Source organism: Canis lupus, chromosome 14 (genome assembly GCF_003254725.2).
Source record: "Canis lupus dingo isolate Sandy chromosome 14, ASM325472v2, whole genome shotgun sequence".
NCBI lineage: Eukaryota > Metazoa > Chordata > Mammalia > Carnivora > Canidae > Canis > Canis lupus.
In genome coordinates, this window is record NC_064256.1 from 15,489,938 (window position 1) to 15,714,932 (window position 224,995).

Here is a 224,995-nt window from a genome sequence, read left to right on the forward strand (position 1 = left end):
ATCATATAGTTCTTGGTTTTTCTCTTGCTGATATGATGAATCACATTGATTGTTTTACGGGTGTTGAACCAGCCTTGTGTCCCAGGGATAAATCCTACTTGGTCATGGTGAATAATTTTCTTAATGTACTATTGGATCCTATTGGCCAGTATCTTGTTGAGAATTTTTGCATCCATGTTCATCAGGGATATTGGTCTGTAATTCTCCTTTTTGGTGGGGTCTTTGTCTGGTTTTGGAATTAAGGTGATGCTGGCTTCATAGAACGAATTTGGAAGTACTCCATCTCTTTCTATCTTTCCAAACAGCTTTAGGAGAATAGGTAGGGTTTCTTCTTTAAACGTTTGATAAAATTCCCCTGGGAAGCCATCTGGCCCTGGACTCTTGTGTCTTGGGAGGTTTTTGATGACTGCTTCAATTTCCTCCCTGGTTATTGGCCTGTTCAGATTTTCTATTTCTTCCTGTTCCAGTTTTGGTAGTTTGTGGCTTTCCAGGAATGCGTCCATTTCTTCTAGATTGCCTAATTTATTGGTGTATAGCTGTTCATAATATGTTTTTAAAATCGTTTGTATTTCCTTGGTGTTGGTAGTGATCTCTCCTTTCTCATTCATGATTTTATTAATTTGAGTCTTCTCTCTCTTCTTTTTAATAAGGCTGGCTAATGGTTTATCTATCTTATTAATTCTTTCAAAGAACCAACTCCTGGTTCTGTTGATCTGTTCCACAGTTCTTTTGGTCTCGATTTCGTTGAGTTCTGCTCGAATCTTTATTAACTCCCTTCTTCTCTTGGGTGTAGGATCTATTTGCTGTTTTTTCTCTAGCTCCTTTATGTGTAAGGTTAGCTTTTGTATTTGAGTTCTTTCCAGTTTTTGAATGGATGCTTGTATTGCGATGTATTTCCCCCTTAGGACTGCTTTTGCTGCATCCCAAAGATTTTGAATGGTTGTATCTTCATTCTCATTAGTTTCCATGAATCTTTTTAATTCTTCCTTAATTTCCTGGTTGACCCTTTTATCTTTTAGCAGGATGGTCCTTAACCTCCACGTGTTTGAGGTCCTTCCAAACTTCTTGTTGTGATTTAGTTCTAATTTCAAGGCATTATGGTCCGAGAATATGCAGGGGACAATCCCAATCTTTTGGTATCGGTTCAGACCCGATTTGTGACCCAATATGTGGTCTATTCTGGAGAAAGTTCCATGTGCGCTTGAGAAGAATGTGTATTCAGTTGAGTTTGGATGTAAAGTTCTGTAGATATCTGTGAAATCCATCTGGTCCAGTGTATCATTTAAAGCTCTCGTTTCTTTGGAGATGTTGTGCTTAGAAGACCTATCGAGTATAGAAAGAGCTAGATTGAAGTCACCAAGTATAAGTGTATTATTATCTAAGTATTTCTTCACTTTGGTTAATAATTGATTGATATATTTGGCAGCTCCCACATTCGGGGCATATATATTGAGGATTGTTAAGTCCTCTTGTTGAATAGATCCTTTAAGTATGATGTAGTGTCCCTCTTCATCTCTCACTACAGTCTTTGGGGTAAATTTTAGTTTATCTGATATAAGGATGGCTACCCCTGCTTTCTTTTGAGGACCATTCGAATGGTAAATGGTTCTCCAACCTTTTATTTTCAGGCTGTAGGTGTCCTTCTGTTTAAAATGAGTCTCTTGTAGACAGCAAATAGATGGGTCCTGCTTTTTTATCCAGTCTGAAACCCTGTGCCTTTTGATGGGGTCATTAAGCCCGTTCACATTCAGAGTTACTATTGAGAGATATGAGTTTAGTGTCATCATGATATCTATTCAGTCTTTGTTTTTGTGGACTGTTCCACTGAACTTCTTCTTAAAGGGGAATTTTAAGAGTCCCCCTTAAAATTTCTTGCAGAGCTGGTTTGGAGGTCACATATTCTTTTAGTTGCTGCCTGTCCTGGAAGCTCTTTATCTCTCCTTCCATTTTGAATGAGAGCCTTGCTGGATAAAGTATTCTTGGTTGCATGTTCTTCTCATTTAGGACCCTGAATATATCCTGCTAGCCCTTTCTGGCCTGCCAGGTCTCTGTGGAGAGGTCTGCTGTTACCCTAATACTCCTCCCCATAAAAGTCAGGGATTTCTTGTCTCTTGCTGCTTTAAGGATCTTCTCCTTATCTTTGGAATTTGCAAGCTTCACAATTAAATGTCGAGGTGTTGAACGGTTTTTATTGATTTTAGGGGGGGATCTCTCTATTTCCTGGATCTGAATGCCTGTTTCCCTTCCCAGATTAGGAAAGTTTTCAGCTAGAATTTGTTCAAATACATATTCTGGCCCTCTGTCCCTTTCGGCGCCCTCGGGAACCCCAATTAAACGTAGGTTTTTCTTCCTCAGGCTGTCGTTTATTTCCCTTAATCTATCTTCATGGTCTTTTAATTGTTTGTCTCTTTTTTCCTCAGTTTCCCTCTTTGCTATCAACTTGTCTTCTATGTCACTCACTCGTTCTTCCACCTCGTTAACCCTCGTCGTTAGGACTTCTAGTTTGGATTGCATCTCATTCAATTGATTTTTAATTTCTGCCTGATTAGCTCTAAATTCTGCAGTCATGAAGTCTCTTGAGTCCTTATGCTTTTTTCTAGAGCCACCAGTAGCTGTATAATAGTGCTTCTGAATTGGCTTTCTGACATTGAATTGTAATCCAGATTTTGTAACTCTGTGGGAGAGAGGACTGTTTCTGATTCTTTCTTTTGAGGTGAGGTTTTCCTTCTAGTCATTTTGCTCAGTGCAGAGTGGCCAAAAGCAAGTTGTATTGGGAAAAAGAGAAAAAGAGAGGAGAGAAAGAAGGAAAGAAAAGAGAAAGAGGAAAAAAAAGGGAAGAAAAAAACGAAAAAAAAAAGAAGAAAAAGAGAAAGAAAAAGAAAGGAGAAAAAAAGGGGGTGGGGGAAGGAAACAAATCAAAAAGCAAAACAAAACAAAAAAAAAAAAAAAAAAAAAAAGAACCACGGGGCAGTATCTTCTGATTCTGTGTACTTTAAGTCCCTTGGCTTCTCCTGGAAGTTGTCAGTCTAGCTCGTCTTCTGGGGGAGGGGCCTGCTGTGCTGATTTTCAGGTGTTAGCAGTTGGGGGAGCTGCTCTGCCCCTGCCTGGTGCAGGGCTCAGTGGGGGTTGTTTACCCCGTGAGGCCCCAGGAGGAACAGCCCTAGTGGCGGGGCCAGATCTGCAGCCCTGGATTCAGCTCCCGCAGGAACTCCGGAGCTCTCCGTCTGCAGGGCCTGGAGGCTCCGGGGCGGGGCCGCTGATCTGCTCAGGTCGGGGCAGGAGCGTCCTTGCTGTCCTGGGCCCTCCCGGCCTCTGCCTGTCCCGGAGGAGGCCGGATCCTGGGCTGTGTCCCGGCGCCCTGTGCTCCGGAGCCTGCGCTGGTGGATTCGCGCTCCCGGGCCGCGCAATCCCCTCCGCGGAGCTGCCGCCCGAGCCCCCCCGGAGCTGCTCCCGCCCCGCAGGCCCCTCCGCACGGAGCCTCTTCCTCTGCCCGAGCCCCCCGAGCTGCTCCCGCCTCGCAGCCCCCTCCGCGGAGCCGCCCCCGAGCCCCCCCGAGCTGCTCCCGCCCCGCATGCGGCCCCCTCCGCGGAGCCGCCGCCCGAGCCCCCCAAGCTGCTCCGGGTCCCGCCGTGCGCGCTGCAGCCCTTAGGGAGCTCGGCGCATCTCCTGGGGCGCAGGTGTCTGTTACTGTCCCAGGGAACCCGAGGCCATCCCCGCCCTCCTGGGTCCTGCTCCACCTCCCCGCGAGCCCCTTTCCGCCCGGGAAGGTCGGTGCAGCTCCTGCGTCTCCGGGACGGGGCTCTCCTGTCCTGGGGACACTCGCCCCGGCCTCAGCCCGGCTCCTCGCGGGCCCCTCCCCCTCGGAGGCCTTTGTTTCTTTACTTCTTTTTCCCCGTCTTCCTACCTGATAGAAGTGCGATCTCTTCTCACTGTAGCATTCCAGCTGGCCTCTCTTTAAATCTCAGGCCGAATTTGTAGATTTTCAGGATAATTTGAAGGTTTTCTAGGTAGTTTGGTGGAGACAGGTGATTTGGGGACCCTACTCTTGCGCCATCTTGCTCCTCCCCCTAAATCAAAATTATTTAAATAAAACCAACATTAAATTTAGGTTCTAAAAATTTAATTAAATCTTATTAAATACTTATCAAAAAATAAAACTATTTCTAATTCTGCAGTTTAACTTTTATACAGTTGCCACTGTAAAGAATGAGTATCCTACTTCACCCCTGATAGATTTGGATTTTTAATAGTAACATGAATTCATTAATAGAGCAAAAGGTTTCCCAGGCACCTTGTAGCATTGTTGTGAATGCTGTGCTAATTTATGGTTATTATGGAGCAGGATGAACAGTTAAAGCACAAAATACTTCACAAACTGTTGCATTCACAAACTGTTGAAAACACTTTATTTTGCAGAAATCTATTTCATATGTTTTCTGAGAATTAGACATGTTAATTAGTCTTTTCTTTTACCTTTTCTTAACAACTTTCAAATACACAGTACAGTATTATTAATTATATTCACCACGCTAAATATTATATTCCCATTATTTTATAATAGGACATTTGGTCATTTTGATAGCTTTCACCAATTCCCCACCCTCTATCACCCCTCCTCCTATCAAACATCAATCTGTTCTCTATATTTATAAGCTTGTTTTTTGTTGTTCTTGTGTTGTTTTGTTTTAAATTCTCACTTATATGAAAAATTAGATCATGTGGTATTTGTCTTCCTCTGATTTATTTTACTTAGTATAATGCTCTCGAGATCCATGCATGTTGTTGTAAGTGGCAAGATTCCATATTTTTTTATGACTGAATGGTATTCCATCATCATCCATTTTTCACCATCATCCATTTTTATGACTGAATTGTGTGTGTGTGTGTGTGTGTGTGTGTGTGTGTGTGTGTGTATGCAATGGAATGTGTATGTATATAAAAAATATATATATATAATATATAATGGAATACTATATATAATGGAATACTATTCAGTCATACATATATACCTTATCTTCTTTATCCATTCATCTAACAGTGAAGTCTTAGAATGTTCCACATCTTGGCTTCTGTTGGTAATGCTGCAATAAACATGGGGGTGTGCATTTCTTTTCAAATAAATGTTTTCATTTTCTTCAAATAAATACCCAGAAGTGAAACTGCTGGAATCTATGGTAGATCTATTACTAATTTGGGGGCCAGCCTCCATACTTTTTGCCATAGTGGCTGGACCAATTTACCTTCCCACCAACAGTGCACAAGGGTTCCCTTTTCTCCACATTCTGGCCAGCACTTATTTCTTATCTTTTTGATAACAGCCATTTTAACAGGTGTGAAGTGACATCTCATTATGATTATGATTTATATTTCCCTGTAATGAGTGATACTGAACTTCTTTTCATGTGCCTGTTGGTGTATGTCTTTGAAAAAAAATGCCTATTCATCCATTCATATTCTTTCCCCATTTTTAAATGGATTTTTTTCCTATTGAGTTGTGTAAGTCATATATATATATATACATATATATAGTTTAATTTATTTATTCATGAGAGACACAGAGAGAGTCAGAGACATAAGCAGAGGGAGAAGCAGGCTCCCTGCAGGGAGCCGGATGTGGGATTTGATCCCAGAACTCCAGGATCACACCCTGAGCTGAAGGCAGACACTCAACTGCTGAGCCACCCAGGTGTCCCTATATATTTTGGATATTAAACCCTTATCAGATATATAATTTGCAAATATTGTCTTGCCTTTAGTAGATTGCCTTTTCATTGTGTTAATGATTTCCTTGGTGGTGAAGAAGTCTTTCAATTTAATATAATATCACTTGTTAATTTTTTTATTTTGTTGCCTTTGCTTTTGGAGTCAGATCCAAGGTATCACTGCAAAGTGCAATGATGTCACAGAGTTTATCACCTTTGTTTTCTTCTATTCTTCTAGGAGCTTTATATGGTAATGGGTCTTACATTCGTTCTCAATCCATTTTGAGTTAATTTATTGTATATGGTTTAAGATAGTGATCTAGTTTTATTCTTTTGCATGTAGTTCTCCAGTTCTCCCAGCGCCATTTTTTGAAAGGTTGTACATTTTTCATTGTGTACTCTTACCTTCTTTGTCACAAAATAATTGATCTATATGCTTCAGTTTATTTCTGGACTGTCTTTTCTGTTCCATTGATCTATGTGTCTGTTTTTATGCCAATCCCTACTGTGCTGGGGGCAGCCCCAGTGGCTCAGGGGTTTAGCGCCGCCTTCAGCCCAGGGAGTGATCCTGGAGACTGGGTATCAAGTCCCACATCAGGCCCCCTGCATGGAGCCTGCTTCTCTCTCTGCCTGTGTCTCTGCCTCTTTCTCTCTGTGTCTCTCACGGATGAATAAATAAAACCTTAAAAAGAAAAGTCCCTACTGTCTTACTTACCATAGCTTTGCAATGTAGTTTGAAATCAGGAAGCATGATGCCTCCAGCTTGCTCTTCGTTCTCAAGATTACATTGGCTGTTAAGGGTCTTTTGTGGTTCCATAGAAGATTTAGGATTATTTATGCTATTTCTGTGAAAAATGCTATTGGAATTTTGAACGGGATTGCACTAATTTTGTGAATTGCTTCAGGCAGCATGGACATTTTAACATTCATTTTTCTAATCCCTGAGCATAAGTACCCTTCCATTCATTTGTGTCTCTTTTGATCTCTTTCATAAATGCCTTAGAATTTTCAGTGTACAAGTCTTTTACCTCCTTGATTAAATTTATTTCTAGCTATTTTGTTCTTTTTTATGGTTGCAAATGGGATTGTTTTCCTAATTTCTATGATAGTTCCTTGTTAGTGTATAGAAATAAAGCAAATTTGGGGGGGTCTCTGGGTGGCTCAGCATTTTAGTGCCTGCCTTAGGCCCAGGCTGTGATCCTGGAGTCCTGCGATAGAATCCCACATCGGGATCCCTGCAGGGAGCCTGCTTCTCCCTCTGCCTGTATCTCTGCCTCTCTCTCTCTCTCTCTCTCTGTGTCTCTCATGAATAAATAAATGAAATCTTTAAAAAAAATTTTTTTGCATATTAAGTTTGTATCCTATAACTTTACTGAATTTATTATTTCCAACAGTTTTTTGGTGGAGTCTTTAGGGTTTTTTATATATAAACTCATGTTATCTACAGATATTAACAGTTTACTTCTTCCTTTCTAGTTTGAATGCCTTTTATTTCTTTTTCTTGACTCACTGCTCTGGCTAAGACTTCCAATACTGTGTTGAATAAAAATGTTAGAGTGGGCATCCTTGTCTTGTTTCTAATCTTAGAGGAAGGCTTTTAGCTTTTTACCACTGAGCATGATGTTAGCTATTAAATCTTTGGTAGACTACTTATCAAGCTGTTATGTGCTTTTTCATTCTACCTGACATTCCATATCTCATTGCTGCTTAAAATTTGGATACATCTATAAATATGATTCTTAATTACTCCTCCACCAGACAGGGACTGGTTATCTGGATGCTCTTTTTATGATTTCAAATCAAAAATCTACATTTTGTTTAATTATAGAAATTCCTAGATATTCATGCTGTGTGCCAACCCTGTGATGAACACTTTTTTGCATGTTGATTTTAATCCTTACAAAAACTTTTAAGGAAATATTATTTTTCAAGAGAACTGACAATCATAGAAAGTTACTGTACAAGATAAATGTTGTCAGCACAAATACCTGGAATGAGAAAATGTAAAAATAACAGAAGTTGAAAAAAACTCAAGCCAAACTATTATGTTCTGGTGGGCAAAAGAAAATTAAGTAAATGAGTAGCAAACAAAGTACAGACTCATTTCAGATTTTGATAGTTTGAGGAGAGAATCATCTAAAGAGGAAAGTGTTTATCCACAATGTCTACGTTTAGTTGAGCTGGATTCACCCTTGAGAAAAAGCTGAACAAATGTGTATTTTCAGCACTACTCTAAATAAAGTAGCTATAGAGCTTTCCAAGTTTGACAGCAAATAGTCCCAGATAAGGGTGTTAGTTAAGAAATAGAATAAGTAAATAAGGAAAGATTTAGTGCTGGAAGGAAAAAAGAGGAACATTGAATGGTTCAGCTTTCACACCTTCTGGATGGCCAGACAAGACAGTTTTTTTGTTGCAAAAACACCAAGCCTAGAAATGCAGACCCTTCCAAGCCTCTATAGGCTAAAGCAGTTTGATGCCCTCTATGCCAAGCTGCTAGCAGATTACAGTTAAGGTAATGCCAAGACTCAACGTTGTTTCAGAACTACCAGAAAAATTTCACTGGAATTTTAAATAACATGCAGCACAAAATATAAGATCAGTAGTTAAATAAGGTTAAAATTTATAGAACACCTCCAGTATGTTCAAATGTTTCTGTTCATCTAATTCTTACTCAAAGGAGGATTTATGCATGTTTTCCTAGAGAAGTAAGTGTGTACTTTCATAGTGGTTTTAATAAGTATAATATATAGTATTTTATATATAAATATACATTAATATATTTAGCAGAGAACTAGCAATCATAATTATTGCACTTTTCTTAATAGTTGTATAAACAGATACTTTGTCTATAATCACTCCATTTTAGAACAGGATTTTACTTCTGTGACATTTAATACAGTTTAATGTTCATATCTGTTTAACAAATCTATTGTAACATTTTGTCATAGTCCACATTTATCTTCTGCCTCCCACCATAATCCAGACATTCATCCCAAAATAACTAACTCAACATAAGCATATGGCTCTATGACTTAACAAAAGAGCAATGTATGTCATCTATGGCTTTCTCACTAATTTTTGAAGCTTTGGCTTATAAATGTACAATCTTCTTAACACTGTATTAAGCATAGTTATTAATATTATCTATGTAAAACTAAGCATCATTTAGACCATCAATCAAATTCATAGGAAAATTTCAACAAGCATAATGCCTAAAATGATAAAGCATTTAAGCACCTAACCATGCATGAAGCTCTCAGTGCTGAAAAAATTAATTACATAGCTCTGGGCCCCTGACCTGTAGTAGTTTTACAACCTGAAACAGACAATGAATTACAGTCATGTCTATGTAGGTCATATGGTTGACAGAAAAGTAACCATAATCTTCAAAGAGTTAAGACATTCACATCTGATGATTTTAGGGGGAAAAAACTTAGGGTAAGTATCCCCAATGAGACTTTCTCAGTCTCCTGTTCAGGAATGAAACAATTACATCCAGTTCATAAAATTTCTCTTTTCAACATTATCATGTGATAGATATCACAGAGAAAGGCAACCTGGCTTTGTTCAGTATGGAGATTTCTCTGCAATAGATGTAGCATCATAAGCAATGATGTCCAGTCTTTCACAGATTTACCACCACAATCTTCCACCCACTAACTCCAGCATCTCATTCAGGGAACTTATCACCATTGCAATTAAATCATGGAGTACTTGCTTTACTGCATGTTTAATGTCTGTTTCCCATGCTAGACTACACACTCTATGACCCTAACTACCTACTTGCAAAGCTAGCATGTGGTAGTTCTTCTGTTAATGTTTCTGAAAACAAGAAAGTGAGAGAGGGTTGAAAGGAAAAAAGAACTCTGACCATAAGACATTAAGTATAATTCACATGAGACTTCTTAACACATTTAGCAAATGCTGACTAATAACCAGACTAATAGATAAGCACTTTGAGACCCTCTGCTGGCAAATTTCTTCACCTCAAACCATAACCATTGACATTTTTGCATTTACTGAGAAGGTATTTCAGATTTACTAATCCTCAGCCTGCACTTAAATCTTCAAAGGACCCAGAAATTCCTTTTCTAAGCTATCATATCAAATCTGCATCCCTTCATTGGTGTGACTCTTCTCCCTGGTTATTGGGCTGTGACCTCCTCATGCCCCACTTTCTGAGAAGCACTTGCTAAATTAAAATGATTGACCGTATAAAATAACCTCCACTGCAAAAACAAAAGCCACCTTGTCATCAATTGTCATTCTGGCTCCTTAGTCACTGGATAATTTTTTTTTTAAGATTTTATTTATTTATTCATGAGAGACACAGAAAGAGAGGCAGAGACACAGGCAGAGGGAGGAGAAGCAAGTACCATGCAAGGAGCCTGATGTGGGACTCAATCCTGGGACTCTGGGATCACACCCTGAGCCAAAGGTAAATAAATACTCAACCACTGAGCCACCAAGAGTCCCATCACTGGAGAATTTTTAATGTCTTAACCAGAGTTTCATCACATTCCATTGACTCTTCAGGGACCAGGTGTCCCTTACACCAGAGCTGCTGAAAATGGGATCCCTGAGCCAGAATCAACATCATCTCAAACTTAGAAATATAATTATTTTTTGCCCAATGTCTTAAAACAGGATATCTGGAAATGACCAAAACTCTCTGTTTTAGCATGCTCTTCTTATGAGTCTTGTGTATGCTGAACTTTAAGAAGTATGCCCTGTAACACCTCTGTTTTACTGGTCTATGACATAGACATTGGTCCCTCATTCTTTCTTAGGTACAGTTTGTTGCTGGAAAATATGAAGCAGCTAGGCTAGACATTCCAGTACCCTCCCCTCTCTCCCTATGCTCCATGCTCATCAGTTTCCCAGTGGGAGAAGTAATTAAGAGCTTACTTTCTAGACTTGACTTGCCAGTATTTGATTCCTAACTCTACCATTTGATAGCCCTGTGACCTCAGGTAACTTATTTAACCTCTCTGTGACTTGGTTTCCTCAACTCTAAAAAAGGAGTAGTAATATCACCAGCTAGACCCTGAGATGTCACCTTTACTGCCCATCTGCTTTTCCTCACCAACTTTCATCCCACATTTTCCCTTAAACTCTTCTTTCTAGCTTCTCTCTTAACTCAGGCAAATGCAAACCAAAACTACCATCAAACAATAGTGCCTGCTCTGTCAGGAACTTCAGCACCCCCAGACCACCCAGATCAGTTTGAGCTTAAACCTTGATACATGCCTGCACACATGGACCACGGTGTGACCTCCAGAATGACCTCCAGTGGAGAAGAAACACAATCCTGATTTTCAGAACATACAATGTACATATAGGCATGATTTTTAAGGTGCATGAGTGACCTTATGCCCACCTCTACAGAGAATGACAAGGCTTCCCTATTTAAATATTCATCCTACCCTAAATAAAAGGAATTCAACCACTCTTGGTCAGAGACTTATGGCTTTGTAAGTTATTCCCCAGTATCTCCCTGTTTGCTGCAAATAAAGTTGACTTTGTACTCCACCAGGTGTATCTGTGACTCAACAAGGAGCAAACTCATGTTGGTTCAGTTACAATAATAGTATCCCTCTCATGCGGTTGTGGAAAAGACTGAGTTAATATATATTCAAGAGCTTAGAAAAATACATGGCTTTAACAAGGGCTGTGTTTATTATCATTTAAGGCCAATTGAACTCAGGCTTCTTTCACTATCTAGAGAATGTAATTTTTTTTTTTTTTGCCTGTCATTTTTCGTCTGGGAGAAAAAAATCCATGCTGAATGTTTCATGCAAGCTAAATTCTAGTTTCCATGATGGTGACAAGGGTTTAGCCTCTTTGAAAGTATTTTCCTAATTTGAAGTGTGGGAAGGCAATATAATGGCAGAATTACACCAACGTATTTACTTTTATTTGTGGGCCCCTCTCTTAGCAAATGAGTTACAAACATTCCACATCTGTCATGAAATGTTGATGCGCACAGACAGGACTGACTCCCTAGGTTCCCTCTCATGAGAGCAGAATATATTAATTAAATGGAAGTAAATTCCAAAGAGAAAAGGTAAAGGAAAACTCTACCAGTTGATTTATAGTCTCGACAAGATACAAATATGGGTAAGATCCCATTATAATGAACTCCACTGGACCTATAATTTGCTTTTGCTTTAATTACATTTCATTGTTGTGAATATATTGCTAGAAATCCTATCCCTAGTCAGAGAAGCTAGAACGGAAACTCTGAGATGGGTAGTACTCTGGCATGAATTAACAAATGAAAAGAAGTTCTGAACCCAAGTAGGAAGGAAACAAGTATAATGAGCTCACTACCCTCTGCTTTTTTCTTTTCCAATTACTAGTGGTCAAATCTTTGGTTTGGCCTTAGATGGTGTTTTACTTCCTCTGTGGATGACTGTATAGATGTGGTTGTGTTTGTATTTATGAGTAATCAGGACATCTACAGTGTTGAGAGGAAGGAAATTGAATACTGTTAATTTTATCAACCAAAAGAATTAGAAACCTTTAAACTCTTTTGTTTCACCTTTAAATGCAAATAATTTATTTGGAGATAGCAGGCAGACATAAAATTATCAAATAGATTCACTTTTTGTCAAGATGTATTTTAACAAAAACAAGACCCTGTTAGTTTGGGCCACATGCCACCACATGAAAATCTCTCTGTTTTCTGAATGCTAATCTATCGCGAAATATTTGTAAGACTGACTGATTCTATGATATCTAAATCTGTCTTTAATCCTCTATTTAGGCCTCTATTTCATGTATTCAAGGTTTAGTATTAAACTACAAAGTCAATATTGGATATTTGTACATATACAAATTTTATATGTACACACATACATATATGTACACGTGTATATTTAAGGTAGTTTAATTCTTAACGTTGCAGTTTTTTGAATTTTAAATCTCATTGACATTATACTGTTAAAATAGATAACTAAAATGTGCTAGTTCATTCTATTAAATCCACACATTCAGCTTAAAGGAACATGTCCTAATAACTTGGAATGGATTAAACAATATACATATGCGTATTTTCTCTTCAACATTATTTGTGAGTGAATAATTAATACAAAATGAATGGCAAACAAGAAATTACTTAGTGAGGGATAAACATGTAATAGAATATTTATAATAATTAGAAATTATGCTTATGAATACCATGAACCAACATGAAAGGCAAATTACACAATCAAGATAAAGGAAAAACTGAGATCCAAAATTGTTCATACAGTGAGACTGAAAAAAAAGATGTGTATGAAAGAGATAATACAACAAGATTAATAATGGTAGAATAATGACTTTTTGTATTTGAAACTTTAACTGCACTTTTTTTTTCAAGATTTATTTATTTATTATATATATAGAGAGAGTGTGTGTGTGTGTGTGTGTGTGTAGGGGGTAGGGGAAGGGCAGAGGGAGAAGGGAAGCAGACTCTGCTGAGTGCTGGAACCCTTGGGGCTTGATCTCAGGACCCTGAGATTATGACTGAGCTGAAACTCAACTAAGTCCAACACTTAACCAAGTGAGCCACCCAGGCACCCTTGAAACTTTAGCCTTTATCACCAAAAAACAATCTTTCTTATTTCAATATAACTCAAAAGTGAAAGCATTTTTTGTTTCAGCTAGAATCTTACATACATATCACTTGAAATGATTGAATTAAAATGGCTTAAATATTTTGGTAGAGATTTTCATTATACTAAATGAAATGTAAGAGAATTTGGCTTCTAAGATTTTTTGAATGACAAGTATACATTCCTGTAGTGTTTTTACAATGGTGTTATACTATGTGAAGTCATGTAGAATATAAGAGCTTACAAATTATGAGCTATGTTATAAACTATCATGTATATTGTATGTACTTTAAGTAAATATGTAACAGGCAGATTTATTGAGTGTCACAGGGGGAAAAAAAAAGCAGTTGATTCATTAGTTCTGCCTGACTAGACACTTATAGTATATAAGTTAACAAAAAACATTTTCATCTGAATATTATATACTTTGATTTTTCTAAAAGAATGTGTACCATTAAAAATTACTATATTTCTTAAGATACAAATCTTTTTCAGTGAAATTCTCTTTTTAAAAGCAATTGTTTAATGAGTATAGTTAAGAGGCTTTTGTCTGGAGTTTGATTTTCCTGTGTGATTGAACTCATCAATTTCCATCTCAATGACATTAACAAATATAGGAATGCTAACAGGATTCTACAGTCTTTCTGTTTACTCTTCCCTTATGACTAGCTTTCATTTTAATATAAGCATGGTAAATATAATTAACAAAATTGGGTGATTTACTTTCATATAACTCAATTCTTGAAATATGAGCCTCTTTGATATGAGAGAACCATCATTGGACAGATCCCCATTGTAAATGCAAATCAATCCTATTTTTTCTCCATGAGACACTGGCATAACTCTATGAAAGAAAAAGGAAGGGAGTAAGCCTGTCATCATAATGAAAAAATATTAGATAAATATTAATTTCCTACAATAGAATATTTGGTATTTTTAAATAATATTTGGTATTTTTTATTTTTAAGTAATCTCTACACCCAACATGGGGCTCAAATTTACATCCCTTAGATGAAGAGTCACATGCTCTACCAACTGAGCCAGCCAGGTGCCTCAAATACTTGGTATTTTTAATCAATTATATTTCAATTTATTAGTATGGATTTTCATTGTAGCATTATTTTGTGACATCAATAAATTGTACATAGTTTAAATGGTCAAAATGAAATGACAATTTCAATTATGGCTGATTATAACTGTGGAATATTAAGTATGCAGTAAAAAAAGAATGAGTAAATATAGTCTACTAACCAAGAAAGATGTCCATAATATATTATTTTTAATAAAAGTAACCTCTATTTAGTTCATTATGTTTGGCAAGATTCCATTTTAATTTTTAAAATGTATTGTAGGATATCATTAATGGTGTTTATACATTTGTTTGAGATGCAGAGAAATGTTCAATTCTTAGTTTTTAGAACTTTCAACATAATGGAATTATAGGCAATTTCTACTTTTTTGCTTTATCTTTATTTTCTTTATTTTTACCTTTATTTTCTAAAATTATAGTTTTCTAATAATGAAATTTGTATTAGTTGGAGAAAACCTTGATAACTACGAAATATTCTGAAATTACCTTTAGTTACATAACCAAGAAATTATCAAAGTGAATACTTTGGTTCATGATCTTCTAGTATTTAATAATTTTTTCATAATTTTTATCAACAGTCTCAAACTTCCACATGCATCAAAACTATCTGGATGGCTTGTTAACACACAGGTTGCTTGTCTGCATCCCCAGAGTTTCTGATACATTAAGTCAAGTAGGCCCCAAGAATTTGTATTTCTAGAAAAATCCTAGATAATGCTGATGTTGCTGGTCTAGACACTACATTTTGACAGCTACTATTTGATATTTTAGGAACATTCTGCATTGAACATCATGTATTTTGAGTATTCTATTAACCTCACATTATAAATATTCCCCCATGACATTAAAATTTCTTGAAAATATTTGCATTGCTTAGTTATGTTATTTCATACAAATAAACCACAATTTAACTCATAATTTTTATGTGAATATGTGTATTTTATCTATTTTTATCACCACAAATAATTCTGAAATAAGACTTCTCATAACAAATACTCTCTATTTCCTCTAGGAAATTTTGTAGAAGCAAAATACTGTAGCCTAGATTATGAACAGTTTAGGGTTCTATTTCCAGAAAGTTTGTACCAATTTGTAACAGCAGTCTATGAGACTATCCACTACCCCATACCTGCATTCGTAAATTCACAGTTTTGGCTAAAGTTTTTCCAAGTTGACCTTGTTAAATTTAACAAGGGAGATCAAAGAGAGTAATGCTAATCAATTTCCAAATAATTTTTATGATACTTATCCAATCTATAAAACAATGTCAGTATTAGTTGTGTCCCAGATTAAATTTACGAAAAGTTCTTTTAGGCCACTATCAAGAGGGCAAAATTCGTCTTCTGTCATGTTCGAATATACATCAAAAGGAAACCAAAGATGTACATTCCACAACTAAAAAACAAATCTTTTTGGCATTTTTTTTTAGACTTTATTTCTTCCCTACAGTTCTCTACATTTTAAAGTAAAGTTGATATATAGAAATGATCAAACATAGAAACTTTTGAAATACGAAGGAGTGGCACCATCCCATAGTAGTTTTTTCTGGAACTTTCTTCCCATCTGACTTTTGCACTGTATTTGACAGGTTTACCCTATGTTCTGATTAACATTGACTTCTTCCCCTCTCTGGAGATTCCTACAATAAAGAAACTTTCCTATGAATTTCATGGATGGAGGAAGAGAAAATAAGATATTCATAGATCATGTGTATTTAGCCAATTTTAAAAATATCCAAGGATTCAGATCCATGACAAATCCCTTTTACTTACTATCTGGTGATTTGGGGCAAATTTACTTCTTTCTGTGCTTCAACCTCCTTATGGAAAAATGACTAATTCTTATACATTTGGGGTCTTGCCAATATTAAACAAAATATCCTATTTAAAGCATTCTGCACATGGTAGGCACTCAATAAATGGTAATTACTATTCTCTTTCATCCATCAGCACTTGGAATACTGTAAGCATTCACTGAATGAGGGATGGAATGAGAAGATGAATATAGGTATGGATGCATAACTCTACCTCTAAAGCAAAATCCAGCAAAAGCTTCCAAATGCTCTGCTTCCAGGCCCTTAGACCAGGAAGACATAATGTAATATATTATTATTTCCTCTGAATTTCTTACTCTACTCTCACCTGAAACATCTTTGCTCATGTCTCTTTCACATGGCACAGCAAAATCCTCCCTCAAAAAAAGGCTGGGCAAGATGAAAAATGGGCATGAGTTTCTGGAAAGAGAAGACGTTCATCAGAAATACAACCATATTTAACCAGTCTTCTTTTTGGACTGGCAGGGTACTTTGTATTGATGCCTTTTAATGTGAATTCTTGTATTTCCCCAGTAAGTGGCATTTCAAAGCCGACAGCTCCAGCTGTCCACAGTTCCTCCCTCCACTAACTCATGCCCAACAGATGGTGCAAATAGCCTGGCATAGATTCACTGGATCAGTGTTAGGAGAAAAACCTTGCCAGACGGCTGATGGGTTCTTTGAAGTTGTTCATTCTGGCAACAATGGATGGCTAATAGCATAGCCTTGGCCAAACAAAAAGATATGAACTGAAGTTTGAGAGCAAATTTGGAAGACGGGCTTTTCTATCTTTTATGGGGCCTGCAATTATTTTCTATTAGCAATATTTTTTTTTTACTAACATTGTGTTAGAGCCATGTCATTCTCTCGCTTCAGATCCCCATTGCCTGAAGTTAAACTCATTAATAGTGCTCAGATGACAGTGGAAAAAACATTGTGATGAAGATCCCTGCACCTAAATCCTACCCACATTTGCCCCTTTAAATTTGCTGGGTAATCTTAGCCAAGACATTGATGTACTTTGACCATCAGATTTTTCATCTTTTAAAAAATGAAAATATCTTTCTTTATGTCAAATAGTGATTTTGAGAAACATATAGAATAAAAATGTATAGGAGTTATCTAGAGTAACTATTATAAAATGTTATGAAGTTTTCAGTGTTAAGAACAACATAAGGACCTACCATGAGCAGGTATGAACTCTTAAATGCACAGAGGTTTACACAGATATATGTACTCTCATCCCTTTGGATGGCTACTGTGAGACAGGACAGGATCAGAGGACAGTGGGCATTATGGAATGAGAGATTCACCAGCTCGCACTTACCAGCTCAGCAGTTTACATTAGAACCATATTAATTCCACAGTCCGTTAAAATCTGTTCAAATCTTGGATTGATCTAAAAATTCTTGCATAATGTGAATAATTTTAGAATTTTGGATGGTATTATTTTTTAAAAAATAAAATATTTTTTAGTTTGTGGAACCATCAAACCAGTCATTACCATCCTAAATAATAGGACCTAAACGCAGTCTCATAAATATGTACTAGAATTCATAATTAAATTTAGATTTTTATTCCTCCCAGCAAATTGTAGTTTCCAGAATCAGAGATTTTGACTAATGCATTTCTGTATCCTTAACTCTGAAAGTCAGCCTAAGATGGCCTCGCTATTTAATATGGATATCCAATTCTGAAGTACAATCCTTATAGATTTTCCTACCTGAACCAATTTCTAATTGTATCTGAGTCTGAGAAACAGAATTATTGAAATCACCTTCTCTCTTCTTTTTAAATCCTGTGTCTACATTTCCCAGAAAACACCCTATAATGCTTTATGTATGTATTCACAAGCTACAACATCCAAAAATGCATTGAAATATATCCTAATTTTAAAAATATATATATTACTCAGCCATCAAAAAGAATGAAACCTTGCCATTTGCAATGACATGGATGGAGCTGAGAGTGTGTTATGCTAAGTGAAATAAGTCAGAGAAAGACAAATACATTATCTTACTCATATGTGGAATTTAATAAAGAAAAAAGATGAACAAAAGAAAAGGAGGAAAGGAAAAAAGAGGAGAGAAGAAAAGCCATAAGAGACCCATAATTATAAAGAACAAATAGGGTTGATGGAGAAAGGTGGGTGAGGTGGGTATTAAGGAGGGCACTTGTTATCATGAGCACTGGTTAATGTATGTAAGTGATGAATCACTGAATTCTACTCCAGAAACCAATATTGCACTGTATATTAACTACCTAAAATTTAGGTTAAAAAAAAACTTAATTAAAAAAAATTAAAAAGAGGGAAGACTGAATCTTTTTTCTCTCTGCTTACCAAAATTAGTTTTGCAAATTAATTGTTAGATTTTTTTTCTCTTTCTCCTTTTCACTAAGAATTAGTTTATGGGAGGGCTAAGGATATTGAAGTTAAATGCCTTATTACCCTGAAACTGATTATTTTCAATAATTTATTCAAAAGTTCACTTAGTTCTTACTATTATCAAAATAATCTATTCAAAATTGAAAGTAAGGAGTTATTGGTTTTTTTTTCTTTCAAATGAATTTGAACATAGACATCATGCTAAGGGTTAGAATGTTGGCTAATAAAAATGAATGAAAATTTTCCGGAGGCCACTGTTACCTGAAAGACCATTGTAATAGTCGTCCGTTTGATCCAAAAATGGAAGCCACTTTAGACATTTTGAACTCTCCCAGGAAATTCAGAGCCTCAGGGTTACAAGGAAGCTACCATCAATGATACCATCTGCCTGCCTCTTCAAAGGAGGGATTTTGAGGAAGACACTCCCAAACTGCAAAACCCACCTCAGCCATCTGCAGATACCCTTGTGCCTGACCTGGTCCATCTGCAGATTAACAGTTTCTCCTCTTCCCCATTTTGAATCTTCACAAAAGCGTCTAACTGGCAGAAAACTGGAATCCTGCAGGCAGTGGAGTCCTAGAAGTGTGGTCTCCAGGCTGCACAGGGTGCCCACAAAACAGGAAACATCACTGGCACTTCAACTTATCTCTCCTCTCCATCTTGAGCCAAAGGAGCCAAATCAAAGAACACAAAGCAGTTCTAGTGTAAAGTTTCCTACATACTGTCTTTCCAGACAGCCCTTGTAAGAGCTCTGCCTTTGCCAGGAAAGAAATCTTCATGAGGAGAATGTAAGAGCACAAAGATTTATTCCTGCACTAAAAAACCAGCACAATGCCTTCCCTCGAGCACATAATGCCTTGGTTAGAAATATAAGACTTGTTATTTTTTAACGTGTTGAGCAACTACTTCGTGCCAGGGACTTGGCTTAGGACCTCATAAAATGTATTAAATCCTTGCAACTTGCCTGTAATGATGCTATTGTTCTATTTGTTCTATTTTACAGCTAAGAAAATTGAGATTCAGAGCAGTTAAAAGCAAATAGTTCAAGGCCCATAGCTCAATAGTGCTAGACATGCCCCAGGTGTATCTGGTTCAAATGCTTTCATTCTTTCTGCTACAAAAGGAAGGTGGTAAGATAGTCTATTTTGAGGGTAAATTAATTACTGTAAGAAAACAGATGCTAAAAGCATTCAGAGGGATGAACAAAAGGAAGTCCCTATTGCATGATCATAATCACTAATTTCATTCAGCCAGGAGCCATATTATTATTCTGTGAAAATCTGACATTTGTAATAATCACAACCATATATTTATCTCACAAAAAATATGTTTGAAAGCCTAAAAACTCAGGAAAAGTAAATTCTTCATCCAAAATCACAGAGTAAGTTATATTTAGATTCAGTTTAACTCTTATTTTTATCCCCAAAGACAATTTAGAATGTAGCTCTTTAAAATGTTAGGTCTTTCTTGCTAGTTAACAGGGCCCTGGTAACTTGGGGTGTAAAGATTCAAAATTGAGTTAAAATACTTCTCATAGACTTTCTTTAACCAGCATCAATTTGTTACTACTAAACCTAAGCTTCAGGAAAAAAATAAAAATAAATAAATAAATAAATAAATAAATAAATAAATAAATAAATACTCAATCTTTTTTGCCCTCAGATTAATGAAGCAAGCTTACATGTATAAAGAGCACTTTAATTCCCTCTGATATTTTCATTATGGATTTCTTTGTAGAAGAACTCAATTGCAATAATGCATATGTAATTTGGTAAACAGAACTGAAAATATGGCATCTTAGGGACCCCCCCTTTACTAAGAGAAAGGCTGAATACACAACAAATTGAAAGGTAAGACAGTCCTATTCCTCAACTTCCTCAATTCTTTAACAAAAGCAAATGTTTCAATTTGTTACCAGACTGTAAAGAATAGATAACTCAAATAAAATTCAAGAAGAAATTTAATAAGAGGAGGAACACTAGTAAAGTTATCTTATACTCTCTAAGTATTATATGATGCAAAACAAGCATTGTAAAATATCCTCTCAAGAGTTTCAATCCTTTGTGACCTAAAATTAAATCAGTGTAAAAACTTGTGAAATCACTAGCACAAATATTTCTCTATTTGGAATTTTTCATATGTAAATATCATGCTCTAAGTCTTAGATTAACTGGGTATTACAGAAAGGCAACAAGGCTGAACCAGTGGGAAAGGTCTTTCTCATAGGATATATTTTTTTGAACGATCAAAGTATATAATGATATATACACAACACAGGCAAAGTCTATATCACTATCTTCGAAGTAATAAGTCATAGTGTTTATACATTGAAATTGAATGATTTTTCTCTATCTGATGTGGACTAAGAAAATAAAAATGAACTTATTGTAGGTCTTGATTTTTATGTTCAATTAGTTCATGTTTTAGAAATTTTAAAAGGATTTTTGGTTTTCATTTGGATGTAATTCAACTGCATTTTCATTTGAATTTATGACAGGCTAGCCTTGTTTTCCACATTTCATAGAAACATACGCTCCAAGGATTTCAGTATCCTCTTCAGGAGCTTATGGGGTCAATAAATAATACCCCTTTCTTTTCATCTTAGGTTCAGGACCAATTAAAAATAAAGCACAGAAGATAGACAGATGGAGATTTAAAAGAGGTTTATTGCTGATAAAGCAGATTAGAGAATGTGGCTTTAAACTTGCACCTAAAGAACTTCCCAACACTCCATCCCTTATGTATATAGTCACATAGCCAGTGACAAGCAGGAATGCAGGCTTTTGCCATTCCTGGGAGTTCACTTGAGTACAGGAGAAAGAACAAAAATGTATGAAGCTACTCCTAAAAATAGAAAATGAATGGCTGAGTGAGCCTTTCCCATTCTTTCTCCTCAACCTGTAATCAGTGAGGAGGAGTGAGTGATGTGTCAGCAAAAAAATCAGTAGCACTATGCTAGCACAGACCCTCTGCATGGTAAAGTAACATGCTCTCCCTTCAAAGTTACAATGGAATACAGAATCAGTGAGGGCACGTGGCTTATAGATTAATAGTTTGCCTTAATCCTTCTTCACTTATTAAATGTATTTGTGTCTTTTCCTGCAAATAGCACATACAAATAATTTGTATTCCTTTTCTAGAAAATGTTTCCTGCTTATTTTATTTAGTCATGTATTTTGATGGTGCCATCATTTTAGGGGGGTTTATGTGAGACTGACAGCATAGAGATTTGAATTTTGCATTTGTAAAGATCTAAAATAGTCATGATTAAGTATTTTGGAGACATTAAAACTAGTTTTAAGAAGCTATTATTATGATAAGAGGAGGGGCTCTATCAAACCAGTTATGGGAAAAGCAAGATGAGTTATATAATCTCCTTAATTATGTAGAATATTGTAAAATATTCAAAATTAAATTTTAAATGATTATTCAGCGACATCAAATATTCATTATATAATCACTATTTAATCATTGTTCATAGTTGCTAATCCATTGTAATTCAAGTTGAAGTTAAAAGAATATGCTAGACTTGCAGGTTAGCCTATTACATTTTTCTGATCTTGTAGTCCAAAAAATGATCAAAAAAAATTGGTATTATGATTTTCCTGTCTACTTCCCTTAATATTTCTAAAAAAGGGAATGTGTCATGAAGAACTGTTATCCAAATATACAAAGAAGGCTTAAAATTCATTAATGAGAAATAACCTGATTAAAAATGGGTCAAAGGTCTTAACACATCACCCAAGAAGATACACAGATGGAAAATAAGTATGTTAAAAGATGCCCCTCCCTGTCATATGTAATCAGGGAAATACAAATTACAATAGCAACGGGTTATCAGTACACACTTGACAAGGAATTAGAACAATAGAAACTCATATTCTTTGCTGATGGGAATGCAAAATGGTGCAACTACTTCGGAAAACAGTTTGTCAATTTGTTACAACATTAAACACACTCTTAATATAAGATCAAACAATCATGCTCCTTGGTATTTACCCAAAGGAGTCGAAAACTTATGTCCACACAGAAACCTGCACATGGATGTTTATAACAGCTTTATTCCTGATTGCCAAAATGTGGGAGCAACCAGGATGTCCTATAGTGGGCAAGTGAATAAACTGTTGTATGTCCAGACAATGAATTATTCAGCACTTAAAAGGGATAAGCTATCAAGCTGTGAAAAGCCATGGAGTAAGCTTAAATGCATAATACTGAGTTAAAGAAGCCCAATCTGAGAAGACTACATACTGTGTAATGTCAGTCATACGACATTATGGAAAAAACAAAACTATGGATCTAATAAAAAGATCAGGGGTCTTCGAGGATTGGGTTCAGGAAACAGATGAGTAACTAGAGCACAGAGGATTTTTAGGGCAGTGAAAATATTCTGTTATATACTATAATGATCGATATAGGTCATTATACATTTGTCCAATCCCATAGAATGCACAATACCAAGGGCAAACCCTAAGATAAGCTATATATATTAGTTTATAGATTACTTTTTTCTATTTACATATTGCTTATTTACATATTTATATATGTTATATATAATAAATGTACCACTCTTATGGCGGATGTTAATAATGAGAGAGGCTACAAATGTATGGGGGCAGGAGGTATATGGGAAGATCTCTGAACCTTCCCCTCAATTTCCTTGTAAACCTAAAACTGCTTTAAAAAAATAAAGTCTTTAAAAAAAGTGATGACTGTCTTTCTCTATCTTCCTTGATGCTGATTCTCTATCAGCATCATCTATCAAGTGGAATCATAATGGGTTGTGTATTAGGTAGTTTGGGCTGCCCTAACAGAATGTCATAAGTTGGAACATCTGCCATCAGGATGTGAGCATGGATGATTTCTGATGAGAGCCCTGTTTTTCATTTGCAGATGGCCATCTTTTTTCTGCATCCTCACGTGGCAGATCACAGAGCTCTCATATATCCTGTCATAAGAGCACTAATCCCATCATGAGGGCTCCAGCCTCATGACCCAATGACTTCCTTACACCTTACTTCAAATACCATAACATGGGGAATCCAGCTTTCAACATAGGAATTCTGAGAAGACATAAATATGTAGTCCCTAACAAGGGATCCTGGAATTCAGCATTAAGGCACTTCTTGTGACTAAAATAACACCAGACCTGTCACAATTAACAGAGAAAACTCATTTATAACCTACCCATAGACCCATATTCATCACTGTCTTCCCCTACAAATAGGCAGGTTAGAAAGTGATGCACTACATATTTATTCCCCAAACTTCCACATCTGCCTCACAGAATCTGTCAAGAAACCCACACTTGATGCACAAATTATAAAGACTGGCAAAGGAGTCAAGAAAAGGTAAAGGTACTATGAAAGCCCTCATTAGAGGATGGAATAATGAAAAGAGAATAAGGAGCTAGAAGAGAAAAAACATATCATTACCAAAACCTCTTTAAAAATTATTTTCCAAAGACAATCAAGTGAGTTAGAAGGAATCAATATATTTATAATGGAAAACAATGTAGAATTTACAGTCAGATAGACCTGGAGATGAATTTCAGTTATGACATCATTGCCTAGGACATTTCTTAATGTGCTGGTCAAATTTCTTAAGTTCTCAAACTCTGAAGTAAAAAATATAGTTACATTGTTTCATGATTGTAATGAAGATAAATTCAATTATTTATGCATAGTGCCTGTGATGTCAAAACTGTTCAATAAATATTCCCTGTTTTTGTTGTTTTTGTCATGGAGTTTTTATCATTAAAACAGAAAGACAAAAAAAAATAAAAAAATAAAATAAAACACAAAGACGTTAGCTCCTATTTCTTTAAATGCAGCAGTGAAATTATGAATATTCACCACTAATTCCACTACTTTTTTTTTTAAGTTTTTTTTTTAACCTTTATTTATTTATGATAGTCACACACACACACAGAGAGAGAGAGAGAGGCAGAGACACAGGCAGAGGGAGAAGCAGGCTCCATGCACCGGGAGCCCGACGTGGGATTCGATCCAGGGTCTCCCGGATCGCGCCCTGGGCCAAAGGCAGGCGCCAAACCGCTGCGCCACCCAGGGATCCACTACTAAGACTAATGTCAGTAGATATTGAGAATGGACTGGCATACCAAGATGAGGGTCAGTAGAAGTAATTTTCCCCAGTGGTAAGGGTATTTGATCACTAACATAATGTTAGAACTGCCTGTGCATGATAATTTTTAAAAAGAAGAAGAAGAAGAAAGAAGAAAAACTGAATTTAGTTTGTTTTCTACAGAGCAGAAAACCTGTCCCCCCTATAACCTGTGTCCAGTAAAACCTTACAATCACCCTTTCCCCATGGATCACCGCTGCTCTTTATACAAATGAAGAGGTTGGGGACCCAGAGAATACAAGCCAAATTCACCTAACATCATTTTTATGTCTCTTTATTTTTGTTAATTTATGTTTTCCTATTTCTTTTCAGAACACTGGCTCCCTCCTAACTTCTTTTGACTCATGTGTCTAATTATGATCTTTGACTTTCTTTTAAACCTAAACTACCACTAACACACTCCATTCACCTTCAGAAGTCCTGAGGAAAAAAAAATAGTAACAAATTTAATACATTCACTCTGGAGGATTTTTACTATTTCTGTTGCTGCTTCTTGTCAATATTCCTGGTCTCTGTTTGTCTTATCTTTACAGGCGCTATTGACAATTCTTGCGATGTGGTAAGATGTTTGCCTAAAATACTGTGATAAGATAGAGCAGAACCATATTTATGTCATGTTATATCTCAAAAGCATTCTGTTCCTAATTCTTCCAAAGAGAAAAAATATCAGGGATGGCTTTTTTTTTTTTCTTTCCTGCTAGCTGTAGAAGGGGAATAAAAAACTCAACAATGTTGGAATTTCTGAGAGACTATTTCCTCTTCAATGTAACTTGTAATTATGCTTGTAGGAAAATCGGTTGTGCAATTAAAAAAAAAAGTCAAGTTATATAGTTTACTAGTTGCAAGTTGCAATTTTTACTGTCAAAGATCAATATTGTCTTTTGTGCCCCATTGTTCTAAATTAATAAAACACTATTCTCATTTTGAGTTAAGGATAAAAGGAACAATCTGTCAAGGAAAGTATTTCTCTTTCATTCAAAGAATATTATGGGCTTCTGCTTCAAGATGGCTATGCAGGAAGACTCTGAACTCTCTTACTCCATTAAACATATCAAATTACACTTATTAATAGGATAATTCCTCCTGAAAAAGGACTGAGGGCTGACTGAACAGCTACTGAACTATTGAAGATAGAATGGCTAGGGAACAGCAAGAGAGGGGCATGTGGGTGGCTCAGTGATTGAGTGCCTGCCTTTGGCTCAGGGCCTGATCCCGGGGTCCTGGGATCAAGTCTTGCATCAGGCTCCCCACAAGGAACCTGCTTCTCCCTCTGCCTATGTATCTGCCTCTCACTGTGTCTCTCGTGAATAAATAAATAAAATCTTTTAAAAAAAGAACAGCAAGAAAGACAAAGACATGGTAACAAAGGGAATTTCCAGTCCCAACACTGCAAACAGTGAGGAGAGATAATACTCAGAGACCAGGATCAGATTCTGCTGTCCTTGGGCACAGAAAGAAAGCCACAATTTGAAAAAACAACTAGCATAATAGAGATAACATGAGAACTCTGCCAAATGGTGGAAGAGCTGTGGGAAAGCTCACCATGGCTCATGGTCTTACCCCACCACAAAAGCCTGGATCAGAGCAGAGTCCCTGCACCATAATGGGCAGATCGGGTCCTCTCAGTGAGCTTGCAACTTCCAAAGCCCAGAATCCAGGGCCCCACAGCAGGGGGCACAGAAAAAAGAAATGGTTTAAAAGGGCTGAAGAACTGCAGAAGCATTCTCTTCCTCTCAACCTTAAAAGTCCAGATCTGGATGCTATAAGGGCTGGGTTCAGACACCATTAACTGGAGAGTCCCTACAACACACCAGGCAGGTCCAGATGCCATAACTAGTGGGTCTGGTCAGGGAGCTTGTGACCTCAGCAAACCCAGGATTCTCAAGTCCATACCAGCCCCAGTTGTGCTGGGACACAGAAAACAAGTCATGGTTTGAAAGGGCTGAGGATCTGTAGGAAGGAACATTCTCTTCTCTTCCACATTAAAAGGCCAGAATGCAGCCCAATCCAGGCTCATGGTGAGCTTCGAACCTCAGCAAACTCAGAAATGTCTCAGCACCATGTGGTGTGAGAGAAAGGGAAACAAACTCCAGTTTTGTGTTTTGTTTCTGTTTTAATTTTTATGATTTATTTATTTACTTACTTTTAAAAATTTGTCTTGCGTTATTTTTATTTGTTTCTCTTTATGGCTTTGTTCTCTTCTTGTGCTTTTTTTTCCTCTTTTTTATCATTTTCTTTCTCTTTTTTATTATTAATAAATTATTAAAATAAATTAGATTAAAATTATTAAACAATTATTCTTTCTGTAAAAAGCCATGACTTAAGAGTAACTAGCATATACAGCTACAACTCCAGCCAGCCAGCAAAAGTTACCAAGCACACACAGTGCGCATAGGGGATAACATACACAACACCACTCCAACTTTAGGAGCAGTAGCCATTTGCCTAATGCATAGAAAAAGCACCAAAGAAATGCACCAAAGAAAGAAGAAGAAATGCACCAAAGAAAAGAAAGAGAAAATCTCAGAAAAATAACTAAGTGATACAGAGATAAGTAATATGGCCTGGTAAAGCATTTAAGGCAATTACTGTAAACATACTCACTGGGCTCGAGAAAAAGAATGAAAGAACTCAATGAGACCTTCAAGAAAGAGGTGGAAAATATTAAAAAGAACAAATCAGAATTGAATAATACAGTAACTGAAATGAACATAATAGAAGGAATCAACAGTAGATTAGAGTATGAAGGAGAATATGTCAATGATCTGGAAGACAGGGTAATGGAAAGCACACAAGCTGAAACTAGAAATAAATCAAAAGAAAAAACTGGAAAAACAAACAAACAAACAAACACATGGACACTAAGCAACATGACACCAAACAATCAATGGGTCAATGATGTAGTCAAAGGATGAATCAGAAAAAAGAAAATACATGGAGACAAATGAAAATGAAAACACAATGGTCTAAATTCTCTGGGACACAGTAAAAGTGGTTCTAAGAGGAAAGTATATAGCAGTACAGGCCTTCCTCAAGAAAAAAAAAAAAAAACCACAACAATCCAAATTTATACTAAAGGTACCATAAAAAGAACAAATAAAGCCTAAGGTGAGTAGAAGAAATGAAATAATGAAGATTAGAGCAGAAATAAAGGACCTAGAGACAAAAATTAAAAAAAAGAAAGAAAAAGACAAAAAATAGAAACCAAGAGCTAATTCTTTGAAAAGATAAACAATACTGACAAACCCTTAGCCAGACTTATCAAGAAAAAATAGAAAGAATCCAAATAAATAAAATCAGATTTAAAAGGGAAGTAACCAGAGAAAATACAATGGATTATAATACTCTGAAAAATTATATCAACAAATTGACATAATTGAACAACCTACAAAAAATGGATAAATTCTTAAAAACATAATCTTCAACACTAAACCAGGAAGAAACAGAAAATGTGAACAGACCAACTATAAGTAGCAAAATTGAATCATCAATCAAACAACTACTGAAAAATAAAAGTTTAGGACCAGAAGGATTCACAAGTGAATTCTACCAGACATTTAAAGAGTTACCTTAAAAAAATAAATAAATAAATAAATAAATAAAGAGTTACCTTTTCTCCACAAATTATTACAAAAAAATTGAAGATGAAGGAAGGCTTCCAAATACATTCTATGATGCCAGCATTACCCTGATGTCAAAACCAGAGTAAGACACCACAAACAAACAAACAAACAAACAAACAAACAAAAAAAGATATTATGAAATCTAAAATGCTGTTTTTGTTTTCCCTTTCTTGGCTACACTCAGATAAAAATCCATGACAACTAGTTTGAAGCCACCCAGTTAAGGTTGGCCCCACAGATATTCTACAATGGATCTTAGCCCTTTCCAGAATTCCATTTCTCTTCATAATTATGCCTTAGAACAGATCCCACACCATAACTACAACACATAAAATATATGCTAAACTTTAGGATCCAAGTTTAAAAAGTCTAAAACATTTCTTCTTCAACATTATTTATTTTTTCCAAACATTTTTCTGTAAATAACTATACCCATGTGTACCTACTTGTTTCTCCTCAAAACAGTATGACAGTACGAATGATTATTTACTTCAAAGCCAAAGGCCATATATTTAATAAAATTGGGTGGGAAAATTTCTTCATGAATAAATATTTGAAAGCATGCTAAGGACCTTTAAAATGCCCATTTCCCATTCAATTCCAGAGTGTGCTAATGATTTGACTGATAAGTGGCCCTATGAGAAAAAAAGCAACATAATAATGCACCTTCTAAATGGAAGCTTCACCAGTGAAAGGTTTCTTTGTAATTATTAAAAGCTAAAGCTTGAAGGGATAGAAACCAAAATATTTTAGAAGCATCAGTAAAGGACAATTTAAGGTGAACATAAATTTATTTAAGAGATTCCTAGAGATAGACACGGCAGCCACTGGCACAGAAACCACAGGATTAAGGGGAAATGGAGCAGCAGAGAGAGAGTATGTAATGCACAGCAGTGTCCCTGCCACGGCAGCAGTTTGGACTCAAACCAGGCCAACAGTGATGGAAAATCATTATCACTGGATGGCTGATTCGTGAGCTGTGTGTGGGTATGGGTATGAGAAAGGTATGTGTGTCCTGGACTTGTTAACTCATGTTTTTATCCCAAGCATCACATGGTGACCGGTTAACCCAGAACTGCCAGGACCAGCATTGCTTCTTTTTACTTCAAGTATCTTCTCACGGACAGTTAGAAGACAAACCAGAATACAATCATTTGTTTAATTTGAAACAAAAAGTTGGTGTCTACAGTAGAAAAAGATAGCATGATATGCACTAGAATTAAAAATTTGTTTAGATAATAAAATTTCTTACTATATAAGGATTTTTTTAAGCAAGAAGAAAAGCTCTAATTCAAACTTTGAATAATCTGATGGTTAATTCTCTTAAGAAGGAGTTCATCAAGTAAAAAGATTAATCATTCACATCCTCTATGCAATATGAGGTTATTGATTATTAGCCTTTTCCAGCTTTATTTGGGCTAACCAATTGAGAAACTTTGTATGTTTATGACATTATTACCCATTAAAATTCTTCATAATATGTACTTTAAGGCATACAAATCTCCCGTCAGGACATTTTCTTCCTAAAGTTAACATCTTTTCATATTCTGTAAAGACAGTAATCTAACATAAAAAAAATTTCACTTAAAGGAATTAATAAAGAATGAAATTGCTATGCATTATTCTAAAACAATTGCTTTAGAATATGAAACTTCCCTTAAAGAAATATTATGAAAATACATACTGAACTTATTTTCTATTCAATCAGCAGCACTCTACAACCAGAGGCTTTCAATGTCAGATTCCAAGCACCTTATTTCTGAATTCCCTCCCCCCACACTGTGTGACCTCTGAAATAAATCATGTATAAACGCTTTTATGGATATTATGTTGAGTGAAATAAGTCAATTGGAGAAAGACAATTATCATATGGTTTCACTCATACATAGAATATAGGAAATAGGGCAAGGGACCATAAGGGAAGGAGGGGGAACTGAACGGGGAAAAATCAGTGAGGAAGACAAATCATGAGACTCTTAACTCTGGAAAACAAATTGAGGACTGCTGAACAGGAGGTCAGTGGGGGGGATGGGGTAATTGGGTGACAGGCATTAAGGAGAGCATGTGATATGATGAGCACTGGGTGTTATACTATATGTTGGCAAATTGAATTTAAATAAAAAAAAAGAAACATCAACTTTTAAAAATAGTGTTTAAAAATATATAAATATTTAAAAATGTGTAAAATATATTTGTTTTGGCAAATAAGCATTTAGGAATACATGTATTCCAACCACAGAGTTTGTAGATTTAATCTGTTAGCTTTTCTAAGATACTTGGTTTGAAATATTTTCCAAATCAATGTACAACACTTCCATTTTACCAAAGCAATACTAACAAGTGGTAGAGTTGATATATCATAGAGGTTATAACTATTGGCTTTAAAGTCATACATAGGTCAGAATTACAGGTCCATCACATAAGTCTATGTGATCTTGAGTCTCAATATTATCAGTGCTAATGAGATAAAAATACTACCTTGTATGCTTGCTGTAAAGATTACATTAAATAATGCTTTGTGTCTGCACAGAGTCAAAACAGCTATTATAAATGTAATTAATATTAAACAAGGCAGTAATATCAGCAAGATGGCAGAATAGGAAGTCCTAGCACTCTTTTCCCACAGAAACACCAATTAACTAGCACCTACAGATGAAAATACCTTTATAAGAGCTCTAGAATTCAGGTAACAGGTTACACAGCCTCAGCAGTGCATAGCAAAAAAATGCATTGCAAAGGTGAGGAAAAGTTTAACTTTATCCTTATCAATCCTCCCCCAACCTGGCAAAGCACAGTTATAAGAGAGATCCTCTGGAAATATGAAGGATCCTCTCAGGAACAGAGAGCAACTCATCCACAGATACCATGTACAGATTATAGTTAATACTGAAATATATACAGGAGAGCATATCCTAAATGTGCTCACCACAAAAAGAAAAATGGTAATTATATGACCTGTTGGAACTGTTAGCTAAAGCTCTGGTGGTAATCATTTTGCTATATATAAGTGTATCAAATCAACACTTTGAACACCTTAAACTCAAACATGTTATACGGCAATAATATTTCAAAAAAGCCAAAAGAAAAAAAAAATACAAATACACTTCAAAAATGGATTAAAGATTTAAAGTCAATATCTGAAACTAAATAAGGAAAAAACTTCTTGGCATTGGTCTTGGCAATGATCTTTTGGATATGCAACCAAAAGCAGACAAAAGAAGCAAAATTAAACAAGTGAGACTGCATCAAACTAAAAAGCTCTGCAAAGCAAACAAAATCAAAAGGTAACCTATGGAATGTAAGAAAATATTTGTGAACCATACATTTGATAAGTGTTTAAAATCCAAAATATTTAAGGTACTAAAGGCAAAGATAAGGAAATGGGGAGAATGGGTACACAGTTTTAACTATACAAGATAAATAAGCTCAAAAGATCTAATGAACCAACATGATGACTATAATTAACAATACTATATTGTATACTTGAAATTTGCTAAAAGGGTCAATCTTAAGCATCCTCACCATATATATATATATGTATATATATATATATGAGCTGATGTATATATTTATTGATATAATTGTGTTGATCATCTAAAATACACATATTTTGTAATATATTTATAATATATATTTGATATACATCAAAATTATATATTTTTTAACATACATCAAAATACACAACTAAATTGTAGGCATTCAATATACATAATTTTGTTAATTATACCTTAATAGAGCTGAAAAAAATTCTATGGAACCACAAAATAAAACTAAAATAGCCAAAGAAATTTGCACAAGAACAAAAAACTGGAAGCCTATTTCCTGATTTCAAAACAATTTACAAAACTATAGTATTCAAAACAGTAAGGTATCAGCATAAAAACAGACATATAAACCAAGAGAACAAAATACCTCAAAAACCAACCTACACCCATACAGTCAACTGATCTTCCACAAAGATCCCAAGTATACACAATGAGGAAGTGATAATCTCTTTAATAATGGTGCCAAGAAAAACACATTATCTACATGCAAAACAGTAAAATTTGACTCTTATCTCACATTATGCAAAACTTATACAAAATGAGTTAAGATGTAAATGTAAGACCAGAGAGGTGCCTAGGTGGGTCAATCAGTGAAGCATCTGACTCATGATTTTGGCTCAGGTCATGATCTCATGGGTCATGGGATCAAGCCCTGGGTCTGCCAAGTGTTCTGTTCAGTAGGGAGCCTGCTTGATATTCTTTTCCTAAGCACTTTCCCCCAGTTGCACTCATTCAGTCTCTCAAATAAATAGGTAAATCTTTTTTAAAAAATAAAAAATAGGGGCACCCGGGTGGCTCAGTGGTTGAGCATCTGCCTTTGCTCACATCATGATCCCAGAGTCCTAGGATTGAGTCCTGCAACAGGCTCCCTACCAGGACCCTGCTTCTCCCTCTGCCTATGTTTCTGCCTCTCTCTGTCTCTAGTGAATAAACAAATACAATTTTTAAAAATAAAAATTAATTAATTAATTAATTTAAGATCAGAAAGAATAAAACCCCCAGAAGAAAACATGAGAAAAATTTTCTGAATATCGATGTTGCAATGATTTCTTTGTTATGACATCAAAAGTAAAGCCAACAAAAGAAAAATAAACATGTGGGACTATATTAAACTAAAAAGCTTCTGCAAAGCAATCAACCAAATGAAAACGAAAAATACAGAGTGGGAAAACTGTGGGCGACCACAAATTAGCTGGAGTAACTGAACCAAACCAGGCCCGGACTTGCGTCCCTCATTCACTCAAAAGGCTCGAGAGCCTAAGGGTGAATACTTGGTAGATGCTTGAGAAAGGGCTTGAGCAATGGTTCTCAGGGCTCACTTGTACGTGATCGCCCACATAATACAATAGATACAACTTATTCTGACCTGGTCATAAATGTAAATAAGGGTCTGTGCTGTCTTTGCTGTTCTGTTTACCATACCTAATATTCCTTTGAAGTATGCACATCTGGAGCAACAAGCTTATCTATTTACCAAGGTCTTCTGGCACCCGTGAGTCTGTCTTGCATGCTGAGAAAGGGGAACTTTGGAGGGTTTCACAAACCTGCTAAAAATAAACACCTTCTTGGCTTTGTTTTGCTCATGCTATAAAATGTTGTAAAACCTTGAATAAAGCTGGCACTGCTTGGACATCATCCACTGTGTCCCTCCTGTCCCCATCTCTTTACTTTTATTTTCCTCATCCCCTTATCCTCAGGACCCTGATCGTGTTGCCGCAGCGTGCGCAACAGAAAACATATTGAAAAACCACATATCTTATAAGTGGTTAATATCCAAACTATATAGGGACCTCCAAAAACTCAATAGCAAAAAACCAAATAACCTTTTTTAAAGACTGGGATAGGAACTGTATAGACATGTCTCCAAGGATAGCATACAAATTACCAACAGGTATATGAAAGGTGCTGAATATAACTAATCATCAAAGAAATGCAAACCAGAACCACAATGAACCATTATCACATACCAATTAAGATGACTATTATCAAAAAACAAAAGGTAACTAGTATTGGTAAGAATACAGAGGAGAGAGCACTTTTACACTGAAGATGGGAATGTAAATTGGTACAGGCACTTTGGAAAACAATATAGAAGTTCCTCAAAAAATTAGAACTACCATATGACCAGGAAACCCACTTCTGGGTTGGAAGGAAATGAAATCATGACCTCAAAGATCTATCTGCACTCCCAAGTTTATTGCAGCGTTATTCACAATGGCCAAGAAATGGAAGCAACATAAGTATCAATATGTTAATTGATATCTTTTTAAAGTGGTATATTTTTACAATAGAATACTTTTCAGTTGTAAGAAGAAAATCCAATAGTTTGTGACAACATAGATAAATCCAGAGGACATTATGCTAAGTGAAATAAATGAGTCACAGGACAAATACTATGAGACATCACTCATATGTTGAATCTAACACAGTCAAATTCATGGAAGTAAAGATTAGAAAGACAGTAATCATGGACTTAGGGAAGAAGAAAACAGGGAAGTATTAGTCAAGTGGTCCAAAGTTTCAGTTATACAAGAAAGGTAACTATACTGCCTATAGTTCATAACACCACGTTGTATATTTTAAAATTTTACTGAAAGTAGGTATCACGTTAATTATTATCAAAAAAATCATAATAAACCAGGGCACTTGGATGGCTCAATTGTTTAAGTCTCTCTCTCTCTCTCTCTTTCTCTCTCTCTTTAGATTATATTTATTTGAAAGAGAAAGAGATCATGTGCATGCAATGGGGGAAAGAACAGAGGGAGAGAGAATATGAAGCAGACTTCACACACTGAGCAGGGAACCTGATGCAGGGTTTAATCTCATGACGAGAATATCATAACCTGAGCCAAAACCAAGAGTTAGATGCTCAACTGACTGGGCCACTCAAGCAGCCCTAAGTGTCTTACTCTTGATTTCAATTAAGGCTGTAATCTCAGTGTTGTGGGATACAGCCTCATGTTGGGCTCTGTGTGAGGCATAGAGCCTGCCTGAGAGTCTCTCTCTGCCGCTCTCTGCCCCTTCTCTCTCTAAAAAAAATAAATAAAGTAATAGTAATAATAATAATACATCAACAAATAGAGCAGGAGGAAACTTTAGAATATTATGCATATGTTTATGGGTTAGATTGTTCCAATGATTTCACAGATGAATTCTTATCTCTAAAGTCATCAAGCTGTGTATATTAAATATTTATATCTCTTTGTATGTCAATTGTACCTCAATAAGTGGTTTTTACTTATTTATTTTTAAAGATTTTATTTATTTATTCATGAGAGACACAGAGAAAGAGAGGCACAGACATAGGCAGAGGGAGAAGCAGGCCCCAGGCAGGGAGCCCAATGTGGGATTCTAGGATCATGCCCTGAGCCAAAGGCAGACACTTAACCACTGAGCCACCCAGGCATCCCAATAAATGGTTTTTAAAAAGAAACAAACTAGGGATGCCTGGGTGGCTCAGTGGTTGAGAATCTGCCTTCAGCTCGGGGCATGATCCTGAAGTCCCAAATACATAAATAAAATCTTAAAAAAAAAAAGAAACAAACTAAAAAATAACTGTATTTTACATGTTTAAAAAACAAAAATGAAATTTGATAATTTGACCAGCATCAGGAAACTATAGGTAATGAACATGCAGATTTGAAAGGAAACCAAAAAACCCTTCCAATAAATAAATGCTATAATAACTAAAATTAAGAAGTCAATATATCAATATAGCTGCAGAGATACACTGTGAACTGAAATAGACATTGCAGGAAAAAAAACATGTAATAGAAAAATAATCGAGCAGTTAAAAAAAGAAGAAAAAAAGTTTAAAAAAAAGGCAATCATTCACAAAGGGAAGGCAATTAGGCAGTTCCTAACTTCTCAATAGGAACAAGAAAGAAAAAAAAAAAAAAAAAAACAGATGTCAAGATAATTATCTCTGTGTGTCAAGATGAAACAACTATCAATCTAAATGTTATACCTAGCAAAAATATCATCCAAGAATGAGGGTAGATAAAGGATATTTTCAGACCAAGAGACTTACCACAAATGACTAAAGGAAATTTTTTAAGCTAAGCTTTAGAAAGACAATGATCCTAGGTAGAGAACAGAGATCAAATAATGAATGTTGGAAACCAATACTGGCTAATATGTGAGTAAATCTTAAGAAACACTGAACATAAAATAAGAATGTCCACTGTGCAGATGAGTGGGAATGGACTCAAAATAAATTAGAGCTCTACATAGTTAGGAGGAGAGTGATGAGTTTAAAGAATTTTTACATTCATGAATTTAGACTTGCCAGAATTAGCAACTAAAAATCTATTTTTATATGTTGCTTATGTAAGACTCAAATTTAACCCTACATGAACTATTCTGGAGGAAAGAATGTATAAACATTAAGAATATACATTTTGTAAAAAAAATAAAATAAAAAAAAAAGAATATACATTTTGTAATAATATTATAAAATCAATTAATGTAATTTACCACATTTATAGACTGAAGAAAAATGATGAAAATCTCAGGAAATAAGCAAAAATCAGTCAATAAAATTCAATAGCTACTAATGATAAACTTCAAAATGAAAACAAAATAGACATTGTTTTAATCTGACTAAAGGTATTAAAATTCTTAGTAAATGTCAGATTTAGTAGTAACATTATGAAATCATTTTCTTTATAATCAGAAATGACATATGAGTGGTTGTTACACTACTTCTATTGAACATTGTATTGTTCTGACCATTAGAATAAGAGAAAAAAGAAAATTAAAAGTGATCACAATTAGAAAGTCATTCTCAGATAATATAATTATCTACTTAAAAAACAACAATCTACAGGCAATTGTTAGAGTGCAACAAATGTTGCTGGAAATCAAGACAAATATTTTTTAATAAAAATACAAACACAATTGTATCTATGTGTATCAATGGAAAATAGTTTAATGATATCATTTTTCTATAGCAGCAAAAATATATTAAGTACCTAGAAATAAACCTAACAAAAAAAAGGATAAGCCTTACAAAGAAAATTATTAATTTTAATGAAGAAAATATAAAAGGAAAGAGAGCCCATGAATCCAGAAATATACATCCTATATACGCACACAATCACATAAACACATGCGATTCTTAGTAACAGAACACAAGCCTCTGTTTAGTGAGAAAGATGGACTCTTCATTTTTCAAGTTTTATTTAAATTCCAATTAGTTATCATACAATCATCCCTTACATACCCAGTGCTCATCACAACAAGTGCTCTCTTTAATCCCCATCATTTATTTAACTCATTCTTTCTACCCACTCACCTCTCCTTTGGTAACCATCAGTTTTTGCTCTCTATGGTTAACAGTCTGTTTCTCCACTTTCCTCTCTTATCCCCCCCATGTTCGTTTTTTCTGTTCCTTAAATTCCACAAATTAGGGAAATCATATGGTATTTGGCTTTCTCTGGCTAACGTATTTTGCTTAGCATTATCCTCTCTAGCTCCATCCATATCATTATTTTAAGCAAGATTTCATTCTTTTTTATGGAAACAGGAAGAAAAGGAAAACTTAAGACTGATAACCATCGGAGAACTTAAATCAGTAATCAAAAATCTTCCAACACACTAAAGTCCAGGGCCAGAAGTCTTCACAGACAAATACTATCAAACATTTAGAGAAGAGTTAGTACCTATTCTTCTCAAACTTTTACAAAAAATAGAAATGGAAGGAAAACTTCCAAATTCATCCTTAGGAGGCCAGCATTACCCTGATACCAAACCCAAATAAAGCTCTCCTAAAAAAGGCAACTATAGGCCAAAATCCCTGATGGACATGGATGCAAAAAATCTTCATTATGATGCTAGCAAATCAATTCCAACAGTACATTAAAGAATCATTCACCATAATCAAGTGGGATTTATTCCCAGGCTGCAAGGGTGGTTCAACATTCGTAAATCAATCAATGTAATATACCACATTAATAAAAGAAAGGATAAGAACCAGATGATCCTTTCAATAGATGCAGAAAAAGTACTTGACAAGGTAAAACATCCAATAATTATAAAAACCCTCAATAAGGCAGGGTTAGAGGGAATATATCTCAACATAATTAAGGCCATATACAAAAAAATCCAAGCTAATATCATCCTCAAAGGGGGAAAATTGAGAGCTTTTCTTTTATGTTCAGGAACAAGACAGGGATGTCCACTCTCACCATTGTAATTTAACACAGTACTGGAAATCCTAGTCACAGGAACCAGATAACAAAAACATCTAAAACGCATCCAAATCAATAAGGAAGATGACAAATTGTTACTATTTACAGATGACATGATATTTTATATAGAAAACATGAAAGATTTCACAAAAAAAAGCTTGCTAGAACTGACACATTAATTAAATTGCAGGATACAAAATCAATGTACAGAAATATTTTGCATTTCTGTACACCAATAATGAAGCAGCAGAAAGAGAAATCAAGTAATCTATCCCAATTACAATTGCACCAAAAACTATAAAGATACCTAAGAATAAACCCAACCAGCGGTAAAAGTTCTATATTCTGAAAACTCTAAAATGCTGATGAAAAAAACTGAAGATGACTAAAAGAAATGAAAAAAACATTCCATGCTCATGGATCAAAAGAACAAATATTGTTAAAATGTCTATACTACCCAAGCAATTTACACGTTTAATGCTATCCCTATTCAAATACTGTCATTTTTCACAAAGCTAAGACAAGCAATCCAAAAATTTGTAATGGAGCCATAAAAGAGCCTGAATAGCCAAAGCAGTCATGATGAAGAGGGGCAAAGCTGGAGGCAACACAATTCTGGACTTTAAGTTATATTGCAAAGCTGTCATGATCAAGACAGTATGGTACTGGCACAAAAACAAACACATAGATCAATGGAACAGAATAGAGAACCCAGAAATGAACCCATAACTATATGGTTAATTAATCTTTGACAAAGCAAGGAAGAATATCCAGTGGGACAAAGACAATCTTTTCAACAAATGGTATTGGGAAAATTTGACAGTCTTAAGCAAAAGAATGAAACTGGACCACTTCCCTACACCACAAACAAAAAATAAATTCAAAATGGATGAAAGACCTAAATGTGCAACAGGAAACCATGAAAATCCTAGAGGAGAACACAGGTAGCAACTTCTTTGACTTTGGCAATACCAGCTTCTTGCTAGATATGTCTCCTGAGACAGGGAAAACAAAAGTAAAAGTGAACTACAGGAGCTTCTTCAAGAAAAAGTTTCTATGTAGCAAATGAAACAATCCGCAAAACTAAAAGGCAACCTATGGACTGGGAGAAGATACTGGTTAGTTAGTATCCAAGATCTATAAAGACCTTACAAACTGAACACCCAAAAGACAAATATCCAGTTTAAAAATGAGCAGAAGACATGAATAGACATTTTTCCCAAGAAGACATCGAGATGGCCAACAGACACATGAAAAGATGCCCAATATCACTCATCATCAGGGAAATACAAATCTAAACTACAATGAGATACCACCTGACACCAGTGAGACTCACTAAAATTAACAATTCAGGAAACAAAAGGTATTGGCAAGGATATGAAGAAAGGGGAACCCTCTTACGCAATTGGTGATAATGAAAACCGATGCAGCTATTCTGGAAAATAGTATGGAGACTCCTCAAAAAATGAATATAGAAACTACCCTACTATCCAGCAATTGCACTACTAGGTATTTACCCAAAGGAATTAATAATACTAATTCAAAGAGATACACACACCCCACGTTTATAGAAGCATTATCAACAATAGTCAAATTTTGGGAAGAGCCCAAATGTCCATCAACTGATGAATGGATAAAGAAGTGGTGTGTGCGTGTGTGTGTGTAATCAAGTATTACTCAGCCATAAAAAAAGATGGACTCTTCAATACATGGTACTAGTGCAATTGGTTTTCATATAGAAAAAAATAACAGTGGGTTATCATGAACAAAAAATACAGTTTAAAGACATAACTGAGAAGAAAATTTAAAAATTAGAATGTGAAGAAAAGCATTCATGACATTAAGGTATGAAAAGTGTGTATCCTAAAGGCAATTATAAATTTGACTACAATAAAATTAAGAACTCTAGTTCATCAAAATTAAATAAACAAGTCATAAACTAGGTAAAGATATTATCAACATAACTAAAGCACAAAAAATATAAATGCCCTATCAATCGATAAGGAAAAAACAAATATTCAAATAGGGAAAATTTCACACAAAAAAAGGACTTTTCACAGGGAACACAAAATCCCTATATAAATGTATGAAAAAATTCGGCTTCCTTAATAATCAAGAGATGAAATTGAAAATCACCATCTAATACTCATTCATACCCTCAAGATTTGTAAAACTTAAGAAGTCAAAAAATACGGGCAGCCCAGGTGGCTCAACGATTTAGCACTGCCTTCAGCCCAGGGCCTGATCCTGAAGACTCGGGATCAAGTCCCATGTCAGGCTCCCTGCATGGAGCCTGCTTCTCCCTACACCTGTGTCTCTGCCTCTCTGTCTTTCTGTTTCCCATGAGTAAATAAATAAAATCTTTAAAAAGAAGAAGAAGAGAAGAAGAAGAAGAAGAAGAAGAAGAAGAAGAAGAAGAAGAAGAAGAAGAAGAAGAAGAAGAAGTCGTCGTCAAATGATACCAAGTATTGGCAAGGATGGCATTAATGAAAATTCTCATTCACTGCTAGAAGGAGGGAAATTGGAAGAGTTTGGGAAAGTCTGGCATTCCATAATAAAGTGGAGCATGTGCAAACCCCACTTATCCAGCAGTTCCAAGTCTGTGTGAAGTATAGAAACATTCTTGAAAATGTATTTCAAAAGCACTGCAAAAATCAAGTGACAAAGCACAGTGTCTCCAAGCACCAACTATGTAGTTCAGCTCTTGGTACTGTAATTCCATCTTTGCTGTATCTTAGTATATTAGCACTTTAATTCTCCAGTCTCCTCATCTGTAAATTTATGATAATGGTGCAGAGCTCATAGGTTTGTGCTACTATTTAAAGGAGTTGATATACATAAAGTTCCTGCAATAGTGCATAGCACATATTACTATAGCTTAAGATATTATTATTATTATTATTATTCATAAGAGTATCATCATTTATAACAAAAAAGCCCCAAAATGCTGCAGATATTTACTACTAGTGGAATGGATAAATAACCCATTCATCATATATACATATATGAAAATCTATTTACATATAGTCACATGTATACACAGATTAACACAATCAAATACTATAGGATAGTAAAAATAGACTACCTCATTAACAGAAAAAAATAAGAAACTTACAGAATACATACAATATGACTCCATTTATGTGTTTTTTATTTTTATTTTTTGTGATGTTTTTTAAAAAGGCAAAATGATATATTTTTCAGAGAGAAACTTTTTTAAAAAGTTAGAAAAGTGAGACTAAATTCACAATTTCAGAAACACAGAAATCATAATTTCAGAATGGTAGCGACCTCTTGGAACCTAAGAGAGGCACAGAAGCTAGGATAATTATGGGGCACAGAGTAGTCTTCTATGGTGGTAATAATTTCTTATTTCTTAGCTTCAGTGATGGGGAAATGAGAAATTATTTTGCCTGCAAAATGAATATATGCCTCTCAACATTTTATCTTCTCTACTTTACAAGAGCCTTTTTTTATATAAGAAATACTCCACAAACTTGGGGTATACACATGACTTACTTGCTTTCACATTTAATTGCTTTATTATCATTTGCCTTATAAATAGGAAAATTATATCCTCTCTCAAAAGCCACATCCTTTTGAAATGTCCCAAACATAGGACTTTCTTCCATGCCTACAAAACGAAGATATGGGAGTCTTGGATATTATCTGTCTCCCATTTCCACTGTTTTTCAGAATTACAAAGCAATGTTTTAAGCTGATTCTAAACAATATTACTGACAATACTGATGCAATCTGACCCCTACAGGTAATTCGTGTTGTACACATTTCTTCTTGCCAACAGCAATTTCTGAAATGAGGCTGGAGCAGCAGTAGAAATAAAAAAAGGACAGAGAAGAAAATGATGAATGAAATTATGAGCAATAGGAAAACATTTACCCCTTAAGGGTCAAATTGAGAAGAGCAAAACCAAACCAGCCTCAAATAGCTCATATCTGTCCTTAGTAATAATAACCACTATAATAACACTTTCTGTAACAGAAAACAAACTCTGGTAACATTAAGGCTGAAGTATTTATTTTGAATTTCCTATTTTCTCCATGCAAAGTAATGTGTCTCATCGGAGGGTCAGCCACCTGCATAAGGCTGCTTAGGATCTGTTCATGATACAAAGAATGAGTTACTAGACTGTGAGCTTCTAATGCAGGAAGAATAAAAGTGAGGGGAAAATGGCATTTTAAAAATGCTTATTAGATGTGACATAAAATTTGTAAGGCCTGTATTACATGTGACATAAAATTTGTAAGGCCTGTATTACAAAGGTTTTACTTGTAATTCCAGGGTAAAAAATGTTAGGCATGACTGCACAGAAATGATAAGGCACTGATTTATGTATATAGACCAGAGGAGACAACAATTTTTTGGTTAGACCATTCTATCACACATTATAAAATGGCTTTTCCTTTTTATTGTTTAGTTCAATAAATCTTCTTGTCTAATAATCTGTAAATTGCTAGCTCAAGCTACTGGCTATGATTTCCTCATTGCAATTAAGTCTATGGAAGAGGCCCCTGGCACAAAGCAAAACGCTCTATTGAGCACACAATTTTTCTGTCCTGTGCACACCCACTACACTATTTTACTGTGTTTACTTACTAAAACACACTAGAGAAATTTCCACTACTGTTTAAAGTGGCAATAACCACCATAAGGACCCCAAAGTATTTCAAAACTTTTTATGTGTCTTGTAGACTCCAAGTTAGTCATTCTTCCAGTCAGGACAGACATAAGAAAAAAAAGTGAGTAAAAAAACTATGTTAAAGAGAAAATGTCTAGATAAAATAGTAATTATGATTATAGTGTCAAATTTGTAGAATTAGAGAAAATAGTCAATATTGACCAACAACAATATGTAAGGGATGAAGCAGAGATCAAAACTCAAGTGTTCTAATGCCTTAAAATTCTAAAGCCAAGGCTTCCATAGCTGGAACTCCTATAGATACACGACAGAGGACAATGAAAGAAAAATGGGGTCAGTACTTCAGAGTCAGAGAGGCAGGGATTAAGGAAGAATGGGCTGGCCTAGATGGATGGCAGCAGGAAGCAGCACAGAACCTCAGAGGCCAAGTCTTCTAGCAACACAGTTTTGCAGATATTAACTTTTAGAAGGGAAGCAGAGTCTTGACTATCTGCTCTGAAACCAAAACCTGTAAGGAGCAAAAACATTATATGTAGTAGTCTTGCAAAATTTCCAGAAGTAGAAAACATGCATAACTTTACAAAGATTGTTATACACATGTAAGAAGGTAAACCACTTTGTTTTGTTTTTGTTTTTTTAAGATTTTATTTATTTATTCATGAGAGACACAGAGAAAGAGAAAGAGAGAGAAGCAGAGACACAGGCAGAGGGAGAAGCGGGCTCTATGCAGGGAGCCAACATGGGATTCGATCCCAGGTCTCCAGACTCATGCTGGTGGAGGTGGCACTAAACCACTGAGCCACCCGGGCTTCCAACAATTTTGAATTAAATCTACCAAAAAACAAAAAATAAAAGACCAAGTAAAAATTAATACCAACAAGGCTTAAAGATTTTGAAATTGTCAATCCCGACATTTAGAGGAATCATGAATGAAATGTTTACATGAACATGCCACCTAGACAATGGCAAAGATCAGCATAAATCAAGAAACTAACAAATGAATACACAAAATTTGAAAAATGAATTACAGAAAATGAATTTAAAATAAATAATTCAATGAATGTTTAAAATAGCAGGAAAGAGAGTAGAAAGGATACTTAGTAAGCTAGAAGACACATATGAAATATTTATCTACAGTGAAACCAGAGAGAGATCAAGAGATTAAAAAATGTAAAAAGAATTTAGAAGATATGGAGGACAGAATGAGGAAACCAAATATTTGTCTGCTGTTGGAGCACCTGGATAGCTCAGTCAGTTAAGTACCTGCCTTCGGCTCAGGCCATGATCCCAGGGTCCTCTGGATTCAGCTCCACATTGGGCTCCATGCTCAGTGGGAAGCCTGCTTCTCCTTCTCCCTGTGCCTGCCACTCCTCCTACTTATGTTCTCTATGTCCAATAAGTAAATAAAATCTTCAACTGTTTGCTGGAATTATAGAAGATAAGAATGGAGAAGGGGAAATCTTCAAAGAGCTAAAGCCAGAGTATTTTCTGAAATGGAAGAAAGATATAAATCAATATGACTGAAAAATAGTACATCCTAAGGAGAATAAAACAGAAATATAAGTATTCCATTTTATTTTTTTATTCTATTTTATTTATTCATGAGAAACACAGAGAGAGAGGCAATGACATACACAGAGGGAGAAGCGGGCTCCCTCTGGGGAGCCTGGTACAAGACTTGATCCCAGGACCCTGAGATCATGCCTTGGGCCCCAGGATCACAACCACTGAGCTATCCAGGCATCTTGAAATACAAGTCTTTGTTAGCTTTTCTTCTCTAAACTCAAGTTTCTCATTTCTTCAAGATATTTTGGTTTCTAAAAACAAGGAATGGTATTTAGAGATGGTATTCTAAGTACTATGGGTGCTTATTGCTAGAGAGTCCATTACAGTTTCTAGGGCTTTCAGCAGACAAAGTAAGATAATATGCATTTCTTAAAAGAGAAAATGCAGTAAGAAGTATGAATTCATACCAGTAATTCCTATTCAAATTTAGATTATCATTTTATTTTTACCTCAGTCTGAAAATTTTGGCTTCTTTGTAGTATTAACATATCCCTTAGTCATTTTATTCTACTAAGAGAATAACAATCTCAGTATTATAACAAATAGCACAATTGGTTAAAAAAAATTCTTATCTAATTTTTTCCATAAAATATAATCCTGTGTCTGAAGTAAATTTACCAGAATTTAAATCAGTTATATTTCTTCTATATGTGATTTATATACTTGTACTGGGTCAAAATTAGGTTCATTAGTTCATCTTGTTTTTATTTTATATAATGCTTTTGTGTTTGTATTATTTGTATAAATTTTCTAAGCTTATGTAAAACTAAACACATTTAAATGGATTCAAAGTCAAACCCATAAAATATGTTATATTCAGGCAGTTCAGGTTCTATTTATATGCCCTCCACATATTGTTTCTTTGAAAATGTTCTGATTTAGTCATTCATCCTTTTAATATAAGGAAAAACAAATATTTACATATGTATATTTTTATACATATTTTTCTATAATGTACATGTTTACACATTATATATTCATTTATACATGTGTATGTGCATAGATGTACATATCATATGTTGGCTTGTATGTGTACATGTATTTGCAAATCTAAATATATATATATAAGCAATAATACATGACACAGTTTTTTTCTAACATATTGCTTTATTCTATAGCACTATTTAGATAAGTTCCTCATTCTTTTATAACTTTTATTCAAAACTTCATTGTGTGGATGTAATAGTGTTTTACACAAATATCTGAAACCCAAATATCCCATCAAAGGGGACTAGAAAGATTGACAATCCTATGCAAATATTCTTTCTGCATATTTGCCTAGGTATTTTTGAGACAGATTTCAGAGGCATTGCTGAGCCAAAAATTAACATCATCCATAATTTTACTATAACACAAAGTTTCTCTTCATAATAGTTTTATCATTTTGTACTCCCTCCAGCAACATATGAGAACACCCGTTTCCCCACAGGCTTGATCCAAAGGTATGTTGCCAAATTGGAATTTTTGCCAATCTAATAGAAATGGAATTTCATTGTAGTTTCAATTTGCCTTTTACTTATTGGGAGCAAAATTAAGACTCCTCCATGTTTAAGACATTTTCCTCTCCTTTTCTATAAACTGCTCATTTTTCATTTTCCTCTAAAGATATAATTTTCTGTCTCTATTTTTAGAAACTCTGTCCTATCAACTTTATTTTTGAAATAAATTTAAATTTTTTCTAATTGATTACTTATCTTTGATTTTGCTTATAATTCTTTAGTCATTCCATTTTTTAAAATGATCAAATTTACAAGCTTTTCCTTGAACTCTGATTAAATGCAGAAGCAATAAAGTTCTCTCTACTCCCAGTTTACAGAGCAATATTCAGATATACAGATATACAGATATACAGATTTCCTTCCAGTAGGTTTGTACATTTTGTTCTTTAAATTTGCACTTCTGGTCCATTTGAAAATTATCTTGATATGTAGTGTGAGAATGAATTGAATTTTATCTTTTCTTTATGTCTGGTCAGTTATCCCAGGATCCCTTATTAAAAAACATATTTTTCCCCACTGATTTGATATACTGAACTTTACCAAAAAAAATCTCACAAGGATTAGGCTCTATTCATAGATTTTCTTGTTCTCTTCTCTTTAGCTATCAATAATACACTATTTTAATCTTTACATGTTTTAGTATCTGATAGAGCTAGTTCACCCCACATATTACTCCTCTTCTTATTAGGACATTTGTGGCTGTACTTGCTTATTTGCTTTTCCAAATGCAAGTACCAGTTAGCATATTTACACCCAGAGAGAGTAAACTATATGGTAATTCTGGTAACTCTATCAAAACTGCATTAAATTTATTAATTTATAGAATATTAGTATCTTTATGATGTTAAATCTTTCTTTGAAGAAATGTAGTATGTAAACACACAACACAAAACCAATTAGAGGATTTAATGAAAGAGAGAATCTCATTATAATAGTGTATGTCTGCAAGCTTAGAAATGATCGAAGCTTTCATGAGGAAAGTCGTAATATACTCCTGAAAGGCACAAAAGCAGCTAGAACAGGAAGATACACCATATATATGCATATAAAATTCAATATCACAAAGATGTTAATCATTGCTTGCACAGCATGACCTCAGTTTTCAGTCCTAGTAGCATGACTAGACAATTATACTCCCTTAACTATTCAGTCACAAACAACTTTGGAAGTATTTGAGCAAGTAATATCCATCCTGCTTTTTGTTTGCAATCCTTCTGTTGACACTTTCTGAAAATAACCTGAAAAGTTCAACATCAAAACATACTGAGTGGATATCAAACTTGGAAGGAAATTGCAGAGTATACAGTAGAGCATCCTTTAAAGAAATGCTCTATCATTGATGCTATTGATGATACAGAGTATAATTCTGTAAGAAAAAGACTGCAGGTATCACAAACCTTAACTCTAAAAGAGCTGGACTGTAAATACAAAGGAGTTTGAGAAGACCTCAACATAGAAATTCTCGAGAGTTCCCTAGACCTTTTAGGGGTATGTTAGGTAGAAAGTATTTTAATTATTTTTGTATGTTATTTGTCTTCTTTCACTACATTGATATTTTCACTGATGGTTCAAGAGCAATCATGGGTAAAATTGCTGACATTTCCACATGAATCAAGTGGCACCAAGCTTTACTAGTATTCATATTTTCCACTCCCACACACTCACAGTACCAAAAAAATAAGGGGAAAAAACCAATTCCACTTAAAAATATCCTTGAAGCAGAAGAAATTATTAATATTATTAAATCTCAACTCTTTGGTATATATCTTTTAAATACTGTTTGACAAGGGAGAATTATACCTAAAGTTCTTTTCTGCATACTGAAGTATGATGGTTGCCTTTAGGAAAAGCAGTCATGCAATGGTTTGACTTGTGAGCTAAACTAGCTACTATTTACAGAACACTATTTTTACTTGAAAGAATGACAGAAAACAAATGATAGTTATTCAGATTGGGGATATTTGGTAGAACATTCTTAACAATGAACAAAGTGAGCCTGTCAACTTCAAAAAAAGAGAGCTGACTAGATTTGCAGCCAATGATAAAATTGGAACTTTCAAGTGAAAGTGATAATTTTAGAAAAACTTTATCTGCCACCATGCATGTTCCCAATCTTCAAAGACATTATTGGTGAGTTTTATGGTGATATTGGTAAGTGGGTTTTTTTTACACTATATAATAAAATTTATCAATATTTGGAAGATCCTCCTAACTTGGTAAATGAGTATATTCCAAATGACTATTGTATGATGTTATAATATCATGTGTGGTAAAAGACAATACAGATCGCAAGATAAAGCTATGAATTTTAATGAAATAGAGTAGGACCAGGTTACTGATATGTCATTAGCTGAATGGTGGCCCCCATGAAAGGTAAGTCCTATTCTTTATCCCCAGAAACTGTACCTTAGTGAAAAAAGAATGAATTACATGTCAAAGATATAATTATATTAAGGATTTTGAGGGAAGCTTATTTTGAATTATGTGAATGGGACCTAAATTCAATGAAAATAGTTATAAGAATTAGGCAAAGGCAGATGTGACCCAGAGGCAGAGGTTGATTAGGTCACCAATCAAGAAATGCCAGTACCATCAGAATATGAAAGAGGCACAGATCAGATTCTCTCCTTGAGCCTCTTAAGGAAATGCAACCTACCTAACACCTGAATTTCAGATTTCTGGCCTCCAGGGAATAGATTTCTGTTATCAATTACTCAGTTTACAGTAATTTGCTGCAGTGCAATAGGAAACTAATAGGATATAGTTTTAGATTCCATATTGAAACCAACCTTTAAGAATCTACCTTTTATAAAGTAACTTTCAGTGTAGCATTAAGAAAGGAATATTCACAATTATCTAGAAGGCTATTAAAATATCCCTCTCTTCCCAGTTACAAATGTGAAAGCAGATTTTCTTTACTTATTTCTACCCAAATGATATATGGCAGCAGACTGATGCAAAAGCAGGTATGAGAATACAGGTATCTTCTATTAAGCTGGACATTAAAGCAATTTATACAATTGTAAAACAATGCTATTCTAATAACTTTTTATGCTAGAAGAATAGTTAACTTTTAAAACAGTATCCACGTTGGGGATCCCTGGGTAGCTCAGCGGTTTAGTGCCTGCCTTTGGTCTAGGGCGCGATCCTGGAGTCCCAAGATCAAGTCCCACATCGGGCTCCCGGCATGGAGCCTACTTCTCCCTCCTCCTGTGTCTCTGCCTCTCTCTCTCTCTCTCTCTCTCTCTATGTCTATCATTCATAAATACATACATACATACATACATACATACATACATACATACATAAATAAATCTTTAAAAAAACAGTATTCATGTTAATCAATAATAGTTTCAGTATACCCATTTTTATTTTTATTTTCTTAAAGATTTTATCTATTTATTCATGGAAGACACAGAGATAAAGGCAGAGACATAGACAGAGGAAGAAGCCGACTCTCTGTGGGGAGCCTATTGTGGTACTTGATCCCAGGACCCCAGAATCATGACCTGAATCAAAAGCAGATGCTCAACCACTGAGCCACCCAGGCACCCAGCCATTTTTAAATATATAAATATTTTTAAATTTTATGATTTATAAGTTCTTTGGGATCCTTAATAATTTTAAGGAGTATAAAGAATCCTGAGACCACAGATTATAGTCCCCAATATATTACACCACAATTGCCTGTTTTATGTTTTCGTAATAGTAATATCTGAGAAAAAAATCTTTTTATGAATTTTAAAAACTTCCTTAGAATAAAATAGAAGAAAAGGAATTCAGAATTCTCTGTGAGGAGGGTCTTTATAAAGAAGCTAAATTTTCAGGATATAAATTGTGTTTATTAAAGGTCTGGAACTTCAAAATAAGAGATAAAAATTATTTGACCTTTTCATCAATAAAAGATACAGAAAGACCGACTTTAAAAAGAAAAGCAAAAAGCCACAGTCAGAACCTATCTTTGCATTTCTTCCATCATTAAAGGATTACACAGATAAGAATACTTTAAATTCCTATGAACTCTCCCATCTAATTCCCTTACACATGAAATTATTTCTATTCTTTTCTATTCACCCCAAAACCCATTCCCCAGCACACCCTTTGATCTTAGGACTTTTCTCTACTTTCCTCTAGTATCTGCATCATAAAGCCCTCAAACCTAGTCCTGCAACCCTTGAATGTCTTCAGAAAGCAGAAGAAGAAATGAGGCTCAATGGGCAAAGCTAGAATCTGTATTTGAAGACAAAAGTGGGAGTGAGAAAGGTTCTGACCAATGATTCTGATCCTGTTACATGGGCATATGTTTTCTTCTCTGCAGATCATCTATCACTTTATTAGTTTTCAAATTTTTGAATCAACTTGCAAAGGACAGAGCATACTTATAATAACCAGAAATAATGCAATTTTGTAAATATTTTTTTAAATTTCTTTTAATTGGAGTTCAATTTGCCAACATATAGCATAACACCCAGTGCTCATCCCATCAAATGCCCCCCTCAGTGCCCGTCACCTAGTCACCCCAACCCCCTGCCCACCTCCCTTTCCACCACCCCTTGTTCCTTTCCCCGAGTTAGGAGTCTCTCATGTTCTGTCACACTCTCTGATATTTCTCACTCATTTTCTCTGTAAATATTAACAACATAAAAGTAATGGTACAGTTAACAAAAGTTGAAGTGAAAGCAATGAAGAATAAAGAGAAGGGTAGAGTCACAAATTTCTTCATCTTATATGTCAGTTACTCAATAAATACCATCTAAAGGCATAGTTCTCAAAATGTGGACTATGGGACAAGCAAATCAGCATCACCTGGGAACTGAATAGAAAAGCAAATTCTCAGGTTTCAGCTTAGAGCTACTGTTAAGAGTTTAGCTAAGTGGATCTATGATAGTGCTGCCTTGGCATTCATCCTGTGTGGCCAAATGGCCTGCAGGGACCTTGAACTCAAACTAGTCACTGCCTGAGTGCATGCCTTAGGTAACAGTGCCCAGAGTCATGAACAAATATGCTCCTAATAGGACTCTCTTAGCTATCATTGTGTTAAGCACTCTCCTCCACATCCCAGGGCCTTCCCCTTGGGCACCTCTCAGGTAAATGCCCCATGAAGCTTACCAAAACATTCTTCTTTTTGGTTTGAATTGACCAATTTTGCTTTAATCCAGGAATTTCAAATCACTCCACCCTCAGACCCTAATAAAGGCATGTGCCCCACATCCCACCAGTCTCTCTGCCTGTACCCTGCCTTGACCCCTTCTCATGGTCCCTACACATATACCATGAATTTCCTCCAGGAGTTATGAATATTAAGTCAATTCCTTTGTAGTATTTTGTTGACTAGTGACTCAGACAGCCTGACACCCCAGCTCAGCCCCAGGCTGTAAGTAGCAATGCTAATTTAACACAGTCACAACATCTGCTGAATCATTTTCTAGGGATGGGGCCCAGGAATCTGCGTTTTAACAAGCCCTTCAAGTGATTTTGATGCATGCTTAAGTTGGAGAACCATTAATCTTATTGGAATGAGAAAAAGATGTCTAAGTATTTTTTTTTTTTGAAGGTGAACTTTTTTTTTTTTTAAAGATATTTTTTTTTATTGGTGTTCAATTTACTAACATACAGAATAACCCCCAGTGCCCGTCACACATTCACTCCCACCCACCGCCCTCCTCCCCTTCCAACACCCCTAGTTCGTTTCCCAGAGTTAGCAGTCTTTACGTTCTGTCTCCCTTTCTGATATTTCTCACACATTTCTTCCCCCTTCCCTTATATTCCCTTTCACTATTATTTATATTCCCCAAATGAATGAGAACATATAATGTTTGTCCTTCTCCGACTGACTTACTTCACTCAGCATAATACCCTCCAGTTCCATCCACGTTGAAGCAAATGGTGGGTATTTGTCATTTCTAATGGCTGAGTAATATTCCATTGTATACATAAACCACATCTTCTTTATCCATTCATCTTTCGTTGGACACCGAGGCTCCTTCCACAGTTTGGCTATCGTGGCCATTGCTGCTAGAAACATCGGGGTGCAGGTGTCCCGGCGTTTCACTGCATCTGTATCTTTGGGGTAAATCCCCAACAGTGCAATTGCTGGGTCGTAGGGCAGGTCTATTTTTAACTGTTTGAGGAACCTCCACACAGTTTTCCAGAGTGGCTGCACCAGTTCACTATGTCTAAGTACTTTAAATAGAATAACTATAAGAAGAGCGTCTTTGTATTACAATACATGTAAGAAAACCAAAAGGGGAGTTTGTTGGGGAGAAAAAAGGCAGGCATTCATTTGTATTAATTGCCCTAGTTTTTCAGGAAATAGTTAACAAAAGTTACCAGGAGTTGATAAATTAACAACACTGAAGGCAGAGGGAGAAGCAGGCTCCCTGCAAGGAGTCCAGTGCAGGACTTAGGACTTAATCAGACCCCAGGATCATATCCATATCCATACTCAACCGCTGAGCCACCCAGGCGTCCCTGTGTTTTCTTTTTTTGACCAAATTATTGCTCTATCATTTTTTTAAGATTTTATTTATTTATTCATCAGAGAGAGAGAGAAAGAGAGAGCACAGCAGAGACACACACACAGAGGGAGAAGCAGGCTCCATGCAGGGAGCCCGATGTGGGACTTAATCCTGGGTCTCAGGATCAGGCCCTGGGCTGAAGGTGGCGCTAAACCACTGAGCCACCCAGGCTGCCCTCACTATCATTTTGAAATAATGTCCACATTCAATTTCCCGATCCCTGTAAATTTTGCCCCAATTTACAACTAAATATTTATTTGAGCATTTTATTTGGTTTTCTCTTAACATCAAAGATATAGACTTTAAAAATTCCATCTCAATTCTGTCTTCACTGATATTGGCATGCAAGGCCAGATGACAACAGGATTTCCAGTGCCAAAGCAAAACCTGTGCCAAAGTTAAGCAAAGACCACGCTACTCAGGCTATTACCAAACATGCATTCTCTCTAATGTCCCCTGTGCCTTTCTCTAGTTCACCCCATCACTTAAAAATCCTCTTGCCTTTTGTTTCAGCAGAGCTGAGTTCAGTCTTTCTCTCCTATTGTAATAGCCTGAGTGGTGTATACAATTTCAAACTTTCTAAAATGAATGCTCTAAGAAAAAGAAGTACCCTACAAATGGATTATGTTCAAACAATGTTGATAAATGTAATAAAGTGAACATACCCTCCCTGAAGATACATTTCAAAGAGCTTACTACAGAATCTGAGAATCTATACAGGATCACAAACCCAATCTATGTAATCTTATCTCTACTGCATTTTCACTCCTTTTGTTAGACTAACTGCCAAGTACACCCTTCAGAGCACTGCCATAAGTCCATTTGACCTTTGTACAGCAAAGAGGATCTACAGAGTTCATGCACATGGCTCCCTGATGCCATGGTGAATGTAGATGTGTTAAAGGCAATAATAAGCAATCCCTATGGGAAAAATATGGAGATAACCAAAAGTAAAAGTATTTGTTTCATTATGAAATATTACATGTGTATTTAATGAATCACTTAGCAGATTCCTGTCCTTTGTGAGGAATGAAGTTAACATTTTCACTATTTATCCTACAAAGTATATGTATCATAGAAAATATCTTCTTATGGATAAGGAAAGTACCTATTGGACTATCTAGGTAAAAATATCAACATACAGGGTAATGCACACATAGAGGATTTAGTAAAAAGAACTGATCTGAAGTGAGTAATTTCAGGCACTCCTGTCTTCATCTCAAGATGGAATAGAGTCTACATCTATGCTGAACTTCTCATTACTTTCATAAAATAGGTGACTTGTTTTTGAAAATCAACTTTCCCATCTTTATTTCAGTTCCCTGAATTTTCCAGTCACTCAGAGCATACTCCTACCAATTCTTTTATTCATGTTATCATCTTGAATCATTCTGATATTCATAAGCACCTTAAAACATATTCAGAGTTCTACCAGCCAAAAAGAAAAACAAAAGAGATAAATACATACAAAAGAAAATACCTAAAGAAATCTGTATTAGTTATCTAATATACATGAGAAATTATAGTTGACCCTTAAACAACATGGGTTTGAACTGCACGGGTCCACTTACACATGGATTTTTTTTCGAAATACAGTTGGGTACTGCAAATGTATTCTCATGATTTTCTTTTCTATAGCTTAGTTTATTGTAAGAGTACAAAATGTAACATGTATCACATACAAAATATGTGTCACTTCACCTTTTGTGTTATTAGGAGCCTTCTGGTCAAAAGTAGACTATTAGTAGTTAAGTTTGGGGGGAGTCAAAAATTATTTGATTTTTTTACTTCCTAGGGGGTTAGTTTGGCACACCTAACTCTCATGTTGCTCAAGAGTCAACTGTACTCTAAAACATAGTGGCTTAAAACAAACTCAGAAACTCAGATATGGCTTACCTGGGTGGTTTTGACTGACTGTCTCTTATGAGATTGTAGTCAGGATGTCAGTAGATATGTGAAGGCTTACTGGGACCTGGATGATTGGTTTCCAAGGCAGTTCACTAACATGGTGCTGACTGTTGGAAGGAAGCCTCAGCTCCTCTTCAAGAGCTGCTTGAGTGTCATAATGACATGAGGGCTGGCTTCATCAAGCATGAGTAATCTATGAGAAAACATGGCAGAAATCATGATCTTGTTTGATTGTATGACCTTGCCTCAGAAATCATGCACCATTATTTCTATACTGTTGGTTATACAGGTCAACCCCATGCCATGGAAAGGGGAACTACACAAGTGAATAGCAGGAGGTGAAGTTCACTTGGATGTCAACTATCATAACATCCTCCTTTTACTCCTAGCTCTTCTACTTACTAATCAACATCACTCTCTGGTTTTGCTCCTAACTATTCCAATATGTGATCTACATCTTTCCTCTCTTCTTTTTCACTATTCTAATTCCTTCTTATTCCCCTTACCACCTATTTCAGTGCATACTATTCCACAGAAACCATTTCCTGAGGATTACCAATGATCTCCTCCTGCTAAATTGATGACCTTGACCTTTCCTCAGACATTTTCTTCAATATCTTATAATGTTTGGTGTTACAAACTACCCAGTCATGAAATTCTTTCTTCTGTGGCGTATTTAAGAGCTTCTCCCATCTTTTTAAAACAACTTTTTCTCTCCCTTCCTTACTAGGTTCCTAAATGTGGAATGTTCTTTAAGCTCATCCTTCTGGTTTTCTAAGTATAATTGAGCTGATATTAATTCACTATTTCAGCTATGTCATGTATTATCTGGCCACTAATGAATCTATACTTCCTTCCCTACTCCATCATACTATGTCCTTTCTAGCTGCCTACAGACATTTCCATTGTCTAATCTCTAAACATCATTGTTTCTCCCTTTAATGCCTCTTGGAAGAACCTACCTTATTCTATCCACTCCAACTACCACTACCCTTAGTCTATGCACTCCCTATAATACAAACTTAAAAAGCAATATTTTAGCTGCTATACTTACTTGACTTGAACATTGACCTTGCTCCTCTTCTAATCCAACCCTTGTATGTTTTGATGCTAGATCTCTTTGAGAAATGCCTTTTATCTTTTCATTTTCCAGCACAAGAGGATTCATTACCATCAATTGCTTTTAAATCTAAACTCCTTAGACTGGCTTTTAGAGCATTTAATGTTTTCCCATTTGGCTACCATATCTAATTTCATATTCCCTTTATTTCTCTTCAGTGAGTTGATTCATCCACTGTCCCCCATATACACAAATTCTGCATTTGCCTTTTTAATTCTATTCTCCCCCCAACACACACACACAAAACCTTACTCGTTTCTTCCACCTTCCCAATTTTTGTAGGTCCACTTCAAATTCCACAGTCTTAATGAAATATTTTCTAAATACTTTAGTTCATACTGCGCTATTCAATTTTTGAGTTCCTAATGCTTTATAAGGCATTCCTGTCTCTTATTCTTTGTTAGTCTTGTTTCTAGAACTCAGTTGCAAGCTTCTGAAGACTGAAGTCATATTTTGTATTTCTTATTTCTTTTAAAACACCTAAAATAGTCCATATGTAACATGCTGAACATATAACAGGCCATGAATAAATATTTATTGGTTAACTAAATACAGAAAATAACTAGAAAACTCCCATGTCATTTGGTAGAATGACTACAGGCAAGACTCCTTCCCAAAATTTATTTTCTAAAAGTGCATTTTCTCCATGCATCAATGAAAAAAATTGTCTTCTAGCCCAACTTAGTTCTTAAAGCATGTATAAAATCCAAAAGACAGAATTGTTAAAGGTACAACTAACTAAAGAAAGCCAGATATACAGAATTATTGCTTCATTTAGCAAGTACAGAGGAAATCAGATCATGTTTCAAAAGTAATTTGATAATTTTGGCAGTTACAGAATAATTAGGAGAAAAAAAGGAGTAAGGCTGTTGCCTTGGATTTATTAAGGGAAAGGAAATTCTTATAAAACCAAAAAGATAACAGGAAAACCTACAGGATATGTAACAGGAAAAAAAAATAGTGAAGGTGATTGTATCAATGAAGAAGCACTATTTTTTTTTCCAATTCAAGCATATTAAAAATTAGCAGTAGTATTAAAAATAACTATGATCTGTCTTTGGAAAAAATGTATTCATATTTTCCCCAAGTCTCATGGCTTGTTGAGCCCCTCTTCAGAAGCGGTATTATATCTTGGACCAGCATGAGTTTTGCAGCTAAAGAGACCTGCATTACTAATTGAGTGACTTAGGCAAGTTACCCAACCTTGAGGAAACCTACCAACCTCACGGGGCCATTGTGCAAATTACATGAGATTACACATCTGAAAAAACCTGGCATGGTGCCCAACACATGCTGGTCAATACATCTTAGTTTTTTCCATACTGTTTAGCTGAGATAAAGAGCAAATCAGAGGCAGAACAACACTCGATCAGAAGGGATGAACCAGGAATTATGATCCTAGCTCAGGAGCTGATTAGATATTGTGGCAGGAACAACCAACAGTCTTTCAGATTCCATTTTCTCTTCATTTTGGTAGTAGATCCCCCTGGCACACAGGCAGCCAAATGAAGCTATATGTCTCGTACCTTCGCAGGGTTTTTAATTGTTTGATTTGCAGTGCCTTTGTTTGTATAGATCAGATACTTCACTTTACTACCTTTTACCATGCACTTCTGCCCTAACCTAGCCCAACTCCAACATTCATGACTCATTCCTGACACTATGGGCTCTTCTGTGTATGGCCACTGGACCAGATGATCCCTATATTGATTCCTACATTCAGTGGTTCTGGGGAATCAGAATAATGTTCATTCCTTTGGTAGTCAATATTCTAAGGACTTAAATTTTGGAATGAAGAAAAAAGCAACACACTAAGAAAATCTGAAATAATCTAAGCTTTAAAATTCTCTGATCTCTTTTGCATGTTAAACCTATCATATTTTTTATTTAGATGTAAGGTATATTAGTTTCCTGGGCTTCTATGACAAATTAATTGCCACAAACCTGGTAGGTCAAAAAACAAATTTATTTTTTTCACAGCTCTGGACACCAAAAATCTAAAATCAACTCATCTATGGGACCCTATTCCTTGAAGGCTCCAGGGGAGCAGCATTCCTTGACTCTGTGAGCTCTGGTGACTTTAGGTCTTAACATAGTTTATGGCTGCATCACTGCAATCACTGCTTCCATCTTCACATGGCCTTCTCCTGTGTTTGTGTCTTCTTCTGTCTAAAATCTTCTTCTGTCTAACTCTGTTAAGGACACTTGTCACTTGATTTAGAGGCCACTTAGATACTCCAGGATGATCTTATCTCAAGATCCTTAACATAGTTACATCTACAAAAACTATTTTCAAATAAGATCACATTCACAGGTTCCAGGGATGAAGGCTATGTCTTGGGAAGCCACTCCTGAACGCACTGACAGCTACTTAAACACTCACTCACTTATAGAATACACGTGGTCTAGACACCTCACACTGAAAAGGAAATAGTCAAATAGCAAATTTTTCAACCATTAACAAAGGTAGCATTTCAGTGCTTTAATATATCTTGTGAACTACCAATTTAAATAGCAATCTTTTCAATCTTATCAATATTGTCTACGTCATGTAATTTTCACATTATTGTTAATGATGTTCTAATTGGAACATGTACTATTTCATTAATAGATCACAATTATTGAAAAAAACTTGCAAATTACTTTTTTCCTACTGCTTTAACAAGTAATACCTGTATACAATATTAAAATTCAAAAGTATAGAGAAAAGAATTATTCCCCTTCAATATTCCTTGTCTAGTTCCTCTCTTCTCAACTAACAGTTAACAATTCCTTTCAGAGTACCTTGTGCACACATAAAGGGTACTTACTGGCTTGTTTTATCATAAATAAAATCATGCCATACATATTACTCAGTGAGCTGCATATTTCTTTTGTCAGTGTTTTAAGGATATCTTCCTACATTAAGACCTATACCTTTACTTTCTCAATCACATAATATTTAATAGAAGGAAGGTTTAATTTACTGATGAACATTTATGTTCATTTTGGTATTATATAAATGTTGCAATGGTTACATGCCTTTAAGAATGTGCAAAGATTTCTGTAGGATAGATATTAGAGGTGAAATTTGTTTGATCAAAAGTTATACACATTTCCAATTAAGTTGAGCCTGCTAATTTGTGCTCCAAAAGGTGCTCTATGAACTGGCCAATTAATGCTGAAGAATAATTCTTACCTAGTCAAACAGCTGTGTGTGTGCACGCCCATTAAATATGTACATGTTTATGTATCCACACATCTTAAAATGCATGAGAAGTATACACACACACACTTTTTATGCTATCCTGAGTGTATGGCAGGCCACTTAGCATCAAATATATGAATTAGGAAAAATGCCACTAATGCCCCTATCCTAACCCACCCAGGGTGAGGATCATTGGGCCCTCAAAGAAGGGAAAAGAGAGCCCCTTTAGGGGATATAGTAAAGCAAAAAGTTAAAAAAAAAAAAAAAAGTGCTGTCATGCTTTCTGATCCAGTGCCATGATCATCCCAGAGTAGAATACTGTCCCAGATTAGGAATTCTCCCTCGAATAATAGCCACGAGGCTACAAATATCGCTCTTTCTTCTTTTAGTTTAAATTCAATTAGCCAACATATAATAACACATCATTAGTTTCAGATGTAGTGTTCAACAAATATCTAATTGATGCATCCTAAGTCAATGTAGGAGCTCAATCTAACAAAAGCTTCAGATATCATTATACTTTTTTTTCCTCAAAAGTTATAGCAAGAAAAAACTTGCTGGAAGCTATATGTAACTTGAATTCCAAGGTGATCTGATTAAAATGAGCACAGTACCACGAATTATGTACTTAGATGCTTTCCAGCAATACCAGGAGAGGGAGAATATCTTTTTATCAGGCTCCAAGTTCAAGTGGATTGACAGTGGCATTAAAAAAAAGTACTGAGGTACCCTCAAAAGTGGTCACTCCTGCTCAGCTCTCATCATAATTATAGCAAAATAGTAATAAAAATTTCCCAAAGTATTTGAACAATTATGGGCTCTTAAAACAAGCTGACTACTAAGAATGCACATATTTTAAAAGCAGAACTTAAAGCTCTTTAAAATGCAGCAGGTAACTGTGTTTCTAAGTTAGAGGTGTACATAAATTTATTTATCAACCCATAATAGGACATTTACAGACTCAAAATTTATCATGTTCCATTAGATAAAGAATTTCATTCTATTGAGCTTTTCCTTATTCAGGGACTAAAATGTCTTTCATCCAAGCCCACTGAAGTTCAGTACACCCTAACTTTCTACTCCCTAAACACCTCCACATATATCCTCATCACCTCTTTGACAAAATAGGGTGCCAAATAATGAAAACATGACGGGTTGTCTTCCAAGGAATTGCTTATTGATTAAAATCTAAGATGCGTAAAATGTCGTGTTGTTGCAGTATTTGTTTTATTTACGACAAAAAGAGCAAGAATGTTAGTCAATTTAGATATAGGAAATCACCTGCACTAGAGATTAGAATACAGTGAAGATTAGAGACACAGTTCAGGATGGCTGCACTTAGGCAGTGTGACATATTTCAGGACAAAAGGATTTGGTACAGAGGGAGGATTCTATTCTGCCAACAAACAAATAGAGCAAATGATTATTTGTGTTCCTTACAAAAATATGTTGTGTTCTTTACAATAATTCTGCTCATTAAGAGATTCCATTAAAAAATAAATAAATAAACTGCAAATTGGGAAACAAAATGTAGAGTATTTGACAAAGGACATATAAAGACTACATAAAGAATTTGTACCAATCAACACAAGTAACTCTACTGAAATATGTGCCATAGAGCAGATACCAAAAAGAACGTACGTTTTGAAAGTGCTCAATTTTTTTTTTCTGTCCTGTATAGGACATCTTTGCCTAACCTGAGGTAATGACAAGGCTTATCTGTTTTCTTGTAGAACTTTTGAATCTGCTTTTCCATTTGGATCCATGAACCACCTGGAATTACTTTCTGTTTATGGCATGAGATCAGAGTCAAATATATTTTCTTCCATACAGATAGATACAGAAGTTGTTCCAGCAACATTTGTGGAAAGGTCATTCCCCAAAGAATAGCTTTGGCACTTTTGTTAAAAACCAGTTAACCAAATACGTATGAGTCTGCTTCTATATTCTATTTCATTATTCTATTTGTCTATGCTTAGGCCAGTACCACACTGCCTTGATTGCTGTACATCTATAGTCAATTCTGAAATCAGATTGTTTCAGACTCACAACTTCGTTCCTTTTCAACATAATTTTAGCTATCCTATTTTCTCTGCGTTTCTCTATGTAATTTAAAACCATCTTGTCTATTTCTTCACAACAGCCTTTGACATTTGGACAAAGATTATATTGAATGTATATATCAATTTAGGAAGTATAGACAATTCAACATTAAATTTTCTAAAGGAGGACCATGTTAGATCTATGTTTTTGGTCCTATTTAATTTCTCTCGGTAATATTTTATAGTTTTCAGTATGGAGATCATTGGCATCTTTCATTAGATTTATGTTTTCTTATCTGATTTTTTAATGCTACTGCAGATTTTTTAAGATTTTATTTATTTATTCATGAGAGATACAGATAGACAGAGGTAGAGACATAGGCAGAAGGAGAAGCAGGTTCCATGCAGGGAGCCCGATGTGGGACTCAGTCCTGGGACTGCAGGATCACTCCCTGAGCCAAAGGCAGAAGCTCAACCACTGAGCCACCCAGGCATCCAAGCTACTGTACATTTTTTAATGTTTTTTTTACAATTGGTGGTGAGTGGGGACTTGCTGTATAGCTGGGGTCCCTTATAGTTCTGATCTATTACAAGAACCCAAATAAGCTATTACACATGTGTTTGCAGTTCAGGTAAACATTTCCTCAGTGATGAGAGCAGTGGTAAGTCTCTTCTATCCAATAAAAGATCTTCTAGCACTCTGATGTTTTGTTTGAGTTTCTTTACAAGCTTGGCTTTATGATTTTTTTAACTACGACTTTTTTATAGTTTCTCCGGCTTGTTTAATTGTAAATTTGAGACTGATAGTCTCTTGTGATGTTTTATATCCAAACTAGAAATCAATAGTCTTTGCAACTATTAAAAAAATATATCACCAATCTTCCCTTTCACTGTCTGAAACAACAAAAATAAAAGTTATCAAATAGTGCCCAGGAGTCCAAACAATCTTAATGAAAATAGGTGTTTACTCTGTGCTTGCTATGTGCTAGGATTTAGATTTACAAATATCAATTCATTCAATCCCTAGAACAACTGTATTGGGCAAGTATGATTATCATTATTTCCATTTTACAGATGAGTAACCTGAAATCCAAAGTGCTTAAGTCATTTGTCTAATAAAACACAGCTGTTAAATGGTGGAACTAAGATTTGAACACAAGTAGTTTATCCTTACCTACTTCCTTACAATACCTCTCTCCCAAATCTTCACATTTCTATCTCTACCCTGACTTCCCAAATGTAATAGCTATCTTGGTGTTTTGGTGGGTTTTTTTGTTTTTTGTGGTTTTTTTGTTTTGTTTTGTTTTGTTTTGTTTTTGCAAATGCTTACCTCTTCTCTCAGTTGTACCTTACCTGCACTTTTTTCACCTGAGGATACATTTTATTAAATGCTTACATTAAAAACAGTAGTTTTGCATATGTTATTTGCAAACCTCACAAACATTATGATAGATAACATTAGCCTCATTCTACTTTGAGGGGAACTGAGATTCAAAAAAGGAGACTTTCTCAATTTACATAAAAACTAGTGAATGAAGGAGCTTAGATTCTGATCTGTCTTGAATTCAAAGCCCATGCATGATGCAACCTCTCATGATTACTCATCTTCTCAATTTGTCTTTACAAACCCTCTTTCCTCATCATTACTTAGATATTCTAACTAGTTATTTAGCTAAACACTATTCTCTGTATAACATCATTACTTCATTTCTTCTTACTGATAATCTTAAATCATTTGCTTGAAGCTAGATACTCTGCTAATATCTACTACGGTCTCTTTTAGAGGCAGTTATTAGAATTGAAGTTTAGAGAAGAACATCCTAAGGAAATAGTCATTAGTAGAAAAGAGGGTAAGTAGTGAAACAAGTGGGCTTCTAGATGGGCGTAGTAGATTGAGACTTGGGGCTGAGCTTGATTCTCAGCTCCTGGAATTGGGAGAAATAATATATAATCTTTCTACTAATGCTCAAAAGGTCAGAAGCAATTATGACCCCATATCAGCACTATTACCAAACCTTTCCAAACAGCCCCTCCAACTGACTTGATCCACTTCAAAATATCACCTGTGTCCATTTTTACTTGGATTCAACAGAAGGAAAGGAGTTTAAGAAGACCCCAAATTCCTCAAAGCTGACTTTGGGACTCCTATACCACCACCTTTATTCCCCAGAAAATTTATCCAATTCTGGCCTCATACATCAGAAATCTGATGCAAAAAAAAAAAAAAATCTGATGCATAATTTCTAGTTATTTCTTGAATCTTTTAGATGGAAAAAGAAACATAGCTTCATGAGAGCTTGCAATCAGAGGGCTTGTCACTTGATCTGCTAATACTCAAATTATGATAGGCCCTATGCAAAAAAAAAAAAAAAAGAAAGAAAGAAAGAAAAGAAAAAAACAACCCTATAATCCATGATTTTTTTTGGCTTATTTCTGAAATGTAATGGCACTTAAGATTCAAAAAAGACTGAACACTTATCTTCATTCTCAGTATGGGAACTCTTCAGAGAAAAAAATTGTGCTACTCCCTTAGGACTGAATCTCATTTCAGGTACATGTTCCTTACTATAGCCCGTGTGTAATTATTTAAATGTCATGAAACCCTGGAAATGTGTTTGATAAAGTAATTGAAATTACTCCATGTAATTTATTTTATTTTCAATGATGGAAATGTGTGCACATAAATGTCACTGCACTGTCAATGAAGTTAATGACAGGTGAGTTTACTTTTTGAGGGAGGATTTTGCCTTACAAATACAAAATTTCTTGTGCAGCATATGTGTGAATTGAGACATTGATTAGTGTGTATTATTAATAAGAAATTCCCCCATTAGATCCTTTGATAGAGAGGAGACCAGGACTTTATTGAGACCCAAACTCCTGATCTAATATGATCTCTGTGATACTTCCACAAATTTGGCTATTTTTTTGTAAATTATATGTATCTTTGTTTTTATTAATTTCAGAGGTAGAATTTAGTGATTCATCAGTTGCATATAACACTCAGTGCTCATTACATCAAATGCCTTCTGTAATGCTCATCACTCAATTAGCCCTTTTCCCTAGCAGCTTCTCCTCCAGTCACCCTCAGTTTTGCATTCTAGAGTTCAGCATCTCTTATGATTTGCCTCCTTCTCAATTTTCATCCTATTTTCCTTCCCTTCCTCTATGTTCATCTGTTTTATTAAGTTCCAAGTATGAATAAAATCTTATAGCATTTATCTTTCTCTGACTTATTTCATTTAGCATAATACCCTCTGGTGCCATTCACATCATTGCAATGGCCAAATTTCATTCTTTTGATGGCTGAGTAATATTCCTCTGTGTGTGTATATATACATATGTATATATACACACACACATATATATACACATTCATACATATATACATACATATATACATGCATACACACATTGCATCTTCTTTATCCATTCATCTGTAGATGGAATCCAGGCTCTTTGCATATTTTGGCTATTGTGGACATTGCTGCTATAAACATTGGGGTCTGTGTGTCCTTTAGTGGCTCTCTAAAATCCAGGCTGCAGCACCACATGATACACTTTTTGCAACAGATTTTTGCACTGGGAACAGGACTTGCAGTCAGTTATCACAAATGTACAGCAAAACCAGGCAGGAAAAATAATAATACTTCATCCAAAATAGCTTTTACAAGGGGTTCTATGCCTTTGGATCTCATTTCATAGAGTTTGCTTCAGTATCTCCCTACATACAAGTACAGGTGAAACTACTACTTGCTTTTGGTTGAGAAACTTGCTCTGCCTTCTTAGCACAGCAGCAAAAAGAGCCTTTGGCTGACCTTATAGAAAGTTGATTTTTGTCTTTGTCATTTGTAAAGCATAAAACAACCTGTTATTTGACAAGAGATAGGCTTTCAAATGAATGTATTAAATGTGGTTTGATAAAGCATGAGGAGTGAAGGGAGACTAAATCCTTGACTGTGTACTTGTAATAAAACTTTCAGTTTGATGTGGAATACAATATCTACAGTTGATCTGGGTAAATATTCCCTCAGACTGATTAAGTAACAGTGGTGATAGTATATTCCATCAAAGTTTAGAGGAAAAAATGATATGGCTCCTTCCTACATTGTAATCCCATAAGGAATATTATTTCTATATCAGAATTACTGGCAATTGAAAAATCCTTTTTAGTTACTCTATTGTGTTTAGGTGTGAAGATAAATGAATCACAAAACTAATTTAATGTACAGTTATAGAATTCTTCTGGTTAATTATTCTTCTGGTTACTACAAATGTCAAATGACTTACAGATAACAGGAAATTGCTGAATTTTGTTATTTCAAGCTTTAAGTAAAGCCTATATTATACAAAACCACAGAAGTATATTTACTTTCATAACAGAAGTTTCCTTGAGTGCCATGATTTGTAATATATGTTAATATCATTCATAATTTCCTTAGTAATCCACTTTTATTTTTAAGATAACTGCATGTAGATAAACAGAGCTTCTCTTGTCTATTTGGAACACAGAAACTGAAGAAATTGAACCCTCAAAACAATGTAATCATCAAGTAAAGTAAATGAAGACTAAATTTCTGGGTTGTACCACCTAGACAAGAAGGCTCCTGTCCCAAGCCAGTCTATGAGCAGTCTGCTCTTACCCTCTTCCAGGTACATTACTCTACACAGATAAGGACCTTGTAAGGCCAAGGCTCTGGGCCCTTGGGGCCCTGAAATTAGCTACCTAAATAGCTTTAGCTGGTCTTGGACAGGTGTCTGATGAGCTACATCTTCTGAAGGGTGAGCTAAGCCACCACTGCAAAGCTGAAAAGTGGCCAAAAAGACATTTGTTCAAAAAGGCAGCTATAGATGAAACAAGTTTGCCTGTGGAGACTAGAGGATGCCCACAACATGTACACAAAGCACTAAGCACCTGTGATGTGGGACAGAGCTTAGTAGGTTGAGTAAGCCACCATAGGCCACATGTCTAGCACTTTCTGGGAAGCTCCAATTTTCCAAAGGATTTCAAATTCTAACTGATCTTGCAATTCATTAGGAATATGACTTCATCAAGATAAGAGGATAGCACATATTATAATTCAGGTAAGAGTATAGCACATATTATAATTTTGTTAGCTTGATTTATAACTTTAAAATCTTATACATATGGTATATAAATCACTATCTATAATTGTACCTCCACCCCAGAAATAGTTAGGACCAGGACCAGGCTTGTCTTTTAATGAAGATCCTAATATCCTTGAACATGACTACAATTTTTTCCAAATCATTGTAGTAAGATTTGAGCATAGACTCTAATAAACAGAACTGCCTATACATACATAATACATCTCAAGAGCTATAACATGCTTGCAAAGGGTATATATGCTACATATGTATATTATCAGCTTAAGTCCAGCAAAGAACATAAATGTATTATTCATGACATGAAATGCAATGATTAATATCTCAAAAACTACATTGCTTCCTACCTCTGGACATAAAATGATTAACTTTTTTTAAATGTTGGGGTGTGATTTCACAGTTTTACTAACTAAATTTTAGCTACATCAACAGGAGACTTGAAGAAAAACAACAGGCTAAAAAATTGAGCTCTCAATTTCCAAAAATACCTATTTAAAAACCCATTTTTCTTCTTATTATAAATGTTATAAAGTCAAAGGCTCTGTAGAAAATTAAGAATTTATGGCTTTAACTCCACAAAGTATACTGAAAGAGGGGGGTTTTTACCATTTAAAGTATTTGCCACTATATGCTTCTCTTTAAAATGCTTGAAAGAAATTCTTTGTGGCAGAAGGGATAAAATAGACAATGGTGTACTAATAAAAGAGGTAGAGTCTATTTATATTAGTGCATGGCATGTGTCAAGGACCTGACTTATAATTTAAGAATTAAATTATCTGTACCAGATTTTAAATCTCTAAGATATTTCCTGTAATTCAAAGGATAGAAAAAGATCTTTGTTGAGAATTAAATCTCCTTTTTAGCTCATACCCAGTCTTACATCCAAAAGGTCCACTAAGTAACATGAAAAGGATATTTGTAAAATAGAATACTCTAAAATGAGAAAATCATTAAAGATTGTACTGAGCCTAAACTTTGTCATGATGCTGAGTAATTTGGCTACCAACAGAAAAAAAAAAAAAAAGCAGCATTCTATGCATATTCTCTGTTCCTTTTAAATCAATCATAAAATCAAAGATAATTTAACATCAATTCTTCCTCTTTAATATGAAAAACTTTTTATTCAGTCATTATGCATATTTAACATTGTACAGTATATACTATACACTGGTTCTTACAGGCACTTTATAATAACTCAGTCAATCACTATTAACAACTTCTGCGGTGGATACTTCAACGATCTCTCTGTTACAGGTGAGAAAACAGAGGAAGAGAGGTCAAGTAACTTGGCCAAGATGACACAGCTCCAAGTGCAGAGCTAGAATTCAGACCAAGGCCAACTGCTCCAGAGTCTGAATTCTTTAACTGCTGCATTGACTTTTCGCACTACTCAGGACCTTATTAATGTAAGTGAAAGTAATAAATTTAACTAATTCAAAGAAAACACAGCAACAACTTTAAGAAGCAAGAGATATACTGGTGTATGTAACCATGAAGTCCATGGATTATTGGGTGGATTTGACACAGGTTTCAAACAATGCCACTAGAACAACTACTTTGCTTTCTTCATTCAATGAGTAGCAACAATGGCTCCAGAAATTCCATAATTAAAAGTTTATTTTTTTGTTTGTTTTTTTTCCAAAGCACCTGGCTAGCTCAGTCAATAGAACATGAGACCCTTGATCTCAGGGTCCTCTGTTTGGGCACCATGTTAATATAGAGCTAACTTAAAAAAAAAATAAGCTTTTTTATACTTTCAATCTCAGATAATGAGTGTTCTTTCATAATTAAAAAAAATGTTCTAGGGATACCTCTCTGCTTGGGCCATGTGTCCATCTCTGAATAAATCACTATAATTAGTAAGGAGAATACCTGGTTGGCAACCTGGGGCTTATGTCCGAGCTGTGGTTGATGGAAATCAGTGACCTTCACTTGAATCATATGGGATTCCTCCCAGGAAAGAGATTATGTTACCACAAGAATGAGAAAGGATGCTAGGCAAGAAGAAATCATGCAAGATCTAAGAGTGAAGCTTTCTTTTACTAGAAAGATTTCAGCAAATGTACCAACCATAATACAAATTATTTTAAATTATTGTGTTATTTAAAATATATAGTCTGTTACATCATATGGTAACTATAAATTTTCTGAACCCATTTCAATATTGTCAAATGTATTTTACACAAAATCTGTAGACATATTTCAGTATTTGTTGTGATTATGTAAATACAGTGAAGAGAAACTTAAATTTGCTTCTTGCTGCCATCAACAGATCCTGTTAATTCAGTATCCAGTGGTTGAAACTTCTAAAATCAGAAGCAGCAATATTCGTTAATGAACACTACAGTAGTTTTGCTCTAAATTATCTGATCTTATCTTTTTTACATACTTTTATAAAATGCTTGGTAATGCAAGGACAGAATATCAGTGTGTAATATTCTGTAATTATGTAACTACCACCATATCCATACAGGTGCTTTTCAGGAAAAAACAATAAAAACCAAAAAACAAAAACCTAAAGGCATACTTCAAAATACATTAAAATTATGATCAATATTCAGTAATGATTTTGCAAAGTCCATATCTCTAACAAAAGTTATCCTTTAGTTAACTTGAACTTTTCCCTGTGACAAATTTGATTACCTATATTAAACTATTCAGAAATAAAACTCTAAAACAAAAAGGAGGGAGTATATGAAGAAATAAAATAATATCCGACTGTAACCAGTGTAGAAGAATGAAAATCTTACAGAAAGGCATTTTATGCAGTATTCTTCTCAGATCCCTTTAAATGCACCCATTTATTGGGAAGACAGCATCTACTTGAGTCAAATGAAGTTTCCAATTCCACAGGAATATAATGGTATGGGAAAAAGTTTAAATTGCAGTAAGAGTAATTTAGTTTATACCATAAAGAAATCATTGAAAAGATAATCCTCTACACCGAAAACTTTTGAAAGGATGAATTTGGAAGGAAAAACATTTTGCTGTACATACATTTCTCACTAGCAAAACAAGATCTCTTTTCTGATTCACTATATAATTTGTTTTAATCTAATGTGAACCTATGAGTTTTTCAATCCTTTCAACATTAACTAAAGTACTAAAATTATGTTAAACTAATATGTATTTTTTCCTAACACAGACATTAGTTAATCATTTATAAGATAATGCACCCTTTCTCTTTAGCTCTAGATTCCTTTTTTCCTGAAATAAATTTGAAATATAAAACTAATTGCCTTCAGTATAAATACAAAATTTTTAGAAACTCAGTATGCTTTCTAAAGAAAAAATAAATGTGCCTTTTCTTTCTATATAACTCAAAAATATGGCAGAAAATATTTTATTCAGATTTAAACAAAACAAAACCCTCCACTGAAACAAAAAAGAAATGCCAAGAAATATTACTTTCCATGGGATTTTCTTCCAAAAAAAAAATAGTTTCAATGTGGCTTACGAACTCTCAACCCCCATTGAGATATGAGGAAAAGTGGAAGGAAAACAAATGCCAATGAGTGCAAGTAATCCAAAAGTAATGATAAGGAACTTTTTAAAAGGAAAAAAAGCAAAGAATATTCTCATTGTATCAGTGAATTTTTTCCTGAGTATCTATTCTGTTCTTGTAACTAGTCTAGTTATATATCATCTAGGAATGTAAAGAATCCAAGCAAATGCTTATGAAACATAAAATAGTTGCTGACTACCAAGTTTGTTAGCGGTTTTGTAACCAATATGACATTCAAGTACCAAGAGAGCTATGTTTTAAAGATAATTATTCAGCAATTTTCAGGATATAGAGAACAGAAGAGGAAATACACAATAAAAGCACCTGGGAATGCAAGGGGACTGGAACTCATATTTATGGAGTCCCACATAGCTTCATGCTTTAGTTATAGGACTTAATTTCCCTCAATAGTGGCAATTCAATGGATTGTAGGTCATGATATATTAAAAAATAGATAAAGATAGAAATTTACCAGATTGATATGACTGTACAAAAGATTTAAAGGAATTTAGTATTAAGGAAAAAGGAAGAGAACATTTAGACTAATTACTTTATGAAATGAGTGAAGGAGGAAGAGTTGGATAAAATAATGTATAGATAGGAACAAAAGTCATATTGAGGATGTCCTCTGGAAAAGATAATGCCCTAGGAATCAATGGGTCTATTCCAACACTCCAACTCAGAAACCAACTGCGATGACCAAAAATATTCCAGAATACTGAAAGCAAGGGACCATACCAAACACAAGAATGGCTGCAAGCTACAATACAGACTGAATAAAAGACAATATTGGCTACTACACAGTTCCTTTTAACAAGAAATCAGAGGAGTGTTGCATGAAGTAAATGAAGAATATTTTGTCAAAAAATGCTTTAATGTCTAGCACTAAAGGCTAGAGGAATTGTGCTGCCATGGGAAAGACAAGAGATGTACAACTGTGCCCTTCTTAACCCCATTCTAAGGTCATAAAGGAGGATTTGCAATGAACACTTTCAGCCAAGTCCCCCAAAGCATGAGAGATACAGCATTTCCTCACTGAGCAAACTGAAAATTAGAAGATTGTATAGAGCTAAACTTTCTAGAACTCAAAGTGGACTGAAAAGAAAAATAAACAGAAAAATTAAGCTCTTAGTTTTGTAGTTCTAAACGTTATAGAAACAAAATCACCACAAAGGTGACAATGCCCACACTTCCTCAGACTAGTTAGACTAGACTCATAACATTTACTTATGAAATCTAGCATTTCAGTTAAATTTTGAAGGGCAAAATTATGAGATCTTGGTAAACAAAGAAGAGAGCCAAAGAGAATCCATCTTTACTATTTTGGAACAAATGGCAGAACTAATTAGAGTTGCCCCAGTGCATTCAGTCCTATAAAAACTCATGAAATCAATCTGCCACATAGAAATGAAACTGTAACATGCAAAGTACGGATGCAAAAGTATGCTTTTGAAGATGTAGTAAAACAGCAAAAGAAAACTAAACCAAAAGTGCTTTGCTCTCTCAAAAAAAATTAAATAAATAGACTCCATGAGTGATAAGAAAAAATACTTATATCAAGATGAAGATGATGATGTGGATCAAGCTAAAAAATTTTTTAGTTTCTGAACAGTTTAAAAAGGAATTAGATACATATGCTTAGAAACTATTGAAAAGCAATGTAGAATCAATAATATCAAATATCAAATCACTGCTTTTAATGAAGGGCTTTAAGAAATACCCAGAATATGGTCTAAGGAAAAAATGAGAGACACCAAGAACAGAGAGCAGAAATCCAACATTTGGGAATAAAATTTCCTGCAGGAGAAAACACAACAGATGGGATGGAATAACCAGAAGTATACTAAAAGAACATATTCATGGTCTATCTACAGATAGAAAACATTTGCCCTGCACATAATGCAATTAGTCATTTGTGGGGAAAAAAAAGCCTACAAGCATCCAGAGAAGATAGAAAATTCACCTACAAAGAACAGCAATTTGAATACATAGGGTTTTTTTTTCTCCTTGACTGCATTAAATGCCATTTAGCATCTGCTAACATTTGTTAATATTAAAAGGACAGGATTTCAATTCATGAAGTTTACAAGTCTAATAAATTCCCATTCTGGAAAATAAGAAATCTAAGAAATTTTTCAGATAAAAATATGGTGTGAAAAGTACATTGTTTATGTGCCATTGCAGGGAGAAAAAGCTATTTGAAGTTATACATGAGTAAGTTAATCAAAATAAGTAGCCAATAAGGGAGGAATTTGTTAGTGGGCATTAAATATATTTGAGTGTGTGCACATGTGCGTGCAAGTGTGCATGCACATGTATGTGTGCATGTATATATAAATATTTGTGAAGAATCGATGATTATGGAAATGTGTTACAAAATATGTTAGATAAGAGAGTGAAGAAATTGCAAGTTTGCCAACACTTCATCTAAAAGAGGAAAGTTGACAGTTATTGAAGCTGATACTTTGAGTAATATAGAATCCAGAAAGGTTTTTTTTTATTTCTAAAATTGATCTCTAGCAATTTGGAGGCCTTCCAAATTACAAAAAGGAAAAATATCAAAGAAACTCTAGCTATAACAGAAAACAAAGCGAAGAGATAAGGAGCATTAAAGAAAGGTTGCAGTAAGAGACAAATTCAAATTTAAGGTGAAAGCTTCAAAGGAACAAAGAATGTTACTTTTATGTATGAAAGAGCAATGCTCAAAGGCTATAACTGTCATCAACTTTTATGCATCAAATAAAGCATAGAACAAAGCAAAAAAGGTGTGTTGAAAATAAAAGCTGACATTAACAGAAACACAGTAATGCAGTAAGAGCTCTCTTAACTGACTCTCCATATTAACAGACAATTTCTATTTCTCTGCAAAACATGCTGACATAAACATAGTAGTCCAAACACTAACCACTGATGGGTTGCTCTCACTGCATGCTTGTATCCTTCTATTCACACAAATTGAACTGTATGCTTACCAAGGGTCAGTCATATTTGTTCCCAGATATGCTTACATCTGTTGTACTTGATATTGAACCTGCTATTGTATATTAAATGGTATGTGCTAAATATATACATAAAAAATAGAGTTTATACTAAATTAAAATGTAATGACTTTGTAAAGCCTCAATCAATGTGACTCTCTAAACAGTCTTGTCAAATTAGGTGTGGAGATACAATTGTTAGGAGATCAAATATTAATTGCAAAAACCTAGACCCTCAGATCACTTTCAAAAATGCCTCTGCACGCTCCACATTAAAAATCCAAATAAAGGGGTATCTGGCTGGCTCAGTGGTTGAGTGTCTGCCTTTGGCTCAGGTTGTGATCCCACAGTCTTGGGAGGCAGTTTGTTTATGTTTTTGTTATGAGAAATTACTCTATGCTCATGGAAAAGTTCAATGGAAAGAGAACTGATGATGCAAGAATGAGGAAGGAGAATCACTAGAAAGTTCTTAAAAGGATAAGGCCATGAGACCCTATGCACAAATAGAAGCATTTCCTTTGCTAGGAATTTAGTTCATTTACAAAAAGGAGTTAAGGGAGAACATGTGAGCTTTGATATACATGAGTAGAAATGTGAGAAGGCATAAATAAAAGCAAATTGTCTTCTGATTGCTTTTATTTTATTAGCAGCAGAGGATGAAAACAAGAGAATAGATGAGAAAGGATCTAGAAGAAAGAAAAGGTCTGAAAAGTTATCTAAGGACTGAGAGAGTATATATACAAAAGAAATATAAATGGTTGTTGATCATCATTAGGGCCCACTTGAGGGTTTCATAAATTTAAAATGGGACCAGTCAGCATGATGGCAAGTTTTTCTCTAGCCATGTTCAATTTTTCAAGCAAGCACACAGGTGTGACCAACAGTCTTATTTAACTATAGCCAGGCAGTATAATGAAACAAGAGAGATACAAGGGAGCTGTGGTTTAATAGCAAAGGAATGATTATAATAATGAAATATGGAATTGTCACAGAAGAAAGGGTGTGAAGACATGGACTAAGGACATGGAAAAGATGGTAGACGAGCTAGTTTCAAGTCCCTGAGTATAAAAGCATTGTTGGAGCTGGACCATTAAAGGGAGTCAGCTGAAGAAATAAAAAGTGATAGGCAGAGAAGGAGAAGCTAGAAATTGAAATGATTGAAGGGATAGATTAGTAATGACCAAAAAAATCTAAGCTATAAACAGGAATGAGTGCTAAAAATAAGATCAATATCATTGAAGGATATAAGGCCAAAGATACTGAAGGATCTTGGTGACTGTGGCATCACCAAGAATTATAACAGTTGTGGTGTTGGAGGAAGAAATGAATTTTTCAGGAAAAGAAAAATGAAATACGCATAGTAGATGACTTTTTAAAAAACAGAATTAATGAGTGGTACAATGTCTAACAAGAGATTCAAAACCCGTATTTCCTTTCTTTAGCTAGGAGGGAAGGAAAATAGTCCATATTCATCAATGAGAAGCTAAGGAAAGTCCTACTTTTCTTCCACTCTCAGTAACTCTGGAGGGCGTCTCCTCACATTTGGAGAAGAGAACAGCCTAGAGAAGCTGTTTCAGTGTGAAGTCAGAGACATCGCAGATTTAGGGAGAAAGGGCCTGAGTGGAGATCTTCAGTTTGGGTATAATGTCATGGAAGAAATCCAGAAATTCTCACATGTCCTAAGGAGGGTCATGCAAGTTAACTGATGGGATGTCTAGTAATTGATAGGATGACTAGCTGGGGTTAACATCTGTTAACACCTTACTAGTAAAGCATGTAGGCTAGTAAGCAAAAGAGAATCACAGCCAGACTTCTGTAGCAGCCACTGTCTTGGAAAAACTGAAGTAGGGTCAAAATGGCAGATAGGACCATAGGGCCTGTCCAAGTCAAGAGAGGGAGAGATCCCATGTTCTCCAGCTTCAAATTCCAGCAGAGGATTCCAGCAAATTTAGCTATGACAGGCTGATAAGTAGTGCTGCAGAATCTAGCAATGATCCAAAGAGTAGCACAAGGACACACACACAACTGCAGCCCTTTCTCTGAAGCCAAGGGAAACTATGAGCTCCTTTTTCTACACACAAACTCCATCTTGGGGAGAAATAAGAAAAGCAAGTAGAATTCTGAAAAAAACTGAACATATACCTGAAGAGGACTGTTTTAACCTAGCTAGTAGCTTATGACAAAGATCAGATCACTTGTAAGAAATGAACAAGCTGTTTCTTTATATATCAGAAGGTAGAAACCTTTGTAACACATACATTGGGTGCTTAAACAAAAAGGAAAATATCTTTATAGAGTGTTATAGATTGCTTTATAGACCGGTGAGTCCAGATTAGCCTCACCCCAGCTATGGTATGAGTCTCAAATCCTGCATTAAAAACAGAGTTCTGACATTGTGGTCTGTTTTGAAGATTTAGGTCAGTGATAGGAAATAGATGAAACCACACTGCAGTAATGACAGTCAAAAAGGAGATACTTACAACATAGCTGAGAAAAAATCAGAAGAGCAAATAGTGGAATATCACAATGCCATAATTCTAGGTCAGTGGCAGGAGGTCACCTCTTCCTTTTGGAAATTGGATCCTGTCTGGGCCAGGAGTCCAAGCTTGTGCAGGTTCAGTGCCAAAAAAAAAAAAAAAAAAGTGCTAGGTCCAGGAGTGAAGAGCAAGTACGCTGTCCTCTATGCCAGTATATCAGGCCCAGGTTCCCTGACAGAGTAGGGTGTCATGTACAGGTCGATGCAAGAGTGATCAGATAATCTTTTTCTCACCAACTGGTCTCTTACAACTTCAGAATTTAAGATGCTAATGTAGCAAAGAAAACCATGTTTGTACATGAAAAGAACAGACACAGAGCCTGAAAAAAAAAAAAAAACCCTCAAATCTTTGTCAGACTTCTGCAGAAAATAAGTAATGAAGAATAATCTTGATTAAACCTTGAAGTAAATGTTCTTACCAGTTTTTATTATCATTAATATGATCAATGATAATATTAATAACTAAAATCTATAATTGGTTAGCACTTCTTAGGCACTGGGCTACAATATTTATATATATTATATCCTTCAATTCTTAAAACAATCTTATGAAGAAGGTATTATCCTCATCTTAGAGATAAAACTGAGATTTAGTGAGGTTAGTGTATAAGCTACACAACTAAATAAGTTGTGAAACAGCAATTTATAATCAAGAATCTTCATTTTAGAGCCCAAGGGCTTTACCAGTGAATAGAAATACCCACCATATTATTTATATAAAACTTTATATAAGACTAACTATACAGAAGACATTTGCATATCTAACCTTGGTATGCCTTCCAACAACCCTGTGAGGAAGGATCGTTATTATTATTATTGTTTAAGAAATGAAGCTAAGGTTAAACATATACTGAGCCCAAGCCAATCTCTAGCAAAAGGGAAATGGAGAATCAAGTTTGTGGAGAGGATTTAAGCTACCTGTTCATAGGAGACACTCTCTCATGTTTTATTAGGGATATTGTTATGCATAATTTTACAAAAATCTAAATAACTTATGTATAAATCCAGTAAAAAAAAAGTCACCTTCCAAACATGACTAATTGAATGACTATGTCACTGAGCCTTTCTCTTCAAATTAGTAAATATGAATATGTTGTATTTACATTACAGATGGGTGGAGGCTTACCTCACTATACATCCATCTTGTTCCCCAGCTGGCATTGCTCAACTCAAGTGGTCTTTGTTTGAAGACTATACATGGAGAGAAAAGCACCCAATATTTTAGTTACCAAGTGACTCTGATCAACTTTAAAAGACAAAGTAAGATGTATCTTTAGATGGGAACCATACACCTTGAATGCTCAGGAGTAGCCCAATGTACACCTGCTGTACACCTGCCCTGGCCTGTTTAATATCTCTCCAAGACAAAAGCACCACAATTGGTAGATCATCTATCGTATGATCACCTCATTCATAAATGAGAGAAGATCCAGTTTCTCCATTTTAGGAACCCCCAGTTTTAGAAAGCTGTCAGTCCCATTTGTTATCCAAAGCTAAGACCTAGGCACCCTTGCTGCAGAGGTCCAGGTTGAGGTAAGGAAGAAGGTAAAGGAGAAGGACAGGGTAGGAGGAGCAGCAATAGAGGATCAAGTTCTTATTACTGAAGTACTGCTGCACAACTCATACTCCAATCCGTCCCTATGTGCTCTCTATATTTTTAAGTTTAGTTTTGAAATTGGTTCTCAAGAGAAAACAGAACTATATAGGTGAATATTCACTTTATTGGAGAAATTTTTAGCATTCACTGCTTTATGTGAGGAATATGTATATTTATAATTTAATACAGGAAGATTGATACTATAACTACTGAGAAATATACAAAAACTATGGTAATATGTTCTCCAAATACTTCATTTTCCTCTGTTTAATAGTTAAGGAATAATAAATAATACATTTAGAATGGATTTTCAACTTTTTGAAATTGTTTTTATTTTCGTCATTTTATTTGTTCCCTATAACATCTGGTAGAAAATAGGAAAGATAAAATCTTGTATTACTGATGTATTTTTAAAATTGCATCTGTGCCTTGGTCTCAATAATACATATCTCAGAAACTAGAAATATTCCCTTTAAATAAAAACGTATCACAAGTTTGAACAAAATGGTGGCAGTCCTGTGTCATGTTTTTTGAATTTCCCAACCTCTTAAAAAACCAACAGCAATGTGAGTTACCTCTAATTGGTTCTGAGTTTCTTTTTGGGGTGAAGAAAATATTCTAAAATTGTGCAGAAGTTGCACAACTCTGTTCATACACCAAAAATCATTACACTGTGCATTTTTAATGGATGAATTAGATCTCAAAAAAAGCTGTTACTTTTAAAAGGCTAACTGGGTTATTACAGTAAGTTAAAGGAGGACACAGTTCTTAGGTACCCCTGCCATCAAAAGATAGATCTATTTGCCTTGCCCTTGAGTTTACGCTGGCCTGTGGCTGCTTTGAGTTAACAGTAGGCAAAAGAGACATTGTGCCATTTCCAGGCCTAGCTTTTAAGAGATCTGGATGCTTTAATCTGATCTCCTGGAGACTGTAGCTGCTATGCAAGAACTTCAAATACCTTGAGGCCACTCTAGTTTGAGGAAGCCTAGTGAGCCATGTGGAGAGAAAAAGACGCTTGGCAACCCTTCCCCCCACCCACATCACTCCAATTCTCAACCATTCCAGTCATCTCACCTGGAGTTACAGCACTGAATCAAAGATAAAACACCCATACTGTGCCACTCCTCAATCCATGACCCAAAAATATCAATAATAAATTGTTGTTCTAAGGCAATATACTTTAAGCATATTTGTTAGGCAGCAATAAACAGAAGAGATTGCAAAACAAGATGATAAATTGTCCCATAAATCCCAGTAAAAGAGCAAGTGTATTTAAAATACAGCAGCAAGATCCTAGGGGAAACAGCAGATATGCTGGAATAAGCAAAAAGGAATACAAAGAGAATCCCGGTGGGCTTTAAAAACCAAGAACGCTGGAAATTGCCAACCAGTTTTTATTCTCAAAGAGGTCTCCACTCAAAGTGGAGGACTCAAATTGGCCAAACATGGGACAGTCATAGCACTGGGAAACTTCACAGGTTCCTATTTGTAGATGTGTACAAGAGGACTGAACAACTCTGAAGGTGTTAGGGCCACCTGAACAATCTGGGATTTCAAAAATAGTCAAAACCCTACAACGAATTGCCAGGGCAGGTCACCACTTGTTTAAGATAAAGAAATATTAGGTGTAAAAGAGAAAAGAGATTTATATTCTAACCAAAGAAGAAAAGCTGCAGATGTGATCTCACAATGATATAGCTATGCAGATAAATATTTTATAAAATTTATTACAGTAAAACCAAAGAGGAAAACTGGTTTTGAAGTTGGAAAAGCAATCCTGACCTTCATTTCTGCTAAATAGGCACTTCCTCCTTAAATACAGGAAACTCCATCTTTATTAATATAAACAATGAAAAAAATGCAGTTAAACCCAATTAAAAATATTGCAAGATAAAAAAAGAAAAAATATTGCAAGATATAAGATGAAATCTAAATTATATGTTTATGAAAACAAAATCACATCAGAAAGAATATGGCTAGAGAACAAGTTGGATACTAATATTACAAAAAAAGTTATAGAAGCTGTCAAATGAAACATTAATCTGAATTTTACCTCATCATAAATATTGAGCCACTTAAGGATGGTTAAGCAACAGATGTAGAAGTATGGAGAGAAATGAAGATTAAACCAGAAGGCATACAAGAAGAAAAAGAGACCACAGAATGAACCTCTGTAAAATAAAGAGGGAAAAAATTATAACGTAAAGAAGGAATGAATTTTTAAAACCTGAAAAAGTAATAACTATACAAGACAGACAAAAAAAAACATGCAACACAGATACATAAGTTCTTAAAAGAAAACACAATCAGTGGAACAGAATCTGACAACTATAATGGAAAGAAACTTTCCTGAAATAGAGAATAAATTCACATATTTAAAGAGCATTTAACAGGAATCAAATATAAGCTTTTCAAAATGTGGGTGCCTGGGTGGCTCAGTCAGTTGAGCATCTGACGCTTGATTTTACCTTAGGTCTTCATCTCAGGGTCATGAGTTCAAGCCCTGCATTGGTCCACAATCCATTGTGGAGTCTACTTATAAAGAAATTTTTCTTTTTTTTAGAACTGAAAAATACAATCATCAAAACTAAAAAAAAGAAACCATGATGGATGGATTCTACAGCAGAATGGAGGGTAAAGAAGAACAACAGGTGAACAGAAATACAAAACAACAGATTGAATAATAAATTGAATACTCTGAACAGAGAGGAAAAGGCTTTAAAAATAATTATTTGTGTTGAAGTCTTTATTCCAAATTAATTGGTGTGGGTGGTGTCAAAAAAGGGCCCTATTTCATTATTCTGCATTTAAGTATCCAGTTTTCCTAACACATTTATTTATCCTTTTCCAATTAAATATTCCTGTATCTTTAGTCAAATATTAGTTGGCCATAAATGCAAGAACTTATTTCAGGACTCTTGATTCTGTTCCACTTGTCTATGGGTCTATTTTAGGCCAGTGTCATACTGATTTGATTACTATACCCTTGTATAGTTTGAGATCAGGAAGCGTGGTACCTCTAGGCTTTGTTTTTCTTTGTTAGGATTGATTTGGCTATTCAGTTTTCGTGGTTCTATACAATATTAGGATTTTTTTTTGCTCCTTCTCTGAAAAATGCCTTTAGAATTTTTATAGGGATTGCACTGAATCTATAAACAACTTTTGGTAGTATGGACAATTTTACAATATTCATTCTTCAAATCCATGAACAGGAGAGACCTTTCCACTTTTTGTGTCTTCAATTTCTTGTGGTTTTCAGTGTACAGGTCTTTTACCTCCATGGTCAAGTTTATACCTAAATATTTCATTGGTTTTGATGCTATTTGTGAATGGGATTGTTTTCTTTCTTTCAGATATTTCATTGCTAGCATGTAAGAATATAATGGATTTCTGTATATTGAGGTTGAATCATGCAACTTTACTAATTTATTGATTAGTTAACAGGTTTTTTGTTGGAATCCTTAGGATTTTTATAGAAGATCACCTGCAAAGAGACAATTTTACTTCCTTCTTTCCAATTCGCATGCCTTAAAATTGGTCTTAGAAATGATTTTTTTGGATAGGACTCCACAGCAAAGCCAATAAAAGTAAAAATTTAATAAGTTGGACTATATCAAATTTAAAAGTTCTGCACAGAAAAAAATTAACTAAGTGGAAAAACCACTAAAGGAATGAGAGGATATATTTACAAATTATGTATCTGATCAAGAGTTAATATTCATAATACATAAGGGAACTGCTACAGCTTAGAACAAGCAAAAAACATTAATAAATGAGAGGAGGAACTAAATATTTTTTCCAAAGATAACAATGGCCAATAAGCATGTGAAAAGATTCTCAACATCACTAATCATTAGTTAAATTCAAATTAAAACCACAACGATAGGAGAAATAACCCCATACCTGTTAGAATGGCTATTGAAAAGAAAAAAAGATAAGTATTGGCAAGGATGTGGAGAAAAGAGAATACTTGTGCATTGTTGGTTGCAATTTAAGTTGATAACAGTCACTATGGAAACAGTATGAAAGTTCCTCAAAAACTTAAAAATAGAATTACCATATGATCTAACAATCCCACTTTGGGGTATAGATCCAAAGGAAATCTTGAGAGGACCTTCAAGAGATATCTGTACTCTTTAGCTCACTGCAGCACTATTCTATATGTATAATATAGCCATGATAAGGAAGTAATCTAAGCATTGGTCTATGGATGAGTGGTTAAAAAGGATGTAGTATAACATAGAACAATGGTAGATTATTTAGCCATAAGAAAGAAGGAAATTTGCAACAACACCGATGGAACTTCAGGGCATGATCCTAAGTGAAATAATTCAGAAAAAAGACAAGCAAATATTGTATGCTATTACTTATATGTTAAATCTAAAAAAGCTGAACTCAGTAGAAAGATGGTTGCCAGAGGCTAGGGTGAGATAGAGGTGAGGGAGATAGGGAGATGTTGGTCAAATAGTACAAACTCTCAGTTAAAGGTTGAGTAAGTTGGCAACTTACTCATAGCAATTGTAGTTAATGGTAAATCTTCAACATTTTCACTACAAAAATGAAATGGTAATTATACGAGGTTATGGAGATGTTAACTGAGCTTACTATGATAATCATTTCACAATATTTAAGTCTATGAAATCAACACTTTGTACTTACACTTAAATTGTTATATGTCAATCATATCTCAATAAAGGTGGGGGGTGGAGGAGGGGCGAATATTCTACATTTCTCAGACCTGCCTTGCTGCTTAGGGACTCTCTGCTTGGTGGGGGGAGGGGGGACCGGGGGCAGATAGATGCCTGGGTATACTAGTCCAATACACTAGCTTTGAGACTTTGGTTCACAGTAAGATATGTAGGGACATACACTAGATACAGGGCACCCATTTTGCTAGTCCAGGGGCAGCAAAGGCTGTATGGTTTCTCATGTCAGGGACAACCACAATTTCATGAATGGGACAAATCTGCAGTGAGGATCTGGAAGTGGTTCTAGAAGCTTACCCTGGAGATCCTATTTCTAAGTCCTCCCAATAATTCTGTGAGACAAAGAAGAAAAAAGAAAATTATCTTTCAGAAACTCAAATAGATTCTATTGTCCGCAACTACCAACTCTGATCAATAAAGAAATTTAAAAAGTTATATTCAGGATGCTGTGGGACTATAACAAAATATTTAACATTCAAGAAGTCTAGTCCCAGAGGTGCCTGGGTAGCTCAATTTGTTAAGCTTCGAGTTTGCATTTGGCTCTGTTCATGATCCCAGGGTCCTGGGATGGAATCATGCATCAGGCTCTCTGCTTAGTGGGGAGCCTGTTTCTCCCTCTCCCTCTGCCCTGCCCCACCTCCAGCTCTCTCTCACTCCTCTCTCAGGTTAATAAATAAAATCTTTTAAAGAAGAAGAAGAAGAAAAAGATGTCTAGTCCTAAAATCAGAGGAGAAGGATTAAAGCTACAAAAGTACTCTAATAATGGCTGACCAACCAATGAATCCCTGACATCTACCTCTGAAACTAATAATAGACTATTAATTGTATTTAAGTTTTTAAAAGGGGAAAAAAGAAAATATTACCATTTTTTAAAAAACTAATGGCTGAAAATTTTCTTAAGCTGGCAAAAAAACATAAACCTATATATTTAAGAAGCTAAGTGGTCTAAAAATTGAACAGACTCAAAGAAATCCAACCAAAATGCATCATAGTGAAACTTCTGCAAAAAGGAGAGAGAGATCTGGAAAGCTGCATGAAAGAAAGGACACCTACTTGTAAGAGAAAGACATATACATGACGATATATCTTATGAGAAAATATGTAGTCCAGAAGCAAGTGGCACAACATTTTTTTTTCAAATGCTGAAAGAAATGAATCATCAGCCCAGAATCCTACATTGAATGTAAATAGCTCTCAGCAATTAAGGGGAAATCAAAATATTTTCAGATGAAGGAAAACTAAAAGAACATATTATCAGCATACGAACCCTAAAAGAATTGATAGAGGAAATTGAACTTATAATTTAAAAACTTCCCCAAAGAAGCTACTATGGTCCATATGATTTTTTTCAGAATTAAAGACAAGAGAAAAGAATTAGCACCAGTTCTACATAATCTCTTCCAGAAAACTTAATCTTATTAAGTTAGCATTACTCTAAAACCAAAACCGGAGAAAGACAGTACTTAGAAAACTATAGACCAATGTAGCTCAAGAATATACATACAAAAACTTTATATATAGGATTCAGCAAAATATCAAAATTATTATATACCATGACCAAGTAGGGTTTATTCCAGGTATACAAGTCTGATTCAATATTTGGGGTAGAAGTGTAGGAGTCAACCTTTTAATCCAAATTATCTTATCACCATTTTGGGGGCATAAACCTACTGAGCTGAAGGGGACACAACTACTGTTCTACCACATTTTTCCTTTTTTTTTTTTTCCATTCAAATTCTACTGTATCATACTCTAGTGGAACAAGCCAGAGACTCTGGCCCATCTTTTAATTCCAGCCCACTAATTATAGAAACCATTTTGTTTTTTATAATCTATTTCACTATTTAAGAAAATGCACTTTATCACAATATCATAAGCTTCTAGAAAATAAAAACTATTTCTAATAAGAATCTTTTAGGGCCTAGCAGAGTGCTTCATATCTAGCCACCACTGGATTAATTCATCCATTTATAGAGTAAGTATTTTTTTAAAGATTTTATTTATTTATTCATGAGAGACATAGAGAGAGAGGCAGAGAGGGAGAAGCAGGCTCCATGCAGGGATTTCAATATGGGACTCAACTCTAGGATTGCAGGATCACACCCTGAGCTGCAGGCAAACACTCAACCACTGAGCCACCCAGACATCCCCATCGAGTAAGCATTAATTAAACACTTATTATATACCAAATCCTAAGCTATTACATCTCAATACAACAGTGATGTTCTTTCAGAACATCTATTCAGTAAGAATGAGGATTACTTTTCAGCACCTTCAGTGAAGTAGCTTAAGTGGGAAGGTGGAATAAAGTTTATGTCCTAGAGGAGGAAATGGCAACAGTGCAGTTAGGGTGAGGGTCTGGAATGGTTTTATAGCAGATACCATTTACTCATTAAATGAATAATTGGTTAAGAAAGATAAGAATAAAAAGAGGGAGAGACTGGCATTAAAAGTTTGTTACTACATGTTTCTATGTTTTGGTTACATAAAAAAATAAACACAGAAACAGACAAACTCCTACATACCATACTATCTACTTCTATACTAACTGTAAGAAGAATAAGGTCTGACTCTAACCCGAGAATTTATAGTCTTTTATTTTCAACAGAGATCCACCACAAGTCCATTACATACCTTAGTGAAAATCTAAACTCAACAATTTCATTACTTTCTTTACTCAGTTAAGCATTGTTATGAAATGCATAGATTCTCCACAAATAAACAAAAAAATTCACCAAAATACAGGAAGAAAAGAAAAATATGTCAATGCAGAAAAGGCATTTTTCAAATTTCAACTTCTGGGACACTTGGGTGGCTCAGCGGTTGAGTGGCTGCCTTCGGCTCAGAGCGTGATCCTGGTCCAGGGATTGAGTTCTGCAAGAGGCTCCCTGCGAAGAGTCTGCTTCTCCCCTGTCTATCTCTCTGCCTCTGTCTGTGTGTCTCTCATAAATAAATAAATAAAATCTTTTAAAAATTTTCAACTTCTGTTCATGACAAAAGTGCTCTGAAGAGTACAGAGAGGAACTCCTTCATTTTGAAAAAGAATATATACAAAATTCTATTGCTGACAGTACACTCAATAGTGATAGACTGAATATTTTCTCCCTTGTTCCCACTGCAAACAGTGCCAGGATGTATGCTCTCACCAATCTTAACATTGTACTGGAAATTCTAGTCAGTCCAAGAAAGTCAAGAAAATAAAATAACATATCAGAAAGTGGGGCGGGGGACTATCCCTCCTGGCAATGGCATGATTATCTATGTAGAAAATCCCAAAAGATCAACAACAAAAACTTCTAGAACTAATGAGTGACTTCAGTAAAGTCAAATGATACAGATCAAAGTACAAAAATCAATTGTAGTTCTAGAAATAATAAACACATGGGCACTGAAATAAAAATAATACAGCATTTATAATCACCCTCTTCGAAAAAAATCACCCTCTTTCCAAAAACCACCCAGGGATGCCTGGGTGTTTCAGTCGGTTAAACATCCAACTTCATTTTGGCTCAGGTCATGATCTTGAGGCTGTGAGATTGATCCTGGTCTAGGGCTCCATCTGGGCATGGAGACTGCTTAAGATGGTCTTTCTTCCTCTCCCTCTGCACCCCACCACCCACTCATTCTCTCTCTTGTCTCCTATGTGCTCTCTAAAGAAGATTTAGATACAATACATTTAATTATAACCAAAGATATATGGGGCTATGCTGAAAACTGCAAAACAAGAAGAGCTAAATAAAATGGAGAAGCATATGTGTTTATGGATTGGAAGATTCAACCTAGCATAGATGGGAATTCTTCTTCAAATTTATATATGCTTTAATGCAATTTGCATGAAAATCTCTAATATTTTTTGCAAATATAGCCAAGATTAGTTTTGAATTTTATATGGGAAGACAAAGAACTAACACAATTTTGAGAAAAAATAAAGTGGTAGGAGTAGGTCTACCTGTTTTCAAGACTTAGTATATGGTTACAGGAACCAAGATGATGTGGTATTAGCCAAAGGATAAACACTTAGACCGATAGAACAAAAGAATACAGAAATAGATGCATACAAATATCAACAACTGATTTTGAGAAAAGTGCTAAAGAGATTCAGGAGAAGAAAGCCTTTTCCACAAATGGTTCTGGAACAATTAAACATCTATAGAAAAACAAAGAATCCTTTACCTAAGTCTCACACCTTAAACAAACAAAAACTCAAAAGGGATAATAGACTTAAATCTAAATTATAAAACTATAAAAATGTTTAGAAAGAGGAGAAAATTGAGGGGATCTAGGGTTAGACAAGGGGTTCTTTGATGAGGCGGTAAAAGTACAATCCATAAAAGAAAAAGCTAATAAATTAGGCTTCAAAGTTAACAGAATATTTTGCAGAATAAAGGAGGATGAAAAGAAAAGCTACAGAATGGAATAAAATATTTGTAAAATAAGAGGACCAGTATCTGCAATATACAAAGAACACTTAAAACTGAAGAGTAAAAAATCAATAATTATAAAATAGGCAAAAAAACCTGAACTGATCGTTATAGAAAGAGATGGCAAGTACTATGATCTGAAACTTTGTGTCTCCCGCCACCCACCCACCTCCAGCCCAAAAACTGGAGTCCTAATGCCCAATGTGATAGTATTTTAAAGTGAATACTTTGGGTGTGCTTAGATCATGAAGGTAGAGACCACAGGAACAGAACTAGTGTTATTATCAAAGAGACCCCACAGAGCACTCACTTCTACCATCTGAGTACACAGTGATAAGGTGCTAACTATGAACCAGGAAGAGGACTGTTATCAGGATGTGACATTGCTAGCACCTTGACCTAGGTCTTCCAGCTTCTGGAATTATGAGAAGTAATTTTTTTTTGTTTATAAGCTACCTAGTCTGTGGCATTTCTTACAGCAGCCCGAATAAACTAACACACCAAGTACACACATGAAAAGATATGCAACATTAATTAGCCATTCGGGAAATCAAGTTAATACCACAATGAGAGGTTACAAAATGGCTTCAACAAAAAATAGTGATAAGACCAAATGCTAATGAGACTGCTGATAAACTGGATTACTCCTCTATTGCTGGTGGGAATATACAATGGTACAACTATCCTGGAAAACATTTTGTTTCTTTAAAAACTAAATATGCAAAAAATAAAAATAAAAAATAAATAAATAGATAAAAACTAAATATGCAACTACAGTTTGACCCAGAAATTGCACTCGTGATAATTTATCCTAGAGAAATGAAGATTTAGGTTCACATAAAAACCTGTACATAAATGTTTATAGAAGCTTTATTTATAATAGCCAAAACTAGAAACAACATAGATGTCCTCCAATGAGTAAATGGTTAACCAAACTACAGATACATCCATATCATGGATTGCTACTTACCAATAAAAAGGAATGAATAATTGATACATTCAAGAACTAGGGTGAATCTCCAGAGAATTAAGCTGAGTGGAAAAGTGTCAATCCCAAAAGTTGACATACTGTAGGATTTCACTTAGATAACATTTTTAAATGGCAAAATTATAGAAATAGAGAATAGATAAATGACTGTCAGAGGGTAAGGAGAAGTTAGGGGCAGGAAGGAAGTGAGTGTGCCTATAGAATGGCAACTCAAAGAATTTTGGAAACGATGTGAACATTCTGTATTAATGTCAGTACCCTCGTTGTCATTTTGTCCCATAGTTTTACTAGATGCTCCAATTGGTAGAAACTAAATAAAGGATACATGAGATCTCTCTGTATACTTTCTTACAAATTTATTTGAATCAACAATTATCTTAAAATAAAAAATGTAGTGGCATCACAATTCTGGACTTCAACCTATATTACAAAGCTGTAATCAATACAGTACGGTACTGGCACAAAAACAGACCCACACATCTATGGAACAGAATTGAGAACCCAGAAATGGACCTTCAACTCTGTGCTCAACTAATCTTCGACAAAGCAGGAAAGAATATCCCACAGGAAAAAAACAGTCTCTTCAACAAATAAGTGTTTGGAAAATTGGATAGCCACAGCAGAAGAATGAAACTGGACCATTTCCTCACATACACAAAAGTAGACTCAAAATGGATTAAAGACCTAACCGTGAGACAGGATTCCTAGAGGAGAACACAAACAGCAACCTTTTTGATCTCAGCTGCAGCAACCTCTAGCTAGACACATCTCCAAAAGCAAAGGAAACAAAGGCAAAAATGAACTACTAGGACATTATCAAGATAAAAAGCTTTTGCATAGCAAAGGAAACAACTGAGGAAACCAAAAGACAAGCAACAGAACGGGAGAAGATAGTTGCAAATATCTTATCAGATAAAGGGCTAGTATCCAAAAATCAATGAAGAGCTTAATCATCAAACCCAACATCCAAAAAGCAAAAGAACCAATCAAGAAATGGGCAGAAGACATGAATGAATAGGCATTTCTCCAAGAAGACATACAAATGGCCAACAGACACATGAAAAAATTCTCAACTTCACTCGGCATCAGAGAAATACAAATCAAAACCACAATGAGATTCTACCTCATACCCATCAGAATCGCTAAAGTTAACAAGTCAGGAGACAACAAATACTGGTGAGGATGTGGGAAAGGGGGAACCTTTGTACACTTGGTGAGAATGCAAGCTGGTACATCCACTCTGGAGGTTCCTCAAAAGTTTAATATAGAGCTAACCTACAACTCAACAATTGCACTACTAAGTATTTAACCCAAAGATACAAATATAGTGATCCAAAAGGGCACCTCCCCCCCAATGTTTATAGCAGCTATGTCCACAACAGCCAAAATATAGAAAGAGCCCAGATACCCATTGACAGATGAATAGATAAAGAAAATGTGGTGTGTGTGTGTGTGTGTGTGTATGTGTGTGTAAAACGGAATTATTACTCAGCCATCAGAAAGGATGAAATCTTGTCATTTGCAATGACATGGATAGAACTGAAGGGTATTATGCTAAGCAAAATAAGTCAGTCAAAGAAAGACAATTATCATATGGTCTCACTTATATGTGGAATTTAAGAAATAAAGCATAAGGGAAGAAAGAACAAAATAAAACAAGATGAGATCACAGAGGGAGACAAACCATAAGAGATGCTTAATCATAGGAAACAAACTGAAGGTTGCTAGAGGGGAGGGAAATGAAGGAAAGCGGTTGCTGGGTGCTAGGCGTTAAGGAAGGCACTTGATGTAATGAGTACTGAGTGTTACACAAGATTGATCAATCACTGAACTCTACCTCTGAAACTAATAATACATTATATGTTAAGTAACCAACTTTAAATTTAAAAAGGAAAAAAAGATTAAAAAGCAATTACTTTTTGAAAAATTCTATGCATGTTACTTTTGTGAAAGGGTAGACAGATTTGCCCGTATTTTCAAAATTACTACTAATAAAGAAAAAAGTAGGGGGAGGAAAAAGGATAGAACTAGACATCATTAAATGTTCCTTCCTTTATAAATTCAAGTTTCAAACCATGAAGCTATCCTAATTTTTTAAAGGAAGTTTAGAAAAATAATGGTCATCAAAAGTGAAAAAAAAATCACTTGAAAAAAATATAGCTATGACATTTATGTCATAACCAGAAATAGATGAATAACTGAAAATGGCTTTAAAACACAGAATTTTGGTTGAAAATCCTGAAGACCAAGTACACAGATGCACACACAAAGAAAGGTAAACAGAAAAAAAAAAAAAGAAAGGTAAACAGAATTTGTTTTGTTATTAGCAGTATTATAGGCATTTTAATAAGTGAAACCACTATAAAAGATTAAAGTAGATATATAATTGCATTAATATAGTTTGGCACCACAATTTTCATAACAAGAGTTAACAAAAGTAAAATGATTAAATAAAAACAGTGTAATATTTCATTTAAATTAGAAATATTAAATAAATAAATAAATAAGAAATATAAATCTGATCTCATGATTTATTTTTCCTATTTCAATTAAATATGCATTTCCTAGTTCTGTCCATTGAAAGGACCTGGGAGCAATGTTATCTCACTGTAGGACTCAGACTACCATCTCTAAAAATAATTTCATGCATGAGGGAAGTATGTTCAATAGGACAATTGAATGATCCCAGGTCTGGGTCAACAAAATGTACAAGAGGTTATCATGCCGTACTTAAAATCCAGGATACTTGGGAAGACTTCTGAAGACATATCAAAAGGATTCAGGAGTACTTTGAATAGCTCCCATAGTCCAAAGCTAGAGCAACCTGAGTATCATAAAGAATACTGATTGCAACTTAAGGAAACATCATGAATATGTAAAATCCCATGAGGTCAAAATCATGGTTGAAAAAATTGTACTGATCACCTTTAGACATTACTAGCATACATTCCATCATTGTAAAAATTTACAAAAGGAAAGTTGGTGCATTTATCTTTACTTTCCTTTATGAACTGAACTATATCTTGAGGTAACTGAAAAACCAATGAAGGACAATTGTCTTTATATAGGAATCACAGCTAAGAAATGCATAACACACAATAGAATTAGAAAAATCACCATTTACAGCTCCTAATGAAATAATGGGTCAAGGCAATGGTCATTCATGGACTACTAAAATATTAAGCTAAAAGTTGATGAGGAGATTTTTTAAATGGACAGATGAAGTTGATACTACCCAAACCGTACTGAGAAATCTTAACATCACTAATATTGAACAATCTGACATCATGTTACTATTGATACTATGTAACAGAAGATACATACTAGGATCTATGAAATATTCTATCACAAAAATTGAACCTGAATTTAATCAATTCTCTAGATGTAATTCTACAGGAAATAGGAATAGAGGAACATGTTAAATAATATAGCAATACAGTCAGCCAAATTCAAAATGTGGGAAGTGCTCAGGGACAAATGATCTCGTTTATTTAAAAATTAAATGGTTTAAGAGGGAATGTTCTTTGACATTAAGAGTTGAGAATCACATTAACTAAATGCTCTATATAGACTTTGGAGGGAAGGATCCTAATGCAACCAAATAAATTCAAAGATATTTTGGAAACAATTGGGGAAAACTAAATACAAAATGGGTATTAGATAATAAAGGAGTTCTAATCAGTTTGTTTATTGTGGTTTTGTTTAAGTCCTTACCTATTAATGGCATCTACAAATTTATGGATAAAAATATGAATGATATTTGCTTTAAGATATTCTATCAAAAAAAAATAGATAAAACAAAAATGGCACTATGTTGATGATTGAAGCTACGTTTAGGGTGTACAATGGTTCATTGTATGAGCTTCTGTACTTTTTTGTGTTTTTCAAGTTTCCTAGGATATAAAAACATTTTTTAAAATCATGTAGTTTTCTTTATTTATTCACTCATTTGACAAACTGAGTATATGCTCTTTGCAGACTAAAATAAACAAAATACAATCCTTTCTTTCAAGAAGCTCACAATCTAGTAGTAGGAAAAACAGAACAAAAGAAGTATGATGAAATATGGGATCTGCTCAAATAAGTACACTAGTTTCAGTGGAGGCACACTGGAAGGGAAACAATATGCCCCTGGAGGCATGAGTAGAGATTTCACAGAACAGATGATACTGCATCTGTCTTTAAGAATTTATAGGTGTTCAGCCTCAGCAAGCAGACAAAAAGAAGTAAAAGGCATGCAAATCAGCAAGGAAGAAGTCAAACTTTCACTACTCACAGACAGCATGATACTATGTAGAAAACCCAAAAGACTCCACCAAAATATTGTTAAAATACACAAACGCAGTTAAGTCACAGAATACAAAATTCAACACACAGAAATGTGTTGCATTTCTGTACACTGATAATGAATCAGTAGAAAAAGAAATCAAAGAATCAATCCCGTTTACAATTACACCAAAACCCCAAGATATAAACCTAACCTTTTCAGTTTATAAGAATAAACCTAACCAAAGCCATAAAAGATCTGTCCTCCTAAAACTATAAAGCACTTATGAAAGAAATTGAAGATGACACATAGAAATGGAAAAACATTCCATGTTTCACAGATTAGAAGAACAATCATTGTTAAAACATCTGTACTACCCAAAGCAATCTATACATATTATCCCTAAATACTGCCAGTGTTTTTCAAGAGCTAGAACAAACAATCCTCAAATTTGTATAGAATGACAAAAGACCCTGATCAACCAAAGCAATCTTGAAAAAGAAAAGCAAAACCAGAGATATCACAATTCTGGACCTCAAGTTTATATATAAAGCTGTAGTGATCAAGACAGTATGGTACTGGCACCAAACAAGCACATAGATCAATGGAACAGAATAGAAAACCCAGAAATGAACCCACAACTATATGGTCAATTAGTCTTTGACAAAGTAGGAAAAAATATCCAATGGGAAAAAAGACACTCTCTTCAACAAATGGTTTTTGAGGAAACTGGACAGCAGCATGTAACAGAATGAAACTGGACCACTTTCTTATACCATACACAAAAAAAATAATTCAAAGTGGATTGAAAACCAAAATGTGAGACCGGAAACCATCAAAATTCTAGAGGAGAAGACAGATAGTAACCGTTCTGACATTGGCCATATCAACTTCTTACTAGACAAGTCTCCTGAAGCAAGGAAGCAAAAGCAAAAATGAACTATAGAGACTTTAAGATAAAAACCTTCTGCACAGTAAAGGAAACAACAAAACTATAAGACAACCTTCAGAATGGGAGAAGACATTCACAAATGACATACATAATAAAGGCTTAATACCCAAAATATATAAAGAACTTATAAAATTCAACACCCAAATAATCAAAAAACAAATATTCCAGTCAAAAAATGGGCAGAAGATATGAATAGACACCTTTCCAAAGGACACATCCAGATGGCTAACAGACCCATGAAAAGGTGCTCAATATCACTCACTGTCAGGGAAATACACATAACTACAATGAGATATTGCCTCATACCAATCAGAATGGCTAAAATTAACAAAAGGAAACAACAGATGTTGGTAAGGATGTGCAAAAAGGGAAACCCTCCTACACTGTTGGGGGGAATGAGAACTGGTGCAGCTACTCTGGAAAACAGTATGCAGGTTCCTCAAGAAGTTAAAAATACAACTACCCCATGATCCAGTAATTTTATTACTACAAGTTTACTCAATGGATAAAAAATACTGACTCAAAGAGGTACATGCATGCACCTGATGTTTATAGAGGCATTATCCATAATAGCCAAACTACAGATAGAGCCAAAATGTCCACTGACTGATGAATGGAAAAGGAGATGCAGTTTGTATGTATGTGTATATATATATGTATAATTACATATATTTTATATATATGTATGTATATATACATACACATATATACAATGGAGTATTACTCAGCCTTAAAAAAGAATGAAATCTTGCTATTTCCAACATTATGGATGGAGTTATAAGGCTAAGAAAAATAAGTCAGAGAAAGACAAATACCATATGTTTTCACTCATATGTGGAATTTAAGAAACAAAACAAATGAACATAGGGGCAGAAAGAAGAGAAGCAAACCATAAAACAAACTCTCAACTAATTTATTTGTTCTTTATAGAACAAACTGAAGGTTGCTGGACCAGAGGTGGATGGGGGTGGATAAAATGGGTGATGGAGATGAAAGAGGGCACTTGTTGGGATGAGAACTGGGTGTTGTATTAAGTGATGAAACACTAAATAATACCTGAAACTAATATTACACTGCATATTAAATGAAATTTTAAAAGAATAAATCATGCCATATTTTATTTGTAAAGAAAAGTGAGACCAGCTGGGAATTACTAAGATTGTAACTATGAAATGATAGATTTTTAATCACTTAAACAGAACTATTTTTGACAATAATATATCAAAATATGGCTTAATAAAGTAAAAGTATAAAGTTTGTAAAAGTAGATAATTCAAAATGAAAGGAATATCTGAAAGTCATCTAAACAAATATATTTGAAGTAAAGAATAAAAGAAGATTAAATGATCAGATAATTTTAAAATATATACTTAAAGTTGATTAATAGAGCCTGGAGAATTGAAAAAAAAAAGTTTTATTCATTCTAAGTTATCCACTTATAAATTGATTTAATCTATTCATCCTTTTATGTAATTTTATGATGTATATCTATAGAAAATCACATGTATGATGAAATCTGTCTAATTCTAGTAATAACTCCAAAATATTTGTTAATTTTTAATTTAAAAAGACAATCAAGAGAAATACTTTCTAAAAAAATTAATGATATTTAATTATCATTTATCAAGAATTTAATATATTTTAATTTCCTCTCATTTGTTGTGTTTATGTTTGCTTCATAAACATGAATATCTGCTTATAATTTTTTATCAGTCCTTTACTCAACATTGTATTTGACATTTTTATACATTACACTATATAAAATTAATAAAATGAACAATTTCAGAAATGAAAAAAAAAAGAATTTCTAGGAGTTGACTCAGTGGACATGGAAGAAAAAGCATTCAGAGTGACAGTAATAACTGATACAGCACTTCCTGTGTTTCCAGAACTGTTCTAGGCACCTCACATATTTAAATCATTGTCTCTCAAAACAAATCTGTGAGATGTGTATTCTTAGTTCACATCCCCATTTTACATAAAGCAATTGAGGCACAAAAAGGTTAAGTAATCTGACCAAAATCACATACTTATAAGTAACAAAGTCAGGCATCAAACCCAAAGACTTCACTCTTAAACACCATCCAGACTTCCTCTTAAGTAGACGGAGTCATGTGTACAAAGGCAGAGGTCTAACACAATCACTACACTAGGAAACTGTAAATGTTGCCATAATATATGGTGTAAGGTGGAAATCCAAAGGGTATGTCAGGAAATAAAAAATGGATGAGTAGTCAAAAGGCAGATCAGGAAGGCTTCACACATCAAGTAAAGGAGTTTCTATCATTTCAAGTAAGCAAGTACAATCCACCAAAGGGCTTTAAACAATGGAATGGCATGTATTGATTTATATACAGCACAAAAATAAGTTAGGCAGTGGTGAGCAGAATGGACAGAGGGGGAAATCAATAAAGTAGGCAGAGAATTCAGTTAAGAATCAAATATACTGGTCCACGAGACCAATTGCTAGGGCTGAAGTTTCAGCACTATTGATAGATACAGATAAAAGAGGACAGACTCAAAGGAGATAGGAGAAAAAGAAGCCACAGAATTTGGAGGAGGATTCTATATGGGAAGAAATGGGATGGGAGAAGGGGAGATAAGGAAATCTCTTGGGTTGCTACCTTGGGGGAGATGGGGGAGGGATGCCCTTATTTTTTTTAATAATAAATTTATTTTTTATTGGTGTTCAATTTGCCAACATACAGAATAACACCCAGTGCTCATTCCGTCAAGTGCCCCCCTCAGTGCCCACCACCCAGTCACCCCCACCCCCCGCCCTCCTCCCAGGATGCCCTTAATCATGACTGGGAACACCCGAAGAGGCATGATTTTATAATTTAAAAAATGAGTTCACATTTTTTTTTTTTTTAATTTATGATAGTCACACAGAGAGAGAGAGAGAGAGAGGTAGAGACACAGGCAGAGGGAGAAGCAGGCTCCATGCACCGGGAGCCCGATGTGGGATTCGATCCTGGGTCTCCAGGACCGCGCCCTGGGCCCAAGGCAAGCGCCAAACCGCTGCACCACCCAGGGATCCCTGAGTTCACATTTAACCAGGTTAGCCTATGGACATTCTAACAGCCTTATAGTGACCCTGAATCTCAGAAGATGGACGTATATTTGGGAGATTTCAATATATCAGCACCATTTAAAGCCACTGAAACAAATGAGACTCACTCAAGAACCCTATGGAAAAACAAAGAAAAGCAAAAGAAAACAAAAGGTCAGTGTTTTCCAAACTTCAGTTTTTAGAGAACCACCTCCAGAATTTTTCCCATGTTCAGGTATCACCTGTACTACTGTGTAATACTTTTCTTTGAATTGCCATATTTTTTTAAAGATGTATTTATTTATTCATAAGACACACAGAGAGAGAGACAGAGACAGAAAGAGACAGAGACACAGGCAGAGGGAGAAGCAGGTTCCCCACAGAGAGCCTGATGCGGGACTCCATCCCGGATCCGGGGATCACACCCTGAGCCAAAGGCAGAGGCTCAACCACTGAACCACCCATGTGTCCCAATTGGCATATTTAAATATTATAGCTCTACTACAAGAAACCTAGTATTATATGGCATAATAAATGGAAAATTACCATAAAGATACATTTTAATGAAGATGTGTTAAGTTCAGTAATTGTAACAAATGGACCACTCTGGTGAGGGATATTGACAGTGGGGGAGGCTGTGCATATCAGGGAGCAGGGAGCAGGAGATAGTCTCTCAATTTGGCTATGCATCTAAAACTTCTCTAAAAAAATAGTTTTTAAAATAAATACTTTCAATGTTCATATTTAATCCTGTACTATGATACTTCAACATGTGCTTCATCTCCTGAGAGCCATTCTTTATTTGTAAATATATTTTTTTCCAAATTTGTAAAGACAAACTTGCCACAATCTAAAATAATACCAATTAAAAGTAACTTAAAAGGAGAGAGAAACGAACCTTCGCAGTGTGATAGGTTATTACTTAGTGTCCTTTGAATTATTTAATGTCATCTCATGCCCTCCCTTGGGCCCATAATTTGGGGAAAATTTTCTTTATAGGAAAGACAAAGGAAGTGATCCAGACACCTGTTCCCAGGTGAACTGCTATAAAGGAGAAGAACAGAATTAGTGGACACAGAATTAACAATGTCAGATTACACAGGAAAGGATCAAATAGTTTAGAAAGGGTTAGTTTCGGGTTTTGGGGTTTTTTTTTGGGGGGGGGAGGTTTTGGGTTTTTTTTTTTAAGATTTATTTATTTATTCATGAGAGAGAGAGAGGCAGAGACACAGGGAGAGGGAGAAGCAGGCTTCATGCAGGGAGCCCGACATGGGACTCGATCCCGGGACTCCAGGATCACGCCCCAGGCTGAAGGCGGCGCTAAACCGCTGAGCCACACAGGGATCCCCAGTATCCGGTTTTATACATTCACATTTAGGATGGTCCTAAAGCATAGAGCTTATCCAAGGAAGAAAAGTCGCTTGTTCCTGACTTATAGCTAAAGGAACTGAGTGAAGGTTAAAGATCTCAGAGTTGTTGCTGCGCAGCAGTGACTAATTGGAGTCTGGACCTAGCATTCCTTCTCCAACTTTAAATCCTCTCTTCCCTGTCTCCCACTCCAAGCCCACCAACCTCTTGCTATGCTTAATGCTCTAGTAAAGGAATGCATCATGAGTGTGTGGGGTCAGAGCCCTTACCTTCGGGGACTATTTGCAAATAACCAGATTCTCCCAATCACCCAATCACTGGAGTGTCTCCTGCAATAAAAGGCTACATGCCCAAGCCAGTTCCTACTTGTAAGAAGCCAGAAGCCAGATGGCAGGAATGTGGCAGTCAGTGTAAATACAGGGGAGAAAATAACAGGCTCATACATACTTTAACTTACTATGACTCCACACAGCTCTGCTTACTTTCAGATAAAAACTGAGTGCCTTAGATTATTATGAAGACTCTGGTAGGAGTATTCATTTGCAAAAAAAAAAAAAAAAAAAAAAAAAAAAAATTTAGTTTCCTTTACTATTCCAAAGGAGATTGATCATCTTCCACCCCATCAGTTTTCCATACCCACCCTTCTAACAAGGGGTCAAAATGACTTTTATTCTAATATATGATCAATAAAACATTTGGCAAAAAAAAAAAATACTTTAGCAAATCTAAAGGACTTCATTTGCATTTCTTTTCTTGCTAATCCCTGACAAAATGATATTTTTCCACTTTTATTTATTTCCAAATCCATTAGACCGTATGTGTCACCTACATTAAATGTCCTAAATACACAATTTCCTTTCAAATGTACTTATAAAACTAGGAATAGACTTGTGTCAATCTGTGAGGAGTTTTAACTTCTTAGAATAAACAGTTTCCATCCTAAACAGCCTTTAGTATTTTTAAGCCACACTCCCACTGAAAACATACTCATGTTAATGATAGAAAATAGATGATAAACAGATGTGAACACAACCAGAATTTTGCGAAAGATTACATCTTCCAAATGTCCAAATTCAATTTAAAACTTAAACACAAATTTAGGCAACTATTTTCATAAAGATTTGAACCATGTGCATCGGCAACAAGAAATAAGAATTTCTGTTCTACCAGACTACAATAAAAGTACATGAGTACAGGAAACATTTGTACTTAAAGTGGAATGCAATGCACATTCCACCATACAGCAAAATTTCTAACAAGATGTAGAACATCTTTTGGTGTTTTTTTTAATCTAAAGTAAATTATGACCAACAAGTCCAAAGTTAGTGTATTTGTAAGTAATAAAAGAACTGTAAGAATATGGGAAGCATCACTATCCTGAACAGCTCTGAGAGAGAGAAGAAAGGGAGGCAGAGTTGTCAGTGGGAAGCAGAAGGCATGTTGTAAGCTGGGACTTGTGGTCATCTGTGCTGGTATACACGTACATCCTACACGTATATTTCTGCACTGTCTCCCCACTTTACCACTACCTTTTATCACAGTCCATTCTAGGTTTTGGAGGGGAGACGGGGTTATGCAATCTTTTTCCTAGACTGCAAGCTCCTCAGCAACAGAAACCCTATCATTTTTCTCACCTACAACCAGCCCAATACCTAGCATGGATAAGATTCTCTATTCATGTCTGTTGCATGATTACCGTTGCTTTTTTTTTTTTTTTTGATAGGGAAAAAAATATTACTTTCACTATTAAAAGAGAGATTATCATGTTCTGATAAATAATTCTTAGGTTGCTACTAGAAAAAAAGTCCTTGAATAGAGGACAGGACATTTACTGCTGTGTGTTTTTTATTGTTGTTGTTGTTCTTCCCCTCAATGGCTACCTGAGTTGGGTTGGAGAAGCAGATTCAGATTCAGAAGCAGATCTACAGGGATCCCTGGGTGGCGCAGCGGTTTGGCGCCTGCCTTTGGCCCGGGGCGTGATCCTGGAGACCCGGGATCGAATCCCACATCGGGCTCCCGGTGCATGGAACCTGCTTCTCCCTCTGCCTGTATCTCTGCCTCTCTCTCTCTCTCTCTGTGACTATCATAAATTTAAAAAATATATATTAAAAAAGCAGATCTACATGCAGGCATCTGGGGAGCATTAACTGTGAAAGAGGAAGGGCAGCAGGATTGGGGAGAGGGAGAAGAGGACTTGGCTATCCCCATACAGAGCTCTAAAGTGGAGAATGGTCCTTTCCATGTGCCCAGGATTGAAGCAGAGGATCCTTGTGCCCCAGCCTGATTGTTGGATGTGGATTCTTCAGGGAGAGAAGGAGAACGAAGAAATCTTGGTGGAAGCAGCTCCCTTTTAGAAAGAGACCCAGCTTCAAGCCACTAGTAGCCAAAAATTTTGCTGAGTAGATGACTCTGAAGAGGGATCTGGGTGATGTCCCATGGCACCCACTCCAACAGCCAAGATCATGAAGTTCAGACACTCAAAAGCACAGACCTGAGACCCCAGCAGTGATCTTTCCTATAGACTAAATATATAAATAGGCACTGATAGGATCCAAACCTATGTCATCTGATCTCTACATGGCAACTGTCAATCTGTCACAATTGATCACTTCAGTCACTTAAAATAAAATTACTGCAGACGGGGAAAATTGCCCTCCCATTGAACTATGGGAAATCACAATTGGTAACAATCTTTTAGTCCAAATTGTGAGACTTTTTATAATTTACACAGCCTGAAGCTGATTGGTCCACTCAGAATTAAGAAACCTAGCAGGAATGATTAAAAGGCATCCATTCAGAAAGCATTCCCAGACTCATCACCATCTGGTCAGATCTGATTATTCTACAGTCAAGAAAACGCCTGCTGGAGACACCACAGGGAGAATTCTTCTGAGGCTGTCATTTAGCATTTGTAACAGCAGTGGGGAGTAAGTGTGATGGACGATGGGCACCTTGTGCCAGGTTCCTTCAGATCTGATCCACCCTAGCTATTCTCCTTCCATCGAGTCCAGAGAGATAGGAAGGTACGCAGTGGGTTTAAAGCCTCTCCATGATAAAAAAAAAAAAAAAAAAGAGAGAGAGAGAGAGAGAGAGAGAGCTAAGATGCATATTTTTTTAAAGGAAGAACAATTTTTGTAAGTGCTGGAATGTAGAACAGCATGCTTGCTTCATTTCACACCGGTCAACAGCCTCTTCTCTCCAGCTAGGAACACCAATGCCATTTTTCAAACATCCCAGATGCTTCCCTGCATGCAAGACTTCCTAACCAATTTTTCAAATTAAGCACAACTCTGATATTTGGCTGCTCTCTCAGTCTGCTTTGAAAGAGTGTCAGCAGTTTTGATATCTGCCACATTTTATTCACTGTAGGTTCAGGATCCCCACAGAACAAAGCTACAAATAAAAGCTGAAGAGAATTAGGAAGGAGAAAGCCTGCTTTGGCAGTGTGCAAACTCCACTGAACTCACAATGGAGGGACAGAAGACCTGCTGGGCTGAGACTCTTAGTTCGAGAAAAGAAGGATCAACAAATCTCACCAAGAAATCCCAACCGCAACTCAGAAAAGCTTTCAAAACTCGACCTTCTGTACAGATAACAAGTAGAAAACATCGATTACATTTACATTAATGAGACTAAGCATTAGAAGCTGAGTAAATCAAAATGTCTTTCTGGGCTTTTTCAACCTTCAGAGATTTTCTCCAAGACATTTAGCCAACTATAAACAAGATGGTGTGTGAAATAGGCTAATTTGACAATTCTTAGGCATTCATTTGTAGTCATCAGTAGTACTCAGGTAATCTCTCTACTCAAAGTTTTACAGTGGGATCCAAGGGCTAGCAGATGAGGAAATATTTGGGTATTTATTATATCCTTCTTCCAAAACTTGGGGGGCTGACTGAGAAACCTCCCAAGTGTACATTCAGCACTCTGGCTGCAATACAACCATCATCAGCAAAGCTGGCAATGCTCAGAGCTTTTCAATCAAATCCTCTTTACCTGATATGTAATTCTTTTTAACACATTTCCTTCATTATGTTATCGTGTTAAAGAGTTCTTACTCCACAGACCAAGTATACCTTGCATGTGATGGACATGATTTATACTAGTGGTTCTCAACCAGGGGTTATTTCATCCTCCTGGGACATTTGACAAGGTCTGAAGATAATGCTGACTATCACAACTGGAACGGAGGGGACTGTGCTAATCCCACCTAGTGGGTAGAGGCCAGGAATGCCAACCATCCTACAATGCACAGGACAGCTCCCCACTACCACTACCAAACACACAACAAAATATTTACAGTGTCAAGATGGAGAAACTCTGATTTAGATCTTGCTCTGGTGGAGAATATAGAAGCACTGTAGAAGAAAATGCTGGAAAACAGCTCAGCTTTGTGCAAAATACACATATGAAGGGCAAAAGAGCTTTTCTTCACTTGAAATCCACTAACCAGATCTATTTTAGGATCCTGTATTATACAGAGCCTGCATATTCTGTAATGCAGAAATTTACGGAATTATAATGCCTTTGTTTCTACTTTCTCTGATCCATGCCCAGAGATCATGTTCTTCAAGAATGGGAACATCATTTGGTAATTTTATAGGAACTCTCATCACCAGTCAAGTGACTGATTCACATTTGCTGCTTTGCCTTGTTTTATAGCTTTGTGCTACAAATAGAAGGGCAAAGGACTTTAAAACTCTTCAAAAGATGCATCTCTATGTCTAGTAAGGAGGGGCATGGTTATCTAATCCAAGACTGATAAGATCTATGATGCATGGCATTCTCCCATCCTTTCCTACTTGTGGAGCTCCCTCGTCTATTCTTATGTATTTCCCTCTATCTTTCCACCTCCACAAATTCGTAACAGCAAACAGATGAATTAAAAGTTGACCAAGAGCAGTGGTCTTTCATGATAGCCTACCTTCTTCCACTATTGTCTGCCAGCCAATTTGACCATTTATATCTTCTTTCCTTCACTTCTTCTATATAGTCAGTCGTCAGGTTCTGCATATTTTCGCTTTGAAACATCTCTTCCATTTCCGCTTCCACTCCATTTATAATATCACACACCATCTCTCAGACTCCCAGACCCTCTTATCTGATGTTTCTGCTGAGCTGAGGCATTCTTTTTCCTTCCTAACACCATCCCAACTGCATTTTTATACACTATTCATTTTCATTAAACCTCATTCATTTTAACCTGTTTGTGTTCTATTTGTTGAAGACTTAAGGAGGTATGGCAATGAAGTGCATTAGACAGGTTCCCCCAGAAATTCATGTCTACCTTGAACCTCAGAATAAGACCTGTTTGGAAATAGGATCTTGGCAGATGTCATTAGTTGAGGTCATACTCTATCAGAGTGAGGTGTAAATCCATTGACTTTTGTCCTTTTGGCACACAGAGACACAGGGAGAGGCAGTGTGATTAGAATCATGCATCTACACGCCAAAGAATGCGAAATATTGACAGTAACCATGAGAAGCTAGGAGGGAAGTATAGAAGGATTTTCCCATTGGAGACTCCGGAAGGAACCAACCTTGCCAACATCTGGATCTTGGACTTCTAGACTCCTGAACCATGAGAGAATAAATTTTTGTAGTTTTAACACACCCAGTATGTGGCAGTTTGTTATGGCAGCTCTAGAAACTAATACAGATGTCCATGAGAATATGCCTCACACTTCAACTACAGGTAACATAATTGTTCCAATATTTCAGCTACTTCATTCTGATAGCCACGCAGCATTTGCCCCAAGGCCACACTTCTCACAGGCTGCTCCAAGCCAGTGACTTACATGCAAAGTAGAGCAATTCCTAGGAGACACACACTCTTTTGATAGGAAACTTTGTCTCAATTACTCTTCCACAGCCGTGCCACATGTCCTTAGACTAACCAATCTGGGACACTGATACCCAACCTTCTTTCCCTCTCTCCTTCTCTTAGAATCAGTCTTGTATCCTGGTCTCAGGACTCACCAACGTTCCCCAGCTAACTTCTCAATTTTTTTTTCATTAGACTTCTCCTAATAATATTCTCACACATTTAATTTTATCTTGGTGTCTACCCCTTGCAAAACTCAGAGTAACCCAGAAGGGAATTACAAAATCTGATTTCTATATTACTTAATAGATACTTAGATTTCTTTGCCCCGTTTGTGGAGAATAGATTCTAATTTGGCAAGATTTTAAGATGAAAGAGCAAATACGAAGCCCATACAGTGACTAAGGAAGCCAGGCTTGGGGCACCTGGGTGTTTCAATGGTTGAGCATCTTCCTTTAGCTCAGGTCATGATCCCAGGGTCCTGGGACCGAGTCCCACATCAAGCTCCCCACAGGGAGTCTGCTTCTCCCTCTACTTATGTCTCTTGTTCTCTCTGTGTCTCTCATGAATAAATAAAATCTTTTAAAACAGGGATCCCTGGGTGGCGCAGTGGTTTGGTGCCTGCCTTTGGCCCAGGGCACGATCCTGGGGACCCGGGATCGAATCCCACATCGGGCTCCCGGTGCATGGAGCCTGCTTCTCCCTCTGCCTGTGTCTCTGCCTCTCTCTCTCTCTCTCTCTCTGTGACTATCATAAATAAATAAAAAAAAATTAAAAAATAAATAAAAAAATAAAACAATTAAATAGCCAGGTTTATGGTTTGCAGTATCCTAGCAGTAGCAGGGGATAGAGTGGTCAGATTACAGATATACTTTGGCAGCAAAACTTAATGGAACTTGGTGGTAGATTTATGTGAAGATTTGGGAAAATTGGCATTGAGGTTGATTCCTTAATTTCTAGCAAGAACAAATTCAAGGATATTGGTGGAATTCACTGAGATGCAGAAGACTGGAAGAAGAGTAAATCCAAAACTAAAAAGATTACAAGTTCAATTTCAGATATGTTAAGATCAAAATTACTAGGAATTATCTAAACAAAGATGTCTCAGACAGAGTTAGGTATAAAAGTAGGAAGCTAAGACTTCTCTATGAATTCAGCAAATATCAGAATATAGTAAAGCTGAGAAAGTAGTTAGAATCACCTAGTGAAAAAATAGAGTGAGCAGTAAAAGGCTGTCATGAGGTCTTCCAAAATTTAAAAGTCAAGGAGAAACGATGAATGCTAGAAGGAATGATTAGAGAGGTAGGCAGAAAAGTGTCAACATGGTATCCATAAATAAGCCAAAGAGCATTTGGAAGATGTGCGGAAGATCAACTGACCAGATACTGCCGGGAGTACAAGGAAGAGGATTTCAAATTGTCCGCTGGGTCTGGAGACAGTCTTGAGTGATCTGCTATATTGAGGGAGTGGTGAGAATTGAAGCAAAATAGGAATTGTCTGAGGAGAGAATGAGACTTCAGGCTAAGCTGACACCAGGCTGGAAAACTGTATGCCCCAAACACATAGCACTGATAGAAAAAGCATTGTTTTTTCTAATAGAAAGATATAGTCAATACCATTTCATTTAGCATTTTTTAATGTACTTTCCCAACACTGCCTTAATAGCTTTTTTAAAAAATTAATTACAACTATGACCAAAAACATATGACCAAAGATACATTTTTGCGTAGACCAGGTCAACAGAAACCTATAATAATAATGGGGCAAAATATTAATTGGCTCAGGAATCAAAAGACACAAAGGCAGAGCAGAGGCATCAACACCCTTTCTATCAGGCATCAAGTTGTGAGCTCTCAGCATTGAAGGAAACTTACTACAAGAAGGCAAAGCAACTATTTAGCTAGCATTCACTGGAATGATCATATCCAGTTCTGAACTACTGACATATTTCTTTACTACTTAGTAAATAGCCTCTATTCCAACCCCTCCAAAAAGCGTGAAATTAATTACAAGAATAAAGCTACTTGTACAAATTCTTAAATTCTCATTATCTCAGCTCTTTAAACTTCTTTCTTATTTTACTACATCCTTTAGCGCTTAGTGGTATAACTTAATTCTCTGTTTGCCTTTCAAAACTCTCAGGCACAACCCCTCCAACTTCATGAGAAATGCCACTATCATCATGTTTAGGCCCTGGGATTCTTTCCCCATAACCTCAGTCTCTACTGCCGCTTCACTTTGAAACCGATGGCCCTTCCTTAAGAAAAAGTGATTACAGATCCTTAGACATCAGAAATAAAGACTACCAATCTATTTTACCCTCAAGAAGTAATATTCAGATACAAAGGCAATGAAAGATATAAAGGCAGTCTTTACAAGACTGATATTCAAACTGGAAACACTCAATATAATAAAGTTACTCTTTAAAGATAAGGGACTAAAAATAAAATGTAACCAAAGTGTGTGTGGGACATTACTCTGAGTTTTTTACTGAATAATAAAAAAAAAAATCTCAAGAAAAAATATGATGCATTTTTCATCTATGTGAGATCTATATGCACATGCCTTCAAGTCATAATTAATATAGAAATATATGTGGTCAGGGACTAGGACTAAAGGACATATTAAATGATCTTAGGGGTGCTCTCCCCAAATAAAACCTGAGTGAAGAAGCATCAAAGCAGTATCACTGTGACCTCTACTTGGACTCCCTCATATACCAATGATCCTTGGGAGGTTTGGGGAATCCATACAAAGGCACTGGTAACCTGACCCACAAAAAATAAAAAAAGAGCCCTGGGTATTTTTGTTTGCAGTAATGGAGTATTTATAAATATACTACACCTTGCAGAAATACTCCAGTGACCTAGAGAAATAGCATGCATACCAAAGAGGAGAAAAATAAAACAGAATGCCTTTCTATATAAATAACTCTGCCTTAATGGCAATACCAAGGGCCATGTAGCTTTCCAGCTAGGGCTTAAGATATCAGTGGAGGCTATCTACACCTGCCAGAAAAATAAATCTTCAGAATATTCAAAAGGTACATGTCCTGTGTTAAGAATACATAGTGGGAGAGGAAAAATTTTCCCCTGGACCTTCAGGTGCAGTTGGGCTGCCAGCAAGTCAGAGTAATGAGTGGCCTGACCCCACACATGCACTGCTCTCTGTTCTGGGCAGGCATTTGCCAGGTGTAAATTATTTATAGTGATCTCCAAATGCTCTGAAAAGTTACTGCATTTTCTTAACAATAAAAGAAAAAAAAAAGAAATCCTGAAACAAATATTACATGAAATAGGAGCTTAGTAAAAATATATATATTCTAAGTAGTATAGGTTTCCTTGATTGGAAAACAGACACACATGCACGTGGGAGTGCAATCTTGCCAACACCAAATGAAACATCTGATTCTAATTAGTCAGTTCCGTCTTGTCACTTTAGACTAAGGACGGTGAATAGCAATGTTTAAATGTAAGTGTTGAAAATAGACAATGGCTTAAGGCCTCATCATCAACATATCTTCACTGAGTGATAACAGACACCAAAATAAATGCATAATTAGAGAATTACTTTGCACTGATTGACTCCATCTTTTAAAGACTCTCGAGAATACTAAAAACTTTAAAAGAGCAAAAATGCGGCAATTTTAACGCTTAATTGAACCCCAGTTTTAAGAGAACAGTACAGTGACACTGATGTTCTGTTTTAGAGGTGGAAGGCAGGGAGAAAAGGAAACAAATTAACTGTATTAATCAATGTATCAATGGTCAGAATGTGACAAATGTGTCAGAACATTGCTTCCACAGCAAGTGACAAAATCGTTGGAAACTTCAGGGATGGAGTTATTCCATTTCTTCATGTAACAAGAAGTTTGAAATAGCATTTCTAGGATCGGCTCAATGGCACAAAAATGTCAGATCCCTGGGTGAGAGGGAGACTAACTGGCTTATCCTTCTCACAGCCTCAGGGGCTGCCTGGCAGCTCCAAGCAGCATATCCATGGAGAGTTGAGATGAGAGTAGAGGGGCTCCCTACAGGAGCACGAGCCAGGGAACATGCTTCAGTTAACAGCACCCAAAACAAGAGAGAGGCAGAAAAGCCTAGTTTACAAAACTCACTCATCTGAGAGCAAAAGCACGCTCCTTAAATCTCCCCCAGCAGATTCCCTGCGACTTCTCACTGGTTAGAAGTAAACCACATGCTCACACTTAGGCCAGTGATGCCTAGGGGAACCAGATTGCCATATTGGCTTAGGCGAACTGGCTTCCCCTGGGGCTGGTTTAGTTGCAGTCTGAGTAGAATCAGGCAGAGTGTTGGTAGCCAACAAACAAGTGTCAGGACCGTGCTTTTTAAACTGGAGGTCAAAACATTTGGCTCAACTGGACGTTTCAAGAAAAGTAATTTCTCTTTTTTTTTCAAAGAGAGGCAGAGTTTCAGCTTTACAATCCAGCTCCCTGCTGACCTCCACGCTGGCATAATAAAGCACCAGGAGATAGATGCTGGTGTGCTTCTGAGGTGTTTAGATCCCCCCTCGCATGAGACTCCACAGATTCAAGTCAGCACGCTAAACACCCCACCTCACACACCCAGTGGGGTTAAGCAATTACTGCAGACTTTAGAACACAGAGTTAGAGTGGAAAATACAACTAACCAGAACAAATGCATATTACCACTTCTACTTCTGAGCAGTTTTCCAGCTTAAGTGCAACCCGTTGCCATAATCTGATCAAGAGGTATCAAAGGTGAGGCGAGCTGTGGCAAAGAATTTCCGTGCTGACAAGTTAAATACCAATTGTTCCCCAAAATGGAATGGCCAGTTTAGATTATATCAAGGAACTAATACACATCATTCCCTAGAACTCGAAACTGAATCAGAAATAACTCCGCTTGAGATTTAAACAATTTACTCTACCCTTTTTACTAATTTTTTTTTCAACTCGACTTGAATACTCTGCTACAAACCCCATTATGAGAACAAAGTGGTATTATATCCAGTCGCTCCTGCAGTTGTAAATCTGAAATTCTAAGCACAGTTCTGATCTTTCTGTACAGTGAACTAATTCATTCACAGGCATTGACCTAGGGCCAACCATTTCAGGTGCCCCAAATAAGAGATAAATGAAAAAGTTCTTCACAGCCTATTAGGGACACAGATGTGAACAATTATAAGGTGATGTGCAAGAAGGAAACAATCTGGAAAAGAGGGAGCATAACACGCAATGCTATCTACTCAAGATGGGCTTTGGAGGCAGACAGAAGGTGGTTCAGATACAGGCTGGGCCACTTATATGCTATACGACAGTGTATGCATTGCTTTCTCTCTCTAAAACTCAGCAAAATGTGATATTACCACATACCAAGGAGGTTTTAAGAATTAAATGAGATGACAAATGTGAAGTGGCTGGCATGATTCTTCAGACATTTGTCTTTTTTTCCTCTTGTTCCACTCCCTATCCCAGGCAGAGAGCCAGTCAGATTGTTCTGAAGGGTAGGAAGCTCCAGGTCCAGGCACAGTGGACCAAGGCTCAACTGCTTAAATTTTTTCAAGCAAATTTAAACTTAAGACAGAAGAGGAAAGAGTTGGGAGCTATACCTTGCCTATTAGCTTGTTTCTTACTGTCACTGAATTCAAACAGGCATCACCCAGGCTGGGGTCTTGTCTACCTCAAGTCACACTCCCCTTATCAGGAGTTAAAAATATCTCTTTCTCCACTTTCTCAGGTCCCATGCTTTTGTGAAGAACATGCAATATGGAATTCATTCTCAACACAGGGTGGAAATTATTCTCCGGTTGTTTGGATTTTTTGTAAATAAACTTATTTACATAAATTAAAATGTACTCATTTAAAGAACACAGAACAATAAAAATGGTTATTATATATAAGTAACTACCATTTTTATCAAACTACAGACTATGGGTTGTTACCATCGCCCCCAAAAATTCCTTCATGCCCCCACCAACTGTTGAGTGATCACCTCAAGCAACCACTGACATGACTTCTATCCCTATAGATTAATTTTACCACTTTTAGACTATCATATAAAAGGAAATCATGCAGTAGGAGTTGCTGTATGTCTGACTTCTTTAATTTAACATAATGCTTTTGTGAATAATTTGTTATCTATTATCAATATTTCATTTATTTTCATTGCTGAGTAGTTTTGCATTATATGAGTGTACTATAGATTCTTTACCAATTTACATGACATAGGACGTGGTTTGTTTTCCACTTTTGGAGTTTATTAATAAAACTGCTCTGACATTCTTATGTAAAAAAATTTTTAAAGATTTTATTTATTTATTCATGACAGACACAGAGAGGGACAAAGGCAGAGGGAGAAGCAGGCTTTCTGCAGGGAGCCTGAGGTAAGACTCAATCCCAGGACCCTTGGATCATGCCCTGAATCTAAGGCAAACGCTCAACCACTGAGCCACCCAAGTGTCCCTCTTATGTACAAATTCTTATATGGACATGCATTTTAATTTTTCTTTCATTAATACCTAAGAGTGAAATTTCTGTATCACATGACGAGTGTATGTTTATACTTTTAAAAACTGCTTAAGTGGCTTTTTAAAGATGTACCACTTTATAGCCCCACCAACAATACATGAAAGTTCCAATTGCTTCACATCCTAACACTTACTATCATAATATTTTTTATTTCAGCCATTCTACCTGGTGTCTTTCAGCACTTCATTTTGGTTTTAATTTGCATTTCCATGATATTTAGAGACGTTAAGCATGTACAAATTTACCATTTGTATTTTCTTTAGTTAAGTATCTGTTCACTTTGCTCATTTTATAGAAGCTGAAAAATCACCTTGTTAATTTCTGCCTGAAAGCCTGCCAAAATTTCCACTGAAATTGCATTAAATCTATAGATCAATGTGAGGAAAGTTGCCATCTTAATGAGTTTTTCAATCAAAGAATATGGTGCATTTCTTCATTTATTTAGGTTTTATTTCTCCCAGCAATGTGTGGAAGGTTTGTATGCAGAACTTGCATATCTGCTACTGAATTTATCCTTAATTGTGATTAAAAAATGGTTTTCTAAATTTTATTCTCCAAGTGTTTTTGTTAGTATGTACATAAATGCATTTAATTTTGTATGATTGTAGTAGGTTGAAAAATATTCCCCAAAATCTTTGTTCACTCAGTTCAGAATATGACCTTAATTGGATATAAGATCTTTGCAGATATGATTCAGTAAGGATCTGAAGATACCCCCAGTATGACTGAGTGCTAGAGTATGCATACATGCACAGGAACAGCAACACCAAAGAACATCGTGCCAGTTCCTGTCTGTGACATATGCCAAATTCACTGCTCCCCAATACCTAGCAAAAGCTTCAGTGCAAAACAATACTTTTTATGGAGGATTGCTTAAAGCATTCTCTCCTCTGGATTCATTAAAATTTATCCCTGAATTAAATTAGACCATGCAAGAGGGCAGCCTACCTGCACAACATCACAGTGGCCTCTATGAATTGATGTGATTGAATTGCCATTAAAGACCTACTTTGAGGAAGGTTATAAGAAAGAGTTCAATGAAACTCATTGTTTTTATCAAGGACATTGTTCACTTTGGTGTACAGTGTCTCTTTTCTCAAAACAATATACGATTGTGTCTCTCTTGGTCAACATTTATGACACAGAAACTAAGACTGGCCCTACTGCCATATTTTTTCACTCATTGCTAGAAATCTTAAAGCTGAGTCTAGCTCAGCATTGGTAACATTACATGCAGGATTTAAGAGGATATGTTTCATGAACTAACTTACCTATAATCACTTTACTTTCCTTCCTTTATTTTTACTATGACTCATGTTTTTTACTCTTGTTAATTCAGTGCATCTTGCTACTTTATATTATTGCTACTTAGCAAAAGATGAAATATAGATAAATTCAAAATTGCATACATGTCTAGGGACTAGTGATTGGTTTCCCTGTGGGCTAAATAAAAAACTTTGCGCTCCGTGTGCTCTGGCCCTGACAAAATCCAATCTGCAGGATGCAGAAACCGACAGCCACTTGAGGCCACACCTTTACTATCGCTACAATTTTGGCCAAAATCATAGGTCTCAAAAAGTAAAAAGAAAGATTACCTTTAATGACACTTTCTTTTTATGATGGTTCAGATTATTGATTCTTATTTTGGCTTACCTGCAGTGAAAGATACACCACAATTTTTAATCTAAGAAAATTACTTAATGATACTGTCACTGAAACAAAATCCAAGGGAACTCTAAGACTAAGAGAAAAATGGGACTTGGAAAGTAGAATACAACATCAGCTTGACCTGCTCACGCATACAAGTATATACAACACAGGAACTAATACTAATACCATTACTTTTTTTTTCTCCTGATGGCCAATAACAAATATCGCAGTATTCACTTCTTATGTTGTAAATTAAAGAAATTCAAATGCAGTTTTGTAACATGGTTGAATGTACTTCTCAGCCATATATTTGCTATTGCAAGACAGGAATTATAGTAGAAAGAAGACTTAAGTGAGTATTTACAAATTTGTTTCAGAAATTTGGATTCCAGAAATTTGGATTCCAGGTTCAGAAAACTTGGATTCTAATGCTGACTCTTCTAGGTGACCCTGAGTTGGTCACAACTCTTAAGGCTTCATAAGACTTAAACAGCAAATGATAGTGACCCTGAGTATAAATAAAGGCTCCTTACCCAAAAAAATCTGTAAACCAATGAATAATTACTGAGCACCTGCCATACTTCTGGTAAGTACTGTGATTCTAATAAACACATGTCCTATCTTTGTGGATCTATTAGTGTATCACCTACATGGCTGGTCATATGTCTATTTACGAATCGTCTAAATTTCTAGAAAATATTATGTGAGATGTCAAATTTTAAAGGGCCCTATAGATAAATCTCTAAGTTCCAGTTATAGTATTATCAAAACACAATATCTAATATAATCTATTAGTGTAACAAATACCAAAAATTGTACACTAACCCCCAATTGTATTTACTTCAGTGACTCATGCTAATACAGGACTTTCCAACTCCAAAACTCTACCTTTCCTTTCTCAACACACTTCCTGTCAGTGCCCTCTTCTGTGTTTTTCTCCCTTTCTTTAGGAAATAAGGATAGATTCCTAATGTTTACATTAATACTTCTTTCCACCTGTGAGTGATCTGCCTCTTAAAGAGAATGCAATCAACACTAGTACTCTCTTTCAATCCATGTGTACTTGATCTTATATTCAAGAATGTAGCAATGTGAAGATTCCCAGTGTGAAAACCAAGTATGTCTCTATGTGTGTCTGTGTGTCTGTGTGTAAAACAAAGAAAATTCAGGTGTAAATGGTTGTTATAATATAAATTGGTCTGTTACAGAAATTTTTATTTATTTATTTATTGATTGATTGATTGATTGATTGATTTTAGAGCAGCAACATGAGCAGTGTGGGACAAGCCAGAGGGTGAAAAAGAATCTTAAGCAGACTCCATGCTAAGCTGAGCTGATGTGGGGCTCGATCTCATGACCCTGAGATCACAACCTAAGCCGAAATCAAGAGTTAGATGCTTAACCGACTAAGCCACCCAGGCACCCCTCAGTTGGCCTGTTTTAAAAGAAAAAAGAAAGGCTATTTGAAACCAATATAGTTAAATGAAACTGATTCATATACTTTAAAATTGAAATGGAAAGAAAATGTAACAAGAATTTCATTTTCCTCTCATCCTTTTGGAGTTTGAAAAGATGAATAGGAAGCAAGAATTTGTCTAGAAATGCATCTAAGTTTTCAAAATCTTAGTAAGCCCAAATAGGATAAAGTCCAACATCTGCAATTTGAGAAATGATTTTTATCATTTTAATAAAGTCTATTTTAGTACATGAGCAGATACCTTTTTTATGCTTCCTGCAATGCATAACCTTATCCTGTCCTCTAAAGCTTTCATTTTCCCCAGAATGACCTGACAGCCAGCTGAAAGGACAAGATGGGCTGCCTGAGTGATTATACCCCGGGAATATTTATGTAACTTCTTGATGACAGCAAAATACTGAAAAGAGGATACAGGAGATAAAGTAATGGAAGCTGGCCTAACTTAAGCCTCATGTAATCCCTAGCATCTCCTAAATCACAAGGTAAGATTAGTCAGTGATAAAAATTCTTTAACAGTTGGCAGCTGTCTGAAAGCCTGCATTTTCCTTTTGAGAGGACTGTCAAATTTAGAGAATTTATGACCTGACCTATCAAAGATATTACTTTCAAGTCCTTGACCAATTTAATAAACATTATAGACAACTATTATTATGTGGGGGGTTTTTTAGCTTTTATTGTCTTTTAGCTGAGTTACATCCCAGCCGAGTTCACCTGGTGAATAGTTGAATGCCACACCAAATCATAGTTGCATCTCATCAGGCCAAAGCTCAAGAAATGGTTTCCCTCTTTACTTCTGACTTTTGAATGACTTCCAATCCAAACGTAAAAAGGAGACATTTTCCTTTCCTATATATATATATATATATATATATATATATATATATATATAATTTTTGCTATATATAATATATATTTTTATATATATAAAAATATATATATAGCAAAAATAAAGCATTTTCTGACCTCTTAAAAAATGTTTCAATTTTTACCTTTTAAGAAGTAAGAAATTTTTTATCCTTTTTCTGTAGTACAGGGAATAATGCAATAGAACACAATTTTTAAAAAACTTCATGTGAACAAGGATGATTCGCAATGAAAATCAGAGAACATAAAACATTGAGTATTATGCAAATATATTATTATAAGCTTCTTTAATATAATTTTGATCACCATTAGGATGCCCGCATTATAACATTTATTTAGTTTTTTATGTAGCCTGTTTTTTTCATTGCAATGTAATGTTGATATACTAGTCTTAAGTCAAAAGTGCATTCTGCTGTGATGAATCTACCTGGACTTCTCTCTCCAGGACCCAAATAGTTTTATTTATTAGATTTCTTCTTAGATGAGAGATACAGTGAGGGGGAACATTACTCTCTGTTAAATTTAAGAAGCATGCAATGTAAAATATCAAATCTACAGTGGATAAAAGCATAGAGAAATTCTCTTCATTTCTTTTTCTAAGGTGTCCATGACCTAGCAAAAATACTATGCTCCGGGCACAATGCAATGTACATGCTTAGGAGCACTACTAATATTTAAATATGTTATAACAATTTAGTCGCAAAAAGCCACCACAGCAAAACTGATACTTTCTCCTCGTGATCCTGTAATGTTGGACTCTTAATGTCAACCTTCAAAAAATACAGGCACAGGAGTAATAGGTTCACCCCAAAGTCAACAATATAACTAAAAAAGAAAATCACAACCTACATTTGGCTCCAGAGAATGAGAATTAAATAGAAAAATCCTGTTTGTATTTTGAATTTTGCTTAGAATGGTAGTTTTGGTTCAGCAGGTAAGGGATGAAAAAACAGTAAAAATCCAATTTGAGCCTCATAGTAAGAAATGTTAAACATTTTCTTAAAGCCAACAATATTTTATTAAAATCTTAATAATAATACTCAAAATATCAATTTTTATAGTTTAATTTCAGATCTAAAATATTAAACTATAACAATATTGGCATTACAGTAAATGTTAGTATCAATGATTAGGATGACTGCTGTCTTAAGGTTCCAGCAATCTGCGCCTTGCAAATTAAGGGATTTATTACAGATCTTACACTTTACTCAGTGGTGGGAGAGGATATAAAGTGTAAGTCCAGAAGGCAAGGGTTGGAGGATCAGCTCCACTGGATGGGAAAGGGACCTGATGAAGAAGTCTATGGATGACCTTTGACTCTGCATTTGTTGGCGAACTCAAAGTCACTATAGGTCAGCAGGGCCTACAGTAAGGAAGAAAAGCTGGATACAAAAAAGGAGTAGAACAAGAGAGACCAATTCTGCAAAGATGAAGCTAAATCAATGAAACCACTGGAATGTGTATCTGTCTCTCAACACTTATTACCTCCACCACACTAGCAACCTACACATGACACCAATACTTGTCATCACAGAGCTACACACGCTCCTGGCCTACATCTCAGAGAAGCTAAAAGGGTGATCTGGAGAAGCTGCAAGCACAGATGATGCCCCCTCCATCCAACAAGATGAGCCAGCAGACTAGTATCGAACTCTCTGTTTGCTGTTTTGTAGTAGAGATTAGCCACTAAGAGTACATCCTATGTTAGATAGTACAGGAATAGAAGAGGGGGGAATGGAAAGGAACTGATTTATATATGTGAGTGCGTATATACATATATATAAAATAAACTGAGTGGCACAGTCAGTTAAGTGTCCGACTCTTGGATTAGGCTCGGGTTGTCATCTCAGGGTCATGAGATTGAGCCCAGTGTTGGTCTCCACACTCAGTGGGGAGTCTTCTTGAGATTCTCTCTCTTCCTCTGCCTCTGCCCATCCCTCCACCCATGCTCATGCACTCTCTCTGTCTAAAATAAATTTATCTTAAATATATATTACAATTGCTATTATATATGCAAATTCATATCAAAGTACATAAGAAATCAGCATAACTATTACAGTTCTTATTTCTGATTGTTCATATAGTTGCAGTTGTTATGTGTACCTTCCTTCTTCCACTACTTATCACACATTCTCTTTGCCTCAGAAGCAATTTGGCAACTTAAGCTTCCTCACCTGGTGAGGTGACTCAACTCTTCACTCAAAGTATTTGGGCCATCTTACTAGATTATTGTGGGTTTTTTTTTTTTATTAACTCCTACCACAGTGACAAAAGTTTCTAAGAGGCACCCCAAGGACATCTGTATTCCAGACAAACTCTTCCGAGCCCCACACACCATAGTAGCAACACAATTAAGGGATGATTGAGATAAACAACCCAGTCACCATGGCACCTCTTTATGTGCCTGCTGATTCACTAGTGTGAGAAATCCTAAGTATCAGTCTCAATTTCTAAATTAAGGGAACCAGTGCTGTGTCCCTAGTGGAAGTATTACTCCCTTGGGAACTCGGACTTCTAAATCAGCGGAGTCTAAAGTCACTGGGACAAGGAGCCAATATTTTGATAGTGGATTGCTAGGGGAACAATGAAAGGATCCACTCTCATCTTCACTCCTTGATTCCAGGACCTATGAATCCTAGATTTGGGGAAAACAAGACCATATATTGGACACTGACATAAAGCATATACTACCACTGGGGCACCTGAATCGTGCAGTCAATTAAGTGCCTGACTCTTGGTTTCAGCTCAGGGAATGATCTCAGGGTCATGAAATCAAGCCCCTCATCAGCTCCATGCTCAACAAAGAGTCTGCTTAAGACTTTCTCTCCCTCTCTGCCTTCACCCCTCACTTGCTTGCCCACTCTCTCTCTCTCTGTAAAATGAACAAATCTTTAAAGCATATACCACCATACCCTGAAGAATGTTGTCCCAATACTGCTGTGCGCTGTCATAGAGCTGGTGCTATAATAACATCTTCAAAAGATCATTTCACCACTCTATCTGGTCTCTACTAGCTATTATAGAGGGTTAAAAAAAAAGCATTTTCCAGGTAAATAGCTACCTACCAAGTTATGAGAGTATGTAAGTTTCCTCCAAAAGTCACATCTGGAACAGCAGCTAGAATTGGAGTTAACATCCAATTAAGTGTATGCTAATCCACTGACATTCTCCAAGATCCATCTGTCTGCTGTACAAGCCAATATGCAACTTGTGTGAAGATACGAGTCACCAATTTGCAAGAGCCCAATGGTTGCCATATTCTCTACAATTGCTTCAAATGTGTACTATTGTCTTTGACTTACTCTTTTGGTAGACAGAAAAAGTTCTATGAGCTACCACATGGCCTTTCTTATTAAAACAGCCACCATTCCACTGGTTGGGGAACTAATGTAGGGACTCTGCCAGTTGGCAAGGATGCCTGTTCTACGCATTCTCAAACTGGGGAAATAACCATAGGATGGAGTCAAGGACCTACTGGTCCTCTTATATCCAAATCAAAATTCCATTCATTACCTTGCATCCATAAGCCCCTTCTCTGACTATGGACCACAATGCATTTGGAGTTTCTAGAAATAAGTATCAGTCATGAGACCAGTATCCAGGAATTGCCAAAAATACTTGTTATTTCCCCTTCTTCGATTTTCTATCCTGGTAAGTAACAATAGATCCTTTAAGGAACATTGACATTTCCAGTATAAGATGTTGGCTATGTCAAAGGATCACTCCTCAAGGGAACCTTGCTTCCCCTTCATTCAAGGACCTCTGGATATGGAAACTGGCTCATGTCTCGGAATTAATCAAAAAGATATGGCTCTATTGTTGTTATTCAAGTCAGACTTTTGTTCCCAACAAAATTTAGAATGGTAGAATTCTAAATGGTGGTAGAATTTGCCACTTAAACAATTCCAGTAAGACTATAAGAAGCTATAAGGATATTTCCGTTTGACAGACAACACCATGATTATAAAAGATCTATCTCTCTCTCTCTGCAGATCAAATTCTGATTACTGAACTTGATTCAGCTCTGCTGTTTAATATGATAACCATGCCCACCTTGTTATTGACAATTAAGGACCACATTTTTAGTCCCTGACATCCAGGATTTCATCATTTTCTTTGAATTCTAACAGCCCATTTTGATGACAGTATACCTACTGTCAGTCCTGACCTATAAAGAATAGGTACCACAGAGGTCTTCAAGGATACCGGGCTACTTTACAAATTATGTCTTATACTTTAAATGCACAGAGTAGGGGCACCCAGGTGGCTCAGTCAAGCATCCAGCTCTTGACTTCAGGTCATGATCTCAGGATTGTGATATTGAGTCCCACATTGAGGTCCATGCTTAGTGGGGAGTCTGCTTAAGATTCTTTCTCTCCCTCTGCCCTTACCCATCCTCTGCTCTCTCTCTCTCCCTCAAAACAATAAATAAACCTTTAAAAAAAATAAATGCAGAGAGTGTTCTTTGGAACCTCCTACTAAAGTAGTTCAGGGTTGGTTGCATAAGTCTTACATAACTTACCACCTCTTACATTACAATTTCCTAAGCCTTTCCTGGGCCTGCAGTACAGTAAGAAACTCCTGAAATTTCAACTTCAATTAGTGTAGGTCATATTTGGGCCTACGTTTCAATAAACTAGCCAAGTACTCTTAGAGTCATACTAGCTGCATAAGCTAAAACATGAAACCCAGAATCTCTGCTTAGTTCATCCATATTGACAAATTCAGACCATTCCATGATTCTATTCTCTCACACTCTTCTTTAATATATTTTTTATTTATTTATTTACTAGAGACACACACACAGAGAGAGAGAGAGAGAGAGAGAGAGACAGGGAGAGAGAGATAGGCAGAGAGAGAAGCAGGCTCCATGCAGAGACCCTGACACAGGACTTGATCCCGGGTCTCCAGGATCATGCCCCTGGCCAAAGGCAACGTTAAACTGCTAAGCCACTGGGGCTACCCTCTCACACTCTTCTACCTTAGGATTCATTCCCATATGTATGCCCCAGGATTCTGTCAATAAAAATTGGTAAAATCAGGGTGCCTGGGTAGCTCATTTAGTTGAGCATCTGACTCTTGATTTCAGCTCAAGTCATGATCTCAGGGTCATGGGATCCAACCCCCTGTCCAACTCTGCACTCAGCAGGGAGTCTGCTTGAGATTCTCTCCCTCTGCCTCTCCCCTTGTTCTCTCTCTCCCTCTCTCATAAATAAATCTTTTTAAAAATAAATGGTAAAATCTTGCCATTATCTTCAAGTGCATGGCACGATTTCATATGTCACATTTTGTATCTAACCCCCAGACTGGCCCCAGTATTTTAGTCTGGTAATTGATCTAGAAGATATTGAATGTAGGTCGGTCTTGAGAAGGATTAGTGGTGCTTAGCAAGGCTTTTATCTTGAAGAAGACTTCTTGTCCTTCAGAGAAGTGGAAACCAACCTTCACACATAATGGATGAAGAGTCTCTTCTTTTGGCAAAGAGGTTCAACAGAATAAGAAATCTAATGTTTTCAGTTTTATCAGGTTCTGTATGTATGTTCTCATCTCAATTTTTTAGTTTCCACTTCTTCCAAATCCATGTAACCAACATAAAAAACTTGGCAAGGTGGTGAATTTAATTTGCATTGAAATTCAGGTGACTTCAGGACTAGACTGCAGGTTTGGTCTTCAGAACTCTCAGCCCTCTGTTTATGTTAAATGAAAGTTTACTTAGGTGACGTCAGATGCATTCTAAGCATCTGGAGACTTGAGACCACGATTTTCTTTCTTTTTTTTAAGATTTTATTTATTTATTCATGATAGACACACACACAGAGAGAGAGAGAGAGAGAGGCAGAGACACAGGCAGAGGGAGAAGCAGGCTCCATGCAGGGAGCCCGACATGGGACTCAATCCCGGGTCTCCAGGATCGCACCCTGGACTGAAGGCAGCGCTAAATCGCTGAGCCACCTGGGGTTGCCTCACCACTTTCTTTCTTAAAGTGCTGTACACTTAGAAACAGCCAAGGATCTAGCAAGACACTGTGCACAGTCACCAGTTCCAGTGAAGGACTCTAAATACTTCTGCCCATTACAACTTGGTATCAGAATCACCAGGGGAAACACAATGCAATCAAGCACTGGATAGAACAATGATTTACTCATATAGAGAAGAGAGAGAGAGCAAGGTCAGCCTCCGTAGTAGGTGGTCCTTCCTTCATGGGTCATTCTTGGCAGTCAACACAGGGCAATTTGTTCACATATGCCCCTCTTGTACTTCAGTGGAAGGATCTCACCCCCCTCTCTCAGAGGACAAATATACAGTGAGGTTGGCCAGGGTCCATATGATGCTGACTCTTAAGCAGAACAGAAGAGAATACTTTGGGCTTACAATGAGATAGAGATCCCCCATGAGATCATAAGCCTGGCACAAGCTGTGTGAGCTCATTATCTCCTGGTAAGGAATTGTCCAAGGCCCAAAGCCCATTCTTATGAGACTAAATGAGGGGTTGAAAGATGCGCCAACTTGTCTTTCCTAGCACGGAACATCAGCATTTTCCCATAGCATGTCATGGACTAGAGTATCCCCTCTCTTGTTGACAACAGTGCCATTAGTGCTGCTAACCTTTATCAGATCAGAAAAATACTTCCAGATAACCCAGAATGAATAGAGATACTATTCTCAAGGTTCTGTTCCTATGGCAGCTCAAAAAACACAGGCCACACTTGGCACCATTCTGTGAGAAGTAAAGGGGAAAAGCCTGCTTCTATTTTGAATTTTGTTCTGAATGATCTTCTCAGCAGGTGAAGGCTAAAAAAAGAGAAAACATTAAATTTCAAAGTTATAGATACTGAACATATTCTTAAAACCCATGAAATTTAATTAAGCAAAAATATAAAGAATATTCAGAATCTCCAATGTTTTCATTATTGTATGTTTCAAGTCTAGAAAAGATTTTTTGAGAAAATAAAGAAAAGAAATGGCAATATTTTCAATATATTGTTAGTATTAATGACTAGCTTGAATGCCTAGAAAATAAATGAAAGATGGCTACACCACCATGCGTATTAGGAAAAGCGATTTTCACAAGGCAATACATTTGATTAAGCAGAGCATATGGTGTAGATGGCAATTAATACAGACCCTGTGGTGCAATATTTGCCTGTATATATGTGGCAAAACATCCTTTTTCACATCATCCTCTTACAATAAAATGCATTTACAGCAGAAGTTAAGTGAACCATCAGTCCAGCAAAAGCCAATGATTGGTATATTTGCATCTCTTTTGGTACAGAAAAGATCTCATCTCTCCTTCTCACAAGCTTTTAAAGGCAGAGTTTAAAAAAAAAAAAAAAGCCATAAAAATCCTCTTTGAGACTGCTTTTAAGTTGATTAGCTGACATATAAGGATTATCAGATATTGCCCTGAAAGTCATTAGACATTATATCCCTTTCAGGTCCTGAGAAACTCTACCTTCAAAACCAACTCAAACTACTTGAATAGAGAACAGAATTGAATGTGGTTATCCTAACGATGCATTCCTTAATATCACACAAAGCACTCGCATCCAACTTGTCCCTTCAAGTGCCCTACTCACAATGTCAAGCAAATGCTGGCAGGTCCTTCTAAGCTTACTCTTTCTAGGTATAGATACATGAAATAGTGCCAGTGTATTCACTGTGATTGGCTCCTTGCAAATGCTCTCTTTAAATGCGTTGTATTTGCCAATAAACGCATGTCCCAGTGAATTATGTCTGGTAGGTCAATTCCTTCCTGAGATAAGAATCTTTTTATTCTATTCACTTTTGTTTATAAATGCAAACTTTGCTTACGTCTATTCAAAAAAAAAAAAACACCTTAGTGCATTTCAGAATATGATCCAATTATACTAGTTTGTCTTTTGGGTCCATTCAACCTTTTCAAATATTAACTTTCGCTGAACTCCCTCTAAGTACAGAGTCACATTTTAAGACAGCAGGATTGGTAAAGTGCAAGGTCACATTGCAAAGTCCGTATTAAAGAGAGCAAAGATTCTCAAATTAACTGATTTCTCTGCTCTTTGGTGACCTTAGACATGCCCCTTCTACTCCCCCCTACCAAGTCAAAGATCTATCTCACTTCCACAAGGGCCTCAATCCCACCAGGTCTGATACTAACGAAGAGGAAGAGCTTCATCTAGATAACCTCATCACAACAGAACAGACACCTTACAAGTTCATTATTATGGCAAAGGTCAACAAAGGCCTCTATAGAGAACTGGCACATGTGAAAGATGTAGCTCATCAGGGGGTTAGAAGGCAAGGATGTTCAAATGTTCATAATCACCTTACCATCCTGCAGCTATCAATAAGAGAGAGGTATTATCAATACATTTTCAAGTCTTTTTAGTCTTTTCTGTTCTAAAATAGGCTCTTCCACCTTGTTATGTAGAAGAATAAAATATATACAACAAAGTGCTGAAATCATGAATGTATGACTGAATACACCAGTGATCATTATGTAGATCAAGAAACAGAACACTACCAGCACCTCCAATGTTAGCACCACCCTTATTCTGAACCATTATAGTAAAGCTGGCTACAAAGGAGTCAGTGCCAGGATACTTCACATACTTGAGCTATATAAGCTACTTATTTCAGACTAGCATATAGAACTTTTAGAAGATGTAACATACATCAAAATATATCCAAAATGCTACCACTTCTTGCCATCACACATCACTACCATCTCTCGCCTAGAATTTTACAAAGATCTCCCAACTAATAATCCCTGCTCTTTTATCACCCTTCAGAATATTCTCAAAGTACCAGCTAAAGCGAATATTTGTAAATAGACATCTCATCAGTTCATTCAGATTGTAGCATTCTACTATTAATAATGATGTTTCTCAATCTTGGCTGCACACTGTGGGATTTAAAACTATCATTGCCTAGGTTTACCACCAGAGATTTTAGTTTCATTGGTCCAGGGAGTGTCCTGAGCTTCCCACAAGATTCTACTATCCAGACCTTACTCTGATCTCAAAGCCCAATCATGAGGCCCACATTCCCTCTCTAATTTTATCTCTTACTATAGTTCCTCATTCACATGATCCCAGACAATAGGCAAGCTCGTACCTCAGGGCAGTACACTTGCCCCTCCATCTTCTTCAGTCGCCCTTCCAGAGATAACTAGCTCCTTCACTTGTTTTAGGTCTTTACATAAAATTCTACTTTTCTGTGACCCCTTCACTGGCTGCCCCTAATATCTTATACCTCCTTTCCACAATTTATATTCTCATCAGTGATCACTGTCCAACCCACAATATACTTTCTTTCTTTCTCTTGCTCTGAAAGAACAGAGCTATCTGCCTGCTTGTTCTGTGCAATGTCCTAACTCATAGGACAGTGAGTACCTAGTACACAGATACAGCTCAAGAAATGTTTATTAAATAAATGAATATTGTTTTTAAGTAATGGAAACCCTGTTAGAGAGCTTTGAATCAGCATTTAACAGCCAATAATGGGACACTAGTTGTGATCATAAGCATTAAGTACATTCTAAACCAAAGCTGGTTAAATGAAAACAACCCAGTTAAGAAGGTGTAATTTGCCACAAAGCAATGATATGCTCTCTGCACTTCATTCTTCAGACAAAAGAAACCTCTAGAGAAAGATCATATCTTCTTCTACAGAGCTTTTGGGACTGCCAGACATGTAAAAGCTTCCAGATTAGAATTAATCTCTCTCTTGCATATATATTTTTTATATTTTCCTTGTAATTCACTCATCTTGGATATTAGAAACTGCTTAACATATTATTATAGAAGTGCACTCATTTGTAATGATTGCTTTAAAGTACATTGCATGGTATCCACTCCACCCACCAACTCTCAGCTGCCTCAAGAGGACTTTTCTAGAGAAATTTATCCCTGATTACATTTATTTTTTTTCCCCAAGAGATAGATCTTGAAATAAGAGCTCCTGAGCTTTCTACTCTGCCTAAAATATTAGGCTAAAATGTTTTCCAAAATATCAAACTAATGAGAAAGAAAGAGATGGAGAGAGAAACTCATCAGTTCAGCAAAAGAAGAGATCAGCAAAAACAGGGCCGTTTCCAGTTGTACCTGTAAACACTACTGACAAGAACTAAGTCACAATTCCACTGAGCCCTGCTTTCCTCTTGCTCAAAGGAGCTAATCCATTGTTCATTTCCACCTGCCTCAGAGACAGTGAATTGCTAAAGCTTATATTTGAAAAAATTATTACAGTCTCTTGATATTTTGGTATTTTTATTGTTATCACTGTTAATCACACAAAATAAACTGTGATGCTTATAGTTCTGATACCCACACTGATCTTCAATCTTTCTGAACATTCAGCAAAATTCCTGGTTGTCTCAATAAATATTCGATAAAATAATAAAGCTATCAAAGTTCTGAATTCTTTTCTACTTCCTGCACATTCAACTTCATGTAGGAATTTCTGATTATAGAAATTCATAAAAGGAAGCCTCTAAAATTTGGGTTCCTTCTTATATTCTGTTTTAAGGATGAAATCCCATTCTGCTAAGTTATCCAAACAATTCATTTTTCTTCATTTTTCTCTTCTCATGCTCCCAAGAAAATCCTATTTTGTAGTATTCTATCAGTTAGAATATTTTCATGAATAAATACTTTAAAGGATTAAAAATAACCAGAAGTTCATCATTTAAATTTCATCGTTAGAGATAACAAATGCTGCAGAGGGTATGGAGAAAGGGGAACCCTCTTGCACTGTTGGTGGGAATGCAAACGGGTGCAGCCACTACGGAAGACAGTATGGAGGTCCTCAAGAAATTAAAAATAGAACTATCATGTGATCCAAACATCTCACTGCTGGGTATACATTCAAAGGAAATGAAACCAATATCTTAAAAAGATATTTGTAATCCCATGTCAATAGCAGCATTACTCACACAATAGCCAACGTGGGAAACAAATTAAACGTCCATTAACAGATGAATGGATAAAGGAAATGGGGGATAGATGATAGATAGATAGATGATAGATAGATAGATAGATGATATCAACGTGGACAAACCCACAGGGCACAAGTGAAATAAGCCAAAGAAAGACAAATACCACATGATTCCTCCACTTAGGAGGAATCTTAAAAAAAAAAAAAAAAATTATACAGGTCTAGGGACGAAAGAAAGGTTGAAAAACGGTACAAATTTGCTGTTATAAGACAAATAAGATCTAAGGATCTAAATGCATAACAGGTGACTATCATTGTTAACACTGTATTGTATAATTGAAATTTGCTAAGAGATTAGAACTTAAGTGTTTCCACTAGGAAAAAAAAGGAAATATGCATATGTGAGGTGATGGATGTGTTAACTGATTAGAAGGAATCCTCACAATGCATACGTATATCAAATTATCACCTTGTACACATTAAATATCTTACAATTTTATTGTTAGTTATGCCTGGTAAAGCAAGGAAAAAAGCTCATAATTCAGCTTAGTTTTTTCAAATTGGTAGAATAAACAACTAGATTATTCTCTTCCATTCAAAAAGTATTATTATGCTCACATTATGGACTAAGCTGGGTAAAAAAGAATGTGAATAAAATATATATGACCAATGTTGTCATAGAGTCTAATGAAGAAGACAAACATTTAAAAAAAGCCACTAATAGTGACAAATTCCATGAAAGAAACTAACAAGTTTCTATAAGAAAGAACAACAAATTTTTGCAGCCTGAGAATATGGGAAGGCTGATGCAAAGGCTCTGATCATATTTAACTGATTTAATACATTTCTTAAGAATATGGAATTTTATCAGAATCACCAAAGATCGTATTTTATCAGCGTTGTATGTTTAATAAATCAATACACTGCTTTGCAAAACATCTTGTGTGGATTTTATTTTAAATGATTTCATAATCCAATGTGTGCAAAACTCCAACTTCCACAAAATTATTTTCCTTCTGCAGAGCTTCCCAAACCCTTAGTTAATTGTAAATATTCATATGGAGAAAGAAAAGTCACAATTTAACAAGTATTATAATAATATGGAACTCCTTTTGCAGAGTATCTCAGCAGACTATTATGTACACAGAACATACATTGAGATAGTGTATTAATGCATTTATTCCAAAAATATTTATTTAGGACCTAGCACATTACAATCCATATTCTGAATTCCAGAGATATAAGCAATAATGAGTAGAGTAGCTGCTCTAGAGAAACAAAGTAACTAATAGAAGACAGTGATACCCATAAATTGTACTACTACATGATATGACTGTTATTCTAGACATATGGGCAAGTTGACATGGAAAGGCAAAAATGGGAATATCAAACATTTATCTATTAGATTTGAAGGAGCATAAATTTTGAGTTGAGACTAATTTTTTGAAAATGGTAATCAATGTAAAGTATATTCCAAGGCAACTTATTTTTTACCATGGGGAATTATAAAATTTAAAAATTTAGTCAATCTCAAGTTTCTCATTTATCCATGAGAAGAAACGGGCTCAGGTAAGGCACGTTATTTACACAAGTTAGTGATGGTTCAAGACAAAAACCTCTTGACTTCTACTCCAGTGCTGAGGGTATTTTATTAATTCTATTGCATCATAGAACCAACATTCATGACATCAGATCATTTTCTCTGCATGGGTTCAAGACACTGAGAGACATTTTTTTATTTCTTAGCAAAAATTTCCCACATTCTTTGGGCTACATTTCCAATCAACCAGCCCCAGGCAGCCCTGGTTTGAGGCACTTGAGGCCATCATTGCTCTCTTCTTTGATCCCAAATTCAAATTAACAACATGCCTTAGATGAATAGTTTCTTGTCAGAGGCTGAAATTTTCCTTTCGGCTTGAGGGTTGTAGTAAATTTAGGACTCTAATCTTTCTGTACATATAACTAAATATTAAATAAATGTCAACACTGGCATTTTCCAGTTCACAGAATAAAAAGTAAACTGTGTAATGATTATTGATATTATATCATTTAAATTGTACTGCAAGGCACTAAAAAGGAAACTGAATGATCCATTTGTGATATATTCACATCTTTTAATAAAAAAAATTGTAGGACACCTGGATGAAAGAGCGTGTGTAAGTTCAAGCCCCACACTGGATGCAGAAATTACTTTAAAATAATAAAAAAAAACTTTAAAAAATCATAAACATATAGCATGGGTGTTTTTAAAAATTTCTTTACCTGTGAATGATCAAGGATTTAAGCATGATTTTTTTTTTATGTCAGTAGAGGCACAGTACTCTAAATAGCATAAAGATCCTGCCATACTATTTTGTTGTTAAAACTGTTGTGGTAGACAAAATAGTAGTAGACACCCAAAGATGTCCATATCATAATTTTCTGAAACCTATGAAAATATGTTACCAAATATGGCAAAAGAAACTGTGCAAGTATAATTAAGTTTGAGGATCTTGAGGTGAAGAGATTGTCCTGGATTATCTAAGAAGGCTCAATCTCCTCACATGGAGAGCAAAGAACCTTTCCACACTGTAATTAGGAAGAGTTGTGGCTAGGGAAAAGAAGTTAGTGAGATGCAATGTAGTCATCTTTGAAGATGGAGAAAGGCACCACCATCCAAGGAATATAGGTAGCCTCTAGACAGTAAAAAAAAAAAAAAAGGAAAGAATTGGATTCTAACCCAGGGCCCTCCAAAGAAATAGGCCCCACACCACGTTCCTTTTAGCCCACTGAGACCTGTGTCAGACTTCTGACCTAGAAAACTATAAAATAATAAATCTTTTCTGGTAAAACCACCAAATTTCTAGTAATTTGTTATAATAGCAATAGAAAACTACATTATACAACTGCTTTTTAATACGATATTACAATATACATTAGAGTACTCAGAAGAAAGATGACATGACATATTTGCAATAGAAGAAAATGCTATTACAAGTCAAACATTAATTGCTTGTTTTTTTTTCAGGTGGGAGTTGTGGGAGTTTTAATGTTATATAGACCCTAGCCCAAAACCTACCTAATTTAAGGAGAAGTTGACAGTGCTGATAAAATATCCAAGAAGAGAGAAATGAATAGAAGCGAATGAAAAGAAGAGACAACTGGTTGACTAACTGTCAAACATAGACCATCACTGGCCTGGTACTAAAGACCAATACCCTCTTCTATCCAAACAAGTCATTGTCTCAGGGTCTCCAAAGCTTTGAGTATCTTTCTTTAAATTTTCTAAGTTCTCTTTCAGTATCAGGGGGTGTCTTGGCTAGGGAGTGCCTTCAAAGCAAGATGCCTGAGCTGAACAGGATGGGGATCTGTGGAGACCCCAACTCTGCTTCTGTCTTCTTGAGACTCTGACCCCCTCTACAGCATGGAGCCAACCAGAGGCAAAGAAGATGTTTGGGGTGATATCAGTCCCCATAGAGAGCTCAGTTCCAGGATCCTTTCCACTGACTGTTGTACACAATTTGGGATGGCTCACTCAGGTCTTACCACGGATAAATCTGGGGATGTAGGCGACTTGCAATCCATACAACCTTTGGGGCTGAGCCATACATACTGCCCAAGCATTGTTCTTGCTGGTTGGTATTCCAGCAACACTACTTTAGTCTATAACACCCAAGAGTGGTGGGAGCAGTAGTAGGCATTATTTATCCTGTACCCACACATACCTGCCATAGGGGCAGGATGTAAACCTCACCTCTCCTTGGCCTGATCACAGATAGCTATGCCCCTCTCCAATGAAAGAATGAAAGCTTTTTGAGATGTGTTTGCTAACACCAACAAAGTGCTTCCATTAATGTCCTTTCTTGCCTCCCATCACAGGGACATCATGATTTCCCCTACAAGTCCTAAATTATTCCAGATGAGGGATGAACATTCTTTACAACCAGGACTGCTCTTCCTACACCTCAGCTATCCTCCCATGGATAGTAATGTAGGGAGACAGGAGTGCCCAGAAGTCAGGGGTGAGGTCACCATCAAAAGAAGTCACTTTCTAGGCATGCAGTCATTGCAGCCTAAAGAGTTCAGGTGAGGACCTGGTTGGAAGATGTGTTGTTCTATGTTTATTTTAAAGCTTTTGAAAGATAAATTTAGTATTTCCAGAAAATGAATTAGGTACACTTCACATCTTCCTGCACACTCTGGGTATGTCTTGCATTTGTAGTCATTAGCAAGGAAACAAAGTAACAACTTTTGGAAGATTTACAGGACACCAGTGTTCATAGGTGGCACAATGAATGATGCTGCATCATGAATAACAATGTAACCAGCATTAAATAAATGGCATTGGGAAACTGCAGAAGCAAGATCTATATAATTTTAATACAAACAAAACCTTGACATCATGAATAACCACAGTTTTGCTACATTCTTCTCTTTGTAAAATATGAAATTAACCAGGAACATTCCACCTGAAAAGATGGTTCACAAAAAATATTTGCCTAGCGTATTGATTTGCTGGGGCTGCCATAACAAAATACCATCGACTGGTGGCTTAAACAACAGAAATTTATTTTTTTTTCACAGTTCTGGAGACTGTTAAGTCCAAGACCAAGGTCCCAAGGTTAATTTCTGGTGAGGCCTCTTTCCCTGGCTTGCAGATGGCCACATTCTCAATGTGTCTCCACATGGCCTTTTCTCAGTGAGTGTATACTCCTAAAGTCTCTTTCTCTTCTGAGTACACCAAATTGGAATACGGTCCCACATTATGATTTCATTTAAACTTAATTACCTCTTTAAAAACCCTATCTCCAAATACAGCCACATCAGTGGTTAGGGGTTAACATATGAATTTGGGGGAACACAATTCAGTCCAAAACACCTAGGGCTCTGCACAGTCTAGCAACAGTCTTTCTAAAAATCCTCCTTTTATATCAAATCAAAAAATCTTATTGCCACCTAATAATTATAATTTGCCAGCCATAGAAATATTTTCAGAGTGTTTCTGGGAATTTAAAAAAATATATGTATTGTCTAATTTAAAAGGGCATCAGAACAGCAAGCCCTTCCTGATTTAGAAAGCTAAAATCAGTCTCCACCAGCAATTCAGCAACTAGCATCACAAAATTTGAGCCCACTCAAACATATACATGCTAAAGTAAAACTTTAGGATCGAATGTAAAACTCAGTGCTCATGGTTGGAGCTGAAATTTAAAAAAAAAAGTACAGTTACAGAAAAAACCAACAGAACAAATGTGAAATCTTTGTGAATTTGTTTAAAATTCTTTGAACATATATTTTCTGCATCCCTATACCATTTTTTTTAAAACAAATAACAAATGAATATATCTTTCTGCAGGGCCAAAAATAAAAAGAAAATAAAATTAAAGTTCTCAAAAGTACCAGATTCCCTTTAAATTTGTGGTAGGGATATCATTAGCTAATTTACCTCTTTAGTATACTAGTAAATTCTGATAGAATTCATACAACTTGAAACTTGCAAAGTAGTTCAAGAACAAGAAGATTTTAACTAGTTGAAAAATTGATGCCACTATAGTCTAAAAAGGCATATATTTAGGATAGACCCTTAGATCTCTGATCTTATTATCAGGTCTCCCATATGTCAGACTATTTATTTACTAAATAAATATCTTTACTTCCCAATAAAAAAGTTATATTGCAAGGCCTTTATTGAAAGTATTGAGAATAATATCAGATCATAAAAGATAAAAAAAAATAAAACTTTTAAGGAAGACATTATAGCCTCATGGACATTTGATCCAAAAAGAAATGAAGAACTTTAATCTGAATATTGAATTTCATGTTTGTCATGATCCTATAAAGAAACATAAGTATTTGATAGATTAGAAAAAAATAAAATGTGCTTTTTATCAGAATAATTTTCTTACCATTTACCTGAAGCAGTCATTTGTAAGGAAGCACACTGAATAGATCAGTAGGATGGTAAATCTTTAGAACATAAAAGATAGTTATCTTTACATCCTCAAATGAACAAGTCAAAGTTCAAATTTAAAATGTATTTAATATATAGTCCCATTTAATATTGACTGCTCAAGGCATCTGCTGAGAACTGATTCTGTAAAACATAAAATAGCATCTATGTTCAGGCTCTCTTTCCATAGATACTTGACTTCCCCTGATCTCCATTCCAAAAAATGAAAACATCAAATTTTAGAAGAGTGTCTTATCTCCATTTGATATCTATCTTAGTCAGGATTGTCCAGAGAAATGAAATAAATATGTTTACACAGGGAGGGATTTATTATAAGGAATTGGCTTCCATAATAGTGAGGCTGAGAAGTCCCAACATCTGTAGTCAGCAAGCTGGAGAGCCAGGAGAACCAATGGTGTAGTTTTAGTTCAAGTCCAGAGACCTGGGAATCCAGACAGCCAATGGTGTGAGTTCTAGTCTTAACGTCAGCAGGTTGCAGATCCAAGTCAATTTTTCAGTTCAACCGTGCAAGCAGGAAAAAAAAAAAAATATATCTCTGCTCCATAATCAGGCAGGAGGAGCACCCCCTTATTCAAAGAGGGGTCAGCCCTTTTGTTCAATGCAGGCCTTCAAATGGTAGGATGAGATTCTCCCACAATAGGGTGGGCAACCTGCATTACTCTGCCTACCAATTCAAGGGTTAGTCTCCTCATGAAACACCCTCACAGACATACCCAGAATAGATTTTGACCAAATGTCTGGGCACCCTGTGGCCTAGTCAAGTCAACCCATAAAATTAACCATCATAACATCTTTTCAAATAAATATATGTGACTTTTAAATTTTATGTATAAATTAATGTTTCCCTTGTGGAAAGTTATGAACAAGATTTTTCAGGTGTTGGAAAGGCAGAGAAAATGGTTAAATTTGGAATTCAGAGAGAAGAGAAACATATGTTTCTAAGAAAACAAGTCAGAAGAACAGAAGTAGAATCTTTAAATCTTATTAAATTTCTTTTTATAGTAAAGTTCTTGGTGGAAGAGATATCTTGAAGGAACAAAACAAACAACTCTCTTGCAGTTCTTTGTCCAGGAGGAAACAAGGCCAGGAGGAGCTAAGCAGTCTCTGACCTTTCAAACATAGAATAGTAATGAGCACTGGGTGATGTATGGAAGTGCTGAATCACTATATCATACACCTGAAACTAATATGACACTGAAGTTAACTAACAGGAATTAAAATAAAAACTTAAAAAAATAGAACAGTAAATACCCTAGCTAAAAGCACAAAATCACTTTTGGAACAATATTTCAAAAGCTAATAGAAGGAGCAAGTCCTTTGATATAAGCCCCATATGATCTGTTTAAAAGTCATGAAATTATAATATATAGACTATAATAATATTTAAGCAAAATGTCATACCTTAAAATTTTTCGCTATATTTTAGCAGACCTCCCCTCATATCTTGTTGCAAATCAATGTAATTTCTGTATATCTTAAGTTTACTATATATCCTATTGACAAAGGAAGAGCAAGGGGAATATAGTCTTAAAATGCCAAATTGCTCTTTATTCAAATTTTTACTAAGCACCTATCTCATACAGTTCTTGCTTAGGAAAATTTGTACTATTGTTTCCAGATTGTTCTAATTTATAAGCAGAGCTGGAAATTCATTTTATGTACATGTATACAAAAATTCACAAATATAAATGACAGCAAATTAATCAAATTTTTAAAATGTGAGCCAAATAAAACAAATTTATGGTCCAAATTTGACCCCAGACTGCCACTTTCCCCACTTTGGATTATCATTTCTCTCTCCAATTCTGTGCATCTTTTAACTGCCTGGTAACTCGTCTATAATAAAACTTTAGGGTTCAGATCACAGTCTTTCTATATATCCCAATCATTGCCATCAGTCTCGGTGGCTTCCACAAGAAAAGAATTCTGATGCATACATTAATCCCATCTGTTTTTACCATCCTCAGTTCCAGTGACATCCACTTCATCCTCACTCCAACAGCCACATACTGGACCTCCTTCTTGGTCCAGGTTTACTTACGAGGCACTGATCCACCCCAAACCTCCAAAGCTCAAATATTAACTTGACCACAACCTTCTTTCCTCCAAGATCTCTCACATCGTTTACTTCCACAGCATCTGTTCTTTTGACTTATTGAGACCACTGGTCCTTGATCCTTTCAATGGAGGCCTCATATCTTCAGCCTTTACTTCCTTCTCTATTAGCCTTGGATGTCACATTCTATCATGTGAATAACTCTCTTGCCATCATCTGTCCTGCTTGTTTTCTGTTTTCCTTCCAGCAGTCTTTCTGAACTAAATGCCAATACATGATCAAGCCAAATTCTCATCTTCTCTGTGCCTATACACACACTGGTAGGATTTTCAACCAAATTACACAAACAGACACACTGGTCTCATGACACACTGGAGGTCTCCAAGTGGACAAAGTGCTACTTGCTGCCAAGAGTCTTCATGCTTTCTTCTTTAGCTTTTTCATTCACTCTGCAAAGTACATATTTCAAATATTTCTGCTACCCATGAACTCTGCCAAATCCCTCATTATTCAGTAAATGGCCTTCTTTCCTCCTCTATAGAGAACGACAGAAGCAAGCTGAGGGAAACTACTTCAATTCTCTGCAACTGTGCCTGCTCTTCTTCCAATTCCTTTTTTATATATATATATATACTATTCTTTTTTTTTTTGCTTTTAATTTATTTTTTTTTGCTTCTTTTTTTTATTAATTTTTTATTGGTGTTCAATCTACCAACATACAAAATAACACCCAGTGCTCATCCCATCAAGGGTCCCCCTCAGTGCCCATCACCCACTCACCCCCACCCCCCTCACCCACTCACCCCCACCCCACCCCCAATTCCTTCTCATAAAGAGGTATCAACTTCCTAGGACTAATGCCTCCCTCCCACAGAGATCTGGATCCAGCCACAGTTATCGCTTTGGGGGCTTCTTTATGTTTATCCTCTCTCTTTTTCCTATTATATTTTTTCTCTTGTCCTGTCATTCAATCAAAGAAAATTTAAACATGCTAGTATTTCTGCTATCTTACATGAAACTCCATCATTTCTTGATGGAAGCAGTGCTACGTTTGCCAGATGATCTTAGGTACTTTTTCTCAGATGGGATGCACAACGGATGGACCTTTTCTGTTCATCAATTAAATGTTGATAGTCTTGGACCTTATCCTCTTTTGGTCTACAAGCCCTCTTTCTAAACAATCTCATTTAGTCTTACGGCCACAACTGTCACCAGTAGTTCAGTGTCCCTCCTAAGTTTCAGAAAAGCTATGCAATTGCAATCATATGTATCCACTTCAATGTCCCAATCTCTTCTTTTTCAAAAAATAAACCAACTTCCCCACAAATGTGTTCCTCATTCTGTGTTTCCTAGCCTCATGCAAAGCAGAAAAATCCTGCTAATGAAAACTGCTATAGACAGGAAAAGCTATAAAATTCCCACTAGCTTAATCAAGCCAAAAACCGTATGTTTTTTATAACTCTTCTTCTTCCTATCCGCTTGATTCCATTTCCTTAAAACTTTGCAAAGCTGGCACTTCCATTGGTCTTTGCTAGCAAATCCAGAATGTTATGATCTACTTGTGTGACCCGTCAAACAGCCTCCTACATGATCTCTTCACTCTGTCTGCCACCACTTCGACTACCACCCATATCTTTCTCAGGCTGCAGCCTGACCTTTCAAAAGCACAGGTCTAATTACCTCACTCTCTTGTTTAAAATCTCTCAACAGCTAATTATCTTTCCCCGGATAAAAGTCTAATGCAGTAGAAAAGCTTAGACTAAAAAAAAAAAGAAAGAAAGAAAAGCTTAGAAGAACTGAAGAATTTACACAGATGAATGCTTTCCCTATTGCAAACTTCCAAGTGATTTTTAGGAGATATTTAAAGATATAAAACTCCAAATCCTATAACATGTCCCAATAATAATAATGCTTAACATTATATCACACTCCTATTTATAAAGCACTTCCATATATATTATTTCATTTGTTATTTTCAAAAGTGTTTGAGGTAAGGATTTTTGTCTCCATTTTATGAATAAGGAAATGGAGAATCCTAAGTTAAGTGGCTTACTCAAGGTCAATTATCTATAAGTGACACTCTTGAGACTAAAACTCAAACTAAATTACTTATAAAAGAGACTGATTTAATGCATCCTTTTGGTGTTTCAGTAAACAAAGTGTTTAGAATAAGATTGAAACCAGAATTATCTTAGGTTAAACCGAGATAGAGGATAAATAAATAGATAGATAGATAGATAGATAGATAGATAGATGATAGATATGATAGATAAAGTTTATGAAGAGATATCAGTGTAGAATTAAAATAAATGTTTAAAAACAGAAATCGGATCAATAGTACTTTGAAAGAATTGTAAACCCTTGCCAAGTGGGATTTACCTCTGGGATGAAAGGATGATTCAAGACATACATGCAAATCAATGTCACACACATTAACAGAATGAGTTACAGAGGCTACACCAGGTGGAGTCATCACACAAAGGAAATTTTATTTGCAGCAAATCATGGGGAATAATTTCCAAACCCTTGACTCCTGGAGTCCAGCGGGGGGGGGGGGGAGGGGGGGTTCCTTTTATTAGGGTTAGGATGAATATTCAGAAAGGGGAGTTTTGTCATCCAATGTAAGGGCAGATATAAGGTTACACAAAATACATAGAAAATATGCCCATACAGGCATCCTATGTTATGTTAATAAAGTTTGTGCTCCTCCTTGGGCAGAGATTTTAAGTTATAATGAGTCAGAGGTAACTGTTAGACAAGAGTAAGGGGCTAAAGACAGGCACTGAGAGCCAGCTAGTGTAAACTGGATGCGGTCTTGGGCTCCTTATCTCAGGCAAATGTTGCTTACTTTCGAAATAGCATTGGAAATTTTACCACTGATGTATTGCTAGGCTACTCCCTGGTCTTAGAGACTGTTAGCTTTTGCATTCCCTTTGTTCCCTTAAAATCCTTAACTATTGAAGTTTTTGTATTTCTTTGTAATTCTGACACCTCCTAGGAAGTTCCACAAGAAGTACAGTTAGGAAGTAGAGACGGTAATGCACAGATCACAGAAAACAGGAAACAGCTAGCGGCCTAAAGGGACTTCTTTCTTTTTCTGGGGACTCCTAAGAAAGGAGCATCTAACACCCATTCATGAAAAAAAAAAAAAACCTTTCAACAAAAAAGGTATAGAAGAAGCTTATCTCAACACAATAAAAGCCATATATGAAAAATCTACAGCTAACATCATAATCAATATGGAAAACTGAAAGCTTTTCCTCTATGATCTGGTACAAGTCTCTGGTACAAGTACCCACTCTCACCATTTCTATTCAACTAAGTATTGGAAATCCTCCTCAGAGCATTTAGAGAAGAAAAAGAAATAAAAGCCATTCAAAAAAAAAAAAAAGCCATTCAAGTCAGAAAAGAAAAGTAAAATTATTTCTGTTCACAGATGACATGATTATCTATGTAGAAAACCCAAAGGATTACACAATAACAATTAAAAAAAAAAGAAACTGTTTGAACTAATAAACTCATTCAGTAAAGTTACAGATATAAAATCAACAAACAAAAATCAGTGGTCTTTCAATAAACTATCCAAAATAGAATTTTTAAAAATCCCATTTATAATAACAACAAAAAGAACAAAGTATTTAGAAAAAAAACCAAAGAGGTAAAAGATGTTCATAACGAAAATTATAAAACACTGATGAAAGAAATTAAGGAAGACACAGATAAAGGGATAAACATCCTATATTTGTGAACAGAAAAATTAATATTGCTAAATTGTGTGTACTGTCCAAAATGATCTACAGATATAGAGCAATCTCGATCAAAATCCCAATAGCATCCTTTACAGAAAAAGAAAAACAACACTAAAATTCATATGAAAACACAAAAGACTCCTTATAGCTAAAGCAATCTTGAGCAAGAAAAAAGCTGAAGGTATCACATTTCCTAGTTTCAAAATACATCACAAAGCTATAGAAATCAAACAGTAGGATACTGGCATAAAGAAAGACTTATAGACCAACAGAACAAAGTAGAGAGCTCAGAAATCAATCTACACAATTAAGGTCAACTTATCTTTGGGACTCTGGGGTGGCTCAGTGATTGAACATCTGCCTTTGGCTCAGGGCATGATCCCGGAGTCCCCGGAAGGAGTCCCACATCTGGCTCTTGCATGAAGCCTGCTTCTCCCTCTGCCTATGTCTCTGCCTCTGTCTCTGTGTCTCTCATGAATAAATAAAATCTTTAAAAAAACAAAAAAGATCAACTTAGTTTTGACTAGGGTGCCAAGAAAACACAATAGGGAAAGTTTAGTCTCCTCAGTAAATTATTTTGGAATAACCGAATATCTACATGCAAAACAAAACGAAATGAGACTCTTGCATCACACCATATTTTAAAAATCAACTTAAAATGGATTATGTACTTAAACATAAGGCCTGAAACTATAAAACTTCTAGAAGAAAATATAGAGAAAAAACTTCTTAACATTTGTCTTGTCAATAATTTCTTGGATATAACACCAAAAGCACAAGCAACAACAAAAATAATAAAGTAGGGGATCCCTGGGTGGCTCAGCGGTTTGGCGCCTGCCTTTGGCCCAGGGCGTGATCCTGGAGTCCCGGAATCGAGTCCCGCGTCGGGCTCCCGGCATGGAGCCTGCTTCTCCCTTTGCCTGTGTCTCTGCCTCTCTCTCTCTCTCTATGTCTATCATAAATAAATAAAAAAATAAAAATAAATCTTAAAATAATAATAATAATAAAGTGGAATTGTACTTAATTTAACTAAATAACTTCTGCACAGTAAAGAAAACAATCAATACAGTCAAAAGCCAATCTATGGAATGGGAGGAAATATTGGCAAACCATATAGCTAATAAGGGGTAATATCCAAAATATACAAGGAAATAATACAACTCAATAGCAATACATATTAAAATGGACAAAAGACCTGAATTGACATCTCTCCCAAGAAGACATACTAATAGCCAACAGGTATATGAAAAGGTACTTAATATTTAATCATCAGAAAGTCAAAACCACAATAACACTTCACACATGTTAGAATGGCTATTATTAAAAAGACAAAAGTTAACAAGAGTTGATCAGGATATGGAAAAAAGGAAAACCCTGTGTATTGTTGGTGGGAATGTAAATAGGCATAACAATTATGGAAAATAGCATGGAGGATTCTGAAAAATTAAAAATAGAACTGCTATAGAATCCAGCAATTTCACTTCTGAGTACATATCTTTAAAAAAAAAATGAAACCAAGATCTCTAAGAAATATCTGCACTCCCATTTGCAGCATTATTCACAATAGCCAAGATATAGAAACAAACTGAATATTCATTAGTGTATAAATGCATTTAAAAATGTGATATACACCTACATGCACACAGTGGAATATCATTCAGTCACAAAAAGAGGGAAATTCTGACATTTGGAACAACATGGGTGAACCTGGAGTAAATCAAGTGAAATAAGCCAGACACAAAAAGACAGACACTGCATGATCTCACTTATATGTAGAATCTAAAATGGTCTAACTCATAAAAGCAGAGAGTAGAATAAATTGCCAGGGACAGAAAGAAGGAGAAATAGATGTTGGTCAAGGGTAAAAAATTGTAGTTATCCAGGGTGAAAAAGTCCTGGAGATAAGGGCTACAGTTAACGACACTGTATTGTATACCTGAAATTTGCTAAGGAAAGAAAGAAAGAAAGAGAGAAAGAAAGAAGAAAGAAAGAGAAAAAGAGAGAAAGAAGAAATGTTAATTCTTTGGGAGATGAAGGACATGTTAATTAGCTTGATTCTAGTGACCCTCTCACAATGTATACATATATCAAAACATCAAGTTGTACACTTTAAGTATATACAATTCTTATTTGTTAATTATACATCACTAAAAGTGGAGGGGAAAAAACAGATATCTGGTATTTAGAAGAAATATTATCCGTTGGATAGAATAAAGTTATTTTCTAGCTTCATTTTATTTTGTCAAAGACTAAGTCTAACAGTAAATTCGATGTACGCAAAAGACATCAGAAAATATGGAAATTTAGCCAGTGGAGGCTTTCTTTTATCTATTTCAATGCTAGAGCTGACTTTCAAAATTACATTTTGAAAAGGCAGTTCCTGCTATAAAGTGACCCAGTTACTACTAAATAAAAGATTGGATTGCAATGAAGGTTGGATGAAGGGTAGCTGATGAGATACAGGAGGAGATCTGGCATTGTCATCGCAAGACAGGAGCACGTACCACAACTCCACATGGGAAACTGCCAAGAATGAAATGAATGCCCACCGCCAGGACCACCTGACTGAGAGAGTCACAGGAGCACCTATAAAATAAAAGACAGGGAATACAGCCAATTCAGGTCAACCAGGCCTAATGAAAAACCAGATGAGAGAAGAGATAGAAACTAGCCAAGTGGAAATGCCTGTGTAGATAACAGAAAATGAAAGAACTCACTAAAATTAAATATGGACAAAAGGTTGTCCTCACAGACCAACCCTCCAAATGATTGAAATGCAAATGCTTTACATGAAAGAAGTCCTCCCCAAGTAGACATAAAATCCAAAATGAAACTTTTCATAATATCACCATTTTTAGAGATAAAAGGAATCCTGAAACTCATTTTGGCTTAAAGAGAAATTGCTTAATACTTTGCTGGTTCCCTGGATTTAGTGAAAATCCTTGAAAAGAAAAAAGTCCCAATTGTAGTTGCTGATCTTTTTCCAAAAATTAAACAACAATAAACAAATAGAAACAAATAATAATAATAATAATAAACAAGAAAAACCTACCTGAGATGAGGAACCATATTATGACCAAAAAATCATCCAGAACCAGATTCCTCCATGGAAGCAGGTGTGGATAACAGAGCATTTCAAAGACCATACAATTTTGAAGGAAAAATTTTATGCCTAGTTTGAAATAATAAAATAGAGCTGTGAAGTAAAATAAATTTTCGCAAATCTCTTTATTTTGTAGCTGTTGGTGTAAAGATCATTGTAATTTTGCTAAAACTTTTATTAAGAAAAGACCGGAGGGGCAGCCTGGGTGGCTCAGTGGTTAACTCCGCCTTTAGCTCAGGTGGTGATCCTGGAGTCCTGGGATCTAGTCCCATGTCGGGCTCCCTGCAGGGAGCCTGCTTCTCCCTTTGCCTGTGTCTCTGCCTCTCTCTCTCTCTGTCTCTCATGAATAAATAAATAAAATAAAATCTTAAAAAAAAAAGACTGGAAAATATATCAAGCATTAATACCTACCATAACCAACTTCATTTGCAGCAAAAGTTTAAGAGTAATAATAGATAAACAAATATGAATTGGCTAGAAATTCATTGATGATCAAAAACGAATTGGCTAGTCTCTCTCGATGTTCCCAAGAAAATAAGCAGCCTACAGCGTCAGACTGCCTGCTTCAGGTTGGTATGCATCTACTGGTTTTGAATAACCAAGAGACACTCTTTAGTTCAGCTTTCAAATCCTCTACAGTTATATGAAGGGAAGACTATTGCTTAACTTTCTATTAATTTACTTTGCAAATATTTCACCAAGAAGTATACACTTGTCCAAACATCTTAGTTTACCATACTATGCCAGAAACTAAAAGTCTAGTAAAAGCCAGTTCTGAGAGAAGTATGGGAAGAGTCCCTTTGGCATATGACTGCTAAAACTGTAAACTACCTATAACCTTTTAGAATGGAATTGGGCAAAATCACTAAAATTTAAAATGCAGCTGCCCTGGGGCACCTGGGTGGCTCAGAGGCTGAGCATCTGCCTTTAGCTCAGGTTGTGATCCCGGGGTCTTGGGCTCTCCCCACGGACACCCTGCTTCTCCCTCTGCCTATGTCTCTGCCTCTCTCTCTGTATCTCTCATGAATAAATAAATAAAATCTTTAAACAATAAAATAAAATACAGCTGCCCTTTAACCCAGCAATTCAACTTCTGAGAATTTATTCTGTGTAATACGCACTGAAAGATCTATGCATGAGTATCAAGCAGCATTATTTGCCCTGGCAAAAAAAAAAAAAAAAAATCTGAGTATTCATTAATAAGTGAGTGGTTGAATATATTATTGTCCATCCACACCATGGGATTAATACATTCACTGAAAAGACTGAAGTAGAGCTATATTCATTGCTAAGAAAAGCTCTCCATGATGAACTAAATTTAAAAAGTCAGGTTTATCACACTGTGATAGCATCCTTCCTTTCAAGAACATTTTTTAAAAGATTGTATTTATGTATTTATTTATTTATTTATTTATTTATTTATTTGACAGAGAGAGAGAGCACAAGCAAAGGGAATGGCAGGCAGAAGGAGAGGGAAAGGGAGAGGGAGAAGCAGGCTCCCAGCAGAGGACCCTGGGATCATGACCTGAGGCGAAGACAGACACTTAACCGACTGACCCACTCACGTGCCCCCACAAATAATTTCTAAAGCACATTTTCCTATTGATATATAAGAATGTATTCATATATACATGTATTCAGGCACACAATGTTTTTGTGGAAGCATACACCAACACCGTTTCAAGAGTGACAAACTTTAAGTTCTGGATGGGAATGCGAATGGGAGGGTAAGTTTTCTGTTTCTTTTTACACTTACTATACCATCTAAATTTGCTGCCTATGTGCATTTATGATATTTTGTAAAATGTCTGTGGAATTTATCCTAAGAGCTGTGGTTTGGGACCACTTTGAATTTCGTTTTGCTATCCTGACAAAACTTAGGGGTTTTTTTTTAATGCAACAAGAACTGTCAAGTATGGAAGAAAAGGAAAAAGTTAGTCATGGTAGACTTTCTTTGTGCAAATGAAGCATAAACAAATACTCATACCTAACCCATATCACACCCACTGTACTGGCTCGTATGATCACACTCTCTTCCTCACTCCAGAGTAAGCATGTTCAGTGAGGCACAAGTGTTTAATTAAGCACAATTTTCAAAAGCTGGATCAGGCCCCACTAGACATATAAAGGCAATATACTTAGCACTATAAAGTTTGCTAATAATACACATCCATAAGGTAAAAGCCCTTTTATAGCAGAGTATTAGGTTAGCTGGAATCCAATTTATGAAAAAACTCGTGTATATTCTCATTGGTAAGCAATAATGCATTTCAATTCCATCCTGATACAAAATCTCTCAGGTTCCTTTATGTTCTTTTAAATAAGTACCATAAAACATTAATAGAGTGCTCTCCTAGGTCTCTATTCAAATGTTCTTGATTTGTAGATTTCATTAACAAAATCAAGAAAATTTTCTTTTGCCAGGATTACAGAATAGGACAAAGCTGCTAACACTGGCTTTGTGAAAACTTGCATAATGGCATTTAAAAACAACTTTATTTAGGAGCTTTGTCAAAATCAGAAATGCTTTCTTCTCAGGACTAAGCCTATTTTGATTATTTTTAATAAGCAATAAGATGGATGTTTCAGCACACCAGGAGACAAAAACCAGTCAAAGGAACACTCTATTTTTCCCTTTACTTCTTCTCCTGAAGCAATGCTTTAAAAAAATCAATTATGATATATTTCACATCGCATGTCAGCTTTTTGCCGAAAAAGGAAAAGCCTGAGCAATCAAGGGTCTTCTCCAGTCTCAATTCTGAGCTAGCATAGCCCCTTGGTCTTGGAGGCAGACACAGAGGAGATGCCTGTGACCTACAACTTCACTTGGAGGTAACAGGGACTTCAAAGGCAAGAAATATTCTGATCATTTTACTATATACACTGGAGCAGAATTAGGAACAGGAGTGATAACCAATTTTAATTTGCTTCCTCACTGGGGCAACTTCAGGGAACATGTGTTCCTTTTTTTCTAATGACAATATCAAACAGCATCCAGCCCTAATTTCTCAAAGAACGTTTCTCAGATGAATTGTACAAGCATTACATGTTCTAATTGTGGTAATATATATTGTTTTCTGGGAAAAGTAGGCACAGATAATAGCCTGATTGTAAGACTTGCTTATAAATAATAAATATTTATTGCCAAGATACTGTTTATTTCCAGTTTGGAGAGTTTGGGAAGATTTTAGGCCAACAAAGGGCAATCTGAGCATATGCCTCTCCAAATAATGCTATATAGAATCACTGAAGAGAAATTTTACATTTCTTTGAGAACAAAAATTTGGGTTTCCACCCATATATTGACACTCAATTCACCCTCACCACACTGAAATAACAGCATGCTAAAGAAAAATTTGAGCTATAGAACTACATAGGAAAAAGAAAAAACCAAACACCTTTTTATTTTGAAGTCTCAAGGAGCTGATGACTAAAAATGTTATACACCAAGAGAACTTCGTATTTTAATAATATGTAATAATATTTCTAATTAACATATGTATCACTTGTCAACATTGCCTACTTACAAAGTATTTAGACACATGAAGTATCTACACACAAAGTATTTTATATGTGTTTAAAAACACTTTCGTGGCCTTACTATATATATATATTATATGAACTCTATACAGTTTGTACTGCTTATTCATAAACACTTTATCTCATGTGATTGCTCTCAGAATAAAGTATATATCATAGTATTTCCATTGTGTAAATAGTAGAAATAGAGCCTGAGAAAGAATGAGTTCTTGGGATCACAGAATAGGTTCAAAACTTGAATTGGATATTTTTGCCTCCAAATCCTATACCTTTCTATTGTTACCTTATTTACATGTAATTAAATGAGATATTATATTAGAAATATTATGTAAGATTTATGCTTTATATACATTTCAGATATAGGATACAACTCCTATCTTCAAATGACATACCTATGTATTGTAGTCAATGAGCTAACAAATATTTACTGAGTGCCTACTGCATGCCAATCACTTTTTTAGTGCCATAACAGTGAATATGAAGAATCCCTCCTCTTGGCTGACATTCTAGGAAAAAAGGAGCATAAAACAAACACAATACAATAATTTCAGGTACTGATCATTGCTAAGACAAAGATGTGTTAGTGTAATATAATAGAAAGTGGACTGATATGGAAGCCTGTTTCAGATGGTGGTCAGGGAAGACCTCTGAAAAAAATGACATTTGAGTTAATAGTTTCATTGAAGAGAGGGAAATAGTCATATTTTGATCTGAAGAGGAGATAAATCCAACCAAAAAAGATAGCAAATGCAAAGACTCTGACTTGTCTGCATCCATGGGTAAGAAAGAAATCCAGAGAAACTGGTGCCTCATGAGAAAGGAGAGAGAGTTGAGACAAAAAAAAAAAAAAAATGAGTTTGAAGAGATAAACAGATGCCAAATTAGGTAGGGTCTGACACTGTGGCTTCATAAAGTAAAGCTTTATTTCTTACACATGTCACATTCTAATAATAAGAGTTGCCCAGGGTAAATGGAGGTGGAAAAAGCCATCTTCCTTTTATATTGTGGGAATACCATCTTTAACACGGGGCCTCCAACTTGGCCACACAATAGGAAAAGAAACTTGAGGAACCCACATGAGATATTTGGGCAGGGGGCAAGCCTCAGAGTGACAATCACTTCTGCCTACATTCCACTACCCAAACACAGCTTGCCTCCACAAGGGAGATGGAAGTGTAGTTTAGCTCTATGCCCAAGAAGAAAAGAAGAAACCAGGATGCCAGCAGTCTTTGGCACTGTGTACACTGTGTACCTACTTGTATACATAGTTTTAAAAATGAATTTTCATGTACAATGTGAAACCTTCGGAAGTTCTTAAACCAGACAGCAACAGGAAGCTATTATAGAAATCAGGAAAAGACATTAGGGTTGTTTGGAATAGTTTTGGCAAGGTAAATAAAGAGAAGTAGTCAGATTTGAAATACAGTTATTTTAGAAGAGGGGGTGGAGCTCATTGACATGCTGCATGCAAGAATAAAAGAAAAAGTCAAGAATGACTTCTTGATTTCTTTTTCTTCTTTTGATTGAACAATTGGTATAATTGAGGTATAATGGCTTGGAGAAAATTAGATTTGGAATTGAGGTAGAGAAACTAGAGAATCTGTATCTCTACTCGGAAACATTAAGTTTGAAATACCTATTAGATCTCCAAATGAAGATATCAAATAAGAAGCTGGATATGTGAATGTGGAGCTTGGGAAAGTAACTCAGTTTGGTGATAGAAATTTGAGATCATCAGTGAATAAATGGAATACAAAATTCAGAAATGTCATTTTTCTGATGCTTGGCAAGGAACTAGAAACATAATATTTAAACACATATGGCTTTTTCAAAAAGATTTTTTTTTATTTATTTGAGAGCTAGAGTGGGAGTTGGTTAAAGGGAGGAGAGAGAATCTAAAGCACACCTTGTGCTGAGCACAGAGCCTAAGATGGGATTCTAGCTCATGACCCTGAGATCATGACCCAATCCAAAATCATGAGTCAGATGCTTACCTGACTAAGCCAACCAGGTGCCCCTACACACATATCATGTAGTGAATATTTACAAAAGACACAAAAAATTAGATACAAACTCTTTATTTTTAAAGAAAACCATGTTTTGGAAAGTGGCAAATTAATAGAGTCATATTATGAATTGACATTAGGATAGGGATATAATTTCTTGTTTGCAAATAATGCAATAATAAGACATAACAGCTTCTATAACTCTTCTTTAAAATGGATAGATGTCAGCATATAAATATATGATGTATTTTCTGATTTTAGCTCTTAGCAAAACTAAAACCATGGCTCAAAATTTTAAGTAACATATAGAAAATCAAGTCTCTTCATATTGTCCACAGAAATCTAAAAATATTATGCACTGAAGCCACCTAGGTGGCACAGTTGATTGAACATTAGACTCAGTTTGGGCTCAGGTCATGATCTAAGGATCTTGGGTTGCAGCCCCACATTAGGCTCCTATCTCAGGGCAGAGACTACTCAAGATTCTCTCTCCTTCTCCCTCTGTCCCTCCCACTCATGCTGTCTCTCTACTTCTCTCTGTCTCAAATAAATAAGTAATCTTTTAAAAGAAATTTTTTTAAATAAATAAAAAGATTAAATACAGATAGAACTAAACCCAATTACAGTCAAAAAGATTATTTGATCTTCAAAGAGTTTATTCCAACTTGGAAACTTGATTATAAAAGTGTGCCACAAAATAAAATGTTTCAGATTTTATGTTTAGTTCAAAATGGCCTACATGTGTATTTTTAATTTTTTTATTCAATAAATGAATAAAAGTTAAAAAGCCTCAGTATCTGACTTTTTCTTTAAAAAACTGCATTGAAATATTTTCAAAGTGTCTTTCTAACTTGAACTCAACACAGCACAAAAATATTTACCATCATGTGGTCTGGTTTTTGCAATCCCAGTTTAGTTCTTTCCCAGGATCCCTGGCTTATACGTTACCTTATTACTAGTTTTCAGGTGAATTCTTTGAGAAATGGGTAGATTTCCCTTCTGTTTCTTTGCTAGGAATTGATTAATACTGAAAGTCTTACTGGAAGATAAGGCAAAGGCAAAACAAAGTGTGTCCACTAAAATGAAGAAAAGAAAAAGAGGGCTTAATTATATTCTATATATTGTAGATTGTTTTCTATAATGTACTAACAGACTTATTTTAAGTGTGCTAACTGCTCAGCCAAGCAGTCAGTCAAGTAGCTAGTTTTAATGATTTGTCTTAAAGAGCTAAATTTTTTAAAGTAAGTAGCTGGTCATTCATTATCTATAGAATGAAGGACCAATTTGGAAGTGAAATTAGAGTGTGTTCATGGTCGCCCATTTTTTCATCATTTAACACATCTTCCAGAAGCTACCTGATATGTTTAAGAAAATTTGTTACTATTGAAATTGATTTGGCAATAAAATGAGTCACTTTTTAAACCAAAAAAAAAAAAAAAAAAAGTAGCTGGTCATTAACCACTATTTGGAAAAAGAAAAGAGCCTTACCAAAGCTTGAGATAAAAAAAGAAACTGGAAATGGTGTAAACATCACCATATTGAGGATGAGTTATTGAGAAATATAAAATTCTTATGAAGTTAAATTGTGTTATTAATGATTTCTAATAACCTTCTTCTTGAGCATAAATACATTATCTTTAATTAAAATCCCAGTGAGGGGTCTTTATAGCACTCCTGATCTCTTCTCCGGTGACTATTTTAAAGAATTTGTATCTGGAGTGGAAACAAGAGCATTGAATAAACAAATATCGAGAAATCTCCAAATTCCCCCTGCACAAGCATATAAACAAAAGACTGTCTGGAACATTGTAATCAAGAGCAATTTCACCAATATTAGCCTCTTATTCAAAATACTTAAATGCTAGTCCTACCTTTTCTTCAACCAAAGAAGAAAATTAGTTCATTATAATGTTATATCTAATTCCATCCCTCACAACTAAACCAAGTACCCCATTCATGGAAACAGTTTTAAGGACCGTCCTCAGCATGGAAATCACAACCTTCCATGATATAATACCTCAAATCTCCATTTATCCACCACAACTCCCCTAGGTGTACTTTGAATGAGTCTTAACTGCATAATTCTTTGTTTCTCCAACCAAGGTTTTATCTGTCATCTTATCCCATCTCATACACATACCAATGCCTATTTATTAGGATACATCTTCCTTATAAATGTCAATGACCTTCTTATATGTTTTGCTTTGGCAAGCACTTAGACACACAAACCCATGTGCATACACGCACATATACAACACGCCATGCCCTTTGAATTTCCACTGCACTGCCACACCTCTACAGAGCACTTATCATCACATTCTAGTTATGTAGTTACTCTATGTTCATTCTATCCATTTTGAATAAGCAAAGGGCTTCTTGAAGTCTAGCACAATGCATTGCTCAGGGGGTGAAGTAGTAGATGAGGATACACCGGAATAGGGCTCAAAAGACTTCAGTGTGAAGCCCACTTACCAGCAGTTTAGCTTCTTTCTCTCTTTAACCTTCACTTTATTCATCTATAGAATGAACGTATCAAAACTATGTCTTATGATTATAAGATTTAAATTGGTAATGTATGAGGAATCTACAAATATAAAGCAGATACAAACAGAAACCATTATCATTTTTCATCATCATTTTTCAGAATGAACCAATTTTATGGTGAATGTTCAAAAGATATTTTTATGTTTTTATCACACTGAAGATAGAAAGACATGAAATATTATTTTTAAAAATAGCAAATTTATAATCATCTCAGTTGCAACTGGAGACCAGGCAAGCAAGACAGACCTCAAAGATACACAAGTTTGTTAATGGAAATAAATAAATGCTTCTACAACCACATGCCCATTCTATTTGGTTGTCAGAATGACATAAAGGGACACCCCAGGGTTGGAAAAGGTAAAAAATTTTTCTCCTTATGTGGATGAGGGCTCAGATGAATTGGCTCAAGCCCCTAGAAATTAAGATGATGTGCTGTCTTGACCACTCTGCAGTACCCTTGCCACCAATAAGAAGGATCTGTTCCATCCAAAAGGATTAGAATAGATATATGGGAAAATATAGTTTTATTATAAAGGCAAAAATATGGGTCAGGGAAAAGAAGATGACACCTGAAAGTCTATTATCAAGAAAAGAAACTGAAGAAAATGTGAATGTAGAAGAAGGTTTACCTAGAGTAAATAGCCCTATATACCTTGGTGTATACTATATTATAACATAGTGTAATAACTGACATTAATAATAATGATCGTGAATCACCAATAACTTTAAGTATACTCTATATTTCTTTATGTAATTAGGCAGAGATGTTTGTAATACTTCACAGAAATATTTCATAGAAAACTATACAGAAATGAGACATTTCAGTGCTTTCATCATCTGGAAAACTCAGTCTTGTGAAAATCATCATTTGCAACTATAATAGCTAAATGAAATGTTGCATTAATTAAATAAAACATTTTGTGTAATTCAATGTGAAAGTACTAGGAATTTAAATAAAGAGTTCAAAAAGTGCTGGAGTTGTCAGGGAAGATTTCAAGAAGTTGGTAGTTATTAGTTGGAAACAAGCAGGAGAGAAGACAGCCTTCCAGAACAAAGGAACATCACTACTAAAGATGTGAAAGAATTAATAAATAGGGCATGCTGATGAAACCATACAGAGACCAGTCTGGAGAAAATAAATTTGAGAGCTACCAATGTAGTCAGAAAGTAAAAAGAGACTTAAAAGCCACATAGAGAAATTTGGTTCCAACAGAACATGAAATAGAGTCATTCACTAAGTGTATCTGATAAAAGTAGTATTTAAGCAAGCCTGTTTTTGTTTGTTTGTCATCATTTGCTTTTTTCTAAGATACTGAATTAATAACACTGGAAACAAGGAAACTAGTCGTAAGTTTCTTGGTGTCACCCAACCATTAAGTTCTTGGGACATGACTGGAAAATAATCTTTCCTTCCTTCCTTTAAATGTGTATCAATACATGAAGTGATCCTGTGAAAAGAGTTTTATTATCTAAACAGCACTGAAACTTAAATGAAGAACTAGAAGTTAATTATTAAGAAAGAAAATAGAGTTTGAATGATTACTAGCATGAGTAGAATCATTGTTTTTCAGGGTATTCAAGGAAAAAAACTTGAGTTTTCATGAAGTTAGTTTTTGGTTGTAGTTTTTTCTTTATCATAATACTACTCTGAGACTAAATTTTAGGGCCTTTTGAGTATTACACAATAGTATTGAAATACCAACTTCTAGAATAAAAATGAACATATCACATGAAACTTTGATGAGCCTCCCAGAAATGATCCTGACATAAAATCATTTTCTAAAGAAAGGGAAATATCTTTCTCTGAGATATATTGACAGAGAAGTCTTTATATTAATTTTTTCTGAAAATCAAGAAAAGAAAATTTAATAATTAGTATTGATGTTGTAACCATATAGAGAAAAAATAAACATACTGACAACTCCCTTTGTCTATGGCCAGCAAAATAGCTGGTGAGAGTGACTCATTTAAAAAACAGCCCACACCAACATCCCTGTTTAATGATGTACAGTATGTGATATACATCTATTTCACAAAGATACTGTAAATTCTTAGAAAAAAAGGAAGCATTTTATTTTAATTTATGTATTTATTTTGAGAGACTGAGCATGTGAATTGGGGAGTGGGGGGAAATGGAGAGGGAGAGAGAGAATTTTAAACAGGCTCCATGTCCCAAGCACAGAGCCCAACATGGGGCCCTGTCTCATGACCCTGAGATCATGACCTGAGCAGAAATCAAGAATCAGACACTTAACTGACTTAGCCACCCAAGTGCCACAAGAAGTTTTTTCAATTCCAAAAGCCTAAGGCTGCCTATGATAAATTATTTTCCTAACAAAGTGGGTTTTATACTTGAGTTTTGTTAACAGTTTAAAAAGAGAGAGTAAAGAAAACCCTCTTAACATAATTGTTTCCTTTTTCTCCCCACATGGCTATTTATTTTCATGAACAGATCAAACACCAAAAGATCCCAACCTAGGCCTAATTGCCAGAGAAAAAGTGACTACAGCAAGAAATTACTAACAATTGATTGTTTTCTCCAAGCATTTTATATAACAATCCCAACCTACAAAGTTTCCAACCTCTGAACATCTCACATCCATTGCTCCTCAAACAGTGCCAAGTTGCTAGAGTGGACTTTTTGTACATCAATGGATGAAGAAAAATAGGAGGTGTTGTTAAGAGGAGGTACTCAAGTATCTAAATACTCATTAAAATCCTCATTTGTAAACTGTAACTCTCTCAACAGAAATCACTGACCATCTGTTTGGTTTAATGAACTGCCAATAAAAACTATTTTGATCTTAATTGGACCTCAACGTGAATCTTTCTTAAGAAGAAACAAATTACAAGTTTCTGTAAATGCCAATTTTCCCCATTGTTGCCTTTTCAGTGACTTTTCATTAAAGCTCAGCAACAGATTCACCAAATCAGTAATATATAATAGGCTTCTTAATTTCTCTAATTCACTAATTTCTCCTTTCTCCCATAATTTTGATTACTGGCAAATTCAGGAATTATCTGAACCTGCTGGATAGACTCAGTTAAATCCTTGAAACTGTTCCCCACCCCTGCTGAAAAGAAAATAAATGCTTGTCTCTTCCTTCACAATAAAGAAAATGTAAAAGAGGAAAGACATTTCATCTTGTCTTCTAAGGGTGGGATCTTAGAAGATAAACCAGAGTAGAGGTCGCCTATTATGCTAATAACGTTATCATGACAATTTCTCCTAATTTGAGAAAAACCAAAAGGCTCATCTGTCCATTCAATTTAATTTGTCAAATATTCATCAAGTGCCTCTACAGGAAATATATTCTGTTAGACACTGTATGAGAGGTTTGGAAAATAGTGACATACCCCCTGTCCTAATTGTAGAAATAAGACATGTTAACAAAAAAAAAAAAAAATTATTTCAAGGCTGATTGTGTCAAGGGGAGGCATTAGGAAAGCCACATTAATGGTTCAAAAGGTAAAAGGAATCACCTTCATTTGAAGAGAAGCAGAAAATAACACACCCTGTCACTATGGTTCTGTGATAACACAAGGGATTCCAGATCAGTTTCTTTAACCATAGAACACTCACAATAAAAAAACAATAATAGGGATCCCTGGGTGGCGCAGCGGTTTGGCGCCTGCCTTTGGCCCAGGGCGTGATCCTGGAGACCCGGGATCGAATCCCACATCGGGCTCCCAGTGCATGGAGCCTGCTTCTCCCTCTGCCTGTGTCTCTGCCTCTCTCTCTCTCTCTCTCTCTGTGACTATCATAAATAAATAAAAATTAAAAAAAAAAACAATAATAAAAATAGAGACACCTGATGGCTCAGTGGTTGAGCATCTGCCCTTGGTTCAGGGTGTGATCCAAAGTAATAGGATCAAGTTCCTCATTAGGCTCCCCGCAGGGAGTCTGCCTCTTCCTCTGCCTATATCTCTGCCTCTCTCTGTATCTCTCATGAATGAATAAATAAAATCTTTTTTAAAAAAATATAATACTACAGGGGCACCTGGGTGGTGCAGTCAGTTAGCATCCAACTTGTAATTCCAGCTCAGGTCAGGATCTCATGGGTTATGGGTTGTGTGACTGAGTCTTTCACCAGGCTATGTGCTCAGTGGGGAGTCTGCTTGAGATTCTCTCCATCTGCCCCACCCGCATTCGCACTTTCTCTCTCTCTCTCAAATAAATTAATTAATATCAAAAAAAAGTGAATATCAATGATCAATTTACCAGTTGATAACAAGGTCTAGGGTACTCAGACCAAGGGGCAAGCAAGTTTTGTTAAAGCTCTAAAGTAAAGAGGAAAGGTTTGGCCAATTGCAAGGATTATATAGCACTGAAGGATGTAGTTTGAAATGATATCAAAAGGTTGAATTGTCAAAAAAAAAAAAAAAAAAAAAGGTTGAATTGTCAAATAAGATTCACACGGATCAAAGGTATTATCCAGAATTAAACCACACAAATAATTTCAAGGAGACAGGACATCACAAAAATAGCGAAGGATGGGGAAGTCTGGAATAGCCGAAACCACTCCCCAGGTCCCTTTGTGGTTGCAGGAGTATTGACTCTGGTTTAGACTTAATACATGAGCTATAAATGTTGCATGCAGAAGCATTGCTTACATTTAAAAAGAAAAGGTATTTTTGTCATGAGACATCTCCACTTTTATATCCAGATGGTCACATAGCTTATGTGATATTTTCCAGGTAGCCATGCCCCATAAATTCACACATTTCCAGGTTTGATATAAGCAATCCTAGACTACAGACATGTACAAAAGTACTCATGTATCGGAATTCTCCTGTTGGTAAATAACATTACTGTGTTTGTCAGGCGTTCTATCTTTATAATGTTCACAAGGCTTTTGATATATCTTTCCTTCCAGAGACATCTCACAGCAAAGGGAGAAAATGACTTGCAGGTCTGAGATTAACATTTTCCTTTCTGGTCCACACTCTGACATCAGTCAAAACCCCTTTAACATATATTTTTCAGGTATCTCTTTTTATTATTTGTCTTACAGTATTTTATACAGAAGAATAAGCCTACTAGTATCCTGACAACTACCATAATTCCAGCTCATCCAATAGAAATAGGAATTTCCTCCCCCAACATGTGATTGTGGCCATATTTCTTTATAGGTCTTTTCATATTCTCTTACAACTCTGATGATTCTTTTTCCTCTATCACCTATGGTTATTTGAATCATTTATATATTTTAATGAAGGTATTTAATTGTGTGATTATTTCTAAAGTTTCCATACATATTTTCTGTGGGCCTCCCAAAATATTTTCTAACCGCAGTATAATTCTGTCAATTAACTAGTCATTTGTTACACTATACAGCTTTGGTAGAAAGATTAAAGTTACAGTTAATGCACCATGAAATTAGTTAAAATTATAGTGTCATTCTCCATTTCTTTACAACAGGAACAACATTTTCCCATGTACCACACATTCCCAATGACTGGGATGGTACTAAGAAGGTATTATTTGGGGCATTCTAGATTCCATTTGGTCTTTAATAGCCATTTCTTAGATACCAGCATACAGGTATTTACAGACACAGATTTTCATGTGTCATTCTCTAATGTCACTTCCCATCTCTGATAGGTAAACACAGTGTGTTTATCATTTGTCCTACCAAACCAATTACAAAGGGGAGACAAATTCATTTTGTATCTATGATATCCGGACTATTAGAAAACAATAATAAAAGCCTCTCTAGAGGTTATCTAGAGATAACCTGCCATAATTTGGAATTATCATTTTGTTCCCCATACATGTATCCTCCCAAACTACCCCTAAGAGTACTGGTGGCCACTGGCCTTTAAAGAGATCAGATTCAGTAGAGACTAGTATATCTGACAGCCCTTCGTTGGTAGGGACACAAAACCTCTCCTAGTACTGTCAATGATTATGGTGCTCTGATTGAATAATTATTTAATTAGCTTATTTACTTAGAGCTTTATTAGCCTCTCCCCAGGGATTTCTGGAAGAGGGCTCCCTCTAGTGTCACTGTTTGGGTTAAATCTTTTTCATCATTGAGATTATCATCAAGGAATATTATTTCAAACTGAATCAACACCCAAAACCATCTCCAAAAAACTCTACAGAACATCTGGAGTGGCAAGGCCATTCCATATTAATCTGATACATATGTTGCAGCCATTTAACATGTATGAGATTTGTTCAATTTGGAAATACAGTCTACAATGAAAAATATTGTGTGGCACATGAGACTGTCAATTGTATATATTCTACCCTCAAATACAGCTTCATCTGAGTGCACCACAATGGTTCCCATAAACATCTTCTGTGCACTTCCAGAAGAGACCCGCTGGTAATATTGGTTCACTGGGTTCCATTTCAGCTTTCTTTAAATGCATTCTGTGTACATTACATGTAATATACTCAAAGGGACAAATCAAGCTCTAATATACTTGGCAGAAGTCAGCAGTCTGCTTTCCATCATATCCAGGCAGCTGCTGCAGCAATGCTTCACCATAAGTTATGCCGAAGCAGAATGCTAAAGTTTAGCATCTCTACCCAATAAGATTCATTGGTAGTATTTTTTTTTTTCAGGTCAACTGAGAAATAACCAGAATGATAAACACAGCCAGTAAACAATGAACTGAATGAGAGCTGTAAATTAACTGGAATAAGTTGATTCACAGTAAGATGTTCCATCACTTCTTTTCTCAAATTATGAAGAAGAAGTCCAATTTCTTTTCTTTAGAAAAAAACATATCAAGAAGTTTCCCCCAGTATCCACTATTAGTCAGCACCAGACCTGATAATGATTACCAAGTGTATTACTCTCTTGATTTTACTGAGTTCCTTCCTGGAATTGTGCCCCACCTCAATCTGCTGCAACATTCCCCTTGTTTCCATTTATTACCTGTTGGCGACCCCAACCTATTTCCCATGATGGGTTTTCCAGTTTGACATATTGTGTAACCATAGCACTGGCAATAACAGAATTATTCTTATTGCTTCTCCTTGGCTAAATCCCTGAAATACTTTGTCAATCCATGAAATCTCCTCCATTCAGCAGTATCTAGATTTAGTGATTTGCCCCCGACTATTAATTTTAAGCATCCATGACTATAATTAGAGACTCTATTACAGGTTAACAGTCTCCTTTTCATAGCTTAAGGGAAATAGGATGGGAAGAAGGAATAATGAGTCAAATGAGACAATTCCAATAAGAACAAGCAGCAGCACAAGTGCCAAATTGCAAACTATTTCAGCCTTGCCCAGGATCACACTTTATTAAAATTATGGCTCAATTTTCATTTTAAATTCATTGAAAGTTTATAAAGTTTCTTTTCTCAAATAAATTTTATTAATTATGAAATAAATATGCAGGTAGTCAGGATGAAACATTAAACTCTAATTATCTCTCTTGACATTGTAGCAGACATATGTATTTCATGAGATGTTTGAAAGAACTTCCTTTTATAAAGAGGTTCCACAGTAGATGATGAGTAACAGGAATAACACTGTGATTCTGGGAGTCGAGACCCTGCCGTCCTCATCTTTGCCCTGAAGTCCTCGGAAGCCCTAGGAAATCGCTTGCTGTCTCCGTGTTTGTTTTCCACCTAGAAATTATGTTGGACTAGGATTCTTTTTCCTGCATTATATGCTATAGTTTGGAAGATATTTACTCTTGATGGTTTTCTGTTACCTACAGAACCAAGTCCCAACTCCTTAGCAAAGTACACAAGATACTTCACAATCTACCTCCAAATAATGCTCCCTTTTGACTCTGGTAAGCTTTTTCTATGGGCCAGAGAGTAAATATTTTCACCTTTGCAGGCCATATGATCTTTGTCCCTAACTATGTAAGTCTGACACTTCGGTGGAAAAAAAAAAAAAAAAAAAAAAAACAGCCATACGCAATAATGAATATAGTGGCATGCTGAGCAAATTTTACTTATGGACACTGAAATGTGAATTTCATCTAATTTTCACATGTCACAGAATATTATTCTTTTGATTTTTCCATCCACTTTGTACAGCTAGCAATCCAGACAAAAATGGGCAGTGTGGGCTAGATTTGGCCAGTGAGCCAGTCTGCCAGCCCTCCTGTACACTGTTTATACCACACTGAATATCTCACCACTTCCCAGATAAACTATTTCAAGGTACATTGCTGTTGCATGTAATGATCCCTTTGCCCAGAACATCTTTATTTGACACCCTTGTTCTCTCCTAGGGAATTCCTACAGGACCATGAGTCCTTGCTCACATATTGTATTCGTCCCCAAATCTTCTCCTATAATCTTCTCATCTTGATAAGTGGCTGCCTCAACCATTCAACAACTTAATCCAAATAATCCATGTTTAATTCCTTCTCTCACATTTCACATACAATCCATGAGCAAATCTTTCTAGTAAGAAAACCATGTCCCAAATCCTACATTTCTCTCTATAATGGTCTGCAACACCATTATCTCTCATCTGCCCTACCTGAATCTCTCTCCTATTGAAGGGAGAGGAAAACACAAACCAGTGTTTTCTGACACAGAAGTTGGAGTGATTCTATAAAAATATAAGTAAAATCATTTACTCTTCCGCTCCGAACCCTCTAATATCCTCTATTTTACTCAAAAACAAAATTCTCACAGCCTAAAATTCCTACACAGCATAAAAATCCGCACTTACTATATCTCTGATCTCGTCTCCTGCTATTGTTTATTCCTTCCACTCACTCACACCTGCCACAGGGTTGGTTGGCTATTCTTGGAAAATGCTGCACAAGTTCCCACCTCAGGACATTTTTACTTGCCTTTCCTCAGGCCTGAAATGCCTTCCTACAGCTATTCACAAAGATCACTCTCCTTCTTCCAGTCTTGGCTAAAATGGCAACTTCTCAGAGGCCATTTCTAAACTCTCTGTTTAAAATTTCACCCACTGGAGGTGCCTGAGTGGCTCAGTTGGTTAAGCATCTGCCTTTGGCTCAGATCATGATCTCTGGGTCCTGGGATCCAGCCTTGCATGGGGCTCCCTGTTCATGTGGGAGTCTGCTTCTTCCTCTCCCTCAGTCCCTTCTCCCTGCTCCTGTGCACTCGAGTGCTCTGTCTCTCTCTCTGTGTCTCTCATAAATTAATAAATAAAAGTTTTTTTTAAGTAAATAAATAAATAATAAAATAAAATAAAATTTCATACTCCTCAGAACTTTTATATCCTCCTTCCTGGTTCATTTGCTCCACCATACTTAAACTATTTGACATAGAATATGTTTTATTTTGTGGCTTATCACCTGTCTCTCTCCACCAGAATATAAGCTTCAAGAGACAGGAAATTGTGCCCATTTGTTCACCACAGACCCTCCAATGCCTCAAACAGTACGTAGAAATTGGTAAATTTGTTTTGACCACTTACGTTGTGCCAGATTCTACTACTGAATCCTCAATGCCAATTTAACATCTCCATGTTTTGAATGGCCCTTCAAAATGTATCATTATAAGTCATCCATTACAATCAAGGGAAAACATAACCAAATGTGGCATGACTGAATCAACAACTATTTATGGACTCTGCTCTAGTACAAAATTTGCCATGAATACCAGCGCAACATCTTTAGGGACTTCCAAGGAGATTTTTAAATAGAGGCAGAAAAAAAAAATAGTTGCTTTTAAGTATTTAAATCAAAATGGAGTTATACAATGTATTTTAATGACTTTAAGGGGGTCAAAGTATTCGTTTAGGTTACAATTTCTTTCTTTAGCAAACTCTCTCTGCTGGAATCTAAAATCTCAGCTAAGATTTTTGCTATATTCAACCAGTCTTACAAAAGAGTTACCCATATATAAAACTCCTTAATCAAACTACTCACTCATTTACTATCTCTTGAGGATGCTTTTTAAAAAGTTCAATTAGCAAGAAAGCCATTTTTCTACTGTCAGGGCATACAGAGCCATTGACCCAAAATAATGAACTATGTACAAGCTGAACTAAGCCTGTAGTACATAAGCAAGTTAGTGCTTTTATGTAGCAAAGTTGTTGCCATATATTGTACAATTCATTTGGTTAAATCATTTGGATCCATTAGATCTACACTTTTTTTTTAAAAAGATTTTATTTATTTCTTATTTATTTATGATAGTCACACAGAGAGAGAGAGAGGCAGAGACATAGGCAGAGGGAGAAGCAGGCTCCATGCACCGGGAGCCCGACGTGGGACTTGATCCCGGGTCTCCAGGATCGCGCCCTGGGCCAAAGGCAGGCGCTAAACCGCTGCGCCACCCAGGGATCCCAGATCTACACTTTTTGCTACAGAAAGACCTTAGTCATGGAACATCACATTAAATTTAACTTTTCTCCGACTTTGCCCCAACCAATCCACTTGACCCAAACTAAACAATAAAGATAAAAGAGCATCAAAACAAAGCAATTCAAAAGCAGAAATTCACCAAATGTCAGCATTTAGTTACTAAATTGATGCCTAATCAAATATTTGATATGTAAGTAATAGAAACTAAATGTTTAGTAAAGATCAGAATTAATAATTGATTAAGTTAAGAAATCTTAACTCAAAAGTTGACACATAAGATTTAATTTGTACATCTATCTATTCCAGAATTGTTCCTGGTATTGAGCAATTTGAATTGCTTTAAACAAGCAATACAAACCTTCTTTTATAGGGTACACTAAGGCCAGAATTGACAAACTGTGAAAAGTTACCAATGTCATCAAGACATCTCATCATTACTGTTTATTTGCACACATTTCCATTTTATAACAGCAATTCTCAATACTGACGACCTAAATTAAAAGTTAAGAATCCTATCCATCACTGCTAGGATGGAATAAATTAATATATGCAATGCACTTAAAACAGTATCTGGAGCATATTAAATATTTAATAAATTTTGGCTATTGCTGTTCTGGGCAATGAGAACGCAGTAGCATCATAAATTGAAAAATATGCCCCACACATGGATTGATAGTCCAGGATAGGTTCTCAAGGCTCAAGAGACAAATCAATATCTTTTTCAGAATATCAGTTTTACCCGGAAGCACATAAAACAAATAACAAAATTTTTAAAGTAAAATATGAACTTTGATACACTATACATTTGAATACAACATTCAAATGAATATTTTAAATACTAAGCTGTTTTTTTTTTTTTTTTAATTTTCCCATTCCTGGAGAGCTTTGAGCTACAGTCACAGACTCAGTTAAATCTCTTCATCTGAAGGTTATTTTGGTGGAATAAAAATATTTGACAAGCACTGCTTTATGAAACAACTTCTTCGTTCCTGTAGATAAACAAACAACACATGTCTGCTCTCACTTTCCAGGTAGATGAAGAGTAAATTCTTAACACCTTACTTTATCTAACTTTTTTTTTTTCTTCTCTAACTTTTCATTGGCCAACATTATTTCTTGCTGCCTCCTCACCAGGAAGGCTTTCTACCCTGGACATCTGGAAACAAACCTGAGCTACTCCTTCGGTCTAGAAGTGCTCCCCTTTTATTTTCAGCATTGCAAAACCAAGACAAATACCTACCTGCAAATTCCTAAAATGCAGCTATTTTTTAATATTTGATTAATAAGTTATAATTAGGAAATACTAAGTACCATATATTTGCATCTTGATGAGACTATTGGAAAGGAGGAAATCAAAATAATGATTTCTCATGTTCTTAAGAAGTTCTATAGAATTTAGTGTTTATGTCTTGATTACAAAACCTCTTCACAATTCACAAAATGTTCCTCAGCTCTGCCTCCCATTTAAATCTGATTAATCCAGATGACCTTGTTCTAACAGTGGGTGGTTTACTGTGATTTATTTTTGGAAATTGCTAATGAAAAAGAAAAATTTAACTTTAAAATATCTGTATCGTAGGAGAATAGAGTGTAACTTTTATGAAGACCAAATATTTGAGAATTATACTCAATGGTGGTATTTATGGCTTTCTACACAGAATTGAAAAATTACTGAATATCTACCTCTAATTGAATGACTTTAAAAATAAGTACATCTAATTAAGACCAAAACCTGAAAATGTATATTACAGAAACATAATTTTTCAAATTAACTTATAAACACTTTAAATATGTACTTAATTATTTATATTTGTAATTTTTCTCTATATATACATATATGTGTATACATGTATATATGCATACATATCTATGTATATAAATATGCATAATGAAAAGTTGTGAAACTTTACCAAAAAATATAATTTAGCATATTTCCACCAGAAGAAACTAATAAATAAGCTGAAGCAAGAGAGAAAATGCTCTGTATTTGCTATTCTTTTTTTTAATATGATAAAATACATTTATTGACAGTGAGAAAACAAGATTGGTAAGGAAAAATGATAATTTGATAAAAAATGATAACTCCCTTTTGGGGTTGCTAAAGCATTTTATAATTGAGTCCTACATCATCCCTGTGAAATAATCCTTACAAACATTACGCCATAATTATTGAAATAGAAATACCAAAAATATTACTTTCTTTGGCTAAAATCACTCTGTGAGAAGCAGACTATTGCAAAAATTAGCTTAGCATTAAATGATCTCCTCAAATATTTTCAAGAACACAGAAATAAAAAAAAGAAGAAAAAGAAAGAAAGCAAAGAAAAAAAGGTTGTTAATAGTCTTCCAGGTCCTTCACCATTCATTTATGACTTTACAGATTATAAGAGAGTTGGAAGTGACTTAAATCCAGCAGAGAAATAAGGCCTAAGTTTTTCTGTAAAAGTACCAGTGAATGTCAATCTATTCTTCATATTATAGAATGAGACTTCTCCCAACTCATAATCCAGAAAAATGCCAATCCCATGTGAATCTTCCTGAATCATCTCCAGTACATAGATTATTAGTTCAGTGCTGAATGCCAGCAGCCTTCCTGGGAGGATAATGATGTGGGGGAACCGGGAACGACTGGGGAAAGATTTCTTGCACACACCAACAGCCAGTTACCTGCGCCTCTCACTTCTACCTGCCATTAAGGCCTGCCAACTTCAAACCCTGAGAACTCAAGACAGCTGGGTGAAAAGTAAATCCCTTAGCACTGTGAGAAGTTGGATTTTTCCATAAATCACGATTTTTCTGTCTTTAGATGTGATGGCATTGAGTTGGGCAGTTTCAGGATCGAATGTCAAATTTACTTTAAATATGCTTTTTATTTCATGCAGGCCAACCTACTATGAAAGGAGACAGGATTTTCCGTTCTTTAATTTTATAGAAACCCTGCTAGAGTTTTGGGTTTTCATACCTGTTCTGGGTACTTTTAATACTTGTCAATAATTCCAGTTGTGACTGCACACACTTTTGTGTTATTTCACTTAACATGTTTTCTGGTGTGGAAATATGCTGATAAGGTATGATTTTATTTTCACTTCGTTGTCCTTTAACATCCTCTCTTCTACCAATAATTCTAAAAAAAAAAAAAAAAAAAAAAAAAAGGCAACACAGTTCTTTCCTAGTAACTATTGACATTTTTCAGATTCAGAGGATAATTGCCTTTTCCAATTTTCCACCTTTATCCTTGACTCAAATTGATCTTTTTTCCAGCTTTCTTGATGTAATTGACATATAATGTGTAAGTTTAAGGGGCACAATTTGTTGATTTATTCCACTTAAATATTACAAAATTATTACTACCATAGTGTTAGCTAACACCTTCATCATGTCACATAATTATTTTTTGTGCTGAGAACATTTTAATCTACTCTCTTATCAACTTTCAAATATATAATTCCGTAACTATAATCACCATGATGTACATTAGATCCACAGAACTTATTGATGTCATAACTGGACTTTATACCACTTGGCTAACATCTACACATTGCAAGTATCCTTTAATCCCTGGTAACTACCACTCCACTGTTTCTAGAAGTTTGGCTTTTTTAGATTCCACATATAAGCAATATCATACAGTATTTGTTTTTCTGACTTTTTTTACTTAGCATGATGTTCCAAGTTCCATCCATGTTGTTGCAAATGGTAGGATTTCCTTCTTTCTCACAGCCGAATAATACTCATTTATATCTCACATCTTCTTTATCACCTTATCTGATGATGGACACAAGCTATTTCCATACCTTAGCTATTGTGAATAATACTGCAATGAACATGGAGGTGCAGATAGCTTTTCCTGTTTTTATTTCCAAAGTGGAATTGTTGTATCAAATGATAGTTCTATTTTTAATGTTTTGAAAAATTTCCATACTGTTTTCCATACTGGCTGCACCAATTTACACTCCCACTAACAGTGTGAAAGTGTTCCCTTTTCCCTCACCAATATTTGTTATTGCTTATCTTTTTGATGATAGAGATCATCAAACACTCCTCTCAGCACTCCTATTCAACATAGGACTGGAAGGACAAACATCAAATTTTGCTTCTAACAGAAGCAAAGTGATAGCTCATTGAGATTTTAATTAGCATTTTCCTGATAATTAATAATGTCAAGCACCTTTTTTGTATATCTGTTGGCTATTTAAATAACTTCTTTTAAGAAAGGTCTATTCAGTTCCTCTGTCCATTCTTTAATTGTTTGGGGTTTCTTTGCTATGGAGTTCTATGAATTCTTTATACATTTTGGATACTACCCTTATCAGATGGATAATTTGCAAATATCTTACCCATTCCATAGGTTGCTTTTTCACTTTGTTGATTTTTTTTTAAGTGTGTAGCTTTTTAGTTTGATGTAAACCCACTTATAAATTTTTGCTTTGTTGCCTGTGCTTTTGAGGTCATATCCAAAAAATCTTTGCTAAGATTAATATCAAGTTGTTTTTTCCCCTATGTTTTCATCTGGGAGTTTTATAGATTCAGGTCTTATGTTAGTCATTAATCAATTTTGAGTGAAATTTTGTGAGTTTTATAAGATAGAGATCTTTCATTCTTCTGCATGTGGTTATTCAGTTTTCCAATATCCATTTATTGAAAAGATTGTCCTTTCCCCTTTGAGTATTAGCTCTTTGTCAAATAGTTGGCCATGTATGCAAGTTATTTCTGGGCTCTCAATTCTCTTCTACTTGTCTATGTGTCTATTTTTTTGTCAATACCATACAGTTTTGTTTATAATTGCTTTGTAGCATACTTTGAAATCAGGAAGCGTGCTGCCTCCATCTTTGTTATTATTTCTTAGTATTGCTCCAGCCACTTAGGAGGGTCTTTTGTAGTTCCATCTAAATTTTAAGATTTTTGTTTTCTGTTTCTGTGAAAAATACCATTGATATTTTGATAGGGATTGCATTAAATCTGTAGATAATTCTTCGGTAACCTGGCTTCTTAACAATATTCATTCTTCAAATTCATGAAGATAAGATATCTTTCTATTTGTTTGTGTCTTCTTCAATTTTTTTCATTAACTTCTTGCAGTTTTCAGTGTACAGATCTTTTACCTCCTCAGTTAAACTTATCCCTATGTATTTGACTGCTTTTGATGCAATTGTGAATTGCATTGTTTTCTTTATTTCTGCTTCAGTTGTTTCATTGTTAGTATAAAGAAATGCAACCGATTTTCTGTATGTTCATTTTGTATCTTTCAATTTTTCTGAATCCATTGATTAATTTTAACAGTGTGTGTGTGTGTGAGAGAGAGTGTGGTCTTTAGGATTTTCTGTATGTAAGATCACGTCATTTGCAAACAAAACTAATTTTATTTCTTCCTTTCCTACTTGGATGCCTTTTATTTCTTTTTCTTGCTTAGCTCTGGCTAGGACTTCCAGTCCTATGTTGAACGGAGTGCTGAGAGTGAGCACCCTTGTCTTGTATATGATCTTAGAGAAAAACATATCAACTTTTCATCATTGAGTATGATGTTAGCTATGAGCTTTTCCTGTGTTATGTTCTTTCTATCCTCGGCTTTTTGAGCATTTTTATGAGAGGATGCTGTAATTTATCAGATGCTTTTTATACATCTATTAAAACAATTGTATGATTTTTATTTTTATCCTATCAAGGTGGTGTGTCACATTTATTGACTTGCATATGCTGAACTGTCTTTGCATCCCAGCGATACTTTATCATATTGTATGATCCTTTTAATTTGTTGTTAAATTAATGTCAGTTTGCTAATATTTCTGTTGAGAACTTTTGTGTCTATATTTATCATAAATAAATCATCTGTAGTTTTCCTTCCTTGTAATATCCTTGTCTCACTTCAGTATCAGGGTAACGCTGACCACATAAAATATTTGGAGTATTTCCTCCTCTTTAATTTTTTTTTAGGAGTTTCAAAAAGATTGGGATTCAATCTACTTTAAAAGTTTGGTAGAATTCACTAGGGAAACCGACTGGTCCTGGGCTTCATTTTGTTGGGAATTTATTGATTACCAATTTAATCTTCTTGCTCATTACTGGTCTATTCATATTTTGTATTTATTGATGATTAAGTCTTGGTAGAGTGTGTGTTTCTAGGACTTTATTTCTTCCAGGTTCTCCAATTTGTTGGTGTATAATCATTCATAGTAATCTCTTATGATCTTAATTATATCTGTGGTATCAGTTCAGTTGTAATGACTACTCTTTCATTTCTGATTTTATTTATTTGATTCTCTCTTTTTCTTAGTTTAGCTAAAGATTTGTCAATTTTGTTTCTCTTTTCAGAAAAATTAGCTCTCAGTTTTGCTCATATTTTCTATTGTTTTTCTGGTATTATTTCATTTATTTCTGCTCTGATTTTTTGTTATTTCCTTCTTCATATTATCTTTGGGTTTAGTTTATTGTTTTTCTAGTTCCTTAAGGTGTAAAGTTAGGTTGTTTATTTAAGACTTTTTTATTAACATAGTTGTTTATTGATATGAACTCCCTTCTTAGAAAACTGCTTTTGCTGCATCCCATAAATTTTGGAATGTTGTATTTTCTTTGTCTACAGATATTTTTTTTTCATTTTCTTTTTGATTTCTGTTTGACCCTGGTTGTTTAGGAGCACATTGTTTAATTTCTACATACTTGTTGGGTTTCCAGCTTTCCTTTTATTATTTATTTCTAATTTCACACCATGTTTGTCAGAGAAGATACTTTTTTTTTTTTTTTTGTCAGAGAAGATACTTGATATGATTTCAATCTTCTTAAATTTACTAAGACCTTTTTATGACCTATCATATGATCTATCCTGGAGAATGTTCCGTGTGCACTTGATAAGAATGTGTATTCTGCTGCTGTAGGAATGGAATTTTCTGCATATGCTTGTTATGTCCATTTGGTCTAAACTATGGTTCGAGTCTAATATTTCCTTGTTGATTTTCTTCCTGAATGATCTATCCATTGCTAAATGTGGTGTATTAAAGCCACCTACTATTATTGTATTGTTGTCTATTTCTCCCTTCAGATCTGATGGTATTTGCTTAGTATATTTAGGTGCTCCAATGTTGAATGCATATATATTTAAAATTGTGATATCTTTTTGATGAACTGACCATTATTATATAATGACCTTCTGTCTTTTGTTAACATTTTTGGCTTAAAGTCTATTGTGTCTGATATAAGGATAGCTGCCCCTGGCCTCCTCCTTTGGTTTCCATTTGCAAGGAAATTTCTTCACAATGAGCCTAAAAGTGTCCTTAACAGTGAAGTAAGTCTCTTAAAGGCAGTATATAGTTGGACCTTACTTTTTTTTTTCCTTCCAGCCACTCTACCTATTTTTGTTTTTTGATCAGAGAATTCAGTCCACTTATATTTAGAGTACTTCATAGGAAAGGACTTACTAATACCATCATCTTGTTTTCTGGCTGTTTTGTAGTTCCCTTGTTCCTTTTTTCCTTTCTTTGTGTCTTCCTTTGTGAATTGATGATTTTCCATAGTGGTATGCATTGATTCCCTTCTCTTTATTTTTTTGAATAAGTGCAGCTTTTTGTTTTTTGGTTACCATGAGACTCACATAAAACATATTATAGATATTATAGTCTCTTTCATGCCGACAACAACTTAACATTTGCTATTCTTGTAATTTACAATTTAATGAATAAAACTCAAAATCCAGAATATATAATAAAACAATTATGGTCTAGAAAATTATACTTTGAGATGGCTAATACATCAGTCAAAACATGTGACATCGAACAAACACCAGGGGAGAGAAACTACTGAGGGCTGGAAATTTCCCTTTTTTTTATTTGAAAAGTGGCTATATTCATAATTAATTAATATTTTGTTGCCCTGTATATTTATATTTTATACATGTCTTCATACACACATTACATTGCACAATTAAAATGGATGATTAGAGCAGCCCGGGTGGCTCAGTGGTTTAGCACCGCCTTCAGCCCAGGGCCTGATCCTGAGGACCTGGGATCGAGTCCCACGTCGGGCTCCCTGCATGGAGCCTGCTTCTCCCTCTGCCTGTGTCTCTGCCTCTCTCTCTCTCTCTCTCTCTGTCTCATGAATAAATAAATAAAATCTTTAAAAAAAATGGATGATTAAAACGAAAAATATAAAATTGCAAAGCTATTTATTAACACTAAAAAGAATTCTGCAAGATAACCAGAAAGAAGATCAAGGCCCATAAGGAATTATGGGCCATTGCTCTTCTAGTCAATAGCAATTAGTACTAGAGAAGAGTAACTAAATACTTAAGACTCTTAGGGAAGCATCTAATAGAAAATATTCAAGTCTTAGAGGAAGAAAACCATAAAAGTATTAAAGAACATTTTCTTAAAATTCTAATCAATGGAAAAGTGTATTATTAGATAGAATAATATAATATAGTAAACATATATAAAATAAAACTTAAGTAAGTACCCTAGGACCTATTTGAACCCAAAGATAAATATATATTTATTTATATATGTTATATATGTTGGTTTTTACTTATTCAACTTTTTATTATAAAATATTTCACATAGAAGAGTAAATATATATACATATTCTTAAATAAGCAGTCATTAGCTTAACATAAACTTTTTAAAAAACATTTTATTTATTCATTCATGAGAGACACAGAAAGAGAGGCAGAGACACAGGCAGAGGGAGGAGAAGTAGGCACCATGCAAGGAGCCCGATGTGGGACTCGATCCTGGGAATCTGGGATCATGTCCTGAGCCAAAGGCAGAGGCTCAATCGCTGAGACACCCAGGTGTCCCAGCTTAACAAAAACTTAACAATGAATATTGACCATATTCATTTATTTACTTGCTGTAATACATTAAAATAAGGACTAAAGGCATTCCTGTCCAAAGTATTTTAGGATAAATTTCTAAAAATAAGAATAATTTTTTACACAGACACAATAAGGGTATAATCGTTAACAAAACTAAAAATAATAATACTATTACCTAGTGCATGTTCAAATTTCCTCAATTTTCCCAAAAATGGCCTTTATTGATCATTTGTTCAAATAAGAATGATACCAGGATCTACATGTACCATTTGGTTGTTGTATCTTTTTTTTTTTTAAGATTTTATTTATTTATTCATAAGAGACTCAGAGAGAGAAAGAGGCAGAGAAATAGGCAGAGGGAGAAGCAGGCTCCATGAAGGGAGCCTGATGTCGGACTCGATCCTATGACTCTGGGTTCATGCCCTGAGCCAAAGGCAGATGCCCAACTGCAGAGCCACCCAGGTGTCCTATGGTTGTTGTATCTTTTGTCTCTTTTAATATAGGGTAGAACTTATTCTTACATTCCTGCTCCCCCCCCCCACACACACACACTTTTCTTTTCTTGTCCACTGACATGTTGAAAAGATCACGACAGTTATCTAACTTGTCCTACGTTATGAATAATGCTAAGGATTTTTACCGTTTTTCATGGTCTTGCTTAGGATTTTTCTTTTTCATGCCCTGCATTTCTTTAAAAATTAAAATTTAGTTGTGAATGCTTTTTTAGCATAGATTTAATTTTGTGGGCAGATATGTTCAATAGGTGATGTTGGTTCTACTTTTATCACATTCAAAGATATAAAACATTTGGTTGTCTGCTGCTAGTGTTGCTATGGTTGATCTTTGGGCTTGAGCAGTTAGAGCTTGATTGCTCCATTGTCAAGCTAGATTTTTACTGCTTGCAATCATAAAGTAATCCATAGGGTAGTACTTTGTCATCATGCAAATATTGAGCTCCCTAGCACCTCTCCCTAATGGCTTAGCATGCACTGGTAAGCTTTGCCTGAATAAATTATTTCAGTATGAATTGCAAAAAGAAATTATTTTTTAATTGTATTACTTAATCCATATTGATTAGTTTCCATTCAAAAAAAGAACCTCTTTTTAACAGAGACAATTTGGCTGTCCTGAAATTCATTTCTAATTAGAATGGAAGAATAAATGCTTAATTCTTTCTCCTCAATTAACAATGCATATGTTAAGGAGTTAGTGTATTAGTCATCTCCCCCAATAACAAATAAGGCTTTTATTTTATTTTCTCTTTTCTGAAATCATTATGGAGTATAACCATATGTTTAAATCTATTATAGCCATTTTTCTTTAAATGGTAAGATTATCTCACCTTTGGTCAAGGAGTCCTTGGTTCCTCTGCAATTTTGACAAGATTCAATCAGTCCTTGAAAGCTTCCTTGTTTTCTGGCACAACATGGTCTCTTTGGCTCAACCTTTACATTCTCTGTTTCACACCTGGAAATTGCTATAGTCCTAAGGAAACTTGTTATTTGTGATTAACTGTATTTGGAGACTAAAATCAGAGTACTAAATAGGCTCATTGTTAGAGGTAGCATTTTCTCCCTTTCATGAAAAGAACTAGGAAATATAATTTTTTATTAGAAAAAAAATGAGTTCATATGGCTATTTCCAAAACACATTGTACATTACAGGATTTTCATTTAGATTGTTTTATTTTATACTGATCTCTTTTAGCCTACATAAAAAATTAAATAATATGGGCAGCCTGGGTGCCTCAGCAGTTTAGCACCTCCTTCGGCCCAGGGCATGATCCTGGATCGAGTCCCACATCGGGCTCCCTGCATGGAGCCTGCTTTTCCCTCTGGCTGCATCTCTGCCTCTCTCTCTGTGTCTCTCATGAATAAATAAACAAAATCTTTTCTAAAAAATTAAATAATATTACTCTTAAAATTAAAACTAGTTAAAATTAGTATATTGCATGAAAAACATTATAGTTTTTAATCCTTAGAATATATTACTTTAATGTACCACAATTAAAATTAAATGGTATCCACACAAAATTATTAAATATAGACCAATAAAAGAAAATAAGAATTTCAGGAAAACTTTTAAAAGGCATTTCAAATCAGTAGTGTCTTAATCTGTTTGGGATGCTGTAATACCACCCAATAAATGGGATTGCTTAAATATGACAGAAATTTATTTCTCATAGTTCTGGAGGTTAGAAGTCCAAAACTGAGGTGCTAGCAGCTCACTGTAACCTCATATAGGAAGCAAGCCAGAGAGCTCTCTAAGGTCTCTCTTATAAGGGCACTAATCCCATTTATGAGGGCAGAGCCCATAATCACTTCCCAAAGGTCCCACTCCCTAATACCATCATACTGGGGGTTAGGAACTCAACCTATGAATTTGGAAGAACACAAACATTCACCCTGTAGCAAGTGGTGGATATATCAATGTTCAATAAATGGTGTGTATATATCCAGTCATACACTTGGAAAAAAATATATTATATTCCTCTGATATAATACATGTGAAAGTAAATTTTACCTGGGTTCAAAAGCTAAGTGCAAAGAGCTAAAGTGTTGTAATAAATATATTTTTAAATTTTGTAATCTTAAAGAAAGGAATGTCCTCCTAAACAAGGTGAAAACCCCTGATTCAAAAAGGAAAAGACTAAAAACTACTTAAAACAAAGGTATAGGATATAGGACACTATGTGAAAATATTTTCAAACACATTATACCGTTATAAAATAAGACTCCTATAAATAATTTTTAAAAAACAAAGCTTCAATTTAAAAAAGAAAGATGTGAGGGGTGACTCAGTTGTTTAAGCCTCCAACTCTTGATTTTAGGTCAGGTAGTGATCCCAGGGCTGTGGGATTGAGCCGCACATCAGCTCTGTACTGAGCACAGAGCCTGCTCAAGACTCTTCCTCCCTCATCCCTTCCCTCTTTGCTCATGCTTTTTCTCTTTCTCTTTAAAAAACAATAATAATAAAATATTAAATAATAATAATAAATATGAACACCCAATTTACAAAAGAAAAATACAAATATCTTAAAAGATATTTGGCCTCACTAATATTTAAGAAAATAAAGTTAAAAAGAAGCAAAAGGGGCACCTGGATTTTTCAGTCATCTGAGCATCGGACTCTTAATTTCAGCTCAGGGCATGATATCAGGGTCTCCTTCTGCCTTTCCCCACTGATCAAGCTTTCTTTTTCTCTCTCTCTCAAATATATAAATAAATGTTTTTTAATAATAAAAATAAATAAATAAAAGCAATATGCCATTTTGACAAACATATTGATGAAAGTTAAAATGATTCTGTTTGCCAGGATAGAGGAAATGGAAATTCTTTAAAAATAATTTTTTAAAGGTGAGGGGTGCCTGGGTGGCTCAGTCACTTAAGTGTCTGCCTTTGACTCTGATCTTGGGATCCTGGGATCAAGCCTGTTAGGCTCTCTGCTCAGCGAGGAAGCTGCTTCTCACTCTTCCTCTGACCCTCCCCACCCCTGCTCATATTCTCTGTCTCTCACAAATAAATAAATAAAATCTGTATTAAAAAAAAAAAAGAAAAAGTTAGTGAGAGTGTAAACTGGTACATCTCTTTTAAAGGGCAGTATGCTAATCAATCAGAATGTTGAACTTTATGAAGCAGTAGTTTCATCTAGCCATCTAAGCCCTTAGAAATATACACAGGCAAAATGATATATGTCCAAAAACATTAAGGCATTGCTTATTATAGTGAAAACTTAAATAATCTCCTTGTCTATTGATGTGTAAGTAGTTAAAATTTTGTGGTATATTTATAATGTGAGAAAAAATATTGATTTTAGGAGATATTTACACTACAATATATATATGTGCTATGATCTAATTTACATTTAAAAGCATATGTAATATATGCATTATATTATATATGTGGACTTGGTTTTTGTCATGTTAATTTGAATAGATAGTATCTCTCTACAGTATATGTGACACACAGAGAAAAAATAATAGCTAGCAACAGGATTTGTTTTAGAGGGAAAACAATTGTTTTTTTTAAAAAAAAATCTGATAAGCACTTGAAATAAATAATAAACCCAGAGGATAGATGTTGTTTTACAGCAAAGTTTCAAAAAATGAGGAAATAGCACTGTGCCTGATCCAGGAGAGTAATATTCCAGAGGAGGAGGAGGTGGAAAAACAGATAAGAGAGAATGAAGGATGAGAAAAAAGAACCCCAGGAAGACAGGGGAGGGTGACAAACATAAGTGGTAAAGTGGCAAGATGAAGTATTTTAGAGAAGAATTTCTAAAATGAGATATTGAGTTTATAGCATTACTCAAAGGGATTCTTCCTGGTGACATAGAACTCATCCAAAATCTGAAAAGCATACACTATGTGGATGAAGTTATTGTATTAAAAATTTAAAAGAAAGAAAAAAAACACAGTGAAGGGACTGATGTAACCTCTAGGGAATATAACATTGAACAGTCATATGTAAAGAAGGATCTAGACACAAAGGTGACAATATTAACAATAATACAATAATAAGATCTTGGGTATCCAGAGAAATCTTAACTGAAAGCTGTGAAACTTTTGAATGGGTTGGAGTTTTAAATCATTTTGTTGAGCTCTTGATGGCCCAAGAGATCCACCCAACATCTGATTGATACATCCTCTGGATTTTATTTTTTTTTACTATGGAAATTTATTAATACTCTATAAAGAGAAGGGAGAGAGGAAGGAGGGATGAATAAATAAAAGACATAGACAGCTGACACCCTGTAATGAACTAGAACCAAGAACAAAACTAGATGAATAATGTCCAATAATCATTCATCTTCCCTCCATTAGTTCCAACTTTGATGTATCCATTTCAGTTAATATTACTGTTTAACCAACACTTTACCTTAAGTTTATCTTTATTTTTCATTCCCCAACTTTACATTCTCCTCTATGTTAATTAGCTGCAATGCCCTGACATACCAACCTTGATTGAAAATAAAAATCCTTGGGGCATCTGGGAGGCACAGTCAGTTAAGCATCAAATTCTTGATTTTGGCTCAAGTTATGGTCTCAGGGTATAGGATTGAGCCCCACAAAGGGCTCCACATCCAATGTGGAGTCTACTTGAGATTCTCTTTCTCTCTGCCCCTCCAGTTCATTCTCTCCCCCCCACAATAAATAAATAAATATTTTTTTAAAAGAAAAGAAAATTTTCCTTTCATCTGAAAAAGGCATCCTTTTTACCCCAAAGCTTCAGAAAGAAAGTACATGTTCTGCAGAAAAAGAAAACCATGAGATCTCACTTAACCAGCCAGATCAGGTATTGAAATAGTGACAGATAATGCAGGATGTTCAACCTCACATCCAAATCCAGTATCATATGTGCTTTATGCATCCATTCATCTCCATTCTGACCATCACTGTCTTCATTCAAGTGACATCACTTCTTACCTATTACCTATTCTGGCATCTTGTCTCTACCACTCCCCTCCAATTCTCTGCAAAGATTCTTGACAAGTATTTGTTTTAGTCACAGTTTTAGATTGTAAGTCACCAAAATGGGTGAAGGGTAGTGGGAGATAGAGGCTTCCAGTTATACAATGAATAAGTCAGGGAACTGAGAGGTACAGCATAGAGAGTATGGTCAAGGGTATTATAATAGCCTTGTATGGAGACAGAGAGTGGCTAACATTTGTGGTGAGCATAGCATAACATAAAGACTTGTGAAATCACTATGCTATACACTTTAAATAACATTCTATGTTGGAGGGGATTAAGATGGCAGAGGAGTAGGGGACCCTAAGTTCATCTGGTCTCTGGAATTCAGCTAGATAGTTATCAAATCATTCTTTACACCTGCAAAATCAAAGATCTGAGAAAAGAAATGCCGCAATTCTACAAATAGAAAAGTGACCACTTTTTGGAAGATAGAAGATGCAGAAACTTGAAATATATTGGAGGATAAGGCAGAGGGGAGGGAGGCTGCTTAAGGAGGCTACCACAAGGTATTATAAGCAGCGAAGCACAAACTCAGAACTTTTAGATGTCTGCTACAATGGGGGATGTGCTCAGGTGGCGAAGTAGGGAAGAATCCCAGGTAGGACAGCATGGTCTCAGGATCCCCAGAGTGACAAGAAGACTGGGGTGCCTGAGTGCAGCTGAGTTCCCAGGCATTGGAACAGGGAAGCTGCTGGCTGAAAACGAGTCTATAATCCATGTTTTAAATTCTAATTCGGACATCTTATATCCCTATTGATTAAATCCCTGGCAGTGAGTACTACCTGCTAGGTGTTACTATAAACTGCAAACTGCTGCAAGGTCGCGTGGCCACTCTACTGGAAGGGGCCCAGCAAAAGGCAGAAGTCAGAAAAAGCCCCCTTACTCCTCAGAGAGGAACACTTTGGGTCTCAGCTGCAGGAGTCCAAAAATTTTGGCTACATGAAACTTAATTGTGTGCCAGAGATAAAAACACTGAGTCACAGACTGGGTGAATATAGAGTTCAAATGGAAATCATAGAGACAAAAGGAATTTACTTCTGTGAGAGCTCACCGAAGAGTGGGGAGCACAAAGTTTCAGCAATAGGGCTAGAGAGAGGGCCACCATTTTCATCCTCCTCCCCCCGCCCATCAGTGTTGGAAGCCTTTAGGGAGCAAAACAGCACTACATAGGGCAATCTGGAGCCACTTACACTGAGCCAGACCCCTGGCAAGGGAGGTACATTTCCACAAGTGCAAGGGCACCTGAGAATCAATGCAACAGGACCCTCCCCTAGAAGACCAGCAGGGACAACTAGCTAGCACCAGGTTTACCCATCACAGAGAACTGCAAAACTTCAGCTCTTTGGGAAAAAAACAGAAACAAAGAAACAATAGCAACAACACAACAACAGCAAAAATATATATATAGTGGTTTCCATTCATTGTATTTTATTTTAATTTACTATATTTTTTTTTTAATTTTTTGAGAATATACAGAGAGGAGAGAGAGAGGCAGAGACACAGGCAGAGGGAGAAGCAGGCTCCATGCAGGGAGCCTGACGTGGGACTCGATCCCGGGTCTCCAGGATCACACCCTGGGCTGCAGGTGGTGCTAAACCGCTGAGCCACCAGGGCTGCCCTAATTTACTTTATTTTTGTATAAATATAAGTTTTTCTTTCTTTTCTACTTTGGGATCTAGTTTCTTTTAACAAGCAGACCAAAATACACCAGGATCTAGTATTTTGTTTAGTTTCATTTCTAGTTTGATTTTTTCTTACTCTGTTTTGCTGTTGTTTTCTTCTGGTTTGTTTTGTTATTTTTTTTTTCTTTTGTTGCTGTTGGTAGTATAGTATTTTCTCTCTATTTATTCTATTCTCTTTTGGACATAATGATGAGATAGAGAAATTCTCCACAAAAGAAAGAACGAGAGGTAGTACTCACTGCCAGGGATTTAATTAATATGAAAATAAGTGAGATGTCTGAATTAGAAATTAAAACAATGATTATAAAGATATTAGCTGGGCTTGAAAAAAACCTTAGAAGACACTAGAGAAAAATCTAATCAGGCCAAAATTAAAAATGCTATTAATGAGATGCAGTCAAAAATGGAGGCCTTAACAGCAAAGATAAATGAGGCAGGAGAGGGAGTCAGTGATATAGAAGACAAAATGATGCAACAGAAAAAAGGAGAGAAAGACAACTACTAGGTCATGAAGGGAGACTTCGAGAAATCAGCAATCTCATAAAGTGAAATAATATCCACATAATAGGGGTCCCATGAGATGAAGAGAGACAGAGAGACAGAAGGTTTATTTGAACAAATTATAGCTGAGAACTTCCCTAATCTGGGGAAGGAAACAGGCATTCAAATCCAGGAGGCATAGAGAACCCCCTCAAAATCAATAAAAATAGGTCAACACCTTGACATATAATAGTGAAACTCACAAACTTCAGAGATCAAGAGAAAATGCTGAAAGCAGCTCAGGACAAGAGTCTTTAACCTACAAGGATAGAAACATAAGGCTGGCAGCAGAAAGGACTGGCAGGGTATATTCAATGTGCTAAATGAGAAGAATATGCAGCCAAGAATACTTTATCCAGCAAGACTGTCATTCAGATTAGAAGGAGAGATATATTTTCCAGGACAAACAAAAACTAAGAATTTCTGAACCCTAAACCAGCCCTGGAAGAAATATTAAAGGGGATCCTTTGAGCAAAGAGAGAGCCCAAAAATAACAAAGACCAGAATGGTAGAGACAGTCTACAGAAACAGCAACTTTACAAGTAATACAATGGCACTAAATTCTTATCTTTCAGTAATTATTCTGAATGTAAATGAACTAGATGTTCCAATCAAAAGACATAGAGAAAAAAAAAAAAAAGACATAGAGTATCAGATCATAATAAAAGAGTCTATCCAACAAGAAGATCTAACAATGGTAAATTTTTATGCCCCTAACTTGGGAGCAGCCAAATATATAAACCAATTAATAACAAATTTAAAGAAACACATTGATAGTAAAACATTAATAGTAGGGGACTTTAACACCCACTCACAGTAATGGACAGATCATATAAGCAGATCAAGAAGAACACAAGGGCTTTGAATGGCACACTGGACCAGATGGACTTCACAGATATATTCAGTGCATTCCATCCTAAGCAATAGAATATACATTCTTCTCAAGTGCATATGGAGTATTCTTCAGAACAGATCACATACTGGGTCACAAATCAGATCTCAACTGGTACAGAAAGACTGAGATTATTCAATGCATATTTTCAGACCACAGTGCTTTAAAACTTGAAGATGATCACAAGAGAAAATTTGGAAGGAACACAAATACATAGAGGATAAAGATCATCCTACTAAAGAATGAACGGGTCAACCAGGAAATTAAAGACGAATTTTAGAAATACATGAAAACAAATGAAAAGAAAACATAACTGTTTGGAACCTTTAGGATGCAGCAAAGGTGGTCCTAAGAGGGAAATATATCACAATACAGGTCTTTCTCAAGAAACAAGAAAGGTCTTAAATACACAACCTAACCTTATATCTAAAGGAGCTAGAGAAAGAATAGCAAATAAAGCCTAAACCCAGCAGGAGAATAGAATTAATAAAGATTAAAGCAGAAATCAATGATATAGAAAAAAAAAAACAAAACAGTAGAACAGATCAACAAAACCAGGAGCTGCGTCTTTGAAAAAATTAATAAAAGTGATAAACTCCTAGCAAGACTTATCAAAAAGAAAAGAGAAAGGACCAAAATAAATAAATCCTGAACTGAAGAGACCACAACAACCAATGTATGTCAACTATATTTCAATTTTTTTTAATTACATGTCAACTATATTTAAAAATTTTTTTTAAACAGGAAACCTTTACCTTTGAATCCACATTCCTAAATACAGCATCAAGGCAATAATCACTCTACCCCTAAATTTGATTTCTAGCCTTCTTTCTCTCTTTTTTTAAATTCATTCTTCACTGACTATTACCCATTCCACTGCACTTCTAAGGTATTCTTTCTGCTGGTAATCAACCTTCTTTATTTCCACCCATACCAAAGCTATACCATCTTCAAAACTCCTCCTCAAATGCAGTTTTAAAAATTTTCCTTGTTTCCAGACAATTTTTCCCTTTTGGGGAGGGTTCCAAGTTATAATACTTATGTTCTTCCAAATTTATATTTTAATTATTTGCATGCATTCTGTCTCTCCCTCTACACTGCAATCTCTTTAAGAACAGAGTATGATTTATTTTTTACATTTTTACTAATATCTTCAACATAGGTATCAAATAAATGTTGAACTTATTATGCAAATGTAGCACTCAAAAGCAGATTTGAAACATAATTCATAAGCAGAAATTGGTTACAGAATTGCTATGGAACAAAAAGACAAGGATGTAATAATAATAGACATGGCCTCTAAGAAAGCTCTATGTAAACATAAAAATCTGAATTTTAAAAATCATCCCTCTTTATACATTTACCTGACAAAAGTATTCATTTTCAAAGAATCACTGTAACCTTAAAAAGGTAAACTTGCTAGGAGTCTTAAAATATCATTTAATTTGCAAAAATATGTTTTTAAATATCTATTGTATAAAGAAAGCTGCACATATACATAAATCCTTTCATCAAACTCCTACTCTTCCAAAAATATCTTCCCTGCCTCTGTGATCTATAAGCAAAAAGAGTTGAAGTGAGGAGGGGGGAGGAAGAGAAAGCTAGTCTAACAGAAGCTACAAATGGTGATTGAAGAGTTTGAAAAAAGATCTATTAAAGGAGGTCAAGAAAAGGGATATTATCCAGCAAAAAGATTAAAGGTTGATTTGAGACAATTTAATAACAATCTATAAATACATGAAGGGCTCTCACACAGGGAATAATCACCAGCTTCTCTCTAACTTCCATTTAGACCAGAACAAGAGAAAAATTATGTTACATAAAAAGAAAAAATTTTAATAGTAGTAATTACTTAATACTAAAATGGGTAGGTAAAGAGAATTGTGAACTCTTATTTCCTGTAAACTGGCTCAAAAATGTGGCTTAAAACACACAACCTGGTTAGAGGTAAATAAGACACTAAATTTTCAAAGTCCCCTGCAATCTCTAGACTCAGCAGTTTTAAATTTATTTCTCTTTCAGAAAATCTTACTTTTTTTTGGATTCCCTGTTTCACCTAAGAAAGCTGTGTTGAAAGAAGAACTTTAGGACTTTGTTATATTCCAATTTTCTCCCACATCCCTCTAAAAGTTTTGTCATTTTGATGATTCCTTTCTGGCATCTATCTGAGTGTTAAACACAGGAAGAACCCAAGAAGGTTCTAGCAAAGCGTGACTCCTACTCCTCCATAGCTCTACTTTCTTCCAGGCTCCAAAGCTCATTTATATTTGGATCAAAGAAACCCGTCTGCCTCTTTTGTAACAAGCTGGTAATATTGATATAGATCAAAGAAATTAATAAAGGGAGAGAGGAAAATAGTGTGAAGATAGCCAAGTACACCTAGCCTCAAGGTTAAACATGTTACATCTTAGATTAAAATTTCAATTTGTTTCAACTATCTTCAAATTAGCAGAGGAAACTAACCAAATGTGCTGCAAGTCTCAGAATTCAAAGAAAACAAAACAAAATAAAACAAAAACAAAAAACAAAACAAAACCTCTATATACTAGCAATGCATTTAATTACAGGAAGTTAAAGAGTTGTTAAAACAATTTTATCAGAGTTCTCCAGAAAAGCAGAACCAATATAACGTACACAGAAACAGAGACAGAGACAGAGACAGATTTTAAGAAAGAGATTGGCCCACAAGGTTTTGTGGGTGGACAAATCTTGTAACAGATGAGCTGGCTGGCTGGAAATTCAGACAGTATTTCTGTGTTAGTGCCTTGAGGCATAATTCCTTCTTTGTTAGAAAATCTCAGTGTTCATTCTTACGGACTTCAACTGATTGGATGAGGCCCACCCCCCACCCTCATATTACCAAAATAATCTTCTTTACTTAAAGTCAACGGATTTTAGGTGCTAATTACAGTGACAAAATCCTTCACATCATAACTACTGTTTGTCCAAACAACTGAGCATATAGCTTACCTAAGCTGACGCATAAAATTTAACCATCACAATTGGTTGTTGTTTTTAAACCTAGTGAGAATTTTTACTGATTTTGTTGTTCTAAAGTCTCTGAATCTCTTCAATAGACATCCTTGACAATAGCAATAGATGATTTGCAAATAATTTCACTTGTGTATTTATTAATTTAGTCAACAAATATTTATTAAGCATTCATATGCCCTGGCACTGTTCTAGGAACTACAGATACAGAAATGGAGAAGACAGACAAGGCCCTTGAGGGTTTGCAACATTAGGAGTTCCCTGGGTGAAATTCAGAACTGGTCCCCATACATAGACAGCAAGGAAAAACCAAAGAAAAAGGCAGACCAATCCAGATTGGAAGGTTGCAGTTCTAATAAGCAAGGAACTTACATACAAAGCTTGTCTTGAGTGGACACAAAATGAATAAATCTCCGCACCCACCTGACAGAATCTTAAGAGTTTATATAGAGACTTTAAAAGGGCTTAGTCACTTAGACTGTTCAGATAGTCTCAGTAACACACTACCTCGCAAGGCTGCGTCCTTGCAGTAGCAACCAGTATAGAACAGTGGGCAGAACATACAGTCCAAGGATAGGAGAGCAAGGAAAGAGCCTCAAATTACCTGGCCCAGTGCAGGTCAACTGGCCAACACGTCTTGATGACCATCTCCAACACTTGCCACCTTGGACTTTACATTCCTCTTATTTAGAGTACTTATAACAACTCAGTATTATAATTTACATCTACTAGTTTATGTATTAATATACCCTAACAATCATATTGTTTCCCATAAGCTGGGACCATTTTTGGTGTTTTGGTTTTTTTTTTTTTTTTTCTGTATGCCCAACCATACAGGTCCAGATTGATAATAGGTAGCCAACACATGATGTGCTAAATAAATTAATTTGTAGTCCAGTAGAGTCTTTCCATCTTGCATATAATAAAAGACCCAGAAAAGCTGACTTACTTAAAGTCATACAATTTTATTTAACCAGAAATAGATCGTGGATACCCATGTTCAAATATCTTCCAATAAACCACACATACAAATAAACGTGTGAAAACTATGTCGATTTATGAAAGTAATTGTCCCAAGAAAGAGCAATTACACTCATGAATTAATCTAAAAGTATCATTCACTCACTATCTTTATTCCTTCATAAAAATAATGTTAGTTTACCTTATTCAATCTTTCATTTTAAAAAAATAGTCTTAAAGTTTTTAAGAAGAAAGTTATAATTAGAACTCCACTGACATCTGCCAAAGAATTAGCATCAAGAGTTTCAGAGTCCTGATACAAATTACTCTGTCAGGTGCCTGGGTGGCTCAGTTGGTTAAGTGTCTGCCTTCAGCTTAGGTCATGATCCCAGGGTCCCGGGTTCAAGCCCTGCATAGGACCCCCTACTTGCTTGGCAAGGAAACTGTTCCTCCCTCTCCCTCTGCCTGCTGCTCCCCCCTGCTTGTGTTCTTTCTCTGTCGAAAAATAAAACCTAAAAAAATAATAAGTAAATAAATTACTCTATTAATCCACTCTAACTTTGATACACATGGTTTAGTACTTAAACTAAACTATAACCATTTGACAGTCTTGCTCAAGGTTTCTCCAAAATGAAACCTGATTTCTTATTGGAAATTAATTTCATGAGGTTGAAGTGAAAACACACCCTCAACTCTTCTATTTCTTTTTGCGCTCCAGGTGCAGGAAGGGAACCACAGCCAGAACAAATCAAAGTATTCCATGCCTCATAAAATGGTTCAAAGAAGGTACATGTCCCAAGGAGAGCCCATCAGAGGCCATATATGAGGTTCCTCTGAGGCTACTAAGTATATGAACCCTAAAACTTAAAGCTGCTGACAGTAATCTTTTCAATGATGTGAGGAGAGTTAGCCTATAAATAAACTCAATTTAGTAGAGAGAAAAACTAAAATATGGAAGAAACATAATATAATTTGAGGGCATAGATCCAGTTGTGTCTGCATATTGCATATTTTTAGTTATGTAGGCCAATAACTATATATATTTACAAGAAAAGTTTTGATAAATACAATCCTAGAGGTGTAAGCTCTATGAGTGCAGAGATTTTTATATATTTTGATTCACTGCTGTATCATCATCACCTACAATGGTACCCTAGCATTGCAAAGTCATTCAATAAACATTTGAAATAATACACCCAGTGTTTATGGTGTCTATGTCACCATGGTTAAAATCTGCAAAGAAAATTCAGCAAGATCTCTGTCACTGATTAAATCACAAAGCCCAAAAGAGCTACTATGCACTGTGATATCAGCGATCTCATTAATCTTAATAATACAGGATATAGGCATTATTATCCTCATTTTACAAATGAGGAAATTGAACTCAGAGAGGTTAATTAATTTGCCCAAGGTCATGCAGTAAATGATAGAGCTGGAATTGAAGCCCAGGTGTTCTATCTGACTTTAATGTCTATACATGTCTCTAAAATTACAATATTATACATTTTTATTTTCAGAATAGTTTTATCAGTGTCAGTCATTTGACACAATAAAGCAATGTATCTCAACGTTTTAATTTTTAATAAAATTTTCAGAGAACTGGGGCATCTGGGTGGCTCAGTCAGTTAAGTTTCTGCCTTTGGCTCAGATCATGATCCCAGGTCCCTGGGATCAAGTCCTGCATCAGGCTACCTGCTCCACAGGGAGCCTGGCTCTCCTCTGCCTCCATCTCTCTGTCTCATGAACAAATAAATAAAATCTTTGAAAAAAAAAATTTTTTTAAGGGCTAAAGGTCAAACACCATATCAAATCAAGCAGCAAGTATAGGAAGACTGCAAATAGATTGTTTGACTCACCATTTGCTATTAAACCCTATCTTAATTAATTTGGGCTGATATAAGAGAATACTGGATTGGGAAAAAAGTGGGAGGTACCTGGGTGGCTCAGTGGTTGAGCATCTGCCTTCGGCTCAGGTCCTAATCACGGGGTCCTAGGATTGAGTCTCACATTGGGTTTCCCACAGGGAGCCTGCTTCTCCCTCTTCCTATATCTCTTTCTCTGTCTCTGTGTCTCTCATGAATAAATAAATAAAATCTTTTTAAAAAGAAAGGGGGAGAATACTGGATTGGATGGTTTAAATAGCAAATATTTATTTCTCAAGTTCTGAAGCCTGGAAAGTTCAAGACCAAAATGTTGACAGATCTGATGTCTAGTGAGAGTTCACTTCCTGGTGGGCAGATGGCCATCTGCTTCAAACTAGGAAACAAAATATCAATAAACTCCAGATTCTGCATAAGTACTACTTAAGACAAAACCAACCAGGACAGAAGTAGAGGAAGAGGAAAGGGGCTTTGGGGCAAAATAGGAAGTGGGCCAACAGTCTTGGGCCAGAAAGGTCTCAGAAATTTCCCACAAATAACTACTTTCAGAAGGAGAAGGCCTTACAGTAAACAGAAACTTCTATAGCAGCTCCCCAAATAAACAGGATATAATTGCTAAGGTCATAAGAACAGTAAAGAGATAGAAAATCTTGATTAATGTTGCCAAATAACTCACATAGGAAGTCCCTCACCTTGTCAGTTAAAGGCTTGGGGAGATGTGGGAAAAACAAAAATAAAGGCAGGATCCTTGCTAAATCATATCAGGCTCTGAGGGCCAGTGACCCAGAAGGAGAGTCATATTTTCAATACCTAACTCTAGCTACAGAGGAGAGAAGCCTTAAATAAAGCCCCTTTCCAATTCAAATTTATCCTAAAATAACCTCTCATCACCAGTTCAGGAAAATCTATCCAATTCAAAATGCATAACATGAAATAAATTTGGTCTGGTTCCATATAAGCAGATGATGAAAATAAGCAACTAAATTTTACAACTGATGAAAACTCTTCAAAAATTTTTGTTTTGAAGCAGATGAAAATTTTAATATAATATTCCCAAATAAACTTAAAAATAACCCAGTCAGGAAGCAATAGCAGTTACAGAAGAATACAAAACAGAAATAAAGGACTCAGAGAAGAAAGAACCATAAAAGAGAAGGATATGCAGAACTCAAAAAAGAAACTGAAAAAAGTTAGAAATAAAGACAAAATTATAAAGACCACAACAGAAAATAGACACCACAGAAAAAAATCACTAATTGACAGAATATAAAAAAGAGAAATGTGAATAAAATAAAACATATATTGAAAAAGAGAAGAAAGTTTTCAAGGGTAGTAGATAAACATAAAAGAGAAGCAAAGGAGATCCAACATGCATTTAAATCCCTAAAATTAAAAATAAAAATCAATAAAAATCATGGAATAAAGAAATATTTGAAACTTTAAGAAAATTATCTGTGCATTAATAATAATAACAACAATAATAATAAGGAATTGAATGAAGAACATATATCTGAAATGGTACACTATGTACTTGGGAAAACATCCAAACTAACACCAAGCTATTTCCCAGTAAAATTATTAGAAATCAAGCAGAAATATTACTTGGAAATTTAGCAAACAAATCAAGACATGGATAAATGATAGAAAATCAAAGTGGCATCAAATTTCTCACTGCAACATCAGTATCAAGAAACAGTGAGAAATACCTACAAGTTACTCAAAAAAAAAGAAAATATGAGATGAACATTTTATTTTCACCTAAACTTTCCTTAAAGTATACAGGCAATGGTCTTCTGAACATTAAGGAACCAAGAGACTATTTCACCAATTGTCCTTCCTTGGGACAATATTAGTACAATATTATAGAATAATCTATATACAATGATGAAATTATTGGAGAAACTTTGCTAAAAGGAATTATAATGCACAATAATTATATTCAACAATAAAATTGAGACTAAAATTTGGGGTTAGCATGAAGGAATAACATGCAAGTGTTAAATATGATCTGGCAATATAAAAATAGCAAAAATAGAGTGATGTCAGCAAGATGGAAGGATAGAAGGTTCCATCCTTCATGCTTCCAGAGAAATACCTTTTTGACAACCAGACATAAACAAAAATATTTTCATAAGAGCATTGGAATTAAGTGAGAGATTCCAGCAAACAAGAGTACAGAAATGAGAAGAGATGCACTGAAAAGATACTGAGAAAGTTAGTTTCATTTTACCTGTATTATTTCTTCAAAAGTGCATAGTGCAGGGCCAAAAGAGATCCTCTTGGCCTGAGAGTTCTCTGATTGGGAAAAGAGTGCAAAATGAGCATCCAGTTTGACCAAAGCCCTAAGCTCCAGGCCAACCCCCACAGACCCATTAATAGACATTAGCACCTGGTCCCCCCACAGACCCTAACATCAGACATTCTTGGGAACCCCGGCACCATGCCATCCATTGGCAGACACCAACACAAGACCTGCTTACCCTGCAGACACTAGCAGCAGGCCCACACATGTACTCTACCAGCTGGCCTAGGAAGAATTCCTGACTGGGTGAACTGGTGAAGGTTTTGCCCTGCCAAAGCCAGTAGGTACAGATTGTTGAAAAAAAAAAAATATTTTTTTAAGTGTATAGTTATCAAAATAAGGCTACAAAGATCATGAAAAATCAGAGAGCCCTGAAACTATTACAGGAACAAAATAAAGCTCTAATAATAAAATCTAAAGAAATGGAGATCTGTGAAATACCTGAAAAGAATTAAAGATAATTTCCTTAAAGATCAGGGAGCTACATATAAACACAGATATTTAGTGAAATAAAATCAAGGAAACAATATATAAGTAAAATGAGAAATTCAACAAAGAGATAGAAACCTTAAAGAAAAACCAAACAGAAATTATGGAGCTACAGAATACAATGACTAAACTGAAAAATTCAATATAGAGCTTCAACCACACACTTGAGCAAGCAAAAGAATGAATGAGTGAGGTTAAAGACAAATAATTTGAAATTACATTCAGAGGAACAAAAAGAAAAATTATGAAATAGAGTGCAAGAAGAATACCATCAAAATAATTAACATGCATATTATCAAAGTCCTTGATGGCATAGACAACAAGAAAGGGGCACAATCTTACTTAAATAAATAAAAGCTAAAAACTTCCCAAATCTAAAAAGAGAAATGGACAACTAAATTCATGAAACCTAAAAAACCTAAGGAATACACAGTAGGAAAAAGAGCAAATTCTGACATCAAAATCATAAAGTGGAGGGAGGAGTAAATGTGTATAGGGTATCTTTGAATAAAACAAAAATAAAAGTTCATATTTATTTTATATATCAGATGACATATAAATTGACATATGTCTTTCACATGCTTGATTTTATAGTTTTAACCTTTAATTCTATTTTATGTACAAGAGTAAGGTATAGGATTTTAAAAATTTGTTTTAGAATATAAATTATCAGCTGACTAGAGGCTACTCATTGCACAGGAATGAATTTTCACTCTGAGAGAACTTGTAGAATTTTGTAAGCAATTGAAGTTAAATTTTCATCAGTTTAAGTGAGACTTACGATAAGAATTTTAATGCAAGTCTCATACTATTGACGAAAAAACGTCTTGTAAATACAAAGTGAAAACCTATAATAATACAAACAAGTTAGAGAAAAAATTGAAATCATTGAATCACAAGGAAGGATATCAAAAAAGGAAGTGAGGAACAAAAGAACTGCAAAATAGACAAAACAATAACAAAAGGGCAAGAATAAGTCCTTACAATAATTACTTTAAATATAAATGAATTAAACTTATCAATTAAAAGACATTGAGTAGCTGAATGGATTTGATAAAACAAGATCCAAAGACATGCTGTCTATAAGAGACCTACTTTATTTATTTATTTATTTATTTATTTATTTATTATTTATTTATTCATTCATTCATTCATTCATTCATAGAGAAAGAACAAGAGAGAGACAGTGAAGTGGCGGAGGTGGAGAATGGCAGAAAGGGAGGGAGAGGTAAAGGGAATCTCAAGCAAACTCCACACTGAGTGCAGAGCCCAACACAGGGCTCAATCTCATGACACTGAGATCATGACCTGAGCTGAAATCAAGAGTCAGACACTTAACCTACTGACCTACCCAGGTGCCCCAAGAGACCCACTTTAGATTTAAGGACACAACTATGCTGACACCAAAAAGATGAAAAAAGATACTCCATGCAAACAGTAACTGAAAGAAAGCAAGGATGGTTATACTTATAACAGATAAAATAGATTCTATGTAAAGAAGGTAATTACATAATGATAAAAGGGGCAATCCACCAGAAAGGCAGAATAATTATAAATATATATGAACCCAACATCAGAGCATCTAAGTATATAAAGAAAACATTGATACAAAGGGAGAAATTGCAGTGCAATAACAGTAAGAGACTTCAATGCCCCATTCAGAGGAATGCACAGATCATCAAGGAAGAAAATCAGTAAAGAAACAGCACATTTGAACACTATAGATCAAAATGATCAACAAATATACAACATTCCACCTAATGGCAGCAGGATATATATTCTTCTCAAGCACACATGTAACTTATTCCAGGATAGATCACATGCTAGGTTACAAAATAAGTCTTAACAAATTTAAGAAGCCTGAAATCATTCCAAGTATCAAATATTGGCAAGAATGTGAAGAAAGGGATCCCTTGTACATTGTTAGTGGGAGTGTAAATTGATGCAGCCACTATGTAAAACAATATGGAGTTTCCTCAAAAAATTAAAAATATATCAATGACATGATCCAGTATTCCCACTTCTGAATATACACATCCAAAGGAGTTGAAATCAGTATCTCAGAGAGATGTTTGGCCTTTCATTTTCACTGAAGCATTACTAACGATAGCCAAGACACAGAAGCACCTAAATGTCCATTGAGAGATGAATTTTTAAAAAGTTGTATGCATATACAATGGAATACTAGACATCTTAAAATGGAAGGAAATCCTGTCATTTGTAGCAATATGGATGAACCTGGTGGACATTATGCTAAATTAAATAAGCCAGACACAATGGACAAATACTGTAAAATATCTTTTTTATTTTTTTACTTGAGTGTAGTTGACACACAGTGTAACACTAGTTTCAGGTGTATGACATAGTAATTCAACATCTCTACTCCTTCTGCTATTCTTATCATGAGTGTAGCTACCATCTGTAACCATGCAATGCCATTATAATATAATTGACTATATTCTCTTTCCTATGACTTATTCATTCCATAATTGAAAGCCTGTATCTCCCACTCCCCTTTACCTATTTTGCCATACCTCCACCCCCTTCCCTCCAGCAACTGTCAGTTTGTCCTCTGTATTTATAGGTTTAATTCTGCTTTTTGTTTGTTTATTCATCTGTTTTGTTTCTTAGATTTCACATATTAATGGAATCACATGCTATTTATCTTTCTCAGTGTGACTTACTTCATTTAGCATAATACTCTCTAGGTCCACCCCTGTTGCTGCAAATAACAAGGTCACATACTTTTTATGGCTGTATAACATATAAGTAAAAAAATAAGTAAAATTTTAAAAGTCTGTGAATATAGGACAAAATAAAACTTTAGTGAAAAGAGGAAGGAAACAAATTTATTCACTGTGTCATAAAGCTATGGCTTAGAATAATTCACTATTTAACTGACAAAGCTTTGGTATATTTGAAAGTACAAATATCAACATCAAATAAGCTAATACCATTGACTAAAATTTGATGTTTGAAAAGAAAAAAAGAGAAGACAAAAGAAAAACTTCTAGTCTAAACTTATTGTTTATCATAGTCACAGGGTAAATAAAGGGCACTATTCATATTATTTAAGAGAATTAATGTAAAAGTTAGCACTATAACAAAAATACAAACCTTCTAAAACATTCCAAAAATCCATAATAGAAAGAAGGAAAAGAAAACAAAGAAAAGAAAAAAGCAGGTATCATTGTGATTGTTAAAAGCTCTCTTCTCACATATATATACATATTTACTAACAAACGTGTGATATGTTTATAATATCATAAACCTAGGGTCAAATTTATCAGTCATATCAATAAATATGGATTTGGTAAACTTATTTAATAAAGAAAAATATTGTCACTTTGTTCTCAAGGTAAAATTCAATATTATGATGTGCATAAAAGAATCACCTAGAAAAAAGTGATTCAGAAAGATTAAAATTAAAAGATTGATAGATGATTGCAAAGAGACTGGTAAGGACCGAACTGTGTTTGTCCCAAAGTTTATTTATTGAAATCTTAATTCCTAGTATCTTAGAACATGATCATATGTAGAAACAGTGTCTTTAAATGGGCAAAGGAGTTAACATGGGTGGTGCCATAATCTAAAATGACTGGTATTCTTGTTAGAAAGGAACCTAATTCCTCAAAATGTTAAAAATAGAACTACCCTATGACCCAGGAATTGCACTACTAGGTATTTATTCAAAGGATACAAAATTGTGATTCAAAGAAGAAGATGCACCCCAATGTTAAAACAGCAATGTCCACAATAGCCAAACTATGGAAAGAGCCCAGATGTCCATTGTCTATATATATATATTGTTCAGCCATCAAAAGGAATGAAATTTTGCTATTTGCAATGATGTGGATGGAACTAGAGGGTATCATGTTAGGTAAAATAGTCAAAGACAAATACCATATGATTTCACTTATGTGGAATTTAAGAAACAAAACAAATAAAGAGGAAGGGAAGGGAAAATAAAATAAGATAAAAACAGAGAGGGAGGCAAGTCATATGAGATTGTTAACTATAGGGAACAAACTGAGGGTCGCTGGAAGGGGAGGGGGTGGCAGGATGGGAAAATTGGGTGATGGGCATTAAGAAGAGCACGTGTTGTAATGAACACTGAATGTTATATGCAACGATGAATCACTAAATTCTGTCTTTGAAACTAATAATACACTATATGTTAACTAACTTGAACTTAAAGTCAAAAAAGTAAAAATAATAACAAAATTATTAATTTAAAGAATTAGAAAGAAGAGGAATTTAGGGCACAGACACACGGAGAGGGAAGAAAATGTAAAAGACACATATGCAAGCCAAGGGGAAAGGACTCAGAAGAAACCGATCCTGCCAACACTTTGATCTTAGACTTCTGTGTCCCAGAATAGTGAGAAAATAAATTTCTGTTGTTTGGCAGTCAGTGGGTCTTGTTATGGTGGACCTAACCGACTAATACAAAGACCATTGCTCCTGACCCTCACAAGGAGAACAAGCCATTTAAACTATAACTTAAAAAAAAAAAAAAACTATCAGAGAACTGGAGATACAAAGAAATCTAAAACAATAAATTCCAGAAAGTGATGAGCAACTCTTAGGAGAGGAGATATTCACAGCTTTGTTTCTTCCTAATAGAGCTCTGGGATAAAGAGAAATCATTCTGTATAGAACAACAAAACAAAACAAAAAAAACAGCCAAATTAAATCGTAAACTCACCCTCAAAATATTTTCAAAGGAACTGAACCAAAATAAAGCTACAACAAAACCTGACTTATCTCAACTACAAATTAGATTGATTTTAGCCCTGCAGGAACACTTCATTATAGAAGAAGGGAGTTACCTCTTTTGGGAGCAAATATTTATGTTTATTTCTAATATTGTTTTACGTATACTATTTAACATACAATAAAATATTACAAGATATGTGAAGAAAGAAGAAAATGAAGGATAATAGTCAATAGAAGCAGACCTAGAGATAATCCGAATATTAGAATTATCTGATATGGACAGTAAAATAACCATAATAAATGTTTCCCAAAACAGACTGGAAAAGATGAAAACATGCATCAATAGATGGGGAAAAAGAAATTATCAACAAAAAATAATAAATTTAGATATTAGCACCAAAAATATAAAATAATAAATGCATTCAGTAAACTTAATAGCGCACTAGACATGGCAGAAGAAAAATAATCAAGTTGAACAATTAGTATCCAAATCAGAACAGAAAAAAGTGAAAAAAATGACAAGTGTCTGAGATCTGAGACAATACTAAGCACGTAATTTGCATATACTTGAAATCCCGGAAGGAAAGCGAGAATGTGGCTGAAGAAACATTTTAAGAGGGATCCCTGGGTGGCTCAGTGGTTTAGGGCCTACCTTCAGTCCGGGGCATGATTCTGGACTCCCAGGATGAGTCCCATGTCAGGCTCCTTGCATGAAGCCTGCTTCTCTCTCTCTGCCTCTCTCATTTTCTCTCTGTGTCTCTCATGAATAAATAAATAAAATCTTTAAAAAAAAAAGAAAAGAAACATTTTAAGAGACAATAGCCAAATATTTACAAATTTGATGAAAATATGAATAGGAAATTATTAGTAAAAATTATGAAAACCAAAGTAATGGGAAGAAAAAGCAGACGGGAGAAACATATTCATTACTTATCAAAGAGAGACAAAAGAATCACAGCTGATTTTTCATAGTATACAAATTGCTAAATGACAAAGTGAGATACAGAACTATGGGACAATATGCTACTGCTCCTATAAGAAAGAACTGATGGAAATAAGTGGAGACAGGCAGACACTAAATAGATATATAGGTAGGTACATGATAGATAAATAGATATTCTCTCTCCTTTTCAAACTTGAATCATAGTGCACTCTGGTTTTCAGAAATATATTATGAAGGATTTTCCTTGTGAGAACTTGTAATTTTTCAGAAACCAAGACATTAGCCTTACCATTGCTGTGAGAGCCCATTGAAATCAATAGCAAAGGTCTCCTTCTAAATGTTGTGTGAATTGCTTTCATTTACAACTTCAGGAAAGAAAACCTGCCAGGGCATTACTAAGAGTAAAATCCATTCTTCTGTTCACTAAACCTAAACCATTGCATCAGTGTAGACCAAGACAAACACAAAATATCACTATAATGCTTTGGGGGATATACGCTTCATTAAAGATAATCCACTACAATATGACAAAACATAAGGTAGCTATTCTTTCTGCAGCAACACAGATGAAGACTTTATTTTAAACCCATAGCAGATTGAATTTTTGCATGATGTTTTCTTTAAACTGCCTTGCTTAATCTAGAAATACATTAAAACACTCATCCACCAGCTGTGCTGGTTTCAGCTGTAGCAAATTGATGATTAGATTCCTCCTGAAAATATTTTCTTGCCACAAAATTTTAAAACTGACTGAAATAGTCTTAAGACTCAAGAATGGAAAATACAACTTCATTACTAAATTTTAAAGCTATCTTCCCTTTAAATCATTTGAATAACATATTAGATAAAACTACTATTACTAAAGAACATTAATTCATCATTAATGTTTTTGAGGTTTGGGTTTTGGTTTTCTGGGGGGGTGTTTTTTTTTTTTTAAGATTTATTTATCTATTCATGAGAGAGACAGACTGAGAAAGAGAGGCAGAGACACAGGCAGAGAGAGAAGCAGGCTCCCCGCAGGGAGCCCGACACAGGACTCGATCCCGATACCAGGATCAGGACCTGTGCCGAAGGCAGGCGCCCATCCGCTGAGCCATCCAAGCGTCCCAGGTTTTGTTTTGGTTTTTTTGTTTTGTTTTGCTATTCGTTTTTGTTTTTGTTTTTGTTTTTTTTAGATAAAAATTCAAGACATCATCTCAAAGCCAAGGAGATAGGCAAAGCTAGTTGTAATTCCCTGCATTATACTCCATCACAAAATTTATGACTTTTGTAGTAGTCTCAGAACCTGTTAGCAACTTAAGGCAAACTTGGTTAGAAACAAATTTTTTTACCTTCTCTCTTATCTGATATAAAAGACTGGTGCTTTCTTTCAGCCATTTCTTTCAGTCAAATGCATTATTCTTAGATTTAAGTTAATTACATCTGACTTAAAGAAAATACATGTATATGAAAAAAGGATCCTTGTATTCAGAAGACTCTAAGCAAAGTTGGCAAACTAGGACTCTGGACAACTGCCTGTTTTTATAAATAGAGTGTTATCAGAACATAGCCATGCCGATTTGTTTACTCTTTTGTCCATAGTAAATTTCACATAATTGCAAAGTTGAGTAGCTACCACAGAGAACTCATAGCCTTCAAACCTAAAATATTTACTATCTGGTCCTTAAGAAAAATTTGTCAAACTCCTGGTCTAAATGAAACGTTTCAGATCACCTCTCATCTCTAATGCATCATGGTTTTTGTGTTGTATTCTTCCAGAAAGACAAAAAAGTTTTTTAACAGAACTAAAGATGATCTCCAGAGTGAATCAATTGCACTAAAATTAAGGGGAAAAAAATTTAAACCACCTCAACACTCAAGAGTTTTACTTTTTCCTTTACTCAACCTAGATGTAGGTTGTGTGCTCTCTTCTTAGCCCTCGGGTATGATACACACACCTATTACCATTTTTATTAAAATATGCACCCTTTCCACTGACAGTATCTCATATCTACCCTTGTTTTCACTCACATTATTCTGCATTTCCTAAAATTTATAGTAATCAGTACCAAATAAGGGGAAAGTTAATGAATCTTGATCCCTTCAAAGTCTGGGACATTAAAAGAGTTCTGAGCCCAATTCTAATGTGTGAACAGGGGATCCCCCACGTCAGCTGGGTATACTACAAATTGACTTAGTTCTGATAATCTCTACCTGGAGACAATGACATATCCCTCATGATGAGGGCTCACTTTCACAACACTGCCCCTCACCCACTTCAGACATCAGTCACAAGCCCAGATTGCTACCTGTGCTTCTGACTGACTAGCTATAAATCAGAGGTTTCCACAACCCCTTCTTGTATTTAATTAATTTGCTAAAGCAGCTCACAGACCCCAGAGAAATATTTTACTTCTTAGATTGCCAGTTTATGATAAAAACTTGTAACTCAGGAACAGCCAGGTAGAAGAGATGCATAGGACAAGGTATAGTGAAAGGGCAAGGATTTTCCATGGCCCTCTTCAGGGATGTCATTCTCACCACATCTTTGTGTGTTCACCAACCCAGAAGCTCTCTAAATCTAAATCTATAAGTTTCTGTGCTTTGATGGAGGTTTCATGGCATAGGTATGGTTGATTACATCACCAGATGTTGGCAATTTCAACCCCACTCTCCCCGAAGGTCAGGGTGTGGGACTGAGAATTCCAACCCCTCAATCACTTGGTCGGTTCTATCGGAAAATCATCCCAATCCTTAGATGCAGTCCGAAAGTCATATCATTAATATAACAAAAGACAATTTCATCACTTTCCTCACTGCCAAGAGTTTTAGAAGCCATGTGCCAGAAATGGGAATGAAGACCAAATATATATTTCTTAGTTAAATAAATATCACAACTTACTTGACATCTAACACATTGAGATTAAAATTTTTCTAAAATCACTTATGATCAAAAGCCATTACCTTATAATACTATCAGCCTCTATGGATAATCAGTCATAAATGGTCTTCATGAACTATATCCTAATTGGTAGAACCTACTTGAGAAATCCTATATGTGCTGAGCAGCAACTCTACATATGAGACTGAAAATCTTCCAAACTTTAATTAGAAGAGTATTATACCTGAGGCACCTGGGTGGTTCAGTCAGTTAAGCATCTGACTCTTGATTTTGGCTCAGGTCAGGATCAAGCCCCACATTGGGCTCCACCCTGTGTGGAGCCGGCTTAGGATTCTCTTTCTTCTTCTCCTTCTATCTCTTTCCTCAGCTCACATACACAAACCCTTTCTCTCTTTCTCTTAAAAAAATAATTAAAATTTTAAAAATATATATTATACCTGAATACCCATTGCTATTGTGGGACTTAATAAGTAGATATAGAAGATAAGCTAAAGTCACACACTAGAAACATTTTCTGCTTTCCATTTGACAATAGAATTAAAGGAGAAATGAATCACAGAGAAAAAAATCCAAGTTCACAAAAAGTCCTAAGAGTCATTTTTTAGGGAAGTACAATTCTGTACTTCCAATTCTGTGGGTTCCAAATCTTCCTGCATGTCAGCACCTAGGAACCATAAAATAAAAACAATATTCTAGGCCCTCCCCTAAGATTCTGACTCATTAAGTCTATTGTGGTATCTGAGATCATATAGATTTAGTAAACACCTCATGCTGTTTTGATGCAGTGGATACATGGACAGATGTTTGGGAAGTGATATAGTTAATATCAGCATGATATAACAAAAGAATGATAATCTAAATATGTTCTTTGTTCTTTCTTTGCCCAGTTCCTACCTGGTTTGCAACCAGTGTGGAGAAGTGGAAAATCAATCTCTTAAAGTCCAGAACTCCAACAGAATTGTCACATTATTTCTGCCTCTGTTTCCCTGTTGAATGATAAGGATACCTGCCTAAAAATGATAAGGATCTCTCACAGAATTATTGGATATGCCAACACACCTTGAAAAAAGTAAAGGAGAAACACCAGGGCAAATATGGCAGATTGAATATACACATTTAACTCCATTCTCTCTTAAGTGAAAATAATGACATAAGAAATATATTTAAAGAAATTATACCATTAAAACAATGGGAATGGGGAAAGATACTATACCAACAAAATGTAAGTAGGAGGATAAGTGGTAAGTGAGTTAGTACAAGTGAGAACACAAAATCCTCAGTGAACATTATGGAAAGTTGATATGTATCCCATTTTGTATGGCACAACCCTCAAAAAGTTCAACACTGAGTGGAAGTAGAAGTAAAATTGGGGCAATAAAAACAAAGGAATAGTTTAAAGTTTAAGATGTAATTAGGTCCCAGGATGCCCTTCTCTGGGTAACCAGCACTCCCATCCTCTAGCAGAAGAGTGGATCTCTAGTCTCTGGAGAGAGCCAAAAAGAATATCATGGATTTGGAAGTACCAAAAATGGTTGAGGGTAAGATCACCATATAAAATCAAGGAGATTCAGAGTCCTTGCTCTATTTTCTAATTCAGTTTCCTGAGATAAAAAGTAGCAGAAAAACACAGAAAGGATATTAAAGATTTGGCCCAGAAGGTTAACATCAAAATAATAGGGGTTCCAGAGAGAAAAAAATAGAAAAAAAACAAAAGGGGAGAATTAAAGATATAATCCAGGAAAATTTCTGAGAATTGAAAAATAAATGAGTAATTTTCTATTTTGAAAGGGCCATCAACCTCCCAGTACAATAGATGAAAATAGATGCACAAATTAGGACATATCACCATGTAATTTTCTGAACACTATGTATAAAGAGAAGATACTAAATGTATCCAGAGGAAAAATAGAACAGTTCCCATACAAAAGATCAAGAGTCAGAATGGCCTTGAATTTTTCAAGGCAATATTAAAAGCTGGAAGGCAATAAAGACATGCTTCCAAAATTCTAAGGAAAAATTATTTTCAACCTAGAATACCATAACAAATAAATAGCTATTCAAACAGAAGAATAAAGACTTTTTATGATATAGAAGATCTTTTAAAAACTGAAAAATTAAAACTTCTGTTGCTTCCTTTCTCAGGCAGCTAGTGAAGGATGTAATCCACAAATGTTAAGGGTAGGCTAAGAGGAAATGAAATCATTGTAACAGGGACTTCACTTCAAGAAAGAGTAAAAAGGGCATCCTAAGATGGTGTTATGGGTTAAACTGTGCCTCCTAAAAACAGTTCTAACCACCAAAACCTGCAAATATGACCTTATTTGGAAATAGAGTCTTTTGCAGATGTAATCAAGTAAACATGAAGTTATATTAGATTAGGATGGGCCCCAATAAGCTTCTGAAAGAGCATGCTTTAGGAAGTGTGCACCTTTCCTGATATGACAAATGCCCTTATAATAAATACAGGGAAAGTTGAACACATGCAGATACACAGAATATCTATAAGGATATGCTAAGGATTGCTCACTTCCACCAGAAATAAGGAGAGAGGCATGGAACAAATCTCCCTCAGAGACCCCAGAAAAAAAAAAACAACACTGTTAACATATTGATTTTGTACTTCTAGGCTGCAGAACTGTGGAAGGATAAATTTCTGTTTCTTAAAGCACCAAATTTGTGGTACTTTATTACAGCATCTCTAAGAAACTAATGCAAGTGGTAGGGAGATATCTGAGGAAGACAGGTGTGCAGTCTGTTGAGAAAACAGTGCAGATGGAGACAGATCAGAGAGCTCTGGGGGAAAGGCAGAAGGAGACAAAATTGACAGAATATCTGACATGTTTTTAATGTTTTGAGAAGAAAAGTAGACAACTAGGGAGGACTTGGGGTAGAAGAGCAAAGCAAGTGGAGAAAAAAAAGACAAATACCAATTCAGTGAAAACAAAGAGTATGCATCATAGGGAAAGAAATCATATTCCACCTTATGACTCAGCTTTGAATAGAGTTTTTGTAGCAATCATAATGTAAATATTGAATACTGTACTAATCAAAATTATAACTACACAGAGAGGTGGATGACAAAAAATAAGTATGTATGTGGTAGGGGTTAGGGTACTGAAAGTGGTGGTATAGATAATGCCAAAACTTAAAAAACATCAAGAAATATGACTATAAACATGTTGTTAAAAACATGAACATTATCAAAAGAGAACCAGAGCTCAAAGAATCTGTGTTAGGAACAGCTATCCTGAACCATGCCTCCTATTAAAAGTATATGAAAAAGAATTTCATATAACAATTAACAACAGATAAGTATTAAGATTAAATTCTATAGAAAGTCAATATAAGACAAAAGGGAATAAAAAGCAGAATAACACCTCAATAAAAAATGAAAAGAGGTCAGAAAAAGATGCCCAAAGAACAGATAAAAACTATAATATATTTCAGAATCAAAAAATTAATAAATTAGGTAAAACACACAAATACATAAATTAGAACTAGAAGAATTCAAAAATGGGGTCACAGAACCCCAAAAAATTAAAAATTAAATTACAGAAATGAATAATGAAAAGAAATAAGGAAAGAATCAACTCAAGAAAAAGTGACATTGACAACAAAGACAATCCTATACATAGATAATAAGAGTCTCTGAAGAAGAAAACCAAATTAAAGAAGCAAAACAAATACTAAAAACTGTTCCTCAGAAAACTTAGCTGAAATAAATAAAAATTTGAAATGTATTACATATGACATAGTATACAGCAAATATGAAAATATTGACCTACAATGACTAACACAAAGATATAATCTAGTAACATCACTGGATTTTAAAGCAATAGAAAAAAATCATTTGGCACATGGCTTATAAGGGAAATAAAATTAGATTAGATTTTAACACGATGATATCTTACACTGGGAGAAAATGCATAATATTTAAGATACTCAAGGAAAGGAAAAGTAAGCCCAAATAGTCTACATCTTGCAAAACTGACTTTGGAGTATAAAGGTTATAGATACCTCTTATCAGGATGTAAGAGCTATATATTAGTCTTATGAAAATTCCCTGAGGAATCCAGTGGGGGAAAAGCCTTAGAAACCCAAAAGGTCCAGAAAAGCACCAACATAAGACCTGATAGTGAGCATTAAATACATAATGACTCGTACAAGTAAGCCTAAGTAAGTACGAAACAAGAGAGAGAACAGTAAGAAAAGGCTATATGCTCAGAGAAGGTAGAGTACAATTTGTACAAATGTGGGTAAAGAATGAGAACAGCATATTAAAAATGAATCAGTAATTTCATTTGTAGTATTAGCATTGCTATTTTGAGACTGCTGTATATATGTTGTGGATTAAAGTGAGTAATTATAGGATATTCTAATTATATTATTTTTCTTGGTCCTTGGGAATCAGGATTCTCACTGCAGAAGAAAGTAGATACAGATGTTAATACAGAAGAATGTCAATAAATAGCTCTGTAATTCTGATTCTGACTTGCAAGTATCAGGAAGAACTCATAAATATTTTATCTCTAAAATATTATGTATTAATATATTTCTAGTTCTGTGCACTAAAGAGGCCTAGAAAGAATGACCAGCCTAGGAGCAACGACATTCCTTGAATCCAGATTGTGATCTTAAAATACCATTTCCCACTAAAGGAAACCAGGAATTCTTAGATAAGAAAATGTAAAAGAGGAATATGTAAAAATTTTATCATATTAAATAGTAAAAATGCTATCAGAAATTAATAAAGGTCATATTAAAGCAATCAAAAGTTCACTTTTAGGAGATTCATATGGGCCAAACTGGCACAATTTGAATGTTTAAAAAACTAATAATTGTGATAAATCAAAATCTATCAAATATGTTTAAGTCTATGGATTCATTATGATATTAAAAAATAAAAGTAATTGATCCTTCTGGAGAATGATATGAAAGCAATTCACTGTCTTGAAAACTAGTAAATAAAGGGAAAGAATCAAACACATACTGCCTTTCTTATCTAACTATATATCTGGGTAACTAAATAGTAGATGAGGATAAATATAAAGAGTATTCCAACAATCATTAAAAAGAAGGAATAGACATAGAATAATATCATTTAGCACAGCCCAATAAATTAATATGTCTAGGCTTTGAGCATCAACAGCTGCTTATATCTCAAAAAGAGATACGGTGAGACATTACATGCTTTCTGATAAAAGGATATAATGATAAGAGTTGTGTCAAATGAATTAAACTTAAGTCTTATCCAGCACCTGGATCCATCTGCTAATTCATGGAAAATTCTATAAGTGCAACATTTAGCTTCTTAAACAGATAAATTATAAGTTAAAGAAAGGATGCAGGGAAAACCTGTAATTTAATAGGAAACTTAAAGACATCTCAAATTTAAGCAAGAGTAAATTATAGCATCTAGGAATTGAGTGACACAATTGAGTGATAAAACCAAAAAGAACACACATACTCCAACATGACTACTATGAAAATCAGAGTAGTTCATATTTTGGGGAAGAGAGGGAGGACTATAATTAGGAAAGGACACATTGAGGTGTCTTGGATTTTAGAAAAACCTATTTCCTGACCTTAATAGTAATTACCAGGCCTTTAAATGACTCAATCAAATATACAATTGTTTTGTGTAGTTTCCTGAATTTCTATTTTACCTGTACAATGAAAATCTTTCAAATGCTCAGATTAAAAAGTAAATAAAAAAGAATAGCAAAGAAAATTTCCTTTAGAAGGAGAAAGAAGGGATCCCTGGGTGGCGCAGCGGTTTGGCGCCTGCCTGTGGCCCAGGGCGCGATCCTGGAGACCCAGGATCGAATCCCACGTCGGGCTCCTGGTGCATGGAGCCTGCTTCTCCCTCTGCCTGTGTCTCTGCCTCATTCTCTCTCTCTGTGTGACTATCACAAATAAATAAAAATTTAAAAAAAAAAAAAAAAAAAGAAGGAGAAAGAAGATGGATCAAACCTATCAGTTACTAACAGTCATTATATAATATTGTGATTATATGTACTATAAAGAAATAGAACAAATAGAGCAGAGAGCCAAGAGATATATAAACACATGCACACAAGTACACATGCACACATGAAAACTACTGATGAAGAATTTGCATTCAGAATCAGAGAAGAAAAGATGAACTATTTAATATATGGTGCTGGAATAATTGGCTTTCCATATGAAAAATTAAACTCCAAATAGTACTCAAAAATTCAAAGAACCATAAATACAATAAGTTCCAAATGGATAAATATCTCAATGCATTTTTTTAAAAATAAGTTTAGCATGCTTTTTTAGCATGCTAGAAAAAAATATCATTCCTTTGAGTGTTAGGAAAAGATTTTTGTACGATAGGAAGAATAACATTTTGTTAAACATACTACCCAAGAAATAAAAGTCATAAAATTTGGCTATATGTGGGGCACCTGGGTGGCTCTGTTGGTTGATTTCACCTCAGGTCAGAATCACAGGGTTGGGGCACCTGCTGGCTCAGTGGTTGAGAGTCTGCCCTTGGCTCAGGTGGTGATCCCGAGGTCCTGAGATTGAGTCCTACATCCAGGCTCCCCTAGGGAGCCTGCTTCTCCCCTTACCTCCCTCTCTCTGTGTCTTTCATGAATAAATAAATAAAATCTTTAAAAAAAAAAAAAAGAACCTCAAGTTTGCTTGTGAGATTGAGCCCTGCTCTAGGCTCCCCACTTGGAAGGGAATCTGCTTGAGATTCTCTCCCTTTCCTTCTGTCCCTTGCCCCCAGCTTGCTCGCTCTCTCGCTCTAAAAGAAACAAATAAATGTTTAAAACAAAATTCTGCTATATCAAAGTTAAATACTCTTCTTAGGCTAAAATAAATAAATAAGTAAAGTAACAAAATAATACCATAAATAAACTTCTGTAATAAGCTATGGACTGATACGGGAGAAGATTTATGCAATATGTAAAAGCTCAGTATCCATGATATAAAATGAACAACTATAAAGCAATATTCTTTTAAGTAGAAAAAAAGCTAAGTTTATGAAGGGATAATTTACAGAAGGAGAATCCACAATAGCAGTAAGCACATGAAAAAATGCTCATCAGCCCTACTAATCTGTGAGATTATACCTATATAACATTTCATATTCATCAAATTGGGAAAGCCAAAATTTTGACAATATATGTCTTGGCCTGGATATGCTAAAAGAAGTTCTGTAGAGAGATAAATTCAAACCATTATGTTATGAGGAATTAGACAATTATCTAGCAATGTCTATCAAAAGTTGAAAATATCCATGACCTTTAACTCAGTTATTTCTCTTCAAAGTGTTGTCCCTAAAAAAACCTAACATGAGTGTATTTGAAGAGAATATAAAAATAAGCAAATCATTTTTAAAGAATAAAAAACTGTAAGTTGTAAATAGGGATTAAATCAACACATGACTACTTCTTCACCCATGCAGTATAATGTTATACATCAGGAAAATGAAGAAACTAGATCTACATGTATCTTTGATAATCTTAAATATATAATGGTGATTGCCAGAGGAAGCTACAACTCTTAAATATAACATAGTTATATATATATATATATATATATATATATATATATATATATATATATAACATTGTAGTATTTATGTACATTTTAACACAGAGAGAACAATTGGGACAACAAAGTAGCAAATGTAGTTATATATGGTAGGAAAAATCCATGGAATGAGGAAGCAATACCAAAGGAAGTTCACGGGTGTCTATACTTGCCTGTAAAAGACAAATGTTCTTTTTTTTTTTTTTAAGATTTTATTTATTTATTCATGAGAGACACAGAGAGAGAGAGACAGGGAGGGGCAGAGACACAGGCAGAGGGAGAAGCAGGCTCCATGCAGGGAGCCCAATGCAGGACTCGATTTTGGGTCTCCAGGATCAGGCCCTGGGCTGAAGGCAGCGCTAAACTGCTGAGCTGCCCAGGCTGCCCAAGACAAATGTTCTGACACAAGTGTTACACAACTGTAAAATAAAGTATGTTGGTGTACCATTTGTTATGTTCTTATTTTTAAAAATATTTCATTCCACTTAATAAAAAATAGGCAAACATTTGATAAATCAAGGTCTTAATGCAAGTTCAATACATTACCTTTCATTGGTATATAGAAGTAACATAATCTTCGCACTTTTTAAATTCAGTCATTCACTCCATATGCTATGTAAGTTTTTAAAAAGACATGTCACATAAGCACACAGGCATTCATAAGGTATTAAACTCAGCTTCAAGTTATCTCTTAAAATCTATTTTAGGTGATACCTAACAGAAATTCTGAAGTCAGATTATTCTGGGTCTTAAGTCATTTTTATAAATAATGCTGCAAATAGAATATCTTGCACATAATCAAAAATTAGAATGATCAAAAAGACACAGAGATTTTTTTAATTACTTAAAAATACAATAAAAATAGGCAAGGTAATCAAGGTACTGGAATTATTAGAAACAGAGTTTAAATATCTCTCTGCTGTGTTCTAATTCTAGTATTGGATGATTAGCTCGAACTGGATCAACCCGCCAGCCAAAAAGCAATTATGAACACTGAACAAAACAAAAAAGGAGATATCTAAAAGCAACAAAGGGAAAAAAATAGGCACAAGCTGTAAGGAAAGACATCTGAAATAGGGAATAACAATGGGTGAGTTTTCTTATTTTATAGCTTTTAGTCCTAAGGCAGAGCTCTAACTATGACTTGGAGGACAGCTAACAGTCTATGTGTAACCTGTAGCCTCCTGGATTACTGAATGAAAGAATTTAGGGTAACTATAGCCACTCTAAAGGGAGGAGAGAAATCCCAGAAAGAAGAAAGCAAGAAAAAAATTAGACATAATTTTTATATAAAAACACTGATCAAGTCTCTAGTTGACCACTGCACCACACCAATGCAGAGCAGACTTCAAAAAGTTCATCTAAGAATAAAGAAAATGAGTTGTTCTATAAACTGCTGCCCACAGCTAAGGAGCCAGTTTTCCAACTTAACTGCCTTGTTAAATAAAGTCAATAATCTTTAGGGAAACAACAAAATAAAGAGAAACTACTATACAATCAATATAATACAATATAATACAATCAATTACAACATCCAGAATAAAAGGAAATGGGGAAAATATGGGACTTATTCGCAATGGAAAAGGCAAGAAAAAAAGCCATGAGATGATGAAATGTTGGAATTATTTTTAAATGATTTTAAATCAGAGATTATATTATGCCCAATAATGTAAAGAAAAATATGCTCATAATGAATAAAAAACATTAAAATCTCAGCAGAGGGATGCCTGGGTGCCTCAGTCACTTAAGCATCTGACTCTTGGTCTCAGCTCAGGTCATGGTCTCACAGTCCTGAGATCAAGCCCCACATTGGGCTCCACACTCAGTGCAGAGTTTGCTTGGATTTCTCTCTCTCTCCTGTCCCTCCCTCTCATGCTCTCTCTCTCCTCTAAAATAAATAAATGAATCTTTTTGAAAAATCTCAGCAGAAAAACAAAAGGTATGAAAAAGAAATCAAATAGACAATATAGACCCACCAAATATGATATATTAAATTGAAAGTTTACTGATAGGTTTAATACACATTCTGTGGGAGATAACCTAAGGAAGAGTCAATTAACTTAAAGATAGATCAATGGAGATTCTATAATCTGAAGAACAAAAACAAAACAAACAAAAAAGTCTTTTTAACAATAAACAGAACCCTTTGGGGAATCTGTGGGAAACTAACAAAAATCCTAACATAGGAAGTGGAAAACCCAAAAGAAAAAACAAACGTATAAGAGAATAAAGCAGAAAAAACATTTAAAGATATAATGACTAAAAATTTCCCAAAGTCAGTGGCAAATTAATTAACTGACTCAACATGCTCATCAAACCACAAGAAGAAAAATGCAAAGAAAATCACACCTAGGCAAAACATAGTCACATTTTTTTAAATCAAAAATGCAGAGAAAAATCTTTAAAAGAGTCAGATAAAATGATACATAGTATACATGGGAACAATCATTCATATGCCTACTAAATTATCATCAGAAATAATGGCCACAGAAACAGAACAATATGTTTAAAGTGCTTTTTAAAAACCTGCCAACTCAGAGTTCTGTATCTAGTAAAACTATCTCATAAGAATGAAAACAAAACAGATATTTTCAGATGGGAGAAAAAAACCACTAAGGACTTTTTTGGCCAGACATAGGAAATCCTAAAAGATATTCTATAGGCTGAATGAATTTTCTAGGAAGAGAAAAAAAATCCCAGTTAATATCAATTGTTAATAATGAAGCAGTGCCAGTGTAATTTCTCAGAAAACCACTAAAAGAATAGCAAAAGAGAATTGAATTTCCAAAACAATAGAGGGAAATAAATGAAGCAATAAAAATATTTAACCAATCAAAACAGTGAAAGAACAGGGAAAAGAATTTTGAACAGTATGGATAATATCAAACTTTTAGTGAGGTCAATAGATTTAAAAAAAAATCAAGTCAGTAATTACATTGTCAATGGGATGACTATTCCTATTTAAAAAATAATAAATTGTCAGAGCAGATGAGATAGAAACAAAACTCAAAGTTGTGCAGTGTAACAGAGACACATCTAAAATATAAGGATACAAAAACATTAATAGTCAAAAAATTAAAACTATATGCCTTCAATCACTAGACAAGAGAAAACTTTTAGAGATAAATTTATATTAGACAGAGTAAACTTTATGGCAAAAAAAATCCCCAAAGGAAATGGAAAACATAGAGATAAAGAAGAACAGTTCCCAAACCATAAAAGGTTTCACTTACCAGAAAGATACAAAATTCAACAGAGCCTTAAAAGATGTAAATTTAAACTTTTAAAGAAAAGATACTTTAAAACTACAGTAGATTTTAATAAGCTTCTTCCAAAACTTTGTTGAATAAGCTTACAAGAAATTAAACACTGCATCAAATAAGAATATATATTCTTTTCAAGCACACAGCAATATTTACAAAAATTGAACAAATTTAGAAGTATTTAAATGACAAATATGTTCTCTGACCACATGTCATTGAGCTAGAAAGCAAGAACAAAAAGATAACTGAAAAATACCAACATGTTTGAAAATTAAGAAATGTATATCCAAATAACTATTGGGTCAAGGAAAAAATTACAGTGAAAAGCAAAAATATATTTTACCAAATCATAATAAAGCCATTGTAAATAAAACCTGTAGGATGTAGCTAAATCAATGCTCACAAAGAATCCATGTTGGCAAATGCATACATTAGAAAAGAAGAAAAATCAATAAATTATGCAACTATCTTAAAATAATAAACTCAAGGAGAAAATAGAAAAAGCTAAAAAGTTCTGTAAGTAAGAGTTATTGCACATTGTGGTGAGGCAAGAAAAAAATAATTTGCATCTTAATATTTCACCAACTGTTAGAAAATAATATATTTTTAAAAGATGCTATTTCCAATAGCATCAAAAAAGTACATATTTCCTGGAAGTAAAACAAATGTCTCTACATAGATATGTATATCACATATTGAAAAGAAATTAAATACTCATAAATTGAAGATATGCTAGATTTATAGACAGAAAGACTAAATATGAAAATATCAGACCTCCCAAAACTAATCTACAGATCCTCTAAAATCTCAATCCCAAACTAAAAAGTGTGAGGTGTGTAAGGAAGGATGTGTGTGTGTGTGTGTGTGTGTGTGTGTGTGTGTGAGAGAGAGAGAGAGAGAGAGAGAAAGAGTGAGTGTGTGTGAGATACAGAGAGAAAGAAGAGAGAGGTTAAAACTTGACATTTGACAATGTCCAAGTGGATTCCAAACTTTTCTGTATAAATGTTGTTAACCTGAAAAATAAAAGTTATTTTTCCAGTTAAAATGGGTGTATTCAGAAATAGCAGAGAAATTGCAATTCTGGACATGCAAGCTATGACAAAACCGTGGACAACTCCAAAAAACAAAGGAGAAGAACATTACCTTATGGAAAAGAAGAAAGAAGTTTGGAAAGTTTGTTTTGAATAAAAGTCATTGGAAAAAAACAACTGTTCAGAGTAATGATGGCTTCCGATTGCTTGAGTTGCCAGTATAGTCTATTTCCTGTAGGAGATGCAATGACATCTTTTCCTGTTGGGGTCTGTAATTGGTGATTCTTTCCTTTTGACTATTCTTCATTGGGATCCATAATTTATAATTCTTCCTGTAATTGACATTGAGTGATATGGCTCCCTCTATAAACTCCCCCTCCTGACCTTCCAATTCCATTTTAATGAAGTTTTCGTTTATTAATTTTTCACAATGTAAAGGGCCAAGAGCAGCCAAAACATTCTTGAGGAAGAACATAATGACAAGATTTGCTTACTGGATTTTAAGACTTATTATTTAGTAACACTAATTAAGACATTCTAGCACTGCCTCAAGGAAAGACAGATCAAGGACGCCTGGGAGGCTCAGCAGTTGAGTGTCTGCCTTTGGCTCAGGGCATGATCCTGGTCCCAGGATCGAGTCCCACATTGGGCTCCCTGTGAGGAGAGCCTCCTACTCCCTCTGTTTGTGTCTCTGCCTCTCTCTCTCTCTCTCTATGTCTCTCATGACTAAAAAAATAAAATATTTTTTTAAAAAAAGATCATTAAAACATCAATTAAACGGAGAGTCCAAAAACTCATACATACATATATAAATAACTGACTTACAACAAAGGTTGATCTTTTTTTTAAAAGTGAGAAAAGAAGAATTTTTCAATTAATGATGCTGATATAATTGTAAATACATATGGAAAAATTTGACACTTTAAATACAAAGCAAACAAACAAAAGGAATTTCAAGTAAACTGTATATCTAGTGTAAAAGGCAACAATATAGCTCCTAAATAATAATATAAGAGAATATCATTGTGACCTCAAAGTAGGGAAGGACTTCTTTAAAAAAATAGAAAAGAGCATTAACCGTAAGGGAAAGGGATGATAAATTGGACTAATTTAAAATTTAAAACTTCCATCCGTGAAACGATACCATTATTGGAGTAAAAAGGCAAACTCAGAGCAGAAAATATATGCAACATGTAAATCCAAGAGAGGACTCATATCCAGAATATATAAAAAATTCCTATACATCAATTTCTCAAGCCAGATAACCAAATGAAAGTGGCTAAAGAGATTTGAACAAACACTTCACAGGAATGTATCAACTGACCTCTAAACTTACTAGTCACCAGAAAGATGCAAGTTAAAAACACAGAGAAATGCAACTATACACTCATTAGAATGTGTAAAATTAAAAGGTTGCAAGGTTATAGAAAAATATGCATTCTTATATGTATTGCTGGTGGGAATATAAACTGGTACAACTTCTTTGAAAATAGTTTGTCTTCATAAACTGAAAGTGAAGGATATGCACAACCTTTGACAAGGAAAATCCACTCCTAAATAAATACCCAGTGAGGCTGTGCTAGGAAATGTTTACTATCTAGCTCTCTGGTGGGTGGGGGGGGGGGGGGAGGTAGGATTTTTATTTGTGTATTTGCCGATTTCTATGGAGGAAACACTCCTCCCATGGCTGATTCCAAGCTACCAACAAAATGCTCCTGAACTGAAATTTTGGGAAAAGTAAGCACAGTCAGCTCCTGTGAGCCAATGGAAATGAGTCAGTTTCAATATGATTGTAAATATCCACTGGAAATGTAGTCACGTCCAAAAAGAAACAATAAGAATGTTCACTAGAGTATTGTTAACATTAGTCAAAAACATAAAGCAATTTAAATATTCATCAACAACATAGGAGATAAATTGAAGCATATTAATATAGTGGACTATTATACAGGAATGAAAATAAACAATATTTACAGGGACTAAATCAATGCACACAAAAAATAAAATATTGAAAGAAAAAAGACTGAAAATAATAAATATAGAATTGTTTCATTTGGTTTTAAAAATTCACAAAATTTAAAATTCACAAAATTTTAAAATTTTAAATTTTAAAAGTTCACAAAATTAAAACCACAGTATTTACTGCATATTTAGGGGATACAATAATAAAGAAAAGCACTAAAATGGATTATATAAAAGTCAGGATGGTCCCTTCTGGGGAAGTGGAAATGGTAGTGATCAAGGAGAATGCAGGGTGGAGAGTTCTGGAACGCCAATGGTATTCTCTTTCTTGTTTGAGGTGTTCATTTTGTCCTAATTATGAGTTGTACAACCATGGTATGTACCTTCTTGCATGATGCTATGCTTTATGAATTTTTTAAGTTTTTTTTTGAGTAAACACGAATTCAATAGTAGTAGCTATGTTAAAACTTTATGCGTCCTTACAAGAAGGTACATTGCATTCTGTGGCCCATTCCTTCCCATTCTCCCTTGAATACAGGAAGTGAGAACTCAAACTGCTGTAACCAGATTGAGGACCATGAAGGAAAGGCCAAGAGGTTTGCAAAGACATTAGCCCTCACTCACTGAGCAGCTGAACCAACATCTGCCACTGCCTGCCTCAGGACTTTTTGTTATGTGATAAAAATAAACCTTTTTTTTTTTTTTTAAGAAGAGAGAGAAGGATGGAAATGAGGTAGGATGACAGAATGTAGTTGCTTCTGATCCTATCTCTAAATTTCTAAATATGTCAGGTTTTTCACAAGAGTAAAACAAGGGATAAAATAACCGATTGATATGGCCAATTATAAGAATTAAATAATAAGAAATGTAAGTAAAACACATAGCCTAGTCCCTAACATATGATAGGTACCAAAGAAGTTACTTTTTATTACCCTGAAACACATTGAAGACAGAGTGCCTTCAATATCAGTCATTCACACATAAAATGTTTTGCATATTTCTGGAGGTTTTGCTTAATTTCATTTTGTTTTTGTTTTGGTTCTTAACATTGGTGACAGTGACTGTGTGTGTGTGAGAAATGGAGATAATTTAAATTTTATGTCATGTACTTCATATCAGGGATCTAGGCTATATGAGCTCTATTCTGTGCTGTATTGTGATAGAGAAAAAGTCAAACACTAAACAAAAATGCACTCCATAGACTTCTTAATAAATTTCCAAATGATTATTTTCCTATTTGTCTTACCCCATGCAATGTGCTATAACACAGACAGACTGTTATATTTCATATCAGTTTTTCATATCCTTTCTCTTAAAAGTTCTCTTGATTTTAGATATTCTCACTTAAACTTTTGGAAGAATTTCAGCTAACTCAAAGCCAGATATTAATGATTATGGTAAGAGAATTGCTTAAATTTCTTTCCAACTGGGTTCTGTTGACCTAAAGGAAAAGCACGATTTTCCTGAACGGTCTGGACATTTTCTGGTTACCTAAATAAGCATGATTTCTACTACTTCTCTGTTTTCAATGCATTCTTCCATTTCCTATCTGTGTCAGCTTCCTCAAAGAATTGCGGCTGACAGTAGCTAAAGGACAGAAGGGAAGGGTGCCTGGGTGGCTCAGTTGGTGGAGCACCTGACTCAGTTTCAGCTCAGGTCATGATCTCCCAGTCGGGAGATTGAGTCCTCACATTGTGCTTCCCACTCAGTTCTCTCCCTCCCTCCCTCCCTCCCCTCCTCTCCTCTCCTCTTCTCTCTCTCTCTCTCTCTCTCTCTCACTCTCCTCTCACTCTCGCTCTGAAATAAAGAAATATTTTAAAAAATAAAATCTTTTTTTAAAAAAGGAAGGAAGGAGGGAGGGAGGGAAGGAAGGAAGGAAGGAAGGAAGGAAGGAAGGAAGGAAGGAAGGAAGGAAGGAAAACACCCTCACTTGTGTTTCACAAACTGTCTTCTCAGCAAAGTGAGAAGTAACCATGATGGCAGATGTTCAAGTGGAAGTTCAGTGCAGTCTAGTGAAGAAAGACTGAACAGAACAAAATCGTCATTCCCTCTATCAGGCTTTGATATTCCCCCCTATACACTATTGATGAATGCTAGACAACTCCCAAATTTGCCCTAAGGCCCTCATTGCCCCTCCAGCTTCTAATGATATTGTGAAGCTCTTCAGGGGGTCTTGACTTCATGCTTCTGTGAGGCTGACACTCTTCCTGAATCCATGTTCATGCATATGACAGTACAATAGACACTATTAAATAGCCCAGATGACATATCAGAGAGACATTTTAAAAGGATTGTTAAAGGTAAGAGATCTTATTATACACATAAGAAGAAAGAATTCCATTGATCCACAGGATGGAAGTGCTGTAGGAAGCCAACTAAACCATGAATACATTCTAATATTCAAAGCTCAAAAGCTAATCTGACACAAAACATTAAAAATGAGAAAATTTGATGAGAAAAATTGAGTAAGCCTGCTTTCATAGACAATAGCAGGTGTGTGAGTGAGATCACACCTTCTAGGGGATAAACACACATGTGCTCATACACACTGCCCTCATGCTCCTCTATTTCTACAGATTTGATTCTAAAAAGCTATTCATTAATAAATCCTAGGTTTGTTAAATCCAAAGTAACAACACTATGCAAGAGTCTTTTGGAAATATGAGCAAGCAGATCTGATACTTTATTGTGAAATATGATTGCACTCGAATAGTGAAAGACCCTAACCATATGAACTTCTATTGCCCGCCACCACACTATATAGTAATGGAGGCCCTATGGAAGTTGATTTTCAGTTTCCTGACCCACCACTTATCCATCATATCATTCAAATACTGTACATTCCTTCAGGGCTAGGATGTACTATCCCAATCTCAGACCTCACTGCCCAGAGCAAATAACCTTGGTTCCTGACAAAGTAAAATAGCTATTTAAAGGTGTTTAGTCTAGGGGCGCTGGGTGATGCCATTGGTTAGGCATCTGACTCTTGCTTTTGGCTCAGGTCATGATCTCCAGATCATGGTCTTGGGGTCTGGAGATGGAGCCCCATGTGGAGGCCCCCACCAAGCCCAGTGTGGGGCTCTGCGCTGAGTGTGGAATCTGCTTAAGTTTCTCTCTCCCTCTCCCTCTGCTCCTTCCCCCTGCTCTCTCTCTTTCTCTCTCAAATAAATAAATCTAAAAAAAAAAAATGTTTAGTCTAACAGGGAGTCATGAAATGCAGCCAACCATGTAACTATATATGTGGTCTGTTAAAAACAGAACAAACGAGCAATTGCTCAAGACCTCATCTGAATAATTGCTCAGGACCTAAACAAAGCCTTGGGTAATAAATCAAGGTAAATATAACGTTGGAGAATGGATTTCAAAGGAACATGTACTTTTGAAAAAAAAAATTTGCTTCATTGCAAACTTTAAAGCTCATGTAAAAAAAAAATATTTTTTACATACAGTTGTAAGATTTTTACAAATTTAACCCAAAGATATCTGCATTTTTGTTGCATCTTCTAGTTTAGTTTAAAATGAAAAATAATATGCATATTCACATGATTTTTTAAACAGTAAAGTATCAAACATTATTGACGGTATAATTGTAATTTGTCAAAAATTTTTAATGATATACAAATATGTTCTGCCAGGATACAAAAAAAAAAAAAAAAAACAAACCTGCCAGCAGTATTGCTTTCATAGTGACCATTAAACAGGATTTCGTGGCTAAAGAAGACTCACAGGATTCAAAATGACAACGCTAAAAAAAAAAAAAAAAAAAGACAATGCTTAAAAATGTAATGTTGTTTCGGGGGTTTTTTTGCAAAAGGATTTAATAGATGCTCCACATCATATGTTTTCAGGGAAATGCAAATTAAAACAATGAGATACCATTATACATCTATTAGAATGGCCAAAATCTGGAACACTGACAACACCAAATGCTGACAAGGATGTAGAACAATAAGAATTCTCATTCATTGCTGGTGGGAATGCAAAATGGCATAGCAACTTTGGAAGACAGGTTGGCAGTTTCTTACAAAACTAACCATATTTTTACCATATAATCTAGTTATCATGCTCATGGTAGTTACCCAAATTAGTTAACTTATGTCCACATAAAAATTTGCACACAGATGTTTATGGCAGCTTTGTTCATAATTGCCAAAACTTGGAAGCAACCAAGATGTCTTTCAGTAGGTGAATGGATAAACTGCAGTACACAAAGAAAATGGAGTATTACCCAGCACCAAAAAGAAATGAACTATCAGCCCATAAAAAGACACAGAGGAAACTTAAATGCCTATTATTACATGAACAAAGCCAATCTGGAAAAGCTATATACTGTATAATTACAACTAGGTGGCATTCTGGAAAAAGCAAAACTGTGGAGACAGTAAAAAGATCAGATATTGCCAGGAAGAGATGAATAGGCAGAGCATAGAGGATCTGTTAGGGCAGTGAAAATACCCTGTATAATACCATAATGGTAGATACATGTCATTATGCATTTGTCAAACCCACAGAATATACACCACCAAAACGAACCCTAAGGTAAACCATGGACTTTGGGTGATCCTGATGTGTCAATTGTAGGTTCACCAGTTGTAACAAATGTACCACTCTGGTGATCATCGTTGATAGTGGAAAGGCTATGCGTGGGTGGGGACTGCAGTATATGAGACATATCTGTACTTACCTCTTAATTTTGCTGGGAATCTAAAAGTGCTCTAAAAACATAAAATATTTATCTTAAAAAGAGATATTAGGAGTCAAACATTTAAAAAATAAAGTAGAGCCAGTCTAATTGTCTACAAAATTGTGATATTCTTTTAATAAATGTACAATGCCAGGGATTTTTTTAAGACACAATGTAGCAATAGTATTAAGTAAGGATATGCATCTCAGCCAAAGGAGAGGTGGGCTCCTTCGTAAGGGTGCACTTTCTCCCTCAGATCAGGAACCACCAATATGTGCACAAACACTTTGGAATCAAAAAGCCTAAAAGAGAGTTTCAGCTGGATTGTTTTTGGTTTTATTTTATATTTTTTATACTTTATTTAAATTCAGTTTGCCAACATACCGTATAACCTTGCTGTTCACACAGGCATAATTCTACGACATAATTAGCCTCAAGAGTGAAGACCTTTCTGGGTCTCACTGAGACCAGGCAGGAATCATCAAGACTCACTGTTATTAATAAACAATGCTGACAAGCTGATATAAACCACCCCCAGAACTCCATGGTCCATGTTTACAGAGTGACACTCTTCATCAGTGTATTTCATTCCTTGACCAGAAGCCAGTGTGGTACAGGTACATTTCTCACTTCAGTAGAATACCTCAGCCTATTTCCAAACCTACTGATATAGCCTTCATAGTACAAGTAAAAGTAGTTTGGGGAAGAAATACAAGTAGTTTGGGGAAGAAGAAATCAAGGGTATTGGCCAGTGAAGTGACTTAATTTTTCTTTTTATACTTTGTTAATGCTTAGAGCTTGAGCACTGTAGGGAAGTCTCTTCCTTTACAGATATTGTTGGCATGTGCACTCGTACTGAAGCTGAGAATTAATTGTTGTGAAGAAAATTTATCCATAACTGTTATAAGAAGTCTTATCAGTAGAAGGCAAGGCTCCTCTGTACTCAGTGACCTCAAGGATAATTAAAAACAAGAAGAGAGAACCAAATTCCATGTGATCAACATTTACCTTCAGTCTTCTCTTCTTGAAAAATCGTTCCCAGCAAGTCAATGACCATGGAAGCACTTTAGAGCAGATCATTTAACCCAGAATGAGATAAAGATTCTCTAAAAAGCTGAACAAACAAACTAAGCTGCTGAACATAAGGACAATTGAGGCTCATTCATAACTCTGGCATTGCCATCTCTCAATTCTTTCTTCATCTATAAATTGGTGCTCAAATTTAAAGTTGTAAATCCTGTTAATAATAATGCTACACAGGGCAGCCCGGGTGGCTCAGTGGTTTAGCCCCTGCCTTCGGCCCAGGGCCTGATCCTGGAGACCCGGGATCGAGTCCCACATCGAGCTCCCTGCATGGAGCCTGCTTCTCCCTCTGCCTGTCTCTGCCTCTCTCTCTCTTCCTCTGTGTCTCTCATTAATAAATAAATAAAATCTTTTAAAAAAATAAAATAAAATGAGAAAAAAAATTTCAAAAACATAAAATAAAATAAAATAATAATGCTATACAGTGAGGAGAATTACATGTCCAAGTTTTTACCTCAAGGATAAATAAGGGTGGAGTTCAGAATAAAGAGAGGTTAAAGCTAAGTAAGAAATAAAAATTTAAAAGGTACATGAAGGTTACCCTAATTCTTACCTGATGAATTCCACATACTATTTATAGCTGAAAGGTGATCGTGAATTCAGCCAGCTATAACAGACTGGATTCTTGAGTCAATTAACAGGTATTTATTGAGCATATAATAATTGTCCAGCACTGTCTTATCCCTGGCTCTCAAGGAGTTCACAGACAAGTGATGTATCCAGGAACTTCAACTTGTCCTGTGCTTATCTTGCACTTTAAACACCATGAGTTTGTGTCACTATTAAGACACTGGCTCCAACCTAGGTCTCATACTGAATGAAATCCTAGTTCGGGATAGAATATTTCAATAGTCTACACTAGTTGCTTTAGAAAACTTAGAGCTGGGATCCCTGGGTGGCGCAGCGGTTTGGCGCCTGCCTTTGGCCCAGGGCGCGATCCTGGAGACCCGGGATCGAATCCCACGTCGGGCTCCCGGTGCATGGAGCCTGCTTCTCCCTCTGCCTCTCTCTCTCTCTCTCTCTCTCTCTCTCTGTGACTATCATAAATAAATAAAAATTTAAAAAAAAAAAAAGAAAACTTAGAGCTGGTTTCCGATTTATTTTTGTCTCTTAGTTTGCTTACTTTTTAATTACTATGATTTGTAACTAAGAAAATCACAGTTTAATTGGTTTAAGTTCCAACTATTGTTTTCCAGTTCATAGTCTGACTCGAAGTCTTTCTTGATCACTATATTGTTTTAAATAAGCAAGTTGCAAGATTCATTAAAAAAAAAAAAACCAACAAACTTTTTGCAATATTCACCCAGTCACCTCACTTTTTTAAAAAAGTGAATTAGTCTTCTTGGAATGCTTATCAATACCTTAAAAGAAAAGAAAATTCTGAAACTATCTGCTGGGTGCAAGACAGAATTTTCTATGCCAAATGAAAAGCTGGAGATACCATTAATTGGCTTAGGGAAGCCATGAGAGAATTTTTCTTCAATCATAACAGTTACTCCTGCGCAGGGCACACTCCCTATTCTTAGCATAAAAGCTTTCATTTCATCTATTTCCCACTAAAGAAAGTGTATCAGAATGCTAGTGAATGAGTAACATTACTAGGGCCAATAATCATTCCAAATGTCGAAGTAAATCAATCACAAATTTCAACATCTCCACAATAAATAGTACCATTATTTGCAATACACCGTGCATGTCGTCAAACACATTGTGTCGCAGAAGACACGGTGTTATTTATCCCTGAGCTGAGCATGTCTTAGATAGAAGTGGAAATATAAGACTGCCTCTATGAGGCATTTGGAGGGAGTGTTTTGTGTTGTTCTTAAGCTAGAATCCTGATGCGGATAAACCAGTTGAGTAAAATGAATAGATAATATCAAAGGAAGGTGGAAGAACTATAGAAGCAAAGGATTTAAGAGGGTAAAAAGAAATGGGGTCATCCAGGGCACAAAGGGGCTGGTATGCTTGATTTTGGTTGGAGTGTGGACACTCTGTGTAACAGCAAAGCAAAAGCATGGTGCAAATAATGCAGGTGAGTGGACAAGTTGGTGATGTGATTGTTAAAAAGTTCCAGTGTGATTACTCCGGTTTTCTTATGGGAGTATCAGAGGCAATTGCATCAGCAGAGCATGAGGGAGGAAGACAGAGAAAGCAAACATACCAGGGGAGCATGGGAGAAACACCTGGCACCATGAGCAACCATTTGAAATTTGAATCCTCAACCGTCTGTTCAGAGGGACTTGCCCATAGATGAACATGTCACACTGGATGGTCTGCAGTTGTGCAGTTGACGTGGGGGGGGGGGGGGGGGCTGGGGGGCTTGGCAGTGAATCCTTTTCATTCTTTCTTTTCTCTGCTCGATATACTGGAGGCCTTTGTTATCTCCTGTTCCTCTACTTTTTTTCTTTCCATCTGAGCTCTCCTCTGTCTCCCTACTCCCAACTCTAGCCCCAGCCTTTTACATTTTTTAAAAGAAAAGCTTCAGGGAATATGTATTAAAATTTTCCTGATTCAACTTTTCTTACTCCTTCTATTCTTCCTTTCCCTTCCATGCCACTCCCTTCCTTTTCTGAGACTTCAAGGTAGGCACCTGCCCCAGAGGTCTGCAGGAGGGATAGCCATGGTGGTCCACAGAAGAGTGGCAAAGTCTAAGCAGGGGGAGCAGGGTATTCATGTGGGCATCATGAGTATACATCTTCTGGAACACTTATGTTTAAAAAAAAAATTCACTCTCTCAGATAGTGAGAACATAAATATGAGAGAAGAAGGTAAAATTATGGCAGAAAGCACCAATGCTCAGGAGAGTGCCGAATAGACAACAGCAGAGAGAGCCTTTGGAGAAAATGATGCTAAGAGTAGCTAACACATAGCCATAGATCCATACCTTCTGGGGCACCCCAGTGGATACTGGGAAGCCACTCCAGGTATCTTGAAAGGTCACAAAAGAGCCAGAGGTTCCATGTAAGTCCTCCACCCCTTTCAAGAGTTGGTGCCACAGCCCTGCACCTTCCTAACTGAATGTACTTGGGGCAAGAGGCAAACGTCCAGGTCAAGAAACACAATTCACACAAAAAGAATGTTCTGAGACCATATGCTGAGGAGCTATAGCATGTTGGACCTCTGTGCACCAGTAAGGGCTGGTGGGGGACAGCAAGACAGCATTGGTCCTCAGACATGTCAACGGCAAACCTTTTCTTACTAAAAGAAGTCCCCTTTCAAGACGAAACATAACTGGAAAATATCACACTGCCCTCTGATTCCAGTAAAATAGCTTGCCAGGAGTATAATTTTCTCAAATTGCATCCATTTTTAAGACTAAGTGGAACACTTGGCAGCGGTTCTAAATGGTTCCCAAGACTAAACGTAGCTGCTATTTCTTTTGTGCAAACGCATCTTCCTTTAATGCAGCCACTACCGCATCCCTAACTCGAGAGCATCCCTCCATCCACCTCACACACCCCCGCCCCCACCAATCGGCCCTGAGAGACCCAGAAGAGCTGACACTTCAGTTCTGGAAATGCTCCCGCTCTCCCTCCGCGGGGGGGCCCGCAACCCAGTCCCAGGAGCAGTCCCAGACCGTCCACCCTCCCCTGGACTAACAAGCAGCGCCCGTGCGCCAGCAGCCTGCCTTTCACTCGCTCCAAATGAAGTAAATGATGCTTAAGAACTTAGGAAAGAAAACAAGACTAATTTTTTTTAGTTAAAATGACAGGCCGCCTCATTAGTCTCCATTTCTATATGACGTGCCCACGTCTGAGACGGCTCTTAAGCTCCCCAGCTCCCTGCAAACCTACCCCCCCCCCCCCGAGCTCGCGGGCCGGGGCTGGCACTGGCCGCACACGTCTGCCCACGGCTGCCCACGGCTGCCCACGCGGCTGCGCCTCTCAGCCCCTGCCAGGCCCCGGGAGCAGAGCCGAGGGATGCGGGGCTGGAGGAGGCGGAGGATGCCTGCCCCTCTGTGTCGCCTCCCTCTTGGGCCGGGGTCACAGACGCTACCACGTCAGCCCAGCTACAGCAGCTGGCTGCAGTAACAGCCAACTCCAGTCTCTACGTTTTCCACACTCCAAGACCAGCCACCTGTGTCACCTTAAAGATGCCAGGACAGGACCCACAGAGTCCCTCCTCTGAGCCTATCGGAAATAATCACCATAGCCTCTCCCCTTTGCCCCCTGTTCCCAAGGGCTGGCAGCTGCTCCCCTCACTTACTGCCTCTGCACAGCCTCATTGTTCCCCCTTCCCTCCTCGGTTGTCCAGTGCCCACTTGTTTACATCCTCACATTAATTACCTCTGTGAAAATAGCTGTTGTCTGCTTTCCTTATAGGCCCTATCTGATACAATATATGAGCTAATTTTTTTTTCTGTCCTGAAATTTGTCTACACACAACAAAGGAAGCAAAATTTGACACCTAGTGGAACTTCCATAGTATGTGACTATTTAATTTTTTCAACAAACTAACAAACATCCTCTCCCCCCACATTGACAAGGGCAGAAAACACACGGATGTCATGGCTTCCTTTTCAATCGTGATTTTACTTATTATTGCCTGTCAGTGATGCATGATTTGGAAATGAATGTTAATGCTGAAGATTTCATTGGTCAAAAATATTTATACTACATAAAGGAGAAGTAATTCAATCTTGAGCAAGAAAACTTCAAATGCTCCTATATTCATTTCCTGGGGCTGCTGTAATAAATTACAACTTGATAGCTTAAAACAATAGAAATGTATTCTCTCACAGATCTGGATGGTGCAGAGGTCTCAAATCAAGATGCCAGCAGGATTATGCCTCTTCTGAGAGAATTGTTCTTTGCCTCTCCAAGCTTCTGGAGGCTATAGACATTCCTTGGTATTTCTTGTCTTGCATCTGCATCACTTCAGTCCCTACTGCTGGGGTCATAGTGCCTTCTCCTCTTTGTCTTCTCCTCTGTGTGCCTGCCTGTCTGAAAGTCGCTCCGCCTTTCTCTTATAGGAATACATGTGATAGAATCTACTGAGGTAATCCAGACAGTTCCTTTCTTCAAGGTCCTTAGTCAAACCAGTTCTATTACTAAATAAGGCAATAATCACAGGATCTGGAAACTAGGGCATTAACATACCTTCGGGGGGCCAACATTTAGCCTACCCTAGTCAACTCTCAGTGACTCTTATTTCTTTTATTGTCTTTCTTTTGGAATGGGAATGTCTGTGGCTGATATGCTATGTCTGTCCCGCCACTGTATTTGGGAAGCAGATAACTTGTTTTCTAGACCTTGTTTCACAGGTCTACATTTGGAAAGGAAATGTTGTTCCAAGGTGGCTTATACTTAGAGTCTCCTCTATGTCTTAAGCAGATGATTTAGATTATGAGATTTGGGACATTTTTAGCAATTGTGTTTATTTAAGATTTATTTATTTGAGAGAGAGTGGAGGGAGAGGCAGAGGGTGAGAGAGACTATCAGAATCCCTCCCCACTGAGCACAGAGTCTGATGCAAGGAGTCTTCTCACGACCCTGAGAACATGACCTGAGCCAAAAATCAAGAGTCAGACGCTTAACCGACTGAGCCACTCAGGTGCCCAAGCAATCATGTTTAGATGAGATTTTTGGACTTAGAGTTAATGCTGAAATGCATTAAGACTTTTGGAGATGTTGGGACAGAGAAAATGTATTTTACATATGGGATGAATATGATTTGAGGAGGATGAAATGTAGTCAGCAAAATTGTGGTCCCCAAAAGATAAGTCTACATCTTAGCCCCCAAAATCTGTGAATAGTTCCTTGTATGGCAGAAGCTGTAATTAATGATATGGAGAAAAGGAGCTTATTCCAGAATTTCCAGGTGTCTCTGAAAAGCAATGATATGTATCCTTATAAGAGAAAGGCAGAAGTTTTGACTCAGAAACACAGAGAAGAAGCCCCACAAAGAAAGCCAACACAATCATGGAGGCAGAGATTGAAGTGATACCAGCACAAGGCAAGAATCACCAAAAAGTGGGAAGAATCAAGGAATAGATTCTCCTCTAGAGTGTTCAGAGGGAGAACAGCCCTGTGGACAACTTGGTTTTAGACTTCTGGTCTCCAAAACTGAGAAAGACATAAGTTATTTCAAGACATAAGTTTGTAGTAATTAGCCACAGCGTCCCTAGGAAACAATACAGTTCCCAAAAGATAATCGAATAATACAATTGCAAAATGTGTTCTGGCAACATTGTTAAAATAAATCCAGATTTGAAAAAAAGATTAGCAGCCATAAGATTTTTACTTCTGTCTCCATGTGGAGGAGGGGAAGTGGAGTACAGACTCATTTGTCCTATTTCAAAATAGTTTTTATTTTTTTTTTATTTTTTTTTTATTTTTTTATTTATTCATGATAGTCACAGAGAGAGAGAGAGAGAGAGAGAGGCAGAGACATAGGCAGAGGGAGAAGCAGGCTCCATGCTCCGGGAGCCCGACGTGGGATTCGATCCCGGGTCTCCAGGATCGCGCCCTGGGCCAAAGGCAGGCGCCAAACCGCTGCGCCACCCAGGGATCCCTCAAAATAGTTTTTAAAGTACAAAAGTTAGGGGTGCCTGGGTGGCTCATTCAATTATGTGTCACTTGGCTTCGGCTCAGATCATGATCTCAGGGTCCTGAGACCAAGACCAGGTCTGGCTCCATGCTCACCAGGGGGTCTGCTTAGGATTTTCTCCCTCCTCCTCTGCCTCTCTGCTCACTCTCTCTCTCTCAAAAATGTAAATAAATAAAATCTTTAAAAAATAATAATAATAAAATTTTTTTAAGTACAAAAGTTATTGCTATTAAGTTGAGTTTTTTAACTCTTGAAGTTATGTAAGAGTTTCAAGAATCAAAAGCACTTTAAAAATTAGTGCATCATTAAATTTATGTAGCCAATCAAATCCTTTTAATAATATCCCCCCTCCAAGAAAACAACATGCAGCTGCATTGACATTCACTGCCATGATATGTTTCTGCACATGATAGAATGCCAACCTCTAGCAATTCAAATCATCCCCATGGTACTTTCTGTTCACTACCTATAGATTTTCAACTTGAAATCTTTCAAATCAGAGAGTGCTATTACAAAATAAGTGAAAGAAATTGGAATATGGCTGTCTCCTTAATAAAAGAAAAGGGGAAAATTTCTAGCATTTATCTTAATGTGTTCAACAATTTAAAATCCTCTAAAACTGTTTTCTATTTCTTTTATTCATTGTGCTCATAAAAAGTAATTTTCCTAAAAGTAAAGAAAAATTGTGAAAAAAATAACAATTCACTTCAGAACATATTTTAAGTTATGATATCAGGTATTTCAAAACTTTTTAAAAGGATCTGGTATTATCATCCTGGGTTAAATCTAGAAATCATCTAACAACCCAATTTTCTGCCTTGCATGGCTTTTCAAGGAATGTAATTGCTAACCTCAGTTTTAAAACATTCTAATATTTTAGAAATATCTGATTTCCCTAATACACTAGATCTGTCAACTGAAGAAGTAAGTAGCTTAAAATTTTGCTTTTTATTTTTTTAAATGCTGAGTGCTTCAAATATGATAGCACATAGGTTTGAGTTATCTTAATACTGGGAAAAAATATTTCTATCATATGAGAAATTATACTCTAATAAGACCAGAAGTCATTGGCTTCCAAAGTCTAGAAGCTCTGAGAGACTGAACCTCCTGTTCTGCTACCACCAAGCCTCAGTTATACGGCACTCTGGTCCTCAGGCATGGGTACTCTCCCCCACCAAAACATAGACAGACTATCCAGACCTGAGCTTTAAAAAGCAAATAGTAGGAATGGTGAAATATAGAAGCCTAGAGCCTAACAAGAACTTCTCATGGCTATGGAATGAAATACTTATGGGCAGTTGGTAAAGGTGGAGAGTTGATACCAGAGCTGCTGGAATTCTGAGTAGATGGGAGCCAGGGTAGCACTTAGCCAGATTGAGCCAGCACATTTGGAAAGGGCAAAGTTACCCAAAGTTTTCACAGGCCCAATAATATAGTTCCACATCAAGCCTTGAACAAAGTAAGCTGAATCTGAGTCTGATATCAAACTCTTGATGACGAGTAGGATATGTGCATGGTCTTAATGTCTCTTCACAGATTGTTTATTATTTGCAACTATAGAAAATTACAATTACAGCCTGGATAAATCAAGTAATCAAAATTATCACCACCTATGAGAAACAGATCCATGTAGCAAAGAATTAGAAAATGTTTAAGACAATATTTAAAGTAGAACCAATGGGATGCCTGGGTGGCTCAGCAGTTGAGCATCTGCCTTCAGTTCAGGGTGTGATCCTGGAGTCCCGGGATCAAGTCCCACATCGGGCTCCCTGCAGGAAGCCTGCTTCTCCCTCTGCCTATGTCTCTGCCTCAATCTCTCTCTGTGTCTCTCATGAACAAATAAAATCTTTTTTAAAAGGGTAGAACAAAAAAAAACTATAAAATAAATTAAAATGATGTGTTATAAAACATTAAGGAAAACATTGAAGTAGACATAAATAAATGGAGAACTCTTCTATGCTCATGGATAGGAAGTCTTCATATCACAAAAATATCAGTTCTCCCCAAATTGACTTATAAATGTAATGCATCTCCAATCAAAATGCCAATGAAGTCTTTTATAGAATTAGAAAAAAAAAATAGTTCTAAAATGCCTATGGAAGAGCAAAGAGCCAAAAATTACACCTCAGAAGAGAAGAAAGGAGATTTGTCCTACCAGATATATAGACTTATTACAATGCTATACTAGAGAGGCAAAATGATATTAACATGAGGAAGGAAAACCTGACCAGGAGAAAAAAACAGAATCCAGAAATAAGCCCATACCACATATGGAACTTTGACAGGTGGTAGAAGTGACATGGTCACCCAGAGGAGAAAGGAAGGACAATGCAAGAAATGGAGCTAAAAAAAATTAGTTCTCCACATGAAAAAACTAAAAAGAACTCTTCACCTCACCCCAGACATCAAAGTCAGCTCCTAGCAGTGTTTAAAGCAAAACTTTCAAACTTAAAAATATATAAGTTACATCTTTCTGCCCTTGAGATATGGAAGAAGAGCTTCAACAAGAGAGAAAATTCCCAAATCGTAGAGGGGAAAAAAGATACCTTAATATAAGTGAAAAGTCAATCTAAAACATGTAGAAAATATTAATAGCATGTAAAAAGTAACAAAAGATTAGTATTAAAACATATAAAGAATCCCTAGAAACCAATAAAGAAAAATGAATATGAAATATGTAACAGGCAAGATATCAGTAGGTGTTTTACAGAAAATGAAACACCTGGGCAGCCTGGGTGGCTCAGTGGTTTAGCGCCACCTTCAGCCCAGGGCATGATCCTGGAGACCTGAGATCCAGTCCCATGTCAGGCTCCCTGCATGGAGCCTGCTTCTCCCTCTGCCTGTGTCTCTGCCTGTGTCTCTGTCTCTGTCTCTGTCTCTGTCTCTCTCTCTCTCTGTGCGTCTCTCATGAATAAATAAATAAAATCTTAAAAAAAAAAGAAAATGAAACACCTATTGAGAATAAGCATAAGAAGAAATCCTCAACAACACTGGTCACTCAGAAAATGCAAATCAGACACATAATAAAATATCATTTTAACCCACTTGATTGAAAAAATAAAGAAATCTGGCAATATGAAATGTTGGAGGTGATGGAAGTCAGTGTGATTTCTTTACATTTCCAGTGGTATATCAACTTTGAGGGACAATTTGGCATTCCCTTTTAAAGGTATGTATAACCATACTACGCTATAGTTCAGTAATGGTTCTCTGAGGCTATACCAACAGAAATTTTAGGAAAGAAATGTGAACTAATATGCATGGACACAGTGCTCATACCATGAAAATACTGTAAAATTTGTAAAATACCCATCAATAAATAAATAAACAGAGATGTTTATCATAATAAGGTGTTATTTTGAAAAAGTAAGAATTAGAATAAACTATGTCTACATGCAACAACATGAATGAATAACAGGGAGGTTGAAAATAACATGTCCCAGAAAACAACACTGAGTTTTAAGGTTAACGATATATTATTTGGCATCTAATATATGGGGTAAATACTTCTCAATAAAAAACCAGGGAGATAAAATTTAGGGTGGTATACATATCTACAGGCATGGAATAGGAGAGAAATACAGAAGTAAATGTAAGCTATTGATAAGTTTCTAGTTCTTCCATTAGTAGTGAATTTCAAGAGGTGGGGTAGGCATAGACTAGTGATAATACTGTGTCACCAACCAAAAATTGTAATGATTAATAAAACTCTGTTCACCTGAGATGTTTTTAAGTCCTATAAAGTTCCCACAATATTCAGGGCATTCTATTTTTAAAAATGAATGTTTTTAAGATTCTTTTGCTTTTTTTCCTATTCTTTCTAGGATATTCAATATTCAGGGCATTCTATTTTTAAAAATGAATGTTTTTAAGATTCTTTTGCTTTTTTTCCTATTCTTTCTATGGTTCGTGTTTGTTATTTACTGATAAGAGGAAGGAGAAAGAGAATGGAGAGCAAATGGGCAAACAAAAAAAGACATCTCCAAGTCTCCTCTGCTGCTTTTCTTGCTCTCAGAAATAATAATCACTAGAACCTCAGCATTTTCATATACTACATTCATAACTGCATCTACTTGAGAACAAACTCAAGAAGGTTCATGAGTTGTCATAACTCATAATTTTGCTCAGTTGTAAATTTGAATAACGTGTAGAGCACTTCTCAAATTTTAGGGTACCAAGAATGACTCCAAGTGTTTGAAAAAAATGCAAAATCCAAAGATTCTGATTCTGTAAATCTGATGTGGGGTCAGGGAAGCTATATCCTTAACAAGCCTCCAGGTGACTCTGTATATTTTAAGAAATACTGTGATAAAGAGTAAGTCCAGAAGTGGATGCCTCTCAACACAGCTATGCGGTCTTTTCCTTGTCAACAAATTTCATGGCTATATTATTAGTTGAGAATCTGAACTTTTTCAAATGGCCCTACAACATACCGGTGAATGTCAGTAGTTGAATATAAATTGAAAAGCTTCCATCTCCTAGCCAACAATGAGAATTTTAGGAATTATTTTAGGCTAACAAGGAAACACAGGAGCAATATGAAAAGGTGGCCAACTTATTGAATACAGAATGAGGAATACTTTCTGTTCCTGCAATTGTATTTCCCTCCCCACTCCTCCAATGGGACAACTTAGCACCCTTTTGGTGACTACTGAGATTTCTCCACAGTTCACAGCAGCAGCACTGTCCAGACCATGTATACTCGTATCCCTACCACATGTAGACTTGAAGGCCTTGGCCAAACACAATATACACAGCCTGACTATTGACTTCCGTCTGACAGTGACATCATCCAAGCAGTCCCAGCACTGTCCTTGGCCATAGTTCCTAGCTTTGCATTCAAGCCTGGATGAGGCAACCATTTCTATACCCCCAAAACTCCTAAGAAGCAAGCTTTGCTAGTCATCTCTTATAAAAACACACCAAAGTAATCTTTTCAGGGAATAGACAATATCCTGTACACTGCACTTTTGATAAATGGAAGAGTTAGTACTCCCTGCTTTCTACATCCTTAATTGTGTTTCTAATCTCTTATGTGCCTTGTTGACTACAGTTAACTCTCTTCTTCCTTTAATTAGGCATAATCTACATATTTACATTTTCATGGACAGGCAGGCCCAAGAGTATTTTTTTTTTCAAGAGTATTTATATACTTATTGGTATAAATATTCATCAGTGGAATATACTGAATACTTGTAGTTGGAGTATCATTAATGATTGTCCCATATCACAGGTACCAAGCTGTTTTATTAGCCCCCCTCAATACAAGTGTAAAGGACTTCTACCCTTCCCATTAGGTCTCCTTTTCATAGGCTTACCCGGGTCCTAAAGTTGACTAAGGGGAGATGTATACGTGGGATAAACTATATAAAAACCAAGTCTTAGGCAATGACAGAGGTTGCTTCTGTTGGGTGAGCACCAAGGAAAGTACCAACAAAATGAAAGCTTCACATGCGCCATCTAAAACAACTACTGCAGTCCACATGTGTGGGCAAAGGCAGGTTGCCTCTGAGGAAATATGGGGAAATCTGTTGTCCAGTTCCCACAGAGATCCTGGATGTGCATATATGCCACTCCTTGCCTGTTTTGGACTGAATTGTGTCCCCCCAGATTCATATATTAAAGTTCTGAGGTACCCCCACAACTTCACAATGTGACTTAGAGATAAGGCCTAAAGAGGTGATTGGGTTGAAATAAGCTCAAATGTGCATGTAGTTAGCCCTAACCCAACCTGCCTGGTGTCCTTATAAGATGAGAAATCATAGATACAGACATGTACCCACAGAAGCCCCCCATGAGGACACAGTGAGAAGGCAGCCATCTCTAAGCCGAGAACAGAGACCTCAGAAGAAATGAACCCTGCCAACAAACTTGATCTTGGATGTCTAGCCTCCAGAACTGTGAAAAAAAATAAATTTCTGAGATTAAAGCACACAGTCTGTGGTATTTTGTCATGGCAGGCCTACCAAATGAATATGCTGCCAGGTAGGTGCTTTTGACTGTCATGGGCAGTAGTTACCATCTTGAGCAGCTTCTCCAAAACCAGCTCCTCACTCCTACCCCCACTCACATCTCATAATCCTCCTTTGTCCTACTACACTCTTTCCTCACTACTTGTTATCCACTTCTCAGAGTCACCATAACAAAATAACACAAACTTTGTGGCTTAAAACCAGGAAGATTTATTCTCTCACAGTTCTGGAAATTAGAAGTCCCACGTCCAGGGGTCATCAGGGTGATGCTTCCTTTGAGAATCCAAGTGGAATACTTCCTTGCCTCGACCTACCTTTTGGGGGTGGCCAAAACCATTGGCATTCCCTGGCTTGTAGTTGCATCATGCCAATCTCTGCCTGGTCATCACATGGAGTTTCCCCTGTGTTTCTCTGTCTTCTCATGGTGCTTTTCCCCTTCTGCCCTTCTGATTAGCATACGAGTCATATTGGATTTAGGACCCACTCTAACGACCTCATCTTGACTTGATTACATTTACAAGGATCCTGTTTCCAAATAAGTTAACATTCCCAGGTACCGAAGGTTAGGACTTTAACATATCACTTCTGGAGGACATACTGCAACTCATATCATTATCCAACTCAGGAACGGTTTAGACTTTCAGTCTCAAAAATCCCATCTCTTTTCATTTTTCTTATCAAATTGTTTTGTGCCATGAATTTCCTTCCTTCTGCTTCCTCTGCAATAGTCCCCACATTTTTCTAATGCTTTAAGACCTTCTGAAAAATAGTAACCCCCACAAAGTCTATAGTCTATCAAAGTCTATCAGAAGGATTTGTTTGTTTTTTAATCTGTTTGGTTTTTGTCTTTTTTTTTTCTTTCCAGTGCTTATTTCCCCAACACCCAACACCCAGAATAGTGCCTGGCACTTAGAAGGGTCCATAAACATTCCTTAAATAACTGACTGGCTACAAAGGTTTGTGAGGTACTGCATTTTCTGACTTGCTCCATACCTGTGCTTGGCAAAAAGTCCAGAGCCAACTAATTCTTTAAATAGGAGGATGGAAAAGTAGAAAATATAAAAAGAAAAAAAATCTTGATAGCTAAAAATATTATCCAGTTACATGCTACAATATGCAAGGATATATTTCCAAGATACACCAAAAAGATACATCAATAGGCAACTCAAATGATTATTAACATGTTAGTTAAAACCTTTTTTTTTAAGTGCTAGATAAGAATTTAAAATATGTGCTATCTCATGTAATATTAAGACTTCGAGGCCTTTGGGAAAGTCATTAGAGAAATCATGAACTAAATACCCCTGCATACCAGAAGTTGACTTCCTGAAACATGTCTGCCACAGTAAAGACATATATCAGCACTGGAGTCATCTGACTCGGTAGTTGAATTTTGTGCATGTGTTAAAGCTTAGGACTAGGAGAAATAGAATAGCCTTATTTTCAAATATGACTTTAGCAGGCCTGATATCAAATTAAATATGTTGGAGGTAAGTGTTACCAAAAACAAAGACGGAGGAATCCTCAGCTATAAAGATCAAACAAGCAAACAAAGACCACCCAAGCTCTTCTTTCAACAGCAGAGCACACTGGGAAGTCAGCCCTCCCATCAGAAGATGCGATCCTCCTTACCAAGGTTTTCAATCTCATCCGGTTTCCTTACTATTATCACCTCTATCAGCACTGAAAATTATCCTTTCCTAAGTATCCAACAGTCTATAGAATAAGCATCTGCAAATTAAGAACTCAGTCTTTTTCATTGCTGAATGTCTAATG

The 224,995-nt window shown here is 35.6% G+C and overlaps 1 long non-coding RNA gene across 3 annotated transcripts; it reads right to left on the bottom strand.

Annotated features, from left to right (window-relative positions):
- Nucleotides 1–3,611: 3,611 nt before the first annotated feature.
- On the bottom strand, nt 3,612–188,070 carry LOC112674974 (uncharacterized). Of its 3 annotated transcripts, XR_007401990.1 has the most exons (4): nt 75,865–75,931; nt 74,683–75,058; nt 54,232–54,436; nt 43,444–44,240 (listed from the first exon to the last, which is right to left on the bottom strand). It is a non-coding gene; the product is annotated as an uncharacterized LOC112674974 (long non-coding RNA). The 3 variants fall into 3 exon arrangements; XR_007401989.1 differs by lacking the exons at nt 43,444–44,240; nt 74,683–75,058; nt 75,865–75,931 and adding exons at nt 3,612–4,067; nt 187,938–188,063; XR_004804689.2 differs by lacking the exons at nt 43,444–44,240; nt 54,232–54,436; nt 74,683–75,058; nt 75,865–75,931 and adding exons at nt 133,933–136,042; nt 137,595–137,676; nt 187,938–188,070.
- Nucleotides 188,071–224,995: the final 36,925 nt, after the last annotated feature.